The sequence below is a fragment of the Drosophila innubila genome, assembly GCF_004354385.1.
Source record: "Drosophila innubila isolate TH190305 chromosome 2L unlocalized genomic scaffold, UK_Dinn_1.0 4_B_2L, whole genome shotgun sequence".
Classification (NCBI taxonomy): Eukaryota; Metazoa; Arthropoda; class Insecta; order Diptera; family Drosophilidae; genus Drosophila; species Drosophila innubila.
Genome location: NW_022995372.1, coordinates 4,491,667 through 4,764,025, shown reverse-complemented (window position 1 = coordinate 4,764,025; position 272,359 = coordinate 4,491,667). Strand labels below are relative to the sequence as shown.

The 272,359-nt window shown below is 35.1% G+C and overlaps 22 protein-coding genes, 2 long non-coding RNA genes and 1 pseudogene across 33 annotated transcripts; 18 read left to right on the top strand and 7 right to left on the bottom strand.

The window, feature by feature from the left end:
- Positions 1-44,795: 44,795 nt before the first annotated feature.
- Positions 44,796-46,935, top strand: LOC117781510. Its single transcript, XR_004617171.1, has 2 exons — positions 44,796-44,894; positions 46,890-46,935. It is a non-coding gene; the product is annotated as an uncharacterized LOC117781510 (long non-coding RNA).
- Positions 46,936-47,893: 958 nt separating this feature from the next.
- LOC117780616 lies at positions 47,894-90,798 on the top strand. The gene is made up of 2 exons (XR_004617095.1): positions 47,894-47,978; positions 90,740-90,798. It is a non-coding gene; the product is annotated as an uncharacterized LOC117780616 (long non-coding RNA).
- Positions 90,799-91,131: 333 nt separating this feature from the next.
- On the top strand, positions 91,132-101,820 carry LOC117780334 (zinc finger protein chinmo). Its single transcript, XM_034616807.1, is given in 6 exon segments — positions 91,132-91,401; positions 97,074-97,291; positions 98,273-98,738; positions 98,741-99,065; positions 99,871-100,021; positions 100,098-101,820. Coding segments are annotated over 6 exon segments (2,565 nt in total). The 5' UTR covers positions 91,132-91,283; the 3' UTR covers positions 101,385-101,820.
- An 8,543-nt stretch (positions 101,821-110,363) lies between these two features.
- LOC117779669 (F-actin-capping protein subunit beta) lies at positions 110,364-112,359 on the top strand. The gene is made up of 3 exons (XM_034615940.1): positions 110,364-110,436; positions 110,514-110,624; positions 110,960-112,359. The coding sequence occupies exons 2-3, from the start codon at positions 110,622-110,624 to the stop codon at positions 111,785-111,787; spliced, it is 831 nt and encodes a 276-aa protein (XP_034471831.1). The 5' UTR covers positions 110,364-110,436; positions 110,514-110,621; the 3' UTR covers positions 111,788-112,359.
- Positions 112,360-112,636: 277 nt separating this feature from the next.
- Positions 112,637-116,645, bottom strand: LOC117779668 (transmembrane protein 87A). The gene is made up of 10 exons (XM_034615939.1): positions 116,443-116,645; positions 116,315-116,375; positions 116,118-116,200; positions 115,880-116,059; positions 114,694-114,855; positions 114,349-114,632; positions 114,069-114,284; positions 113,891-114,011; positions 113,683-113,836; positions 112,637-113,620 (listed from the first exon to the last, which is right to left on the bottom strand). The coding sequence occupies exons 1-10, from the start codon at positions 116,542-116,544 to the stop codon at positions 113,388-113,390; spliced, it is 1,596 nt and encodes a 531-aa protein (XP_034471830.1). The 5' UTR covers positions 116,545-116,645; the 3' UTR covers positions 112,637-113,387.
- A 796-nt stretch (positions 116,646-117,441) lies between these two features.
- On the top strand, positions 117,442-117,856 carry LOC117780076 (general transcription factor IIH subunit 5). Its single transcript, XM_034616471.1, has 2 exons — positions 117,442-117,581; positions 117,644-117,856. Exons 1-2 carry the CDS (start codon positions 117,547-117,549, stop codon positions 117,828-117,830), a joined length of 222 nt encoding a protein of 73 aa, XP_034472362.1. The 5' UTR covers positions 117,442-117,546; the 3' UTR covers positions 117,831-117,856.
- A 4-nt stretch (positions 117,857-117,860) lies between these two features.
- On the top strand, positions 117,861-118,427 carry LOC117780075 (zinc finger HIT domain-containing protein 1). Its single transcript, XM_034616470.1, has one exon. It carries the CDS (start codon positions 117,899-117,901, stop codon positions 118,349-118,351), a length of 453 nt encoding a protein of 150 aa, XP_034472361.1. The 5' UTR covers positions 117,861-117,898; the 3' UTR covers positions 118,352-118,427.
- A 1,075-nt stretch (positions 118,428-119,502) lies between these two features.
- On the top strand, positions 119,503-139,654 carry LOC117781125 (reticulon-1-A). 6 transcript variants are annotated; one of them, XM_034617848.1, is made up of 6 exons: positions 119,503-120,732; positions 124,916-124,951; positions 138,458-138,665; positions 138,733-138,941; positions 139,012-139,117; positions 139,173-139,654. In XM_034617848.1, exons 1-6 carry the CDS (start codon positions 119,586-119,588, stop codon positions 139,240-139,242), a joined length of 1,776 nt encoding a protein of 591 aa, XP_034473739.1. In that variant the 5' UTR covers positions 119,503-119,585; the 3' UTR covers positions 139,243-139,654. The 6 variants fall into 6 exon arrangements, with proteins under 6 accessions (XP_034473739.1, XP_034473740.1, XP_034473741.1 ...); XM_034617850.1 differs by lacking the exon at positions 119,503-120,732 and adding an exon at positions 124,436-124,526; XM_034617849.1 differs by lacking the exon at positions 124,916-124,951.
- A 2,342-nt stretch (positions 139,655-141,996) lies between these two features.
- On the top strand, positions 141,997-150,422 carry LOC117781124 (glycogen phosphorylase). The gene is made up of 4 exons (XM_034617847.1): positions 141,997-142,491; positions 146,909-147,437; positions 148,137-149,743; positions 149,812-150,422. Exons 1-4 carry the CDS (start codon positions 142,249-142,251, stop codon positions 149,959-149,961), a joined length of 2,529 nt encoding a protein of 842 aa, XP_034473738.1. The 5' UTR covers positions 141,997-142,248; the 3' UTR covers positions 149,962-150,422.
- A 2,792-nt stretch (positions 150,423-153,214) lies between these two features.
- On the top strand, positions 153,215-155,080 carry LOC117780210. Of its 3 annotated transcripts, none has more exons than XM_034616646.1 (6): positions 153,215-153,733; positions 153,790-154,002; positions 154,067-154,096; positions 154,488-154,520; positions 154,579-154,629; positions 154,682-155,080. In XM_034616646.1, exons 1-6 carry the CDS (start codon positions 153,285-153,287, stop codon positions 155,064-155,066), a joined length of 1,161 nt encoding a protein of 386 aa, XP_034472537.1. In that variant the 5' UTR covers positions 153,215-153,284; the 3' UTR covers positions 155,067-155,080. The 3 variants fall into 3 exon arrangements, with proteins under 3 accessions (XP_034472537.1, XP_034472536.1, XP_034472538.1); XM_034616645.1 differs by having other exon boundaries at positions 154,055-154,096; XM_034616647.1 differs by lacking the exon at positions 154,067-154,096.
- Positions 155,081-162,964: 7,884 nt separating this feature from the next.
- On the top strand, positions 162,965-164,030 carry LOC117781118 (39S ribosomal protein L4, mitochondrial). Its single transcript, XM_034617840.1, has 2 exons — positions 162,965-163,694; positions 163,762-164,030. Exons 1-2 carry the CDS (start codon positions 163,018-163,020, stop codon positions 163,979-163,981), a joined length of 897 nt encoding a protein of 298 aa, XP_034473731.1. The 5' UTR covers positions 162,965-163,017; the 3' UTR covers positions 163,982-164,030.
- Positions 163,985-165,026, bottom strand: LOC117781119 (NIF3-like protein 1). The gene is made up of 2 exons (XM_034617841.1): positions 164,828-165,026; positions 163,985-164,764 (listed from the first exon to the last, which is right to left on the bottom strand). The coding sequence occupies exons 1-2, from the start codon at positions 164,975-164,977 to the stop codon at positions 164,036-164,038; spliced, it is 879 nt and encodes a 292-aa protein (XP_034473732.1). The 5' UTR covers positions 164,978-165,026; the 3' UTR covers positions 163,985-164,035.
- A 4,108-nt stretch (positions 165,027-169,134) lies between these two features.
- Positions 169,135-183,136, top strand: LOC117781675 (NF-kappa-B inhibitor cactus). 2 transcript variants are annotated; one of them, XM_034618476.1, is made up of 7 exons: positions 169,135-169,302; positions 169,931-170,891; positions 171,371-171,548; positions 171,622-171,832; positions 181,097-181,185; positions 181,261-181,518; positions 182,774-183,136. In XM_034618476.1, exons 2-7 carry the CDS (start codon positions 170,071-170,073, stop codon positions 182,843-182,845), a joined length of 1,629 nt encoding a protein of 542 aa, XP_034474367.1. In that variant the 5' UTR covers positions 169,135-169,302; positions 169,931-170,070; the 3' UTR covers positions 182,846-183,136. The 2 variants fall into 2 exon arrangements, with proteins under 2 accessions (XP_034474367.1, XP_034474368.1); XM_034618477.1 differs by lacking the exon at positions 169,135-169,302 and adding an exon at positions 169,441-169,525.
- Positions 183,112-185,173, bottom strand: LOC117781677 (cell division cycle protein 20 homolog). The gene is made up of 3 exons (XM_034618478.1): positions 184,746-185,173; positions 184,349-184,685; positions 183,112-184,286 (listed from the first exon to the last, which is right to left on the bottom strand). Exons 1-3 carry the CDS (start codon positions 185,055-185,057, stop codon positions 183,337-183,339), a joined length of 1,599 nt encoding a protein of 532 aa, XP_034474369.1. The 5' UTR covers positions 185,058-185,173; the 3' UTR covers positions 183,112-183,336.
- Positions 185,174-185,832: 659 nt separating this feature from the next.
- Positions 185,833-186,787, top strand: LOC117781679 (protein cornichon). Its single transcript, XM_034618481.1, has 4 exons — positions 185,833-186,107; positions 186,179-186,291; positions 186,351-186,494; positions 186,571-186,787. The coding sequence occupies exons 1-4, from the start codon at positions 185,958-185,960 to the stop codon at positions 186,596-186,598; spliced, it is 435 nt and encodes a 144-aa protein (XP_034474372.1). The 5' UTR covers positions 185,833-185,957; the 3' UTR covers positions 186,599-186,787.
- A 247-nt stretch (positions 186,788-187,034) lies between these two features.
- On the bottom strand, positions 187,035-189,089 carry LOC117781678 (syntaxin-5). Its single transcript, XM_034618479.1, has 2 exons — positions 188,061-189,089; positions 187,035-187,995 (listed from the first exon to the last, which is right to left on the bottom strand). The coding sequence occupies exons 1-2, from the start codon at positions 188,731-188,733 to the stop codon at positions 187,247-187,249; spliced, it is 1,422 nt and encodes a 473-aa protein (XP_034474370.1). The 5' UTR covers positions 188,734-189,089; the 3' UTR covers positions 187,035-187,246.
- Positions 189,090-189,359: 270 nt separating this feature from the next.
- Positions 189,360-190,441, top strand: LOC117781512 (transmembrane protein 147). Its single transcript, XM_034618280.1, has 4 exons — positions 189,360-189,529; positions 189,607-189,745; positions 189,801-189,909; positions 189,973-190,441. Exons 1-4 carry the CDS (start codon positions 189,456-189,458, stop codon positions 190,332-190,334), a joined length of 684 nt encoding a protein of 227 aa, XP_034474171.1. The 5' UTR covers positions 189,360-189,455; the 3' UTR covers positions 190,335-190,441.
- Positions 190,442-190,522: 81 nt separating this feature from the next.
- Positions 190,523-193,097, bottom strand: LOC117781511. Its single transcript, XM_034618279.1, has 8 exons — positions 192,929-193,097; positions 192,729-192,871; positions 192,375-192,622; positions 192,143-192,299; positions 191,630-192,077; positions 191,258-191,571; positions 191,061-191,195; positions 190,523-190,988 (listed from the first exon to the last, which is right to left on the bottom strand). Exons 1-8 carry the CDS (start codon positions 193,078-193,080, stop codon positions 190,864-190,866), a joined length of 1,722 nt encoding a protein of 573 aa, XP_034474170.1. The 5' UTR covers positions 193,081-193,097; the 3' UTR covers positions 190,523-190,863.
- Positions 193,098-193,770: 673 nt separating this feature from the next.
- Positions 193,771-195,200, top strand: LOC117780188 (glia maturation factor beta). The gene is made up of 4 exons (XM_034616617.1): positions 193,771-193,921; positions 194,054-194,147; positions 194,275-194,630; positions 194,740-195,200. Exons 1-3 carry the CDS (start codon positions 193,919-193,921, stop codon positions 194,592-194,594), a joined length of 417 nt encoding a protein of 138 aa, XP_034472508.1. The 5' UTR covers positions 193,771-193,918; the 3' UTR covers positions 194,595-194,630; positions 194,740-195,200.
- Positions 195,201-195,761: 561 nt separating this feature from the next.
- LOC117780645 (zinc finger protein 205) lies at positions 195,762-197,488 on the bottom strand. The gene is made up of 2 exons (XM_034617258.1): positions 197,286-197,488; positions 195,762-197,232 (listed from the first exon to the last, which is right to left on the bottom strand). Exons 1-2 carry the CDS (start codon positions 197,415-197,417, stop codon positions 196,021-196,023), a joined length of 1,344 nt encoding a protein of 447 aa, XP_034473149.1. The 5' UTR covers positions 197,418-197,488; the 3' UTR covers positions 195,762-196,020.
- Positions 197,489-198,457: 969 nt separating this feature from the next.
- Positions 198,458-201,618, top strand: LOC117781219 (ubiA prenyltransferase domain-containing protein 1 homolog). The gene is made up of 2 exons (XM_034617973.1): positions 198,458-199,386; positions 199,522-201,618. The coding sequence occupies exons 1-2, from the start codon at positions 198,919-198,921 to the stop codon at positions 200,158-200,160; spliced, it is 1,107 nt and encodes a 368-aa protein (XP_034473864.1). The 5' UTR covers positions 198,458-198,918; the 3' UTR covers positions 200,161-201,618.
- A 520-nt stretch (positions 201,619-202,138) lies between these two features.
- On the top strand, positions 202,139-203,941 carry LOC117780432 (probable phospholipid hydroperoxide glutathione peroxidase). Of its 2 annotated transcripts, none has more exons than XM_034616957.1 (3): positions 202,139-202,237; positions 202,804-203,124; positions 203,192-203,941. In XM_034616957.1, the coding sequence occupies exons 2-3, from the start codon at positions 202,810-202,812 to the stop codon at positions 203,381-203,383; spliced, it is 507 nt and encodes a 168-aa protein (XP_034472848.1). In that variant the 5' UTR covers positions 202,139-202,237; positions 202,804-202,809; the 3' UTR covers positions 203,384-203,941. The 2 variants fall into 2 exon arrangements, with proteins under 2 accessions (XP_034472848.1, XP_034472847.1); XM_034616956.1 differs by lacking the exon at positions 202,139-202,237 and adding an exon at positions 202,494-202,553.
- A 421-nt stretch (positions 203,942-204,362) lies between these two features.
- LOC117781501 (FAD-dependent oxidoreductase domain-containing protein 1) lies at positions 204,363-206,100 on the top strand. The gene is given in 3 exon segments (XM_034618271.1): positions 204,363-204,846; positions 204,908-205,175; positions 205,178-206,100. Coding segments are annotated over 3 exon segments (1,536 nt in total). The 5' UTR covers positions 204,363-204,438; the 3' UTR covers positions 206,038-206,100.
- LOC117779680 lies at positions 206,030-207,613 on the bottom strand (annotated as a pseudogene).
- Positions 207,614-228,869: 21,256 nt separating this feature from the next.
- Positions 228,870-229,994, top strand: LOC117779677 (FMRFamide receptor-like). Its single transcript, XM_034615946.1, is given in 1 exon segment — positions 228,870-229,994. A coding segment is annotated over 1 exon segment (1,125 nt).
- Positions 229,995-272,359: the final 42,365 nt, after the last annotated feature.

Genomic DNA, 272,359 nt, shown 5'->3' with positions numbered 1-272,359 from the left:
AAAAAAAAGGTAGCAGCAGCAGCAGCAACAGCAGCAGCATCCACAGAGGCAACGAAAGAGTGGTTGGTGCAGGGGGAAGAGAAGTGGAATGGACGCATGCGTTGATCATGCCCCCTTTTCGGCTCTTGCCCTCCTCCCCCGTCGCCAGGCAACCAGGCAAAGATGAAGACGCAGCAGCAGCAGCATCAGCTTCCACTGGGCCTTATATACTTCTTATGTGTAGCATACTTTTAGGCGTTGCTTTTGTCTTTTAAGTTTACTTACTTCGCCTGCTTTTTGTGGGCGTCTTTCAGGTGGGGGAGGGGTGTGGGGGTGTGGCTGACAGAGACTTGACAGCGCACTCGTTACTTTGACAACACTGTGAGACTTCAAGCAACTTGCCATTTGCTAACAGGCCTCCCTCCCTTCACTTTCTCTATATATCTCTTTGTGTATCCGTGAGATACTTTCGCGCTGCGCTTTTGCACTTGTCGTTTTTAGGCCCCAAAAACTTTCGCTCTGTACACGCTGAGAAAATCAATTCATCATGAGACGCAACTCGCAGCTCGATTTTCATTCTGACTACTTCACATTTTCTAGATGTGTACGTGTATGTGTGTGTGTGTATCTGTGCGATGTGGAATGTCACTTGGCCAAAAATTAATTAAGGCCAAAATGAATCCCCGCTTCAAAATGTCGGTTTCTATGCCGCTACTGTCTGCGAATAAATGTATGAATGTATATATATATATATATATATATATATAAATATGTATATATTAACCATATTGTATATATGTGAGTGAGTGTGTGTGTGAAGTCTAATTAAAATTTATTTATGCGCAGTTGATAAGTTTTTAGTGGCTTTACTTGTTGTTGAGTTGCTGGAACTCCTTCTGCCTGTCATGATATATTTATATTTTAGTGCTTTTCGGCTAACATAAAGTTAAAATATTATAAGAAGCTATGTTAGTTTATTAATGTAGCAATAAATTCGATTTCCAATTTTGTTACATAGTTATAAGCAGGGAATCAAACCGAAACAAATATAGGTTACGGTTTCGGTTCCGGTACGTCCCGAAATAAATATTTCGGTAAAAGGTTCTATATCAGTTTTTTTTCTTTTGGTTCCAGTATCAGTACCGGTACGTAACGGTACAACAAATCAATTTTGAAACATTTGAAAATTTTAAGATGTCGTTTTATAATAAATATGACATTGAAACAAAAGGACATAGGGCCTTTAAATATATATTAGATATATTTAAAAATATTTAAATGCAGAATGTATTTAGAGGCCACATCATGATCATTTCCATTTGAAAATCGGTTCAGCTTCGATCAAGTTATGACAGTTTGAAGTTGGTCAGACTTCGGAGCTAATCACTTTACAAGTCCAAATTTTTTTTCAATTTCACATGATTTTTAAAAAAAAAATTTAAGGTCTCAGAATCAAGTTTAAAGTGTTGTTTTATACTAATTACGATATAAGGAGTTTACTAAAAATAAAAACTTGAGATTTAGAATTTTGAATTTTCCAAATTTCAAAGAGGGGACCCTTACCATCAAAATTGAATCTTGGAACAAAAATTGAATGCAGAAAGAATTTAGAGGCCAATTTATGATCAAAATGACATTCCGCTTGATAATCGGTTCAGTTTCGATCAAGTTATGACAGTTGGAAGTTGGGCAATTCTTTGACCTAGCAACTTTACCACAACTGTTCCGGTACAAACGTTTCGGTAATCGGTTCTTGACAGTGAACTTTTATTCGGTTACGGTTTCAGTTCCGGCACTAAAAATTAAACGGCTATTTTCGGTCAACGGTTCCCGTTCCGGTTCCGGTATTATTCCCTGGTTATAAATATACCAAAGATATAGACAACAAAACTAGAAATAGGGGTGATATCCCAAAATTCTCCGTTTTTTTTGACAAGTCGCAGAAGAATATACAATGAACATGAATAGTTTCAGTTTGAACTCATTAATTTCTTAGTTGATCTCTCAAAGTAAAATTATATTAGCTTTACTCTGGATACATAAATGTGAATGATAAGAAATTGTTTACTATTAACATTAACATAACAATTAAAAATCATAATGGCAACCTTAGCTTCATACTGAATACATAACTTTTTGTTCTTTAACTCGATAAGATCTTTTTAAAATGGAATTCAGTTCATTTGTTTAAATTTTGATGAACGATTCTAATAATTTATTAGTAATAAATGACCTGAAAAAATGACTTAGCTAGAAGCAGGCTTTAAAACAATATAGAAAAAAGGATTTGTAATAAAAGTAAGAGTGTATTTTGTTGCGTTTTCAAATAAAATTGCTTTTTTTTTTTTAACTTGATATTTTAACTCGATGTATTTTTTGGTGATATCGACAACTTAACTATTTATTTGTCAATTTTATATTGCGATATAAAACTCGATTCAGAGTTTGGATTTACACCACTACTTTTTAGACTCTTATTCTAACAAAATGATGATATACACCCAGTAAACTATTTAGGACTCTGAAGCTGTGAAGAACAAAAATCTTTTTTAATTATATTGTTTTAAGCGCAAGTCAATTGTAAATTAAATTTTCAAGAAGTATTCCAACCTTTATCTAACTAGAGCGCATTAATAATCCTTAGAGACAGAGTGCTAAAATTATGCGAAAGTACAGTGAAGGCTGCTTATCAACAGCTAAATGGAGCTGAAACACAGTGACCAACATTTATGACAAATTTTTAGCAAATTGTAATCCAATTTGACATATTAATTAAGTACATTGTTAATTTGTCGCATTACACACACGCACAACAACAGCAACAACAACAACAACAACGGCAATAACAACCCTCAGAAGGCCAGGACATCCTCCATCCTATCCCTTGACACACTGCCAAAACTCTGGCTCTAACTGTAAGTAGTGAAAGTAATAGCCAAAAACTTTTTGACACACTTTGCGCACTGCGTTCAGACACGCACACAATCAACACACTCACACATACACATAGAGAGAGAGAGAGACTGGCATTAATATATTTGGGACAGGACAAAGGACGCAGTACATAAGAATTACTTGGCCAGCATACAGGAAGTATTTGTGTGAGTGTGTATGGAAAAAGGGATAAACATGTGGAAATTTATTGAGCGCGCTTTTAGTTGTGCGTGTCGGTGTGTGTGTGTCTGTGTGTCTGTTTTTTATTTGTGGTTAGCAAGTGCAGCAAAGCTGCTTTAGCAGGAGCCCAAAATAAACTGAGCTCAACGTACTCGTCCTGGCGTTAAATGAGATATTTAAGTCATTGAGAGATGCGTATAAGATAAACACAATTCGGGTCAGCACAAATGTAGAACACCTTTTTTTCAATACCCTGTGTAAGGGATTTAAATGGGTTAAGCGGTAGCAGCTGACAGAAAAAAATTGCTACATATTTGAGAAATATTTGCATTGTTTCTGATTGAAAGTCTGAACGATTTAAATTTATGGTACGTTGTTAGGAACCAAATAAGCATTGTTATATTTTAAGCAAATGATTATCAGCTTAATATTACGACAGAAGAAAGTAGATACTTAAAAAAGTCCACAGCAAACTCAAAAGTTGTCATAGTTACAGAGCATAGTCTAGTCGACTCTTGAACATCTTCTACTTACACCTTGAAACAGAGACTCCACCAGCCACAACAACACTGAGCTGAGGCAATCAAAGCATGTGAAAATAATGCAAAAGGTCTGCTTTACGTACTGAATAAAAATATAAACGAAACGAATATTTTTGCCAGATTCATTTAATTTGCATATTCGCATATCTAAAAGGGATATTTATTTACAACATATCTCGTAGTGCTTCTCCCTTTTTCTCAATCTCGCTAGATTAAAAGTTCTATTATGTTACAAATTAAGTGGTTCAGTAGGGCGTCCCAGTGGCAGATTAGTGTCATATTCCCTGGATTTGACCCACAAACAAAGTGTTGCATACTTTTAGGCGAATATTTTAAGGTTTGAAGCCATTAGACAATTCTTGTTGTACCTAAGGCAGTTCAAAAGAGTTAATTATTATGTAAACATTAAAAAAAAATATTAAATAGTAACATTATTTTTTTTTTTATATTTTAAAGGTGCTGTTTTAGGTAGGAATGGGCTTACTTACATTTTTTATATCATATATTTTTAAAGAATACTATTGTTATCACCATCAACACTTATTACAAAAACAAATAATAAAAATTAGTTTCCAAAGCTAAAATGTATATTTATTTATCATTTTTAATAATATTATAATTTAAAGTGCACGTTTCAAAGTTTTCTGAAAATTTTTCTATTCTTTTTGTACAATCTTTTTATGTTTCGATAGCTAACTCATAAATTGAACAAATCTTAATTACATATGCTAGCTATGCTTTCATTAACATTTATTATTATTTCTATGTATTTACTGTTGTCAATTACCAACAATTATCCAATTTATAAATATCAACACTTCAATCTTCAACACAACCTACATCAAATATTTTTGTTAATAAATGTCAAAATAAATGAGATAAAAAAAAATCGGAGACACAGCGACACTTGTGTCTATTCGCATATTCCCACAAATCTTTATATGTGTACATATGTTTGTATTCTACATATTATGTATACGCCACGGCAGACAGCTAAGCATAATAATCATATGTAGAGTAATTCCCTGCCAAATCCAATGCCAGACTAGCCTGGGTCTGAGTCCAACACTACATGAATCAAAAACCCAATAAACTACTTAATAGAAAGTCATTTAAAATATTGTTGTTGTTAGTTCTGAGAAGGCACGATCCGTCAGATTAGATAAGATCTACGTGGTTCGTTGGCGTTGTCGTTTTCGATGTTGAAGCTTTTTTGGCAAACGCACAAAAAAATGGAAACACACACGCACTTTTACACACACACAAACATGTATATAAAAAAACACATACATTTAATGGATAGAGCATATGTCTACTACTATTTTGGTTCTCTCTTGGTCTCTGCTTTCTGCTCTATTCGTTGTCTGCTTTTGATTTTGCATTCTATTCTGATCGCACGCATGTTTGGGTTCCCGGCTTTATCGCTTGTCTACTCGCTTCTCTATCTGTCTCTCTCTTTCTCACTATTAGTTAAATGTTAGTTTTCTCTCTGTAGTTTTGCTTTAGTTTTTCTCTGCTTCTTCTTTTGCTGTGTTTGCCTTGTGTGCTTGATTTAATGGCACATACCTTGAACTTCACCGAATTTGCGCCATTTGTTTTGATATGTGCAAAAAAAAAATTAGAGAAGAATGGCAAAAAACAACATTATGTCGTTGTTGTTGCTTTTTGATTTCGCATTTTGCCAATTTTGATAGTTTTTTATTGGTGCTATTTGTTATTGTTGTTGCTGTTGTTGTTATGACTATGTGTGGGGGGTGTGCGAATTTGTTGTTTTGATTGCCCCAAAAAAAAAAAAAATAACTGCGTAATCAGAACTATTTTGTTTTTTGTTGGGGGTAGCCTTTTGTGGGACCCAACTATTAGTTTTTTCTCATTCGTTGTTTTAATTATTGGAATGAGTCACGATGGCTTCCGATTGTTTCCGATTAATGATAGAAAGTACGCAAAATTTAGATAGATTTTAGGTAGATCTTGAGTTATATGTTAGGCAGTTTTTTAGTACGCCCAAAGATGGGTATTATAATAATTTGCAAGTGTATGCAACAGGAAAATGAAGGTAACTTGCATAATTGATCTTCATTTATACTTAATTCGTAACAATAAGTAGTATTATATATAATAATTAGTATATATATAATAAATAATAATTAGTAATTGTATAATATTTAAATATAGATCGTTCATTTTTTATTCACTCTATAAATGCAAACTTATGTAAAATTTCTTTGATTTCCTACTAAAAAATCGAGCCTTTGTAATACCCAACACTTTATAAAATTGTATGAAACATTTTTAAACTATAGCCAAGTTTAGTTATTTGTTTTTCGATACCTTAAAGGTTATTGTAAATGTTGTTTGGTTGTGATAGTAAATGCGTATAGGCTATATCATATCTGGACTGCACACAATCGCAAGATAAGATTACAAGCTGGCAACAAACGATCCCTTTCGGAACCTTCAGGGGTTAACTATAAACCAAATTAGGAGGGGTAAGACTACGAAATTCGTTAGTGTTTTACTTGCAACGAAGTGCCTTAAAATACCACACATGGAAATTCCCAGAAGCAAAGAAAACTCTACAGCAAATACGACTGCAAACGTGGCCTTTTTATTTAGTTAAAGGGGTGGAAGGGAACAAAAAATGGCCATAAAAAGTCGTTGGAACGTTGAAAAAGTGCGTATATATTTGCATTACAAACGATTCGCAGTGACCAACAATTGGTCAGCAGTTAGAAGAGCTCAACAGCTCACACTATTTCTTTCTCCTCCTCTCTCTCTCTTTCTCTCTCTGTCTGTCATTCTCATGCGTGCAGGCAACGAAAAAATAAATTATGTTATTTTTGTGCAAGTTTTTTACTACATTTTGTTGCTTTGGATTTTGGCGCTGCGTTTCGGGTTTTTTTTTTTCTATTTTATTTTTTGGCAATGGCGTGAATGAACTTTTCAAGGTGAAACTAGCTAGAATAGGCAAAGTGTAGCGAAGACGTCGACGTAGACGTCGGCGCTGACGTCGACAGCGGCAGCAACGTCTGCGCCAGCGACAGCAGCGAAGCTGGCAGCGAGTTTAGCTGCAAACAACAAGTCAGCGTGATCTTAACGAGAATGATCTACTTAGAAATACTCTTTAAAAAGCAAAACTCTTATATTTCATGGAAAATTGGTATCAAGTTTTCAGAAGATAATACTTAATGCTAAGACTATTTATATCTTGAATACTCTGTCTCAAAATGGTTTTCAGAAAATTCATTTAAAAAAAAAAATAATAATATATATTAGAGCCTTTTTATTTGTAACAGAATAATTATAAAAATTTCAGGAAAGTTATTCTTATTTCATACTATTAATAAATAATAGTTCCGAATGTTAACACACAAAGTTCACACATAAATTGTTGATAAATAAATGCAGGAGATCACGCAGAAAACTCAAACGCAGATAGACAGATAATATAAAATATATGTAATTTGTTGTCTGTTACATACCCAAGCTGAAGTTCTTAATACGCTACAAGTACAGGGAATACAAATAATATAAAAACTTGCAAAAGAGCAGGAACAGCTCTTGAGTGTGTGCCGGGTATTGTGTGATTGGCGCTGTTGTTGCTGCTGCTTTAACAACAACAACAACTACAATAGCAACAAAACAACAACAACAAGAAATCGCGCACGCATTTGCTGCTCGTTTTGGGACGGGTTTATTTTTCTCTTCTTATTATGTTATTCGCAGAAAGAATCAAAGTCAAAGCTTGCAAGTTGCCATCGTTGGGTACCACGCAAAATGAAGAAAGAAAAAAACACTCTGAAAAAGCGACGAAAAGAAATAGAGAACAAACCGAACTAAACTGAAAAGTACGTACCCAGAATTAGCTAGACAACAATTTGAATGAGTCCATAGAAAAAGTTAGACTTGGTTCTTGCGGTTGGCTCTTGTTATTCTTGGCTGAAAAGTCATTTTTGTGGTCTCTGTTGTTCCTCAGCTGCTTCATTCCCTCATCTTTTACTTCTCTTCTGTTTTTTGTTTGTTTCTGTTTTAACCTGCCCACAGACATTGACTGGTTGTTAATGGTTTGCACTGCCTTACAGTTTGGTCACTTAAAGCCAAGCTTGTTTTTTTCTACATTGCTGCGTTTGCTTTTGCCTGTAATTTACAAATCATTCACTCAAAGCTAAAAATGGCCAATGAAAGTCTAGTATAAGTTTACTAGTCTCAGACTTGACTGTTCTACATTTCATATGGTTAATAATTATTTCAATATTGATTTTATATCTCTCATTTAGATTTGCTTATATGTTTATATATTTTAATTCAATTATAGTTTCAAATTCCATTTGATTCATAATTTTATGACCCACATTCTATAGTTTCATATTTTAATTCTTTATATTTAAGTTTGATAACAATTTGTTTCATTGCCCCACTGTTTCGTATACAAATACTTTAACACTTTAAATATTATATGTTTAATATTTTAATTCTTTATATTTAAGTTTGATAACAATTTGTTTCATTGCCCCACTGTTTCGTATACAAATACTTTAACACTTTAAATATTATATGTTCCATTCCAACTGTTCCTTATCTAAACAACCAAATATTCAAAGTATTTCATCCCTTGCAAGCAAGCCTGCTCCATTATTTTGTGTTTCACTTTAACTGTTTCACATTTCACGCCTTACCACTGTTTCAGTTTCAACATTACGGCTTTTGGAACAATAGTAATTTCCAGGGACCGCAAATAAGAGTTATGAATGCTAATTTCAACTAAAAAAATCAATGTGAAGGAAACATGCTACAGTAAAATGGTAAACACCAAAATTCTTATTTTAGCTGAAACTATTGATATCAGCAAAATACTTATATTTTCAATTTATAAAATATAAATCAAATTTAATTCTTATTTTTAATTTTTATTAAAAAAGTCAAAAATAATAGTAAATAAGAGTTATTTTTGATTTTTATTTTAAAAGTTGCAAATAAGAGTTATTCCGCAACTTTTATTTTAAAAATCAAAAATAAAAGTCAAAGTGAATATCTTTTGAACCAAGTGGTGGATTTTCAAAATTTAAAAATATTCTTGATCTATGACTCGAGACCTTTCATATGATGCATGACATGTCCTTTAAGGACGAAATTAAGGATTAGACTATTTTCTATTATATTTCATTTTTTCTTCTATATTCGTTGCAGTAATATATGTAGTAATTATTGGCACACAAAATACCAGTTGATACTGAAAATACTAAAAAATACTAGAAATAAAAAAATACCAAAAATTACTCTAAATCACAAACATACTAAAAATCACAAAATACCAAGGAGTTCACCAAAACTCAAAATTTATTATGTTCCATTCCATTTGTTCCACGAGCCCAGCTTCCGCCCAAATCATTTTCACACCACTTGGCTCATGGTTTTCAAGCTTTGTTCCTTGTTCAATGTTTTTGTGCACTTAGATTATGTGTTCTCAAATATTATATATTCCATTCCCAATGTGGTTACCACTTGAAGTAGAAGAACGCACGACTCGAGTGCTATGTGAAGGTCCCCACGCATTGTAAGCAACATCTTGGTCAGCAAAACTCGATGGCTGGCCAATCAATTTACAACTCGCAAAGTTGTCCGAATAGAACAAAAAATAGATAACAAAGAAAAAAAAGAATGGAAAAAAATATACTGCCGGTTAATTAATTGCTGTGAGCGCATAGAACGCACCATCAATTTATTCAAAATACTCGCTGACAGAGGAGGCATAAATCGAGCCTATGTAAACGAGTAGACAACGCTATCGATGATTCTATTCGATTCGCATCGTTTTGTATGCAAAGAGTGGAATGATCGCATCTACAATATTTCAAGGTTAACTATTTGCCCCGTCGATCTGACATAGGCATCAATTAACGCATAGACTTTCAGATAACTCTCAATTTTTAGCTATAAAATTATGCTTAAGAATATTATTATTAAAGCGTATCTATAAGGGCCGTTTTTTCATAGTCCATACATTTAAAAAAAAATCCCTTAAATAGACATTGAAAACATGTGCCTAATAGTTATTAGAATATGACGATAACTTGAAATAAATAATAATAAATGACGATAAGTAATGTTAATGCTAACTTTTTGATGTAGGAAAAAAATAGTTTAAAGTACATTTTTATTATAAAATAATTACAAATTAATTATAACTAAATAAGTGTTGGAATTTATATGAGTAATAAAACTATTCTACTGGGGTACCATAAGCATTGGCCTTCAGTTTACTATTTCTCTGATTTCTAGATTATACTATTTTCCCAAACAGGTAGGGTATTTCATAGTCGACTAATATATGCTAAAAGACTACGCACATTTTGTTGAGTGTTTGGTATTCAATTTAATGCGTTGCTCATTTGCATAAATGTGCGTGAAGTCAGCGTCTTCAAACTTTTTGCAGCAATTTCAATGTTGTTCTTGTTATTGCTGTTGTTGCTGTTGTTATTATTATTATTGTTTTAGCAAATAAATTGAAATTTATGTTTTGATAATAGGCAAGTGTATCTATATGCATAATGAGCCGCATTAATTGAACAGCACTCAAGAAAGGCGACGCCTCTGCAGATCGTGCCACAAATTGGGCACACATGCGAAATGTGAATGCGAATGTGAGAATGTGAGAATGCGAGAACGTTAAAAGCCAGAGAACTAATGCCAAACAACGTCAACGTCAACGACAACGCCAACGCTAGCGACAGCGACAGCGGCAGCGACGTCGTTGCTGATTGGTGCACGCCAGCAACACAGCTCGACAGCAACAGCAGCAGCAACGTCAAATTCAAGCAAATAAAAAATAAACATTTCTAATGAAGTCAATGAACTTTTTTATGCGCGCGATGCGGTAATTTTTTTTTTTGCTCGCCAAATTTCGTTCGTTTTAAGAATTATCAAAAAAAGAGGGAATAAGTTCAACCTACAATAACTCAAGCTGCTGTTGTTGTTGAACGCCGGCTGAGTGCAATGACTGCTACGACAAAGCAAAAATAATAGCAAAAATAGCACAAAAAAATACAGCATTAGAAATAATCTTTTTGGGTGCTGTTGTTGCGTGGGATCGCAAAGAAAACAACAACAACGACTAGGCGTATGCGTAATATTTGTAATTTATTTAATATTATATTAAACACTAAACCTAGTCAAAAATGTGTGTCATTTGGCTAGTTAACTGGCCCAAATTGATAAAAAAAAAAGTGATAGTGTTCGACTGCTGTTAGTTTTTTGATGTCTTTCTTTCGCTTTGTAAGCGACTTTCGTTGCCTTTTTTATGTATATATCACAAACAGCATTTTGCTTTTGTTTTTTTTAGCAGAACGTGCCACAAGTTACAAAAAGAAAACCAATACTGGATAGTGTACGCCTAAGAAATATCCTGTAATATCGTAAAAATGTAAGCTTATCTATTTAACGTTATACAAAAATTATATATTTTTAATTGTCTATAATATATATATATGTATTATATTATGATGAATAAAATCATATAAGTAAATAGTCTTCCAGCTATATGCTTCTTACTCATTTTATGTTCCTAGGGTATTAAAAGTAGCAAAAAATCACAAGAACAAAAATTAAAAATACACGTCAAGCAGTCAAAAATATTTTGCTAGACATAGTTAAAAGTGTGTGTGCTGATGTATGTGTCTATCTGTGTGTGTGAGTGTAAGGGTGTGTGTGCGTGCGAAAAGTAAAATTAGAATTTTTGTGCGTACGCTGCGAATGGCTAATCATAACAAAAGGCCGCAAAAAATAGAAGAAAAAAAAAGCAAAGAAACTTTATTTCAGCAGCATAAACATGAAAAGCCAAAAATACATAACGAAAGCCTTCCTCAAGGTCATGGAAAACTTACTCCGAAAGAAAGAGAAAGGCACAGATAATAAAAATAAAGACAACTTGATCATAAATTTGCATTAAACTTGCGAGCCAATTACCCTACAAATGATAGCCACAAATTAATCAGAATAAAGATAATTTAATAAAATCCAGATGCAGATAATAAATTATATTATTATATGATCAATTTTAAATAAATTTAGTTTTCTGAAATAATAACCCAGCAAGTTTTTATCAACCAGTTGAAAAGATTACGAAGCTTTTACAAAACATCTGAGAAGCTTGTCTATCTTAGTCTACCTATATCTATAGCATAGCTACAAATATAGATAGAGTTTTTTCGAGCTTGTTAATTAATTTGTTTTCTTGTTTTTAAGCAAATCCAAATCATCCTAGAAGTATGCAGAAGTTTTAACTAGTTTATTATCTCATATGATTGATTGCTATATATATATGTGTGTACATACGACTTATATATTTACTTTTGACATATTTTAACTTCTTATACTTTGTAATTTACTTTGTCTTCTGTTACTTTTTCTTACTCTTCTTCTTTGACTCGTCCAGCCAATTTGTTGTTGTCTTTCAAATGCAAAAAACTTGTTAAGTGGACTTTGATGAATCGCCATTTTCAGTGCGTTCTTGTTGTTGTTGTTCTTTGCTGTTTGCCTATTATTCATGCTATGTCTACTTCCCCTCCTTATACCCCGTCAGCAGCTCATTCCACATGTGTTCCTGTTGTTGCTGCGAAATTGGAATTAGAAACAAAAGTCACAGCTAACAAAGTGCAGAGTGCGTGTGGTGAGCCAAAAAGAACAGCAAGAATTAGGGGAAGTAAGAAAATTAGAAAAAAATGCTAGAGTAGTATATGCCCGACTAGCAGATACCCTGTAGGCCAATCGTGAAGTTTGTAAAAGAATTCTTTAATTCAAATTTCGGAAGACTAAAATTATCGAGTACTTCAACTCGATGATATTTTGGACGATCTATCGAGTTAATTAAATCGATTTCCATGAAAAATCGACAACTCACTAGTGCTTGTTCGTGGTTTATCGTGGTTTATTTGCAGAATTCAGTTTAGTCGTTCAATTTTTGAAGAGCATCCGTAATAAATAGCCTACAAAATTGTCAAAATTTGAATTAGGCATGAAAACGATGCAAGAAAAATAAGATTTCTTTAAAAGGAAGTGTATTTTGTGATTACAATTACGTTTTCAAATGAAAAACAAAATTTGTTTTCGAAAAAACTCGATATTTGCAACTCGATATACTATTTTCCGATATATCGACAACTCGATGCTTATTTTTGGCGATTTGCTATTTCGATATAAAACTCGATCTAAAGTTTGGATTTACATCACTAGAAAATTTACTTTATAAATTCACAACTCTCTGCTTATACTTGAGCTAATATTATTTGTAATTACAGGGTAACACAGGGTATAATCAGCTACGCCCAAAAGAGTTGGGGCGAAGATGTTAGAATCAACTGGCGTTTATTGTTGTTGTTGTTATTGGTAGCTGCCGTCGTCGGCGTCGGTGGCGTTGGCGTTGCTGAGCAAAAATGCGTGTATTGCATCATCAAATTTAGAAAAACAAATTTAACGCACAGCAGAAACAACAGCTACAGCGGCAGCAACAACAACAATATCAATCAGAACGATTACACGAAGCATAAAAACGAAGGCTGCTTCGTCAAATGCTCAGCGTTCAGTCCGATGTTCGTTCAGTTGGTTTGCTCGCTGCTTCTGAAACGCAGCGCTGCTGCTGCTGACGTTGACGCTGACATAGCTGCTGCTGTTGTTGCTGCTGCTGTTGTTTCTGTTGCTGGTTGCTTTCGCAATGTCGTTGTATGTGCATGCGTGTTAGTGCGCGTGCTTGTATGCTTCTTTGCATGTGTTGCGCATTTATGCTGATCATCGGAATTTTTTCATACATACACATATTCGCATACGCACAACATTTTCGCAGCTCGTTTAATTGTTGCTGCTGCTGCTTCGCTAACTACTATTTTTTTTTTTGGCACTGATTGTCTTGGTGTTTGCTGTTGCTGTCGCTATTTGAAAGTGCAATAACCTCATGGCAATTTATAAAGTTCTTCTAGTCAAGTTAGTGTCAAGTTCTTTCGGTCTCTCTTTTACTGCGAGTGCAGGCTGAAGCGGCGTATGCGTAATTTGCTAATGTGTATCCAAAAAGTTAATATATCTGCTTATGACTGAACTTGATCTAATCTTCAGATGTACTAGGTATGTTATACATAATTGTGTATCCAAAAGTAATAGTACTAGACTTTATGTCTATTTCATTGCTAATAATAATACTTAATTCACTTAAAACTCTGCTTGAGCTCTGTGCTTTAGTTCAAAAAAGTACGCACTTACTTTAAATTGCATATACTTAATTTTTTATGAAAATTAGTCTTAATATTGTAAATAATACAGGCTTCTTCTAAAATCTTTAACTCTTCTCGACAAAATTTTCCTATAGCTTAACATTTTATCATTTTGTGTTTATTTAATAAGTATTTATCTCAAATTTAAAGTTTTTACCAATGATCGGTGTTCTCGAAAATTATTTTTTATTAAAATGTCAAACATTTTTTGAGAGACCTAATAAAATGTTAAATGTATAGAATAAAATTTAATTTATGTTCAAATTGAATGAAAAGGCATAATATAAATTAAAAGTGAATTTATTCACTATGTTTCGAATGTTTTAAATCGGCTTTGTTTTTAAAAGCAATGGTCATAAAAATCTCTATATTTATGAATCCCTTCCATATAAATCTATATTATTTCCCGAAAAGTTTACAAAATTAATTATCGGCTAAAATTACTTTATAAAGTGTTTTAAATATGTGAAAAAATTGGGTGACTCAGAAAATTTTTTCTTATTGCTGATTAAAATTTTTTAATAATATAAAAAAAATTTGTTAATTATGTATAAATAAAAGCTGACACATAAATTCCAATATAATTGAGAAATGGATTCCAGCTAAGTCCTGAATGTTTGTGGGTTTCTTATCACTCTTGTTTTGCCGATCTGTGTCCCAACTGAAAGAACACGCATTCATCACATGTTATGTTGCTGCCGAAATTCTCCCTAATGCCATGTACGCACACACACACAGACGAACACATATACATATACATGTTGTGGCAACAGAAAAAAATCAACTTGCTGAGCACAGTGAATGCTGCTGTTGTTGACGTTTTTGTTGTTGCGGCAACTCAATACAATTTGCTCGCTTTTAGAATAGTTCTCAGCATTTGCAATGTACGAAAGAGCAGCAACAACAACAATGGTATGAACTGACTAAGTTGTTTACGAAAGTGCGTGTAAAGCAAGCAATGCGAATTATTCAGTCATTTGGCAAAATGGCAACAACAACAACAACAATAAATCGCTTTGCCATTGTTGTAGCTCTGCTTTAAGCTCTACCTGCAACGTCCCACACACACACACACACACACATATAGATACACTCGCACACATACATAGATAATAGCACAAGAGCATAGAAAACTACCTGTCATTATTATTTGTGCCTTTTTTATAGTTCGCATTCAGTTTATTCTTTCCATCTCTCTCTCTCTCTTACTCCCTCTCGCTTCTTTGTTGTTGCTATTTTATTGCCGCTCTGCTTCTATGACATTTTCTGTTGTTGTTGTTGTTAGCTTTGGTCGCTCCTCACGCACTGCGACTTGAAAATCAAAATGCGAAATAAAAAAAATCTCAATTAATTTATTTTTGCTGCTGCGACTCTTTTGAAAAAAAAAAAAACTACGAAAACTAAAGAAAAGAAAAATAGAGAAAAAATTGCCTCTATCGCATTTTTCAAAGTCAGTAACCCTCTAACCTTGAATGTTGTTCCTATGATTCTATGCCGACCCAAAACTTGCCCCTACGACCCCCGCGTTCTCATCTCAGCTCATATTCCAATGCGTATGTTGTGCTGTGATGTGGTCTGTGTTTTGGGTGTGTTGTGTTTTTGTAGTTCTTTCATTATGAAACGCAGCAGGGTGCTGATGAATGTGTGTATGTGTGTGTGTGTGTGTGTGTGAGTTCGACAGTTTTTTAGTTGCAAGTGCGTATAATTAATCTCAATTTATCAACTCACTGAAGCACTTAATTGTAACTAGTGAGGCAATTGAAAATATCATCCTTAAATTCTTACATCTTCTTACTGTATGTTTCATAGGGCCAAGTCCTAGATGTTTTCTGTTGATTCATATTTTATACTAATCAAAAATTAACATGTTATCCTTAATCATTAAAATTTAATCAGATTATATATAAGGTATAAACTTTATGTCACTGACACTCATTTAATCTAAATTATCCTTCATTTACACTTAAATCTGTCTAGTTTCTAAACTTTATATCTCTCTAACATCCCACATTAGTGATTAGGCATTTCAATAAAATAACTCTGATATAAATATTAAGAGAAGTTTTCTGATCATTTTACTTAACAGTGTTAGAATAAATTAATTTTTTTCATATGATTTTTTTTTTAGCGATATGCAAGACTGAGATTTTATCTAATGCTTGGCTTCTAGAGTTTAATTTATTAATATAAAACGATTAAGATTAATACACCTACATATTTAAAAGTATTTCCAAGTTGAAAGTTCCAACCACTTTACCCTTCGTTCTGTACATCATTTCCGTATCCAATTCCTTAAATTCGCTTTGGTTTTTAAATCAATTGTTTTCTTTAGCTGTGTTGCAAGTGCGTATGATGAATATTTATTTATAATTTGATTTTATGGTTTTTTATGCCGCAGAGTCGTTAAAACTATTATTATTGTTTGTTGTGTTTTTTATTTTTCCATTATTTATTTCTATATATAAGTATTTCCGTCTGCTAATGACACGACGCCTCTTTGCTATTTTGTGATTTTTTCTAGCTGTATGTTTTTGGTTTCTATTTCAGCGCAGAGTGCGTAAGCTGCATGAGAGCTGTTGCCACCAATAACAACAACAATAAAAACAACAATAGCAACAACATTAACAACATAAAATGGCAGTGCGTGTCTCGAATGACAGCTGTCAAATGTTGCGGTGAGTTCAGCTTTGATTAATGCCCTGCCGCTTGCTAATTTTGCATTTAAAGCATTTACACACACAAGCACATATACAAACATATTCTTACACACACACACATACACACACACTCTTGCGTACACTCACGCACTTTGGCGTCAAAGTGTTTGACATACGCATATGACAAAATATTGGGTGACAACTTTCAGATTTTCTTTTTGTGGGTGGTCTGTCTAGAGACCTGTCTGCCTTCAGTTTATGTCGAAATTTATGTGATTTATCTAAACGCTATTTATAAAATCCGGTAGACTTAAGCTATAGAAAGCCTGCAATTGCAAAAACATCATCAAAAAAAAATAGAATCTGTATGTAAAAAATCTTATGCAAATTGTTCTACAAATTTAAAATACAACAAGCATTTAAAAGAAGTTTGATAATAAAAATAGGTTCTTAAAAAAAAAATTATTTTTAATAATGTATTAACTCAAACAAAAACTATTCAGATATTTTTTACACAGAAAAAAAAAATACATTCTAAAAATCAAGTTTTTAAAACTTGAATTTTATAAGTATGTATCCAGGATATAATTCCTAAATTAAGATTATACGTAGATAATATGGCAACGATTTAAAAAAATCGACATTAAAATCGTCAAAAAAGTCTAAGTTATTTGATCTAACTGAAAACAAATATTACAGAGCCCTAAAAATGAATAAATTGTTGAGAAAAATCGGGCTTGATTTAAGTATTTCATAGTTGGTTAATGCTGGATTACCGTACTTCTGACACCGCATTGGATTAATTTTAGCCTGGAATCCCGGATTTCTGTTTCTTTGTAAGACTATAATGTGTTGAAATTAAGCATCTAACTTTAATTAAGCATCTAATCCCTTAAAAATTTAAAAAGTGTAGATAACGAAATTAAGTAAATACTTTAATCTCTTGGTTTGTTAACGTATTCACAACGCCAGGTGGCGGTACTCAGCTCTCATGACATTTCGTCATAACTGTCAACTTAATATCAAAACTAAATAAGTCAACGAGACACTCGCTTGGTAATTAGTAGACTGTAATTGGATTGTAAATATTCGGCGAAGTAAACATATGCAAAGTCCTGAAGAAAGGCATCCCACGCAATGGAAAGCAAAACAAATGATAGTATCTGAAGTAGACAAAAGAGATGAAACCAAATGAAAGAGTCGAAAGTCGCGTGTGTGTCACACCTTTGAAAGGGCACAACAAAGCCGCAAGTGTGAATGTGTAATTAAATTTTATGGATTAATCTGTTAAATATAAACACATTTTACACGAGACACACACATATATTATGGCCACACCTCCTTGGCTACTTTTATGTACACATGGCGTATACGCGATTTTTTTACTTACTCGTGTAACATTCTGATTTATGCCTATGTGTGAACTTATCTGTGTGTGTGCGTGTGTTTGACTGATAAGCCAATGACAATGCCCTTCAACAGCTTAGTGTAAGCAGTGCCAATAAAATAGAGCCTACTAAATGTGGCTTAAAAAATTATACAGCTTGAGAAAAAATAAAATACTTTAGATTAAAAAGCGTAGGGAATTCTAATTGGCGTGGAATGGCCTCATTTTCAGTACATAATCTCTGTGCGGTTAAAGGTTTTCAATATTTAGGTTAGGTTAGTTTGAAAATTATTTTCATTGTTAATAAAAATAAATTTAAGAAATTTATTTGGTTTATAGACTTTTATATGCGTTTATATAAATATTTATTATGTTAAATTAATTATTTGTATCAGAGTAATTTTAAAATACATATTCTTGAATATATATTTTCTATTATAAAGGTTTGACTTCTGTAAAAACTGTTCTTCATTTAATAAATTCATATGATTTTAACAATATTCATTTTGTTTAAATTAAAATTAATCATAAACTAAGCTGCATATATTTATAAACTTAGCGCTGGCACGTAGGCATCTGATGAATACTAATTATAAACACACAACTTTACACCCCGCCGATAGGCATTCATTATAATAGATATTATAATTTTATAAATATTATTTCCATTTTTAGACCCCGTACTTAAAAAAAGTACAGGGGTCTATTGGGTTTGTTTTACCGAATATGTGCGTAACAGGTAGAAGGAGGCGTGGCAGACCCTATAAAGTATATATATTCTTGATCAGCATCAATAGTCGAGTCGATATAGCAATGTCCGTCTGTCTGTCTGTCTGTCTCCGTCTGTCTGTCTGTCTGTATGAACACCTAGATCTCGGAGACTATAAGAGCTAGAGACACCAAACTTGGTATGTAGGTTCCTCTATACTGCAGGCAGATCAAGTTTGTTTCAAAATCAGCCACTTAACCGCCTGCAAATCGACATTGAAAATTTCATATCCAAATTATAAGAGCATTTTGAAAGCCAGAAATTCCAGATTTTGCACAGATGAAGATATAATTGTCCTAAATTTTGCTGAAAATTTCATTCTGATCGCACAGTAAATAGCGAAGATATTCAAATAATAAATTTTGCTGTTAATTTCGTTGATGGCGCGTTGGCAGTAATTAAAACTTGAATATCTTGATAAAACAAAAAATTTATATAACATATTATATAACAAATTGGCGTCCATTCAGACGTGAGCTTCGGTGGCGCAGTGTACTGAGTCGCGGAGTCGGACAGTGCTCGTGGTCGAGTCCTGCCGTGGGCGAAAGATTTTAATTTATTTATGTTCGAATTCAATTTCATTTTATATTAAAACAAACTCAGTGCTTATTTAAAATGTAATATTAACATTAAATGTTATTAAAATATAAATTATTTCTTTTACTTTTAATTGAGCACTAAAACAAGCAATATGGCCATTTAGGAGGATAAAGACATATGAGAGTGGCTCAACACTTTGAGCCTTTGTCTTTGAAAATTTTTGCAATTTTGTCGCGGGTCTGATTCCGGGAACAACTTTTTTCCAGCTGAATTTAGCTTTTTTTTTTTAATTTTTACAATTTATTGAAATTGTTATTTATGAATGTTATACTGACATTTAATATTGAATACATGTTTAAAATTGCATTTAAATAATTTTACATTGGTATTTATATAAACGTTAAGTTAAAATTCTATGTTAATTTCATTTATTATAAATTTACTGTGTAAATTTATGTTTTTAGTAAATTTGTCTTTTTGGTTTTCAATTATTTTACTATTTGATTTAACATTTAGCATGTTTAATATGCAGTTTTAATTTATTCTCTGTTAAGGTTTCACTTATGCTTAACATAGCCAAATATGCATAAACGCATGTTTATATATATGAATGCTTAGCTAGAAACTCTTTTTTTTGGCGTGCCAACATATGTATGTATGTGCACTTAACAGATCTTTGAATTGCACATATGGATGTCCTGCTCTTCCTAATGATTAATGCATATGTATGTCTATTTGACTTTAAACTGACTCTTTTCAACTCTTGTGCGCTGTGTACAAGTGATTTTGAAATTTGATTTTGTTGTGCTACCAAGTGTTCCATTTTAAGATAAAAGTTTTTGAAAAGGACCCATTACAAGTGTAATGGCCTCCTTTAATTATATCGGAAGCAAATTGAGACAAATTTAATATATAAGAGTTTATGGTAATCTTAAATATTATTTAGTTTTTAGAAGTGACTGATTTTGATAGTAGTATGGTTCCGACAGTCGAGTATGCTCGACTGTAGCACCGGCCGACTAGTTTTTTTATAAATACATAACTTCATTTCAGAAATAAAACGACAAAGAAGAAGAGAATAACTTAACTTCCTGTGTCATAAAACGGACGATCAACGATTTTAATGCACATAATTAATTAATTCATTTAAAATTCAGTTAAAGATTGTATTTAAACGGTTTTCATGGGCTCGTTTCAATGCAGTCGGTAGCCCCGAGTAACCAGTTAACAGTCAGAGGTCAAGTTGACCACAAAATTCAAATATTGGCCTTGAAAACAGCCGACGAATTACAAGTTACAATTTACAGCTCAATTTAAATATTTGAATAGCGCTACGAGGGCGACAGGAGGTCTACCAAATTGATATTTCGATTATGTATACGTATGCCCTATCAAGAGGGTATTAAAATGTTATTAAAGAAACATGATTAAAACAAAATAATATTTTGAGCATGAAAGCCTTTTTCCAAATCAATTCTTTGTTTTTGCATTATGAAAGAAATGTATATGAATAAAGTTTCCAGGCTTTCAGGCAGAGATTCTCTTAATGTGCTCTGCGAACTCGTTTCTTCCTGAAGCTATATTTATGAAACTTCCAACGAGTACAGAACACTTTAGCTCATATTTGTCATGGAAAAATAGCTTATTGTCTGCAAAATTTATCAATATTCTTCAATTCCAGACAAAATCGTGTTATTTAATTATACATATATCAGCTCTAAATATAATTAGTTAGAGCATTAAATGCTCGGCCACCCAAAAGTAGTTTTACAATCCTGATTCTTCCTTCTTTCTCTGCTTTGTTGCACGCAACTTGTAGGAGACATTGCCAGTTGTTGTGACTCTCATATGAAACACTCAGTAGCTAATGGGAACCTTCGCTATTTGAATTGACCTTGTACAAGTTCAGTGCTTCTTACAGTATACTATGCAGTCTTCTAAAGTACATTTATAATTCTATTATTAAATTTTATAGTTGTAATCATGATTTCACGTTTTCTACTGCGAGTGCGGAAATGAACGCACAACAACAAAAAAAACTAACAGCAACAGCAAAGCTCTATAAATGTAAACTTTATGATTGAAGGGCCTCGACAACAACAAAAAGCTACAATTACAACAACAACAATAACATTTAATTGATATACGCATTGATAGCGCAGTCCGAGACTTTTCAACTTTTGCTTTTTGGTTTTCGGTTTTCTAGAAGGGCAACGCAATGTTCGCCTTGGTTAAGTCTCTCTCCAAATGTGTGTCCGTGTGTGTGTGTGTGTGTAAGTGTGCTTGTGTGTGTGTGAGTGCGCTTCATGGGGGCCCTTAACGAACTACTCTAGCGATACTTGTGCTTTACAAAGTGCCCAAGGTCAGCAACACCCAGCTACGAAAAAAAAGCATAAATCGAAAGATTTGTTGTAAGCAAATGTAACGTCAGTCAAGTTTATACAGCTATTGTTTAAATATTTAGAATTGGGCTGAGAACGACAGATCAATAGCAAAACCTAGTACCCAAAAAGACTATATTGAAAATATTATAATCATTATTTATGTGTTTTTATTGTTATCTTATGACAAATGACTTGTGTGCAGGGGTAATCGATCTGTAGGCTTGAAGGTCTACAAAATTATGACAAAAGAGGAAACATGAAACATAACGGAAAATTAATTAAAATAACAATTTATATAAATTTCGTATTAATAAATGAAAATTTATATTTTTAATCTTAAATAATAATATTCATATTCAACAAAAATAATAATAGTAGAAATATAAGTATTACACTTGATATATGGTACTGTGAAATCTTATTCATACTTGATACTTTTTGATTTAAATGTTATTTTATAAATATATTTTTTAAGATTTTCGGATAGTACTTAAATGATTTGAAGATTTACAAATGTTAATTTAGTGAAAAGTAGTAATATTATCTGCAACATTTTTGCATGCCTTCCTTTATTTATTAAACTTTTAGGTACATTGATAATATTTAATGATAAATTCATAGAAAATCTTTTAATTATTTTCTTCTAAATTTTAAGTACACGTAATATAATTAATTTCGATTTCACTTTCAGCTCCATCACTGTTAAATCCAACCAAACATTGATATGACCTTGAGAGACATTGTAATTGCAATTGTGAATTATCACTTTAATTACATATAGTACTTGAACATATATAATTGGTAATTTTCAACATATTTTCCATATATTTGTGGACAAACTTCAATTGCTAGTGTCATATTGAAATGTATCTATATCTGATATTTTTGTAGCTCCAAAGTTAGTTTGCACTGCAAACACAAATCAGTTGCGTAAATAATGCGTATCGCCAGTCGCTAAACTACAACAATAATAAATGAAAAAAAAAACTACCACAAATTTCAGAAACAAAAAACAAATGTTGAGAAAAACCGCTTGTTAGAGGCGTTTATAAATTACAGTGAGCGACAGGCCCGGAGAGTATTAAGCATTTTGATTAGCAGCTGCAAAAAAAAAAGCACAATTTGAAAAATGCGTGAACTACAGCAACAACAAAGTGACAAACGCACTAACGAATAGTTCGACAAATTGAAGAAAAAAACGCCGAACGAAACAGAAATTCGTTGTCGATGCGATGCGTGTAGCCCTGAACATAACCTTGAATTGAGTCGCGTTGAGTTGACTTCTGTGCGTGTGTAAATGTGTGTGTGTGTGTGTTTTTATTTTTTATTTTAAGATTCGTTAACTTATTTTTTTTCATAAATTTTTAGTGTGTATTTGTAGTTGTTGTTGAATAAATGCGTTAGGGCCTAACAAAAAATGCGTTACGCATATGAGCAGACTCACACATACACACGCACATTTACCTTTACTCATAGATAGCGTGAGTGCGACAGAGAGCCAGCTATGAATGCGTGTGTGTGTGTGTTGACAAAGCGCATGGCACTTGAGGTATGCGTGTTGAGCTTTTGTTCAGGCTGCGTGGGTTACTCGCATACGCTTCACTTGCTGCGCTGAGAATCACATAGAGAGGCGGCACACAACTTACATAGAAATATGCATAACAATAGCAAAGCTGATCGCCATTAATCAAATGTGCACACAGTAAAATGTATGTAAATAAAACTAGTTATTTCTGCTATTATCTATATTAGATTTTACAAACATCGGATGAGAAAACGTTATTCAATGTTTATAGCCCCTTTTATCTCGAAAATAGTCTATTCTTTTGTCGCAAAGCAAGTGCTTAAAATTAATTTAACAATAAATCTATATTATACCAACATATTTAACAAAATATGTTCGATATTTTTTTTAACTTAACTTTAAACTTAAAAGAATTCTTTTATTTTTACCTGTAACACAATTTAAGAATCGTTATTTTTATTACAAAATCTAAATCTAAAAAAACTTTTTTATTTAAATTGAAATACTTTCATTTAAATCAAGCTTTTGAAGATAAAACTATAGAAAAATCAGAGGTATTCTATTAAGATAGAATTGTCTAGATTAGATTCATTAGATTTTAGAACTATTGATTTTAAAAGATGAAACATATTCTAAAACAGTACCAAAACATTTGAAACTTAAATAAAAGGTTAATGGTTTAGATCAGTGGTGTCCAAAGTAGGAAAAAAAAATACTTGTTCCTCTCACATGTGCTAAAAAATGTGAAAAAGTATTTTGTAGCTTACTTTATCCGGCTTTTGGACATTACTGGCTTAGTTCAATTCCTAAGTTGACAAAATTATTGAAGGAAAATTATGCAACTATAAATGTGATTTCGATTATTTTACAGATAGCAAAACTCAAATATTTCAGCAACAATTTCAAGAATACTCAGGGATAGAGTTTACAAATAGTCACTTAAGATTCAAAAAAATACAAATATAAAATTCTCAATTCATCAAAGTAAACTCTTGAAGGAAGCTAAAATTGGCCTATTCTTCAATAATTTATAAACTGTAGCGCACTTGAGAGGTCCAAAAGCACTTCAACTTAACTACGAAACTAAAGCACAAAAGGCAGCAGCGAATGACGAAGAGGCAGCAGATAGGCGACAAAGACAACAACAGCAAAGAAAACGAAAACTTTGGCAAACGCATAAAATTCTGCGTACTGCGTGTTGTTTGTTTGCCGTTGTTTTTGGCGTTGTTGTTGTTTGTTTGACTGAACTGAACTGAGCTTGAAACAGGGCCTAGAGAGGTAACCAATTTTTCTAGGCATTTTGTATGCGGCTCGAAAAACCAGTAAGTTTTTTTTTATATTTTTTTTGTGACTGTGAGATCAGCATGCGCAGCGTGTTGCCAACCCAACAGTGCTGTCCGTCTATCTATCTATCGGTCTGTTCGTGTATCTGTATCTGTATCTATGCGTCGTTTGTGTGTATCTCACACGCATTTTATGCGTAAGGTCGCAGCTTCAGCGACGCATTTATAAATCGTACAATAACCGGTAATTATATGGCCAAACATAGGCTCAGACCTGAGATTTGGAACCCAAAGAATGACGTTGCAAACTGAAAGCCCTCGTCTTGAGGCCTGAGAAAACTTTAATTTTTATTTTTTTTGTCAAAAAAAGATATCATAAATCTTTGGCAACTTCCGCATTTCAATTAGTTGGCTGCCAATTAAACAGATTATTTTTGTTCAGCCATTTTGCAATTTCAAATTTAACGTTAACTTATTCAAGCTGCAAACCCAAGCAGTCGAAAACTTAACGAACTTTGACGTAATGCATGTGCGCGCTTCACTTTTGCTTTCGTTAAGTTTCGTTGAGTCGAATGCCCCAACTGCATGAGTGTTTCTTACGTTAAACTTGACGAAAAATCTGTTTTAACGTTGAATTTGAATATTCTAATTACCCCTTTACCATTTGAATCAACAATTGTCTTTGTCTAACTTTACGAAGCATTTTAAAGTAGCAAAATAAATTATATTGTAATAAAATAAATTTGTATCTATGTTGTATGTCCACTTTACTTCAATTCTCTTCGTTTAATTTCGAAGAGACTGATCATTAATTCATCTTTTTTTTTTAATTGACGAAAAAATTTAAATTATTTAATTTCCATGCCCATGCCTTTTGTAATCCATTGCAATCTTATCTCTTCAATTTGACGAGAATCTCTTCTCACAGAATTTCCCTACCTTCAAACTGCACTCTTTAATTGGCTGCTTTTATTTTCATTACTCTTTCCAAATCTTTTTATCTCTTAGCAAAAACGAACTCATACAATTTGCCTCTTATTCAGTTAATAAATAAATTATACATAAAACATTTAAGTATTATAATTATGTAAATGTTGAGGTTTTTTAAGTTTCTAGGCACACTTTTGTCGCCTTACATAGTTTTGTTGAGTTAAGCTTGCTAATCACGTGCAAAATGTAATTTTTATATTGTTATTTTTTTGTTTGTTAACTTTTTACACCTTGTCTTCTTGTTTATAAGAAATGTCGCTTTGTTGTTGTTGATAGACGTACTGAGTTCATTACAAAAAAATGTCTGCGAGCTTTTGATAATGATTATACGTTGCGTAAATTTGATATTAAATTATAGAAACAAATTTATAACATTTAAAATTATATTAAGTTTATTTAAAAATTATTATTAAAAAAAGTAAAGATTTTTAAATAAATAATAATTATATAAATTATTCTAAGACTAAAACAATTTATATTAACTTTCAAGTTTGGCTTTAAGCTAAGAACCAGTTACAGCTCTTTTTGAAATTAGTTCCAAAATCAAACATACTGAAGTTAATTGCTTGAAAATTTTAAATTTTTCAATTTAATTGACTGTTTGGATGATAATTTGCGGCTAAAAAGTAAACTAATCTCAACGAAAATGGAGAAACAAACAACACGAGGACACTTTAAAAACAACTTGACTATAAATGTCAAAATATAGAAAATAAAAATGTACATAAAAAGGACATGAGAGAGTAAATGAAAAGTGAAAGTTAAAAGCCTGTAGATGGCCAATAAAACGAGGCTGTCAAATACACAAAAAATAAAAAGTCGCAATGACAGTTCAAAAAGGACAACGAAAGGCACAACAACAAGTAATAGAAACTGCCAATACAAAGACATTAACATGTGGCACACACTTCGCTGACCGCTGTGGCAAAACAGCAACAACAAAAACAAAACAGAATCAAGACAAACAACATAAATCGAAGGCAAGTTACTTGAAGGTCCTTTTGATTGCCTGAACTGGGTCAAGAGAGGGCAGTACGTTAAGTACTTGCCTTGGGGACAACTTTTAGCATCTCTCTCACTTCTCTTCTTCCCCTCACTCCCCCAATATCTTCGTATTCTCCAACTTGCCACCCTTTCGACTGTTATTGTTGAGCAATGTCCACGCAAACAAATTGCTGCGTTAATAATGCCAACAACAAAAACTTTGAGTCTATAAAAATATTTTTGATTTTTATGCCAAAAGACACGGAAATTTCGTTTATATGCTTGACCGGGTTGTAAGGAGCATTCGAAGAGACTTCCTTATGGAGAAAAATAAGTTTCCGGAAAAAAGTTTGGAGTAATGACACTTGTTAGTTTTCTTTAACATAGTTTCCACTTAATCGTCATAGATTTTACATGCTAAAGTGCGAGAAGGAAGTAGTAAAATTAGTTGATAGTAAATGAAGAGAGAAAGAGAGAGGAAAAGAAACGTAGAATAAGCGATTTGATTAAAGAACATTTTATTAAAATTAAAATTAAAACTTATAGATTTTCACATCTAACAAGTATTTCGAAATAGACTACAAATTAATAAAAAAAAGCATGCATTATAAAATATTTAAAAAAATTGTGATCACAATTTAATAAAAATACAATGAACTATGACTGAGCAGTTATTAATATTTAAATTCCTTTGGGTATCTTAAGTTGGCAGAAAGTCTTCAGCATATCAAAATATCCTGCAAACTACTTTCACTTTTACTGAACCCCTCTTCAAAACAAAATCCTCCACCGCCTTGTAAGAAACACTCGGATTCTTAATCGTACTCTTGGCATCATTGTGGAGGACCAATCATGCAGTTTTCCCAGACAGTCAAGAAACATTTTCCTTATCAATTTAATGGCCAAGTGGCGTCAGAGTCAGAGCCAAAAAAATAATAGAAAAAAAAATGCTTCTGAAATATTTTACAAATGTCACAAACAGCAACAAAAAGGGAAAAACCATGGAACGACACAGTGCACTATATAATCAAATAACATATATAACTGTACACATATAATACATAGATATCTTTACTGTTATATAGGCCTTACATAAGTGAAGCATTAAATGGATGAACTGGCTCCAACTCCAACTTGGAGAAATGTCGCCAGAATGCAATAACTGTGTCTGGCTTCTGGCCCAAAAACAAGGCCAAAGATTAAAAACAAGCTAGTTAGACGTGGTATACGATGGAGCATGCCACATGCCACTTGCCGCTTACCACACATACTCTCATCTTTATATTCTTCTTCTTTTTCTTCATGTTGTTGTGCTGTTTTGTGAGCTGGTTTATTTTGCGACAGCATTTTTATGATGCCCCATCTAGAGGCGCCACGAATCCTGCTTCCTTCTTCCCTAGACTCTCTGCTTCTGCTGCTGCTGTGGCAGCAATTTTTCGCTTTCGCTTTCACTTGCAACATTATCAGCCTATTGTTGTTGTTGTTATTGTGGTGATTGGATTGCTTCGCTTTTTGACGGCCGCTTTTGTTTTTCGCCGTTTCCCTTTGAAATAATTTAAATGATTTTTTCGCTTCCTTCTCTGCCTTGTCCGCTTCTTCTTTTGCGAATGTCATATAAATTTCTAGTTTTATTATCATATTTTTCGCTAGATTTCATCTGTTGTTGTTGCTCTGCCAAGTTGTAATAATCGTAAATTGTTATCTGTAGAAATTATTTGCATAGCATAAACAGTTTACAATTTCATATATTGTTCAAATTGTGTAAAGCTGTGTCAGGAAATAAATGAAAAAAAATGCATGTTCTACTTTAATTTTCCACTTTAATACAATAAAATAAATCTTAGTTTTAATTGATTTTTTTTGACGATCTGATTTTAGAATACTAAAATATATCCTATAATTGCTGCAGCGAGTTTTATTATCAAATTATCATGTCTACATAAAACTTTACTTATTTAAAAAAAAAATTGTTTTCAACTTACATTTATTTCCTCATCTACCTACTCGTATCACAAATCATTCAAGTATTTTTAAAAATTTAAATTTTGTCCTCTCAAAAAGAACGAGAAATCTTGTTTCTAAAATACATAAACCATTCAGGGAAAAGCTAATTTCACTCTAAAATCGTATTAATTTAAAAAACAAAAATCCAAATTGAATAACAATAATATAAATATAATATAATATATAATCAGTAGAAGCTCAAATATTCTAAATGAATAAATAATTATAACTATAATTAAATTATATAATCTCCAATTGAATTTGATCTTCCTCTTGCTCTTTTTCCCCTTCCTTTCATTTACTATCATCTATTAAACTGATTACTTACGAGTATAATTACAATTATGCATATATAATATTGCAAAATTTGCATATTTTTGGAGCTACATGAATCATTTTTAGCTGCTCCCCCAACCCAAACCTTATTTACAACCCCAGTACAAAAAGTATGCACGCACCTCAAAAATTTTGGTCAAAGGCAATTGGGGTTATTTTTTTTTATTGAAGAAAATACTGGAGTGGTCAACTGCCCCAACAAATATTAGAAATGAAAACGCAATTTTGCAATAAAAATCCATTGAGCTGAATAATGAGCTCCAGCTACAGAAATGTATTTCTTGGGCTTTACAAATTCAAATGCGTCGTTAAACCAAGCCCCAAAAACGCAGCTGAAATAGTAACAACAAAAAATTACAATAATTATGATATTACTTAATTGTTTGAGGTGAGTATATGTTGGGTGATTGTCATATTAGCCGCACAGAAGGAGGTACAAGCTATAAAAGAAGCGCAAAGAACTGAAATACGAGGTAAAAAATACAAGACATTTCCATTAAAATGCAATAAAGGACACACACATGAACAACAACAAACATAACTAACAACAACAATAATTTATGAGAAAATAATAAAATTAAAAGCCCAAAAAATATAATTTGTTGCCTTTTGAATTTGTTTTGGGCTGGGCCAACAGGGCGTATGTGACCTCTATGATTTCTACACGACTTTTTGGTCATTAGAACACGCACACACCTCCGCATTCACTGCTTGACCCCTTTTGTCAAACATTGCGTATGCGCAATATTATTACTCATACGTCCCATTTGCCGGTTAGAAGCAGCTTCGTGCAAAAACTTGAAAAAACCTTATTGCTGAAATATTTTGATATATGATTTCGTAATACTAACGATTTTATGACCTGCCTGTGATTTGGGTTTGAGGTATGTCGACTTGGTCAGTCAACTTGACCAGGGGTGTCCAAAGGGATGGAGCGTGTGAGAAGGAAAGGCCACTGATGGATTGGTTGATGGGAATATGGAGAGAGGAAATTAAATTGGAAAACGAAATGGAAAGAAAGGACTATTTAATTGATCTACTCAAAGATTCAAAAAAGTCTTCCTCCTTTCAACGCATGCTAAAATGTGTTAAGTAACACACTTCGTTGAGTTGAGGTCCTTTTATTCGGTTCAGATTTTCGTATTTTGATTAATTACTTCAAATGGCATCGCCAAAGTCAACAGATTTAATGGAGAGGCTTTGTGTTTTAATATCTTTGTGTCTCGATCTTGTGGTTGCCTGTAAAAGCACAAGAACAAGAATCATTTCCGGCTATTACAAGACAAGCGAGAAGATGAAGTTGCCAAGAGTATAGCGAAGAAGTGAGCGAAAAAGAGCGTCAGTTAGAGAGAAAGAGAGCAAATGACCTATCATACAAGATTTTACATTCAGCTGAATAAAATAGAAGCATGGCGCAGTTGAGCAAGAAGTGCTTGATGAAGAAGTAGTGAAAGAGAAGCGAAATTAGAGACAAGACTAAGAGATACCCTACAGCAAGTTGTAGACTGTAAATTTTCAGTTAAAAACCAGCTGGTTGGCTAATGGGAAAGAAGAAGTTGTGGAATAATAAGTCAAATACTTAAAAACGCTGTTAAAAAGAGAGATTAGACTTAAAGATACCATGCAGCAAGGTCTAGAAAAATTATTATAATATTTCTTAAAAAAATGAAATTAATAAATAAATTCCCAAATTTACCTACGATGGCTCCTATTCTCATTCTGTATTCAAAATTTGTTCATTAAGAAAATTTTTTTATTTTTCGACTTTCAAAGGCTTTGAAATTTTGAAAATTCAAAATTTTAAATCTCAAGTATTTACTTTTAATCAACTCCTTGTATCGTTATTAGTATAAAACAACACTTTAAACTTGATTCTGAGACCTTTCATTTTTTTGTAAAAAATCATGTGAAATTGAACAAAAATTTGGACTTGTAAAGTGGCTAAATCCGCAGTCTGACCAACTTCAAGCCGTCATAACTTGATCAAAACTGAACCAATTTTCAAGCGGAATGTCATTTTGGTCATGATTTGGCCTCTAAATTTATTCTGTATTCAAATTTTGTTCATTTAGAAAATTTAATTATATTCGACCATGATTCGATTTTGAAGCTAAGGGTCCCCCCTTTGATATTTTGAAAATTCAAAATTTTAAATCTCAAGTTTTCACTTTTAATCAACTCCTTATATCGTAATTAGTATAAAACAACACTTTAAACTTGATTCGGAGACCTTTCATTTTCTTGTAAGAAATCATGTTGGTGTACTGTACCTACCAGTACTGATACCGAAACCGATAGAAGAAAACTGAAATAGAACCTTTTACCAAAATAGTTCTTTCGGAGCGCACCGGAATCGAAACCGTAACATTTATTGGTTTCGGTTGATTTTTCTGCTTCAATATGTTACAAACTTAGTTAAAAGTCTTTATACCCACGCTATGCACTTCAGTTGTACAGGGTATTTGTAGAAGCAGCAACAGCATTGCCGGATCATTAATTAAAATGTTGCTGGACCAGTTCTCAAGCGCAGGCCAAGCAACAGCAAATCAGCAGAGGAGAAGGAGACTTGGCAGAGGGGGAGAAAGAGGAGGAAGAAGGGCAAGGGGCAACGGCAAGGGGGACTGGCAAAAGTTACAGCAAGCGCAAAAGCTTCGAGCAGCAGCAGCAGCAGCAACGACAACGCAGCGAGGCAGCATTAATAAGAGATCGCACGCTTTTTTAATCAGCACATAGAACATAGACACACACACACACACACACACGCACACGCATGTTTGTCGTGTGTATTGGTGTGCGTGTATGGCCTCTAGCATTCAAAGTGCGTCTCTCTCTCTCTCTTCTCCGTTCGTCCGCTGCTCGCACGCATTCCACGCTTCGCTTTTGCTCTGCGCTTTTTTTCATTTTGACATTCGCTGCGATGAGGTAATCGCCACATGCGTGTGTGCGTGTATGCGTGAGTGTGCGTGAGCACAAAGCTTTGTCGCTCTCGTTGCACGCGCTACCGGCCTCCTCCCCCTCCCCCTCCCGCTCCCACTATCTCTCTTTTTGCCCCTTTGCCTTGCTCGCCGCACATCGGTCTGGCCTTCTTCATGTTTAGGTTCTACGCTTGTCCGTCCGACTGCTTAGTCGCCATCTTAGCAGCAGCAACGTCAGCCGCAGTCGCCAGTCGACGCACCGTACAGATTATGGCCCTTTGACATCCCATAAATTTCATGTACACGCAGCGCAGATTCACATTGTTGGAAGATTAACGCTAAACAAGCTACAGCAAAGCTTCTGCAGATTTTAAGCACCAAAACCGAAATACCCTTACTAATTTCATTCAAGCAGAGCTGTTCTACAAATCTCTAACAGCGCCAAAGCAACCCAAAAGCAATTATTCCTAAAAACAAAACAAACAACCATTACTTTTAAATATCTACAAAATGTTTGACAAATTTGACAATATGTTATATTTGATAAATAGACTTAAATAATTTTTTTAATTTGAATAAAAATGATTAAAATTTATTTTTAATGATTTTGTTTATTATATAAAATATTCATAAGCCTAACAATTTTGTTGAAACTGGAAGCAAGTAAGAAGGAGCCGATTTTTTGGACTTCGAAAATATGTTCAAAGAAACTAAATCTCTAACATTTGAAAAACACCGATATTTCGAACGCTTGTTTTTAAAAAGCAATTCTCTTTAAAAACTCTAGACATTTCTGGATCAAACCTAGAAAATTGATAGTTAAATACCATTAACAATGTAATATATGTAACTTAAAATTATTTTACAACCTACATCGTAATCAAATATTAATTATACCTTATGCCAGATCGCACCGAAGCAAACTACGTGACTTACTGATTAGACTTTTTTAGTTAGAGTATAATGTAATAATGTTGAAACTCGTTTGGCACTCTAGTTTTATATAATTCTATATACACAAATACATATGCACAGAGTACCTACTATAAAAATATGTTTGTCTACATCTAGTAGGCCCATTTTTGCATTTAGAATATTCTCTGTAATTTTATTGTTTTTGATGTATTTTGTTGTTGTTGTTCCCGATAGCGCGACATGGACACGAATCATTAAACATTGAATTTCATTCTGTTTAGAGAACGATGAGTTGTTGTGCTCTATGTTAAATGTTTGATTATCAATTTTTGTAATAAACAAATTAGTTCAAGGGTCATGATCTCAGCTAAAGCGCACAGCGAAATTTCTATAAAAATAAATAAAAAATTTAGTCTCACTTATTAATGTTAATTGTTAATTGCATTTTCTCAGAATTGGAGTATAGGGTATATACTCGTTTTCTGTTTATTACTTGCAAAGATAAAAAATAAGTGCCTTTTGGATAAGGTTTAGACGTAATAATTTATAGTTTACAGGGTATCTTTCAGTCAATAAATTTTAATTATTTTTGTATTTTTAAATACTTTGTTAAATAATGCAAATATATGTATAAAATCCATCGATTATAATTTGAACATCAATTTACAGGGTGTCACTGAATGGGCTTCCCTGCAGTTATCGATTTCAATGCGCTTTTAATACTTACTTAACGATCCACAGTCAATCGCCATTTTTGCGCATCCAATGGGAAACCAGTTGGGTCTCACGCTATTGCTATCTCTGTCTCGCGCACGCAAATGTTGCTGCAGTTCTAAAAGATAAGCGAAAGCGCAAAAAGAATTGCAATTTGTATTGTCTGGCATCTCGCTCGCACTTGGGCGATCGTTGCGGCGAATGCTCAAAGAAAACTAATTAGCTACAAATTGGCAGACATGTTAGACAATTGTGATTGCTGTTGTTGTTGTTGTTGCTTTTTGCACATCATGTAATGGATAAAATGATTGATTAACTGGAAACCAGAGCCCTGCAGGCTGAGCTTTAACTTTGACCCGCGGCCCCTTTTAACGAAAGATGCGCAAAAGCGTTGGGTTCTAATTGTTGTTGTCTGTGTTGTTGTTGTTGTTGGCAACTTAACCAAAGTCATTAATTTGCAATTAGTTTTTGCGGCAGCGGCACGCGTGGGAATTAAAGTTATCATTGGCTTTGGAATCGACTGCGCAACTTTTAAGCAGAAAGAAAGGGAAAAGGAGCAGCAATGAGAAGAGCAGAAGGACAGAAAAAGGTACGCAAAGGGGCAACAGCAACAAATGTTCATAATTACTCGACTCAAACCCATCTCATCCCATCGCCTTCATTACTTTCTTTTAATATTCACAATTGCCTCAAACTCTTGTTTTTTTTTTTTGTCGTTGTCTTTATTCCTTTTTTTTCGCCGACTTTCTCTGCCCACGCGCTCCTTACACTCAATTGAATACTTACAGTTGCTGCAAAACTTCGCTCCACATTTACAATTCATGCATAATAAACAAATAAAACAACTGACATAAACAATATTATAATCGACTGAAAAATACCCTCTAATGTGAATTTTCTTTTTCTTATTTTATCGATTTATAATAATATTTAATACGAAATTTCAGTTTTTTTTTAAGTATTCGCCCGCATTTTGTCTACAAGAAGCTGCATACCAAATTTTCCAACTCTACCTCTTATATTTCCAGAGATTGAGGCATTTTATCAGACTAAACCATAATTTACTGTGTTATGTCCACTTAAAACTGCTTTCTGTAAAAATTTAACCAGTTGTCGTGACTAAAATTCTTATTTAATCAATTACAATCATTTAAAATACCCTTTTAGAAATTTTTGTAATTACAGGGTACACCAAAAGGCGCTAAAAATTTCGGAAAAACATTTGGCAGGCGCATCTTTATGTCTTTCGATTCATTTTTGGGGTTGCTCTAGCCATTAGATTGTGCAAGTTTTTCAACATTTCTGTTTATTTTCTTTTATTTTTGCCTTGCTTCTTTTTTCTTTTTTTTTTTGCATAAAATAAATATAAATAAAATATAGCTAAACTGAAGACGAAGACGACAACATCAAATTTGTGGACATTTGTGGTTGGTCTTATTGGTGGTTAGTTTTCTGCTGGTTTTTGCTTAATTTAATTTATGGTTAACCTTTTTGAAGGTCTTGTAATAGAATAAAGTACTTAAGGTTATGATGTGATTATGCCATAGGACTTTAGTTGGGGGATAGTCCCTAAGCAGATGCTGTCTCATGTAAGTCCAAATACATATTTGACATTTGGATTTACATAATTTTATGAGGATGTTACAATTTTTTTGCTATCCAAGTGAGAGGAAATATTAATTGATATGGAAGTTTTAATAGGAAATTGGGCTTAATTATAGTTCTTAAAACTATCGATATCATCAGATATAAAAATAGATTTTAGTGCTATGGTAAAGAAATATTATTCGACAAGTTAGGGTAAATTTACTGCTACATTGCAATCAAATCTCATTTATCTTTGAACAAGAATTATATTTTATATACATTTTTTTTTATTTAATAAAAATTAATTATTTTTAAATTAAATTTCAAAAATTTTCTTGACTGAACTCGGATCTTAATTAAAAAAAAAAAAAAACTATCCAGTCCATAATTTATACATAGACTATTCTTAAATATTTTTAGAATAATTAGATACATACTATTATTGAGTTATTTCGATATTATGTCTTTTTGGATATTAGATTTCAGTATTATTTCTAAAACACTTTAATATTTGAATAATTTTTCTTAAAATAAGTCACTTAATTATATTGCGGATTTAACTATAATATTTTAGATTTTTAGAAAAATTTAAGATTTCTTTACAGTAAGTTTTGTTAAGACTAAGATCTACCTCATCAATAAAACTTGTTATTTAACTTCCTAAAAAAGATATGTATTTTATCTATTTGTTTGATATTGAATAAAAAATCGCGTGTGTTTCTTTTATTTTTCTACTTTCCTCCCCCTCAACAAGCAACAATCAGCAATTGTTGAGATTCCAATTTTGGGCAATTCTCGCAGCGGGTTTCATATAGTAGATTACATAATTGCTCGGTGGTTGCACACGGACTGAGGCAGCGGCAGCGGCAGCGACAGCGGCAGAGGCAGCGACGTCGACGTTAGTACATCTGCTGTCATTGCGATTGATGGATTGCATTCTGAGTGTTGCCACATAGACATGGGCCAGCGGGTGGTGGTTAGCGGTGTGGTGGGTGGTGGTGCATGAGTCGTTAGGCGGTGTGAGGCGGTGTGCGAGGCATGCCACAGCTGTGTGGCAGCAGAAGAGCGAAGATCAAAAGCACAAAATAATTTACAGAAATTACAGCGTCAGCAGCAGAAGCAACAGCGCCATCAACAACATTGCAACATCCACTAACACACACACAAACGGAGGCACACACAGACAAACACATACACAAATACAAATTATATGCATTGACCTAATTTGTGTAACCGAAAAAAAAAAATATAAACGAAATGTTCAACAATTTTTTGGACGAGAATTGCATTGGTTTGAGAGGGAGATGGAAATAAAGAAAGAACGAGAGAGGGAAGGAAAGCGAGAGAGAGAGAGGGAGGGAAAGAGAGAGAGAGTATGAGACAGAGATCAACGTGTGTCAATCAGATGGAAAAAACGAAGCCAGAGCAAACATTTTTGGACTAGCTGTAAGTGTCAAATGCCACAGTGAACTAACGCTAAGAGCAACATATCTGTAACCAAAGCAACTCAGCGTATGATAGGAATCAAAATAAAATGGATACAGTAAACATTCTATACAAGCAACTCACATAAACCTATTTTTTTTAAAAATTTCCTATGTAGAAAAAGTTGCTTATATAGAAAAAAAGAGTATACATTTGAAATTAAGTCCGTTTGGCGAAAACTTTTTTTTTTGATAAATGATTCTTCACAAAACCAGATTTGGTTTCTTGTCATCTTGCAATTCTTTTAAAATTAATAATTTTGTTTTCAATGAAATTGGCTTTCTGCTTTTTTCTCCCTTTTTATGGAAGAACGGAACTAAAATGAAAAAATAATACTAGTTACTTGTTTAGATAATTTTAAATCAAAGACGTTTGTTATGCAGAGGTTGCTACAATATAATGTTGCCGTTGTAAAGGTTGCTTATATAGAATGATTACTGTATTAACAATAAATGCTCGATTAAGCAATTTGACTACTTTGATTTGTAAGGTATTGTACTGTACTTCTATGCTTTTAAATTTGTAATAATTTCTTCTCTTCTATTTTTATTTAATTTTTTTCACTGTATTTTTGTCTTACTTTAAATTTGGAATTCTTTATTATTTTGCTTTGCAGTATTCACTGTACTTTAAGTTTTTTACGATTGCTAACTTAACTAATTTCTTAGTTCAACATAAGGAGTATTCACTTCACATTTACTTTGTTAGTTCTTTATATGTGTTGTTTCACTTAATTGCTATTTACTGTACTTTTATACACTTTCTACACTGATAAAAAAAATGTTCTAAAATCAAGATTTTGGTCTCAGAACTAAGATTTATGGTCTAAAAAATGCGTCGAGAACATCAAATTCTTGAATTAAGAGAACACATCTTGATTTCAAGAACATTTTAAATAAAACCAAGTTCTTATTTTAAGAATAAATGTTCTTAAAAATAAAATCAAAAAATAAAATAAATGAAAATTATTTTTTATATTTATATTTTTTTTATTTTTATATTTTGATTTATTTATATTTTATTCAGTTTTAGTAATTTTATAAATGTTTTTTTAATTTGTTACGAGGGGGATTCGAACCGCCGCCTACTGCTTCACAACTGAAGCGGCCTCTCTAACCAGAGCGCCACGGTGCCATCATTTGTTTGATACGAAATAGTACCTATTTATACTTTCCTAACAATTTAAGATTTTTGTTCTTATATATGATTTTAAGATTTTTTAGATTAATAATCTTAGTTTTAGTAATTTGGTCTTAAAATAATCTTATTTTAAGAACAAAATATTTAAGATGAATGTTCTTGATTTTAGAACTTGGTCTTTTTTTTCAGTGTAGGTCTTATAGCTTGGGCTGTGCAATGATCAGTGAATAGATGCGTCAGGACAAAGAATTTTATATATAAAGATAGCTTTTTAATTGAATTTTACTTTTCAGTAAACAATATTTTATTCGTTAATGGGATACATTTCAGACGTATTCACTGTACTCTTCATTTCTATTAAATGCATAATTATATTCTCAAATGTACATTCCTTTTTTTAGTTTCATATAAGCGTTATTTACTGTACTTTTTTCACTGGTTTTGTTTGTAATTTGCATGCGTAACCGCATCGCTTACTCCTCATTCCTCAGACCCCGCCCCTTTCCACCTTTCGCCCCCTTCCTTTGCAACACGTTGCGTCGCATTGTCTGCCACATTTTGTTGCTGTTGTTGTTGCTGTTGTTGTTGATGATATCGCGTATCTTGTAACTCGTATTCCACATCTGTCAGTGGCTCTTCCTCTTGTTGTGGCTGCAGCAACAACAGCAACAACAACGTCAGTCAGCCACAGTCAACACATGCGTGCGTGACCCAATTTCCCTAATACAGGGCCCCCTTATCTTTCTCTCTCTCTCTCTCCTGCTTTGCTCTATTTCACAAATTACTTATATTGTTGTTCCTACATTTTTTCCTATGCATTTGCAATGACAGTTGGTCACACTGTTAATCGCATAGTATGCAAATATTAAAAATTGTACACTAAAAAAAAATACCAACTTCTAAAATCAAGAACATTTATCTTTTATATTTTGTTCTTTAAAGACCATATAATCAATACTTAAATTATTAAATCGAAGATCTTAATACAAAATATAAAATCTCAAATTGTTCGGAAAGTATAAAAAATATGCATTAATTTATTTGAAAAAATTAGTAGATTTGTGGCGCTCTGATTAGAATCGTCGCTTCAGCAGGAGGCGCCGGTTCGAATCCACTTGTATGAAGAGAAAATATTGTCAAACAACTTATATATTTTTTTTTTTCTTTCTTAAATTTTAAGAACATTTATTCTTCTAATAAGAACTTGGTCTTGTTTGAAATGTTCTTAAAACCAATATGAGTTTTCTAACTTAAATAGTTTTATGTTCCCGACCAAAATTAAGAATTATGGCACCAAAAGCATGATTTTAGAACCTTTTTTTTATCAGTGTATTTTCTTTTTCAACTCTCGCTTTTAACTTTCTTACCAAGTTCGTTCACCCAAGAACGTAATAATCGATTGGCCGGGCCAAAAAGGTAAACAAAGCGAATAACGGCTGTAGTGTGGGTGGTGGGAAAAAAAAGTGGGGGAGGGGTTGGGGATTTGGTGCTTTAAGGTAAAAAGGCAATCAATGTCGTCGTCGTAGAGTTTCAGTTCTCCTCGTTTTTTATATTTCATTTGATTGTGCGTAATAGAGCGTTAAACTCTTCTCAAGCAACAGCCTTTTTATGTATGTTTCTTTCCCATTCCCCACCCCACCCCCTATTCTCCTTCTTCCTCTATCCGCTTTTCTTCTTTACAGTCTGAAATCAGCGCAAGGACGTTTGTGAAATCCTGGCGCACATCTTGAAAATTATTACATTACCATGAATGCTTCGAGAGCATCGCGAGAATAAGTGGATGGAGAAGAAAGGACAATCGGAAGAGAGGGGAGGATAGGAAAGGTCTGTAAGGTTGTAAAAATTATGTGTAAAATGTCCTTGAACCCCTTTATTGTTGTTGTTTTTGTTCTTGTCTTTGTATACAACTCTCTGCTTCTCACTTCTCTTTTCATCTCTCTCGTCATCCTGTTTGCTTAAGGATTATTTTGACTGCGTCATTGTTTTGAAATTATGGTAAAATTTTCTTATAATTTTTTTTTCAATTTGTTGTTTTTTAGCTTTACTGTGTCAACGTCACAAATCCCTTTCCAAAAAATCCCCCCTTGCCCACGCCTCTGCTCTTCCCTTTGGCTCTCTGCGGTTTTTCGGCGGTTTTCTTTAAAATGTTGCCGTTATTTGTGGTTTGTTTTCTACCTCCCTTCCCACCTTATTTTGACTCAGTGTAATACATCAATTTCTTTTAGTTGGCTTTGATGTCGGTCAAAACAATTTTTGCTTCTTGATTTTTGAGGTTCTCTTCTTTCGGCCTTATTTACAATGTAAAAGGACTTGTAGGCAAATGATTATTTTAGCGAGATGGTAACACTTGTTGATTCCAACATTTTGGACTTTGTTTTCTTTTGTCTTTTGTAAGTTAAATGCTGCTTTCCAACCAAATCAAGTGCTGACAATGGAATAGATACTGCTTTGAAGTTCAGCATGAATAAAAGTCATAATATTTATTTGTGAAAACAAATTATCACTATATTTATCATAGTTAACGCTACGAACCATCATTAAAAATGAAATAATAGTTTTGTGCAATCTAACTATATTTATTTTTATAAAAATTTTGTGGTTTTTTGTGTACGAATAAATTTTGTGCTGAGTGTATTAATTATAGCCCAACATATAAAGAATTTTCATTGTCAAGTGTGTGCGTGTGTGTGTGTGTTAATTTCATAACTGATTCAATACAATTGACATCAAAATTAGAATTTGTAAGTCAAAACGTAGTTACATTTGTTTTTTTTTTTTTAAATAACTTAATGACTAATGATTAAATTACGCTCCTAGGGATTTTTACATATACCTATATTATTATTTATATATGTGTACAAGTTCTTACAGTTAGTCAATAAAGTATTTTAACTTCGTAAATTTCCAATTTTTTTTTATTACTCTTAAAATATTTATTTGTATAAGAATAAATTTTTTAAATAATTGTTAAATACATTTTTAAAATATTTAAAACCAATGAAAATTATTTTTTATTTGGTCATTAACTTGTTCTATCATTGACAGGAATAATGAAATTAAAAAAACAATTTAATTCAATAAAAAATATATATTTTCTGCAAACCAAATGTTTTTTTTTAAATTTTTGTTTTAGTCAAAACACTTTCTTGACCAACTGTATGTATGTACAAATGTCGTATATATGTACATATATATGTGTGTGTGTGGGTAGCGCAACATACAAATTTAATGTGCGCCAAATGGTACAAAAACAAATGATATCAACTTATCTGAAAACGCAACAAAAATCCGTCGAAGCATTTCAGTTTTGTGAGCTGCTCATGAAAAATAAATAAATGCGTGTGTGTGCGTGTGTATGTGTATAAATTACAAATACAAACATAAAGCAAAACATTTGTTTTTGTGCAATTGAAAAGCTTTGGGAAGCGAAAAAAAAATGCAGTATACACACACAGTACTGAAGAGTTTTTTTGCAGGGTCACACACACACACACACACATACACATACAACCATACAAACATAACTCTACATAATTTCCAAATAGTGTATATAACGGGCCTACGCAGCAGCAGCGGCGCAGCGACGCGACGCAGCAGCAGTCAAAGTGTGAGTACATAACAAATAAATGCTAAAATTTCACAAAAACTCACACACACCCAAAAAAACGCACGCACACCCTCACATAGATACAATAAAACATACATAGAAAAGAAAACGCAGGCTGCAAAAGTGCGTTCGCTTAAAGGGCAGTGTGCGTGGGTGTGAGTTTGTGTGTGTTTGTATGCGTGTGTGGTGTGAGTGAGTGTCGGGATGGCGCCAAAATGTGGAGCATATAAACCGCCCCAAAAAACTGTACATAGGCTCAGTCAGCAGCAGCAGCAACAGCAACAGCAATATTGGCACTGGATAGGGGCAGCGCAGTCAAAAGTGCGTGCAGCGCACTGCAAACGCAAACGCAAAAGCAAAAGCAAAACGACGCCGGCGTCGCAGCTAACGTCAATAAGTTGGCGGCCATGCCAAAATATGCATGTATGTATGTATGTATAACGCAATACCATCGTGCATACACGCATATAATGGCCTGCATTGGTGTGTGCGCAGCAACGCACAAAGCTTTTTCTTATTGGATTTCTCGTAGGCAGCATAGGCAGTGGCCGCAGCAGCAGCAGCAGCCACATAAGCGCCAACTCACACACACGCACAAACACATTTACGCACGCACAGCAGTGAATGCGAGTGTACGAGAGTGAGAGAGAGAGAGAGGGGGCCTCGCCAAAAAATGCTCTCGACGCTGCGCTGCCGCTGCCGCTGCCGCTGCTCCACGTGTTTGTTTGAATTGCGTAAACTTGCTGCGACTGCGACTGCGACGAACGAGCAACGAAGCCGACGCCGCGTTGCTTTTGTGTTTGGTTCTCGTTCTCGCTGCTGCTGCTGCTGCTATTTGTGTGCAGGCGGCAATAAAATGGCAGCGCTTCGCTTTACTTTATTTTTGTTTTTCTTATTTTGCTTTTTGCGCGCGCTTTGCTCTCTGAGCGACATGCGCGCTCTCAGCGTGGGGAAGTGTTGGCCGAAAAAGCTCAAGCTCTACGCATATTGTTGTTATTGCTATTGCCACTGCAAAATGAATGCGTATTGTTATGCTTTTTTATTTGTTGTTGTTGCTTGCTTGTGTGTGTTAGTGTGTCTGTTTTTGCTTTTGTTTTGCTATTGGAAGCGCAGGAGAAACGAGTTCTTTTTCTGCGCTCAACTGAAACGAGTGGCTTTAGCAAAGACAATGCTTTGTCTCTTTGAGTGCTTTTTAAGTGTAAACGGGATCATTTTGGTTTTGTCTGGTTAATAATCAACTTTTAATTAATAATAAAAGCACACATTTTTTTTTTTTTTTAAATTTTTGAGGTTTTTGTCGTAAAAATACTGAGACAATTACATGTTGATTACGTATTGGAGAACTTGATATATTTCTGGGAACTGCAATAGAATAGAAATCACATGTGAATGAATAGAAAAGGATATTAAAGGACACTGTAATTTCTAAAGATTTCCCTTTGATCTCGAAACAAAGCCATTATATTTGGATTGTAAGAGTTTCTTAAGTTTCTAAAAGTAATAACCCCGCAAATCATGCGAATTTTGAATATGTATGTTAGAATATAATGAGAACAAAATAAAAATGTGTGAAAAAAGGCAGCAAAAGTTGCAAATTCAAAAAATTAAAATAAAAATGTAAGTTACAAGAAATCTCGTTATTTTCAATTAAAAATGAATTCTAATAGAAAAATCAACGTAAAACATGCGAATATCGAATGTAAATATAAGAATAAATTATACATGCTGAGATTAAAATTTAAAGCAACCAAAAAAATAGCTGAAAATTAAAAAAAAAAATTCAAAACACAAAAAATCAAGTGATTTTTAATAAAATTTTTTTTTTTTATATTTTGTATATTTCCAAATTGTTTTTTCTACATAATTTCTAGCTTTAGTATCATAATGTGTTTTTCTAATTAAAATTGCCCTAATTTTTTGTTTCTCAATTTTGTTATGTGTCAAAATTCTTATAGGAAATCAAAAAAAAATCGAGTTTTTTCATAAAAACTTGTTAAGTTAGAAATTTCAAATAAAACTCGATTGCATCCTTCGAAGTCCTTAAGAAGTACACCTGGTCAGCTGATATAATCAGAGTTCAGTTACCCCCGCTCCCCTGCTGAGGCCAAAATGAAAAAAGCAAGTTTCTATTTTTGAGGCATGTCATTTACCCACGAGCATTTTCCACATGAAGGACTTGCGAAAGGACTCATCGTAACAGGAGTTATTAGCTCATGCGACTTATGCAATTGCCTGCACATGGAGAGAGAGAGAGAGAGAGAGAGAGAGCGCAAGAGCAATTGCAGAGAGTGTGAGCCGAAAAGTAACCCCAAAAATAATGTTGAGAGGTCCTGCAAACAAGCAACGAAGCAAGGAAGGTGGGAGGGGGCAAAGGGGAAGGGGCGGCATTGCATACACACAAAACATGCAAAGTTGCAGCAATGACATCATAGTTTAAGTCCCTCAATTGAATCCTTTCTCAACAGCTTGTAAAGCTCAATTAAATCAAGAAACTTTCTATTCACTTATTTTAATAACTGTCTTTGTCCTGTTTGCTGTATTCACTCAAAAATATCCAATTTGAACAGTGCAAGGCGTGCATTCCAATTGGATTTAAAGCGCAAAAAACATTGCACAGCCGCTGCGCAAGTGGTTGCCAGCGTGTAAGAGCGAGAGAGCAGGCGTTAGGCAAAGAGAGCGCACGGCAAAGTCCAATAAGAGAGCACTCAGTCGCTCGCTCGCGCGCTCGCAAACTCTCTCGCACACCAATGCAAATTCTGCATTTGCAACGCAAAGCGAAGCAGAGTCCGCAAACAAAGTCAAAAACAAAAGCACACGTACACACACAGAGAGAGATTCGCAGCGGGCAGCGACTGAGACGCCAGGCCCCAAAATAACGCCAGCAGAATTCAACATTGAAAACTTGTTTTCGCTTCAAAAGCTAACAAGAGAGCGCTTACGCTCTCAGCGCGAGTGTGTGTGAGTGTGTGCGTGTTTTTTTTCGCTGCGCTTTGCTGCGTTCGGCTGCGTTTTACTCTTACTCTTACTCTCTTGGAGCTGTTGCGCTGCTGCTGCTACTGCTGCTCTTGTTGTTTGCTGCTGCTGCTGCTGCTGGTGGTGGCTCTGCCGCTGTATGTGTGTGCGTCTGGCTGTGTGTATGCGTGCATTTTGTAAGCTTGTGTGCGTCGTCCGCCGCCGCCTGCCTGGTTGATAGGCCATAAACGCAATTTTTGAATTTCATGCTCGTCTATTCGGCGCTAGGTTTCGGTGGTGCGCAGCTCGCAGCAGCAGCGTTCGTTGTGTGCATTTCTCGTCTCGTCTAACATTTCCCCACAACGGCAACGGCAACAGCAACAGAAGCTGTCCAAAAAAAAAAACACAAAATTATAACGAAATAGAAAACCAACAAAATTATTAATTCTTAAATTAAACAAATTAAATTATTTCGAACAACAACAACGACAACAACCAGCAATCAACAGAAGAACGGCAAACGGAAATGCATAAAAAACACAAATACAAATTCATTTGATAAAAATTGCAATTGAGTGCAAAACAAAGTTTTTAAGCAGCCACTAAAAAAGCGCAAAAATTCAATCAAACTGCTTTTAATTTATTATTTAAATTTAGTTTATGGTTTTTTTGGATAAGCCAAAAAAAGTAATATTATACAAAAAAAAATAAAAAACACGTTCAAGGCCGGCAAACAAATACGAAAACAATTTGACGGCAAACACATGAGAGTCTGTGTGTCGCAGTGTGTGTGTGTGTGAGTGTGTGTACATATGACAAGTGATTGAAGGTAAATTCATTGTTTATTGTTATTAATCAATGCAAATCTAAATGTATTGATAAATAAATCTATCAAAAATAACTACAGTGATGTGAAAAATTTCAATAATAAACGCAAATAAATTCACATGTGCATTAAAAAAATGTAAAATGCTAAAAAATAAAAATTAAATGCAATTAATTAATAAATTAAAAAGGCATAAAACCAATTAAAAATGTTTAAATTAACTTGGTTAATAATATAAAACATTTCTAAAAGCATGATTAAGTTCAAGTAAAATTATTATATAGTTTTTTGTGCAATTTATGCATTATGTATCTGACAGATACTTTTCAAATATTTTCACTTTACTGTGCCTGATTTAAGAACAGAACAAAAGTGTCCCGAATTTGATATCTTCAACTTTTTCAACTCGTTTATTAACTCAGTTCCGGGACAATCCATACAAATGCAATTTGTTAGCGTATCCGTATCTATGTCCTGAATGTGCGTATGTGTATGTGTGTGTGTGTGTGTGTGTGTGTGTGTATGTGGTACTTGGTAAATGGGGTTGCTGCAACTGAAACTGGAAAACTCAAATTTGAAGCACGAAACTTTTATGCAGAACATGAAAACGTCTGCATTTGTAATCAAGCAACAACAATGCCAACAGCAACTACAACATCTATAAAAACAACAAACAAAATACAACCACCCTTTCCGCTCCGCTCCGCCCCAAAAGCAAAAACTCAAGCAAAATTTCCAGCTGAACTCAAAATTCGAGCCCCTTTTTTCATCACGTGAATATGTATTAGTGCTTATGTGTGTGTGTGTGTGTGTGTAAATGCAACTTGTAAAATGCATAAGTCTGGTTTTAATTTAATAAAAAGAGATTAGAACATATGTACTTGGTATATTACAATCGATATACCCTTTAGAGACACTTGTTTGCTATGAATGTGAAAGAAATTTTGACATAACTATTTTAAAAATATTTAAATATTTTTTTATAAGTCAAATTTAAAGTTGCAAAATCAGCAAAATGCATAACAATCCAAATAATATAAAGAAAATTTTAAGAAAATAAACTGAAAAAAATGTCTTGCTAAAGTGACTCTTATCTCATTTATGAAATTAACTTGCAACTTAAAAGGCTTAAAAGGATTTTTCGTATGAGCACATAATTTTCAGTCGATCTAATGGCAAAAGAAAGACATAGAAAATCGTTCCACATGAGTTCGACAATTGATTCCAATAAGAAAATCGTTCCTACTCATATCTCAAAAAATAGTTTTTCTCTAATGCTGAAATTTGGTATTTAGACTCCCAGAATTCTTATAAGCATATAACTGAATCAGAATTAGAGATAAGATCCAAGTAGTTTAATTCTAAGCTTATTTATGTATTCGATGGCAGCTGTTTAATATTTTTTCACATGCGCGATAAGCATTGACAGTTTCTTGATGCTACGCACATGTTAAAGTGCCTCGTGTGCTGCGTGTGTACGAATTCAAAAATACAAAAAACAAATCTAAGCAAGATTATGAAAATTGTTAAAAAAAAAAACCTAAAAAAAATACTTGACTGGGGATGCAATGCTTAAGCAATGCTTTAAGATTTCAGATTGAATAAAACTCAGAACGCGACACAATTCATATGCTGATAATATTTTGACATTATTTCGCTTATGAATGAAATTTCTATTGGCGAATCTGACTAATTTCTATGAAAATAATCAAAGTTATCTGAAATTTTATTATTACTTATTTCAAATATTTTATATTACTCATTGCGAAGATTTTTATCAAGGACATATATATTATAAACCAAACCACATACAATATATGTATTTAAAAAGACTTGCAAATGAAAAGAAATATAAAAATTAAATAAAATTCTTTGAAATAAAATAATAACTCAATAAATAAAATGAATTCATACAACTTTTCCAAAAATTCTACTTCTACATAATTTATATTCATTTAGTATAAAAATATTAAATTTACTGTTTTTTTGTATTTTCAGGCCCAAATGTCACTGTGAAAATGTCTCAACAAACTAATCACGACAACAAAAACCAAAACAATCGACAGAAGAATCGGCACATGCAACAAAATGCAAATTTTGAACATTTAACTAACTAAAAACAACTAAAATAATAATTTTTATTATGTTCGAAAGTAAAACTAAAAAAACAAAAATGAACTGATTAAGAAACTTTTGTAAATGCAAAAGCTACGTAAAAATTCAAATTGGCAAAAATAATTTTGGGCTAAAATTTCAAAACAGATATTGAAAACAAAAAAAAATATAACTAAAAAAACTATTTTGGCAAGCTGCGTGCAAAACAAAAATAACAATTAAGAAATTAAAATTTTAAATTAAATTCAAATTATTTGGCTAATTGAGAAAATCGAAGGCAACCTACACACATAAAAAGAAAGAAAATCAACAGCAACAAAAGGAAAATAACCAATTAAATGTAACATTTAATTAAAACCCTAAAACAACAACAACAAATAGCAAAAATCAGCTAAGTAAAAAACGGCGAAAACCGCAAAAATTTAAGACAACAACAAAATTAGAAAACTCTTCAAAATTATTGGTTCGGACATAACGCAATACTAAACACAGCAACACAACAACAACAACAGCAACAACAACAATAAGCAGCCACAACAACAACAACAACAACTACAGTAACAACAACAACAACAACAAGCAGCAGCAGAACGTGTGTGTTAGTTTGCATAAAAATTTCGTTTCGATAAAAATATACAAAGAAAAATTATTGAAAAACTAAAAAACCCAAACAAACAATTGAATTAAAAAATATGTATAATATTTATATTCGTATTTAAATAAAAATAACTATTGCTTAAAATTAAATAAGCAAATATTTGGTAAACATTTTGAACTGTATAAAAAAGAAAACATAAAAACGAAATTATTGAAAATTTCAAAAAACTTTTTGGCATAAGTGCAGTGCAAAATAAAATCGCATGTAACTAATTTTATAGAGAAAAGAAGAACGCAGAAATTTGTAAACATTTTTTACAATTAAACGTTAAGGAGCTTTTGGATTAACGCGAAAATTTGCAATTGGATTTTAAGGTGAGTTTTGTTTTTCTCATATGTACATATATATAATTAATTAAGCTCTCTTAAAATTAGACATATTCAGGTGTGTTCTACAAATGTCTAGAGTTTTTGAAGAGAATTGCCCTTAAAAAACATTCATTCGAAATGTCGGAGTTCCTTAAATGATAGAGATCGAAGTAAAAAAAATCGGCTGCCTCAAATGTACTTCCAGTTTCAGCAAAATTTGAATGCTTAGAAATATTTTATATAACTAAAATATTCATTAACAATTTATTTTATGCATTTTGATTCAATTAAAAAATAATTTAATTCAATACAATAAATATTACATTTTGTCAAATCTGTCAACAATTTTTTTTAGAAATTTTAAAGCAATGCTTTCAATCGCTTTGAAATGCGCTGTTAAGCTTTGTAGAACACATCTAATTAATATTATAAATGAATATTTTGTTATACTCGAGTCTAACCTCATTTCATCGGTTATTAACTGTATTTAACGAAAGTTTACAGTAAATTGAGTAAGATTTGCTGACATTCTAAGCTGCAGATAACTTAACTCTATTGTATTTGGAATGTCTGGCAACCCTGTGGTTGCAATAACATAACCTCAACAATTTTTTTTTAATATTTATGCGCATTTTCACTATTTCAACTTGCCGTTCTTCCTCTTCCCATTACGCACTATCAATTTCCCCACACCACGCCCGTTTGCTAAACTTTTGTCACAGTTAGTTAAAGCGAACTTTTCGAAAGTTGTTCATAGTGTTGTTGTTGTTGCACAGCTTTGCAAACATTTGCAGTTACATACGCACATACGCACATAATATGTAATTGTAATTATAATTACATTTACTGGTAATTATAATTTATGCAAAAAAAAAAAAAACGAAGACGACTTGATAAATGAGTTTTTATTTTCTACGCACTTTTGTTTATGATTTATGAGAGTCAACGTTGCATATTAATAACAATTAGGAGTAAAGTGAACAAAAAAGCAAAACTTACTCACACACACACACATACACATATGTACACATATAGGAAACAAAAACATTTTTTCTTTCTTTGCATAAATTAAGCTTTTCTTATGCTGCTGCTATGGCTGCTGCTTGCGTCGCAGCCGCCGTCGCAGTCGCTGCCGCTGTCGTCACTGACACGCAACCCTCTCGCGGCATTGACGTCTCTGCTGGCGTTGCTTTACTCTCTGCTGGCGTTGCTGCCACTTTGACCTACTTTAAGCGCAGCGCGTTCCAAATTTTTTCATGCGTTGTGTGTACTTATTTTTCCTCCTCTGTCCCACTCGCCCTTTTTGCCTTTGCTATCGCTGTCTCGCTTACGCACTTTATTGTGCGCTGCGTGCGCTTAAATGTAGTTGTTGTTTTTGCTGGGTCTTCCGCATTTAATTAAATGCAACAACAGCAACAACAACAACCAGAATTTGGTAATTTTTAACATTTACTTTGGCCTCTCACCTTACTTTGCTTACGCTCTCCCTCTCGCTCCCCCTTTTTACTACTCTCTGCATTTGCACAATCGTTAAGTTTCCTAGAATACACTAAAGAAAGCTGCCCAACCCCACCTACTCTATTTGTCCCACTCTCTCTCTCTCACTCGCCCGTACGCATTGTGCGTCGCAGACTGCGCGGCTTTGAGACTGACGCAACTTTGCGTCGCGCTGTCGACGTCGTTTGCAGTTGCGCAAAGTGCGTCGCAGTTGCTGCGCCTATGCAGTTGCTCCCCCTTCCCACCCATTCCATGTTTCGTGTTCTGCTTATGCGTCTTCATCTGTTCCTTCCTCTACTTCGCTTGCTGCTGCTTTAATAATTGTGGCATTTTATGACTTGCCACTGCAGTCGCTTGAATTTTAATGTGACGACGGCTACCAAGAAATGCGATCCAAAAGACGAAAACGAAAACAAAACACGCCAATTGTTGTTATTACAGTTGTCCAACTCTTGACAGAGTGAGAAGAGTGGAGAGTGGAAAGAGCAATTGAGTCTTAATTGGCCGCTGCGTATGCACTTTTAATAATATCCCAAAAGCATAAACTTTTCTTATATTATTATTGCTTTTGCAATAGGAGTCAGTTGTTTGTATTTAATTTTCCTGACAACTCTGCATTTTGTTTTATGTGTTTGATTTGAAAAATGTAAACAAATAATGCATAATTAATAGTTACAAGCAGATAAAGAGAACACTCAAGCAGTGCTTCTCTCTTCACTCAAAATGGCAGCCAGCACACAGTGCAAATGTCTGTCTTTCCCCCTCCCACCTACTATTGCAGATAAACCAAACGAAGTCGACAAAGAGACTCAAAGCACCAATGAATAACGACGCCCATTAAATGCGTTTTCTATTTGTGCAAACACATACACTTACATATGTGTGTGTGTGTGTGTGTGCGTGAGTAACGAATGCATGCAAAAGTTTTGCCATTGCGTGAGAGTTGTGAGTGCGAAATGACTGAGTGAGTGAGTGAGTGCGTGCGTTAGTATATGTGTGCGTTTGTGTTTTTGCTTTTGCTATTGCGAAGTGGAGCAAAAGGCAACGAGCAACTGGCAACCCAGCAATTAGCAGCTGGGGAATAAAAAGCTACATACAATAGTTTGGCAAAGCATTGCACATAGGCTTTGCCATATCTACGAAATAACAGTGTGTACACACCACACACAAAAGTACTCTCTCGCACACACACACACAGACACACCTACACGCAGCTCACAGATAGCAACCATCATTTGTATGTATGCATGTAGGTTTAGGCCTAGGCAATATGGCCAACCCAACTGGCCAGCAACTTATTTAAGTGCTACAAACAACAACAACAAGTAAAACAAATATACAATGAGTGACACTGACAGGTTTTCACTGTAGTTAAATAATATTTTAAGAAAATATTTATTAACTGTCGCTTTTTTTATTTCTTCTGGATTTTTATAATGAAATTGTCTTGCGTTTTTGATAAGCTTAATTAGCACCACATAAAAGCACTGTAATCTAAAAACTAAAAAAAAAATATAGCTAAATGCAATAATAATGTTAAGTTTGTGCGTGTTTCGTTTTTTATAGGCCATAAAATTGCGTGTAAATTATTTAAAATGTCTATGTATATAACAATATATAGTGTTAACTTGAAAAACGTTGATATATGCAATAAAAATTAGTTGGAGAAATTCAGGAGATATAAGAAATTTGGAAAATTGGAATTAAAGAATACACAGGTTTTCACTTTCGACAAGATTTTTCAGAAATGAAACTTTAAACTGTTTTTATTTGATTTCTGCTAAGTTTTAAGGATTTATTTTACTCTGAATTGGTGAAAAAAAGTTCTAAAAAGTAAGAAAATAATAATTGTTAAATACTTAGCCTGAAAGCAATATTCAAAAATGTATTTATATAAATGCTCTAAAATAACAAGTAAAAATTAAGAAATTGCTTTAAAATATAAAAATGTATATATAAGTCTTAACTGACAGATATCTGATATTACATTATCTTTATTTTTTGCTGAATTGTTGACTTATTTAATGATTTTAAAAAGTATAAAGCAAGGATCAGTGCTATATATTTTTTAATTTCTGTAAATTGTTCTTGCTTATATGGAAAATGCTTTCATCATAAAAATATGTTCAACTAAATTGTCAATTTGCAGCAATTACAACACAAAAAATTGTAGAAAATGAGCTGATAATATAAATTTATATTGAATATGAATACACACACACCCACAGACACACACTTAGGCACAAGGCCAGCCATAGGCCTACTATGTATAAGCATAATACAAAAAGCGAACTATTTACATACACTTGTCAGCCCATATACATATACATTCCTTTGCATGTGTGTGTGTGTCTGACTGTGCAGCGCGAAAAAAAATGTGTACGCATTTTTTCTGGGTTTTCGTTTATTTGTAGATTGTGTCAGAGTCGCATCTAAATTATTGCGGCCTACAATTGGCTGAAAGTGCGTGCGACGGGGTCGCGGGGAGTGGGGAGGGGGGAGGGGGCAAACAGTGGCCGCTACGCTCTATCGCCAACGCCTGCACAGCAACGAACAAAAAATAATAATAATAAAAAAATACACCACAGCAGCGATAGAAAAAACCTTGAGCTCGCACAACATAATTAAAAATGTGCGTAGACACACACACACACATGCACACGCACGCACAAAGCTTTTTTTTATAAATGACATTCACGCGCAACAAATACATATACCAACAAAAAGCAACAACTACGACCGCAATGGGCAACTAAAAAAAGCTCAACTGCAAATACAACAATGCGTATGCCCTACAACAACAACAACAGCAGCGAACAAATCTAAAAATGGCTTCGCACAGCAACAACAACAGCACAGCAAACCATAGGCCTAAATACGTAAAACTATTTGCCGCTCGCTAATGCTCTCAAATGCAAAAGCTGCTTGCTCACACGCGCTCTCTCTCTCTCTCTCCTACTTACGCTCACGCACTTTGCGCAAGCTTTGCGCACAAAAGCTTTTTTGCAGTTCGCAGTCGGAGATCGCCATGCGGTTTTGTAGTGTAGATCAGTTCTTTGGCTGTGTAAAAACTCAACGAAAGATGATGTGGGGAAAGTGAGGGGAAATTGTATGAAGTAGAACTTGAGGATATTAATAAGAAAAGATGCTAATTAATTGAAATTTGAATTAAAGTAACTAAATATATTACAAAATAAACTTTTCAATTGAATATTACAATTTTACTGTATGAGCAACATTTTTACGTTAAGAATTTCCCCCGAAAATCTGTTCAAGCGGAAGAAACATGTTTATTTAATTGCAGCAGCCCCTTTTTTGTTGTAGCTCCCCCAATTTGTTTTTAATAACACCTAATTAAGTCAAGCTCAAGATACGTATGTTAAACACACACTCGACAAGCACAAAAAAAATTGACTTCTTTCCAGTTCTTATGCTGCTGCTATTCTCCTTCTTCCACTTCTTGTTTGCTTGTAAATTGGCCCAATCTGGTAGCGCCGGCGTCGCCACTTGAATCCATTGTGTGTGTCACATGAGATTCTCCATATACATATACATATTTATTTTTTCTCCTTCTTTATTTTTGATTTTTAACGAGTATTCGGCTTTATTCCGTTTGATTTCTTCCTTGCCTCTCACCCACTCTCTAGCTTTCGCTCTTTCTCTCTCTTTTCTAACCCCTTTGGAGGCAAGTGAAGCAAAGACGTTTGGAGTGCACTCGTCGCAGTTATGCGAACAGAAGTGGAAACAAAAAGCACAAAGAAATTGTTAAGGAAATTAAAAAGCATAAAAACAACAGCAACAGCTTCCGTTAAAACAAAGAGCAGAGAATGAGACCAAATAAAAAAGCAAAAATAAAAGTAGAAGAAAAAAAACAACAAAAAAACGGGGTACCAAAAACACGCAACTCGCTGCAGCATTTACCGTTAGCAGCGGGTGGGGTAACACTGGTTAATTGCTGGGTTGCCAACGCTACCCAAAAGTAGATCCCATACTTGATTTTGATCGGAAAAGCCTCATTTCAGCACAATTGGGAAGTAAGAAACCACTTTAAGATTTAATATTCAGCTATAGATATCCGGAAAATAAGAAAATTGTTTGTAGAAATCTACGTTAGGATATAAATAATAAGTGGTAATTTTAATTTACAATTATAATATCGACGACATGAGGTGTTGGCATTGTTTATATCGATTAAACTTTGTTCATTTATATCTATTGGAAGTTTTTATTGAAAAGATTTTATATGACAGTGACTTAAGATAATAGACATTAAGCTTATCTCTTTGTTAAAGACCAGTCGTTGACTTAAGATTAAAGGCGTAATGGTTTTTAATTAGATTCTAAAATATCTCACATCACCCTTAGTTATTAATTGTATTAAAGAGGTACTTTATAGTATTGTATAAATGCTTAACTTGTCATGCTTTACTTTCTAGTGCTGTATAGCTATTAAATAAGGATAAATGTTTTACTCCCTCATCTTCTCACATTCTTAAGATGTATGTGCAACTACTCCACTGATCTCTCTTTAAAAGTCCTTTCTATCCTTTGTTTACTTTGGATCATTTCTTTCCTTTTATTTCCCTATCTCTGTATTTCCAATTCTAGTGAAATAAGATCCTATTACTCTAAGTCCTTATCACTCTTTTACTTTTTAGTCTCATATCACATCATTCCTGTTTAAGCTTGTGGTTTTTCTCTCTTTATAAACCCAATGAAATAAATAAAAAAAAGCCCGCATATCGACTCCAGTTTTTCTTTTTTTATTTACTTATGTTTTTTTTATGCTGCGCTTCTAATGAACTCACCAAAAAGTGCCCACTTCCCCTATTCCTCCCCCCCCTCCCCCAAGTGTGGCACTTGCAACAACGTCAAAGTGAAGCTTCGTTGCCGTGACTGCATTTGAATTTGGTAATTAGAGTGGGTAACTAGGTGGCTGTCTATCAGCCGGTCAGCCATGTGTGCAGTTAACCCTTGCCCCCTCTCTGCCCTTCCCCCTTTACAGTTACCTGCCCCCCCGCCTCAGTACATTCTCTTGGTTGCGATGTTGAGTGCACTTCAAAGTAGCAATTCAATTTCATGGTTACCAAGTTGTTGTATGTCTCATTTTTCTAGCTGTATTTCTTCTTTTTTTTTGTTTATTTTCGGCTGGTTTTGTAAATCACGGCAATAAAATGCACGTGAGTGCAGGCCAGGCCAAGTTGTCGTTGTTTAATGGGCTCATTCACACTGCGCAAAGGGTCAAAACTGCATTTTAATTGGATCAGCAACTTGTACAATGAACACACATACTATATACAGTAGAACTTTCTTATACTGAATAATAATAATTACTAGATACTTTATTTTACAGAAAGAATATTATTTCTTTTAAATTTTTCATTTTTAATACAAAATGTTTTGAAAGATATATCACATAAAACATTTGTACATTATTTTTGATAATATTGATTCTAGAATTACTCACTTTATTGCAATGAAACTTAATTATACAAAAATTATGATGTTATTAAATATTTTTAATATTAAATATTCTGTTTAAACAATCAATTGACGTATTTAAATGTACAAATATAGTATTATTAAAATGATTAAATATAAAATATAAAGTTTATGACTTGAATAAACTAAAGCATTATTTTTCTTTGAATTTTCGCGGAATTTTAAAACCACATACAGTTCTAAGATATGCAGCACAAAAATTATTATTTGTTTATATCAAATTTAAATGGTTCTATAATAGGTTTTATTATAAAGGATCTTTTAATAGGAAATTAAAATAAAATTATTATATTATGGAGAAATTTGCATTGCATACAATGTGTTCGCTATCTGGAAGCTCGACTGTCAATCTATATGTAGTTGTTACTGAAGTATCTGCAGTCTCATTATCTCAATCGGTTGATCATCGCAGTGTGTAAATGAGACACCTTGCACCAGGTTAGACAATAGATGACTTGGAACTCAACCACGCATAACGTGGCCTGAGAAAATGCATAAATTTTCAAACATTTCGTAAGACTCCACCATCAATTGTTCCCTTCCCCTTTCTCATTCTCATTTCCACTGTACTTTCTGAATGCACTCGCGGTTAAGTGTGACTTACAAACCGAAATTAGGCAACGAAGCGTAAGAAGCAAACACGTTGCCAACTTGGCTTTGACTTTTGAGTCAACAGAGCGCAAAGTGGCTCGGGAGAAAGAAGAAGAAAGGTGAAGGTGGTACTGTGGCATGAAGATGCGTTAACTGCACACTTGATTTCCACAGGTTTTCAGAGGTGCAATGGTCTGTCAAACGTCAAGCCTTAAGGGCTTTAACACTAAGCCATCTCCTTATTTTAGAGGTGCAATCAATGGAAGCTAGAAATGCGGAAGTTAGATATAAAGGAACTGTCCTTACTACTTTTAATTCAAGCAGCTTGCTCTCAACATATCAATAAAGCTTATTCAGCAGCTTAAAATGTTGCTTTGCTTAGTTTGGAAAAAAGTATTAATATGTCTTATCAAAGATTTTATTTTACTACAATTGTTTGCTAGTCTGAATATTTCTTAGTTCTAATAATGGAACAAGATCTAAAGTTTACTAAATGAACTACACGGATAAAATAAATTCAAACAGATTCTATTTTTGAAATAAAGATTATTATGAAACTCAATGAATATATCTTAGTTTTCATATGAAATGAAATACGAGCTTAAAGCTTAAGCTTATTTAATTAATTGAGAGCTTTGGAAAAATTTTAATTGCTGGGAATCTTCTTATAAATTTTAATTGATCTCTGATTGATTGAGAGCTTTTAACCAAAGTTTACAAAGTGAGCTTTGAGAGTAAGTATTTTAAGTTCTTGAAAATCTACACTTTATGTGAGCACTTTTTTTGAAGTCCTTATTAAGTCTACATATGTTCTCTGTTTGCTCTTATTTGACATTCAATTTTAATTCTACTGCATGACTTTTCTAAAAATTTATATCAAAAAAATTAAAAGTAAAAAAACTTTTTTTTAATTGACTGAGTAATATATATTTATTGGAGTAAAATTATATTAATAAACCTTTCTTAACAAGAATAATAAATCGTAATAATAATAGAATATTTTTTTTATTTCCGAGATTAATTTGTGGCATTTCCTTTTTGCTTTTTTCAGGTAAGCAGACGCTTTTGTGGCCAACTACTTAATTAGGCGTTCTAACTGCACGTAAGTTGTTCTCGTTGTTCTCGTTGTTCTTGTGGCTATTTTTTTTTTCTATGTACTAAGGCTCAGAGCCTATGGCCAAATGGCATTTTAGCCATTTTCCGTTTACCATTTGCCTGTTTTGCTCCGATTTCTGACCATAAATTTCGCAATTAACGACAAATGTCACTTTGCCTTTGCGCCGGAGGCAGCAAGGGGGAAAGGAAAAAGGGGAAAGGAGAAAGGGGGGACAGCGACTGCAGACTGCAGGGACTTGCGCGTTAACCCTTTTTTGCCCCCAGTTTACTCGGTCGCCAGCTGAATGCTTTTAGTCCGGCCAACGAAGCGTAGCTGCACCCCCACCCCTCATCATCCCCTCCTCAGCGATATCCTCTTGCCATGCCACCCACTTACGGTCTGGTTCGTCCTGCAATTGCATTAAAAAGCATAAATTTACTTTAGCATTGGACGTTATAAAATCCATTTATGCACTTCACTTGCTGCTTCTTCTTCTTCTGGCTATTTCTCTTTTTTTTCTAGTATTTTTTTTTGCTTTTTTTTTGCTTTTTTTTTTACCAGCACTCGTTTTGGGTCCTGTGTCCATTGCATGCTGGTCAGACATTGTCCGGACTCGGGCCTGCAATCTACAATAATTTCTGATTTCTTTGCTGTCCCTTTTTGGTGTTGTTTTTGTTGTTGCCGGCTACAAAAAATGCCAATTTCTGCAGCTAGCAAAAAAAACAGCAGCAGCCCAAACAACAACAGCAACAACAACGAGTCTATGCAATTTTGTATGAAGCAGGATCAAAAAAAAACAGACACACAAAATTGTACCAAACGCCTATTGACGCCGCCACGCCCCCTTAGCTCCCTTGACGCCTTGTTGCCCTCTCTGTGTGTGTTGCGCTTTGTTTGCTTGCCTCCGTTTTACGTTGTGTTGATGATGATGAAGTTTAATTTAGACACGAGTCGAGTGGCAGGCAACAGCCGCAGCCGCAGCCGCAGTCGCAGTCGCAGTTGACGTCGACGTCGACTTCGCTGTCGCCTGCAGGCTGCGGCGCCCGCATGGCTGAGCCTCCTAAAATGTAAACCCCACTCAGCTGGCATTTTATTGCATGTCATGCCTCCTTGCACCCAACAACAACAACAACATATACAACAACATCTACAACAATTACAACAGCAACAACAAGTTAATTTCCATCTTTTTCCGCAAATGAACATTGAAATGACGAATAATTTAAATACTCTTTCCTAAACTTCTTTATATGCCCATGTAGAGCAGACAAAAGCTAGTTGATATGTTGCTAAATCAATCTATCCATTTTTGCAATCTAAAGTTTAGATATAGTGAGTCTAAACTAGAGATACAAAATAATTTCTTTCATTCTAAATCCTTATCTTATCTTTTTAGAGATACAAAATATTTTCTTTCATTCTAAATCTTCATCTTTTTGTGCATATAAGGCTACATATAAGTCTTTCCTATATACATATGTTTTCTTATGGTAGTATTGATTTTAATGCATTATTCTGAATTGAAATTTGGATTCTCTTCACAAAATATCCAACTCCTAAAAATATATTATAGTTATATTTTCCAAAAAATTTATTTTTCTTATAAGCGAATTTTTTAGATATTTGTTTTTGAAAACTCTTGAAATTATTCTTTATAGTCTCAAAACAGAAAAACATCTAAGGGGATCTTCATCTCCATATTCAATGCATTCTATTTTACTAATGTTAAATATTATATTTTTTTGCATTAAATATATAGTCATTTCCAGTACTTTTTGCTTAAAAGTAAAACAACCTGTTAAGTATAATCAGAAATAATCAGAATACCTGAAATATATTTTAAAGTAAAAACATTTACTACATTTTTATCGTATTTAAAAATAGTTTCAGATCTCTTAATTATGTTCAAAATTATTCCTTCATATTATAAATAGGCAAACTTAATTCTTATAAGCTTTCTAGCTTTTAATAGTAGCTTGAATAGGAATATTGCAATATAATAAATTGCTAACATGTTTCCTGAATTGTCTAGGCTTTAAAAAACTAAACTTCTATTTTTTTAGTTTTTTCTTCGGTTTTTTTTTTGTGGAGTGCATAGAATTTTCTTTATTGGCCAGTTAGTTTTTCCAGCTTGCAGTTGGTGCTTTTTATTTTTTTTGCGACTCTTTTCGCTATGCATATTTATCAGAATTCACTTTTTCTCATCGCAATTGTATGTTGTATGTTGTATGTTGTATGTTGTTCCATCTACTCTTATTCGTTGTGTGTCCATTTCCATTTCCGTTTTTGCTGTTGGCTAATATAATTTCGATATTTGGCTTTTATGTCGCTTCGTGTCGCCTAAAAGTTCATTTCCTTTTTTGATGGGGCGTGGTCAGAAATACTGCAGTACCGCCTCCCGCCTCCCGCCTTTATCCTTTTGCATTGCGACTGCAACGACAGCCAAACAATTTGCAAACTGCAGCAACAGCATAAAATAAACTAAAAAAAAATAAAAACGAGCAAAAATAAAAAAATAAAAAAACCTTTATTTTTGCATAGTTTCTATATTTTTTTCTGAGCACTTCCTGCGAAATTTCTGTCTGGGTTTTTTAAGCGCCGCGGGCCGCTTTTTGTTTGCTTTTGTAATTTGCTGTGCATGTCCGTGCATGTGTGTGCATGTGTGTTTTTGTTTGCATGCGCTTTTCTGCAGAATTTTCGCCAATATTCCATTAATACTTTGACGTTAGCTTTTTTTTCCATTTTTTTGCCTCTTTATTTTTATTGTTTGTTTGGGCAGCTTTTGATAAATAAATTTGATGATAAAGTGCAATGCAGAATTTTTTTTTTTTTGCTCTTGTTTTCTGAAACTGCCCGCCTGCCTGTTAGCTATGCAGTATAAATAAATCATCAATGCATTGGGGGATTTATTTGTATAGCGAGTTTCGGGTTTGTTTTCAATTTATGGAAGGTCCCCCTTTATCTGAATTTTCTCCTCTTTGCTCCTACTTCCAACGAAACAAATTTGTTATCAATCGGAATCGGAAATGTATGTGTCATGTTTTATTTTTCAAACAATATTGGGAAAATATTTTCTAATTTAAGTAAAAACTCGTTATCCATTAAAAGCATTGAAATGGTGTTGGATGATCAAACAGCAGCTAGTGAAACGTTTAAGAATGAGAAGGCAGGTGGTATTTTTAAAGAAAAAGAAAAAAGGTATTATAAAACGAGTTCAAAAATCGATTTATACAATAATAAGACTAATTGCACCCAGAGACTGAAAGAGAATAGTCGATTCAACCGTTTACGAATATAATGTAAAGAAGAGGTGATAGAATCGTGAGCATAGGATATAAGCAAAAGTATTAAAGCATAACTGAAAGCTCTTTCGAGAGACAGAGATTATTTTCGTTGCCTTAATCTGTTGAAACGTTAACGGATGAGATGTAAAGAAAAATAAGAGAATGTTAGCTTTGAATGATGGAAATAGAATACTAATAAATAGCTAACTAAATGCATCAAGGAGATCTTACTTAATACGACTCTAAGTAAAAGTTAAGCCATATTAATGGCTGGCTAATTTGAAGAGCAGACTGAACTCTTTTTATGTGGTTGAACCTTAAAGTTTATTGCATTCCTCTTGCACTCGACGCTCAATCAGAAGCGCAATCACGACTGACCAATGTCAAATAGCAATTTCTGCACTTTAGCCGTTCTTTCTTCCCCCGCCTTCAAATGGCCATGCCCACAGCAAGAAGTTGTAGCAATTGCCGCCCCTTTACCACGACCAGGCAATGCAGCAAATCACACAAATTAACTAGACAAAACTGCCGCAGGATGCCACACAAATTCTAATGAAAAATACGTCAAGCAAGGAAAAAAAAAACCCCTCTATTACTTCCCAATGCAGGGTGGAAGAGGCGGAGCGGGAGGGGTAGTGGGAGGTACGTCTATCTGCAATAAATGCGATAAATTGCTCAAGTGCAGAAAACCGAGTTTGCCACAAGCCGAAAGCAAAATGCAGGCAAATTATGGCCCAGGCCAGCAAAACAAAGTCATTGTCTGCTAACATAGTAGTAGTAGTAGTAAATAGTAGTAGAATAGTAGTAGTAGTTGTAAAAAAAAATAGTAGCTTGTAGTAGATAGAGACAGACGCTTGGGCCAAATGAATTTTCACTCATTTCCTTATCGTCTGTGATTTCCTTGCCAGACAGCGACACACACACACACACACACACATACACACACACACACAACATGCTGACAATTTTAAATGAATTTTCTATGCAGGCAGCTATCTAGTGAGCTGCTCCTGCCACAGATCTCCCGACGCCCCCAACTCCATAACGTCTGTCGCATTGTCTACACACACACACACACACACGCACACATAGAGAGACAGAAATGCAGTTTGTGTTGGGCTGAAAGTTTTTTGCGCTTTGCAAAAGGCAAAAAATCAATGAAAATGTGGCAGCAACAGCAGCAGAGGGTTGGACCTGCACAAAGTCATTATCATCATGCTGATGGCGATGATGATGATGATGATGATGAGGCAGCATCAACGTTTTGGCTTGTCATCATTATGAAACACAACAACCCTCAGACTGCAGCAAGGCATGACAGCGGGGGTGGTGGGGGGCAGAAGGGGGAGGCGACAGCTGACTGCACAACCCCCAAAAAAATATAAAAACTGCAGAGCCAAAACATTTGCCTGGCCAACAAAACTCAACCCCCAAAACAGCAACACCTCCACACACAAACACACGCACAGAAGAAGAATGAAAGAGAGAGAGAGAGGGAGGAGAGAGGGAGCAAGGAACAAAAAAGAAACAGCAGAAACTTTCACTTTTTGCATGTGAGGTGCGACGTCGCGTCATGCGGCATTTCGCATAGTGCAATGCCCCGAAAAGCAGACAACACATATGAGAGACAGACAGAGAAAGAGTGAGAGACTGAGTGCAAGGGAGAGGGAGATAGACAGAGAAGAGAAAGCAGCGCAAGCACATTATGTGTAGTTGTTGCAATTATTTCATAATACTTATTTCCATTTGCAAAGTGCAGCAAAAACTATAGCATACTTTGTGGCGCTCACTTGCCATAGGGTTGCAAATTGCAGCCAAAAACTTAGCTAGAAAAGAGGGAGAGAAGAGCAAGCATAGAGCCAGAAAAAGGGGAGTGGGCAGGGGAAGAGAGAAAGAGCGAGAGAGTGAAGAGAGTGCAGAGCTGGGATGAAAACTTTTGCACTTCATGTACTTCATGGAAGGAACGGAAATGCTAACGCTTGGAAAAACTTTGCCACAGCTGTGTCGGAGTGTGTGTGTGTGTGTGTGTATTGGTGTTGCTGCTATTGGGGGTTGCATGCTACGTGCACGAGTGTAGATAAAAATATTTTAATTTATTTTACTTTCGACTGCAGTAAAACGGCAGCAACTTTTAACCCCTTCAGCCGCAACTCTCTCCTTGCCACACCATCTCTTCTTCTTCTTCTGCTTCTCTCATTGGGCTCTGCATTCTGTCTGCACGGGCATTGCATATGGAGCTAGTCTGCATATGTGAATATGTTGTCGCTGTGCATACCCTGCAAAGTTTCGAAGGCTTAAAAAAGGCATTTCAACTTCAAGCTTTTAATAACAGCGCCAAAGCAACCCAAAAGTAATTGTTGAGGTTCCTAAAAACAAGCAGGCATTGCTTTCAAATGTTAAAAAAATTGTTGAGGAATTTTACAAAATGAAATAATTATTGAATTTAACTAATTTAATTTTTAATTTGAATAAAAATGCATAAAATCGATTTTTTTTTAAATTTTGTAAATAATATAAAATATTTCGATAAGCCGATTTTTTTGACTTCGAAAATGTGTTCGAAAAAAACTAAATCTTTTGACTTCGAAAATGTGTTCGAAAAAAACTAAATCTCTAACATTTGAAGAGCGCCGACATTTTGAACTGTTGTTTTTAAAAGCAATTCTCTTCAAAAACTCTAGAGATTTCAGGAACACACTTGTATACCTATGTTTAAAAGATTTATTTATTCTTTATTCTTTCAAATAATTAAATAATAAACAAAAATGCAACGTTTCAAGCTTATCTCAAGTATGCATAATTTTAATAGCCTTGCTGCAGGGTATCTATTATTCGTTCATGTCCCATTTTAACTAATCTTTTAGTTGCATTTTCGCCTGCAGCTCGCAAAACGAAACGAATTCCCCAACGAAGCATTTTAAGTCTCGACACTTTTTGCATGTTTGTTTTCTGCTTTTGCAGTCATTTTATTTATCTTTGATAAAAGGTTTTAGTTTTAGCGTCTATCATGTGCATATAAATGTATGTGTGTGTGTGTGTGTGTGTGTGTGTGTGTGTGTGTGTGTGTGTGTGTGACTACCATCAATAGTGGCTTAGGTTAAAAGGTTTTTCGTTTAAGGGATTTCCAGACGAAAACCGCTTAAAAAACGTTGTTGATGGAACAGAAATTTAAGCTGACAGTTAGAAAATAAAATAGAAATGAAAGCACGAGATTTGGGGCTATATATTTAATTAAAATAGTTTTTCAATTAATTTAATTATTTTGATAAAACTGAATTGTTAGCTTGTTATTATTGATTGCTGAGTAAATACACATTTCTAGAAACCTTTCTTAATATTTCTCTGCATAACTTTTCATAAAACAACTAAAATTATACTTATTATTATATTGCGTGCTAAGCAAATACGCTTAGAAATCTGGCAATTAATTATTATTTCTATGCATAACTTTTTACACAAAACTTTTTGAATGAAACAATGAATTTTTGCATTTTATATTATTCTGCTACTTTTTCTTATTCAATAAATAAATTATTAATAAATAAAATCCATAAAAAGCTACAATTTCATTGTCGAAATGCCATATGATTAAAAAGACAATTGATATTAAATTTATTGTGAAACATATATAAAAACAAAAGGCTTTTAAAGTAAGCCACAAAATATGTGACTCAGTCAAAGACGCCTACGAAACAACAACAATAACACCCACAAACAATAACAAAAAAGACATGAAAATATATTTAAAAATTTCTGTAGGTACTTCATATTGTGTGTTTATAATATGCATATAGAAGGTGGGTTATATGATGGGTTTATATGTATACAAATTTATATACAAGTATTAAGCTGAGCACACAAATTTGTTCCAGACGCGTTTGTCACGACTTCAGCTGACACAAAAGCCCCAAAAGAAATACAACAACAAAACGAAGCCAAATAACAAAAATGTCGCATGCAATTTACTGCAAAATGTCAAAAAAAAAAAAGAAGAAATCAAGAAAAAAAAAATATATTGCTTTGTCGCATGACTTTTACTTTTTTGCTTGAGGATTGCACACATACAAACAGGCACAAACGTTTTATTTATTGTTGTTATTATTGTTATTGTAGTTGTGTTTGCTGATTGCGTGCAACAACGGCGAGTCGAGACTCTAAGAGAGTCTCCCAACTTGGCAACGCTTGTCTCGAAGAAAGCGAAAGTTACGACATTTTTTTTTTTTTTTGGCAGTCAACGAAAGTGTGACTCTGTCTAAATGTGTGTGTGTGGAGATGTGTATCTACAAATTGCAGTTGACATAATATTAAATGTAGTGGAAATTTTGTAGATACTTTACCATTCACTTAACCATAATTTTTTTTCTGCATGTAAAAATTTTTTTTTTTATGTTGTGACCATATTTTTAAACTAATAGAAAAGATTCCAAAAAAAATTTTAACACTTATTAAAAGTAAATATATAATAAGAATTATTTATAAAAATTATATTGCTAAATATTTCACTTTTTAGTTGTCTCTCAAATACAATTATGTTTAAAAATAATATTTACACCAGAAAAACTAAAATAGTTCCTTAGCAAACTATTATTTATCCTTATTTTTTGTCCTCATTTAATTAAGCAAAATAAATAATATATGTTGAAAACTCTTATTTTTATAGCGTGTAAAATAACTCAAGCATTTGTGAATCATACGAATGTGTTACAAATTTTCCCCCCAAATTAACATTTGAGAGGGAAAACCTGAAAAGAAAAGCTGAGCATTTGAGCTGCTCGACAGCTTCCAATTCATTCAGCGCGTCTCTTGACTGTATGAATGAAAATATTTATGCATATATACAGCGGCAACAAGGTATACAGACACAGATACATACACATACAGACAGATACAGATACAGCGTATCTGTTGGCATGTAAAAAAGTAGCGTAAAAAGAAAAGGAAAAAAAGGCAGCTGAAATAAAATAAAATAAAATTTATCTTGAACTTGAACTTGAAAAGAAGACATCGAAGTCAACTTTTGGGGGAGTGGAAAGAGAGAGGAGAGAAGAGGGAGACAAAGAGAGAGGGGGCAGCGACAACGTCGCTTTGTCTGCTTGTTGTTGTTGTTGTTGTTAAGACATTTAACGGCAATATGTTGTTGTGGTTGAAGAAGATAATGATGACTGTTAATGCTGATGATAATGATGTTTGATGAGCTCCGTTAACGATGTGAGCTTTTGTTTATAAATATTACAAATGATCAAAAATTGTTTAAATATTTTATACATTCATATATAAATAAAATTCACGGCGCAGTATTCAATGCAATTGTGTGATGGCTTTTATAGAGTGTATTAGACTATAAATATCTAAACCTGTTTACTAGCAAATATGAATTAAATATAACGGATACCAAGATGATGGATTTCTGTATGGATTACTAAAATTTAAAAATTATCTTTGGATTTAGAAGACTCAAAAAAAGAAATAGAAAAAACTAAATTTAAACCTAAAATAATTAATGCAAATAAATGTTTATAGATTTTGTTGTACCGCTTTTACGTCACTTTAAAATTTAAGGGGTATTTAAGTAAAATATTCTACATGCACATAAAAAAAAACCCGCATTTTTGCAGTCGTAATTTGCAATTAATTTGATTTTATTTTGTGTACGTTTGTCTCTCACTCCCCACCCTCTCACTTATTGCCTCTCTTCCTCATTGTTGTCTTTCCTACTGCTTCTGTGTTTTGTGTTTTGCGCTTTGTCTGAATGTCATCAGCTCAAAGTTGCCCAATTGTGACTTTGAAATTGCGCCAGACATACAACAAAACTGCAGCAACAACAGCAACAACAGCAACAACAGCAACAACAGCAACAACAACAACAACAGCAACAACAGCAACAACAGCAACAACAACAACAAACTTATATTCATTTCATTTGCACTGCAAAAAGATAAAGACAGACATATAGAGAGGGAGCAAAGGAGAGCTTCAAAAGTGGTTCTAAAAAAATGTCATTCAGTTGTCAAGCAGAGCTTTGGGTTGGGTTGTGTTTTTTATAGGGGAAAGGGGGGAGAACTGGTAGAGGGTGCTTGGGGGTGCTATAACAAATTGTGTTGTTGTCGCAGCGCAATTAAATCTAAAGTTCGAATGCATACAAAATGTATTTTATGAGATAATCGCTAAATTCAACAACTAAATAAGACCACTAATCTGATAAAAATATATTTAAATTTTTTAAATTATGAATAATATTTGCGAAGGAGAATAAATATATATATATATTACAAAATCGAATTTAAAATCAATTTAGGGGACAAAAAATTTTTAAAATGAAATTGTTACAGTCTTTTACAAACTTTCGCTTAATATCTACATGCCCAGTGAAAGAGTTGAAGAAATTTACGGACATTAAAATGATAAATATACTGGTCTAGCTAGACAATTGTTTATAAGCCTAATAACAATTAATAAGAAGTGTAATTATAAGTGTTTTTATTTTTACGACATTTCCAAATTTACGGACATTAAAATGATAAATATACTGATTTAGCTAGACAATTTTTTATAAACTTAAAAACATTTGAATAGAGGTGTTATTATAAGTGTTTTAATTTTTACTCAAAACCGATAATCTCTTTCTTTTACCCATGTTTATAATTGTTTTATTACAAAATATTTTCCTTTTGCAAAGCATTAAAAGCTTTTCTCTAATCCAAAAATCCATGATTCATTTGTCTAATGCCATCTTTAACAAAACTCAAAATAAGTCTAATATTGGTCTTAAATTTTGACCAATATCTGGCTATAGGATATTAAAGATACTTCCGTAAAATATAAAGAGATGCAAATGCCTAAAGTATCTAAGCGAACAGATGCAAAACAAAATGCGCGAATCGCAGATAATAATGACATAACACTGCAAATAAATTTAACAAACAAAAACAAGCGGCACAAACAAATATATATATATATGAAATAAACGACAAATTCAAATGCGAAATGCAAAAGTTCATAAATTAAATAAATTATATATATATATATATATATATATATGCATATAAGATACTTTATGTACTTATATACTTAAGTATAATTGCACGACGCCAACGCAGCAAACTGCAAAAAAAAATATTACTGAAAAAAAACGAGCGCAAGCAGCAAATGTATCTTTTAGCTGTGTACGAAAAATGTATCTGCAGCTGTCTATCAGTCGGCATTGTATCTGCGAGTGTGTGTAGCTGCTGCTGCTTGTAGTTATTATTGCTGTTGTTGTTATTATTATTATTATGTATTAGCGTTATTATTTACTCGCTTCGCATTTTGTTATTTCTGGCGTATCTTTCGTTCGTCGCAGTTGTTGTCGAAGTAGCGTAGAATGGAAGATTCGTGGAATTGGGACACTTGTGTGCAGTGTGTCTGCGTTTTGTATTTCTTTATCGCTTTTTTTCGCTTTTTTTTTTGGTGTATACTTTGGGACTTTCCTTTGGCCCCGCCCGCCAGCTGTCTGACAAGCGTCAAGCGCTGAGTATCTGTGAGATACTTTTTTGCAATCGCTGCATAGTCGCAATGCCGCCCTAGTCCAGTTGCGATTGGGTGGCTGCTATTTCATTTTCTCTTTTTGCTGCGTGCTGAAAATAAAATATCTAAAAAGTACAGAATTAACTTTTCAATGTCAAATGGAAAATTTGTACTGTTGTCTTTATCATTTCTTTTGGTCATCATAATATTTAAAACTAAATGATTTTTGTAATATTTTAATAATCATTTAATGCTTGAGGGCCATGTGGCGTATGATTAATTTGACTGCGCATGCAACTGACGAGCTTCCGTTTCATATGCTTGCATATCTAAAATGCAAATAATAAATTTAAAATTAACAAGAAAAAAGTGTGAAAAAAATGAGAAAAAACTTGAAAATTAAGAATACAAGAACAACATTTATTTTTTGCCAAACAAATACACAGTCAAGATTGCAACCAAGGTCAGCAATGACGAATAACAGCAAAATGCGCTGCTGCTGCGTTGTTATTCTTGTTGTTGTTGTATTTTGTACCAGTCGCAGATCAAAGCAAACACACACACACACATTTAAGAGAGCGAGAGAGAGAGAGCTACAAATGCGCCTTTTTGGTTTGCCGCACTCAAAAAAGTAAATAATTTTATTTGTCAGCGTCGAGTCAGACCGACTCCGGGTTCTGTGCGCATACATAGAGGTTCTATGGATATACACTCACACACACATACACTCTCATATGTATATAGCATGCATATATGCACACGATCCGTATTTAAAGTTAAAAGACTGTTTGTTATATTGTGCATTTCTGGCAACGCCAACGGCAACAGCAAAATTATCGCACTCGCAGGTGCAAATCTATCTAAAATCTGACAACGAAAAAGTATCTATTAGTTGTCATTGTGAAGTAAAGCGCATAAATTTCAAAATAAGTGAGTTTCGAAACTACAATCATTGCATATCATAGTTAACCCCTATATATTATATGTTGCTAGCGTCACTAGCGCGGACTGACGTCCGCACTGATATAAATAGTTTCCAATTACTGCAATCTTAAAAAAACTAATTATCTATTCTGAGAAAAACTGTTGATATTTAAAGACTTAAAATATTTAACCACATTGTTGATTATTTCTAGTGTTGTTAAATGTTTTAAAAAATTTGTAATTATTTTATATGTAAGTGACAATATTTCTGGGATAAATTTCTTATTTTTGAAAATTTAATTTGCAACCAACTAGCACAACCTCCTGTCCTACACACTTTGCTCTTTATTAATATAGAGTTTTATCTAAGATCAAATTCATATCTTGAATATAACTTTTACATATAAAGCTGTAGCTTTATTATGAAAATAATTCCAAATTTTCATATCTGTACAATCCTTACCTCAATTCTTTTTTTTTTACACTAAATTAAAGCTTTGATTCTTCAATCCTTAATCATTCATATTTATTCCAAAAGTTTTGACTCAAGTATTTCGTAATCTTCCGTTTTGGTTCCTGTTCTCATATCACAACCCTCATAACAATGATATCTGCTTAAATACTTTTCTATAGTCCACATTATACACAAACGTACACACATTTAATGCCATATCAGATATAACTCTTTTCTTTATGTGTAGGTTTATTCTCAAGTCTCAAATTCCACTTGAATGTTTGCATATTTCACATGTATTAATTGCTTAATTGATGTCAATGTGCAAAACGCGCATTTATTCAATTCATTCAATTTCGCATGCACAACAACAACAACAGCAAAGAAAGACTTTTTTTGCACGTTTTGTTGGTATAATGTAAACAAAATAAATAAAACGAAGCAGGCAGCATTAAACACTATTAATAATATTATTGAAAAATATCTACATAACAAACAATATCTTTGAGATCAAAAAAATCTGAGATTATTATACATATAATAAATAATATAATAAAATTATTCCCTTTTTTTTTTTTTACTAATTTTATTACAAAAAAACAAAACGTTGATTGAATAATTATTCCAAGTTTTTCCAAGAATACTAATATTTTATGAAATATTCAACAATTTAATTTAAACTATGTTACAAGCACAGAAAGATCTTTAAAAGTATATTAAAATTAGCTTATGGGACAAAATGCAGAGAATTTAGTTCATAGTCAATTATTCAACACAGAAAATTAGTTAAATTTAGAAAAAATTAAAAGTGTCATTGTTATGTACAATTAATTTAAGAAAAACTAAAGCTAAAATTAATCCATTGAAGATCACAGATTAAGAGCAGAATAAGTATCTTATGAATAGAAAGTAGTTTAGTAGTTTTCAGCATAGTTTGATATTAAGGAAATTAGTTGAGATACATCTTTTATAATTTCCTCTACCTTTACAGGGCAACTATTCGGCGATCTTTCTATCTATCAGATTTCTGTGTTTCATTTTTCGCTAACGCCAAATTCGCCGTCGTCGTCGTTGTTGTTGTTGTTTTGTCGTTGTTGTCGACTGAGCAAATAACTGCATTTGACCTTGTTTCGCATTGCGCCTGTGTTGGTAACTTAGAACAAACAAGATATGCCGATTTGTATGTGCTTCTTTATGTGTGTGTGTGTTTGTGTGTGTGCAAAAATATTTTTGATGCTTGTTTGCTTTGCTTTTCATATTCGCGTAGAACCCAAACTTGCTTTGTCCCATTGTGTTTGTGTGTGTGAGTGTGTCTCCGTATGGCACAAGTGTTTTAATTCAGCTGCGCATGGCACACACACACACATATATATATTATAGAGTGACTCACACACACATACACTGACTCAGGCAGCGCCTGCATAGCGCATAGAAAGTTCTCCCAAAACGGAATTCGAACTACAAAACTATAAAAAACAATGGAACCCACACAAAAAATATTTCCATGACGCTCGCACTTCCCACTCTCCTTCTCTCTCTCTCTCTCTCTGTCTTTCTCGCTGCCCTCCCATGCCTGCACTTTTTTTTGGCATTTTGTTTTCGCTATTCTTCGCTTTAGCCAAAATACAAAATGTAGGTTAAATTTGCGGAAATCACGCGAGTGCGCAAAAAAAATAAGAACTTAGAGGTGTATAAATATATATAATGGCTATAAAAAAATCAGATACGTGCGCAGATAGCACACACACACACACACACACAAATATAGGAAATCATTTTACTAATTTGTTGTTGTTTATTCTGTTCGCTTCGGTTCTGGTCTGTTATTCTGTTATTCTTTTTTGTGATTATGCAATGTATTGACCGATAGTCATTCAGTCAATCAAATTATATTGTGAATACTGACGTAGAATGCTTTGGGAACAGGTGCGAAAATGTTTAGGTTCATTATTATTATTGGTATTCATACATATCTTAACAATTCATAGCAATTTCATGCTCATATTATCATTTTATGGAACATTCTTTATCATTGCTCTTTTTGTCTGTTATGTTATTAATAAAATGTAATCAACAATTAAATTCGAATTTTTTATTGATTCGTTTGACTGTCTGGCTCGTGTCTACACCAAAAATTGATCTGGCTTGCATTCCAATTAGCCAATCGCCATTTTTGCGCATTTCAATGCGCCCAATCAGAACAGCAAATTGCCAATGCACGAGCAACTTAAACTGCATATATTCATTAACATAAGGGTGCATCGATTTTTTCTAAAAAAAAAAAAAAAAATGGTAACCCAAATTCGTAATCTAAGGACAATGTTTTCACTAAGAAACCATAGTTCTAAAATCAATTCCCCGTCACTGCTTTTTGAACTTAAAAAAATGTTGTTAATAAAGTTCTTTAATGGAGCATAATTATGTTTTAAGCACAATTTGATTTTGATTTTAAAAGTCCTGGTCCTAACAAGAGTTTTCATACTAAACTTGTTAGAATCAGACTAAAAACACTAAAGATATGCTAATAAAAAATGCTAAAATAAAAAAAAAACGTATGTTTCAACTCAAAAAAGCAAATGATTTTCAAACTATGGTTATTTGATAAAAACACCTTAGATTAGACCGTAGATTACGAAATTCGGTTAGTATTTTTAAATATTTTGTAAGCATATATAAATCGATGCACCCTAATGCTCATTCATATGTGAAATGGAGATAGAGAGAGACACCGACACAGAGTGCAAATGAAACGAGCAGCTTTTGCCGAACATTAAGCTGCTTCGGTTTTTGTTGTCGTTGCATTTTATTCGCATGCGCTTTTCATAGAAAGAGAGAGAGAGATAGACCAATCGACGCGAGCAGCTCTTGACGATCGTTGAGTTTTTTTGTCGCTGCAATTGATTCGCATGCGCTTTTTGCTTCGTTGTTTCAAGTTCGTGTAGTGCTTTGAATTTTAATTCGTCGTTTCTTTTTGCAATGCACGAAGGCTAATCGTTATATAGATGTTGTTGCTATTGCATTGTTGTTTATTTATTTTGCGCTGTTTGCTCATTGGTTGACGGAATTGTTTTTGTAATGCACTTACGTAATCAGTTCGTAAACGAAGTGCATTCTTATTGGGTAGATACGTTACTTCCAACTGTCATAACTTGATCAAAACTGAATAGATTTTCTAACGGAATGTCATTTTGATCATGATTTGGACTCTAAATTCATTCTGTACTCAATTTTTGTTAATTTAGAAAATTTAATTATTTTCGACCAAGATTCGATTTCAATGCTAAGGGTCCCCCCTTTGAAATTTCGAAAATTCAAAATTTTAAATCTCAAGTTTTCACTTTTAATCAACTCCTTATATGGTTATTAGTATAAAACAATACTTTAAACTTGATTCTGATACCTTTCATTTTTTTTTGTAAAAAATCATGAAGAATTGGATAAAAATTTTGACTTGTAAAGTGACTAACTCCAAAGTCTGATCAACTTCAAACTGTCATAACTTGATCAAAACTCAACCGATTTTCAAGTGGCATGTCATTTTAATCATTATTTGTTTATTATTTATCTTAATTCATTTTGCATTTAATAGAACCTTTTACCGAAATAGTTATTTCGGGACGTACCGGAACAGAAACCGAAACCTATGTTTGTTTTGGTTTGATTCCCTGGACTTGAGTCAAGCAATATTCCCTTAAAATAATGTAAACTAATATTTTTTGTTATTTTAATTAAATAATTAATTTTTCCTTTTCTATTTCTTTGCAGGTAATTAATTGTTTGCTAAATATTTACTTCCAAAGGCAGTTGTAAACGTAAGTTTTGGCTTAGCTTGTACTCATTATCGATTTTGTTAGTTTAGCCTAGTATAATTTACATCCCTTTAACTCTCTCTCTCTCTCCCTGTTTCGCTTTATCTCTTATCGTTGTGCCGAACAGCATCCCAATTGTCAGAGCAATTCCGGTACAAACATATGCCCAATTGCTGCCAACTGCAGGCAACAATTTGATTGTGCGAAGCAAAAAAAATGTTACTTTGAGTTTGTTAACCCCGCATGCAATGGATAATAACAATGTTAGCCACCCATAGCAACCACCGAACCACCAAAACCGCCGACACAGTGATGCTCAACAGCTGAATGCACACACACACACACACACACCCTGCTTCCTGCCACTTTGACATGCAACCACAACAACAACAACAACGTACCGAGAGAAAAAAAATGCAATTTCTTTTGAAGAAAATTCGAGTGTAAAACGCCGACATTCTGGCAACCACCTTTGTCTCTATAATAAAGTTCAACTGGTCGGGGGCAAAAAAAAAAGGGAAGGAAAAATCTCGGACACGCACAGGCAACGAGTGCAGTCGTCCTCGTCCTGTTCCTTTGGGCACGTGCTGCAAATGCGCTGCTGATAATGAAGCTAGTGTGCATTGCACACGTTGCAGCAACCCTCTCCTGCCACCGATGCCACCAATGCCACAGCTATGCGAAGGGTCGAGTGGCGCCTTTGCCACCTTGGGGTGGGTTCGTTCTAATCCTTGTTTTGTTGCAGCTGCAACAACGTCATCAAAGCAACCCCTGTAATGCTCAAGTGCAGCAAACAAGCGCTTGCAACAACCTTCTACTCCCTTTTTCCTCTACTCTTTTTTTTTTTCTATTTTCCACTACGCGTTCAGTTAATTAAGCAACGTCGTCAGCATCTTTGTTGCAATTTGGCAAGGGTTGTTTCCCGCTTACATTCCCCTTTTCCATTTCCCATTCGTTGCACTGCGGCAACTCTACAAAATGCTGTTAAGCTGTCAAAATTGCTGATGTGACAGGCGTGTGCCATTCCAACTAATTGCAGTTTCCACAACAGCCGCTCGACTGAATTTTCCTTTTTGATAACCTTAAACCGGTTACTTCAATCCCCATCCAAATAGGTGTTTTGTATTTATGAATAGATCCAAACTGGATATTTCTAATTTGACAACTGGGGTTGTCGTGTTGTCCTGAGAGACAGATATTACTTTTTAAGTGATACTTATAAAAGTAATTTATAAAGTTCTCTTCGTTCCGTTTCTTATTATTGATTATAATGCACACTAACTTGTACATATAGATATTTTGAATATCAATTTTAATTCTATTAATTTAAAGTCAAAATATTGTGAAATAAATATTATGTAAATAATATATACATATTATGTATAATACATATATATATGAATGAAAATTCTCTGTCAAGAAGCGAATACCGAAACGTTTGTACCGGTACGGTTGTGGTAAAGTTTATAGCTCAAAGAGTTGTCCAACTTCATAACTGTCAACTGTCATAACTTGTTCAAAACTGAATAGATTTTCAAACGGAATGTCATTTTGATCATGATTTGGACTCTAAATTCTGCATTCTGCATTCAAATTTTGTTCATTTAGAAAATTTAATTATTTTCGACCAAGATTCGATTTTGAAGCTAAGGGTCCCCCCTTTGAAATTTTGAAAATTCAAAATTTTAAATCTCAAGTTTTCACTTTTAATCAACTCCTTATATCGTAATTAGTATAAATCAACACTTTAAACTTGATTCTGAGACCTTTTATTTTTTTAAAAAAATCATGTGAAATTGAACAAAAATTTGAACTTGTAAAGTGGCTAAGTCCGCAGTCTGACCAACTTCAAACTGTCATAACTTCAAACTGAACCGATTTTCAATGGAATGTCATTTTAGCATGGTTTGGCATCTTAATTCATTGTGCATTTAAATTTTATGAAATTCACAAAAAAAAAAATTTTCTTCTAGATTCTACTCGATTTTCCTGGTCCTTCAAAATTTCAAAAATTCAAAATTTTAAATCTCAAGTTTTCACTTTTAATCAACTCCTTATATCGTAATTAGTATAAATCAACTCTTTAAACTTGATTCTGAGACCTTTCATTTTTTTGTAAAAAATCATGTGAAATTGAACAAAAATTTGAACTTGTAAAGTGGCTTAATCCGCAGTCTCACCAACTTCAAACTGTCAACCAATTCAGACTGAACCGATTTTCAAATGGAATGTCATTTTGAACATGGTTTGGCATCTAAATTTACCTATATTTGTTTCGGTTTGATTCCCTGGTTTCAATATTTGTATATTTTTGCTACTTTTCCCATTGGTTTTATGAGTTTGCTGAGTTTCTAAGGTCTAGTTGCAGCCCACTGTTGATGTTAATTAAAAATTAATGTTCTTGAGGCTTCAACATTAGTTGTGCCTCCCAAATTCGTAAAATACAACACTTTCCAGGAAATTATCTTGGGTACAGGGCATTCGGAAACCTAGGTCGCCCTGAATATGGAATGGGCAGTTGCACAACGCAACTTGGCGACTTAAATTACAACTTTGAGCAGCAGCTGTAGAACTGAAGAAAAGATGCTATTAGTGCTTCTGCCTTTGCCCATTCCCTGAGTTATTCCCAGACCCAACTCCAATCCCAATGCCAGTCTAAGTAATCCCAGTTGCTGTTGTTGCTGTTCTTGCTGCAAATCAACTCAAGTAAAAGTGTCAAAACAATACAAACGACGCACAGGCGCATGGACCCAACATACAAACTGAAAGAGAGAGCGAGAGAGGGAGAAAGAGAGAGGCGCCACACGCACATAATTTATGCCCATGTACCAGAAGGAGCAAGGGACTTGGAGCTTGGGTCTTGAAATTTGGAACTTACAGAATTGCGTTTTCCTCGCACATAAAACGCAGACTGCAGCCCGAACATAACTGCGGAAAAATCAATTTTCTTTTGTGCTTAAGGGTGGCTAACACAGGGATGGAGGCGGAGGAGATTGAGCAGAAGTAGGAGAAGGGATGACAGGCCGAAAAGTATAAACATATATTTGGCTTTTGGGGGTTGCACACACACACACAAACACACTCGAGACAGTTACGCACTTGTGCAGCAAATTGTCACCCAGTTTTCGGTAAATATTGAATACCACCGCCCCGCCCCTCCCCTGACACCGCCTTTAAACGCAGAGAGAAAGTCTAGAGAAAATTGAGCTGGTAACGCTTTGAAGTGCAAAAGTGCAGCATAATTTTGGGGGCTAATGCAATTAGGCAATTATTTATTGTAATACACAATGTGTGTGTATGTGTTGTATACACTTATATGTATGTGTATGAGTGTGTGGCTTGGTTGGCTGTGCGTGTGTTTGTTGTGGCTGCTAATTACTCATGCCGCACGCATTTATGGCGCACTGAGGCGTATACACAATAATTTACAACAAGGCCAAAAACGTGCACTGAATGCGCAGAAAGAGACGGCAAGCAAGGCAAAGAAAGAGAGGGAGACGCAGTGGCAGACAAAGTAAACAAGGCAGAAAATGGAAGGAAGAGATGAAAAGAGAACAGAAGAGAAGAGAAGAGAAGAGAAGAGAACAAGGTAAATGCAGTGTTATTACACAAGCGCCTTAAATAATTCTACAGCCAACAAAAAATGTCATTAAATGCCGCCCCAAATATGTGTATGAGTGTGTGTGTGTATATTTGGGTGTGTGTGTGTGTGTGCCACGCAATTGCTTAACGCAATTTTGTGCCTGGACATTGGCAATGACGTCAGCAACGTGAAAAGCACAAGTCAAAATTGTTGTTATTAAAAGGCTTCGACTAAAGACCAAGAAATGGGATTGTTGTTGCTGCTGTTGTTGGGCAATTGAACACAGGCGGCGGCAGCTTTTGGCCACATTTAGCTGCAAGTCCTTCCGAAAACAATATTGGGCATATAAACGTGACTGGCTCCTGTAATCTGAGTGCATATGTGTGCGTAAGTGTGTGTGTGTGTGCTTATGTGCAAGTTAAATGTAGTCGACTGACTTGCAGATTGATAAAAGTAGGAGAAAAGTAAGCTATCAGATACAAGTAAATAACTAAATCTAAAGAAAACTAAATAGATACACTTTTCTAGTATGCAAGGCAAAGCTAGTCTTTAATTTAATAAAGTAAGCTTATTTAAAAAATTAAGCTAATAATCAATATAAATATTAAATAACACATTCAGCTTATATTAATTTATTTACAATGAAGGCTGCAAACCTACAAAATTTTGTTAAAGGTTCGGCTCGGCGGTTCGAGCCATAGAGCAAGACATGGGTTCGGTTCGCGAATTGGTTTATGTACCCCCTGAACTCAAAGTTTGGGTTCGAGCCTTGGCTCAATTTCGTACAAAAAATATTTTTTTGTTGTATATTTTTCTCTACATTTTGAGCTAGCTAAATTTTTTTTTAAAGAAATCAAATTTTGATGTTAATTAATTAATTATTTTAATCCGAAGTCTCAAATAATTGCGTAATATTAGAAAACCATAAAATTTATGCAACTATTTTTTTTTTCGGGTGCGCAAAGTAAATAATTTCAAGGGTTCGGTTCACAGCCTTGTTTACAATAAATATAAAATTAAGAAACTAGCAGAGATGCAATTTCTGCTTCCATAAACGACTGTAGTATTAAAACCGAATTAAGTGTTAAACACAATAAGTAACATCTTTTAAAGTTTTGTTTAAATCATTTTTAAAAAAAAGACTATATAATATAGTCAGATTTTCTTCAAATTTGGTCAGTATAGTCAGTACAATATTAAAGAGATAATTGTTGTGTTTTCCATGCTATCTTCATACAATCTTTTTTCACCAAATTGAATTGGAGCTTAAATTAAGCTGGACAAAAATGCCAAATCTATCCACTTGGCTAAAACAAAAGACAGTCGTTAATCAGTCGCCGGGCAGAATCGTAATAACTCAATGGAACCCAAAAAAAAAAAAAACGCATATCAAAGACAAACACACTTCACACTGTCCTTTACCCTTCAACTAACTCCTTTTACTCCTTCCCACTACTCCTTAAAAGGAGCACGCAGTGCTGCATTAATGCGTATGGAAAACAATTTTTTTTTTTTGGTTTATTGAAAAAAAAAAGTTATGAATTTCTAAAGGGTTGCAATGCGTGTGTGTGGGTTGCTATTGAAAAGAAATTGAAGCGAAACGCGCGGACTCGCGATTTCTATATATTCTGTATATATATGTATATGCAGATCCTTTACGGTAAGCCACATTTTGCGTGTCTCAGTTGACGCACGAAAAAAAATTATGAAATTTAATACAAGAAGAACAACAATAAAAAAAAAGGGTTCAGTTAGGGCTAAATGCATGGGTGTAGCTAATGCCACACAACATCCAGCAGGGGGTGGTCAAAGGGGGGAACAGGGTATTCAATATTCCACTCGAACTCTCAAAGTCTAAAGCATTTTTTTTCATACTCCGCCAACTCCAATTTTATTAATGAAAAGTCAAGTGATTTGCTTAAAAGTGGGCGTGGCATACAGACACGCACAAACACGTCCACGCACGCACAACTCGTTAGGGGTTGTCAACAAATAGCGTAAAGAATTCAATTCTCTAGAAATATCAGAAACTTGAAACGAGAGAAACCTTTCAGAGAACCGCAGTAAAAAGTGCCAACTTGTTGCAATAGATCATTTAAACTTGTTTTGCATCCAAGCCAAGTTGTTATTTGACTGTCCTAACAACATTTGTGGCCTTCAATAATTTCATTTTGAATGTCATCTGAATATAACAAATTTAAACGCTTCAATCTAGAAGCTTGCAACTGATTATCTGATTCGTTTTCTTGTAGAATCTATTAAAAAACTTCCTTAAAAGCATTGCAATTGCCTTCAAGTGTGATTATTAGTAAATAGGAAGACAAGGAAACAGTTAATGAGAAGCTGAGGAGCTTTTTTTTATACCCGTTGCTAAAAAAATAAGTAAAAGGGTATATTGTGTACGTTGAAATGTATGTAACAGGGGGAAGCAGGGAGAACAGTTCCAGTTTGTTTTAAATTTTTTGACAAGCCCACCACACCCACAGTATTTAAGATAATTCGGTATGTATGGTAATTTGAGTTATCTATTAATATTATTTATAATCCCATTTAATCGGATTAAGATCGGAAAAGTAGAACGGCAGTAATAGCTAACCAAAGTTATCAAAAAAACAAGAACCCAAAAGTATACAGTAGTTTTTTTAGGCAGTAATTTCTATACAAAAGTATATTCTATGGTCGGAATCTCGACTATAGACTTTTTGACTAGTTATACCCTTTACTTAAAATATAATTTTTAAATTTATTTATAGTTTTATTATATCTTTCAAAGAATTGTGTCTTTTAGTTAAACAAATTTATTTGATCTTGTTTTAAATATTTGTCTACCCAAAACTGAATACTGTAAGATTGTTATTCTAACAAGACAAGGAAGTTCTATAAAATGCCTAATTGAAAGACTGAATTCAACATCAGAAAACTGAATTTTCATGCACAAAATATGCTTGACTTTTGTGTTTGGTATAAACTTTTCCGTTGAGATGCCAGAAAAGTTATGTGCAACGAAAAGTTGTGCATCAAAGTTGCGGCAACAGCTTGTCCAAGAACTTGCAACAGTCAGTTTCTTCTGGCAAATAGTTGCAGGTGAAGTTCAGGCAAACATTCCATTAATTTAAGGTAGAATCCCACCCATTCTATACTTGCGTACTCCGTTTTTCGCTCGTCAGATTGCTGTTCAAAATTCAATGAGCAAAGTGCCGCATGGCTGTAGAATTTATTGAAAAATCATGATATGTGTCCAACACAAAGAGTGGGGAAATCAACAGGGGAGCAGGAAGGGAGAGGGGGATGCTTGGCATGCAAAAGCGTCGATATGACAGCTTGACTGAACTAAAAATCGCGTTCCACAGAACGATGCTAGACAAAAGTCCACACGCACACAGGGAAATATGGTTTTTTCGTGCCGTTTGGACAACAGCGAAGATGAGGGATGCCAGAGGGTGTGGAGTGGGGAAAAGTGGGAGGGAGTGGGCACTGAGTCTGAGCCTACATACGTCTGTTCCCCCAATGCTGATTGACGTGCCTTTTATTGATGCTCTTGATTGGTTTTTACCTTTTTACACACACACACGCACACACAGCATGCGGGTGGCACTCGCTACTCGTCAATCGTTGCACCCACTCGTTCCTCTCGACGGTCGACAGTTCCTGTCGGTCGTTAGTTCAATATGTGCGTAGGTTGTAGAGTCTCTTCTCTTCTCTTTCTTCTCTTTCTTCTCGTCTCGTCTCACACAGTTATGATTTTTATTACAGGTAACTCTGATGAATTGTGTTTGTATTTGTATTTGCTTTGGACATTCGTCGTTGTTAATTTTTTATGTGCATGGATAATACTTGGGCATATACCTAGGATACTCTCCACTCTCTCTCTCTCTCTCTCTCTCTCTCTCTCTCTGTCTCTCTCGACTCTGTTTGCGTTTTTAATCAAATGTTGAAAAACGCGTTTAGCGCGAATTGAACCAAAGGATAACGTATCCTGAGCCGCGTATCGGTTGCTTGTTTAACTTTTATATCGTAATTGCATATCGCTGCGATTCTGACTGAGTGAGTGCGAGTGTGAGTGCGAGTACTCACGAATATGAGTAACGGTGTGTATTGCAAACATACTAATCAAATGTCTGCAATCGCTTGGTTAGCTACTTTCCACTTCCGTTTCCGCTTTATCCTATCTTCGATCCATCTATCTCTTTTTTTCCGGCTCATCCTCATCCTTGCACGCGCTAATGCTTTAATCCTTGGCCAGGACCTTCTGCTGTCCGCGTGTATTAAATCGATGAAGTATTAACGACTTAATTGCATGTTTGTTGGACATTTTGCAGCACATCTTCTCCACACACACACACACACACACAACCACACACACACTCCCCTTTCCTTTTGTGCCTTCGTTTTTGGCCAATATTCTTGTTTGAAGTTTATTAAATTCTAGCTAACAGAAGGCGTTGCAATAGAAACCTCAACTTCGCATTTGTTTTTGCCGGTGGCTCATTTCATTAAATGTGAATTCGATTAAAGTAATGGCCTTTTGAATACCTTTGTGGTTGAGTGTGGCTCTAGAAAGGGAGGTAGAGGGAAAGGAATGGAGGTAATGAAGGGAACGCATAAAACTGCTTAAGTAGAACATTATTAGCGAATTAATCATTTGATTTGCGTGTGGAATTGACAATGAGAAGATCCAAGCAGCTCCCTTTTACTCTCTGGTTTTCTGAGTCAATCAAGCAGACTTTTTCAGTTAAATGATTCTCATATTAGTCCTGTTAACAGCCTGTTTGCAAAGTGTTAATAAAAGTCTGCGAAAATTTTATGTTCCTAAAACTTGATAATATTATATTGAAGTTTGAGATACACATTACAACTAACATTTACTAGCATTAAATTAAATTTAAAATATCAAACTTGCATCCCGTTAGCACAATTTTTATTAAAAAAATTTAAAAATAACTCTTCTTCTTCTAAGGTAGAAGATCTGGCAGCAAAAATAAGAAATATTTATCAATTTTTATTATAAAAATTTAATTGATATTGAACTCAAATAACCATTCAGATCATGCTACCTCCTCTTAATAGATTTTTGTATTCAATTTTTATTTTCAATTTTTTATTAAAAAATTGATAAATTGATTTAAAAAAATTTCAAAATTGATTTATAAAAATTTATAAATTGATTTATATAATAAAATTTAAAAATAATAATTATTGTTTGATTTTCATATAAAAATTAACATATGATGATTATATTTGATTTTTATTTTATAAATTAATTTTAATAATTAAGAACGATTTTATGAATCCACCGTTTTTGAAGGCTTTTTGGGCTTCAATTTTTTTTACTCATAATTATTATTTGCGGCCCCTGTTCAATTTCCTTAAAATATAATTAACTTAGAACATCTAAAAGCACTTTAAAGATAGCACTTTGGCATTACTCAGCTTATTAAAAACGTCAATCCAAAAGTCCATAGAGTTCCCAATACCTTATCATATTGAACCCATTCTCTAGTCTCCAGTCTGTGTGTGTTCTTTTCACGGCAACATCAAATTAAATAAAGCTCAATGACAAACTTCATTAGCCAAAAAATCAACTGAGCAAATGCCAAATAACAAAAATAACAATTTGCCTTTTAGTCTACACACACAATAACACAAAAATACACACACACACACACACCACTCACATACATACATCAACCTTCAATCCTTTCTCGTCTGTTGTGGATGATACCATCCAAATCTCTCGTCCGGCTTCAATGGCGATTGACAATGCTAGGCAAACGTTATGCTAAAAACTAAATTAAGATTGAAATGTAAAACTGAAAACGTTTTACACAATTATTGAACGCTGTTAGCGAAATCGAATTGTAGGCTGAGTAAAAGGACAGATGATATGGGGGCTATATGCGGTCTAACTGCCTAATCGGACACTGACAACCACTCCAGATTATTTTGGAACCCTTGGACATTTTTGTTGACGATTTGTGCGAATCAGTCGACTGCATAACTTACAATACCGTAAATATAAATTCTCAAATGCAAAAGAAGAAAGAGAGAGGAGTTTTGAGCAAAAAAAAAGGGGGGTACTAATGAAGGATTGACTGGGGGCCGAGGCCCGCTTAATATTATCACTCCAGCATGCATTTTGGTACTGAAAAACTTCCCCCAGTTGGCACAAAAGGAAAAGTCAATGTATGGAAATTTTTGTTCAATCACAAATCCAATGATGTTCGCTTCGACGCATTTTGACAGTTAGACAGCCAGAAAAAGACAGAAAGAGAGGAAGAGAGATGAGCAGACGCACCTCATATGAGGAGAAATTTTGTTGGGAGCATGGGGGTCACTTTGATGAATTCGCCTGTTCCTGTTTCTGAACCCAGCGATTGTTGTTTGTTTGAAAGGCTTCTTCTTGATTTTTTCTTCTACTGATAGGCCTCGATTTTGGTATTTTTTTTTTTAGACTGCTTGTTGCCCATTGATTTGGTATTTTTATCGATATTTTCTTCGTTTTTTTGGCTTTAGCTTTGGCTTTGGCCTTTGTGCTGTGCCGGGAGTGCATTGATTAGAATGTTTGGACTTGGAGTACGTAAATATTTTTGCTTGCTTGTCAATTAGTACGTTAAGCTCTGCCATTGCCACTTGAATGGGAATGTCGAAAGCAGTACTCTACAGGCAGAGAGCTTAAAAGCCTTGTTAAAGTCACTTTAAAGCGGCTTAAACCGTAGAGTTGTAAAGAAAATTGTATTATTTATTTTTTTTAACTTGCAAGCTATTTCATTTATGAAATTCATTGTTTACAAATTATTCAATTATTATTATTTAATTTACTGATGATTGCAACAGAGTAAAGCTACAAAAAAAATTAAATTTTGTGTACTTTCTTTTTGGTTTATTGAAAGTAATTGGCATTATTAAAATTATCAAATAAAATGTATGTTCATTAAAGGTTAATGTTGCTGTAAACTAACTTTGCTTTCGTTAGGTTAACTTACCTTTTTTTTGTATTAAAAATTAAAGGGGTGTGTAAAGATAAGCTCTTAAATTTTGACATTTTTAAAAAGCTAAAAATGTATTTATAAAATGTCTTTTTTTGTCTTAAAAAATTGCAGAGCTTAACTAAACAGCAAAAAAAAGAGCTAGAAACTGTTTTTCTACATTATGAATAAAACCCCCCTGTAAACCTTTTTTATTAAAAGATACTTTAAAATCGAATTTAAATAAAAAAGAGTATAAATATAAAACTACCTTAGCTGAGGTCAGGGTCTGAAACAATTTCAATTAACTCTTGATAATCAAGTGACCCTCTTTGACATGTTTTGGCTTGCATAAAACATAAGGACAATGCCTGAAAAGGAAATGCATTTTAACTGACAGACGCCTAAACTTTTGACAGCGTCCAAAACGAGAAGACAATTTGAGCTGTCAGTCAGGTGTTGAATGAAAATGAGGGTCGTGGGTCAGAAGCACACCTGGTGGTCGCCTCGCTCGTTTGTTGGCAGTAAAACAATTGCGCATACGCCGCATTGTACGCGCGTGGACTGCGTGAAAATTGCAACATTACCGCATGTAAAGCAGGAACAAAAGGAGAATGAGAATGTGGAGGAGAATGTGGAGGACGGCTGTCGAATGTGGCGTCTGTTTGTGCGTCTGCCCGTTACCTTTTTGACATTTGATTGAGATTTGTTATCGGCGTATTCATCAATGATATATACAATAAAAACACACACACACACATATACATACCCAGTAAATGGTTGGGTGGTTTGCTTGCTTGGCCAGACTATGTGACTCAAAACAATCGAGCCACAAAAAAAAAAAACCATCTAAAAAGTTCTGCGCGTTGTCTGCTTTTGTTGCTGGTCCTTCCAAAAGCAGGCTGACAATTCACAATAGTTATCGTACGGGGCCCAGTGACATTTTTAGGCATTTGTTCAATACGTGGGCATGGCCAAAACACGGCAGGATACGGCAGTAGTCCTTAACAAAAAATAAAATAAAAATAAAAAACAAGCAGCTGCTGTGTCCTCAGCTTCTGACCAGGCGCCTGGCTCGTTTGCAGCGCTGTGTATTTTTGCAATAAACCTGGCCAAGAGCAAGGGACTGGGAAAGGGAAAGGAAGCAGGGAAATCGGGATGGGACAACAGCAGTGGCAAACTGGCCATGCGTACCTTTCGATCCTTGTGTGACATTTGAATTCGCAGAATGAAAGTGAACTCTGGAGCGGGAGATGGCAGGAGAGAGTCTCTCTGTTGAATTTCTTTTATAGAAGTTTGTGACTCCCCCACACATTGTCTCACACCCGCTGCAATCGTTTGTTCCCCCCTCACAACAGTTGGCGTATCTATTTTTTAATTTTGCTGACGAGGCACATGAGAAAACATACAAACGCAATTGTTCCACGTCCACAATGCATTCCATGTCGGCTGCCGTTCGTTGCCTGGACTGACATGTGTGCGTCTCATGCTGATAAGCAGCAGACGTCCTTCTCTTCACCCCAACTCCACTACACTCCTGCCAGTTCCATTTGATGAGCCTGTGGAGCTTTTGGAGCCTGTGCCTGTCCAGCTCAGCCGCGAAATGAAAAGTTAAACTGTGTGACGCGCTCTAAATGCGTGGCAACGGAAGGGTTCAGATACATACTACTCCAACTGAGGTTTGGGGTTCAGGATTCAGGTTCGGGTTCAGGATTCTGCGCTCGGTTTGAGGGATTGGCATTCTGTTGGAGGGAGGTACTCGTTTTGGTCTGGCGTGATGAATATTTACTGCGTGCGCTAACTGCTAACTACCTACAGGTATTTTCATTTTTTGACATTTTTAATTGGGTTTGAGCAATGCACACACAACACAACACACACCACACATACAACACGACGATACACGTGGTGTATTCGTCTCATTGTTTTTTTTTTGGCTGGTCATCTAACCTCTTATTAAAGTTGCAACTGAATTGTAGATGTATCCGCAACAATTACTTCAAAAACAATCAAAAAGTCATAGATCTAATTTTAAATTTGTTGTATTTTTTTCAGTTCATAATTTATATTTAATAATAGTTTTAAATTTGAATTCTTAACATAATTTTTATTTTAAGTAATTTTTTCCTTTGTCAACTGCTTTTAGTCGTTCATAATTAAATAAAATAAATAAATAAGATCAAGTTGCAATATTATACAAAATTGTTTTATTCTTAGAGATTATTTTTCTTTATTTCTAAATACAATGAAAAATCATATGACTTTAATAAATATTTAATAAATTAACTTTGAAGTTGATATATGTAATTATTAAGCTTGTATCTATTCTTAGTTAAGTTTAGTTAATTTTGTAATTAGCAAATAAGTTAATAATAGTTGTCTAAGCTTCTCTACAAAGTCAAAAACTAAAATTTTAATTAATAAATCTCTGCAATTTTTTTTCTACTTGCAGGTAAATATGCATTGCCAGGCCTCCGATTCTTCAACAGTTTCCCACAGCTGCAACAAATCAGCTTTGTAAGTGGACGAGCAAACCAAAAGCCACTCAACCATATTCCCATACTAATTATGTTTTCATAGGCAATTAATTGGTTTCCCATTTAAAAACAGATTCTATTTTAAGCATTTACGAAAAACACTACAACTACACCAATTACAATTACCATTGGTAATTGGGACAAGGCAAGCGTATCTTAAAGATACACGTACTCAGACTCGTTCCGGGTTGTTTCAAAACATTTCGGTTGTTCAGCGAGCCGTAAACGTCTAACTGTCAACTATTCGTGTTAACTGCGTTTTCTTTCTGTAGCATCATTTATTATCATGCAATTGCATTTCCCGTCAATTCTTCGACCCAAAAGTGCATTGCATAACTAATTAACCAAGCGTTGCTTTAAAAATGTCTACTCTTAAGTCTCTAAAGTCATTTTGTAACTCAACCAACTCAGATATTTACATAACCTTTGATGACTTGACTACAAGCTTATATCTTCGACCTAAAGTTACACCTTCAAGTGATTATTTTTGTGAGTTAAGTTTGGGATAGGTATCGAAAATACAGATACTTTTAATTTATAGTCTTTCAAGTTGACACTATATTCAATATTAATTAGTGAAAAGAGCATGGAGTATAAGAACGTTCTTTCTTCCACATTTTCTAAGATAACAATATTCAAGTCTTAAAGATCTCTGTAACTTGTTATTTAATCCCGATTCTTCTTAAGAGGAGGCTGACATGAAAAGTAAGCACATTTTCAGCGCACAATACAAATATAATAATATGCAACATATTCCCGAAATGCACATGAAATGTAATCGCATTGACATGACATTTGACAGGCCCATCAAACTCAGATCAAGAATTTATGCTATAATGATTACAACAATAGACGGACAACATCTGTACTTTACACACTTTATTGTGTAACATTGCCAGAAAATGCCAGCAGATGTCGCTTTTGTCACTTTTTAGGCAGTTCCCATGAAAATTCGGCACATTTTCTGTGCCTTCGGCAGGCGTATCAACAGGAGAAATCGTCAATTATGCAAATGCGCAATACATATCCCGTTCAGATGCAATAACTGTAACACACTCGTAATAATATGCAACACGATTATGCTACCATGCTACAATACAAGAAATAAGGTTACTCAATGGGCACCTGTTCAGCAGCTGCATGTATAATAACAATAGCAGTAATAAAAATATAAAAATATATATATAAAAGCTGGTAAATTTGAGACCCACCGCTGTGTTCGATATAACTCAACCACAATTTGGATGAGCTGTGACAGTTGTTCATAATCCTGTAAAGTGCTTCTATTTCATCTGCAATGCTGCAACAACATATTAAATATGTGGACGCCACGGGATATCAAAGGCAAGCGGTAATCCAAACTCATGTCATCCAGCATTATGAGATACTTATTCTTAGACGAATTATGAGATACATTATCTTAGCCGTGGTATTTCTATCAGTGTTATCAGTGTTACACACCTTGCAACATCCGTTTCTTTGTGTGGCTGTTGCATGTATAACTTCAACCGCAGGCGCATCTTTCGAGGGCTTGTCAACTGCAGCGTTTGTTGTGGCAAGCATTGCCGTGCCCCAAAAGGATGCAAAGCCTGAGAAGAAAGTCAATCTGCCTCTGACAGTTGCCGCTTGTGCGGTAATCTGCATCATCCTCCAACTTGCCACTGCGGCATGTTCAAAGCATCTTGCTGTGCAAACCCATTTTATACTTTCCTCTCTTTGATTATCACGCCCCCTTTTCTGACTTTGTCTCACATTTTATGTCTCAAGCTAAGATCAAAGCATTTTCTTATTAAACTAAAAGGGAGAAGTAAGTTGAGCTGCAGTTGAGGAAATATCAATGGCGGATATAGGGTTACCTTTTAGTATCTTATAGATATGAATTAAAAATTTAATTCATGGATGTTCTTTAATAAGAAGAATAATTTTTTTATCTGAAGAGCTTAAAGATTTAATTCAAATGATTTTTTATACATTTTTAATAAATTGCGATTTAAATAAACTTGTTAGATATTCGTCAGTATATTTTTCAAGAAATACCTATTTATAATATACATAAGTCATAGTCAAAAGTTTATTATCTTATGTTTCTTGATTTTTATTTCAAAAAAAATATTTCAATACGAATTTCAATAAGTTGCAATTATAATGTTGATGTTTTTTGATGAAGAGAGAGATGTTGAGACACATGATTTGATAGAAAGTCTTCAGACCATCTTGGTAATAGTATTTATAATACTGATGTGCTTTTTTTTGTCTTTTTTTATTATAGTCAAACTAAAAAAGCGGTCACGAAAAAAGGTATAAACTCATTTAGTCTAATATAAAGAAATTTCTACATATTTATAATATGTTTTTAGATAAAGCTGCATCAAATGGAAGAGGCTAGAAATAAGTAAGAACTCGAAGAATAGAAAACAAGTGAGAAACTGCGAGAATGAGCGAAAAAAAAGAGCAAAAATAAAAAACGTCATTAAATAATAAAGTTCGACACTTGTTTGGATTAATTGCCATTCAAATCAAATTAAAATAAAAGACGAATAACAGACAAAACGAACACAAAGAAAGAGAGAGAGGGAGAGGCAGAGAAAGAGACAGGGCTGCTGCAACTATTGAGCATGAATCACACGGAATCAAATATCAAAATAGTGCACAAGGTCAATTAGTTGAAATACCAGAAAAATATAACAATTAAATATTGAATTCGTATTTCAGTTTATTTGTTGAAATAAAGTTCGATTTGAGTTGTTGATTTTTTCGTTTTTTTTTAACGCTGTGCTGCATTTGCTTTTTTTATCTATTTTATTGCGTAATTTCCATTCTGAAGTTGATTTTGTTGTTTTGTATTAGAAAAGTGCGTTGTCAGAAATGGGAACAACCCCGAAACGCAATCACCTTCCTGTTCCAGTACAAAGACAACAACAATGAAAAACAATAATAAAATAATAGGAATATAAAAAAAAGCTGCTCAACTTATTTGTGTGTGCTTCTTGTGTGTGTGTGAATGTGAGTGTGTTGTGTTTGTGTGAAAAGGATTTATGCGTTGTTGTCTTGCATGTTTCGCACATGGCCTCTAAGAAACAGATAGCTCAACAGATACCTGAGCTATTTTGCCAAAAAAAAAAACACCGAAATTCCAGCTTCAGGTGTGTCGTCATTTAGCTGCCCAAAAAGCTGAACTCAACTTCAGCGATCCCAGAAAATTTTCTCTATTTTTTTTTTTTGCTTTTCGTTTTCATTCATACTGTGCTCATTCTTATTGTTGGGTTTTTGTAATTGAGAAATTGAAAAAGGCATTTGAAATGCAGCTGCGTAAATTTTGTTCTTGTTGTTGAATTGGAAAAGTACAGTCGCATGCAAAGCCTTACATTGGCCGAAATTCAAAAGCGGTTAAGGAAGTTAATTTGTCAGAGGAAACATGCTGTAAAATTAGGTGAATGAGTTTGTAAAGGAATCAATAAATAGAAAATAAAAGGTAAAAACAATTTAGTTTACAGATAAGTCCATCGGAACTCTCTGAAAAAGACGGGGTTTACTTGAAACAAGTGTAAATTAAAAAAAGTAGACAAAACAAAAGAAGAAAAGTTCTTTAATAAATCTAGGTCTGAATAAAATGAGAAATTATTAAAAGTTGTAACCAACATTGGGAAACAACTATGTTAACTTTATGTTATCTGCAGTATGTTAAATGTATGTTAATGAGAATAACGTATGTTAAATGCGTGTGAGAAACTTAAGTAATTAATAAACCTTTTAGAATTAGATGCTCTTCCATTCTTTTATAGTTAATAGCTCAAGTCCTTGAAGCTGCAGAAATCATTCAGCAAGCTTGTTCAATGGCAGTCAATATTTAAATTTACTCACTACACCCAATGACTAACCAATTTTGGTTATAGCAAAAACAAACACACGCTCACACTCACAAAATATCCGCTACCATTTGATCAAAAATTCCTGCTGCTGCTACTTCAGTTAACAAAACGAAACCAAAGTAAGAAAAAAAATATAAAAAAACAGTCAAAACTGCAAACTTCCCAGGAATTTCTTAATAGCTTTTACCGATATCTTTTTTGAGGCCAGTTTAGAGAACGAGCGAAACCGTTGATTTTTATACACATACACACAGACAGACTTGAAAACTTGGCCCGAATGCCCGAAGGTTCGGTTCGGAGTCTTCAGCGAAGGCTTTCATATAACAGGCATAAATAGAAGGCGACAGGGGAACAGGGGAACAGGGAACAGCATTAAAGTTGCGCGGTCGCATTTTTCTAACGATTAAACAAATTCGAGGAAAAAAAGCGCATCTCATGCAACGCGCAGCCGCAACGGACGCAACCCGTCGCATCCTCTGACTTCATAGCGTCCGTCACCTGCAATTTCCAGGAATTGGAACTGGCCAGAGCTAAGAGCCAAGGCTAAGCACGCAAAGGTGATGAAGGTAGAGCGAGAAAGGCAATGGGGAATGGGGAATGGGGTAGAAAAAGGAGAAAAGGGAGAAGTTCTGATTGCAACGGCAAAACAGGAGACGGCGGCATTTTTGAGCGCCTAATTCCACGAATTAAATCGTATATCTTGGGGCACCCTCTAAATGCTCGATTAATTTCTAATAAATTGGTTGCCAATCCGCCTTTTGGCCAACGGAAATGCTGCAGTCGCAGTCGCTATCATATACATAACTTTATACTGTATAGAATTACACACACAGTTGCATTTATATTTACGATTCGCCTCACTTTGAAATTTGAGGCTCGGATACTTTTTCTCCGAACTTGCAAAGCACAGCACAGTGAGAGAATGAGAGAGAGAGAGAGAGAGTGAGCTTTCTGGCTGAGCTTTTACGTTGTTGCATTTCACTTTTGCGATAAAGGGGTGAAAGTGCAAAGCGTAGTCAAAGCAGGCATTGGATTTGTCTTCTTCTGAGACATTTCGAGACAAAAATAACAAAAAGAAAAAACGACAACGACAACTACAACATCTTAACTAATCAGAATCCAAAACAAATTTTTCTCATCATTCTCGTTGCAGCATTTGTCGTGTTCGGAGTGCGCGTCCTGAATTTCAACCTGCTTAACCAAAACAACAAAACCTAACTCGACCAGCACTGCAAGTGAATAATAATAGTAATCTATAATAATATAACAATAATAAAATTGATAATATTCTTTAATAACTTGAAGCATTTTACGCTAAAATCGTCGTTAACGCACTACAAACTCAACAAACAATTGCAAAATTCCCTTTGGCTAAGAATTTACAGCGGCCAAATTGCTTTTATGCAAAGCCGGCTAAATAATTCGACGAAATTCCATTTTGGCATCATTAGAAACGACTTCAAAACAAATCTAAAGCAATTCAACCAACAACAACAACATAATAATAATAACAATAATCATAAATATAATAATAAAAACAAAAACATTAATAAATCAAGGAGTTTGCAACTGGTCAACGGCTATAGCTTCCATTTGCCTTGGTCGGATCATTGTCGTTCTGTTGCCAATCATCAAGCGAGTCTAAAGCAACAACTGGATAAAGAAGAAGAAGAAGAATCAGAAGAACGGCCAACAAAATGGATCCACAACAACAATTTTGCCTCAAATGGAACAGTTATTCGTCCAATTTGGCAATTACATTCTCCAATCTATTCAAATCCGATCTATTGGCCGATGTCACATTATCCTGTGATGGTAAGTTGACAAATAATTATTACTATATTTTATTAGATATTATGCGAGTCTTATATCCAAAAAGTTTTATTATTTCTTTTCGGGTCTTTTATGACATCGAATGCAATGTCAACTGCAATTAATTAATTTTCTGTTTGAGGCTTTTGAGAGATAAAGAGAGGATGTGGTGGGTTCAGATAAGAACCAGACATTTATAATGATTTGAAATGTTATAATACTCGTAGATAAATTATTTTAAAATTTTATAAGGCAAAATTTACAATGTGAATAATAAGAGGCAAGATTTATTATCCTTAACCATACAAAGTACGGTCGAATACAGTTCTTATACGTGCAAGAGATTTTCAATTATTTTCCATTCATTTAGTTTTTCTTAAAATGTTTCATAATCCTTTTTTTCGCACCGCACTCATTTCTAAGTAATAATTCTCCTAGAATTCTTTTGCCACTTATGTTTATATAACTATAATATAACCTTTTTGTTCTTGTAGCATTTATTAGATGAATTTAATAATGTAAGAAAATGATTAATTTTAATTTTTTTCGAGATTTTAAAATTCTTAAAATTAAATAAATTATGATAGTATTATCTTTTTACAAAAATCAAATATTTAAGACATTATTCTTTTCTTTTCGTCAGTGTATTAAACTGTGGTACATTCATAACAAAAGAATAATAGTTCAAAAGTATGCAACATAATATTAGTTAACTCCTTGTCAATAAATATTTGAATTTGCCTTTTGTTTAATTAAATAATTTGTAAAACAGTTCATAAAATATATTCTAATAAATATGTAGCTAAGCAATGTTTCTTATTTTCATCTTTCTCAAAAAAAAAACGTAAAAAAGGAAGTGTTTTTTCGTTGTATAGACGATTAAATAGATTTTTTTTTTTAATTTTTGCAATTTATATTAAAATAGACCGAGAATGCATTAAACTTTAATTTTGAGCAACAGTTGATTACTCGTCTTGACTTCACCTGCCTTCTAGGACTTGAATTTGTCGCACTTTCTTGGCTTACAATCAATAAATTGACTCTGTAATAAAGCAAAGCGAAAGCAGACAGAAAGACAGACATAGATAAACAGAAAATGAGACAGACGCACATAAATTGAGTTGGTTTTTTTTATCTTCTTCCGTGCTGGCTAATAAGCCGCTAAAGTGGCATAAAAGGCGAAAGGCGACCGGCAGATTTATCAACGGGCCAAAACGACAGACATTGATTTTTCCTGAGGCGGAAGTGCGGGAAGGGGAGGGGCAAAAGAGATGGAATCAGAGCGGGAACAATCCCAAAAGACGCGGTTCCATTTTATGGGTCGTCTCGCTGTCTGGTGTGTGTGTGTGTGTGTGTGTGAGTGAGTGTATGTGTGTGTGCTACTATTTCATTTACAGCATTTTACTACAGTTTTATGGCGGCTTATTAAATGAATATAAATGTGGGCGAGCGTCTCGGCATTTAGCCCAGTATCTTATATATAGGTGCGTTAGTACATATATAGATATTTATATATCTATACATATATTTATATGCAGGACAATGTTGAGTGTCTTTGGGCCAGGTCAGTAATTGTTGGGGTTTTTTGGCGCTCTTGCGGCTCATTTTCATTTTCTGGGACCCTTGTTGGGCTTTTTTATGTACGCATTTTGATTTGGGTTTAAATATGCTACAACAAATTTGTGTATGTGTATGTGTGTGCAAACATCTTGGGCGTCTTTTGTGTATATATTATTTAGGTTTATGTTTTTATTGGCAAATTGTTGCGTCTAAGTTCAGTTTTAAAGTTGCCTTTGCTGTTCTCTCACATTAAAGTCTTAAATTGCGCATACGCCGCATATGCCATGTGGTATTATGAACTGGCTGCTGTCAGTTGTGCATTTCACATGTCTGTGAATGTTAAGTATATATGTACATAGCTGTATGTATGTTTTGGGTCGAACTGTGGGATTATGACTATACCTTTGCATACGAATCGAATGAATTGAGACTGAGGCAGAAGTGACTGTGACTGTGACTGAGTCTATTCTAAGGGATTCCACAAATCCTGGCTAGCCAAAAAAAAAAGAAACAAAAACAACAATAAACCCAAGGCCCAAGTCCGTTTGTCAGCCATATCAATCGAAGTGCTACTACTTTTGATTAAAATTTTGAAAAACTCCTAAGCCCCACTCGCATCAGAAAAGATAAAAAAAAAAAAAATAACTGGTCGCCTGGCAACTCAAATTAATTTTTTTTCTTTCTGTTTTGGTTGTGCGCTTTTAATTGTGGTTTTTAATATTTTTCAGTATATATTTTTTTATACTGAAATTCATAGATGTTGTATTTGACTTTTATTTATTTAAATTTTTTTTTTTTTTCGATACTCGTACATTTTGAAATGAAGCATTAAATATTTGCCAGCCCTTAGCTTTCGATTGTTTTTTAATATTCATGTGTGTTTTGCTTTGGTTTTCTTTTTTTTTTTTTTTCTTTGGTATTCTGTAGTTGGTGGTTGCATTGGTTTCGGGCATTTTCAGCACTTGAAAATGAGCATTTTTACGAAATGAACATTTGCTTGGCCTTGGGCCATTTCTCTGTATGCTGTCTGTCGGTCTGTCGTTCGTGGGTCTGTCTGCATGTGAGTTTTTGTCTTATTTTTGGGGTTGCTTTTCATATCTGTGATTTCACAGCCATTAACAAGTATTAGATGTACTAATGGATTCAGACATTTTCAATCCGTTCTTTTTTCAATCTCTATTTTCTTCATTTTTGTTGATATAAAGCTAAAGTTGATAATGCTAACATTTAATATGATCTTTAACAATAAATCTATTAAATTACTTATAAAATCCTAAAATTAAATAAAAGCTTTTATGGATATTAAAGCAAAGTTTAAATAGCTTTAAAAGTACCTAAAAGCTATAAAAATGATAATTTAGATTCCAAGCGTAGACAGATAGATACAACTGCATTTAAATATTAAATTAATATTCCATTTGACAAATAGTCCAATATTTCACATTTCAGTAATTTAATCAAGTGATTAATTGACATTTTTTAATCAAACTCTTTATTCTCTGATTATTTAAGGTTATATCATACTTAAATACCAGCATAACAACCTTGACTCTTTATGATCAAGCTATCGTAATATTCTATGCATTTAACTTTACTTTGAACAAGACACAAATACATAAATAAATGAATCATCGAAACATTTGCACGATAAGATTACAAATTTCCTTAGCAAATAATAACAAGTTTCAACTGTTGTCATCATCTTAATCAATTTTAAAGTGCACTAAGAAATCATAACATATTTTTTAGCAGTCAAGTATACATATGTATATGTATATTTAGGTATGTGTCGTTTTATTATATACTTGGAGCATACGAGGCAAAACGTAAACAAGAAGCTCAGTTTTTTTTATTTATTTCTCTGTTTGTTTATCAGCTCAACAAATACGAATATTCGTATATTGGCATGCATATAGAAATATATGCGTATGTATTGGTTTGTTTTTTTTATTTAGGCATTTGTGACCCAATTTCTGTTGTATCAAGTTTTAGAAATTCAACAACAACAAAAATAAAAAGAATTGAAATTAAACGAAACAATGATTATAATCAACAATAAGAATTTGGTTATGCGATTGCAGTTGTATTAAGTATATAAAAGTAGTAGACCTCTGGAAATGGAAAATTTATTCAAAAAACTGAAACTTCGTAGTTTGAATAATACTCAAATTAGATAAATCAAATTTTTAAGAGATCATTTCTTTTTTATATATTGTATTATGGCTGTAAACAGTTTGTTCTTAAACTTAATAATCGTATACTTAGCTAGTCCGCCAAACTTATCTTAAATATTGTGATAACTATCGATTATAATCGATGTAGTTATAAACTTTATTACTTTGCAACAATTACGCATTATACGATCAGACTTTCCCACTTTTATTCACTCTCTCTTTCTTTAATCGTTCCCTTTTTGAATTTATAATAAAATTCGGTTTTGCCGATTGGCGTCGACTTGTTATCAAAACGCGTGGCGAGTACAAAGAAAAAAAATTTGACACACATTTCTAACGAAATATTTCCTGTAGCTGCATTTGCGATTAGATTAAAGACGTGCAGAATTCCGACTACGATGTGTGTGCAGCTGGTCGCACAACATATACGTGTATATGACATATTGTCAAACTTGTGAGGCGTAAATAAGTCACCTACTTGACATATTCCCCTCGTGGAGTCTCCATTGCGCGTCTGTCGTTTCAATTTGGTTTAAGTAACGCGTCGCACAAACACAACAAGTGCCCCATAATGTCATGCCACACCAAATTCCCAGTCTCTCTATCTCCTGCTCTCTCATTTCGTTCTCTTTGTGCTTGTGCAAAAAGTAAAAGCGTGAAAAATTGTAACACAGAACTTGAGACCCAAAAGCTTTCTTCCTCAATCCTCAAGGCAGACCCAAAAAATCGTGTATACATATATAACAAAAGGCAAGCAGCGACCGAGTCAAGAAGAAAACACATAAAAATATACTTAGACTGTTTGTGGTGTGGGGGAAGGGAGCTGGGTGCCGGTAAAAAGGATATTGCGTATACGCCACAGCAGCTGGCTTTGTGTGTCACAGGTACACACACACACACACACACACACACACAGACACAGAAGACAGAAGACGAAGACCGAAAGTAATACGAACAGCGAAGACGACGACGACCAAGACGTTGATGTTGACTTTGAATAATAACTTACACACACACACACACCAAAAGCTCATTGTGTCTGTGTGTGTAGTCAACAGCAAGAAAATCATTTCCTTGCTGACTTTTATTATGCTTTTGTATGTAAGTGCGTGCGTGTGTGTGTGTGTTAGTTAGTGTGTGACATGATTTTTATGAGTTCAAGGTCTCTAAGCAATTTTCGCTTGCGGCGCCACCTGTTGGCCGCATTTTATAGCTATATAAGACCGCCTAAAAGTATGCTTTTATTTCTTTGAAACTTAAAATTCTGTATGCGCAATGCGCCAAAAAGTTAACTGCAGTTTTTTGTGCCGTTTGTGACCAATTTACAACATTTAATTTTCAAACAGATAAAGATTTTTCCAAATTTAATATCGATGTATATCTATCATCTAAAATCAATAATTGCAGGTTTTTATTAATTGCCAAGAAAGCAATCCAAAAAAAAAAAGTGTCTAAAATCAACCAATTAATGCTTTCAATTTTAAAAATATTTGAAAGGCTTGCTAAAAATTTAAACTTCATTGAAATAAATTAAATAGATTTTTCAAATTTTAAAAAATCTATTAAATTAGTTATAAATTTATTTATTGATTGTATAAAATATACCAATGATCAAAATTTTTTTTGAAATTTGAAATCAATGAATGGCAATAGAGTTAGTACGAAAAATTACAACAGATATTTCTGCTGTTGTTTTCAAATCACAAAAAAATTAAAGAAAGCAATTACTGCTTTCAGTAAAATCTATTGAGGATCAGATAGAAGTTTAATGCCATTAGTAACGTTTAAAAACACCTGAAGAAATTATCTTTAGAAATTATATCTTTATTTCGTTTAAGAAGAACTTCTTCTCCATTTATCTGATTAATGCTTGTTACTGTTACTGTTACTTCGGCTTACACCTTTTTAACACTTGCTTTCCACCGTTTTCTTCCATTGCAGGCGCCGTTTTTCGAGCTCACAAACTAATTTTGGCAGCCTGCTCGAAAAAGTTTGCCGATCTGTTTGAGAACACGCCCACAAATGGCCAGTGCGTCATCATACTGGAGGCGACGACGCCGGACAACATGGCGGCTCTGCTGGAGTTCATGTACAAGGGCGAAGTTCACGTCTCCCAGGAGGCGCTCAACAGTTTTCTCAAGTCCGCCGAGAGTCTACAGGTGAGTGGGCATACATATTAGAGTGGGTCCATTTTTGTTCGCGACAAAGCGATTATCAAAATCGTAATCTGCGCTGAATTTTATAAAGAAAAACCATTTTCAATTCGAGCTTGCAATTTTCAGCTAGATATTGATTTGAGACATGGCGCAATTCTTCATATTCAGCGATTTGATAACCGCTTGGTGCATATTTTTTACTCGATACAAATTGACCCACTCGACTACATATACATATATATATATATACCAGGGAATAACACCGGAACCGGTACCGGAACCGGTACCGGAACCGTTAACCGAAACTAACCGTTTCATTTTTAGTACCGAAACTGAAATCGTAACCAAATGAAAATTCTCTGTCAAGAACCGAATACCGAAAAGTTTGTACCGGTACGGTTGTGGTAAAGTTTATAGCTCAAAGAGTTGTCCAACTTGAAACTGTCATAACTTGATCAAAACTGAACCGATTTTCAAGCGAAATGTCATTTTAGACATTATTTGGCATTTAAATTCATTCTACATTTCAACTTTATTAAATTCTTAAAAATTTAATTATTTTCGACCAAGATAGATTTTGATTCTAAGGGTCCCCTTTAAAATTTCATTCAAAATTTTAAATCTCAAGTTTTCACTTTTAATCGTGAAGAATTGTATAAAAAACTTGTAAAGTTGACTAAATCCCAGTCTCACCAACTTCAAACTGTCAACCAATTCACTGAACCGATTTTCAAGCGGAATGTCATTTTAATCATGTTTTGGCCTCTTAATTCATTCTGTATTAAAATTTAATTCATTTAGAAAATTTAATTATTTTCGACCTAAATTTGATTCTGATGACCCGAAATAAAAATTGAAATACAAAATTCAAAATTATTTAAACGGAACCGAAAAACGATTTGACTTTCGGTTTGATTCCCTGATATATATATATATATATTAAAATGATGCAGCTTGGTCAACACTAATCGCATGCTCTAACAGGTCAAGGGTCTGTCCACTGAGACGGGTCGCCTGGCCGCCCAACAGGCGCAACAACAACACATGGGCGGCGACAGTTCGCCGCTGGATTCTCCCACAGGACGTCGCAGCATGCGCAACAGTCTAAGCGGTGAACGCGGCGGTGCTGGAGTTGGAGGTGGTGCTGGCGGTGGTGGCAATGGTATTGGCATCGGCATCGGTGGCAACAGTGGTGCCATTATTGGCGGCATGGGCAACGGCAACGGCATGAGCCTGGCGGGCGCCTTGGGCAGCATGACAGCCGGTGGCATGGCCGCCGCTGCAAGTGTTGCGGCAAGCGGACTGAGCGCATTGGCGACCTCGGCTGGCGCCATGGATCGTTGTGGCAGCTCTGGTGGCAACATCATTAGCGGCTCTGTTGCGGGCGCTGGCGGCAATGGCGGCAACAATGGTCCAATTAGTTTGGGCAGCGGCGCTGGCGCCGCAATGCATTTGGGTCGACGGGCAGCTTGAAGCAGGAATGCGATTCACTGATGCATCCGAGCAGCTCATCATCGTCACTGGGCATGGCCTATGTGCCGCCCATGTACCACCGTCCCATTTCATTCAATGAGCCCCTCCGCAAACGCATCCTGCGCTCCCCCTACGCCGAACAGGAGCAGCGTGGCAGCGTCCTTCGCGACGGATCGAAGAACTCCTCGGAATGCCCGAGTCCCATCAATAAGCCACCCTATCATCGACCCTCGTCCAGCGCCAGCTCCACAGCGCCCACCGAGGCGGACACAATGCACTCGGAGCGTGCCTCGCCACAATCCAGGTAGGTTCCTCAAGAATCTTATTACGATATCATTGCGATCAATTTCAATATCGATCATTTAATTTGGTTATAACACCAAAAAGATTATTTCGAGAAAAACGCAACAGTTTAAAGTCAATGAGTAGTATGAAATACAACACCTATATAAAACTTTTTATTGTTTATCTATTAGTATATTATAAATCACGACCAAATTTTTGAGAAAATCAAAACACTTTATCATAAAATATGTCAAAGATTTAGTATGAAAAATATCGTTGCTCATTAAGATATTTCATCTAAACTCAATTTCAAATATCCTCACTAAATTTACTGAATATCAGATTAACAAAAATAAAAATCAAATATAAAACTCAACTTGGTAGGACATATTATCAAAAATATTTGATACAAAAAAATAAAACGCAAGAATAATCATAATTTTATGAGTTTTATTTGTTTTTATTTTATAATGATTACAGTCCCTGAAAATAAAATATATAACTCATAGAATAATGATGATTTGCATAACACCTTGAGTTTTATTTTTGATTCAATAAAACCTTGAGTTTTATTTTTGATTCAATAAAATAAAACTCGAGGTCTTATTTTGACCTTATAAAAAAAAAATGAAATAATTATATTATTGGAAATATAATTTTAAAGAATTTTTTTAATTTTTAAAATTAAAAATGGTTCACTGACTAGGAATGTATATAAATGTTGTCCCTATATGCCTTCTAAAAATGTTTTTAAAATTTTACACTAGTTCGACTCTAAAATTTCTTCCCGGTTCTAATTGAGTGAATTGTTGATCAATTTGCAGTCGCTACGAGAATCACAGTCCGCCCAGCACCACAGCCGGCAATGGAAATGCGGCAAGCAGCCTGGACCGCATTGTCAAATCGGAGCGCAACAATGGCAGCGCCAATGAGGCCAATGACGATGAACGCGAGCTGATGGATGAGTCCACAGATGTAGGCCATACAATTTGAAAGCACATTTTAATTGTGAACTTTTCAACTAATTCGGTTTTTCATTGTATTCTTGCAGAATGGCGCTGAGGATTTGCGTGTAAAATTGGAGAATTCGAACTTTTCACCGCCACCGGTGAATTCGAATACGTCGTCAACCACACCGAATGCGCTGCTGGAGAACCTAAAGAATGCGGATGGCTCGCTGTCCGGTAATCTGGCGGCATCGATAGCACCAGCCGACATGTTGAACGTGTGGAATGCCACCAAGATGAACAACAAGAACAGCGTCAACACTGCCGATGGCAAGAAGCTCAAGTGTCTGTACTGCGATCGCCTCTACGGCTACGAGACGAATCTGCGTGCCCACATCCGGCAGCGTCATCAGGGCATCCGGGTGCCCTGCCCCTTCTGCGAGCGCACATTCACGCGCAACAACACCGTACGCCGGCACATTGCCCGTGAGCACAAGCAGGAGATTGGCTTGGCCGCAGGAGCAACGATTGCGCCGGCACATTTGGCAGCAGCGGCGACGGCAGCGGCGAACGCGAATCGTTCACCATAGGAAGCGGCCGCAACGGCAGCGGCAGCAGTAGTCATGAGCGCGCACAAGGAGGCGGCAAAGCAGCGTAAACGTAAATCACTCAAGATGGCATTGGAGAAGTGCATGCAGCGGCGGGATGCGATGGCATCCGCTGAGGCAGTGGCAGGCGATGGAGAAGGGGATGGAGACGGGAATGGAGACGGGAATGGAGACGGGAATGGAAATGGAGATGGGGGCATGACGGGCGGCGAGACGGCGGCAGTTGCGGGTCTGCTCAGCTTTGAGCAGCAACAGCAGCAGGTGCATCACGAGCTGGCGTTGCAAATCAAGGCGGCAATGGCTGCCGAGCAGGAGCAACGTGCGGCAGAGGCAGAGGCGGAGGCGGAGGCGGAGGCTATGGATACCACAGCCAATACCACTGCAACAACGGGCGAAACAACAACAACAACGGCTACAACAACGACAGCGACAACAACAACAACAACAACAACAACGGACGGCAGCGATGCGGAGGCAAGTGATTTAAGTGGCAGCGAGGCAAACCCCAAAGGGGCAACAGCCACGCCCACACCACCGCCCACCTACGGCAAGATGGACATCGATGAGCCAATGCGTTCGCCAGATCCAGAATCGGAGCTAGTTGTGGTCGAACCAAAAATTGAACCGTTGTCGGACAGCGAGGAGGATGAGGAGCATTATGCGCCGATGCCACTCGATGATATTGAACGCCCACACACGCCCACCAGCCAAATGTTGATGCCACACGAAGCGCCCACTTTGACCTCAACGCCCAAGGTCAATGTGGATGTGAATGAGCAGTAAGAAGAAGAAGAAGCAGACCCAAGCCCCAAAAAAAAAACCCCTAATAAGAAAAAAAAATGCCACAATTGATAAATTGAGTGATGATTGAGTGATTGATGTAATTGATGTAAAGAGAGTGAGAGAGAAATACGTTTACGCGCGCGCTAAAGATCATAATGATGATTATGATCATTATGATGATGATGATGATGATGACTACTGTTGCAACTGTTGTTGCCCTCGGAGACCACCTAAAAACAAACAAAAATGCTAAGTTCCAGGCCTCTAGCCTGGGCAAATGTTTACTATAACTAACTAATCTAAAACTAACATTATACACACACACACACGCACACCAACACACCCCATACACACACAAGTACACTAAGGCAGTATTTGATATACTTTTGATTTACATTTGAATTCTGTTTTTTTTTTTGACAATTTTTACGACACACAAAAACAGACCAACAACAACAACAACAACTAACGAAAACAAAACTAGCAAAAAGAAATTAAAATGACAGTTTTTAATTTATTATTATTAAAGAAGCAATGCAAATGCAAATGAAGAAAAGAGTATACAACAAAAAACCAAATGCAATCCGACTGAAAAATCGTTTTCAGTGTGCTAAGAAATCGTCTCAAAACTAAATAATATGAATAACGAAATCAAATGAATAGAAAATGATAATGAAAGGAAATGAGCAAATGCTAGAGCGAAAATATGAAAATAGTTTTATGCTTGAAACAAAGTTTGAACGTTTTTGACTGGTAGCTGAAAATAATTGTTTTTGTAATGTTATTAATATAGTATTTGTAATTCACATTTATTCTTTGAAAAAGCTTTTCATTTATTTCTTTTCAACAAACACTGCAAAGTTGCCTCAAATCAAAAAAAAACAAAATACAAAATAAATACATAACTGAATTTAAATAGCTGCAAAACTACTACAACTACAAAACAACAACTACAACAAACTACAAAGCAACAATAGCAACAAAACCGCAACCACAAGTACCTGCAATAAATACATAGTATAAACAACAAAAAACAAAAACAAAACAAATACAAAATAAAAACAAAAAATATTTAAATAAATGCAAATCGCCCGCGTCGCCAACTGACATTTTGTTTGCCTAGTTTTTTGTAAATAATTTTATTAAATTTATAATACAAATGGCAACATATCAAAATGCAGTTGGTTGCCACGCCCCCCGCTGTGCGTTATTTGCTTTAATGAATTTATCAATATTATTTCCTTTTTTTTACATTCAACTTTGGGCCTCAAAATTCACATGAAACACGCACAACTTTTGACCAAACCAAATGCAAAACTTTTTAATTTCATAATTTTTTCAACCACAACAAAAAACGTAAAAATAAAATAATAAATCTAAACAATTGGTAAATTGGGTGCCTATAAACAAAATAAATAAATTAAAAAACTATTAGTAAAATTTTATAAACAAAACTAAAGAAAAAGTAAAAACTTATATATTTAAATAAAAAAAGTAAATAATTAAAGATAGCAAAAGAAGAAAGAGAAACTTGTTATAAAATAAAAAGCCACTCAAAAACGTTCTCAACAAACTTAAAAAAAAGCAACAAACAACAACAAAAAAGCACAGATCAGCAATAATTACAGCAACAACAAAAATGACAAAAATTCAAAATCAAAAACTTTTGGCACACCTTTGGAAAACATTTTTCATGAAAACTAATTTTTTGTTACATCCCAAACAACAAAAGTGAGAAAAAAATTTACATGAAAATGAAAAAAAATTTTCTTAAATTCAAAATTCAGTTCTTTCGGCTTTTATGATTTTTGTACAATTGAAAAAAAAAAGAGAAAATGCTGTAAAATATAATCTGAAAAATCTTGTTGTGAACGCCTTAACCAACGCAACTGGGCGTGTCAGGCACTGTATATACACACAAACACACAAACACACACACACACACACAGATTAATCGTTTAAGGATCAGTTGTAAAATGATATAATATTGATATAGGATCTATATTAAGCGCATATGTAGGAACACTTAGGCTCGCCAAAAGTTGTTTGCAATTAAGGTTTATTTTCTTTTAAGTTTCCCTTAACATTTTACACAATAGTGCAAGTGTTTCTTTTACATATATAAACTACAGGGTGATACACACGCAAACAATAGTTAAAACACACACACACACACTCAAATAGTATTCAAATAACTGAATGATTTAAGCAAATAGCCAAATGTTAAATATTTAGGTACATGCTTTATATCAAATGTTAATGCACACACATATACACACCCACACACACTGCTTTACAACTATCAAATGTCCGTCGATAAACGACCAATTGCTATCGCTGAGAATCGCATAGAACGGTCGGACAGTTGCATTTCCCTTCGTGTAGTTCTTATTTACGTAATCTACCCCAAAAACCAGTTTGTTCTGTGATGTGCAACGTTCAAACCGCGTTTGTCGTTTTGACGTTGCAAAGTTTTTGTTTTCTTTTTTAATTAATTACACTAATAATATGTATAGTTTTCTGCCTGCTTAACTAACCGTTACTCGAACAGCAAACACAAAATGAACGAAACAAATAAGAAAAAAATGCAAAACAATTAACAAAAGCAAATTATGATAAACGTAATTAATTGCAATAATTTTACTTTAAACGAAAACCAATTTATTAATAATAATAATTAACACTACCACCCACCCCTCTTGCATCCCCTAAGCATCGTCCCCCTGGGCCATGGTTCATTTCACAGCAGCGACTGTAGCAGCAACGTTCTCTGGAGTCTGAATTACATATTATTTTTTAAGTACGTTGCTGTTGCTGTCTGCCCCGTTTGTAAGTGGGCGTGGCACGGGAGGATGTTTAAATTGAGAATACAAAAAAAATTACATTATATTATGTTTTTGAATTATCAGATAATTGAGTACTCTACATAGCATATGTTTAGATTTCATTAACTTAGAGCTTAGTTTATGTTTAGACTTATGTAATACTTACATTTGTATGTATGGAAATCAAACTCAGGAACTCATATACCTCAGAATGGAAACTACCTCTTTGTTTTTTATTATATGTTTATCGTTTGCCACAACAAACAAACAATAATAATCAACAATCAAGCTAATTTGAAGATGCTACAAAACAGCTTTAGTTCTTAATAGATTTTTGTTTAGTTCTTAACTCCTTAACGATAACTTATCTTACATAATATGCAAAAGACAACTTGCAGTTGCACACACACACACACACACACACACACAGATTTAAGAATGAAAAAAACAATAGCAACAAATACAAACAAAAATAACTACAGCAATATTGAACTGCAATAGTTAACTGAACTACCTCAATGGGCCCCATAGACTGCGCATACTCTTAATAAAAAAATAAAATAATTAAGTGTAATGCCCAAAGGAAAATTTTGAAAATTTTAATTTTGTTTGTAAAATGGTGACACACACACACATACACATCTATGCACACCCACACACATGCACATCTTTTGGCTTATAATTTCGAAATATTTACAAAAACAACTTGAGTAACATATTAATTTGCATGTAAAATTTATTAAAATTAACAACAGCAACAACAAGAAGAATTTTGGCAAAACTACAACAACAACAGATACTTTTTAGATAGGTTTTTGTAAATATGCGCTAAATTACACAAACATTTAAAAACAAGAAAAACAAAACATTTAATGTAAACATTACAACAAATTCTTTGGCTATAACTATAACTAACTATACGAAAATTAAATATCTAAAATTTTACTACGTATGTATGTGTAGAGGCAAATAAGGAAAAATGTGTATACATAAATTTCGGCAAAGCAACTAAATGAGGCAAAAAAAAAAAAAAACAAAATGAAAAAATACGAAAAAAAAAAAAAACAAACACATTATATTACCTAAATATATAAACAACAACAAAATACAAAGAAATTATTTTAAGGCTATAAAATTATGAGAACTAAAAATTTCAAAATTACTCGTAATTAACGGTATACTTTTGCTAGAGCTACGCGTAACTGTTCAAACATTTTGTTGACAGCCAAAAAAAAAAAAAAAAGAAAATAAATTAATATATATTAAATTCAATTCAATTCACAAGCGAAACCCAATGGTTATAAAAACAAACAAAAAGATGTAAAAACACAAAAATTTAATGCAAATGATGTAAAGATTATTCTTTCTTAAAGAATTTATCGCATTAATAAGCAAAATCTAAGCATTAACATAAACAATTTTAGGCTTAAACTTTCGGCTAATAAATAACAAACACAAAAAATAAATGGGAAAAACATAAATTAAAATACAACATATTTTTATGAAAAACTAAATACGAAAACCACATTAGGCACTCGCAGAACATAAAATAAAATAATGAAAAATTTGCATAACATTTAATTACAGCGATATGCTAATAAAAAAATCTAATTTTAGGCCATTCTTTCGACAAAAGCGGCCTAAAATAATTTCTTTGTAAAATATGTTTGCACACAGCCTAAAAATTTAAGTGAAAAATAAAATTTAAATCAACAATGCATAAGAAAACTAAATTTAACAACAACAAAACACAAATGTCGCCATTTTGCATTTAGAGCGTAAAAAGTTAATAAAGTTCCACATTCACTTTAAATGAAACTTAACAGCGACTTAACAGAATCCGTTGAGTTTCGATTTATTTGAAGTGAATCGGGGGAAGCACAAACTAAATACATTTTCAAAACGCAAACACTTTTAATGTACATAATACAAATTTATGAAATTGAATAATAAAAAAAAAAACTTGTGTATGTAACATATATGTAATTTTGTGTTTATAATTGGCTTAATTTTCTTAATTATCAGTTGTATAAATTAATTTCTAAGAAATATATTAAACGAAAATTATTGTAAAACTTGAATATGTGTAATGTGCACAGGTACAAAAAGCTAAATTTTAAAATTAAATATTATTTTAAACTAATTAATATTTAGTTAATATTTGCTCAAGAAAGAAAAAAAAAAGGAAATAAAACTGGTTCCAGGACATCGAAAACTATTTTTCGTATGCCTCCTATGGGTTTAATTTCGAGAGTTATCCTACACAAAATATGCAAGTTATTTGAAATAACTATAAAATTAAATATCAAGAAGAAAAAATGAAACTGAAATTATAATTATTTAAGTAAAAATGTATGTAAAGTATATATTATATTATTTTAAATTTTATCTTTTATGTTGTAAAATTTTAATATGTTTAATCAGCACATAAATTGGCTTGTTTACACTTTTTTATTTTTAATGTTTATGTTAAAAAACTAAATTTATAATATACAAACAAACACACAATATATATCTATATATACATAAATATATATTATAAATGCTAAATTAATGCAACTAAATAAATGTTAAAACCAAAAAAAAAAAAATCGACAATTGGCAATTTTTATTGGCTCCACAAAAAAATTTTTTTCAAAATTCAAAACAATTTTTTTTATATTTTTGCAGTTTTTTTTTTTGTACACGGACAACTACACATACACATACTGATAGTATGTACACATACGTATACTATAAAAGAGAAAATACAAAAAAATATTAACAATTTAACAAAGTAATGCAAAATGTGTTTAGGCCTAAGCGACTTTACAGTTCAGTTCAGCAGTATATATATGTAGATATATATGCAGATATACGTTATAATATTGGGTTTATACCTTGTAAAATCGGTGTCCCACACGTCTCTCTTTCCCCCTTTCTCTCAATGTGTAAATCAAGTTGTTGTAAATTTGTCTAAATGAAAATCGAAGCGAGTACAAATTAAATTTAATATTTTATTCTTTTTAACTTTTTTTATTTTATTTACTTAAATGTAAGTCACACTTAAAAGAAAAAATTTTAAAAAGTTAAAAAAAAATGAAGACAAGCTCTACAAAAACTTTTGGAACAAAGACAAGTACAAAATTTCAGGTAATACAAAATTTAGCAGATAAATTAAACTAACAAATATATTATAAAATTACGTACAAATTTTTCGGCATAAAATATAACTTAAAATAAAAATAATAAACAAAAACAAAAAATTTTTAGAATACAATTGTCAAATATTTGACAAATGGTGTGACTTTAGAATGATTCAGTTGCTGGCAAAACGAAATGGAATAATTTAATAAATTTTAATTTTTATAAAGGGTTTAATTTCTAAAAAAAAATTTTTAAATATATATATTGCAACAAAACTTGAGTTACACATGCAAAAAGATAAAATTTAACAATAAGTAAAATTTCAACTATGTGCTGAACTGCAAAGTGTGCAAAATTAATGCATTGAAGGAAAGAAGAAATTATATAAGGGTTTTTTTAATTTATAAAGAACGAGCAGAAATATGCAAGACAGTCCACAATATGAGAATGTACTCTAAATACTTATATACATGATGTGTAATACATACATACATATAAGCTAAAATTTAAACAAAAAAAATTGAGAATAGTTTTAACATAATGAAAATTAATCCGTTTGGAGCAAACTCAGGGCATTATCAAGACTCACGACGATGTATACATGCATTTAATAAAAAATTAATAACGAAATTTTTCGATATGTATTAACATTATTGAATTAATAATCATGCAAAAGGATTATGAACAACTCAGGTATTAAATATTAAATGAAATATTTTTAAAGATCAAGCAAAGAAAACGACACTCAAGTCAACAATTTAAAAGTTGTGCAATATTCTTAAAGTTTTCTAAATACGTAATAGTATTAATAAACCCAAAAATATAAGAAAAAAAATCGAAGATTGTTCATAAGAAAAGAAAGAGTTAGGCATGGGATTTGGCTGGGTGAGAGCATGGTGAGTTTTTGATACATTCAAGTAATTCACTTATATACTTGTTTTTTTAACTTTTATGTTATGATTAACCCAGGACACAGCACAACTACAACAACAAGCAGCACACTCACACACAGACAAACACACACACAGACAAAATAGTAAAATAAATAGCTAAATGAAAATGAGTTTATATAAAGAAGGAAAACATAAAACTGTGATTACATTTGATTGTCAATGCGTTGATAAACAAAAAAAATGTTGCATAATTAATGATTGAAATACAAAAACACGAAATGAGTAATTGAAATGGAAATGAAAATGAAAATTGATTACTTATATACTTAAACCGTTTATGATTTTTTTAATGAGTATTGGCAAATTATCTATAATATGCAAATATGCATAACTAAATAAATATTTACTTTATTAGCCGAAATATTAAACTTCAAAAGAATACAAATTATAATTATGTACTTGTAAAATTATTTGAAAATTAGAAAATAATTAATGCCAATGCAAAAATATTTTCCAGACCTAATTTCATTTTCCAACATCCCTTAACAGTTTTACGATTTATATACTAGCATTGTTTTATGCATTGTGTATGTTTTACTCCAAAAAAAACATTCTGTATGTAGTGCACTTTAGTTAAAAATTAAAGTCTGAGATTTTACATTAATATGGTCAAAGTATACACCTTATTAAAAATATATAAAAACAAGAAAGCAAACAAAAAATAACTACGTAAAAACCAAAAAAAAAATATTAAAGAATTGACTAAGTTAATGATTATTAAACTAAACACTCAAACACAATCCCACACACACATTTATATTTGGCAATATACCGTATGTGTATTTAAACATATATATAAAACAAATTGAAAAAAGTGTAAGAACTTAAGGAATGCAAGGAAAAGAAAAGTAACTAAGCTGTATTTTCACTCCGTGCGTATGATTTCTATATAGTATCTGGAGTATATATGCAAGCGAGAAATTTAAGTAAACGGCTTAAATATATTTTTAATGACAATTCGGATTAAAATACTACGATTATGGCATAATCTTTTGTGTAAAATATAAAATCTAAGCTATCTACAACAAAACAAAAAACTCACAGAAAAAGGCATTGTAACAAAAACTCACACAGCATGGATAAGGGGAAAACAAATATTGAGAATAAAAAGTATATGAACGAAAAATCGAAATTCAATAAACTTGTTGCTAAAATAAAATACAAAAGTAAAAGAAAACCTAGTGGTTTTATTTTTAGCAAATTAAAGCAAAAATGAAGAAAAGGAAAAAAAAATTTCAATATATCCCGCCGATAATAGAAACGTTCTCACTAACCTATCGATATCAGCAAGGCCGTGCTTTTTCGATGTGAAGCGATAGTTTTCTCTCGGAACGTTTCTCACACTGTATCGGTTTGTGAATACAAAATTCAAATGACAGCATTTATTTAGCAATAATTATTAATAGATTGAGGTTTTTAAAGAAAATTTTAAATTAGACAAAATGAAGGTGATGATTTTTGTGAAGCTTTAAACTTTAAAGTTTGTCTCGCTTCGGGGTAATCTTAAAATTATTAAAAATTATTTAAGATTCGAACGACATTTCGACAACAACTTTCAAAGCTCTAGCTTCAAAATTAAGAAGAATACATGGAAGGATACATATTGTACCATTTACTGGATAGAAAGGCTGCCAGACGTTCAAACTATCGGTATTTTTTTCTGTGATTCAAGGCTGCCACACCGTTTTTGGGTTCAGGGCTGCCATTTTGTTTTTAATTTATTTTGCATTGCAATTTAAGCTGTTTTTCAGGTTAATTTTCCGTCAGTTCTTAAAACGCGCGCGCGTTATTGTCGAGGTTGTTCACACTATTTGCTCCTCTATAAGTTTTGCCAAAAAAAAAAAAAAAAACAATATAAAAAGTAGCCAGCACTGATTCAAATTGCAAATTGCAATAAATTAATAATTTGAAAAAATTTAAAATTCGAAATTAGATTAAATAAAGGTGAACGATTCTATGAATGTTTGAAGTTAGTCACCCAATTCAAATTGAGAAAAATTAATAAGTCAAATTTTTTCAATGTACCTTTTTTCATAACTTTACCTTTTTTAGCTAAAAAAAATCGAACCAGATCGAAAATTTTTACTGGGTGGGCAACCTTGGGCATAAGACGCCGCATTTACTGGCAACACTGTGCTGACGAATCGAGTAAGTGCAAAATTGTTATAAACCTTAATTGTTTGTGCATAAGTTAACAAATAACTGGTCAATGGGTATGCTTTAAGGTCCAATTAAATTGCAAAACGACATCGATTTAAGGAGTTACAACAAATTGCAAATCACTTAACAAAGAAAAGATCAAAAAGAGGAGAAACACTCACAGTCCCAACAAAATGGTGAGTAATACAAAGATATCAATACAAATACAAAAAAAAACAAGTTATTTTGGGTGGCCGCCCTAATGTAAAAAATAAATAATAAACCACTAAATGAAAATATGGCGAAGATACTTTTTGAAAATTGGCACAACGGTGCGGGTAGTGGCCGTGACCTAAATTATGCCCATATATGGTTGTAGTCGTGGCGTGCCGGTTTGTACGGCTGGTGGTGTAAGAGGAGGTGGTGGGGAGGAAGGAGTATGGGGCACTTATCGGCAATAGTAGAAGGCAAAATGACTCAAATTCAATAAGCAACGGCTATCGTTTAATGTGTATTCGATTTTGATTTTCAGTCGGAAATGCAAATGGATTGTGCCCTGGATCTGATGAGACGATTGCCGCCTCAACAGATTGAAAGGAATCTGATTGATTTAATTGATCTGGCGCCGGATTTGTGCGAGGATCTGTTGTCGTCGGTGGATCAGCCGCTTAAAATAGCCAAAGATCGGGAGCATGGCAAGGATTATTTGCTGTGCGATTATAATCGCGATGGCGATTCGTATCGCTCGCCGTGGTCCAACACGTACTATCCACCGCTGGAGGATGGCCAAATGCCGTCGGAGCGTTTGCGTAAGCTGGAAATTGAAGCAAACTATGCGTTCGATCAATATCGTGAAATGTACTATGAGGGCGGCGTCTCATCCGTGTATCTGTGGGACTTGGATCACGGTTTCGCAGCTGTGATACTCATCAAAAAGGCTGGCGATGGCAGTAAAATGATACGCGGCTGCTGGGACTCAATACATGTGGTCGAGGTGCAAGAGAAAACGACTGGACGCACGGCGCACTACAAGCTCACTTCGACGGCAATGCTCTGGCTGCAGACAAACAAACAGGGATCCGGCACAATGAACCTGGGTGGCTCGTTGACCCGGCAAACCGAACAGGATGCGAACGTGAGCGAATCATCGCCGCATATTGCAAACATTGGCAAAATGGTTGAGGAGATGGAGAACAAAATACGCAATACACTCAATGCTATTTACTTTGGCAAGACCAAGGATATTGTTAACGGTTTGCGCAGCACACAGTCGCTTGCAGATCAACGGGATCAGGCGGCCATGAAACAGGATCTGGCAGCTGCAATATTGAGGCGCAATGTCAAACCCGAATCGAACTGAGCTGTTGACGTCGTGGCGTTTTACGGCAATATAGGGACAATTATCGACGACTTGGCCGCGTAATTCAATATAATGATGAGCAGTAATACAATGCGCATTTCTAGGCATTAAATTTGTTAATGAAATATGAGAAAAAGAATTGTTAAATGAGTAACGTATTAATGTAAATTGATTGCCCACATTTCCCGCCCCTTGTTGCAATTAATCTTAGCATAAAGTCCACATTTTAATGTTTTTTGCCCAAAACGCGCCAACTCCGACCGCTCTTTAGACAGTATCTATAAGTATTTGAGTATTTGTATCTGTATAATGCATAATTTGTATCTGAAAAGTTGAGGCAACAGTTTTGCACGATTTGAAACGATTCAATACAATTTGATTCGATTTATTTGCTTTCTGCATTTTTTCTTGGTTCGAGTATAAATAAATGTGTTTATAAATAAATAATTATGTATGTATGCATGTGTATTCTAACAATAAGAAGCTCGAAGCATAAATTTTACATTATGTACTTTTAATGAAAACGCTCTGTATTATGTAAAAAATACACATTACGTACCAAACAGCGAAAACGCTTTCGCATTTTTAATCATATTTTCTATAGGAAATGTTGAGGAGGATGGTATCATCATAGCAACTTAATTAATTTACTAAGAATAGTATCCTTTGAATCATCTTTTAAATTAAAATAGTCTTCCGATAAATCTTGAAAATGCCTTCTTAATACGTACCAATAATACTGATCCGAAAGGATTTTAAATCCGTAAAAATAATTTTAGTAAATTATTTGATAGAAAACAAATAAAAATTTGAATATTTGGGAAATTAATTAATGGCAGGCATGTTGTATTGGTATGGCTATGTTTGTTTATTATATTCATGGAAAGATTGCAAACTACATTAGAAGTTACAATGTTTTTAAATAAGATACGGTTTTGGACCTTATATATAATACATGAATACAAATTTAATTGTAGTTATCAATAAGTAAAATTGAAACATTTTCCTGTTCATAATATTCTTTCATTATCAAAATTACACAATAATATATTTATATATTTGTATACAAATAAATATATAAATATTTTTTCTTGGGCGTGTGTTATCAACTATTTACAAAGCGCAACATGATTATTGCCACAAATTTTGATAGCAACACCCATGTGCGTGTGTGCGTGCTTGTATGTATTTGTTTAGAATGATAAAAGTTTATATGTAATATATATAGTTTTATCATTAAATAGAAGAATCTTTTTCGAAGTTACTTGACAGACTAAATATCTACACCTTAAACTAGCGATTACGAATAAATTAAGATTTATTTAGGAGGTCGAAATGTGATTAGTTGACGATTACATACAATATTTTACAGGGGCTGCTCAAAAGCCTGTGACTGGGTGGCCAGACAAGCAACAACACTGTGTTCGTGACAATATAGGAAAAGAATTTGGACAGCCGTCGAAGTAGAAGACCACGAGCAGCCTCGATTGGTTGTCCAGCAAACAGATTCTCAGCTCTTTCGCTGTCGTTGGTGCGTTCTGAATATTTGGTTATAAATAAATGTGCAACGTTTATGCAAAAGTCTCTTAGGTACAGCAGCTTATTGCATTTTGGAAACTTCAAACTTCGTATTGATGATCTCCTCATCTGAATCGAGCACTGGCAGAGCTGAGTCCCCCATTGCCGATGGTATATTCTCCTCTACCCATCGTAAATCATCCTCCTCCGTGGTCGTAGCTGTACGTGAATTCGTTGGAGTTCTATTACCACCATTCTGATGTGTTCCCCGCATTTTAACGCCATACGCATCCGCCACAAACTGATCCTCCTCATCTGCAATGAAGAGAAATCAAATATATGAGTTGAAGTAAATACAAATTTCTTTGAAGGAATACCCTCATCGTCCTCATCCTCGGGATTGTCCAGCAGCGGTGTAAACGCATAACGTTGATTGTTGTTTGTGGGGCGCCATAAGATCATTATTACCAAAAGGAGCACAGAGAAGAGCATATGCCAGAATCCTGTATCGATCCAGATATCACGCCACCCCTAAAAGTGAATTGACTAAAGAAATCATTCCCTATGCGGTGATAATCAACTTACAGGTGTGCAGCTTTCGGTTCTACGCATTCGCAATGCAAACAACATAAAGATAACAGAGGCGATGACGGCAAATATCAGCGTATTGGTAAAGTGTCTGTATAGTAATAGTTTAACCATATTTCTAAAATAACAAAGCATGATTAATTTGATGTCCGTTAGGAATCAATAAGTTAGCTACCTGCGCAAACGAAGCGTTCTTGTGGTTTGAACCAATGACGTAAATATCCACCAGCAGATGCCCGTGTCGAGTACAGCCAATGGTATGGTGGCCAGCAGCAGTTCACTCCGATCGCTCTTCACCTTGGTAATGCGCAAATAGCTCTCTACACAGGCAAGTAGAAAGTATAGTGCACCCACGCCCACAACACGGTGCAGCATGGGACCCAAGCGTGGTCTACAAACAAGATAATATAATTAATGTACGTTTTTCCTCTTTAGAAATGATCTTAACTACTAACTTGACAATGCCAAAGCCCAGACTCATAATGATGACCAGCATACGAGCTAGCGTGCGTTTGGCGCAAGATACAAATTCAGCAACGACTTCAGCATGGTAGACAGGATAGCCAGTATTGGCAACCGTTTGGTACTCGGCATAGAAGAAGGCCTTCTCGAGCATGCCCAGCAGTATGACGCCGCCAATCCAGAATTGTATGCGCAACAGATCGCGCCATTGTGCAAAGGAGACAAACAGCCAAATGATGCCAAATATCACATAGACAATGCACATTATCAAATAAAACTGCAAAGGAAATGATAAAACTTAAGCAATGAATTGACAAATAACATTGTTTTCAATTTACCGGCAAAAATGGCCAATCAATGGCTGAAATGTAGCCATGAGGTCCCCAAAATCCAATGTGCACCGTGGCTTGAAACTTCTGACCTGGTGGTGTTGTCAAAATAGTCAATTCCAGCTCATAGATACCATCTTCAGCTATGCTGGCAATTGGCTTCGAAGTCGCCTGTAAGTCGACAATACAACATATATAAATTCTTTTATCAACAGTTCTAGTACACTTCCTATTAAACCCAAAAGCAATTACGATAACTGAAGTTCCTGATAACGCCAACATATTTGCTCTAGGTATGTTTCTTCTTTTTGTTGTTATACCCTTAAAAAGAGGGTATTATAACTTTGTCACGAAATGTGCAGCGATGGCCTAAAAAATCCCATATAATGTATATATGTTCTTGTTCCGAACGATGTTCTCAGTTGAGTTTGTAGTATTTTGAGGTATCTCAACCAATTCGGTATTGTCTTATACATGCTGATCAAGTTTGATAGTCAAGGTAGCTGCCATATAACAGTTGAAAATCAATATTTAGAAAAAAAAACACTGTTTTTTTTCTATACATCTTAACCGATCGCACATATTGTGTATTTGGACTTATACATCCTGATCACATTTAAATATGGCACTTTGCAAGGGTATCAGATCTTCGGTTTGCCGAAGATAACCCATTTTAATACACTGTGCCCATTAAAAATGGGCAAATAAGGGTATTATGCGTTTGGAAGAATGTATGTAACAGGCAGAAGGAGGCATGGCAGACCCCATATAGTATATACGTGTATATTCTTGATCAGGATCAACAGCCGAGTCGATTGAGCTATGTCCGTCTGTTTAAACGATCTCGGAGACTATGTGGGTTCTTGAATACCGTACGCAGATCAAGCTTGTTTTTATTTTTGGATCTGCATAGGAACGAAAGGTCAAAAATAAAGTTTTAGTATGAAAAACTTCTTGGTTTTTTGAGATTTCTTAACGAAACTGATAGAATATGCATTTAAGTTTGTTTTGTACATCCTGACCGAATTTGGTTCACATCAGTATAATATATCATATAGCTGTCATTGGACCGATCGGTCGAAAATCAACGTTTAGTACAGAGTACCTAAGCACAGGGTATCCCACTGTCGAGCGCGCTCTACCCCCTTGATCTTGTTGTTGTGAGTCACAAACACAATTGTGCAATGTCAATTACCGAAAATGGATTTTTGCTGTGTGGCGCAGATTGTGCTTCCTCTGGAGTCGTCACAGCGCCTTCAGTGTTGTCCCTCAGGAGAATCAAGTGGGTGCAGTTGATTTTCGTTTGCGTCGTTTGGATGAGTTGGCTCAGAGTGACGTTTTGTTGGGCACTCGGATTATCGTTGAGTTGTTTCAACTAGAAATATTTATAGGTATAACAACAGAGAGGGTTTCTGATTTCAATCTTTGCTTACAAAACGGCCATCAAAGAGACATGGATGCTTCGTAAGCTTAAAGTTGATGGTTAACGGCACTTCATCATCAGACGTGCACTCCACTGTATGCATATGTATTTGTGTTTGTTGTTGTGTGTGTGTGGGAGAGGCAAGGAGAAGAGGTGGAAAAGTTTTCAGTTATAGCGAATTTGTCACGTTGCAATTAAAGTACTAACGTTTAATGTAGATCTTTGTGCCAGCCAACAATGGACGCTGCTCTATAAGCGGTTGCAGATCCTGTTAAAGACAAAAACAATGAGTAAATCATAATTAAATGTATTCATTGTTTTGTTAGCTTTTTTACCTGGTCTATTAGAATATCGAGAAGGCCTGGATCTGATCTTCCAGCCGCCAGAGTGGCAAAAATCGAAAGAAGTGATACCACGATTGTGAAATGAGCCAACATGATGTGTTTGCGACTCGATTGCACCTAAATAAATAATATTTATATATTTTTTACGTTGTGTTGGCTGCGCTTTAGAACAGTTCTGCTTGTTATCGGACTATGTCTTATCGATTGTTTTTGTTTATGCGCATTCGAGACGATTGCCGGTCACAAATCGCAATACATCGAATGAAAATTCTGCAGTTTGAGTTCATTTAATCGGTAAATCGAGCTTTCCTTAAGTCCTTTGTTAAATTTACTTGTAATTTAATAAACGCAATTTAGGGAAAAACGAAAATCTTGTTTGCCGAATAATTAAATTAAGTTAATAGTATCACTTCTTTTTCGATTCTTGTCTGCTTGTAAACTTAAAGTTATTATTCATTCAAGCTCAAACCAAATATAAATTTATATGTTTAACATTATATGTTGGGTTAAGTAGGTTAATAAATTTGTATTTATATAATTTATGTTTGCGACTAGTACACTAATTTATAAAAATACCCTTGTAGCACTAGGAATTAAGAATCAAATAAATACTAAATATTACTTTTGAAAGATATTCCGAAAAATATAGAAAATCTGTTCAAAGCGCTCTATTACCAAGTCGGTTATAAAAATGCACCGACTATATAAACATGTATGTACGAAATAGCATATTATATTGATTTTATTTTAATTCAAATTATTAGAATTTCAAAACTTCAAGGCTGAAAAATTAAAAAAAAAATATATATTACATGCAACGGACCCGCTTAACAAAAGAACTTATATAATTCATAATAGACTGAATAAGTTCACTCGTTAATTTAAACTTTTTCAGAACGAAACAACCCAACTCTAGTATCAGGCATGCATACAATTGCGATGAATATTAAAAGTGTCATCACTATTTATAGATAACATTCGCAGTGAATGGCATTGGCAATGTTGTCGTTATCGGTTTGTCGGAAAGTCACATAAGTCAAAGCGTCAGATTTGTATTTTCGCAGCGCATTTTAAATGAGTTTATTGCCATAAAACATGGTAAATGTTATGAAAGGAGTGCTTGTGGAATGGTAAATACTTTTGTCATTGTGGTTAGCTCATTTCTAATCGTAATTCTTGAGGGTTTCCCTAGTGATCCGGCTATGAAACAATTCTTACTGCATTTGGATGAGAAGCTGGCTTTGGGTCGAAAATTTATCATACAAGACTTGGATGAGAGTCATCTATTTATCTCAACAGACATTGTTGAAGTGCTACAAGCTCGCGTAGATGAGTTGATGGATCGCATCAGTTTTCCATTGCACGAGAAAGATCCGTAAATCAAACACATACATACATACATACATATAATAAAAACAACAACAGCAACGCCGCTACAACCAAAATCATGACGGGACGCGAATCGCATCGCATCAAAGATGCTGAGAAGAAACGTGTCCTGGATGAAGCTGCACGGCAGCGACGTGCTCGCAAGGCTCTGGAAGCGCTGGAGCGCGACAATTTCCAAGATGATCCGCATGCAGATTTGGTTATGTCAAAGAAGCTACCCAAATTCCAGGATAGCATCAAGAATGCCAAGGAGAAGAAGGCCAAACGCAAAGGCGCCGAATACTTTCGTGCCAAATATCGCAAGAACTTTCAACAACTACTCGAAGAGGAGAAACAAAAACCCAACTACGAGACTGCAGCGGCGCCTCCGCCGAAAAAACCTGTGCGTCATTTCTGTGCCGTTTGTGGCAACTTCTCTCAATATTCGTGTACTGCATGTGGAACACGTTATTGTCGCGTCCGCTGCCTGAAAACTCATCAGGACACACGTTGTCTTAAGTGGACCGCTTGAATTGGTTGTAGAGCTACTCAAATCCATTACTTAAATAACTAGTGTAGAATAAATGAAAAAAAAACAAACACAACTTATAAATGGGTTTCGTAATCTAAATACCAGTAAGCATTAGTTTTTTAAAAAATAGCTGAAATTCCGTTGCAAAAAAGGTAAAATACTAGCCAACCGGAATCTCGTCAATTATTGCAAAAAAACTAAAAAAAATTTAAACTGCGTTCAGAGAGAAGCAAGTTGCCAATGAGGAGTAACGCCGTTGAATTTTCTACCAGACATTTGTGGTATATCAAATGGTAATTAAGAAATACTGAATTAGTATTAATTAGAACGCGTTATTGGGCACACACTGGAAAATTTAAATTTAGCTTAATGCAATTTTTAAATTGCAATAACTTTGAAATAAATTAATGGTTTGATCAAAATTTTAAATTCGAAACTAGATAAAATATGGAGAACATTTTTATGAAGATTTAAAGTATGTTACTCACATGGGAGAGAAGTTACAAATTTAATCCAAAAACAAATTTTTTAAAATACTAAAAAAAAATCTAGAAAAATTTAAAAAATTCTAGCTTCAAAATTAAGAAATGTTCCAATTTAGGTGAATTTTTTGGGTGCAACCAAATTTTTATTTTGATTAAATTAGAACAAGTTGCCAGATCGGAAAATTTTGCAGGGTGGCAGTCTTCCACACCAGTGCTGGCAAGTTTTTGGGGGGAGCACTAGCTGTTTCTGTCAAGAAACCATCTAAATTTGTTATTGTGGCCTGACTTGCACAGTTTTACCAAAAATATTAATAGCAAAACTTTGCTGAATATATATGGAAAGTTGCCATTTGAAATTTTTCTAGCAAACGAATTCTGAAAATAGCCAGATCTAGCTTTAAAATAGCAAAGTTGGCAACAGTGTTGTGGTCACACAATCGCGCAGTCTCATTTCAATTTTCAAACAGCGAAGTTGCGGCGCTCGTATATCGCATTGTAAAATAAATTAAATTTTTAGTATAACGGCCACAGCAGCAACGAATAAATCAATTCTGACATAAAACTTTGTAATATTATTACAATAAACGAAATCAAAAGAAACACGAAGAAGCCGGTAGTGTGCGCGTGTGTGTGTGTATAGGTGTGAATGTGTTTGAGAGCAGCATATTAAATCCAATCAGAAAAAGGATACCATACCACAGCAACAAGACACAGGCATATTATATTATTATATATTTTGTAATAACAAAATGGATTTCAATTTCGCCGAACTGAAAAAGGAGGCTGCCTCCACAGCCGAGGATATTTTCAACAATGCGAGCAGCGCTGCCGGTGTCGCCACCAAAAAGGTGACAAGCGCCTATGACGATTTGCTGGGCGACCTCAGTGACGATGTTAGCGGCGTCGGCAGCGGCGTCGGCAGCGGCGCCAACGTCAGCAGCGGCGCGCAGGACGATAATGCGCATACCGAGCATTATTTTGCCAACGAGCAGAAAAATGTGGACTTCGGTGACCCACAGGCGTTCGTGCAACGCATGTCGGCCGGTGCCAAGGAGGCGCAGGAGCAGCTGGATGCCAAGTTCGCTGCGAAAACAGATGATTTCGGTGACTTTCTATCGCAGGCGGGCAAAGGTGCCAAACAAGGTATCAGTGACATGACCACGGACTTTATGAACATGGAACGCGGTTTCTTTGGAGATGCACCAGCTCCAGTTCCAGTTCCCGCTGCAGTTCCCGCTGCAGCTCCAGCTCCGCCCAAGCATGAGAAAGTGGAGCAGGTGGAGCGGGAGGAGGAGGATTTGCTGGGCAGTTTCAGCAAACCAACAGCGACTGTGCCACTTCAACCATTTCAGCCAACAGCGCCAGCCAATACCCATTTCTATGATGATGAAACCTATGATGCCGATGATGCTGATCTATTGAGCAAGCCGACTCTAACTGCAACTGTTGTGCCCCAGGCAGTCTCGGCTGCCATTGTGGGAAATAAGGATTCCGACACAGATTCACCGTCCGTCTCGTATACTCCGTCGCCGGCCAAGAAACCCATTACGGATGCACTTAAAGAGCAGGACAATGAGAAATTCATTTCGTCCGAGGATCTATTGAGTGACTTTAAGGAGGAACGCACAGCCACGCCTCCAGTGGCAGTCAAGGCCGCTCCTGCCGCTCCCACTTCCGCTCCAGTCTCCGCTCCAGTCTCCGCTCCAGCCCCCGCTGCTATGGTAACCGATTTGGATGATGACGAGGTTGAAGTAAAGCCAACTGTTTCGATTCCATCTATTCCAAAAGTGGAGCCAGTGAAGCCAGTGTCCAAAGTGGCGCCACCAAAGGCACAACAACAACAACAACATCCAAAGATTGTGTCCGTTGAGGAGATTTTCTACAAATATGGACTCGGTAAGTGATATATCCAAGCAATATTCTTGCAGCTAGATAAAAACAAACAATACTCAAATTAGTCCAATTAGAATATCTTTTGACTACAATCTACTGCAAGTTTATTACAAATATCTAATTGTGTTTCTTATCATTTCGTATCTAATTAGTTTTGTATCTGACAACACGTCATCATTGTTATTGTTGTTATTGTTATTGCATTTGTTGTTGTTGTTGATTTATTTGTATCCTCGCGACCGCACCTTGCATAAATATCAATATCTGCTCTGGTCACATTGGCACTGAGCTTAGCTTTTTTTAGTCACTTTTTGTTGTTGTTGTTGCTGTTGTAGCAGTAAACAAGCCGCTTACTCGCTCTCTTCTTTCTCTTTGGCCTTCGCTTTGAGTGTGTGTTGCCGCCTCATGATGTCATCGGCGTCAAATTTTTCGCTGCTTATGTGCAAAATAATAATTCAACAATATTTTAAATACATACATTTATTGGCAACAAACAGGCGAATAGAATTTCACTTGCTAAAAAAAATTCCAATATGACACACAGCCTCCCTCTCTCTTTCACTCTATGCATTGCTCGCTAGAGCTTTTAACTGATCAACAATCGGTAGCAAATCGTCATCGATTGCAGCGTGAGTCACGACATCACATTGCTAACGAATTAGTCAATAATAAACTTATTTTAGATATACTGAATATAGTATTTAATTGTATAAATTTAATGTGATTTGCCGTCTAGCTTCACAAATATTTTCATCTTATGAATCAGCCGCTTTTTTGTTGCTGCTTTTATTGCGTTCATTCGTTTCGTTCATTGACGTGCTCACAGCTTTCATAATTCATATTTCTGCTTCTCCTTTTTAAATTTTTTTTTTTTTTAGTTTTAGTTTTTTTTTACATTGTAGCGTGTGTCCATTGAACCAATTATGGCCACACAAAAAAAAAAGTACTAAAAGTACTGCTACTCTTTCAACTACTATTTTGGACTGTACTGCCCTGCATTAATTTAAGGCTTTGCCTACATAATCCAATTGTCTGACTGGGGTGCCACTTCACTGCGAAAAATCATTTTAATATTCTTTTTTTCCTGTTTTTTTTTTTCAATTTCTATCTCCTCTCATCAGTGTGCAATCTGCGCCTTTATTTTCACTGCCTGCGGGCAAAATTTTCCAATTAGTAATGTGTTCAGCTGCAGTCGCCGCGTTGCTTTGTCTTTTTGCTGTTTTTATTACAAGTACATGCTAAGTATTTTTCTGTCTGTCTGTCTGTCTGTCTGTCTGTCTCTACTTCTCCAATCGGCATTGACTTTGCTTCGGCTGCTGCTTTTGCTTTTGCCTTGCACTTGTCATCGCCCCTGTTAGATGCATCATTCCGACAACAATACCGATTTTATTTCATTTACTAGTTGCTTCTCCGCACTTTGATCCTATCCACGTTTGTGTGTGTGAATGCTAGCATGTAAGCCCTTTCTCTCTTTTACGCTTCTTTCGTTGCATCGTTTAGCTCAGACTAAACTGTCACTTATCAGCGTCCCTGCTTTACATTTATCGCTCTTATTGTAGCTGTAGCTTACTAAAAAGTCAGTAACCACATGTCTATCAAATGGCAATCAAGTACTTGAACATAAATATAGACTGGATATCGTCAAGAAGTTAATTACATACAAACAATTACAAATATATACATCTGTATAGTATGCATGTACATTGTGCATATATTTAAAAGTGCTTTAAAAACGGCTCTAAATTGAGAGTACTTACAAGGCGTGACGAAATTGTGAAAGCTCCTAAGGCGACACGGTGTAAACAAAGTGTGAATAATATTTATGTACCATATACGTATGTATGTGTTTGGTGTGGTTGTGTTTGCTTTGTTCCGCCAGCCTGATGTGATCGATATTGTTTTGAGACTGCGTTGGATGCTGTTTACATAGGCTACGTGTGGACTGCATTTCAATTTGTTTGCAGCAGGCGTAAATTGGCATCCACATTGGATTTAATGCGGAAAGAAAGAGCTCTGAAAAAAGACAAACTGCAAAAATTAAGAACATTCAGCTTTAATATTTTGTTCTTTAAATTTGAAAATTTTAAGACCAAATTTCTAAAACTGAATATATTAATCTAAAAATTCGCAGCTTCCAGTATAAAAATAGTAAATTGTTAGGAAAGTATAAATATGTCGCTCTGGTTGGAGTCGCCTCTTCAGTTGAAAGCAAGTGCGGGTTCGAGTCCTACTCTTTAAATGTTCTCGACACATTATTATAACCATAATTCTAATTTTAAAGACAGATATCTTGATTTAAGATTTTTTTTTTATCTCAGTGCGAGTATTTTTCATTAGAGTGTCTATCTCTTTAAAAAAAAAGGTCTACAGCTTTGACCTCTCTTTTATCTCTTAGAATTCACTGCTAAGTTCCCCTGCACCCTTTCTCTTAATTGCAAAGCATAGCGAGTTCAGAGCCAAATGTTCCATCTGCTAAATAGGTCACAATTCTACTTTGTGTTTATACGAAAATGTATCCAAATGTCTCACATCAAAATATGAAATTCAGCTGACAGAATGAGGTCAAATTGGAAAATAGTTCAACAGTAAGAAAACTACTTAAAGACGCACATTCAAATTTATAAATGACTTTGTGAAACTATTCTAGGTTAATTACACTTCGAGAATGAACTCTCAGTTGAGTTGCACAACTTTTCGCATACTTTCATAACACCCATATGTATATGTATTTCATCATCCTCTTCTTCCTCTTCATCTCGATGCTCTCAAATCGATTTGCCTTCCATGGAAACTATGCTAAAAGAGCAAACTTTAAATTGATTTAGAGCTGACCAGCAGGAATGGGAAGAATACATATGTAAAACTTGCAAAAGTTCGAGAATCTATTAACTACTTCTTCCACGCCAGACACCAAAGACAGACGCGTTGTCAGCTCATTGATTTCATCTATAAATTTCACATCGCATGCCAAGAACCCACTCAATCCACCCTTTTGGGGTAAGGGAGGAGGTATCTGCAGTCGTTGCAGTTGGTCAAAACACCGCACCCAAAAACGAAAACGAATACGAAGCCGCCTTCCGGTAATTTCCGGGCCTCATGCCTAACCCTTAAAGCGCCCCTCAGTTGTTACACAAAAACAAAGCACCGACTGAAGATTGACGCATGCGTATTCAACCCTTTAAAAAAGTCTACACTCTCCAAAGCTCTCTACACTCGCTGGTCAGCTGCAATTGGCAATCGATAAACCGTCAACTTTTGCACTGAGCTTGAGCTTGAGCTTTTTCTATGTGTGGGGTTCAGGGCTAAGCGCGGTTGCTCAACTCTGTCTCTCTCTCTCTCTCTCTCTCTCGCGCTCTCACTGCGCCGTCGTCAAGTGTAATTCTGCTGGTCCTTATAGTTCGTTGCAGGCTTTAAGCTTTCAGCTTTTAGGCTACGCTCAGTCACTGAACGCGTCGTGTGCCTACAAGACGGAAACGATTCTTTGTTAGCATCTGCAAATATTCCGTACAACTTGTAAACGGTACGTCGTAATTTCTCTCTCTCTATCTTTGTCGCTCTCGCTTTGTGCGCTGTGCTTTTGTTTGTTGCCCCATAAGAAGAAATACAGAAATTTATACTGTATATACATACATACATATATAGAAAACGGCAAAAAGTTACCGTTTAATTTTTACTATTAAGTGCAAAAGTTGAAGTTGTTTTTTTACAACAAACAAACAAAATGTGTACAATTGGCGAAGCCGGACAAAATGGCGTCTGCAAGCAGCGTCCATTGATTTGCTCCATTTTGGATCCCAGTAAGTTGCACATATCTACATACAATACACACACACACACACACTCATGTACTAAATTTATACATACAATACAAAAACAAAACTAACCTCTGTCAATGGTGTGGAAGTATCTCGAAAGTATTTAAAATGCGTTGTATAATTACTACTTGATTCTAGTGGCTATAGTATACTGCTTGTTCTTATATTTTATTTTGGTTTGGCTTGCATGTACATATATATGTGTAATAGTTTTTCTTCATAATGCGCCTGAAAGTGCGCTTTCATTTAACACTAATGCACTCCTAACTCTCTCTTTCGCTGTCTCTCACTCTCTGTCTCTTTTGTCTGCCTTGCACAACAAACTAAACGCTAACTAACGAAAATCAATATATCAATCCGCCTATTTGCAGATGCCTGGTTCAAGCCCGAACGTTTGCACCCGCAAGGTAAGTCTACTCAGTGGCTGTCAAACTACGAGCACGAAATGAACTGCTTGCCAACTCTGTCAACTGTAGCTGTGTAACTGTACAACTGTCAATATGCGTTATAGAAAAAGCAATAACAACAAAGAAGGAATGTGTTGTGAACATTGCTGTAATGATGTCATTGTAGTGCCCCCAACCACTTCCACGACCCCTTTATGCTATATACTCCTATTAAGCCTAAAAGTATGCCATGCTTTTTTTCCCATTGTTATTTGTGTCTATTGAAACTAGTCTCAGCTTATAACCCTGAAAGTATGCTTAAGTAAGCGTATTCGCATTGCAAGTACAGCTAGTCAAGTAATTGTTTTGACAAAGCCAAATATAAAAATATTTTTTAGTTTTTTTCTTTTATAAAAACACCATTTAAAAAAAAAAAAACAAATATTTAATTTTTATCTCTGTCCAAAGAGTTACTTGACCAACTGTATATCTTTTCCTTGTACCCTATTTTATTGTCCCTGCTTTTGTTGTTGTTTTCATTGATTTGTATTCTGAATTTTTTCGACAACGCCTTAAAAGTGGACAGCGCCTAAAAGCGCACTATAAAAAATTTATGCACACTAAGCAAATTTTACCAATGAAAAAATTGTGTGTGTATTTGGATTTTTATACATGCCACGCCCTCATAATTAGTAGGACTGCAGTTCAGTTACCTTAGATGGCGGCGGTGTTGTTGCTGTTGTTGGCACTGAAGCGTCAAAACCGTAATCGGATCGCATGCTAAGCGCTTTCATGCAGCTCAAACGTCAGTTGGCCATATAAATGAAAAAGTTTTCACTGCAACCAAATGCAAGCTGATATGTGCCATGGGTAGGGTGTAGAGGGGGAGGGAGGTGGCAACCCCTCTTTGCACTATGCTTTATTGCAATTGTGAGACGAATATATATATGTAGGTCTAGATAGGGCAGGCAGTTAAAACGTATTTCATCAGCTTATGAAAGCAAACTATTACGATTAACTAACGTCGTCTGAGCTTTGCACCCAACTGTAACAGCAAATAGTATAAAATCCCTATATAAATACACATAATATTTAATCACGTCTGGCACTGAGTTGTACATTTATTTTGTACTTATATTTTTAAATTGAGCTGCAAAACAATCGTTGTGGGAAATGGAAAAAAAAAGTATTTATACAAAATATCAAATTACTGGAGGAGCACAGAATAAATAGTACAAACAAAAATACAATAGATATTTATGTGTAAAAGCCACTCTACATGTTAAGCGCATGTTAAGCTGCTGTTATTGATATTTTAGTAGTCTACTTGCATTTTGTCTTTACCTTTTGTTTGTAAATATATACATATGTACTTACAATTGTTACGGGATTTGGAATTATACAAAATATCAAATTGTTAGATATTTTATATATTTTAACTAGTGATTTACGATACATCAAACATCGATTTTTAAATACTTTTATTCGATGTTTCTTGGCGATGAATCAAGTGAGAAAAACTGTAATCTTAAAAAATTCTTTCTTTTTAAATTCAATTTTATTACAATGTTATGGAATTAGTAACTCTATCAACGTATCTATAATACAACTATGTTGGCCCCGTTGTATGACACCATTAACAACTTAAAATGTAGCTTTAATTCCTTTCTTTTCATCTCAAAGCACACCCCATTCTCTGTTGCATATTCTCGGTGAAATCTCCTCACCTGCGGCACGTTTGATGCCACCCGTTTGCACATGAAAGTAATTTCTCGATTTTATGTGCACTTATGCCCAATTTGGCAACCGCCACTTGACAATTAAAAGCAGCCAACCCTCGGGCAACCCAGACTGCCCACTGGGACCACTCAACGCTTCATGGGCATAGCAGGCAGTCGGTCGGTGAGTCACTCAGCCCATACAACTATTTAGCAACTGGTCTTGACCATAACGTGTCTAAACTTCTAAGCTTTTCAAGCCTGACCATAAATATCTCTCAACTTGCAAAAAGAAATGTATGAAATAGATAATATGGAATTAACAAATATTGAGATCGTAAAATAGCGATGATTATAATATAATAATAATAATATATAATATAATAATAATAATATATAATATAATAATAATTATTGAATAGGAGCAAAGAAAGGATAGTATGTATGAAATTATATTTAAAAAAAAGAGTGTGATTGTAAAAGGGATAGAAAATTATAGGTATACGTTAAAAGCAGGGAATAACACCGGAATCGGTACCGGACCCGTTAACCGAAACTAACCGTTTCATTTTTAGTAACCGAAATGTTTGTACCGCTACGGTTGTGGTAAAGTTGCTAAGACAAAGAGTTTTTTCAAACTTCCAATTGTCATAACTTGATCAAAACTGAACCGATTTTCATGCGGAATGTCATTTTGATCATGATTTGGCCTCTAAATTCATTTTGTATTCAAATTTAATTCATTTAGACAATTTAATTATTTTTGACCAAGATTCGATTTCGAAGCTAAGGGTCCCCCCTTTGAAATTTCGAAAATTCCAAATTGTAAATCTCAAGTTTTCGCTTTTAATCAACTCCTTATATCGTAATTACTATAAAACAACACTTTAAACTTGATTCTGAAACCTTTCATTTTTTTGTAAAAAATCATGTGAAATTGAACAAAAATTTTGACTTGTAAAGTGGTTAAATCCAAAGTCTGACCAATTTCCGAAATGTCATTTTAATCATTATTTGGCATTTTAATTCATTCTGCATTTATATTTTATTAAATTCTTGAAAAAAAAATATTTTCCTATAGATTCTAATAGATATTGATTTCGATGCTAAGGGTCCCCCCTTTGAAATTTCGAAAATTCAAAATTTTAAATCTCAAGTTTTCACTTTTAATCAACTCCTTATATCGTAATTAGTATAAAACAACACTTTAAACTTGAATCTGAGACCATTAATTTTTTTGTAAAAAATCATGTGAAATTGAACAAAAATTTTGACTTGTAAAGTGGCTAAATCTGCAGTCTGACCAACTTTAAACTGTCATAACTTGATAAAAACTAAACCGATTTTCAAATGGAATGTCATTTTGGTCTTGATTTAGCCTCTTATTTCATTCTGCATTCAAATATTTTTAAATACGTAAAAAAAAATTTGTTTTGCCCTTGGTCTGTTTACTTTTGTAATATAGCTACAGATGAAAAGAACTTCATATATTTTTTTTCGTTTTCAAGAAAAACTTACTAATTTACCCCTATAACTAATAAAAGTGCCATGATTAATAACAGAAATATGCAATGCGGTTAGTCCAAATTTGGTTATGACTGCATTCAATTACCTACACATGACTACATTCGATTTCATAAGACTGACTAAGAACTCAAGTCCACGATTTAGTGTGGACTCCATGGTCTATTGAAACCGGCTTTAATTAACCGGCCGGCTTTTGTTATGGCTAATGATGAATGGCCAAAAATAGAATCAGAACGCAAGACAACGGAAATGCTTACGTGCCTTACGTGTTGGAGTCAACTACGTGTCTATATCGAGCATTATTTATATATACAATATTTGTGTATATAATATATAATACTACTTAATTCCAGCAAAGCGAACAAAACGACGCATTAGATCATCGCAATTTTTGCAGGCCTTTTTTCCCATTGCAAAAATATACAAATTTGCATTAATGTGCGAAACAGATTTAGCTTATTGATAAGTTGAGCAAATAGATAAAGAACAAAATGTTTGATTTTAATAGAAACGATTGAAAAATACCCTAATTTAATTTTGATAAAAGATCTACGTGATTCAAGGTCTATGTTGAATTTTTTTTTAAAGTTAGTTGAGCAAATTTCGAGTCTTGTAATGGAGAAAGAGAAAAGCAAAGTAGTGTTTTTTTTTTTTTTGTTTTTAATGGGTACAGCTTATGATATTTTTTCTAAATAAAAAAGTTATAGCAGAACCGGTATCGGAGCCGTTATTCGAAATGAAAAGAAATCAATGTTTGTTTCGTTTTGTTTCGCTGTATTTTTCTCTGTTTTTATATGCTTTCTTTCATTTTCATATGTGCCGTGCACTATTATATTATTGTATTCTAAAATAAAATAATTTTGAAATCCAACATTATGGAATTACAAATGCTTATTCCTATTCTTGTACAGAATACTTAACTTGCACTCGCACTATCAACTACACTCTTCTTATCTCTACGACTGCAGCGTTGTATGAAAGTGAAATTAAAGTATAGACAATGGTTCCGATAACGCTATATTCAGTCATGTGTCATAGAGAACATAGAGAACAGTTAACTGTGATGTCACACAAAGGGGCGCTATCAAAGTGCTTGCGAGAAAAAGCAACTCAAATTATTTAAATGCTCAATCATTTTTGGCGCGTCATTTTTGTCAAGCAGTAAAAAGCCCGCAAAGCTGTGCACGAGCAAGCAGTGCAAATTCCGCCCCAACAAAAAGTAACCTTGAAACTGCAGGCAAGCAGACAAAGGAAAAATGGGTGAAAGATACGGACAGAGAGAGAGAGAGAATGAGACATTTGGATAGCGTAATTGTTTTTGTTGCTCTCTTTAGTGTTGTTATTGTTTATGAAGCTCTCATCACAGCTGACGTGGAGAGTATTACCCAGTCTCTCTCTCTCTCTCTCTCTCTCTTTGGTCCGCCCGGCCGGCATCGTATTTGTCTGCTAAATTTAGCTTTTTAGCTGTTTCAGCTATTTTACTGTTGTTGTGGATTTAGCATTTGAATTTTGAGATTAAGACTTGGACTGAAACTGCTTTATAGTTTAAGATCATTATGCAAAGAGAGCAGAGAGTGAGCTTTCTGTTTGCATTAGCTTAAGGGCTGTCAAGAAAATAAGAGAGAGAGAGAGAGAAGGGGATAGAACGATATTATGCAGAGATTAAAAATGAATAGCCACAGCTGATCATTCTAAAACATTTGAACGACCCTTTTGCTCTCGTCTCAATACTCGGGGATACTCGGTACCTGTGTAGAAAGAGGCTGCTTACCTGTGCGACTGTTGCATGCAGCGACATGTTCAGTCTGAGGCATCGCTACCTAAGTGCAATGAATACAGATTCAGATAGAAATACAGCGGATACCGATGCAGATGCAGATACAGATACAGATATAGGCGACAATATTTGCAGTTCGAAATGCGTGTGTAACCCTCTCCCGTGAGAGCGAAACACAAACACACACACACTCTCCCTCTCTCTCGCGTTGTCTCTGCTGCTCTCAGTGTCGCTCAATTGTTCTATATGGAATTTGTTATAGCTAGAGGGTGAACCTATACCTATACCTCATATTAATATATTATATACAATGTGTGAGTGTGAGTGCGTGTATATATATACATACCTATTATTATGTATACTACCTAAAGCAATGCTCGCCCTGTGCCTGAAGCGCATCTGAAATTAATTGTAGTTTAGTTGATGTACGGCCTTTGTCAACGAGTGTTCATAGAGTGTTCAGTTTCCCGAGTCGTCGAGTCGTGTTTTCATTCTCTCGATCTGTAAGATACATTCTTGTACTTGCAACTTGTGACTTTGCCGCGTTGTCAGCTGTTGAACCCTTAGTGTTGACCTCAGCCAAGCAACAACAAGACAGATACATAAATACTTTCGATTCCGAGTCCGCTTTCTTTGGCATTTACATTCACATTTCAATTTCGCGGATATCTCAACAAAGGAAATACCTATCTAAATATATATTTATCTCAGATTTGTCCACTGCACTTGAATTATATAATTTTGTCGATCTGCCAGTTGAGCATTTTTTTCATAATTGTTGAATTCAATCTAAACGCGCTTATCGAATTTGTCAGCGAATGCACTCAGCGAAAAATTAATTACTAGCGAATGTGAAGTGCTTAAAAATTAACAAATTCAATTATACAAATAATAAAAATGGCTTACAAATAATAATTAATATGTATTTGCCACCTTTTGTGCTCTGTATATTTTAAGTTAATTAGTGAAAACAATAAAATAAACGTAAAAACTTTATGCCTTTGTAAAAATTATTAAACAATTGCACATATAATGTGAGCAGATTTGTAAATGCATTGTGCTCCACTTTTTTGATCAGTGTACTTTTGCGGTGAGCAACAAAAAAATGGAATACATTAAATAAACGAATAAACAAATAGTAAAAAGTGTAATTTTCATAAATAAGTTTACAACAATAAAACTGCAATTGCAATTACAAAACTTGAAACTTAAAACAAAATATATTGAATAAATCAATTGAAAAAATTATAAATTGCAGTGTTAAGAAAAATTAATACAAAATATATTGAATAAATCAATTGAATTTGTGAAAATCAATTGAATAACAATTTTATTCCGGCATAACAAACTTGTATAAAATAATAATATCATCATCGACTTTTTCGCTGAGTGCATTGTGGCACTTATCTATCATGCAGTTGAGCGATGCGTTGTCGCTTCGTCTATTTTCATATCAGTTGCGAAAACGAGCTACTTTTTCAGTTGTTCTTCGTTTTTTATTTTTTTTGATTTTTCGGCAAGTCATTCGTCGAATTCGCATTCATTGTTGTCGCCTGGCTGGGTCTATGGGGGCTCTACGTGTATATACCATACATACATTGGTCTCTTAGCTCTCTGGGTTCGCTGATCGTTCGGTCGATTGCCTCGTTTCAGTTAACGGTTAATGTTAATGCCGGCCCGTTTGGCAAAATCGCGTGTGTGTAACTTCCTAATTCCGTTTCATTTCGTTGCAGTTGTTTAGTTCTAGATATACTCTATACATATATATATACCTATATATAATCCCAATATACATATATAAATAATGGCTGCCGCTTTAGAAACGCTACAAGCGCTATTGCAAACGTTGAGTGAAATCAAAGAGCTGCCTTATAATCGGGAGTCTTGTAAGTATTTCCCACAATTGGATAGAGTATTTGCTGTTATTCTTTTTTTTTATTGTGATCCATTAGGTAGATAATTCCTCAAACCAGACATCTTTAGCCATCGCGTCTATTCATGTTGCTTCCAATTGCAGCTCTGATTTATTTATAAACATTTTTATGTTGCTTTTCTCTTGGCGCGAGAAATGTGACAAAATTTATTGAAATTTTATTTTGTTTTTTGGTATTTAAATTTGTAGATAGATATTATTATCTGGCTTTTATATTTTTCTTAATCAATGAAGTACATATATTTATAAATATATATTTGTACTTATTTTGTTATCTGTATTTCAAGATTTCTTTAAATTTCCCACTCATTTCTACTTGACAACTGATTGCGTTTTCTATTATCTATAATTTACACTTCGATTCAGCATTTATTTATTTCCATTCTTTGTGGATTCATGTAATCTATTGCTGGTAATATTTGCAGACGACTACAGGGTACACTTAAAAGAATATGTTTCTTAAATGAATTCGATCAAATAAATAGTTGAGTAGATTTGACAAAATGTAAATTCATTGAATTGAATTAATTTAAGTATTTTTTTATATTTAAGAAAAATGAATAAAATAAATTTCAAATTAATTTGGTAAACATATATAAAATAAATATTGACATAAAATTATTGTTTTGTTGAAAATAGAAAAAAAAACAGTCGATTTTTGTGACTTAGTATTAAAAATAAATTAACTTTTGAAATTTGAGGAACTCTGACATTTTTAATGGTTATTTTCAAAAGCAACTCTCTTCTTAAAATTTCATATAGAGGAACTCCATTAACAATTGGTCTCTCGAGATAGTAAGCAAGATATAGAGATAGTTTGAGAGTATAGACTCACAGATGGATACTGATATTTTGTTAGTTGTAGGGTATGCCAAAGTCGTTTACACTCTTATGTCTATGTGTGTTTTCTCACTTCATATTATTTGTTATTTCTGTGCCTTTAATTTGATTGTTGCTCGCTGCTGTTGCTCTTGTTGCTGTTTTTGTTGTATTTTGCATTTCTTATAATAATTATATTATTTTATTGGCTTTTTATTGCATTTCTGCTTATGTAATTTCGCAGCCCCTTTTCAGACTTTTTGACATTGTCAGGTGCAGTTTATATACATTTAATATTTATTTGAGAATTATGTCAGTGTGCTTACGCGTATGTTCTAACTCTTTCTTACAGCCATGTCTCTCTCTCTCTCTCTCGCCCGCTCTCTGTTTGATTTTGGGCGGCATGATATCATTTGAAGCAAAGCTTATTACTCACTGACGACGGCGTCGCGCCAAAAACAAAAACGCAAAATACATACATACATTTCTAGTTGACATTTAAAAAGGGGGTTGCGAGAATATGATGTCACTATCAGTATTTACAAATGTTTATACCTAGATCATTTGTTATGAATTTGCGTTGCAGTAGAAAGTTCATTGAACAATACGTAAAATGTTAAACTGCGCAGCTTTCCAGACAGTCCGCAAGCAGTTGATGTCAAACTGTATCAAGCAGTGCACTAACAGCGGTTTATTTGCATTCAATTAAGTGCCTGTCGTGTGATTCTGTTATTGTTTCAAACCATGCAATTAACAGAGTATACAGGTTACACTCCAACACCTTAAGTTTGCGCATTATTCGTCATACTCCAAGTACATTTAGTCATGTTGGGAGCTCCGAATTTTATTATGAATCACAAACGTCAAAATTGAACGCCGAAACGCAACCGCACCCACTACGTTAACTTTAAACGTAACACGAACGTAAACGTCAGCTTCGTGGCTGTTTTCCGAGTCATCGTCGTGTGCTTGACACGTTGCTAACATTCTTACGACGCAACGCAGCGAGCAGCTTTTAATGCGCCTACGTAGTCAAGTTTGACATGCTTGCCTGCTGTTGTTGTTGTTGTTGCAATTGCGCGTTATCTTTTTACTTTCATGCGCTGGGATCGCGCTCTCTCCATGTATTTCGTCTCTCCCGCTCTCAGCAACAACAAAAAAGTTGCTCCATTCCAGAAAACTGGTTTGCTATGCAAGCGCTCTGTCTTGCTTCCACCCGCTTGCTCGCTTTTTCGCACTCAGCCCCAATGGGCAAGCAGTGGCAGCAGCGCACTAGCAGCAGCAGAGGCAGCGACTGCGACTGCGACTTATTGGTTTGTTTTGTGTGCCGAACTTCTTCCAGTTCTTTTGCTGCGTTCAGAGCAGACGGCGGTCCGCAGTGTCGCCCCTCAAGAGTTTTCGTGTCAATTTTAATAATTGTGTTTTTGTGTGTGTGCGAGAGTGTTTGTGTGTGCATTAGCCAACTTTAATTAGCACTAGACACGCCAATTTCGTTTTGCATACATTTTGGCGCCAACTTAACACGCCCCCCTCCCCCTCTCACTACCCCACACACATACAATATCAAGCGTTAAAATGGCCGGTGGCAGCAAACGTTATTCACGCAACAACTCCAATGGCAACTTTCAGCCATTGCCCGAACGTGGCCCAGGTAAATACACCCGTAACATCAACAGCAACAACAACAACAGCAACCACATTTATAGTGCTTATCACCTGTCCACTCTGATTTACCGCTAAGCGTTATCTATGCTCTTCTGCTTTGACGATTGCCAACGTCAGCAGCGACGCCAACGTGGCCGTTAAATCGCTGCATGATTTTAGCCCAAAAGCCAAACTACAACAACAACAGCAACAATAAATAGCAGCAACCACGACAGCATTAACTTTTTTTTTTTTTTTTTTTTTGCATAATTCAACATTTTCGTTGAGCGATCACTTTTTGAATTTTGATTGCCACGTCGAAAAACGTTGGAAAGGTGCAAAGCCAATGAACTTTCCAGCTAGAAAAAAGATAACCATAAATAAATTCAGCATTATTCCTGCATATTCCACAATTTAATGCTTGCATTGCTTATTTGTCGACTATCAATATGTCTGTGTGCATGTTGTGTGTCTTGTCTAATTCAAGGTTATCAATTCCGCGTGCCAACTACACACACACACACACATTTGAGATGTGCACGTTATAATTAGAGCAATCAAAATCACGCACGAAACACATTAAATTCGACCATGCACATTTCATTTCCAACGGGAATGCCTTGTCAATGGAAGGTGGTGACATAGCAAACAGCAAAGGGAGAGCAAACGAAATTAAATGGAATTAACTGTTTATTCACTCAGAAAAAATTTAGTATAAATCGATCTCAAATTTTTAATTCAAAAAGACAATTCCTATGGTAGCTATGTGAAATAGTTATATTTTAACCAAATTTAGTCGGATCTGCAAAGACTATGGCATATATAAAATCTGTGAGTCTCGTTAAAATACCTCCAGAAACAACAACTAATCTATAGTTAAGCCCGTTACTTAAAAAATATTATAAGTAAAAGGGTACTTTGTGTTTTTAGATTTGTTTTGTACTCAAAATAGTATTTTTTCTAGATTGAAAACAATTTAAAAATGAGAATGTTTTATACTAGATAGGCCTACAATTTGTGATTAGTTAAAGATATTCGTATACTTAAACTAGTATGTTTCGATCTTTTACAGACTTGAAGTTTCTCATTTTAAGATTTTCGCACTTGCGAAAAATGAACTTAAAATTAGATTTTTCTTCTCAGTTTTGAAATTTCCAAACTTAGACAGCTTTTGAGACCGTTTGTACTTGAATAAGAACGGAAATCTTTTTTTCTACTAAGTGCAGTTTAGAGTTTACACTATGAACTTGATTCTAGAATTTGCTTGTATGAAATTGTTGTTTGTGCAGATTTGATGTACATAGTGGGGATTAAATCTGTTCAATTGATGTTCAATTTTAATAATTAAAGTTTATACGATGAACATAAAAAGTGTAAAAAATTAAATTATATTAAACGATTATGTGACTTTTTTATTGAAGTTTACACCATTTATGTCGCTTATGATGTTTCTATGTTCAGCATAGAGCTTTAAGATTCTCAACCCACTAATTTTTGCAAGAAATAACGTAAAGTAACTTATTAATTCACGATTCTAATGTTCACGATGACGTATTACGCACATCTCTAAAATCACACACACGCACACTTGTCTCTTATCTGGGCAATTTAATGCGCTTCTTCTTCTTTTTAAAAAACAAGACTCCACTTCACTTTCAGCACAAACTTGTTTCACTGCTAACCAGTTGTCAGTCTCCCAGTTCTGGCCAATCTCAATTCTTCCACTGTCTTCCCGCTTCTTCCAGTGTCATTTCAAGTTTCCTGGCTGTCCAGTAGCGAATGCATTTATCAACTACAACCTACAAGCTTTCAATACGCTTAATTGGAACAAAGTCTCATTTCAATTGATAAAAGGAAAAAAAAACTTTCTCTCGCAGCGCTTTCTTTATAATTCAGACAGACAACAATATGTATTTGTATCTGTATCTGTATCTGTATCTCTTATGTATGCTACATACTCGTATACATTTATGTATACTTTATGTCTTAACCCAGTTTTCAATTTGTGGCCCTCTCATCATTGTTTCCTTTCTAATTTGCTGTCGATTTACATAACTTTAAATTTTAAAGCTTCAGTTGCCGCCGCTTGGCAACTATCTTGGCCTAAACCTACTCCTCCCACCCCTCCTCCTCTCCTGAAACGGGTTTTAGGCCAACTATTTTTTATGAGCTAATTTTTATTCAAGTATATAAGTGATATTTGCTTAGCTGTTGTATCTACATATATCTATTTTATTTAATCTATTATCTATTTTATTTGGTATATCCGCAATTTTTGTTGACTTTTGGCAAGTTTACTAATTCCAAAGATAAATAAGTTTGAAGAAATAATTCTTAATGATCTGTGGCAGTTTTAAAACTCGACTGTGTGTAGTTTTTCTTTGTGCATTTTCTTAGAGAGGAGTTACTCAATTTTCTTATTTCATAATAGTCGATATTAATTAAAGAGTGCTCGACTTGCAAGATACCCTAGCGCAAATCTTAAATCTGATGTTTACATTTGCACTACTTTAAATGTAGAGTAAATAAACTGCTTGCATTAAAAACTGTCAAGCAAGCAGTTTTAGCGCAAAAAATAAATAAATATTATATGATAAGAATTACAAACACTTATAACGCTTTACAGTTTATACATTGTTTCAGTAAAAAATATAAATATTTTAAATAATTTTTCCAGCACTAGATACGAAATGCAATGAAAAATTTATTAATTTTGCTGTATTTTCTCGGTTACAAGCTCATCAAATATGCCATTTACAGGGTATATGAAATGAAATAATTAAAATGCCTTTGAAAAAGGTCTTTAAAAATAGAAAAATAAGCAGAAAAAAACAAGAAACATATAAAAAATCTGTTAAATTAATCGCATTTCAATGGCCCGTCAGCAAATTGTTTATTGTTTAATGAGTTAAACTATTTATAGGTCGAAGCAATTGAAATCCATTTCACTTCTATAAGGTAAATTCGCTTTCGATGATCGAGATTGAGAGGGTGCATTGACTGCTTATCGGGTAAATGGAAGGGGTGAAGTGCGGTGAGAGAGGCCGTGAGACTACAATTGGGATATCGAGAATAATGCGTATCCATAAGATACATTTTAATATAGATTGTTGCTCAAGTGTTTCAATTCATATCCGTTCCTTGCTCTCTCACGCCTTTTCTCTGTCTCTCTTTCTGTCGTTTGGCGTTTTTGCTCTTTTCCGGGGTCCGGACAAATTTTGAGGCAATCCCGTAAAGCGCACAGAAGCCAAATAATATTTGTCTAGTATAAAACTTGGCAACGAACGATCCGAAGGCACGGCGCGCAAACCACGAAACCACGAGAAAGAAAATGTCGAGCAGAATCTGTGAGTGTGGGAGGGATTGCGAAGGGGGAGGAATAGGAGGAGGAAAAGAGCAGTTTTACATATATATATATAAATTATATACAATATATATAGCATTTATGTAGTTGTAGCAACAATTATTACCTGGTTGCAAATGCAACACAATTTATGCTACAAAATGTTGTGTATCTCAAAGATTGCATAATTGCTCAGGCAAAGTATACATATATACACATGTACATATAGACAGCTGTCTAATGATCTTTGTGTGTGTGTGTGCTTTTGTATATTTTGGTATTTTTCAGTGACTTGTCAACTGGTTGGCAAATTATGAAATTTAAATTTAAAGAATTTTAAATGACTCTCAAACTGTAACTTACTTACAAAGAGTAATTGTTAAACTAAACAACGAATTGAGTTGCTCATAAAATTAAACTACATTCTATATCTTACTTTTATGTGAAATCGAATGAATTCAGTTGAATCTATAGAATTGAAACAGCTTGCTAAATTATTGGAAAATAAATTGTAACTCCTTTTGCTCTTTCACGTTGCAGTGGAATCTAAAGAATAAAAACTGCTTGCTGAATTGTTGAAACTGGAATTTCTTTGGAATTTCAACTGATTGCTCTCTTATTTTAATGGGGAAACTAAAGCCTTTGTACTGCTTGCCAAATTGTTGAAATATTCAAATGACACGCTATTGTTTTTTAGTGGAATTTAAGCAATGAAGACTGTTTGATAATTGTTTACTTACTTTCTCTCTCTGTTTCTGCCTTACAGTGGAATCCCTCATCTACTGGCGTGATGTGAAAAAGTCCGGCATTGTGTTTGGCGCCGGTCTGGTCACACTGGTGGCCATCTCCTGCTTCTCCGTGATCAGTGTGTTTGCGTATTTGTCGCTGCTGGCGCTCGTCGGTACCGTCGCCTTCAGAATCTACAAATCGGTGACACAGGCCGTACAAAAGACAAACGATGGACATCCCTTCAAGTAAGTCGAATTAACTTTGATGTGTGGGATTATTGAGTATTTATTCAAGTGATGTATCTTTGTTTAGAGAATATCTGGAACTGGATCTGACGCTGTCACAGGAGAAGGTGCAACATATTGCCGGTGTGGCTGTTGCACATCTTAATGGCTTCACTGCGGAACTGAGGCGTCTGTTTCTGGTTGAGGATATTATCGATTCGATTAAATTTGGTGTCATTCTGTGGGTATTCACCTACATTGGCGCCTGGTTCAATGGCATGACTCTGGTCATTCTGGGTGAGTTATCGATTAACATATATACATATATCTGTTTATCAATATACTAATTAATATATCATTTTCATAGCCTTTGTCTCGCTGTTCACCTTGCCTAAGGTGTATGAGAACAACAAGGCATCGATCGATACTTACTTGGATCTGGTGCGCACCAAGTTGACAGAGATCACCGACAAGTGAGTAGAAGACTCCCCAAAAGAGATTTCTCCCTAATTGTGTCTTCTCTTTTAGAATCCGGGTGGCTATTCCCATTGGCAACAAGAAGCCTGTGGCTGCTACTGAGTCTGATAAGGACAAATAGAAAGCAACAGCTAAAAAAAACTAACAAGCAGCAACAACAACAGCAACAACATGTTTATTTATTTATTAAGCATTATTTGAATGATTTATTATTCATCGGGGCATAACAAATAAATATTATTACAATATACAAACAAGAAACTTGCAATGTAAACCCTTAACTAAAAAGCTAAAAAGAAAGAAAACAAAAAACTGAAAAGAAAATCTAAAAATATCAACACATCGTAGAAGTTTCAACATTGTCCAAGTGTCTTTAAGTTTTTAAACGAACGAAAAGAAAACAAAAAATAACTAAAAAGAAAGAAACAAAAAAAAAAAACACAGCCACAGCAATGCAAATAAAGTTTCCTCGGTTCCAATTTCTTTTCCTTTCTTCAACGAGAGAGATTCTTGGCGACAAAACCCAAGCAATTTAAAAAAAAAAAAACATTTTATAATTTTATCATTTAGTTAAATAAAATGCATAGTTAACAAGACTATGCAAAAGGCCTTTGAAAATACAAAAATTGTACACCCATTTTTATTAGCATCTTTTTTCTAATTAAACTCTTTTTGCTTTAGTTCTAATTATAATTTTGTTGATTTTTATATAAAAAATCAAATAAAAAGAAAAGAAGTAAAATATTATATACATTACGTATTTTTATTTACATTTTTTATATTATTTATATATTTTCTTTTTTTAGCAAGTGAATCAATCAAAATTATGCAACTCGGCTCAAGATTGGACCAATTGTGCTGTGTTTATAGCTGGGAATTCGAGTTGCAGACATGGGATATGAGATATCAGAAAATAAGAACTTCCCTGAAGTAATATTCATAAATTAAACAAATTTCAACAAAAAAAATTCAACAGCTTCGCCTTGTTTCATAAACATTAACTTATGTACAATTAATTTATAAGCATTTTACATCAAACAAACAAAAATTAATATAAAAACGAGAACTTAAATCAAATATTTAATGTAAATTTTTTGCAGCACAGCAAGTTGAGTTTCTGCCAACGTTTTAAAATCTTAATCATTAAATCATATGCATATATTGTAGCTTAAATGTTTTTATTGTGCCCATTTGTTGCTAATTGTTATAAAAAAAAATGGAAGAAAGGTTGAAAGTAAATTTATGTTTGAGTTGCTTTCAAAAAACGTTTTTACATCAAAAGTCAAGTGCAGCTATTAAGCAGAAAAGATTGTAAGGAATACTGAAAATTTTTTGACGAAGCGTCGTTTTTCTCCCGTATAATAACAATAGATATTTTTGCATATTATATAACACTTAAAAACGATATTTCTATATATGTATGTAATATTTAAGTGAAAACAAATGAAAATCGTAAAAAATCATCATTAATGAGAAAGGATAACGAAATTTTGGATATTTTCTTTGTGTAAGTGCAAAGAGTATGAACGATCTTCATTTACACAGATATATCACATAAATGTGCAGTAAGTTTGCTATATGATAGACAGCGACAACAATGTTCTTACTTATTACATTTAAAAGAGAAGATCAAACAGTTGATATGATCGTAAAAATTTCAATAAAAATAAACTAATAAAACTATTTTGCTTGCTCTGTTTGGACTTCCCCCTTCTCAATTTCCTCCTTCTAATAGTTTTGTGCTCAAATTTCATTATTAAATGCTTTTTTTAACACGTTTTGTTTGATTTGTTTGCTTCTATTCATTTAAGTCAGTTTTCGAAATCTTGAAGCTACAATTTTGAAATGAGTTTGTAACATTCCTCCCGAAGGGTGTTTTTTTTAAATTTATCTAACTTTGAATTTCCTTATCATAATTGAATTTATTACTTTTATAAGAAATTGTTGTTTTAATTTACAAATTTAAGTCGCACGCCCGCTCAATTTAACCGCGCAAATCAAGCAGCTTTAGTCTGCGTACCGTACGCTCTCAAAAAGCTGAACTGCGCCGACTACCACTTGCTTCGGCAGCTGCTGTTTACAAAGCTTAACGCTAGAGGGCTGCTAATATGAGCGACCACAAAGAAAAACAAAAAGCATACAACGCTCTGTCGACAAGAAATAAACAATACGCATGTATGACCTTCGTACAAGGTGACTGGGACACACTACGCGCGGTAGAATGATAGAGCGTAAGAGAGATAGAGAGAGAGAGAGTGAGCGTAAAAGAGCGCAATCATAGCGTTGCATGTAATGCACTTAACATTCACATAAATTTTGCCATTGGCAACTGCTGACAAAGCAAAGGAGAATTCGACGGCTGATAAGACAAAATAGCGCAAAGACTGCGTTAGTCTCAGTTGTTTACAAGAGAGAGCAAGCAAATGAACTGTTTATAGTGGCAGTCAGATACCCTGCAATCAGTGATCGAACAAGAAGCTAAGAATGAGAAATAAGCAAAAAAAAAAATTACTTTTATTGGTTATTGAGAGACTATTATTTTATAAATCAAATTTAAAAGAATTTATAAATAATTATTATTATCGATTCAAATTTTATCTAAAGAGAAAAATAATTTTGTTTAAGCCAGTCTTTCAATTGTAATTAAATTTATGAAGACTTTTTTAAAAAAATCTTTCAAGACTTGAAAAAATCTCAAATAAGCGATTTGCAAAAAATTGCAATTGTTCTTATGGTTGATTTTTCTCTCGATAGATAACATAAAAATTATAATAAATGAAGTTTATGTGTTTGACTTTTCTGGTTTCGTGCACAACCGATATACCCAATAGCACTGTAGCGAGAGAGCACGAAAAAGCTCTCGTGACTAATAACGCATGCGAAAAGTGCAGGCCGTCTGAGAAGTGCTCCGGATTTAGCAGCGAACGGTTGTCGTTTTGGTCGCGCATCGTTTTACGTAGTATTTCGCTGTTCGCGTTTAATTCGTATTATAGTTTCTCTCTCAATATTGTGAGGGAGCGGAAGAGCATACACGCACCCACGCAGCAGAAGCAGCAGCAGCACAGCGAGTGACATATAGAACCACTGTAGCATCTACCTCAGTTAGCAGCAGAGAGTCAAAGGCATAATGTCGAAGCCACAATCGGACGCGGATCGCAGGAAGCAAATTTCGGTGCGCGGCATCGCCGAGGTGGGCAACGTAACCGAGGTGAAGAAGAACTTCAATCGTCATTTGCATTACACCCTGGTCAAGGATCGCAATGTTGCCACGCTGCGTGATTACTATTTTGCGTTGGCCAACACTGTCAAGGACAACATGGTCGGACGCTGGATTCGCACACAGCAGCATTACTATGAGAAGGATCCCAAGGTGAGCCACTACCCCACACCCACATCGCCCTCCCTTCACCTGTTTATTGATTATTTTGTTGGCATTTTCCATGAAATGAAAAAAATATAATACCTAACCCAACTTTTATTGCGCCTTTCACCGAAATTCTTGGTGTATCCAAAAAGGCTGCGTATTTTTGATTTTTTATTTTTTTTTGACTATTACGACATTATTATTGCACTCTGCTCTTTCATTTTAAATTCTTTGCGTTCTCGCTCTCTTCACATTGCCCAAGAAACTTTTCATTTTCAATTTGTTTCATTAACTTCTCTTTTATTTTCATTATTGTTTTCGTCGCATTCATTATCATCTATTCATTTTTATTTTGGTTGCATTTTTGTTGTCTCTTTCATTCTCCTGCCGTTCTTTTCTTTTGGTTTTTGCCTAATTGCCTGCAATTTTGGTTAAAGTGCAGTGGGACAAATGCCAAAAAAAAAAGTGGGAAGGGACAACGCTTAATCTACTTTCACTGCAACATTTCACTTGGGGTGGACCGACAAATTGAAAATTCTATCTAAAAAGCCGGTTGTCTCAATTCTATTTCCCCATAACCAGCTGACTAGGCCGCCTCCTCTCTTTGCACCTATTATAGCTAATATTAATGACACTCAGCAGCTGTCACACTCACACACATTTTAAATATGAATTCAATATAAAATATAAAACAAGTAGTGTGCATACCCTATAAACTTGTAAAGTTTAATAAAGTTAAGTCATTGAATTGTTATTTTACACTTACAATTATTGTATTATTCTATAAATCTTTAATTTCTAAACACTTTTTTAAGCATTTGTATAGATATATTGAAATAGTCAGTAGATTTGCTTCGAATAATTTTGAATTCCACATTAAAATAAAAGCTTTTTTATTATGAACAATTACATAGAAAAAAGTTTGTTCCATCTTCTTAAAATTTACACCAAAAAATCGATATTTAAACTCCCTTGACTCCACATACACCTCCATAAAAATTGTTATTATTATTAATTTAAATTAACTGTTTCAGATGAACAATTGTTTCAAAACATTCAATAATGTAACTAACAGTTAGTAAACATTATTTATAACAATTATTTTTGATGCAAAAAAACGTAGAGCAGTTTAACTAAGTTATAAAGCTACGTTACAGGGTATCTGCTAGCTGAGCACTTATACACAATACCTGCAACTACAACTTGCAGCAATTTAACTCTCTTTAAAACAAGTTGAGCGTTTTTAAGCATGCTTCAGTCGCAGCTGAAACATGTCTATCTATAAGATACACACATTCACGCACTGAAAAACACACACACACACAGACAGAATCAATCACGTGCGACAGGCGTGCGAATTCGCTAAAATGTTAAATGGAGAAAAGGGGAGCTAAGGGGTTTGGAAATTTGTCCTTGGCTGAATGTCAGTGAGTCAAAGTTGCGTCTGTTCAATCATTTTAAATTTTGTACCACAATTTAAACAATTAGGTTTCTATTTACAAAAAGATGCATTTGCTTTGTAATATTTTGGGGAATCAGGTGTTAAATACCCATTGATACATATAGAATCATAAATATTTGTCAAGTTAACTTAATTTATATAAACTGCAATACCATAAAAATTGCAGGAATATAGAAGAATAAAAAATGTTTTATATATGCGGCCTGACAGATACAAACATAGATACATACTTTCAAGGTCAATCAAAGGTTATTAACAAAAACGACAGTTTGTTCGACGGCGCCAACGTCGCCAGCAGGAAAATTTTCATTTATTTATTTCTTTTTTCCTCTTTTTCTCTGATGTGTTCTACTTAGTTTCTTTTCTGGTTGTTTTTGTGTTTGCGTGTATCTTTTGTGTGTGTTGTAGTGTATTTATTTTGGTGCCATAAAAACATTTCCATAGGCTTCGGCAGTTTATGTTTTGTTACACTTTCATTAGACCCTTACATGCAATTACAGCACGCAACGAGTCGCGATAACTATTGTATCCCATAGATACCACTGATGATCTGAGATACACTCAACAGCTGTTGCCCGATGTGCAGAGTGTGCGACAAGTTGAAACTAGTTACACTTAAAGCTAATTGAGTGTGATTCTTCAATGGTTTTATTTGACCATTTCTTTCAATTGATGGGTTAGTTTTTCAACCAATTGATGAGAGAGGTTAATAGGGGTAATCGAACTCGGTTCAAACTGAAGAGCAAAACTTATTTATTTGTTAAAATGTATGCAATTGTAGAAACAGATAGTTAATATGTCAACATACAGAATTTGGACTTAATGATTCTTGATTTTATAGTTTCTGAGGCAAATAAATGTTGACTCCTTCTCAGTTTGTTAAACATATTATTTTTAATCAAAAGATCTAAGTTTAGTATAGTTTGCAATCAATGCATGTTTAGATTACAGTTTTTATTTGTATAAGCTTGAGTAAGATCAAGAAAAAAATAGCTTAAGATGTTAACTAACATATTGAAACTCATTAAGGGAATATATATAAATACATCTGATATTTATAAATAATTTTTTTAATAATTTTATTTATTCCGGTCTATATATTTGAACAGCTGCCAAAGTCTAATTAGCTAACGTTCTCTCAAATACATATATGTTAGATGTAATAAAGGCAATAAATAATAATATTACTTGGCATATGACCGTTAATATATACGACTGGATTCGATTACAGAAGTGCAAACAAACTGCAGTTGTTATCATCGTTTCGACCGCAAAACATATGTTCAATTCTCTCTCTTTTAGCCTGATAATTATTATGGGCAAACTGAAGTGTTTTGTGCGCTGCATGAATACTAATTAAGAAATATTATCGATAAGGTAATCGAAAAGGGTAATACCTGCATACACTGCTTCATAAACATTTAAATAAATGATAGACATTATCAAAAACAAAGTATGTTTACGTACATTACACTAATTAGTTTTTACAGCACATAGCAATGTAAGCCCTTTGAACTCATTATAGGGTATGTGCAGGCTTATCAAGTGGCGCATAGAACTATTTTTGAAACGTCAGCTGGCGACACTGTTCAATGCTGTCGTCAAAACAAAACACGCAACTCAAGATCAAATTTGCATTGACCAGAGCTGCAACAGATGCAGATAAGGTATATGCATTCCATAGTCGACTGCAAAGTGCATAGAATCGAAAAATCTCTAGAACAAAATTTGCCCTCGTAATATTATGTCTATCAGACAAACTGATCAATTGAATCAATCGATTGAAATCAAACCGCTTTGAGCCGAACATTGTAATTGGCGTCTATTTATAGTTACCTCAAATTAGCAACCAAGTGATAAGACTTCCATGGGTGACCTTCTAAATCAAACCCAGACTAACAGATGACGAATATTACCATAACCAAGTAAATGGGACACTTAATCTCGTTTTCAATCAATCCCAATGTACAGCTGACTCTAAAATTAACTCGAGACATCTGTTTGTAACTGAATAAACGAATGTTACTTTGACTATAGTCAATAAGCTATTAATTATGTACACATTTAATGTATTTCCTGTTTTATTAACATATTGTATTAAATTAATGGAAATTAAAAGAAGGGCATCTTTTTAGGCAAGTTTCCAATAACAAGTTGCAGGGTACCATAAGGTCGGTCATATTCCTATTAAGGACTCTTATATTTAGAATTTACTATAACAAGTTGGTTGTAAACAGGGAAAAACACCGAAACCGGTTTCAGAACCGTTAACCGAAACTCATCGTTTCATTTTTAGTATCGGAACTGAAACCGTAACCGAATGAAAATTCTCTGTCAAGAACCGAATACCGAAACGTTTGTACCGGTACGGTGGTAAGGTTGCTAGGTCAAAGAATTGTCCAACTTTCAACTGTCATAGCTTGATCAAAACTCAATAGATTTTCAAACGGAATGTCATTTTAATCTTGATTTGACCTCTTAATTCATTCTGTATTCAAATTTTGTTCATTTAGAAAATTTAATTATTTTCGACCATGATTCGATTTTGAATCTAAGGGTCCCCCCTTTGGAAATTTTGAAAATTCAAAATTTTAAATCTCAAGTTTTCACTTTTAATCAACTCCTTATATCGTAATTAGTATAGAACAACTCTTTAAATTTGATTCTGAGACTTTTCATTTTTTTTGTAAAAAATCATGTGAAATTGAACAAAAATTTGGACTTGTAAAGTGGCTACATCCGCAGTCTGACCAACCTTAAACTGTCATAACTTGATCAAAACTGAACCGATTTTCAAGCGGAATGTCATTTTGATCATGATTTGACCTCTAAATTCATTCTATATTAAAATTTTATTCATTTAGAAAATTTAATTATTTTCTAACAAGATTCGATTTCGATGCTAAGGGTCGAGTTTCTGTATATATATTTTAATGTTTTCTATTCTCTGACTATTTGCAGCGCGTCTACTATCTGTCCCTGGAGTACTACATGGGCAGATCGTTGACCAACACAATGATCAACTTGGGCATCCAGAGCGAATGCGAGGAGGCCATGTACCAGCTGGGTCTGGACATTGAGAATCTCGAGGAGATGGAGGAGGATGCTGGCCTGGGTAATGGTGGTCTGGGTCGCTTGGCTGCCTGTTTCCTCGATTCGATGGCCACTCTTGGCCTGGCTGCCTACGGTTATGGCATACGCTATGAGTACGGCATCTTTGCCCAGAAGATCAAGAACGGCGAGCAGGTGGAGGAGCCTGATGATTGGTTGCGTTTTGGCAATCCCTGGGAGAAGGCACGCCCTGAATTCATGCTGCCCATTCACTTTTATGGCCGTGTGATCGATACACCCGAGGGCAAGAAGTGGGTGGATACCCAGAGGGTCTATGCCATGCCCTATGACAATCCCATTCCCGGCTTCGGCAACAATCATGTGAACACGCTGCGTCTCTGGTCCGCCAAGTCCCCCATTGACTTCAACCTGAAGTTCTGTAAGTATTTTATTGTAAGAATTACAAAGTGAGACAAAAACTGAGATTAAAATTGAATCCAAAATGGGGATCAAAAAAAGGAAGAAAAAACTAGGAAATTCAATATAGAAAAACAAACATTTTGATAATTTCACATCGTACATCAATTGATGCTTATCTCTTAAAAACCAATTTTATACATTTTTTTTTTAAACTCGACGAAATGAGCCGAACAAGCCATTTTCATTTGTTTGAGTCCAATTGTATTAGTTAACTTTTGCCTAAATGTTAACATTTTTTTTAAATTAAAAATAATGCTAAAATGTTATTTTTTATTTGTTAGTTACTATTAAACTATTATGTTAGTACTATTAAACAGTAGCAGGAAATATAAAAAATTAGGCGATAAAAAAAATATAATTTTTAAATCGATAAATTTATTTTAAAATATTTGTTATTTCGAATTGCCTTAATTTTTGATATGTCAATTTTTTGTTTTATTATTTACTATTATTATTTTTCTTTTTTATATGGCATTAATACATTTTTGGTGTTAGGCATCCTAAGTGTAGGCTTTAAAACACTGTTATATGTTAATTTCCTTATTTTGATTTCTCTAATTCCAAATTTCTCAATTTTTTGGTCCAATTGTTACTTATTACCAAAATTCTTATAAGAATTAGATGTTTTTTACTCACGCGTATTTTCTGTTTCTTGCAGTCAACGATGGTGATTACATTCAGGCCGTGTTGGATCGTAATCTGGCCGAGAATATCTCGCGTGTGCTGTATCCCAACGACAACTTCTTCGAGGGCAAGGAGCTGCGTCTGAAGCAGGAGTACTTCATGTGCGCCGCCACTCTGCAGGACATCATCCGTCGCTTCAAGGCCTCCAAGTTTGGATCTCGCGAGGCCGTTCGTAATACTTTCGAACATTTCCCCGACAAGGTTGCCATCCAGTTGAATGATACCCATCCATCGCTGGCGATTCCTGAGCTGATGCGCATCCTAGTCGATGAGGAGCATCTGAAGTGGGAGGAGGCCTGGGACATCACTGTCCGTGCCTGTGCCTACACCAATCACACGGTGCTGCCCGAGGCTCTGGAACGTTGGCCCGTCTCGCTGTTGGAGTCGATCTTGCCACGTCATTTACAGATCATCTATCACATTAATTTCCTGCACATGGAGAATGTGAAGAAGAAGTTCCCCGAGGATCTTGATCGCATGCGTCGCATGTCCCTCGTCGAGGAGGATGGCGATAAGCGCATCAACATGGCCCATCTGTCCATTGTGGGCTCGCATGCCGTCAACGGTGTGGCTGCGATCCATTCGCAGATCCTCAAGGATACGCTCTTCCGTGACTTTTATGAGATGGATCCCAAGAAGTTCCAGAACAAGACGAACGGCATTACGCCACGCCGTTGGCTGCTCCTCTGCAATCCGGGTCTGTCCGATCTCATTGCCGAGAAGATCGGCGACGAGTGGCCCGTGCATTTGGATCAACTGGTTGCTCTCAAGAAGTGGGCCAAGGATCCCAACTTCCAGCGCAATGTCGCTCGTGTCAAGCAGGAGAACAAACTGAAGTTGGCCGCCATTCTGGAGAAGGATTACGGTGTCAAGGTGAATCCCGCCTCCATGTTTGACATTCAGGTGAAGCGCATCCATGAGTACAAGCGTCAGCTGCTCAACTGCCTGCACATCATCACATTGTACAATCGCATCAAGAAGGATCCCACTGCTAACTTCACACCACGCACCATTATGATCGGCGGCAAAGCTGCTCCTGGTTATTATGTTGCCAAGCAGATCATTAAGCTGATCTGTGCCGTTGGCAATGTGGTCAACAATGATCCCATTGTTGGTGACAAACTGAAGGTCATCTTCCTTGAGAACTATCGCGTTACTCTGGCCGAAAAGATAATGCCCGCCGCCGATTTGTCCGAGCAGATATCCACAGCTGGTACCGAAGCCTCCGGCACTGGCAACATGAAGTTCCAGCTGAACGGTGCCCTAACCATTGGCACTCTGGACGGCGCCAATGTGGAAATGGCCGAGGAGATGGGATTGGATAACATTTTCATTTTCGGCATGACCGTCGATGAGGTGGAGGCCCTGAAAAAGAAGGGCTACAATGCCTACGATTACTACAATGCCAATGCCGAGGTCAAGCAGGTGATCGATCAGATCCAGGGCGGTTTCTTCAGTCCCGGCAATCCCAATGAGTTCAAGAACATTGCGGACATTCTTCTCAAATACGATCATTACTATTTGCTGGCCGACTTTGATGCCTACATCAAGGCACAAGATGAGGTATCAAAGACCTATCAGGTAAGTTCAATCCATCAAGTTTTCAAAGAGATCTTTCGCTAATTATCGTATATCTATTCTCTAAATAGAATCAAGCCAAATGGCTGGAGATGTCCATCAACAACATTGCATCCAGTGGCAAGTTCTCATCGGATCGCACCATTGCCGAATACGCACGTGACATCTGGGGCGTTGAACCCACCTGGGAGAAGCTGCCCGCCCCGGAGGATCAGCAATAAATCAATGAACAACTTCTTTTTGATATTATATTTTATTATTCGTGTGCTTTACTTATGTTAAAGTCCAATTTTAGGAGCCAAAATGCAACAACTAAAAAGAAAAACGTAATAAAACTAAATGAAAATCCAAGAAGCAAATTCAAGGATAAGCTAGCGCTAAGATGTGAACATCGATCGATCGGGCTCATTGTTACTACTTATTTTATTTAATAAAAATTTAAACAAATCTAATGCTAATCTTCAATCTTTGATGGAATCAAATTAGCAACACAGCGACTACAACACGGTACCTACTAAATCGCCATGAGACCTCAGGAACACTTTCAAAGTAAAGAGAAAACGAAATATTCAACAAATTATTAATGAAAGAAATTACAACTTAGTGCAAAGCTTTGTTAGATATGAATATGATAAATACGTGTTATGGAAAAAATAATTAAATAAAAAGTTCAACTGTTAAATGTAAAGAAAAGTGTTTCATTTCAACAATAAACTAGACTCAATTTTCAGCACCGAGTCAGCAAAGTTCAAATAGATTGATTTAAATGGTATTAATGGTGGCCAATGTATTTTACAAATGTATTTTACAAATGGATCAGCCTTAATTTAATTTTTTTACTCTTAAATTTGAATGATTTGTATGATCATGAGTTGATATCTTCATTTAATCCGAATGTGAATTTAAAAAGTTATTGAATAAAACCTTTTTGTTTTATGTGTTTGGTTTATACTTAATAATTTTTTTTGAAGAGTGAAAATAATTTTCAAACTTACACAACTTTGATTGAACTGAACCAAATTCTATTTTGATTATCTTTCCAACCATAATTCAAAACCCAGATTTCTTTTGCATATTAATTTTAGAAGACAATAATTTTCAAAAAATTTTGAGCTCATGTATATGCTTCTACAAACTTTTAAAAAAGAATAATCCCGAGTTTATTTGAAGAACTTTAGATATTAATTGGTTAATGGGGAATCAATCTATGCAGCCATGAAAAAAATTTCAAAATTTTCGTTTCAATTAGAAGCCTAGAAAAATCTATTATTTCGCTAACTTGTGGACAGTTCAACGAATGGATAGGGAGTACCTTCTGTCAAATAGCATCGCAAGTTATGGAGCACTTCACCTCGAGGTTTCTAAGGAAAACCCAAGACGCTGAAGCAGCAATACCAAGAAAAATACGATGTATGCGTCGGGTTTCTGTAAATATTGAGGCAAATGGGAACAGAAGATTTCCTGGCTCTATGCCCATCGATTGTTTATATTATCCAGAAGATGTTGCTCCTGTACAGAATAAATTTGAGCAAATGGATCATCATATGAGGGCTGCAAATTTTGTTTATGGTCTGAGCACACATGAGGTGCCGATGAAACAGAAATTCGATGCCAATTTGTACAGGGTATCTGAGGACATAACATGCTCGAACAGTTGTGTATCCATGGAAACAATTGATACACTCAAGTCTGTGATTAAGACCCTTGAGTCGAACAGATCTGAAAAGGATAAAGGAAGTAGGACAAGTGGAGTAATCTTCAGTGAGGGTATGTCAGAACAAGGATCATTTCAGTCCACAGACAGAGGAGACAGGATGATAAGTGGAGTAAGCTTTGCTAATACTACAGCAGGACAAGGATCGTTCCACTCCACAGACAGAGAAGACAGTATGGGAAGTAGAGTAACCTTTGTGGATAGCACAGCAGGACAGCAATCTCTCTACTCTGGCGAAGATTACCGCGGGCAGTACTATCCAGATATGGCCAGAAATCAAGAGCTGAATGTCCTGACGAATCTGGTGAGACAGACCATATCCAAACTGGACAATTACATGGCACTGCAAGCGAAGCAGCAGGCGAATCACTATAATTTAGAACCCTATCTAATGCCAGAGATTCCGTTGAATGTACCAGCCTTTATGGATAACTTCATGCAGACGCAAATGATGAAGAAACAACAACAACAACAGCCTAAGGCACGAACTAGACGCACTGTCAAGGTGATGCCGGTGCAACCTTTGGTCATCATGCCACCACAACCTGCTACTCCTGCTCCTGCTGCTGCTGCTGCTGCACTCAGCAAGCCGGAGAGATATCGCACACGTCCACGGCGGAAACGTGCCGCGCCAGAAACGGCAGCCACAACAACAACCACAACAGCAACAGCAACTGATACGAAGCGAGATTGTGGCACTACCATGTGGTGTCCTAGTAGGACCTGTCAACGTTTTTGCGGCGTGAATGCCTCGGATGGAGATGAGCTTAGGTCATTTACACAATCGCTGCCTACTATACCTCCCTTTGGTGGTTACTCCTCACATGGCAGGCTTACTCCTACACCTACATCTTCCCTTAACACTTCCCAGACGCCATCCTTTATTCCTTCCCAAACCTACTCCCCTACGCTTTCGCCTGTTCACTTCTCTCACTGCAATGCCAGAATTGTACGTTCTTTGGCGGGCATGAAAAGTCAGCAGTTGAGTTACGGCGTAAACAATGGGAATGAAGAGGAGGAGGAAGAGACAATGATGGAAGCTGATAAAGCAGAACTGCAGCACAGTGAGAATGATTCGTATCAAAGTGAACAATGTAGTCTTGACGAGCAGGTAGCCCAAGATGGCTATTACTCCAAGGCAACTTGCCACAAGTTGCTGCAAACGGATTCCTATGACAGCAGCAGCGTTTACACGGACAAGGATACGGAGTCCCAGACGTCGCAGACATCCCAGCGCATCATTGCCACCACGGACAAGGCGGTGAACACCAGCTGCGATGAGCGGACACCCGTGAAGACTGTGCGCATCTACAAATGCTCCACATTAAAGTCGAAAAAGAATCAAAATAAAAGCGAGAGCAAGGTAAGATTTCAAAGCAAGGAGATGACAAAGCCCGACATAAGCAAAACCAAGATGAACAATCCAAGATCAACAACGACGAAAAGAATAACAAACCAGACTGCAATGACATGCTCATCGCGACCTGCCTTGTCCAAGTTGCGTGTGCTCAAATCCATGAGCGAGGCAACTTCCGAGGTGCCACGACGTCGTTATACAGTCCAGGAGGAGGCCAGATTCCAGCGTCTGTTGGAAGAGGAACAAGCCAAGTTAAAGGCACTCAAGGACTTTGATTGCCGTCCATTGAGATGCACTTGCAGTCAACATTCCCGTTGCAAGGGAGGATCAAGTCCAAATGTCGATTGGCTGCCAGCTTATCCCAGTGGCTGGACACAGTTATCCATGATGGATTAGTCAAAGCTTTCAATTTGTCACATTTCGAAAAAGTTTCAACCAGAAAAAGATGGATTAAGAAATTAATAGTAGCCAACATGTATAATGATCGACCACCAATGAGTGAGACGCAGTCGTTGGGATCCAATTTGGGCTCAACGGAAGTGGAGACGAGCTCCCGAAATCATCAGGAGCAGGTGCCAGATACGAGCTCGCGAGTCTCTTGTGCTTGTGAGAATTGCATTGGGAACGTGGGGAGTCCGGAAACTCCTCAACCCAAAGCCAATTCTTGGAACAGATACAATGATGGCTCGCAAGAAGCACCAGTCTGGAAGGCAACCAAATCTCAAGCAGCCTCAAGCGTACACAACATGGACTCCCAGTTGCCGCAATCTTCTTATGCCTGGCCAGTGAATGAGGCACTTTCTATTCAAAACCCAAATATATCTCAACCTAGCAGCAGCAATTACTCCAATCCAACCAGAATCTATGGTAATCCCATTCTGGAACGACAACAGAGACCAACCATATTGGTCATAGTGGTCAAGTAAGTAAACATATGGATAACACTACAATTTGAGTTATAATTTGGAACTTTCCCAGCAAACCTGGCTTGGGAAAACCGAACAATGGCAATGCACCTGGCAATTATCATGCAACAACAACAGCAGGTTATCCCATAGGTGGTTATCAAAACTGCTATCACCGTCCCAGCATTGTCTATAATCCAACAGCAAGCTATCCAATTGGTGGCTATCAGGAAGGCGGCTACAACAGCTTAATCGGTACAGATACAGTCGGAAGTCCTTCTAGCAGGTATAAACACATCTTCAATCATCTCGAAACTTCATTAAAATTCCTCTTTCAGAGGGATTAACAGTCAAAACAATCAACTTACGAAGACTGAATAGTAAGTGCAGGAAGATGATCTTCCTAAAATCTTATTCTCTTCTATGAGCCCCAAGGATATGTTTAAAATTGATATCGCTTATTAAATATAGAAAAATGACATCACAAAAAATGGCATTTCAAGATTAATGCATTAAAAGCTTTCACTTGCCATACGTCTGCCGGCAAAGCTGGGAAAATGAAATTTTGACACAACATATATTATTACATATCGAACATTTCTGCATCATTAACTCAAAATTCGTGATTTTTATGTGACTCTGCTATTTAATAAGCGATATATATCCTTATTGTAAAGTAAATTAAATTGAGTAAATGGTATTTTATAAACAGGAAAACGACTATAGCGCTCTTCCGATTAAACTCATTATTCTTTGTATTTTATTCCACAGCGATAATGGCCAAAATCAGATCCCCCCAAGTGGGTAAGTCGAACCATATTTTACTCACTAGACCATTTTTTCGAATTTTTTTGTCCTATAGAACCAACAGTGATGTGGGTAAGCTCACCAATGAACCGGGATACCGAAATGGGTAAGATTCGTTAAATAAAAGGCTTGTACAAGAATTGTAATCTCCCACATAGATCTGATTCTGGGCAAGGTCGTAAACAGTGTTGTGATAACTGTACCTGCACAAGTACTGATCGATTCGATAATAAAGAAGGTGATGAAGAAACCTTTACAGGGCCAAGTGAGACTGATACTTTCGATTGTACTTGCGATATGGGGGATTTGGAAAAGACACTAGAGAGTCTAATACCGAATGAGAATTGCCTATGTTATCTGGCGAATATGTCGAATAAAAAAAAGAAAAAGAAGAAAAAGCTACGATCGGTTTTTGATCGATTCGCAAGTCCACCTTTTGTAATCGAGCCGAAACCGAATTGTTGCATGCGTTGTTGTGGCAACAGATCCTGCTGTTGTTCCTGTTGCAACAAATGCTGCAATTCATGCTATCCCTGGTACTGAAACACATTACACAGGAAAACAGTAAATTAAACAAACTATACAAATTCTTTCGTAATAACTCAAATAAAGTAAAAAATTTTGATTCCACATAAATTTAAAATTTACTGACAACTGTCAAAATGTGGAAATTTAATAAATTATAGAAACCCCAATTTTGACTGACTGGTGACTGGCAATTGGTGATAATTATGGCGGGACCACGCTAAAAAAAGACAGACGGTAAATCCATTTCTATTGAGAAGCGCCGTCAGTCGAATTGGTCGAATAAAATCCCAAATTCTGGGTACAGCTGTTGGTGGGTCTACACTGTATAATGTGCACGAGCCTCGATCAGGCATCACGGTGCTACCATCGATAGCCAGGGACTCGCACCTCGTGCACATCATGCAGAGCAGTCTCTCTAACAACCTACGCTCGACTAGGAACACCCGGAACAGGCGAGCCTCCCGTGTAATTCCGAAGAGAATGTCCTCAAAGATGGACGAGCAACCGATGAAAGCGGGCAAGTCCGTCCCACAGCCATGGCGACAACGGAAGCCAAATGGTAAGCTCTAGTAAGATGGTCATAATAAAACTTTTTTCTTTTCTTATACCCGTTACTTAAAAACTCAGTAAAAGGTTATCTTGTATCGGTTGAAATATATGTAACAGGGAAAAAGCAGCTCCGACCCTATAAAGCTTTAATAGCCATGTTTGTCTGTCTGTCGTCTGTCTGTCTGTTCGTCCGGATGAACAAAAGGATCTCAGAGACCATAAGAGGTAGAGTAACCAAATTTGGCACACATGTTTCTATATACCCCATGCAGGTCAAGTTTGTTTCAAATCCAAGCCACGCCTCTCACCGCCCCCGTAATGACGATTTAATGTTTTCAAAGTAATACAAGTAATTTCTTTAAAGTACTTCTATATATGTTGAAATAAGTAGCGGGTATCCTATGGTCGGGATCTCGACTATAGCCTTTCCCACCTTTTTTTATCTATTTTTGTATGCTTTCCATACGTTTTTTTTGCAGCAATGTTATCTGATCATAGCCTTAAACGTAATGATCGATCCAGAGCTAGTTCGCTAGGCTATCCATCCAGTTGGAATTTCGACATATCCAAGGAGGAAAACGGAGCCGATGCCAATTTCCCAAATGAGGACATGCTCAATCAACTAAAAAGACCTCGTCCTAAATCAATTGATACAAGCGTCCAGTGTACAATCAAAGGGAAAAGGAAACAACGTGACAAGATCCTGGTACCTACGGTTCGCATGGCCCAAACCCAAACAGGACCGTCGGAAACGTGGACTAGACGCAATTCGAATAGTCCATTATTACCGTCTACTATTGTGACAATGGACAAGGCTCTAGGTGGCCCAATAACACGTCAGGGATCAGACAGAACTCATAATTCCTGTGAGACGAGCACAACGGAAGGCCAACTCCAAGGACCGAGAGTCTACAGCGGCGAGGCGGAGACTCAACCCAGTTATCATTGTCTCTGTAAGAAAGAATCAAGCAATAAATCGAGTCAAATTAATAAGTTAAAGTGCAATAAGGAAACTTGCCCCTACAAATCCAAACATGTTAAGAACTATGGCGGCTATACCCCATCGGAAACAAGCTACGAAATAAAAAGCAATGAGAGTAAATCCTCAGATTTTATAGAGCAAGACTCCGAGAGGTTCAAAAGAATTGAGAAATTGGGTTCACCACCCTCGGCAACTCCCCGCAAAAGCAAGACCTGTAAAAACAGTCTAAAGAGCTCGACTAAGGGACGGTCCGAATCAGAGGGTCCTTATGTCAAGTCTAAAAGTCAAAAATCGGATAATGAAAACTGGAGATTGCACTTACCAACGAAGCATGAAATAAAATCATACGAATTATCGGAAAATGTTAATTTATGTGCCACAGTTTGCAAAGGTAACAAAAGAAAAAGCCCAATCGATCCATTTGAATCTCAGGAAGTGGAGCAAACAAACGAACGAATTTCAGATCAGGAAATGGAGCAAGCAAACGGACGAATTTCCGATAGTTTTCAACTGAGTCCAAACGATAATAGTTCCAGAATATCTTTTCGTGACTATCATCATGAGTTGCCTTCCACCGAAAATATCGAGTTCACGTGTCTATGCGACAATAATATAAAAGACAAAAGAAATTCCGGATTCCAGGGTAAACAAAGCTCCAAGCAATCCTTATATGATACTGATGGCCCAAGCGAAGTCAGAGAAACTTACCAGTCGAAGCCTTGCAAGTGTGTAAATGCCGATCCACAAACCTTAAGACATGGCACAATGGACATTTATAAGAAAGCGACTAGCAATAATTCTCCCAATTCGAATAATGTAAACTCCAATTACAACGTAACTTCACCTAGTGATTCAGGATCCAAGGAAGAAACCTGCGATTGCGATTGTCCGGACTGCAAGAAAAGATCCAGAGACGTCCCGAAGGAAAGTAGAAGACACAAGGATCAAATGAAAGGGCTCTGCAGATGCAATTGTTCTTTATGTGAAAGATTTCGAACTCATGCTGGAAAGAGCTTCGAGCCCTCAACAGCCATGCTTAGCAATGAGAACTTGAACTCAAGTAAAATAAAAGATATGTCTTTTGAAGAAGAAAGTCCAAGAAAAAGCGACAAAAGTTCAATAAGAAAGTCATATTCTCCGGACAATTCAAAATACCTAGGTGATTCGGAACACAAGAAGGACAGTTGCGATTGCGATTGTCCGGGTTGTATAAATAGCTCAAGAGCAACCCCAAAAGAAAGTGAAATACAAAAGGATCAATTGTACTCCTGCACATGCAATTGTCCTGTATGCAAAAGATTAAGATCTGAGGCTTCAAAGAGTTCCAGATCCCGATATAACAATATGAGTTCAAGTTGGAAGGCATACTCTGCGGATAATCCCAGAAATAACAACATGAGTACAAGTAGAAAGTCATATTCTGCGGATGATCCAAGAAATGCTGATAAGGGTTCAAGTAGAAAGTCATTGAAAGAGGGTAATGCAAGAAAAAGCGATCCATATTCAAGCATGAAGACATTTAATGGGGATAATTCCAGAGATAAGGAAATAAGATCAAGTAGAAAAGAACATTCTGCGGATAATCAAAAAAATTTTGAAATGCATTTAAATCCTGAAATTACCGACATGAATTTAAGAAGAAGTCATTATGAAGAATATTACCGAAATCAGATTTTCTGTAATTGCCATTATCCTGGTTATCAAGAAGCTCAAGGAAATGATTATTTTGACTGGTATAGAAATCCACCTTGGTGCAATTACGGCGTTCGCCAATGTAATCGACCTGGTTGCACCAATGCGCCAGCTCAGAGAGAGATTCCCATAGTTTCACGTCGAAATCAGAATATATATCAAGGCAATACGGAACAGCAAATTAATGGATATTTAAATACACGCAGAACTTCCGTCCAAATTGTCTGTAAATGTGCATCGGCAACAACACAAACTCCACAAAGTGCTGCAAAGTCTACGCAGTTGATGGAAAATGTCTGCAGCGATGAGGAATGTGATTTTCAATGTGACCAATGTAAATTAGCTATGAAAGAATCGAGTCCGAATTCGGGCGATCATTCTTTAAATTGTTCCTGCTCAAGTTCGACTTCCAAATCAAGTTCAGAATCAAAAAAAATGCTGCCAAAGAAGAAGTCTGATGCTAAAATCTATAGTGCACCTTTCCAAGATCGCAAGGAAAGACAGTTTGAAAATAAAAAGTCTTCGACCACTAAGTTTAGAAATAAGGGGGTTCAATGCACCTGCAAATGCCCACACTGTGGAGTTACATTAAATGAGTTTCCCGAGGATGATAAGGATCCCAAGAAAACCAAGCTAGGGACTCAAAGGCATTCTACAGCACAAGCAACAACTACATTAAGTAAAGAATTACCAAAAAGAACTTCTGCAATTGAAAAAATCCCCAAAGAAGAACCAAGAACTAAAGCTGAAAGTTTTAGGAAAGTACCAAACACTAAAGATGTAAACTCTAAAAAAGAGGCAAGGCCTAAAGCTGAAATTTCTAGAAAAGTTCCCAACGCTAAAGCTGAAAACTCTAGAAAAGACCCAAAGACTGAAGGTGAAAATTATACGAAAAAGGTAAGGAATAGTACTAAAAATTTCGGAGAAAAGTCAATGGCTACAGCTGAACATATAATCAAAGAGCCGAAAACAAAATCTGTTATTTCTCGTAAAGAATCAATGACTACAGCTAAAATTTCCCAAGAGTCTGTTTCCAACCAGAAGAAAGAAGGTAAAACTGAAATGTCAAGTAAATCAGCATCCTATCAAGCTAATGTTAGAACTAGAAGTAAAGAAATCTCTCGAGAAATTGCAAATTCGTGCAATAACGAAACATGCACCAACAATATCTGCGGTCGTTGTAAGATAGCTCCAGCTAAAAAAGAACCTAGGACTAAATCTGAAAATTATAGGATAGAGCCGGGGAATAAAGCAATGAATTTCAGAGAAAAGTCAAGAGTTACTGCCGAACATATAATAAACGAGTCGAAAACAAAAGCTGATATTTCTCGTGAAGAATCAATGACTAAAGCTAAAATTTCCCAAGAGTCTGTTTCCAACCAGAAGAATGAAGGTAAAATTGAAATGCCAAGTAAATCAGCATCCTATCAAGCTGATCCCAAAACTAGAAGTAAAGAAATCTCTCGAGAAATAGCTAATTCGTGCAATAACGAAACATGCACCAATAATATCTGCGGTCAATGTAAGATAACTCCTGCAAAAACGAATTCGGGGGATGCTATGGTTAATATGGTCATAGATGAAAAATGTAATGTGAATCAGATAATTGAAATTTTGCACAAAACAGTCGCCGGATTGGAACAACAAAAGGAACTATTAAGCCAAGCTGCTGCTGGAAATCCAACTCCAAGGAATATGCAAAGGAATCACAATAATAATTCAAGAATCATAGATAATAATGAAAAAAATAGTGATGCCTATTATAATGATTATTCAAAAACAGTGCGCAATGCAAATAATAGTAATCCTGATTATGAATCGTCGCCTGAAAGATATGGACAGCAACATATTCCAAAAAGATGTAATAAGAAAACCTGTCCATATATACAAAATAATCAACAGGAACAGAGTAATGATAACGGTAAAAGAGATTTCACTAAACAAATACTTTTACTTCATTCTAATGTTCTTATACTTACAGAAACTCAATACGATTATCCCGAGGCTATCGAGCAAGAAACCAAGAACACCAACAACTATTATGATGGATACGATTGTGATGACGAATGCTGTCCAACAGAAAATAATAATGGTGTCTGGTTGAAGAAATCTAAGGATCGTAAACGCAGCGGTAGCGCTTATCCCTTTGAGGATAATATTAAGAAATGTCCCAGCTTTACATATTCCGAAATTAAGCGTAAAATACTTCAAAATTTCAAGCCAACAAAATCGTTTTTCGATCTCCTTGACATCTCTTTCGAAATGAAAAAAAATCGACATCTGATAAAGAGTAATGTCCTAAACAGTAAATTTTCCAATCGTAAATCACAAAATTTGGCTCAGATGTTATACAACGAACATTGCTTAAAGTCGCGAGAGCATTTCGAATACTTAGAGGATAAAAACCCGAAATATTTAGATATACCAACGCGTCCCAATAGCTACGAGAGAAATATTTTAAAGGGTTTTGAGAAACAGAAAGCAGATTGCAAAGAATCTAAGACCAATACAGAATGTAATAAATGTATTGAAAGTGCAAAAGAATTAATTGATCATGATTGTAGAGAGTCTGGATCAGAAACAGACGATGAAGAATCATCGGAAAAAGTGAAGAAATGTTTATGCCAGAAACGAAACGACCATTTGAATGCAAAGCGCAAAATATCCAAAGTTTCATGTCGACAGAGAGTACAATCTGAACAAACAGATCAATCATCAGAGTACTCAAATAACTGCAAAGATAGTTCTGATTGTGGTTTGGCTTTCTGTAGTGGACATAACAAAGAAGTTGCTAAAAAAGGATTAACTGAACATAAAGATACATCTAGAAACTACTCAAATCAATGTGAATGTGATTGTGATGGAGAATACTATAGTGCGCACCATGGCCAAAACAAGGGGCTTCAACAAACAAGGGGCTGCAAGTCGAATTCTGTCAGTAAAAATATTCGCAAAAAGTGTTCGAAATCAAACTCTGGTTATTTCTGCACAAAGGATGATGTTCGAATTCAGGAAACAAGTGAGCCTGATTGTACGAAATACACTCATAAAATTTATAATTGGAAAGAAGCTGAAACTCCAAGGAATTTTAATTTAAAGGACCCAGAAGTTATTAAAAATGAGCAAAAACTAATACAAAAACCATCTAGTATCTGTTTTTGTTGCAATACAGAGACTAAGGAAAAGAAAAACTTTTTATTATTTCCAGAATCGGATTCTTCTGACTGTTTTGAAAACACTGACAAAACGAAGCGTAGCCCATCAGGTCCAAAGAATTCAGATTCTAAGCGCTGCAAAAAGTACAACAAATCGAACTCTTTAAGTCTCTTCCCCTGTTTCAATACAAAAAAAAAGGCAACTAAAGAAAAACCTAAACCTAAACCTAAAAAGCCAGATAAACCAAAGCATAAGTCGTCTAGTCTCTTCCCTTGTCTTAATAAAGAAAAGAAGAAAGTTCCCAAAAAGGACGAAAACACAAGTCAGGCAGGGAAAGAAAAGCCCAAAAAACCAAAACCGAAACCTTCTGAAAACATCGAAAATGGTGATAAGCCTAAGCAAAAGTCATCCAGCTTCTTCCCTTGTTTCAAAAAAAAAAAAGGAGAAGAGATAGATGTGCCCAAAAAGGTTGACTCGAAACCCTCCGAGCATCTTGAAAAGCCAAAGACTAAACCATCCAAAGATTTAGAAAAAGACAGAAAACCGATAAAAACTTCATCTAAGCTTTTCCCGTGTTTTATTAAAAAAAATAAGGAAAACAAAGAAAATCTCAATGACCCAAAACCGAAACCTTCTGAGGATATTAAAAAGGAGCAGAAACCCAAGTCAAGGTCGTCGAATCTGTTCCCTTGTTTTAATAGAACAAAAAAGGAAAAGAAAGAAAAATCTATTGACCCAGGGTCCGACAAGGAAAAGAAAAGAGAACTTAAGGTCACAGAACATAAAACTTCCGAAGATATTGATAGAAAACAGAATTCAAAAGAAAAGTCGCCAGGTCTCTTCCCTTGTTTAAATAGACACAAAAGAAAAATGGAAGAGCGTTCAGAGGAAAAAGACGACCAAGCTAAGACAAAGTCATCATGCGAAGAGCTGCTATTAGAAGAAGATGGAAAAATAGAGGAATCCAAATCCAAACAAGTTGACATTACTATAGAGTGCTGTGAGTGTGATGATGACGAGGTTAAGGAGCTCTACGGCTCGAGCTATAAACAAGCTGACATTTCTCCAGTGTGTTGTGAATGTGATGATGACGAAGTTAGGGAGCTCTACGACTCGAGCTATAAACAAGCTGACATTGCTCCACAGTGCTGTGAGTGTGATGACAACGAAGTTAAGGTACTTTACGATTCGAGCTATAAATTTTTCAAGAACAGAAACGGAAATACTAATAATAGTACCAATTCTAACAGTCACGGAAACAAGAACTTACCTCATGAAAGTCCTAATCATTTCTTCTCGATGTTAAAGTAAAAATTCTCTCTTAATATTCAATAAATAATGCCATAAACTGATCACTGTGGATTCGGACCAAATTTAAATTGAACATAATTTTATCTATTTCAAATAATAAACAAATAATTTAAGAGCGTAATTTATTTTAAATCGCTAACACTTTTTCGATAGATTGCGCAGCAGTGCGATAAATGCACTTAATTAAAGTTTCGATAGATTGTGGCGGTCACTCGATTGAAGTGTATCGATAGGTGCACAACATCAACAATTGGGCCGCATTGTAATTGTTGCAAAATGTTAAATTTCTTAAATAAATCGCGACAATTGCTATATCCAGGTGTTCGCAATCTATCAAACACTCTCACAGCTCGCCAAAGCAATGCAAGCACCGAATCCACAACCGCGGCAACCAATGAAACAATTGTTTCGAAGCCGGCACTAATTTTACCACAGAATTATGCAGAGTATGCGCCGGTAAACAGGAACAGTGCACGGCAAGCATGGATTGAGAATACTGATGCGGTAAAGGAGCGTAAAGTTGGTCTAATTGAATTGCATCCGGATGTATTTGCCGCCCAGCCGCGCGTCGATATCATACAGGAGAACATCGAATGGCAGCGCAAGTATCGTTATGTAAGTATGGCACATGCCAAGACACGCGCTGAGGTGCGAGGAGGAGGTCGAAAGCCCTGGCCGCAAAAGGGCATGGGACGTGCTCGTCACGGCTCCATACGCTCCCCGTTGTTCAAAGGCGGTGGCGTCAGTCACGGTCCACGTTCGCCGACAACTCACTTTTACATGCTGCCCTTCTACAAGCGTGTGCTTGGCCTGACATCGACACTCAGCGTGAAACTGGCTCAGGATGACCTACATATAATTGAGAACGTGGAGATACCCACACGGGATGCACAGTTCGTCAAGGATCTGATACAGGAACGCAATTGGGGCCCATCAGTGCTAATTATTGACAAGTTCGTATTTTACATTAAGGTTCTTCAAAGTTGATCTATAATTCTAGTAACGCTTTCTTTCTTTTAGGCAAGATATCTTTCCGGAGAACATATGCTACGCTACCGATCATCTGGGCTATGTGAATCTAATGCCCGCCTTTGGACTAAACGTCTACTCTATGCTGAAGCACGATACTTTGGTCCTGACTGTAGATGCAGTGAAGCATTTGGAACAGCGGTTACTTTACCAGCTGCATCGTAATGATGCAATCAGCAAGGGCGGCAAATTCAAGCTGGATCAAGTTTAAAAATAGGTCTTCATTAATTGTATTTAAATAAATGCATTGTTAACAAAAACATGACTACTGTTGAACCTTTTGTGTGGCCTGTGCGTTGCCTCTCATCACCGTATGCAAGGGATCCTTATCTTTTTCCGATATGAACAGCTCACAAGCACCCTGAAGGCGATCATCTAGCATTGGCAGGAATTCTCGTAGGTAACCACGCTCAGAGTTACTGTGGTTGCACAGCAACACCGTTGTGCCATTGTGATTAAAGTCCAAGAGCTCGTGATGCGACATTTCACCAGTTATGACCAGATCCACCTGCAGACCACGCAGCAGCGAGCCTCCAGAACCGCCACAGATGCCAACAGTATTCACAAACGTCTTTGCCTGATGATCCACGGCAAATGCCACATGCACGCTATTCTCAATATGTTCCTGTAGAGCTTGTACAAGCTGTGATATAGGCATATTGGTTTCCACCAGACGTCCTGATCCAGTGCCTGGCACAGCGTCTGGTTCAGGCACCAGAGGCTTTATTCCCTGTATATCCACAATTGCCTTGGCTAACCAATCGTTTACTCCTCCAAGAACCTTATCCCAGGCAGTGTGGGGTGAGTACAACGCTATGGAGTTGGACAGACAGGCAGCCACAACTCGCTCCTTCCAGTTTGCCTTTGTGATGCGGGTAAGAGGCTTGAAAATTGGCGGATGATAGCTGATAATCATGTCCACTTTCTTCTCAATAGCTTCGCCCATCACGGGCTCGGTGAGATCATTGGTCAGCAGTATCCGCTCAACCAGTTTCTGTAATTTACCATTCTGCACATAACAAACTAATTAAAGAATGATGCTCATTTAGAAGCTTACATCGTTTGGCGGCTCGATCAGCAATCCCACGTTGTCCCACTTCTCGGCCAGGGATGTGGGCGCAAAGCTCTCCAGCTGCTTGACCACTTGATCGAGTTTCACTCCACTGAAATTGGCCATTTTTCGAAGACTGCCCACACAGCGTGACATAAAAACTAACTATATTTATATCGTATATTCTATTTCATAAATTGCAATCTATAGAATCGTTTTGCAATAAAGTGCTGGTCAATGCTTGGCAAATGTTTCTGGTGTATTTTCCAACACCTAAACAGCTAAGCGGTCAATTCAAATAATTTAATATTAATATCACTTATTTCAAAACTAAAAAAAAAAACATTATTATTAACTGTTTTCGATTTTAGTAGCACCTTACAAAAATATAAAGAGTTTTTTAGATTCTCACATGAAGAGTATTCAAGTTAAGCATTCGAAATTTGTACGCAATATTTTCTTTAAAACTGGACCTACAAAATATGTCTGCATTCCTTATTCAAATATTGCAAGACAGCAGTAAATGGTTGATTTGTATTTTGAATTTGAATACTCGTACTATTCAAATTGAAAAAACATATGCCAAGACATTTTTTTTTTATATTTTAACAAATCGCATGCGATAAAGACAGAAGTCGCGTTTCCGTTGATCGGTTAAAGCCCAGATTTGATCAAAATCTAAGGAAAAGTTTTAATGTGAATTATCTAATATTATAAGCATTAATGCGTGTTTTAACGGTTTTTTTTAATTTTAAAATATTAATCAATTTTTTTTGCTTTTATTTAATATTAATTACTTTAAAACAAATTATATAATAAAATGTGCAGTTTTTATAGCCGTAACTTTAAAACTAAGCCAGGGAATAAAACCCTAACTGGTATCGGAACTGTTAACCGAAACTAACCGTTTCATTTTTAGTACGGGAACTGAAGCCGTAACTGAAATTAAGAACCGAAACGCTTGTACCGGTACGGTTGTTGTAAAGTTGCTAGGTCAAAGAGTTGACAAACTTCCAACTGTCATAACTTGAAGAATACTGACCCGAAATTCAACCGTTTTGCCATTTTGATCATGATTCGGTCTTTTAATTCATACTGCTTTCAAATTTTGTTAATTTAGAAATTTTTATTATTTTATAAATTTTAAATCTTTACTTTTGCTTTTAGTCCACTCCTTATAGCGTAATTAAATAAATCGACACTACAAACTTGGTTCTGAGGCCTTTCATTTTCTTGTAAAAAATCATGTCAAAGTTAAGAAATATTTTAACTTGTAAAGTTGCTATATCAGAGGCTTGAGCAACTTCGAACTGTCATAACTTTGGCAAAACTAAACCGATTTACAAGCGGAATGTCATTTTGATCATGATTTGGCCTCTTTATTCACTCTGTGTTCAAATTTTGTTCATATAGAACATTTTTTTATTTTAAATCTCAAGTATTTACTTTTAATCAACTCCTTATGTCGTAATTAGTATAGAGCAACTCTTTAAATTTGATTGTGAGACCTTTCATTTTTTTTGTAAAAAATCATGTGAAATTGAACAAAAATTTGGACTTGTAAAGTGGCTACATCCGCAGTCTGACCAACCTTAACCTGTCATAACTTGATCAAAACTGAACCGATTTTCAAGCGGAATGTCATTTTGATCATGTTTTGGCCTCTAAATTCATTCTGAATTCAATTTTTATTCATTTAGAAAATTTAATTATTTTCTACCAAGATTCGATTTTAATGCTAAGGGTCCCCTCTTTGAAATTTCGAAAATTCAAATTTTTAAATCTCAAGTTTTCACTTTTTATCAACTCCTTATATCGTAATTAGTATAAAACAACACATTAAACTTAATTCTGAGACCTTTAATTTTTTTGTAAAAAATCATGTGAAATTGAACAAAAATTTTGACTTGTAAAGTGGCTCCGCAGTCTGACCAAATTGTCATAACTTAATCAAAACTGAACCGATTTTAAAGCGGAATGTCATTTTAATCATGATTAGGCCTCTAAATTCATTCTGTATTCAAATTTTGTTCATTTAGAAAATTTAATTATTTTCGACCAAGATTCGATTTCGATGCTAAGGGTCGAAAATTCAAAATTTTAAATCTCAAGTTTTTACTTTAAATCAACTCCTTATATCGTAATTAGTATAAAACAACTGTATTTAGTAGAACATATAACATTGCTGTCAAAGCTACACTAGAACAAAGTGTCTGGAAGTACTGTACAGTAGTGAAGTAGAATTTCAAAATATTTTGTGCAGCTTTTTAGTATTTACTTGATTCTGGGGCCTTTAATTTGTAAAAAATCATGTAAAAATTAAGAATTATTTTGACTTGTAAAGTTGCTAGGTCAGAGGTAGAGCAACTTCGAACTGTCATAACTTTTGCAAAACTTTACCGATTTTCAAGCGGCATGTCATTTTGCTCATTTATTCTGCATACAAATTTTATTAAATTTATCAATAAATTGTATTCCTCTCGATGTAGATATTTACTTCATTTTCATATTTATTATAAAACGACACCTTATCATTTTAAAATGTTTCAAAATTGATTTGGTGTTTATGTTGTTCATCTTGAAGAAATATTTGTCTTCGTGGAGTATTTTGTTTTTAAGTTTCTTATTTCGCTTCATACACATTTTTATGTATGAATTCGGTGTAACTTATAACACACTTAATATATGTTTGTTGTATATGTTTTTGTACAGCTCAGTTAAAGAGATTATCTACCCACCCCTTATTAAAAGTATAACATTACATTTGATGATTGATTTAAAAAATCCCACAATCATTAATTTTACAAAAAGACAACACAGACAATGATTTTTTCACGGACTCCTGGGTTTTTTTTGCACGTATCTGTATAGATTATATTTGACGATGAACATACAACACATTTTTGACCTTCAATGTCTAACGATTCAAAATTCCACTTAGACATATTTCTGTTATCACTTTTTATAAATTGGTAATTTTGTTATGTTTAAGACCTATGTTTTCTAATAATTGATAAAACAAATTATACAAAACTATAATATGCAAAAGTCAAACATTATTTTTCTATGGTTTTCTGGGGAAATTTCATTCCTCTTCCTTATCTTTATTATTATATTCTATTTTTTTTTAATGTACATTGCCCATTTAAATCTTTTAATTTAAAAAATCATTGTTAAGAATATAATAGCAAAATTTTAGTATGTACATATACAAAAGCCATACAATATTTCAATGGAATTTTTCTGGGGAGTTTCCATTTCTCTTACTCATCTTCATAGCTCTGGGTCCTCTATAAACACCACCATCTGTTTTCAGAAGTTGTTCTTCATTACGGTTTTATACACAGAGCGTGGCAGATCACACCGTCGTGTGGTGAACATTTGTCATTTGGTAACATAGTTAGATATTTTATTTTGTTAATAATTTAATTTTTGTAGCTGTTGTTGCCATTAGCAATTTTGTTGTAACCAGTGTAGTTGTTGTTGCTGTTGGACTATTTCTCGAAAACGGTCAAAATATTTCGCCACAGTGATGAAAAATGTATCACCATTGCTTAAAGCCCTTAACAATTTTCCAGCTAGAATCTTGAAAACTTTTGATTAATTTCGCAAAATTTGTAAAAAATTTTAATTCATCTAAGTAAAACTTTGTTACACAAACTTTCCACTACGAACTCCCAGCATTTATAAAAAGGTTCAAATTTATATAATCTAATTTCGAAATTAACTTTTATCATTAAATTGTTAATTTTTTGCCAAATTATTGCAAAAAATTAATATAAAAAATATTCAAAATTGCGCGCATTAGCTGATTGTGATCATTTTTGGAACTTGGTGGCAATATTGAATAGCAGAAAAATGTTTTGATAATTTGAACGTCTGGCAACATCGATTGGCGATAGCCAACCGCTAAAAACGCTAATAACCTCGCACATCGCAAAAAAGCGCGCTGGATTTTAAAATGTAACAAGCAATAATTACAATTATGACTAATTCAATGAAAATCGAATTAGATAAGAGAAAGGTGAATGATTCTGTGAAGGTTTAAAGTTCATCATCCCTTTGGGAGAGGTGTTGCAAAATTAATTCAAATATAAACATCCAAAACTCGACAAAATTCTAACGAAATTCAACAAAAATTTTACAAACTCCGGCTCCAAAATTAAGATAAATATAAAATTTACTTTTATTTCATTGACTTTTATTTGTGGAAATTTACCCTTTATTAGGTTAATAAAAAATCGAGCCAGATCGGAAATTTTTACTGGGTGGCAACCTTCGGTTTACTTAGTATATGAAATAAATTATTGTCGCGACAAAAAAGCTCAAACATTTTTAGTGCAATTGTCAACGTGAAGCAAACAAGACGTGTAAGCTTTGCTTAGCCGAGTGTTAATAAAGTTCAAACTAAAGCGAGACGCGTATTTTAATGTGGAACAGTATGCAAATCGAATAACAATTATATTAGAAAAGTCTAAAAGGTGTGTGATAAGGAAAAGTATTTATAAATTTACAAAAACAAGCTGCCATTTTCAGGCAAAGCGAGAAAAGTTAAACATTAAAATAAAAAAAGATAAAACAAAAGCAACAGAGCAAAGTAAATTGTGTGCATTGAAGCTGTTTGCCTGCGTGTGTGTCGAGTGATTGTGTATGCTTGTGTAGGAGAAACGTTGTGTGTGAGAAACGAAAAACAGGTGTACATAAGTACGTAACTGAAAAGGAAAAACAGCGAAAACAAATAAATGTGAAATTCTTATGTATATTACTTAAGCAGCTCCCCAATGAGCAATTCAAATGTTAGTTTTTGTTGTTGCTAATCTTAACTGTGGCATACATATTCATATGTATATACGATAATCTCGTCGTTCGCTGTTATTGCATTTTCACTTGTGTGCGCACACTAGGTTCGTCCCACTCCCACTTAACGCAGCACCAGCGAGTTTAAAAGAGACGCTTAAAGCGCAGTTACGCGAACTCACAATATTTTTATGCATATAATGGTTTGTGAGTGTATGGTTTGTATGGATGTGTGTATGTTAGGCAAAGCTTAAAAGCAAGGTTCAGCGTGAGAATATTTCCATTTACTTATATGTAAACGAAATTTTGCAGAGTTGACAACAATAAACAGCTGAACGTATAGCAAACGAGACGTAGGCAAAAAAAATTAACTGTGTGGCAATCACGCAAGAAGACGAAGTAGAGTAACTCAATCGAATTCTAAAGGCCAGCAGGCAACAAGTATCGACAAAATGTGGAACCAAACGGCAACAGCAGCAACAAGTGATAATAACAAGGAAAAGGAAGCAGTGGAAGATTGTAGCTGTGCTGGTGGTAATAGTGTTGCCAGCACCATCAGTCCTGCCAGTGTTGAGCAGCAGCAAAAATCAGCGATTGAAAGTAACAGTAAACAATCGAAATCAGCAGCAGTAACAACAACAGCAACAACTACATTTGGCGGCATAACTAACGAGAAGAGCAGCGAGCAGCAACAACAACAACAGCAACAAAGTAGCAGCAACGCCGCCATTAATAAGCAAAAAGAATTTGCAGAACAAAGCGAAACAACTGATTCTGGTTTCATCTCTGGCCCGCAATCAACGCAATTATTTAGCGGGGAAATATCCGATGAATACGACGAGCCGCAGGAGCATAAGAAGCATTTCGAACAGGACAAGGAAAATCAAGCGGATCAAAAGCAACAAGAACAACAACAAGACAAACAAGCTACGGTGTCCGATTCGGGATTTATTACAGGAGAGGTTGAGATAGAGGAGGAGGAGGAGACTAAAGCTAGCACCGAAGATTCGGCTGCCAACCAAATGCGCGTTGAACACACTGTCGCTTTGGGTGGGGAATGGTCCGTTCAAGCGAATTTAGCCAGCGGCGGCGTCAACAATCTCAATAAAATAACAGCAACTGCCAATAATCCTCCACAAAAAAATGCCCCACAAAACAGCAATAGTGCAACAACAACAACAAAACCAGCAACAAATGCACAATTAAATAGCAGCAACATTAACATCATGAACGCCTGGGAACAATTCTATCAACAAAACGACGATGGCGACACGTGAGTAATCCAAACATTTCCCTTAAGATTCAGATTCCCCAATAACGAATGAGTAGCTCAGTTATTTAACTGACTACAACTAGAATAACCCAGCATATAACGCATATACATAGTACAGTCAGTTTATTTGGAATTGTCCGAGTATTTTGGGTATTTTAAGAAATATTTGATATTTGACCACCAACTGAGGGGAGACTTTCATGAATCACAATCAAAAGACAATAGACTTTGACAACAACGACGACGACAACAACACATGTTAGTCAGGCAGTCAGGGGTTTTCCTGGTATGTCGGTTTGTATATTACCTGTGTGCATACACCTAAAACAGGTTTTTGCTCAGTGTAAATTTGTGGGTTTTTACGATCAAACAACAAGTGGGAAATGAACAGGTAATAACGTAAAGTAAGCAGCTCCTTTCTTACATTGCCAACTTTCTTTCTTTTTCTTTATCATTATCTCTGTCTCTATCTGTCACAGTCCATTGCATTTGGCCTGTATATCGGGCTATGTGGATGTTGTAGCTGCACTGATACGTATGGCACCGCATCCATGCCTCTTGAATATCCAGAACGATGTGGCACAGACTCCACTTCATCTAGCTGCACTTACCGCACAACCAACAATTATCCGCATGCTTCTTTTGGCCGGCGCTGAGGTGAGTTTTCAATAATCTCTCATGTGAAATCGATTCGAATCAATCTGATGTTAATCTATCAATCAAATTATAGCCTACTGTGCGTGATCGTCATGGCAATACGGCTCTACATTTGTCCTGTATTGCCGGAGAGAAGCAATGTGTTCATGCCCTTACCGTTAAATTTGGCGCCTCGGAGATTCATGAGGCACATCGTCAATATGGACATCGCTCGAATGATAAGGAAGTCAGTTCATTGAGCTATGCCCGCTTGCCTGCCGATCTGGAGATACGCAACTATGATGGTGAGTAGACTTGAGAAATCTCATCAAAAGATGCGGGGAATAGTAGAGAAATAATATTAAGATACAGATACATACTTACTGAAACAGAAAAAACCTACATTTAATGCCAAACTGCTGGAATTGCAGCTCAGAGTGCACCAGAATATTTGAAGAATATATTTATAAGTTTACTATATAGTATTTTATAGTTTTTGGCAGTCTCTTTTGAAATAAATTGATTTGTTGCCAAAAAAAAGAAATTGTATATTATATGTAGTTCTATATTTTAGCTGTCCCGCCATCGGCTAGCCAAAATACGAGACATTAGTCTGCTTTCTACCTACTATATATAATGATCTATACGCAATATGTGTACATGTGATCTATTTGAATTCATGTGCTGAACAGATGCCAAAAATACATTTTCCTCAGTCGCAACAATTTTCGCGAGAAAATATGTTTTCATTCGTTTTTGTTATTGATTTTCTATAGAAATGATTTTTGTGTTTGACGTCAGCAAATGTGTCGGCATTGTTTATATATATATTTGTTTGTGCAATGGTAAAACAAAATAGAAATTCAATTTGATTTCCAGCGCATTTCATGTGCTCCTCACATAAACATAAATTCTGAAAACGATTGCGAATAATTGAGATACGTTGAGTTGCAGGCGCGGCCTTATTTCCTTATTTGTTGTTTTCTTTTTTTATATTGATTGCCTTTGGTTGTTGTTAAGCTTGTATACAAAAATAGATTTAATTATTGATTTTCAACAGGTGGCGTGGGTGGGTTTATCCAAAGGTGTGGGATTGGGCCATTGTTTGGGGTATAGTGTATAGTTTCCCCATTGTGTCTTAAAGTCTCCCATTACACAACAAGGAGTAGAGAGAAAAGACGAAACGAAACTAAGCCGGAAGAAAGTAAAAGTCGACTTTTGCATGTACATATTGTTTATTCAAAAGTTGAAGCTTGTGCAACTGTCGACACAAAAAGGTTAATAAACTTGACAAAGGGGTTTCAATTATATAGCCACACACACTCTCATGAGAGTATTTCATTTAACCTTTCGTTTGTTTAATCGATTTTTGAGTCTGTGCCATGTTTAACCTTGCAAAAAAACAATAACAATAAAGCCAAATCATTTGGCCATCATTTTAGATTACTGTTGTTGTTGTTGTTGTTATTGTTGTTGCTTTTGCATTCCCAAACATGTGTTGAACAAACATTTGGCAGCTGCTTACAACCAGACTAAACCGGTTAGTAGTTCCCCGTCAATGTCTCTCTCTCTCTCTCTCTCTCTATCTCTCTCACACACACTGTGAAAACAGCTGCTGGCTCAACTCGCACATGCACACTCAGTCCCACACACACACACACACCCTTGGGTGTGTATATGTAAATGGTCTATATATAAACCAGCAGACATTGCACATAACATACGGAATTAGTTTATGTATGTATGTATACATATGTATCTATACAACTATTGGCCTGGCCGGCTGGTTCAATGCAGACAAACTTGGCTAAATCAAAGCAAAGTCATAGCGACTATTAGATGCACTAATTAATTTAAAAGATCTATTTATATGTTAGACAAATAGTAAGTTTTAAACACAGCATATGTTCTTCTTTCATTTAGACAAGTGCTACATGCTTTTAGAGGCAAGGGACAAGATCTATGGAATACTAATTAAATACTTTCTCTCAGGAAATTAGAAAAAGTTTTACCAGAAAGATTAACAAAATAGGTTAAACACAAATAGTTGGAAGATAGAGACACATTCCCATTAATTTTAAAATTATATTTAAAAAAAAAACAGTCAAAAATTTTCATTACAATTTTTGGGTTTTCCCGCAGAAACGAAAGATTATTATTTTCGATTATGTGATGTTTATACTTTAAACAATTTAAAATGTCAATAAGTTTAACTGATACGAAGTAAATTTCAATAACGATTCTTCACATTAAAAAGTTCTTGGAATTAAAAAACAAATTTATTAATTATTTTGAAAATAATATAAACAAATGTGTTTACAATAAAATTGTGACGCATTTATGGGAAGTTTCTTCGAAATGTCCTGTACGCTCTTTAAGTTAACATTATTATAAACAACATAACTGCATACATATATATATACGTATATATATATATATATATATATATATATATATATATATATATATATATATATATATATATATATATACGTATATATATATATATATTTATAGCTTTGAAAATTTGTCTAAATTTAATGTGCCATTTTGTCTTGCATTTTTGTGCTCGTGAAATGAAATGCAATTCATCCCAGACATCAAAAAAATATTCTGCTCGAAAATGTGAAAAAATGTTACAAAAATAGTCATTCTTTTTCTTAAAGCTGGCCGCCAGCCAAGACTTTAAATACTTGTAAAGTAAATATGTTGAACATTTTAAAGAAATTTAAAAATGATGGAAATGTTCGATGTGCCAATTTTTTGTTGGCAACATCTCATGTTCTTTATAATCTATACACATAAACTGTATGTTTTTATGTGTATAAAGTCCCCTTATCAGCTTCTTTGAAAACAAAGTATATTTTCAGACTCCACAATCTAAAGATCATAAGGTTAGAATTGTGTTAATGATTTTTAATTGTTCTCAATTTTGTTTTTAGGTGCTTTTTGCTGGCTTTCAGTATTTAGCATTCCCTGTATTCATTGAAAAACGAGGATATTTTATTTATTTTGTACTTAAAGTTAACATAGAACCACACTACAGGGCATAGCACCGTCGTATACAATACGGGTGGTTTGCATTCAACGTTCCACATATTTTTTCTGTTCTGGAAATTCCCAGCTATTTCTTGCGTTGAAGCGTACGTTGGACGAGTTCAATTTAATATTCATTATTCCTTATTTCATTCACACGCAAACGAAAGTTTAGCTTAGTTTCAAGCAATATATAAATAAGTGCACGCAAGGGATTCATTATAAATAGAATATCGGAATACTTTCGTTTGGCCAAAAGTGTCGATTGATTAAATTCTTGTGATTTCAGTCTGAAATATGATTATTATTTTTATATTTACTTTTCCTCGTCTTTTATCAGCAATATATATGGAAAATTTGATTTGGTTTTCCATGTCTATTTTCCATTTTCTTCATCTGTTTTTTTTTTTTTTTGTGCTAATAACAACAATCTTATCGCAATGACGTCATCAGTCGGTGAAATCTCTAGGCTCATAAAGGCATTTTCAGAACGATTAAATGAAATATGACATTCGAAGAAAGATCTGCTGCAACTTTTTCCCTTGTATATGGAAAAATTCAAATAGTAATTCCCCAAGAAACACTAGGAAAAAACATTAATGCTTTTTAAAGAAAGTTGAATAATCCAAATTAAAGTAATACATTGACTTATTCGATTGATGATAACGCACATCGTTTTGAATAAAGAATCCCCTTGGTAACTCCAATAAACGTTATCTCATGATGAGCCTAGCCCAAACCTTATCGAGTATACATATAAACCAGAAAAACCCTATTTGTGGGGGTCTATTATTGACTATAGGGCTATCTTTTTGATAACTACTATCACTGGTTTTACCATATACTATTTTTTTGTTTGTTTGATTATAAAGAAAATTTCGTTCTCGCAACTGATTGGTAAAAATACTTTACTTTCAAATAACATCATCTTTTAGACACTTTTCCAAAGTAGTGTTTACTCTTAGTAATTGATAAGTATTTGGGATTTATCTTTTTTGAGGTCAACACTTTTTTTTTTATCATTATAACGATATCAGAATGACTTGCAAACGTTTCTTTAGCCTTCCACTGTGATTGCTAATGGGAATGCGACTTCGCACATACGTACTCGCATATATTGACTAAGATAGTACGTAATTGAGTGGGGAATGCCGTAGAACTATGGATTGATCAGTAGAACGACATATACTCGTATTGAATGTAAGAAACCTAATTAGTAAAACTGGAAATAAACAAGTTGCATAATATGAAATGCTACCTTAAATGGTTAATCCAGTCTTAATTTATTCCAAGTTAGGAAGGTAATATATTATGTATGAATTTAAAATTTACTTTTAAAAATTGCTCTATTGCAGAAGGAAGTAATATCTTGTAGATAATTTTAAAATTTACTTTAATTAATCGTATTTGATTTCATCTAATCTGTTCTAATGACGTTCTTACTGGTTTAACCCACAACAGTTAACGTCAATAAATATAAATATTACATACTAGCATTATGGAAATTGGAAATTGGCTGACAATGACATTTACATCACAACAACAGCAAGAACAATGTTGTTAGTCATTGCGAGTCAGCGTCTTTAGACAAGGTCATGACTCTCCCGGTTCGCTCCGATTGATAAAATGTTGTTTATATCTATAGTATATATAAGGTGTATATACTATGAGTATTATGAGCTCATGTTGTTAACTGGTTGCGCCCCAGTCATAACGGAAGTTGTATATCATAATAATGCTGCCTTTATATGGACATACAATTGAATCTTAATTTCAATTGCAATTTTCACCTCAAAGTTTTGACATACATTGAGAGTTTGCACACTCCTACATGATATGCGTGATGGGGGTAAAACCCTTGTCAATTGTCAACAACTTTTACCGGACTTTATCGGCATTCCCCGCGTTATCCGTCACTGGACACTTGACAATGGGTATTTGGAGCCACCATTTTACAGTGTCTGACCTCTTGCCGGGGTTTTCCAACATTTACAGACAGACATGGAGTACCAGCCAACACGTGGCACGATCCAATCACGATCACGATCTTGCTTCCTAAGTATGTGATGGCATATATATATTTGCATTTCGTTGAAAAGAAAGTCAACAAACGGTTTAATGACATAACTCTCAAATGCCGCCGTCTTAGACAGCTAACAAAATTTGGCTTGCCAAAATCAAGACTTTCATTGCCAAGTGGGCAAAAGAAAACATAAAGAGCAACATTGGAATTGGAAAATCCAGCAGCATTTAATTGTGCTGAATTATCAATTTATTGTTGTTGACGTTACGCATCATTTGGCAAAGACTGAGACTAACGTCTTTGGATTTTCTGAACAATTATCATTTGGGATTTTCATTTCATTTCCACAGTAAAATTTCCAGCTACAAAATAACACAAACAAAATAACACCATTAACGGTATATTGTTCGTTCTATCTGTGAAAAAGTTTTTGTTGAAACAGTTGGGTGCTTTGTGTGAGACTAATGTCTTGAGTATATTGCGTTTTAGCATAGGTAATTCCCATTCCCCCAGTGGCCTGGTTCTTTGTAATGCCACCAAAAAGTATACAAATTATACATATACATATATTTTGATATTGTTTATAAAAATAGCAACAAATTCAATGTCATTTTTAAATTAACAAAAACAATAAACATGATACGCGTTGTCGCTTTTTATTGAAATGAAAAGAAAAACGGTGAAGATAAAGAGTATTTAAATGTGCACAAATGCTCGACATATCATTCCCCAGGGAGTACTTTGCCCCTTTGCAATTAGCAAATATTTATTAAAAAAATGAAAGGAAGCAATTATTGTGATTTTCGAAAAATTTATACGCTTCCACAATGATTCTAAATACATTGAAAAAAAATGTGTACCATTTGAACAAAATTGTATATTAAAGGGTATTTCCCATTTATAGAAGAAAGCTTCAACAAAGTCGCCAATCTTACGTCAACGTTTCGATTGATTCAGAAATATAATTGATAAGATTTAACATCATGATCTAATAGAGAGAGGGGCTGAGTAATGATTTCATTGAAAATTCCAGCTTTTTCCATAATTATTATTTACATATAAATGTAAACACTAAAAGAAAATTCTTCAAAATTCAAAAATACAACTACGATGAAAGTCATTTGACAGTTATCGGTGTGTAAAGTAATCATGTTATTGGGTTGTTTGCAAATGATTGAATCTTGTTGAAATATTAATATGTATATTTTTAAAAGTAGATATTAAATATCATATAAACAACTTATGATTTAATTATGAATCAATGAACTGTTCAATTGCCACTTTGCTGAAGGACAAACAACCAACGAACTGTGCAGGAAAATAAACAAGTTGTCAAATACCAAAAAAAAAAAAAGTCAAAAAAATATTATATTAAAAAAAATAAATAAAGACAAAAAACTCTTTACAGTTCGCTGCTAACAATAAATACAATTAATTAAAATTAAGCATAGGCAATAACAACCATGAGGGGAGAAACAAAAAAAAACCGTTTTTAATATTTGTGCTGTAAATAAATTTGTGAACTTTGCAAAGTACTTTCAACTGCGCCTTGGGTTTTTCTGCTTGAGGTCGCAGCTTGGCATGTGTAAATAAAATGATACAATGGATCAAGAATGAAGTGCTTACCAGATCGGTGGAATAGGGAAGTGTAGTGGAGATAACAGAACATTTGCTCCATTCGGTTTTTTCAGAGCAATTCTGAAAGCTTTTCGATTAGCGTTATTTTTACTATTTTATTATCTGATTTCAAGTTTAACTGCTTTTATTTAATTTTTTTCTGTTTTTTTGCGTTTCGTTTTTTATATGGGGTGTCTCGGGTTTTAGCGCTTAGACTTGTTGGCAGCCGCCAAGATAGAGCTTTAGATAATAACCCTCTTCCCACCTGAGGCAGTTCAGGTTGCTGGAACGGATTTGTATTTGAAATCCAAGGCGCGTGACGCAGCGCAGTTTGGGAATTCCCCAAGTTGGAAACAAACTTTTGTGTTTAATATTTCATATTTAATGTATTAACGCATTTAATATATGTATATACTCTTATATATATGTTTCTATATACATATATCATCAGCACATAACATTTATGTACAAGTTTATAAGTCTTTAATCGTATGCTAACTTTACTGCCATCGAGTTTATTATAATCTGGGCTCTTAACCCATAGTAACCACTGAAATGATGCTGTCTCTGAGTCTGAGTCTAAGTCCGACTCTGTCGTTGGCGACTCGCTCCGTTTGGCTTATTGGGCGAAACAAATAAAATGTTGTCATCGTTTATATTTAAAACTTGTGACACAATTGTTGTTATTGCTTGTAAGCCTTTAACCGAACTGGACTGTGAGACAAGAGACAAAGAGACAAAAGAGACCCGGCTTTAACTTTCTTGCCAGATTTCATCTTCCACTTTGTTGTCATTAAATAAACTAAAAATGTTCAATATATAGCGAATTGATTCATTTTCCATTTGCGTATACTGATTGTATTAAATCAGCTTTAATAATAATCGAAATGATAAATTATTTCTAAAAGACGCAACGATCTATCGAACATGTTCATACGCAAACGTAACAGTGCTGCCATAACTCGATAAGAAAAACATAGACGGATATACGGACTCCGAAAAAAGGACAAAAATAGGACATATATTTTAAAAAGAGACAGAAAAACAGGACAAATCTCAAAATTTAACTTTTCACATGAATAAGATCATGCATAAGTTTTTGTCTTATTGCTGTTTTTACCACGATTTTGTGAATTTTTCACCGTGAAAAATATTAAAATTAGAAAAGAGTCTTAATAATCTATTTTAAAAAACAAAATCAAAGAGTAAGCCCCCCAAAACAAAGAAAATTTATGATTTAAGTGTTTTTCAATACTTCAAAAAAAATAGCTTTAAAACAAAAAAAAAGTTGATGAAAAAAAAATAGCTAAATTGTCAACGGAGATTTGTAGTAGGCAGGTAGTTACTGCAATTGTTAACTTCGCAACCAGTCCTATAAATCACGATTCCCGAAATTTGGGCAAACTTTTTTGATTCGTTTACAAGTAAATCGAGTCAATTTTAACATGAATTTTTTTTTAACTATTAAATAAATATTTAAGGCAAATATTAAAAATTATAATAGAAATTAAAAAAGCACAGATTTCCGGATAGGGGATGTTACAGAAAATTGCAGGCAAGTTCATTTTAAAAAGGAACGAATCTGTCGGGAAAAAGGATTCTATGGCAGCACTGATACGCATGCGAAACCCAAAGTTAATTGTGATTACGATAATTATCGTTCAAGCAAGCAAACGCAACGATAAATTCCATAGTGGAGTTGAGTAGTTGGCAACACACACGCATATACCGTAGTTGGCAACACATACGTATACGTAACGCATAACTAATTGTAATTACTATAATTATCGTATTAAGCTCACACATTTGTAGATGGCAATCCAAAATTACAAACACGATTTGAAAGTTCTCGCGGAAATTAGATGAAAACGAGTAACTAAGATACATATGTATGTAGCTCTGTGTGAAAGTCAATCGACAGCACGTGTCGCTTCAAAAACAACAACAAACACCAAAGCTCAGTTGCCTTGCTTGTTGTTGTAGCTGCTGCTGCCGCTGCTGTGGTAGTGTTGGTTAATCTGTATATACGATCAGTCAACGAAGCTCTGAAATTCAAAGTCTGAATTGAGAATTGTGATGTTATAAAAGCGTCGCTTGATTTTATACAACAACTACATACATACATATACAACTCGTAAAATGTCAGTTAAATTACTGCAGATCTTTATTTTTATTACATCTATATTTGTTTGTTTTTTTTTACTATTTACTCGCAACGGGCAAATTATGTGCAAACATTTGTTGCTCTTAAAATTTAAACCAATTTGAACTTGAGCAAACTTGTTGGCCGGTCCAACAAAATTCCGCTTGTTTGGTTTGTTAACTCTTCGTTTTTTTTTTTTGTTATATTTTTGCATTGTCGTTGTTGTTGTTGCTTTTTATGCCACTGCTGGTTTTTTTGACTTTAGTTGTTGACTTTGTTGCTGTAGCTGTTATTGCTGCTGTTTTATTGTGGGAATTTCTTGGGTTTTTCAACGCACACAGATGCACAAGTCACACACAAACCCACACACATACATATGTAAATACATATGTACATTGTCTCCAATATGGCAAAAGCGTTTGCACAGTTGCCCCCCACATCTGTCCGTCCGTCTGTCTCATACAGCGTTCACAACGCTGCTGCTGTTGTTGTCGTAATCAAAGCTTTTGTGTTTGTGTTGTTGCTTTTTTTATAATTTTTTTTTTGGCATTTTAAAACGTTACTTGCTAAACAACAACAACAATAACAACACAAAGCAGTAGAGCTTTTTTCATGAAGCGCTTTTGGCAGGGATCGTATTTCATTCATAAATGAAGCTTAACTATCGTACAGTGGAGCGAATGCATTAAATACGAAGCAAATTATTCAATGTACATTTATTTATTTATTTATTTTCTCTTTTTTTTGCAGGTGAACGCTGTGTACATTTGGCCGCTGAAGGTGGGCACATTGACATTTTGCGCATTTTGGTATCACATGGAGCCGACATTAATGCCCGGGTAAGTTTTTCTAATACAACTGCAAATCATTAAGAATGATTATAATTATGATTTTTATTTGTATATTTTTTGTAGGAGGGCAAAGGTGGACGCACACCACTGCATATTGCTATCGAGTGTTGCAACGAGGATTTGGCCAATTTTCTGCTGGATGAATGCGAGAAATTGAACCTGGAAACAGCCACATATGCCGGACTAACGGCATATCAGGTGGCAAGCGTATTGAATAAGTCGCGCATGCAGAACATACTCAAGAATCGGGGCGCTGAGACATTAACGCCGCCCGATAGTGATTATGACAGTAGCGATATTGAAGATCTTGACGATACGAAGGTGAGCGTCACAGCCTAAACAAAGAAAATCAAAGAAATAAAAACAACAACAACAACAACAAAAAATAGCATTGTAAAAGCATCCATAGAAAAACCATTGAGACATCCACAGTAACATTAAGGGCCAACGCAAACAACTTCCAAAATGTTCAAGTTAAATGAAAAGCCCCAAGAAGATAAATATCGCTGAACTGGTATTCAGACGATGAAAATTAAAATGAGAAAAAAAGCATAAATTATATTGTAACATTTATGTATTGTTAAACCAACCAAAAAATCCAAACAAGAGAAGCATAAATCATAACAAAAAAAAAAAACAAAAAAAATGAGAACTAAACAGAAGACAAGCAGCAAATATAATAAGCAAATAATATCCAAGTAAATGATGTTCTATGTTTTAGTAGAGTATCCAATTAAAAGTTGAAAGTTGCCCATTGTAAGAATCCACCAACAAAATAACAAACAAAATGCAATATTCATACATACATACATATAGAAATACATAGTCTATCTATCTATCATCTGTATCGGTTCTGTATCTGTAAGATGTAACTTCCTCTCATCTCTGTTTAATTTAAGCCGTTTATGTAACTTAATGTTTGTTGCTCTCTCTGTCTCTCTTATTCTCACTCTCTTTCTCTAACTATATCGCTGTCTCTACTACTCATTGTACAATTATGTGTATGACTGTGTTTGATTGTTGTGTATAATTGTGTGTGCGTGTGATTGTAACATATAGATATATTAATATATATCTATCAATAGAACTAGAACTAGAACTATACAAAAATGTGCGTTTTTAGCAGTCAAACATGTTGACTTCTAAACTATTTACAACTTATCACAAAATATAACAATAATAATAATAGGAGAGAAGCCTAAAGGGAAATTAAATGAAACTTGAACAATATACTAAATATTCTATAGTTAATTAAGTTAGTTAATTCTAATTGATGTTTTAATGTTCTGACTGAGTGAATTATGTTGCAAAAATAAAACATTTTATTCTAAAATCCACTTTGAAATTCTTTGATCAGCCCAAAGTTACTATTCTATGTATGTATCCAGAAAGTGCTATGTAAGTATTTAGTATGTTTTAATGCATGTCCATCTATATATCTATATTCTATACATTTTGTTTGTTCATTTTGTTGGTATTCTTGTTTGCCTTGATTTCTTTGTGTTGCCTTGATTGATTAGTTGTTCTTAAACAATCTTTGATTTCGTTCATCACAATCTGTATCTTGTTCTTGCAGATATACGATCGCTTTGGTGATCCACGTTACTTTGCCAGCTACAGTGGTGGCAATCCGATGACAGTGGCCTAAAAAAACTATGCTCCCACTTTTGACAAAACAATGTATTGAACAACACGTATAATTCCAATAACATTTACTGTTGCTGAAATCCCATATTGCGATATTTTGACACACGTTCCACACGAAGATGAACAAACAAACAATTATCTAAGAGAATGCAACCGAAGTAAACATGTAATTTGCAACAATTGAAGAAGACGTATGTTTATTAATATTATATGTATATATTAATGTCAACCCTGTCGAATCATTGGGAAACAGAATAAAGCATAAGGTTGCAGTACGGCAAGCATTTTATTACATTCGAACATGATCTTAAATTTATGAATACATACTCGTAATAGGACAAGCACAATCTTAAAAATAAAAAAATTAAAAAATACATCAAACATCAATTGGCGTTTACAAAAAGTCATTAAACATTAATTACATCAAAATAGTCAGCTAGTTAAAAATATCAAGTCTTCTATATAGGTCAAGTTCTAAATGCTCAAGTTGTGTTAACGTATGCTCTGACGAAAGACGCTCTTCTTGGCATTGCTATTCACATTGGATGCCTTTTTGGCCGCCAGAGGATCGGGCTCAAAGCAATTCCATAAACGCAAAGTTTCGTCGGCACCGGCGCTTATCACAGTCTCGCCATTCGGTGACATGGCCATTTGAAGGACACGCGATGTGTGTCCGGTTAGATCAGCTTGTTTCACCATCGTTGGATACTTCCAGATGGTCAACTGATTGTTGGCAAAACCGTGCGCCGAGATCAGTTCCTTATAATGACGTGAAAAGAGCAAGGCGCACACCTGCGAGTTTGAGTCCACGGATTTGATAAGTGAGCCGGTGTTGATATTCCAGAATTTGATGCAACGATCCGCAGTGCCGCCGCCGGAGGCCAGAGTGTTGGTCTCCCAGGGACACCATGCCAAGGCGCGCACCGCCGCCTGATGCTTGGTAAACTTGTGCAGCGGCTCCAGTTCGGTGCCAACACCGCCGCTTCCAAGGGACCACACATTCACCAAGTTGTCATTGCCGCCACTGGCCAAGTACTTGAAATCCGTGGACCACTTAAGACCGCAAACCTCCTGGGCATGGCCATTTAGAGAGGATAGCTTGTGCTCCCGCGAGCGTACATCGTGGTGAATAATGGTGCCATCACGACTGCCCGACGAGACCAGATATGAATTCCAGGCCAAAGATCCAACACGTGCACTGTGTCCGTCCATTACACGCAGTCGCTTCACCTTGGAGCAGTCCCAGAGCTCAACGACTCCGGTGCTGTTGCCAATGGCCAGAATATGACCCTCCTGTATCCAGGAGAGAGCGCACGCGTAATCGCCCTCCTCGTACTCCGTCAATTGCTCAATGCTGCCGTTGGCCGCATTCCACAGATAAACGCATTTACCCAAAGCAACAGCAACGATATTATCACCGCTCCAGTCCATCAGATTAAGGTCTAATCAATAAAAGATACAATGTAGATCTTGGCTATGCTTAAATGAAAAAAAAACAGCTTACAGTAGTCATTGATAAAGTCCGGGGCATCGAGAATACGCTCCGAGGTAGTTGATATATAGCGGGAACCGCTCTTTGTCGATATGGGCGTCTTTAGGGAGTAGACAACCTTAAGGGGATTTGTATGGGATTCCGGTGCAGCGGGTGCCTTGTTCTGGTAGCACAAAATACGTCCACTCTTGACGGTATCGCCCACTTGAGCCACCTCGGCAATGAGATTCTGATGTTCACCTTTGCGGGCGGATGCCTGGATATTGGTGTTGTTAATATTATTGCTGTTGCTTGTCGTGGACTGCGGATCATTCTCCTCGTCCGACTTCTCGTTTGTATCCTTGTTAACCTGCACAAACAATGCAATCAATGATTATCAGTTCAAATCTCCGATTACACAGATAATTACCAAATAGTGCGCCAACTCAAAGTTTGTTGCTGCGCGGTTCGGTATGAAACGATCTCCTCCTCCAGGTGTCTTTGTCGGCGTTGTCATGGACTTTTTCGCCTTGGCTTCGGCACTCTTGCCAGGCGTTTTAGTCGACGGCTGGACGCCCGAGAAGCTTGTGTTGTACGATACGGAAAGTACGGATCGTGTTGTGTTCGCGCTTCCATTCATGGACGCTTCCAGCTTCTTCTTCCAGCGCGGCGCAGGACCACGCGTATCGCCGTCCATAATTAAGGCATTTTGCAAGTCGCTAACAAAGTTAAATTGAGACATTTTCCAGTTCTCTAGTCAGTTTTGTATATATTTAAAACACAATTGCTAAATTGATCGCACAAGCGTAGCTATTATTTCAAACAGTATTGTCTGCTGTGAAAATTGCAATGGCGGTTTGGAAATGCCGCTATATGAAAATCGCGCCGTATACTCTGCCAGGGCTGCACAATTTAATCACAAAATTGTTTAACAACTTTTCTTACAGTTATTGAAAATGCGATGTTCATGCACTATCACAATCAACGTAAACAACAGTAGTAAGATCTTAAAATGCCAGCAAAGAAGACAATTAATGCGCAAAACATATATTTTTTAGAAGGTTAGAAAATCTGATCGTGTATGGTGTCTTTATCATCGATTGCAGATATCACACCAACCGATACTATAAATTTAAACTTTTACATCCCTGGCACAGCTGTTATCAAAATAAACGCTAAATAGTTGCCACCAATAATAAATTAATAATTTAAAGAAAATGTAAAATTCGAAATTAGAGAAAATACAGGTGAACATTTTAATGAAGGTTTGAAGTTCGTCACCCCAATAAGAGTTAAGCTACTAAATTTATTTAAAAGAAATATCACAAAATCGATATAATTTTAACAAAAATCCTGCAAAAATTTTAAAAGTTCTATCTCCACATTAAAGAACAATTAAGAAATGGTATTTTTTTATTAAGCTACTATTTTTGGCATTGTACCCAAAATGGTACTAGCTGCCAGACTGGCCAATTTTGAGAGGTGGCAACCTTCGGTGTTCTTATATTCATGACATTCATAAATGTAGCAAAAGAAGACAAGTGCGTTTTTTTTTACAATTTGTAATAAAAATTGAAATCGAATTAATTAATTAGTTATTTAAAACGTGCTAGCAGTATTCAAGTTAACTCCCGCTACAACAATGGCCTTCAATTTTACCGCATTCACCTATATTGTGGCCCTTATCGGCGATGCATTTTTAATATTTTTCGCAATATTTCATGTCATTGCGTTTGATGAGCTTAAAACAGATTATAAAAACCCAATTGATCAGTGTAACAGTCTTAATCCGGTAAGGCATTTGCAATTGAACTTGACATTTCAATATTTAATAACCACGGGAATGTGCAAATATTTTTTCAGCTGGTTCTACCGGAATATTTATTGCACATATTTATCAATTTGCTATTTCTGTTCTGCGGGGAATGGTTCTCCCTATGCGTCAATATACCCCTCATAGCCTATCATATTTGGCGGTAAGAAGAAATAATTAAATATTAAATATAAGCTAAATTATTGACTTAATTGCTAACAGCTACAAAAATCGACCAGTTATGTCTGGTCCGGGCTTATATGATCCCACGACGGTGCTGAAAACGGACACACTATCCCGTAATATGCGCGAAGGTTGGATTAAATTGGCTGTATATTTAATCAGTTTCTTCTACTATATCTACGGGTAATTATGCTTCTCAAAACATACTTCTGCGTTGTACTTGTCTCTGACATATACTATTATTATTGGCTAATTTTAGAATGGTCTATTCGCTCATCTCTACATAAAGGGTAACGGCAGCTGCCTGGGGATCTCATTGTTGGCACCAGCGCATCTACATCTACATCATATGTGGCTCATGCAACACAAAGAGTATGCTTGTGGAGTTAGTCCAGCAAATCGAACAATATTTCACGTGTAAATTCCAAGTTAATTCATAATGCGATCCATAACAAAGACATCTTTATTTTTGTGTACGTTATTATTATTATTATTTTTATTATTGATTTGCATTTGATAGTCAAAGCCTTACAAAATAAAGTAAAACCATATTAAAACGTAACATCAAATTCGTTTCTATTTCCATTTCCCTTCCATAGCTTCAAGGAGAGCGGAATTTTTGACTGAGACGACAAGGTTAGCCCCATATCTATGTACCTAGTCTTCTGGTTGTAAAGATTAGAGTGTGTTCTCTTATTGGCCGATCGAGTAAGATAAACATAATTACTAAGTTTTGATAATTTGTTTATTTTACAATTTGTTACTCGTTTCGGATTTGGTTTGGATTTGATTTTGTACAATTCAAACTCCATTTCCATAAAAATATATATATATGTATTTTAGCAATGTATTCACAATAATTTATAATTGAATAGTGCGTGGCGGGACTGTGGAGATGTGAAAATTGGGGCGGGCATGGGAGTATTTAGCATTAATTATGACATAAAAACAACAAAGAACAGAAAGAAGAATATCAAAACACCGAAAATCTTAATCATGAGCCAACGGTTCTTTGAAACTGATTGAAAGTATTTGAGAATCTCGCCATGCGCCGCCTCAATATTCAACTCGGCATCCGCCACATTCGTATCGATGCGTTCAACGATCTCCTCCTGCTCCTTGACCATATGCGCCAGCTGCTGGAATATTCCGCCCAGCTCCACAATTGTTGACTCAATGTTTTGCATAGTCTCGGCACGTTGTTGCACATACGTGTCTGACTCGTCGTAAATGGCCAATTGCTGTTGTTGTTGTTGATGTTGTTGTTGAAGCAGCGGCGCTGTATCACTGCCAGCCATGTCTATGCTGACCGCCTGGTTCTCCTCGCTAAGCAGCAATGAGCCTTGTTTGGCCGTCGATGGTGAAACAGTGTGCGCGGCCAGGGGGCCGGGTCCTTGGCTGAAATGGTCGCGTCGTGTCTTCTGGTGCTTGAGATTTTCGGTGCGCACTTCGAGAATCTGCTTAAAGTCCGTGCTCATGCTGGCCAGCTTGGATTGGAGTGCCAGCACCATATTGGAGGAATGTGATACCAAATGCTTGCCATTTGTGGTGCGACGCTGATCCTTGGAGATGTCCTGCAGTCGTGCAATCTGTTGGTTCAATGCATTCAAATCGCCCTTTATGATATACGTCAGCTCCTGTATCTCCTGGGGTCTATCGTCAAATAGACTCTTCTTTTTGGCCACTGCCAAATCAAATGGTAAATATTATTATTTCTGACAACATAATGGCAATCCAATCAGTACTTACACATGGTCAGCTTCTCTAGCTTGGCATATGTGCTGGCAATGTTCTTGCCAATGAAACGGGCAACCATCATAAACTCGGAATAGCTCTGCACCTGTTTGGCCTTGCGGGGATCACGTATGTTCACCGCCCGTGTGATGTTCCGTGACTGAAGCGAACGTATCGCATTGGCAAATTCGCCTGTGCGATCTCGTGCTGCCATTATGAAAACTTCTTGCTCCGGTTCCAAGTCAAGATCCTCGCGTTCCGACTGCTTTTGCGATGCCCCAAAATTGTAGATGCTCTTCTCGTAGTTGCTGTTATTATTGTCGGAGCCTTGGGCTTGTGTTGGATGATTGCCGGTTACGACGGCCGCAGCGGCGCTCAGTGGCTGCTGGATGAATGTGCGCAGCGCCTGTCCAGATCGTGACGAGATTCCACTGAACAGATTCCACTGGCGGGCCGCTTTGTCGTACTTGTCGTCCGCGTCTGCAACCGACTGCTCTACCCCAATATTAATAGCAGCCTCAAACGTCGGCTGCTGTTGGGCTACGTACAACAATTGCTGTTGCCCCGGTTGAATTAACGTCTGATGCTGCTGCGGATGTTGCTGCTGCTGCTCCAATGGAGGGTGGGGGACACTGTAATTGCTGGTGTATTCCTGGTCCGTTTGTTGATGACGACGTCGAGTTTGCATCTCATTGCAAGTCAAGTTGCTTTGTTGCCTTGATCCACTGCTACTGTTGCTATTGTTGTTGACGTTGCTTCTTTTGCATTCGTCATGCACTAACGGGAATCTTTTTTTTACTGCTGCTGTATTTGTTGTGTTGAACTTGCGAAACTCTGTTTAAGTTTTATCAAAGGTGCAAGGATTCACTTTTGTATATTGGAGCTTTAAGCTTAATTTGGTGTTTACTTTGAATGTATTTCTTTCAATTGTTGTTGTACATTTTCAGTGTAATTTGGCGAATTTTTTTATAAAATGCTGAATATTTTGCCAAAAGAAAACTCACGCACACACACAGACACTGCCAAACCATTTCCAGATGACAGATGACGTGTTGCTGGCGCTTTGGGCTGCCAACTTATTTCAATCGATTACTACATATATTTATATAAATTACTTAAATTTTAAGTAAATATATATTGGGTATTATTTAGATATTTGTAATTTAGCCATGAAAAAATTTAAGATAAGTTATTAATTTTTGTTGTTAAAACTTTGGTATTGAAAATACTAAATTTGCGCAGATAAACAGCACCACCGGCATGACTGACAGCTGCTTATATGTATATTTCTGTACTTCTTCTTCTTCTGCGGCCTACTGTTTTTTTTTCATTGACGTCTCGTGTGCCAATTGTAAAATTAATTGATGTTTTAACTTAATTAACTGAAAAAGTCGTGGATTATAAAAGAAAATGACGCTTTATCACTTTGGAAACTGTGTTGCGCTGCTTATGCCATATTACTTTACCTACAAATACTCTGGCCTGTAAGTAAAAGTCCAAAAAAAAAAATTGGGCCATCCAATAAATTGTGTTAATCAATAAACATTTACCCCTATTTCAGTTCTGAATATGGTGCATTCTGGAAGTGCGTACAGGCGGGATGTATTTACATATTTACACAGCTCTGTAAAATGCTCGTTTTGGCCACGTTCTTTTACTCGGATAACTCATCCAATAGCGGCGAGTTTAATTTCTTTGCGGTAAGTTGTTGGAGAACTCTTAAAATCTTTGAAGTTATATTGAATCTCAACACAGGAGATTCTGCGCTGCAGTGTCGACATGGCCGATTTGCTTGGATTCGCTCTAATCCTTAGCCGCATACCTGGCAAGGGTCATTCAAAACTTATTACCGCTGGATTGGGTTGTAAGTAACTGAGAATTATGTTGGAGGGAAAGGTGATTGGATTCATTCCAATTGTTATTTCAGGGGCGACGGCTGAGGTGATTTTGTCACGCGGTATTATGCTCTGGGTAGGCGCCCGTGGCACCGAATTCAGTTGGATTTACATTCAAAAATGTCTGGAATCAAATGTGCTGCTCGTGCAGCATTTAAGCACTGCTACACTGATATGGTTGTTTACGCGCCACGATCTCAACAAGGCATTGAAACCGCTAGTCTCCATACTGTTGGCCGTCACCATCTTCAAGGGCGTCTGGTTGGAGGGTCTGCTGCACATCCTCAGCATTGGTCCTTGGTCAGCGATTGCATTCAAGGCGCTGGTGGCATCCATCATCGGCTTCTGCTCGTTGAACATTTACGCTGGCCTCGCCCAACAAATTGGCATTTAACTTCAATACTTGTATTGTATCATATATTTCGGTTGTCATGAGTTTATGTACACAATTTGTAATGGAACACAGCCCCAAAACAGTTTAGAGAATTACAAAAATGTTAATGAATTATAGTTATAGTAACGACAACAAAGATCCGACTTTTTACAAAAAAAAAAAAGCTTACTAAACTTTCTTAAATTCTGAAATATTTTAAATAGGCTAATGGCCCATAGTAATTAATTCAGTTTCAAAAGATTACAATTTTGTAAATCTTCACAAAAAAAAAAAACCAAGAAATAACTATTTAGTTTGTTCTTAAGGACTCAAACATTTGAATAGCGACCCCAAAGTCATTTACAAAAGATTCGAATTTTGACGAAAAAAAATTAAACGGGATTGATTTGCTAATTAAATTTGCAAAATTTTTAAATTATCCTGAAAAGCATTATGAGCTTCACAATTCCTAATTCCTACAAATTGAAGAGATTCAAATTTTGAAAACAGAATCCTTACATAAGAAAACAAAAAATTACTTATTTACTAATTAAATTTGTTTAAGTTCTGAAATATTTTCGATAAGTTTAAGGGACTCCGGGCCCAAAGTAATTGTATCAATTTCCATAGAATCCAGTTTTGTGAAGAGCTGAATAAACCCATCACGTGAAAGGGCTATAAAACACAGAGCATAAAGATTGATAAGATATCATATGATTTGTATACCTTGAAAATTATCGTTCTTACATAACAAATGGCTAAAAGCCAAGGCGGCTGTAATGCGATTCGGAAACGATTTGACAAACTGGTTGGCATCAATTGAATTTCTGTGTGGATCCTTTCTCCAAATTCTAAGCAAATCCATCATAATCTTGTATGAATCTTTAAAAAAGGAAAAATAAGCACATGACAATAACTTAACCTTAGCTTAAGAAAACACGTACCAAAATTATTGTGCTTAAGACTTTGGGGGTGCTCGGACTCATTGTTATAATTATTATTAGTGTTGTTGTTGTTGCGAGGGAGCAGTTCTGATGTATGGCTCTTAGGGGAGTTGGCTGTTGGTATTACGGGTTCGGCATGTTCTTCTAAGTAGTTAATCTGCTGGGGGACAGCATCAATATTTTTCAAAATCTTACTGGCCAAGACATCGCTGTATTCATTATCGAACATGGCTCGAATTGTGTATTCACAGTCAACTTCCATTTGCTGCTCGGTGACCTTTGCACGGCCTTTCAAGCATTCTGGAAAAAGATGACTGTCTACCAAAGTTTATTTTAGTAATAATTAAATTAATAAATAATTTTGATAATCACCGTTGTTTGAAGCTGTTCAGTAGGTCTTCAATTCGCGTAACTTTCTTAGGTTTAAAATCGATCCTGTTTTCTAATCCATTATAATAGATTTGAAGATCCTTGTTGTGAGTCTCACAAGAAATTTTTATGCATTTATCAATTTTTAATTTACACTTGCGTCGTTTTCGAGCTTTAGATTTTTTTGACTGAACAGTGTTAACAAGAGGTGAAGGAGAAATTAAAACTGGAGGTGAAGGTGAAGAATTGGCAACAGCAGGTGGATGAGGAGTAGTAGGCGCTGGTGGCATTGCATTGCTCTCAATTTCTTGTATAAGATCGAGTTCTTGCGGATTAGCATTGGACACCGATTCAATGGCATAGCTGGGACTACTCAATTCATTTGTTGATAATCTGAGCGTCTTGAAGCAGCATTCCACGGCTGGCGCTGAATCGGAAGACTTGCGCTTCACTGCAAAAAATAAGTGTACATTTTTGTAAAATCGTATATAACAGTGAAATCGATTGTGATCATACAAGAGTTTCTAAATGGTAGAAAATCTTCAAGAGCTTTCTGCTCAATTTGATTTAGTTCACCAAAACCGTCATTCCACATCAGACTTGGATCCATCTCAGTTAATGTCACTTCCTGAGTGATGTTAATGAAATGCTCCGATGTGCAAATGGTCTGACACTGGCAGGAATAAAAACACAAGATATACATATATATGTTTGTACTATCAGATATATATCACAGTGGCTGGCTTACCTCCTTAATGTTGATAACTTCACTGTCTTTGCTCCACAATTGAGATTCAGTTAAAATGTTCCTATAGTAATCTACATGTTCCTCATCCAATAGTTGCGGGCTTGCGGTTCTAGAGCGCTTAGATAAACGCACCATTGTTGTTGTAGAAATAACTCTCTTGCGTTTTCGATTACCGTGGTTTTTGATCGAAACGACATCGAACTTAAGGTTGGTGCCCTTAATTTGGTTCATCAAATGTTTGGTTTCATCTAATCAAAAGTAACAATAAATAGATTTAGGCAGGTTAATGTTTTGATTTCGACAATATAAATAAAATGTGTAAGCACTTTTAAGACATACTGTAATTTTTCTTACCCAACAGTGTGGACACCTGTTGCCTATGTATGTAGCTAACGCCGAATGTGAGGCGTGTAATGTACTTGAAGGCAACAAATCTGTTGTTGCTATGATCATGCCGAGCTGCCTGGTTGTCGTTAACTAATTCCTGTATTCTATTGCTGTCAGTGAAATGACAAGTCAGTAGCTTGATAATAAAAGGTTAAACAAAGGCTTACCAGCAGTCAATCACGTCAACAGAATTAATTTCATGACGATCACGCAACTTTACCAAATGTGATGTCGACAATTTGCGTTCCCCGGCAAGCCAGCATTTCTCCAACAAGTTATTACCCTCTGGAGAGCATAATTTTATTTGTTTTAGCGCCATAACACTAATTAAATGTACATTTTATATTTATTTCAACGCCTGTTGAAAAATATGATTCAATAACGGTAAACTTATGCATCCCTGTTGCATTTTGGCGGCACTATTTGCGCCAAAGCCGAGTTGTGTCTTATCGAAAAATATAGTAATTTAAGTCAAATGAGATAGAGTGAATCTGATTAGTAATTTATTTATCACACATTTGGTACACATTTTCTGAAACATCAATTTGTTGATTATTATTATGAAATATGGTGCGAAAAATATATGCAGACGGTTCTTTTTTTTTTCAGATCCATAGTAAATTTCAAAAGTGAACTCAATGCTTGGGTATTTCTGCGCTGCCACCTGGCCCAAATGCTGCCACCCTGTCAAATATTAAAATTGGTATCTTTTTAATTTTTCAATAAATTGACAATTTCATAATTTTGAAGCTAACATTAAAATGTTTACCTTTATTTTATATAATTCACAATTTTAAATTTTCTTGAAATTATTAATTTATTGCAAAGTTATGGGCATTTTGAATTTAAAATATAAATTTGTCGCTAAATCTTGCGACATGGCGCCAACTATCGATATCGCAAAACAATATCGATAATGTTGTTTTCATCACTGACAAAAATTCAGACTACATTTTTCGGAAGTTACTTATCTTTGTAAGTACAAAAAATCAAACCGGACTAGAAATGTTTACTGGAGTGGCAACACTCGGTTAGTTTGTTAGTTAAAAAAAGTGAACAGGAGAAGGAAGGAGTTTATGTTTTAGTGTTTGCTACCTCTTAATTCCCTAAAAGAAATCTCCCTTTCTGTGTTAAGTGTCAAGTACGACTTCATCTTCATGGTAATAATACATAAATTGACCATATACTGAACAATGGCTTATTAGTCATGTTGATGTTTGTGATTGTTTTGATACGCGATAAGGGTGGTGCTTTTTATACAAATTAACTAATTACTTTCAATACATTTGCAGGGTGATAATAAAATATGTGACATTAGCAATGAGGTGCTTGAGGAACTGAAGAAATTTCGCTTTCGCAAGAGTAAAACTAACTCTGCGTTAATATGTAAATATGATATATCAGTATATACATATATAAAATACATTATATATGTATGCTTGACGTGACAACAAGGTGTCGGCAAATAGAATTTTAATTGATGACTTTCTTTCGCTTCTTTTCAACCATCTAGTAAAAGTCGACAGGGAGAAACAGTTGGTGGTGCTTGACGAATTTATTGATGATATATCCGTTGAGGAGCTACAAGATTCACTGCCAGGTCATCAGCCACGCTATGTTATCTATACGTACAAAATGGTGCACGATGATCAACGAATTTCGTATCCAATGTGTTTTATATTTTACACGCCGCGCGACAGTCAAATTGGCTTGCAAATGATGTACGCCTGCACGAAGAGTGCTCTCCAGCGAGAGGTGGATTTAACCCGAGTCTACGAGATACGCGAACTGGACGAATTGACCGAAGAGTGGCTGAGGGAAAAGCTTAAGTAGATCCGTCTGATCTACAACATCCAATTTCGGAGTGAGGTATAAAGCAATATTTAAGCAATAGTTTTATTTTCACACACTATGTCAAGAAATTGTTTTTACCAAGAAACAAAATTCACAAATTTAATATATGATTTTCTTTCTTTAGCAAAACAATTCCTTGACACGCGGTGTAAATACATAAGAACATATTTTGAATGGAGCAAAAGCAAATACCAACGATAACGATACATACCAATACCAAACAAACTAAATAATATGAAATATGACAATTTTTCTACACTCAAAACAAGAAATTTAGAGTATTTATACATTTATACATAGAATTGCGATATAACATTGTAATGCAGTAAATTACATATGCATATGCTTATGCACGTGTAATGATAATAATTTAAAGTGATTTTAGTTGTGCATTTAAGTACGAGTAATAATTATAAACAAACATACATTAATTGACAATTTGCAATGATCTTAAAGAAGCTGTGCTTGCCAAATTTATATTAATTGTACAAAACGAATACAAAGCAAACATGACAAAAACAATTCCATTTTATATTTACACCTCATATGTGCTGCTAAAATAAAAGTGTTCATATTATCTATAAATTTATGCATATAAATATTCTTTTGAAACTTTACGTCTAATTTTTTATTCTTTCGGGCTATGATACAAACAGAATACTTATATTCCAAAGTACTATCAAATGGGATACAAAATTACATATAAATATAAATTATTTTACAAAGTTAACACATTTGAAAGGCAAAAAACAGGGAATCAGGCAAAAACACTGTAACCGAAGCTAACCGTTTCATTTTTAGTACCGGAACCTTAACTGAAATAAATTTTCTTTCAAGAACCGAAACGCTTGGACCGGTACGGTTGTGGTAAAGTTGCTAGGTCAAAGAGTTGACAAACTTCCAACTGTCATAACTTGAGGAAAACTAACACGATTTTCGGTCTCTTAATTCATACTGCATTAAGTTTTTTCATTTGGAAAATTCTATTAGGCTTGAGCAACTTCTATTTTCAAGCGGAATGTCATTTTGATCATGGTTTTTTATTCATTCAGTATTCAAATTTTAAATCTCTGGTTTTTACTTTTAATCAACTCCATATATCGTAATTAGTATAAAACGACTGTTTAAACTTGATTCTGAGGCCTTTCATTTTCTTGTAAAAAATCATGTAAAAATTAAGAAATATTTTGACTTGTTAAGTTGCTAGGCAGAGGACTGAGCAACTTCCGACTGTCATAACTGTGGCAAAACTGAACCGATTTTTAGCGGACTGTCATTTTGATCATGACTTGGCCTCTATATTCATTCTGTATTCAAATTTTGCTCAAATTTTTTATTTTTTGACTATCGAAGCCATGGTTCTATGTTAAAGCTTCCCACATTAAAGTTTTGAAATATGCCCATTCTAATAGTGCAAACGTTGTGCAGTCGTGTGGTGCAGCATGGTGTAGCGACCTTCGCTGGGTGTGGGTGGTGGAGGAGGTGGTGGGGCCAGCATATGCGCCATGGCAGCCATGCCCATTTGTGTGGCCGCATTTGGCGGCGCTAGATGATGCAGTTGCAGCGCGTCGTGATGATGCATGGCTGTTGGTGGTGGCGCCGCGCCTGGATGATGGTGATGGTAGTGATGCGTCATTGCTGAAGGTGCCGATGGTGGCAGTGGCAGTGGCAAATTTAACAAATTATTATTCGCTGCGTGTGTGCGAAAGTGCAGACTCAAACTGTCCGCCGTATCATAGGCCTTATCGCAGTCGGGGCACTTGAAATGCGCATGATCCAGTGTATCCAGTCCTACAGGATCAGTATCAATCGGCTCATCATCGTCGTCATCCACAATATCATGCTCGGTGCCCGACTCGAGCGGATGCAGCTTAAGTTTATGTGCGCGCATATCGCGACGCCTACTAAACGATTTGCCACAAACATCACAGTGATGATTCTTGATTCCCGTATGCGTAATCATGTGCTTGGACAGATCGCCCGCAGTGTAAAAAGCCTTCTGACAGAGCGAACAGATTTGATCCCGCACGCCACTGTGAATCTTCTGATGAGCCTGAAAGTTGCCCAGCGCCGAGAACTGCTTGGAGCAGATTTCGCACTGAAATGGCTTATTGCCCGTGTGCGTCCGTTCGTGCACTTTCAGATTATATTTCTGGGCAAAACGCTGCGAACAATAGCTACAAGCGTAAGGCTTTTCACCCGTATGCGTGCGAATGTGCTGCGTTAGCTGGGCAGCACATTTGAAACTCTTGTGGCACGTGGTCACATAGCAAGTGTGCGGGAGCTTCGGTACAGGCTTCGGTCCTCGTTTCTTGTGACTTTCAGGCGGTTTTCGCTGGTAACGCGAGCGACGTTTACTGCGCTTGATTGCTTCAGTCTGTCCTCCTTCCTCATCTTCGCTAGAATTGAGCTGATGCGTTTGGGGCAAGGGCTTGATTTCGCTAGCCACAAACTCGGTATTTGTGGCTGCATCATGTCTCCAGGACTCGTGCAAACCTAAATATTGACGCAAACGCATATCGCTATTTTCACACTCCTGCTGAAAGTGATACGCTACACCCAGGCGATAAAGGCAGTTATTACAAATGCCAGCGGGTAGACCGTCCGTTTTATACACCTGCAAATGCAATTTCTGTATGACCACTATGTTTATTTCCTGGCAAGGCATACCCGAATCTTTGAGCACATCATCAACATTTGTGATGGCATCATGGCAAACTCAGTGCTGTAAATAGAAGTAAGAGGACTTGGTGCGCCCTCCTCAAGACAGACGCGACATATTTTGTGCACATTAAAGTCCATAATAATGCCAAACTTATGTATTATTTAAAAGTAAACATTTGATTTGTTTTGCCACAGCTGCACTGTTGCCAACTTAGCTGTTTTATAGCTAGATCTGGCTATTTAAAGACTTCGTTTGCTAGAAAAAATTTTAAAATTGCTATTAGCTGAAAGTCTGGCAATTTTAATATATTTCCAGCTCAGTTTTGCTATTAATATTTTTGGTAAAACTGTGAAAAAGTGCACAAAAACAAATGCATCTGCTTTCCACCCAGAAACAGCTGTTGTTTCCTTAAATCTGGGCATCACTGGTGTGGAACGTCTGTTTTGCCCCAAACGCTGCCACCCTGTTAAATTTGTCGATCTCGCAAACTGTACAATTTTGGGTCAAATGTCAAAATTGGTACTTTAAAAATGTCCACCCTTCTTGACAATTTCTTAATTTTAAGGCTAGAATTTTTTACATTTTTGCAGAATTTTTGGTAGAATTTTGTAGATTTGTTAACATATTTTTTAGAATTAAATTTGAAACTTGTCTACCCTCGGGGTGCCGAGCTTCATACCATCATTAAAGTGCTTTCCTTAATTTTATCTAATTTCGAATTTTCAATTTTCATCGATTTATTATTAATTATTAATTTATTTCAATGTTATTGCATTTTGAAAATTGCATTCACCTAACGTCCAGGGATGGATTGAACAACTAATGAGCAACTGTTACCAGTGCCATCTACCGGCTTGTAGAAAGAGCATAAAACTGCGCGAAAAAATGACAATAAACATTTGTTTTCGAAAAAAAAGTACAGATCTCCAAAGGTCTGGCAACGCTCAAATAAACGGAAACTTTTTTTATACCAAGTGGCAGTGAGTGTGCATTGATTTGAATTCAAAAAAAAAGTTCAATAAAAAAAACATAACAAAAAAGATAATTTTCGGAAAACGGCACTGAAATGAAAATGAAAAATGATCCAGATCAGTCTTTAAGGCTGCCATACGTGAAATCTTTTTCTGAGAGATGGCAACGTTTTTCAAAAAACAATGTATGTGTTTTATAGTTGTGTGCGTGTTTGATTTTAGCCTATCGCTTGCAAAATAAATAAAAAGAACAAGTGAAATTCAATTGTATATATATTAACTAATCAACGCGAGCATTGCAATTGTAGCATACATGTGATTTGTTTGGCGTGGCGCAGCTGGAGGCTTAAATAGGGCAGCGGCGAGAGCGTGGATTTGGAGCAAGCAGGCTGTTTGGTGAAATTTTTGTTGTTGGTGGTGCAGCAGCCACGCCACCTCCTGCCCACAGCTCATACACACGCAAGATGCTGTGTATACAATATTAGCGAGAATTTCGAAGAAACACAGACTGCGTTGGGAATATTAATGCTTTTGTAAACAAAACAACACAGAAACAAAAAGCGCCAGCGATATTATTTTTGAGGTCATCACTAATTATTCCAAAGCACTTGGGGGCCAGCTGGTGAATGCAAAGATTACAAGTGTCAGTTTCAAAACAGTGTGTGCAATGGCAACAAGTCTTGGTAAATGCGAGCCGCAGGAAGTTGCAGCACCGGCAACAACAGCAACGACGTCAGCAACACAGCTACTAAGACAACGGCAATCAAATGGCGGCACCGTTCACGAGACTCCATCAACGTCATCGACGGCGTTGAATGGCAAGGCAGCTCCAGCAATAAAGGCCAATGACTATAGCTCTGGCACATTTATGAAACTTAAAACCTATTTGCTGGCCTTGCGTCCTTGGTCGCTCTCGGCCAGTTTGGTGCCGACGCTGCTCGGCTCCGCATTGGCATATCGTTCGCAATGGGCGGCCGATTTCTCTATGCTCACCTTCTTTCTCACCGCTTTTACGGTGGTCACGGTCCACTGTGCTGGCAATGTGGTCAACACGTATTTCGATTTCATCAAAGGCATCGACAAACAAAAGGCTGACGATCGCACACTGGTCGATCATATACTCACCAAGGATGAGGTAAATAAATAACTATATACAGTCAATCAAGTAATTTTTAAAACAAAATAGAAAATTAAAAACAAATGTGCATTTATTTTGACTTTCTTTATTTCTTGAAGAGATCATTGACAGCAATATTACACCTCATTTTAGGTGGTTTCACTGGGCGCTATTCTATATTTGGCTGGCTGCGGTGGCTTTGTACTGCTCGCCGTACTTAGTCCAGCCAAGATGGAACACTTGGCGCTGATTTATTTCGGCGGACTGTCATCGAGCTTCCTTTACACTGGCGGCATTGGTTTCAAATACATTGCGCTGGGCGATCTCGTGATATTAATACTGTTTGGACCCATTTCGGTTCTGTTTGCGTTCATGTCACAAACGGGTCATGTCGACTGGACGACGATGGGCTATGCCATACCGCTGGCCCTGAACACGGAGGCAATACTACATAGCAATAATACACGCGATGCGGAAAGCGATGGCAAGGCGGGCATCGTAACACTGGCCATTCTTATTGGACGCACTGCCTCGCATGTGCTGTATGCAATGCTGCTCTTCACACCATACTCACTGTTCTTCATCTTTGGTCTGAAATACTCACTATGGTTCCTGCTACCGTTGATAACGCTGCCACAGGCATTTCAAATTGAGAAGCGTTTCCGGGACGAGCAGACAATGCATGTGGTGCCCAAGCAGACTGCTAAGCTAAATTTCTTTTTTGGCATACTCTACATCATCGCCTGTTGCTGTGCCCAGCAGCTGCCCACGTTTGTCTCGCGAAAGCACTAGTTACTCTATATAAATATACACACTTATGTATATAAATATTTATGTACATGGAGATGGCATTGTCTTAAACTTCTGCAACAGTTTTAGGGAATTTCATTAGTTCTATTTGTTTGTTTTTTAAATATTGATTTTAGTGAATGTGGTTATGAATAATGTATTGTATTTGTCTCAAGTTTGCAGTTGCACAAATTTTGAATGCTTTGCTAGTCTCCTAGTCTCTAAAACTACAACTACTATTAAAGCTAAAAAAGCTACAACTAAATCTAACTCTAATTCTAATCTTAGAACTGAACATATCCCACAAAAGCTCATCGCCTGAGCTTGAATAACTCAATTCACATTTTTATTTATTTCACCTCAACTTTTATCTAAATGAAACCTATAGTTTGTTTTATATATAATGTACTCTTCCTATTGCGCGTTGGAATATCGGACCAAGATCGTTATAGCGTCGGCATGTGCAACAATAATGAAATCATTAAATGACCTAGTTATATATCAATATACATACATAACATACATATATATATTCTAAAGTTAATGTTACTTTATAGAGATGCTTCAAATGTGCAACTAAGTTATAAATCAATAACGCTGGCTTTGCTTTTTGTGTACAACAATTGTTAGCGTTTTTTTAAACACACTCAACCACATACATAAATCTGCATATATACATAAACAAATACATATATAAATGTATAAATATATATAATTAGATCATGTAAGCCCAGTGTCTAGCAGCAGGCTCAAGAGTGAGAATATCAACACAAAGAAACACAAACTTAAACTTTTAAAATGAAAATGAAAAGAAAAAAAAAAAACAAATGAATAATTCAAAATCGTATATACTATAAGCTTATCGGATCGAAAGATTTTTTGAACGAGCAACAATTGTTTTCCAAGCATAAATCACAATACCTAAGCATATAAACAAATAGCTTTAAATAACAATAACATACACAAAATATTTGTGTATCGGAATGACAAGAAGTGAAATATGTATTGTTACGAGTATAATGCGCATTCTAAATACAATATTGAATATTTAATTTTGTGGCAATATTTGTGCACAAAGCTGAAAATTTGTTTTTCATACATATATTTGTAACGGTATTTGTATTCGTAATTTTAGTGCTTAAAGTTAATTTTGTAATTCGCATGCACATATAAAATGCTTTTCTTGTTTGCTGAGAGCGTGCGAAATATCAGAGGCCAATGTGAATATTGAACTGAATGATCAATGTGAAACAAACAGAAAAACAAAAACATAACGAAAAATCAAATCAACTAATTGACAATTTTGTAGACTAACTTAACAACAATACCAACATCAATGAACAATAATAATTATAGTTATACTATGATAGTAATGAAAACCCACTTAGAGAATGAAAATGATTTGGGTTATTATATTCGATTCGTTTTGAGTAATTAAACAAATGGGATTAGTGGATATAATTCGATGTTCTGTTTACCATGTTATCTTCATGAATGAGAAATATTTATTTCATTTAAATGTTAAGCCAAAACATATTAACAAATTGCAACAGTATTATTTATTTCTCTGAATTCAAATTGTAATTTATGGCGGAAGAATGTAAATTTTAACTGCTATCAACATCGTTGCTGAGCTATCAATATCTAATTGACGATAACAGCCCAGATATGCTTCTGCTCTTTTGATTGCATTTTTAATAGGGGTGATCATATTTTTAAAAATATCAATATTGATAGTTCGATATCAAAGAGGTATTCTTGAAACAAATTCAGATTTGGTTTCGTCGAAAATTATCTAATTTTGAATTTTATTGGTTTTGTCCATAATTACTTTATTGCTTTTTTAGAAAATTTTTTAATCGCTCGAACAGTCCTAATTTCCTTCAAACTATCGATATTTTTAAGGCTGCCACACCGTTATCTATTTTGTATTTTTATTTTAGCTATTTTGCATCGTAATTTTAGGTTTTTTTTCGAATGCTGGCAACACTCAACAGCTGTTTTTGTTAAAGCAATTAAACAGCACTGGTGGGTGTAACAGTCTAGAATTGGGTTTTGAAACAAAACGCATACGAAATAAGTAAGCAAAGTTAACAGTAACAAAACAAGTCGTAAATATATTTAAAGTGCATGGAAGGTAACAATTACTTGTCATACTGTATGCCGCTTTCTTAGTAATGTCGACTTGACTTTAACCTTGCGCTCGGTGCATCCATAATACATATGCGCATTTCCTGACTGTTGTAGAATTCTCGACGGTTTTTTGATTGCCTAAATGCTGCGAAAATGAGTGACAGCCAAAGAATACTTGATATTAATTATGAATATAAGACAACACCGTCAATTGCAGTGCTGCGGAAATAGCAACAAAGTCAATATACTCCACAGCAGCTGCCGTGAGTAGCCTAGCGTATTATACTCGTTGCGCTTAGAGCAAGGATATATTGTATTTGTTGGAATGTATGTAACAGGGAGAAATAGGCATTTGCGACTCTATAAATTACAGTGTCAAATGACAAGAAAATTAAAAATTTATCGGAATTGAGATCTCGAATATCTTGCACATGTGCCCTTTGATCTTGGCCTGCTTTGTGGTGCTTCCTATTTTGTTTCAGTTACTAATCCTAATTACGAATTTCATTCCAGGTCGACATGTCCAACGATGAGAACAAGAACGCTGCGTCCATCTACGAGTTTACCGTAAAGGATACACACGGTAATGATGTATCCCTGAAGAAATTCCAGGGCAAGGTCGTCTTGGTGGTGAACATTGCCTCACAGTGCAACCTGACCAAGAAGAATTATCAGAAATTGACCGATCTTAAGGAGAAGTATGGTGACCGTGGTCTGATCATTTTGAATTTCCCATGCAATCAGTTCAACTCGGAAATGCCTGAGGCGGATGGTGAGCCGATGGTTTGTCACCTGCGCGACTCCAAGGCTGACATTGGCGAACTATTTGCCAAGGTATAATACGATTAATTCGAATCATATACGAATTGAAACAATTGTCTAATCCAATTTCTATTTATAGGTCAATGTCAATGGAGATGACGCCGCACCTTTGTACAAGTACCTGAAGGCCAAGCAGACCGGCACTCTAGGGAGCGGCATCAAGTGGAACTTTACCAAGTTTCTGGTAAACAAGGAAGGCATCCCAATTAACCGCTATGCACCCACTACTGATCCTATGGACATAGCCAAGGATATTGAGAAATTGTTGTAGATATCTAGTTTATAAGCAGTATAAGACTATTTACAAGTACATATACATTTATTATAGCTTTCGTCATGCCTCGTTAGCTGCATTAACTTACAACTTAGTCCTGTAGCTGTTAACCATACATATGGCTTTAAAACACAACTTTGAAAATGATAATTATAATTATTTAATACTTTATAATGAATCCCAGCTTAGTCATATGCGTATTATGTAAAAACTATATAAATGTTGTCTTTTCCATAACGTTCTAGTTTGAAAACTATTCGATGCCGGCAAAACGATAGTTGCTAATTAATAAAAACAATCGTTACTATCGATTTGGCAATTGAAGATTTGACAGCACTAGGTCGATTGCGGCTACACTGGCAATGTAAATTTTAGTTAATGCAAATTTCAAAATGCAATAAATTGCAACAATTTTATAATTTGATGAAAATTTAAAATTCGAAACTATATAAAATTAGGGAAAACATTTAAATTAAAGTTTGAAGTTCGCCACCCCAAGGGGAGAGAAGTTACCAATTTAATTCTAAAAAAAATATTTAAAAATATAGAAAATTCTTACAAATGTTTAAAAAATGCTGGCTTCAAAATTAAGAAAATATCAAAAATAAAAAATTTTCAATTTACCAATATTGACATTTGACCCAAAATTGTAGATAATACCAGATCGGAAAATTTAACAGGGTGCAACGCTTGGGCCAAAACCGACTTTCCGCACCAGTGATGCCAAGATTTAAGGAAACAACAGCTGTTTCTGGGTGGAAAACAGGTGCATTTGTTTTTGTGCACTTTTTCACAGTTTTACCAAAAATATTAATAGCAAAACTGAGCTGGAAATATATTAAAATTGCCAGACTTTCAGCTAATAGCAATTTTAAATTTTTTTCTAGTAAAAGGTTTTTAATAGCCAGATCTAGCTATAAAATAGCTAAGTTGGCAACACTGAACCTTGCTCCTTGGAGTTATGGCATGCATAAAAAGTATAATAAATAAACAATAGAACTATTTTAGTTTACTTTTAAATTAATAGTGAATGAAAAATATTTATATTAAAAATGCTGCGCTGCGGACATGTGAGGCGTTTGCTGCAGGTGCCACTACAACGTGTGTATTCAACTGGTGCTAATCCAAGCGGTGATAATGAAAGTGGAAGAGGGGGAAAAGGGAGAGACGTTGAGGACCAACATCCCATAAGGCGAACGTTTCGCTTGCTTGGCAATGATATGCGTAAAATTAAAGAGTTCTTCGTGCCACAGGAACTGAAATATGGCAACGATTTGGAGTCTACAAAAACACAGAGCAAATTTCAATTCCGAGGAAACAAAGCTGAAATTGATGAGTTCCAGACGCACTGTGATGTACTCATCATTGGAGGCGGCGGCGTTGGCAGTTCCATAGCCTACTGGCTGAAGGAGAAGGCGCGCGAAGGACTGAACGTGGTGGTGGTGGAAAAGGACGAAACGGTGTGTCTTAAATCTATAACTAAATGTAGTTAATTAATTTACACGCCTTACATAATTACAGTATTCAAAATCCGGCGTACAGGTGTCGACGGGCGGACTGTGCCCGCAGTTCTCGCTGCCGGAGAACATACAGATGTCGCTGTTTGGCGCCGAATTCATGCGCAATGCCGGCGAACATTTTGGTGAGGATATTCCACTTGGTTACACGCCTCACGGACACCTGGTGCTCGCCAACGCGGCGGATGCGGAGACACTGCAGCAGACATCGCAGTTGCAAAATGAATTGGGAGCACGCAATGAGCTGCTCACGGCGGAAAGACTGTCAGCAAGATTCCCTGGCTCAATACCCAGGACATTGCTCTGGGATGCCTTGGCCTGGAGCGGGAAGGTTGGTTCGATCCCTGGGCGCTACTCACGAACTTTAGACGCGCCGCCCGCGGCTACGGAGCACACTTTGTGCATGGCGAAGTCATTGATTTTAAGTACCAGAGTCAGTCGGATATCATTGTGACTGGCGACTCCGAAGCCAGCGAGGGCAGTTACCAAAGTCTCGACAAAGTCGTTGTCAAAATGCCAGATGGATCAAAGCGTACCATTAAGTTTGCACTGTGCGTCATTGCAGCGGGCATCGAATCTGGGAATGTGGCTCGTTTGGCCCAGATTGGTCATGGTGCGGGAATGCTGCGTGTTCCGCTGCCGATAGATGCTCGCCAGCGTCACATGTATGTGCTGCACACAGAGGAGCCGAGTGCGCCGGGATTAACAATGCCCATGATTGTGGACACATCCGGCACATTCCTGCGGAGGGATGGCCTAGGTGGTGACTATGTGTGTGGTCACAATGCAGAGGAAACGACTGGAGATTTAACATATTTTGAATCCACTATACGACCAAGTCTCATCAGACGGATTCCCTCATTGGCAACTGCCAGCGTTGTGCAAAGTTCCTCCGGCTTGTACAATTACAATGTATACGACGAGAATGGAATTCTCGGAGCACATCCGTACTATCATAATCTGTACATTGCAAGCGGATTCAGTGGACAGGGGATTCAACAGACTCCGGCAGTGGGACGTGCCATATCCGAGCTCATTATGGACGGACAGTTCCGCACATTGGACTTGTCCCGCCTGAGCTTCGATAGATTAATTGTGGACAAACCAATGTATGAGTTTAACGCTCTAAATTAAATTTAATTTGTTGTACATTTGTTATGTAGAGAAAAAAGAAAAGAAAACCAATGCAATTTGTAACTGGGAAAAAGTGTTCTACTTGAATTGACCTGGTGCCTGGCCAAAGAGTCCTCCACCCTGTTTACTTGCGGCACGGGAAGGCGCAAAGCCGAGCAGCTTTTGAATATTCTGGCGAATGGACATCGTTCACAGAATGTACAGGAATATAAAAGAGCAGTCGGTGTAATCATCGCCCGACAGATTGCGATGACTCAGTCCCTGAATCCATGAGATGGGGTAAATGGCAATTGTGCCACGACGCGGCCATCAAAGATGCTATTGAACATGCTCAGCAATGCGGTAAATGCGAATTCCGTGGCAAACATGGACTTCATCTTCACCAGCGACAAGTCGCGATTGTTGTTCTTCAGTTTCTCCTCATAAAGGCTATAGTCGAGATCCCGACCATAGGATACCCGTTACTTATTTCAATATATATATATAAAAGTGATTTAAAGAAATTATTTGTATTACTTTGAAAACATTGAATCGCCGTAACTGCCGTTCTACTTGTCCGATCTTGATGCGATTCAGTGGGATAAAAAATAATACTAATAGATAACGTTAATAACCACAAAAAACGAATTATATTAAAAACTGTGGGTGGGGTGGTTTTTCGCGATTTGCGGAGGCGGAGGGAGGCGTGTCAAAAATTTAAAACAAACTTGACCTCCATGGGGTCTATAGAAATCTGTTTGCCAAGTTGATGATGATCAAGAATATATACTTTATGGGGTCGGAGATGCCTCCTTCTCCCTGTTACATACACTCCAACGAACACAATGTAGCCTTTTACTTATTTTGTAAGTAATGGGTATAATTAAATACATATATTAAAAGAGTCTGAATTAATTTATACGTACTTACCTTACCAGCAATTGTTTTCAATGCCCGCCCCCCCTCTGACCAACAAAGGGCTCTTTTTTGTTAGGGAAGGCCATAATATCATACAAACACATAATAATATATAATAGCACTGGTGGTCGACACATATAGCAAAGGCACGTTCTGAATGCCTAAGAGCACGAAGGGCCTATTACAGAGCCAGGGGCACCGATGCACACGCTAGCCATAGAGTAGTGTACGGCGACAAGAGAAGAGTATTTAAGAGAGCCATTAAGAAACAAAAAAGGCTTTGTTTTCTCAGGATGTGCAAAGAAGCAGACCAAGACCCTTGGGGTTAGGCATACAAAGTGGTAATGAAGAGAACGAGGGCCTTTAAAAACTCAGTTCCAAATAGCAGACATTGGCAACTGGCAAACATTGTGAGCACAGAAGATGAAGTCGTACAAGCAGCCCATGGTATGAAAAACGAGACATCACCGGGACCAGACGGCATTCCAAACAGGGCGCTGAAATTAGCAATTAGCGCGCAGACAAACGTGTTTGTGGCATTATATAATACGTACCTTAGTGAAGGAGTCTTCCCGTCGCAATGGAAGGAGCAACGCTTGGTGCTAATCCCAAAGCCTGGCAAGCTAGCAAATGACCCATCGGCCTACAGACCCATCACCATCTCGCGAGTGACGAGCATCGCTGGGAGTGCTATCGAAGGGAAGAGATGGAAGGGAGGCTCAAAGCAATAATAATTAATAAAAAAAAGACGAAAATTGGCATTGTGCACTGTGAGCAAAAAGGGTGAGCTTCTTTGTACATAAAAATTACTTTTTGCGCAGTGCCGAATGCCAATTTTCGCCTTTTTTTTTATTAATTTATATTTTTATTGAAAATTTTTAGATTAAACTGAATTTTGTTCGTCACAAAATTGGATATCAGAAGTTTTGGGGCTAGAAATTGCTTTCGTCACTAGACTTTTACCTCGTGTAGAGGTTTTTTTTGTGGGATATCAGAAATTTTTGCAATTGCTTCTGCTTTTGAAATTGTAACTTTATCATTAATGCAGGCAAATAGAAAAATATATAAATTTAGTTGTTGAACGTATTTCATATCAAAAAAAAATTTTTTTTCTTTAATTATTAAGAAAAACTAGGGGGCTCCACCGCCTGCTCGCGTTGCCGTACTTACTATGAAAAAAAGTTTTTCATACTAAGACTCGAATTTCGCCCGATCGGTCCTATGACAGCTATATGATATAGTGGTTCGATTAGAACCAACTTTGGTCAGGATATATAAGTCTAACTTAAATGCATATTATATTAGTTTGGTTACGATTTCTCATTAAACAATAAAGTTTTTCACAGTAGAACTTGATTATCGTATTTTTAATTTAAATTAAAAAAAAAAAAAAATTTAACCAAAAGACCCCAACAGCCCCATTAGCTGCAATCATTACAATTTTTCCCCTCCCACTTGCACCCCCGTGTCTCATGACCCAGGTGAATTAGAAAAAGTTTTAGTATGTCATTTTGTAAGTTAGGACTAAACCTTTCGATCGGTATATAACTCGATCTGATCGGACAGTCGTAGCAAATTGTCAATATTAGCTGTATATATTGCTAGTCGCCTTTTGCACCCTTCGTGCTGTTTTCGTCACTAGCGTGCCGTCCGCAGTGATTCTATCAGTTCGGTTAAGACATCTTAATAAACAAAAATTTTTTTCATTCTAAAGACCTGGCTACACTTAGAGCGAAACGACCGCGAAATCAAAAACTCCATGCAAAACAAACGGTAAATTTTTTTTTACAATTTGCAGTTTGATATTTGGTTCACACTTCTCTATACGTAACGCTACGTATCGGCATAACGTTGTGTTAACTATAACATGGCACTGTTAAAGCAACTTTTCGAAATAACGTATTGGAAAGAGGTTTCAAACCTATTTTCGTCAGTGAACAAAGAAAACAAGGGGGGTCTGCCCAATGCTCGCTTCTCTCGCCTACCCCCGGCTCGCTTCGCTCGCGGTGAGGTGCGGCTACAGTCGAGCACGCTCGACAATAGGATACCCTGAGCCCATGTACTCTTTTATATAAGTTGATGGCAATTATATGATATATGAAACCAAATTAAACCAAATTTGGTCAGAATGTAAAATACCAACTTAAATGCATATTCTAATAGTTTACAAAAAACTTTTCCATACTAAAAGTTGATTCTTGACCGATCGGTCCTATGACAGCTATATGATACAGTCGACCGATTTGAACGAACTTCGACAAGAATGGAAAAACCAAGTTAAATGCATATTTTATAAGTTTGGTTAAGATATCTCATACTAAGACTTCATTTTTGATTGAGAGTCTCTATTGCAGCTATATGATATAGTGGACCGATTTTAACCAAACTTGGTCAGGATGTATAATACCAGCCCAGATGCATATTTTATCAGTTTGGTTCTGATATCTCAACAAACAAAAAAATTTTTCATACTAAAAACTTCATTTTCGATGTAACGTTTCTATGACAGCTATATGATATAGTGGTCCGATCCAAAAATAAACATTATACCCTTTTTTGAGCCCATTTTTAATGGGCACAGGGTATAAAAACAAACTTGTTCTGCCTATGGTATCCAGGAATCTACATACCGATTTTGAAGTCTCTAGCTCTTATGGTCTCTGAAATCGACGCGTTCAAACAGGCGGACAGACAGACGGACAGGGCTAGATCGACTCGGTTGTTGATTCTGATAAAGAATATATATACTTTGGGGGGTTTGCCACGCCCCCATCTGCCTATTACATACATTCTGCCAAACACATTATACCCTTTCTTGCCCATTTTCAATAGGCTCAGGGTATAAACGTTACACACGCGAAACTACGAACAACTTTCGGCTTTCTTAAATCACTGTGTTTATCACGTTATTAATGCACCACTGAACTAATATATCACTCGATATTATATTTAACGTATTTAAAAAAATTAATTAGAAATTGATAAATTGCAAATCGTAATCGTAATCGCTTGGAATCGATGTAGAGTGAGTCAAGAGTAGCCACAAACCACAACTTTGTTCAGCCTGCATTCTGGCAGCACGCATTTTCCTCTCTCACTCTCTCCATCTTATGCAACAAATTCGAGCCTGCCAAAGGCTGCTGCAGTGCGCGCGAAATTTGAAATAAAAGACAATGTCTAATTTTATGAGATTTTTAAAACGGAAAATGTTAAGTTTTTTTTATTACAATAATAATAAGCAGATACTTATTATATATGTAGAATTATCGTTTCTCTTTATTTTATTTATTGATTTTTACAAGCATAATATTGTCGCTGATGCGTGTAGCTCTTTCGGTAGCTCAAACTGAAGTAGTTGTTGTAATGACTGGTTCAGAAGAAAGCTCGCGGAACCAGTAGTTGTTTTCGGCGATGCGTTGTTGCCAGATCGGGCTGTTGCCGCGGTAACGGCAACGCCACATATATATGTGTGAGAAATCGGAAATTTCAAGTAATTAAAATTATTTTTTTGCAGCTTTCAGTGCTCGGCAAAGATGCAAAAGTAGTGCTGCAATATGATCGCTTTTCCTCTCATGCAATTTCATGCATAGCAATCAGCTTCTGCCCGACTATATTGAAAACTGTGACGTCATACGGAATTTCGCCTTGCAATATAATAACACAATTATATTAATCTAATTATATACTTGTATATATATAAATTATACATCAACAATTTCATTACATGATATCGATAATTCTTTTGCTTATCGCTTTTACTATTTCGTACTCTCTTTGTGCGCGCATTGCATATAAACGTATCATGCTGTCTGGCTCGCACGTTCAACTTGCTATGCAAATGTAATTATTGAATTATTGAATTAAATGTAATTTCGAAATATCTTCTCTATTTATGGGTCAATCGCTTTGAAATTTTCAGAGTCGTTTAATAGACTTACTTCTCACCCGATTATGTAGTTAAGGAGTGCTATGTCAAAAATTGCGCCTGTATATCGTTTTGTGCAATTTGTGGGCGAAGGAAGCGTGCCATCAAAAATTGGATCAAACTTGACCTGCGTATGGTATCCAGGAACCTACATAACAATTTTGAAGTTTGTTACTTGAAATCGAAACCCAAAAGAAAATGGGTACTATTTCGTACTGTCTTTGTTCGCGCCCTCAGTGCTGCCAGTTTAGCAATTTAGTTGCTAGATCTGGCAACTTTTAAAAAACATTTGCACCTTTTCTTTTTAAAATGCTATTAGCCACAAATCTAGCAACTTTTAATTTTTCTTTAGCAATTTTAGCAACTTTATTACAAATCTAGCTATTTTAAAATTTTCTTTAACATTTTTGCCTATTTTTGTACATTTTTCAATTGATTGCACATATTACGATAAATAATTGTCACAAAGATATCGGAGCTTGAATTAAACTCAGTTGATCGATTTCATGAACTTCTTCGCTCACTCACTCTCTTATTGACTTTTCAATTTTGCTGACTGGTTATGGTCTACACAGACATTGAAAATGTTGCCATAATTATGATCTTCCCTATGAGTACTTGATTCAAATTTCAGGAAATGAAAAGTACTCGGACACAAGTGAAGCTGACGAGTTAGATAATGCAATAAGTATTCTCTCTTAAATATTATGACAAGAAATCATTTATTTGAAACTCTAAGAAATCATGTTCCTTATTAATTTAATTTTTTGTGATAAGAAATCATGTTTATTTTAATTCTAAGTATTGTTAGTTTGTGTTTTTTCTTAATAAAATACTTATTTTTTGTAAACTAAAATTTTAGTGATTTAGCAATTCTTTTGGCAATTTTTACAAAATTTTAACAATTTTTAGCAACTTTTTTTTCATATCTAGCAATTTTTGCTATAGAGATTCTGGCAGCACTGCGCGCCTTGCATGCAAACGTATACATGCTGTCTCGCTCGCACGTTCGATTTGCCATGCATATGTAATTATTGAATTAAATGTAAATTCCGAAATAACTTCTCTATTTATGGGTCAATCGCTTTGAAATTTTCAGGGTCGTTTAATACGCATAATTAAAAAATTGGAAACAAACTTGACCTGCGTATGGTATTTACAAACCTGCACTCTAAATTTGAAGGCTCTAGCACTTATAGTATCTGAGATCGACGCGTTCAAACAGACGGACAGGGCTAGATCGACTCGGCTGCTGATCCTGATCAAGAATATATATACTTTTATGGGGTCTGCCATGCCCCTTTTGCCTGTTACATACATTCTGCCAAACACATTATACCCTTTAATGCCCATTTTCAATTGGCTCAGGGTATAAAAATGAGCGCGCCAATTATTTTGATGATTTTGGAAAAGTGGATAAGGTGTAGCTGCACCGATAAAAAGAAGAACGCAGATATGAATAAATATAAAAAAATAAAATAAAGCTTTCTTCAATGATAATATTAATAAAATAAAATTTAATATATGCAATAAGCATGCATAACTATGAAACTACATAAATGCAAATAACGAACATAATTAAATTAACGCTTTCCTAAATTTTATTTGGTTAAATTAGTTTTTGTCATTTTATTTTGTTTATGAACAGCTGATTTGGTTTAACAGGGCATAAAAACAGCGCAGGGTCGCTTAAATGCGTATATCGATAACAAAAATACCAAAATTCTGTACATAACATAACAGCTGATTTTCAGCGGGGAAAAAGGGCAAACGTAACGATTTCAGTTCGCTCCGAGTGTAAACTAGGCTTAAGACCTTATTTTCGATTGAGCGTGTCTATTGCAGCAAAATTTGGCCAGAATGTACAATAATAGCCCATATGCATATTCTATGAGTTTGGTTCTGATATCTTAACAAAAAAAAAAAAAAATTTTTCATGCTAAAACTTCATATTCGATGTATCGTTTCTATGACAGCTAAATGATATAGTGGTCCGATCTAAAAATAAAAACAAACTTGATCTGCCTATGGTATCCAGGAACCTACATACCAAGTTTGAATTCTCTAGCTTTTATGGTTTCTGAGATCGACGCGTTCAAACAGACGGACAGGGCTAGATCGACTCGGCTGTTGATCCTGAGCAAGAATATACATACTTTATGGGGTTTGCCACCACTCCTTCTGCCGAAGGGGAAAATATAAATATGTATAATAAAACGGACCAATGGCTATAGAGCAGTGGACGGCACCAACACACTCATATGTTTCAGTGCGTTAGTGTGCGAGTTTAAAGAATATTTTTTTTTTATTTTTTAAAAATTCAAATTTATAAGTTATTAATTCACTCAAAATCCCCATAGGGCTCTGTTAGCGCGCAAGCAGCGCGCGTCGAAAAGTCATACAAAATGAGAATATTCATCTCTCGCCCTCTTTGCACATACATGTCCTTATGTAGCCAGACAGAGAGATGTATTTGGGCGCGCAGGTTCATCTCTATGTATGCGTGCATCTTGCAATAAATGTGTGCATATGTATGGGCTGCTGAGAGAATTGACAACATCGCTTTGTTTATAAGTTGATTCCCTTTAAAATTTGTAAGTAAGCTCTAATACCCTGTACAAATAAATTTTTTAATGAAGAAATTTCAAGCGCAAATAAATATTTAAAATTATAAAAACAACACATCGCATATTTTTTTTAGTATCTACATATATAAAACTATAAGATTTACGATTTTTTTCTTTATAAAATATTAAAGACAATTATTTTTTATAGCTAAAGGGTATTTCATAGCACGCATGTTTTGTATTTCGCTTGCTGTGCCAGCAACGAGCTCGGCCAGCCAACTGAATCGAAACCAAAAATAATTTCCCTCAAACGACGCGTCCACCGAAAAATTACCCAGTGGACGCCCCGTCATGCTTTTAGCTGAGACACTCAGTTGTATGGGATGACTTCTCTATAGGTTATTTGCTTAGTGATGAAACCCACCAACAAAAGCAAGAATATACAGTGGGGCGACATGGTGTAGTCACCACAGTGCCTATGCAAAAGCCAAAAATAAAAAGGTCAAGCTAAAATTTGGACTTTAAATGTGTAAGCACTGTTGTTTGGTCTAGCTGTTAAACTGTATTCTTGTTTTTGTATTGTTCTAATTTTCCTTTTCAAGAATAGCATCAAAAGAGACAGCATGATATTGTTTTGGTATTGCAGCGTGAGCAACTTGCAAGTAGACCAGTTAATACAAAAATTAAAAAAAGCTTTTAAAACAAAGCTATTGTGCGATGGGTTAATATTATAAATAAAGGTATTAACTATATTTATACTACTAATTCGTACTGTCTTTGTGCGCGCCTTTCATACAAACGTATACATGCTGTCTCGCTCGCACGTTTGATTTGCCATGCAAATGTAATTATTGAATTCATTGTAAATTCCAAAATAACTTCTCTATTTATGGGTCAATCGCTTTGAATTTTTCAGGGTCGTTTAATACGCATACTTCTCAACTGATTGTTCAGTTAGGGAGTGCTATGTCAAAAATTGCGCCTGTAAATCGTTTTTTTTCAATTTGTGGGCGAAGGGGGCGTGGCATCAAAAATTGGAAACAAACTTGACCTGCGTATGGTATTCACAAACCTGCATTCCAAATTTACTCTAGCAAAAATCTCTAGCACTTACAGTCTCTGAGATCAACGCGTTCAAACAGACGGACAGGGCTAGATCGACTCGGCTGTTGATCCTGATCAAGAATATATATACTTTATGGGGTCTGCCACCCCTCCTTCTGCCTGTTACATACATTCTGCAAAACACATTATACCCTTTTTTGCCCATTTTCAATGGGCTCAGGGTATAAAAAGTATATGTACTTCCTGCTGTGTTTTGTGTAAATTGGTATTGTCTTAAGTACGTTATTTTGGACATTCTGTGTTTGTCTTTGCTGTGTTTCGTTAGAGGTTTCGCTATGAAGTCCTGCTCACGCCTCAATAAATCTTTTTGTATATTATTAATAAACATTGGAAGATTATCAGGTGTTAAATTCAAGTACTGAGAGCCGCCGAGGCTCTTGCTATATACAACTAGTCGGCCGGTGCTACAGTCGAGCATACTCGACTGTCGGAGACCCCGTACTTACTATTCAAAAGCAGCCACTTCTAAAAATTAAATAATTTTTACTATAAACTTTAATTCTTATATATAAGCCTACATAAATGTAAGTCTTTAACAGAGATAAAATCAAAACTACATGTTCAACATGCAAAATGTTGTTATAAATAAGCTAAACAACACTTAATTCATATAGTAACATAATTGAAGCAAAAAATTTAATTAAATAATATATTTGAATCAAAAAAAGTTGACAGATAAATTTATTAAAAACATAAATAAATATACTAAATTTATAAAACATTAAATTTACATAGAATTCTCAAATGACATTTATATAAATGTCAATATAAAATAATTTAAATAAAATTATTAAACATAAATTCAATATATTGTGTCAATATAACATTCAAAAATAATAATTTAAAAAAATTTTGAAATTAAATAATAATTTGAAAAAAAATTAAAAAATAGCTAAAAAATCAGGTAAAAATAAGTGGCCCACGGCGGGAATCGAACCCGCAACAAAACTCCAAAAAATATTGAATGACAGCCGCTTAGCCTCCCAATTTGCCACATTACTTCTTTTATTACTCAATTACAAAATCAAAAAAAATTTTTTTAGTCTTTAATCATCATACATTTATTTATTTTAAATGAAAAAGAAAAAAGAATAAAAGCTAAATGTCTTTCACCCACGGCAGTACTCGAACCCACGAACATTCTCTGACTCCCCGCCTCTTAGCACACTACGCCACAGAAGCACACGACTGATAGGACGCCAATTTGTTATATAATAAGTTAACTCAATTTTCATGTTATAAAGTTATTCAAGATTTTTCCTTCCAACGCTCCCTTATCAAATCAAACAGTAAAATTTATTATTTGAATATCTTGACTATTTACTGTCCGATCAAAGTGAAATTTTCAGCAAAAATCTAGGATACTTCTCTTGGTCTATGCAAAATCTAAAGTCTCTAGGTTTTTAATTGCTCTTATAATTTGGATATGAAGTTTTCTATGTAGATTTGTAGGCGGTTAAGGGGGCGTGGCCAAATTTTGTAACATACTTCATCTGCCTGCATTTAGAGCAACCTCCATACCAAGTTTGGTGTCTCTAGCTTTTAAATTGTTCTTTTAATTTGGATATGAAAATTTCTATGTCGATTTTTGGGCGGTAAAGCGGGCGTGGCCGAATTCTGAAGCAAACTTGATCTGCTTCCTTTCTACATACCAAGTTTGGTGTCTCTAGCTCTAATAGTCTCTGAGATCTAGGTGTTCATACAGACGTCAGGACAGCAGGACAGCTATTGATGCTGATCAATAATATATGTATATACTTTATAGGGTCTGCCACGCCTCCATCTGCCTGTTACGCACATTTTTTTTAAAACAAACTTAATAGACCCCTGTACTTGTTTTAAGTACGGGGTCTAAAAAGGTAACCTAACCTCAACTTAAATAAAGCACATGTATTTGGCGAGAACCCGACTGACGCCGCCGAAAAGATGCAAGATGCGTTGTTGTTTTTTGCTCTAGTTGTCTTTTGTTGTTGTTAATGTTAATTTGATGTTACATTATTGCTTTTTGTCTTTAAAAAATAAGATTTAAAAAAAAAAAAAATCGATTTTAGACTGGTTGTTCCTATGGCAGTTATATGATAGTATACCGATTTTCACTAAGCTCGCCCTGGTTATATAAGATTTCTTTTATGAAGAATTATGAGGTTGCGTTGCAGTATAATGGAAAACAAAAAAGTTTCCCATACAAACACTTGATTTCAGACCGATAATTCATATGACAGCTATATGATATGGTGGTTCGATCCGGCTGATTTTTATACGTCATCTTACCATAAATTTATAAAAATTTTGTGTTAAGTTTCCAGCCTCTACCTCAACTAGAAGTATTTATGGCATTTGCCAATTGCAACCCTCTAGATCTAGCGGAGAAATATCTAAATTGGCAACACTGCTGCTGACTCAATTTGCCTCGCATCAATAGCGGCATTACAGCGTAACAGCCCTATAACAGCTCCACGACAGCGACTTAACAGCAAAATGTCGTAGCGGCGACGCCACACGAAGTTTTATACTGTACGTGGGCAGGCAGCGCCACACGAAGCTTTATACCATACGTGGGCAGGCAGCGCTGCGGCAGAGAAAATTCCTATACGCGGCGCACGGCGCGTGCCGACCACTGCTACAGAGCTACGCCAACTACAGAAAATACCGAAGAAAGACGACGACGGCAGCGCAGCTCCTGCATTAACGTTGCGGCAACTAGCGTTGCAAAGCTAAAGTTGCATGAAACCCACCAACAAAAACAAGAATATGTATATACGTGTATACTATGGAATATGCACGACTCCTTCTGCCTGTTACATGTTTTTCAAACTTACAGTAATATACAAAACCAGAGTATAACAACAAGGGGCACCGCCCAAGGACGTAGGCAGGGGGGAAGCAGTTGTCCCCCCTATACTCATGGCTAACAAACTTTTAACTTTCTAAATTTACTCAGGGCCGGTTTCCAATGTTTCCTTACATTTTATCAAAGAGATCATTTTAAATTTTACTTGTTTTCTTTCTGCGCGATTGAATTCACTTCACTTCTCGATAGGCACTAAATTCCAAGAAAAGTTTCGGTTGAAGATCATTAAGTTCTGCAAATGAACTACGATGAACAAACTCCGGTGAGTTGTCGATGTTTTCATGGAAATCGATTCAATCAACTCGAAATATAGTCGCTTTTACGAAAATCAAGTTGTCGATAATTCGATGTATGTTTACAACACTAATAAAAAGAATTTAGTTATTTTTTTTTTTGAACCGAACCTTTTATTTAAGAAATATGTTCGGTTCAGGTTCGGTCTCACGGAGTATACAACATCAAATGTTCGGTTCATGATTCAGTTAGGATTGCTTAAAAAAAACCCGAACTGAACCGGTTCAGCGAGGTTCGGTTCAGAATCGGTGTGCAGCCTTGGTTGAGATATCTCATAAAACCAATTCTTCCTATGGAAGCTATATGATATACATGTCCGATCCAAAAACAAACTTGATCTGCGTACGATATCAAGGAACTTACATACATACCAAGTTTGAAGTCTCTATTATCGACGCGTTCAAACAGACGGACGGGGCTAGATCGACTCGGCTGTTGATTCTGAGCAAGATTATACATACTTTATGGAGTTTGCCACGCCTCCTTCTGCCGAAGGCGAAAATATAAATACTTATGTATAATAAAGCGGACCAATGCACAGTGGTTCCTCCCATAGGCCAAAAATAAAAAGGTCAAGCTAAAATTTGGACTTTAAATGTTTAACAATTGGTCTAGCTGTTAAACTGTATTCTTGTTTTTGTATTGTTCTAATTGTCTTCTTCAAGAATAGCATCAAAAGAGACAGCAAGTAGACCAGTTAATACAAAAATTAAAAAAAAAGATTTAAAACAAAGCTATTGTGCGATGGAAGGGCATAATATTATAAATAAAGGTATTAACTATATTTATACTACAAAAGGTATATGTACTTCCTGCTCTGTTTTGTATAAATTGGTATTGTTTTAAGTACGTTATTTTGGACATTCTGTGTTTGTCTTTGCTGTGTTTCGTTAGAGGTTTCGCTATGAATTCCTCCTCACGCCTCAATAAATCTTTTTGTATATTATTAATTAACATTTGAAGATTATCAGGTGTTAAATTCAAGTACTGAGAGGCGCTGAGGCTCTTGCTATATACAAAAAGGTAACCTAACCTCAACTTAAATAAAGCACATGTATTTGGCGAGAACCCGACTGACGCCGCCGAAAAGATGCAAGATGCGTTGTTGTTTTTTGCTCTAGTTGTCTTTTGTTGTTGTTAATGTTAATTTGATGTTACATTATTGCTGTTTGTCTTTCAAAAATATGATTTAAAAAATAAAAAAAATCGATTTTAGACTGTTTAATCCTATGGCAGTTATATGATAGTAAACCGATTTTCACTAAGCTCGCCCTGGTTATATAAGGTTTTTTTATGAAGATCTATAAGGTTGCGTTGCAGTATAATGGAAAACAAAAAAGTTTCCCATACAAACACTTGATTTCAGACCGATAATTCATATGACAGCTATATGATATGGTGGTTCGATCCGGCTGATTTTTATACGTCATCTTACTATAAATTTATAAATATTTTGTGTTAAGTGTTCAGCCTCTACCTCAACTAGAAGTATTTATGGCATTTGCCAATTGCAACCCTCTAGATCTAGCGGAGAAATATCTAAATTGGCAACACTGCTGCTGACTCAATTTGCCTCGCATCAATAGCGGCATTACAGCGTAACAGCCCTATAACAGCTCCACGACAGCGACTTAACAGCAAAATGTCGTAGCGGCGACGCCACACGAAGTTTTATACTGTACGTGGGCAGGCAGCGCCACACGAAGCTTTATACCATACGTGGGCAGGCAGCGCTGCGGCAGAGAAAATTCCTATACGCGGCGCACGGCGCGTGCCGACCACTGCTACAGAGCTACGCCAACTACAGAAAATACCGAAGAAAGACGACGACGGCAGCGCAGCTCCTGCATTAACGTTGCGGCAACTAGCGTTGCAAGGCTAAAGTTGCATGAAACCCACCAACAAAAACAAGAATATGTATATACATACGTGTATACTATGGAATATGCACGACTCCTTCTGCCTGTTACATTTTTTCAAACTTACAGTAATATACAAAACCAGAGTATAACAACAAGGGGCACCGCCCAAGGACGTAGGCAGGGGGGAAGCAGTTGTCCCCCCTATACTCATGGCTAACAAACTTTTAACTTTCTAAATTTACTCAGGGCCGGTTTCCAATGTTTCCTTACATTTTATCAAAGAGATCATTTTAAATTTTACTTGTTTTCTTTCTGCGCGATTGAATTCACTTCACTTCTCGATAGGCACTAAATTCCAAGAAAAGTTTCGGTTGAAGATCATTAAGTTCTGCAAATGAACTACGATGAACAAACTCCGGTGAGTTGTCGATGTTTTCATGGAAATCGATTCAATCAACTCGAAATATAGTCGCTTTTACGAAAATCAAGTTGTCGATAATTCGATGTATGTTTACAACACTAATAAAAAGAATTTAGTTATTTTTTTTTTTGAACCGAACCTTTTATTTAAGAAATATGTTCGGTTCAGGTTCGGTCTCACGGAGTATACAACATCAAATGTTCGGTTCATGATTCAGTTAGGATTGCTTAAAAAACCCGAACTGAACCGGTTCAGCGAGGTTCGGTTCAGAATCGGTGTGCAGCCTTGGTTGAGATATCTCATAAAACCAATTCTTCCTATGGAAGCTATATGATATACATGTCCGATCCAAAAACAAACTTGATCTGCGTACGATATCAAGGAACTTACATACATACCAAGTTTGAAGTCTCTATTATCGACGCGTTCAAACAGACGGACGGGGCTAGATCGACTCGGCTGTTGATTCTGAGCAAGATTATACATACTTTATGGAGTTTGCCACGCCTCCTTCTGCCGAAGGCGAAAATATAAATACTTATGTATAATAAAGCGGACCAATGCACAGTGGTTCCTCCCATAGGCCAAAAATAAAAAGGTCAAGCTAAAATTTGGACTTTAAATGTTTAACAATTGGTCTAGCTGTTAAACTGTATTCTTGTTTTTGTATTGTTCTAATTGTCTTCTTCAAGAATAGCATCAAAAGAGACAGCAAGTAGACCAGTTAATACAAAAATTAAAAAAAAAGATTTAAAACAAAGCTATTGTGCGATGGAAGGGCATAATATTATAAATAAAGGTATTAACTATATTTATACTACAAAAGGTATATGTACTTCCTGCTCTGTTTTGTATAAATTGGTATTGTTTTAAGTACGTTATTTTGGACATTCTGTGTTTGTCTTTGCTGTGTTTCGTTAGAGGTTTCGCTATGAATTCCTCCTCACGCCTCAATAAATCTTTTTGTATATTATTAATTAACATTTGAAGATTATCAGGTGTTAAATTCAAGTACTGAGAGGCGCTGAGGCTCTTGCTATATACAAAAAGGTAACCTAACCTCAACTTAAATAAAGCACATGTATTTGGCGAGAACCCGACTGACGCCGCCGAAAAGATGCAAGATGCGTTGTTGTTTTTTGCTCTAGTTGTCTTTTGTTGTTGTTAATGTTAATTTGATGTTACATTATTGCTGTTTGTCTTTCAAAAATATGATTTAAAAAATAAAAAAAATCGATTTTAGACTGTTTAATCCTATGGCAGTTATATGATAGTAAACCGATTTTCACTAAGCTCGCCCTGGTTATATAAGGTTTTTTTATGAAGATCTATAAGGTTGCGTTGCAGTATAATGGAAAACAAAAAAGTTTCCCATACAAACACTTGATTTCAGACCGATGATCATATGACAGCTATATGATATGGTGGTTCGATCCGGCTGATTTTTATACGTCATCTTACTATAAATTAATAAATATTTTGTGTTAAGTGTTCAGCCTCTACCTCAACTAGAAGTATTTATGGCATTTGCCAATTGCAACCCTCTAGATCTAGCGGAGAAATATCTAAATTGGCAACATTGGCTGCTGACTCAATTTGCCTTGCATCAACAGCGGCATTACAGCGTAACAGCCCTATAACAGCTCCACGACAGCGACTTAACAGCAAAATGTCGTAGCGGCGACGCCACACGAAGTTTTATACTGTACGTGGGCAGGCAGCGCCACACGAAGCTTTATACTTTACGTGGGCAGGCAGCGCTGCGGCAGAGAAAATTCCTATACGCGGCGCACGGCGCGTGCCGACCACTGCTACAGAGCTACGCCAACTACAGAAAATACCGAAGAAAGACGACGACGGCAGCGCAGCTCCTGCATTAACGTTGCGGCAACTAGCGTTGCAAGGCTAAAGTTGCATGAAACCCACCAACAAAAACAAGAATATGTATATACATACGTGTATACTATGGAATATGCACGACTCCTTCTGCCTGTTACATTTTTTCAAACTTACAGTAATATACAAAACCAGAGTATAACAACAAGGGGCACCGCCCAAGGACGTAGGCAGGGGGGAAGCAGTTGTCCCCCCTATACTCATGGCTAACAAACTTTTAACTTTCTAAATTTACTCAGGGCCGGTTTCCAATGTTTCCTTACATTTTATCAAAGAGATCATTTTAAATTTTACTTGTTTTCTTTCTGCGCGATTGAATTCACTTCACTTCTCGATAGGCGCTAAATTCCAAGAAAAGTTTCGGTTGAAGATCATTAAGTTCTGCAAATGAACTACGATGAACAAACTCCGGTGAGTTGTCGATGTTTTCATGGAAATCGATTCAATCAACTCGAAATATAGTCGCTTTTACGAAAATCAAGTTGTCGATAATTCGATGTATGTTTACAACACTAATAAAAAGAATTTAGTTATTTTTTTTTTTGAACCGAACCTTTTATTTAAGAAATATGTTCGGTTCAGGTTCGGTCTCACGGAGTATACAACATCAAATGTTCGGTTCATGATTCAGTTAGGATTGCTTAAAAAACCCGAACTGAACCGGTTCAGCGAGGTTCGGTTCAGAATCGGTGTGCAGCCTTGGTTGAGATATCTCATAAAACCAATTCTTCCTATGGAAGCTATATGATATACATGTCCGATCCAAAAACAAACTTGATCTGCGTACGATATCAAGGAACTTACATACATACCAAGTTTGAAGTCTCTATTATCGACGCGTTCAAACAGACGGACGGGGCTAGATCGACTCGGCTGTTGATTCTGAGCAAGATTATACATACTTTATGGAGTTTGCCACGCCTCCTTCTGCCGAAGGCGAAAATATAAATACTTATGTATAATAAAGCGGACCAATGCACAGTGGTTCCTCCCATAGGCCAAAAATAAAAAGGTCAAGCTAAAATTTGGACTTTAAATGTTTAACAATTGGTCTAGCTGTTAAACTGTATTCTTGTTTTTGTATTGTTCTAATTGTCTTCTTCAAGAATAGCATCAAAAGAGACAGCAAGTAGACCAGTTAATACAAAAATTAAAAAAAAAGATTTAAAACAAAGCTGTTGTGCGATGGAAGGGCATAATATTATAAATAAAGGTATTAACTATATTTATACTACAAAAGGTATATGTACTTCCTGCTCTGTTTTGTATAAATTGGTATTGTTTTAAGTACGTTATTTTGGACATTCTGTGTTTGTCTTTGCTGTGTTTCGTTAGAGGTTTCGCTATGAATTCCTCCTCACGCCTCAATAAATCTTTTTGTATATTATTAATTAACATTTGAAGATTATCAGGTGTTAAATTCAAGTACTGAGAGGCGCTGAGGCTCTTGCTATATACAAAAAGGTAACCTAACCTCAACTTAAATAAAGCACATGTATTTGGCGAGAACCCGACTGACGCCGCCGAAAAGATGCAAGATGCGTTGTTGTTTTTTGCTCTAGTTGTCTTTTGTTGTTGTTAATGTTAATTTGATGTTACATTATTGCTTTTTGTCTTTAAAAAAATAAGATTTAAAAAAAAAAAAATCGATTTTAGACTGGTTGTTCCTATGGCAGTTATATGATAGTATACCGATTTTCACTAAGCTCGCCCTGGTTATATAAGATTTCTTTTATGAAGAATTATGAGGTTGCGTTGCAGTATAATGAAGAACAAAAAAGTTTCCCATACAAACACTTGATTTCAGACCGATGATCATATGACAGCTATATGATATGGTGGTTCGATCCGGCTGATTTTTATACATCATCTTACTATAAATTTATAAATATTTTGTGTTAAGTGTTCAGCCTCTACCTTAACTAGAAGTATTTATGGCATTTGCCAATTGCAACCCGCTAGATCTAGCGAAGAAATATCTAAATTGGCAACACTGCTGCTGACTCACTTTGCCTTGCATCAACAGCGGCATTACAGCGTAACAGCCCTATAACAGCTCCACGACAGCGACTTAACAGCAAAATGTCGTAGCGGCGACGCCACACGAAGTTTTATACTGTACGTGGGCAGGCAGCGCCACACGAAGCTTTATACTTTACGTGGGCAGGCAGCGCTGCGGCAGAGAAAATTCCTATACGCGGCGCACGGCGCGTGCCGACCACTGCTACAGAGCTACGCCAACTACAGAAAATACCGAAGAAAGACGACGACGGCAGCGCAGCTGCTGCATTAACGTTGCAAGGCTAAAGTTGCATGAAACCCACCAACAAGAACAAGAATATGCATATACGTGTATACTATGGAATATGCACGCCTTTTTCTGCCTGTTACATGTTTCTCAAACTTAAACCACTATATTACACTGTAGGTACACGAGCAGCGCTGTGGCAGTTTTACAATTACAATTTAAAACAAAAAACTAGGAGGCTCCGCCCCCTGCTCGCTCGACAGCAGGATACCCTGAGCCCAGGTACTCTTTTACAAAAGTTGATTTTCGACCAATTGTTTTCATGGCAGCTATATGATATATGAAACCGATTTGAACCAAATCTGGTCAGAATGTACAAAACCCACATTAATGCATATTTTATCAGTTTGGTCTTAAATAACAAAAAACTTTTTCATACTAAAACTTGATTTTCTACCGATCGGTCCTACACTCAGAAAAAAATCAAGATGTACTTAAACAGGCCATTTTCAAGTACAAACGATCTCAAAAGCTGTCTAAGTTCGGAATTTCTAAAGTTGAGAACAAAGTACGGAAATCTTAAATCTTGTCATAATTATTCATTTTAATCTTAAAGCATACACTAGTATGCCTACTAAAATGAAGCAAAATACCAAAATTAAATACCATTTAATAATGGTGAATTTTTTTGGTAAGCGACCTTTGAAAATAGGTGCTGATTTTCCAGCGATTTAAGCTTAACGTTATATTTGCGTCGCTAGAATCAGTTGAGAATTCTAAGGTTCGACAATGAAAAAGAAATATCCCAAAATGTACATGTTTTTAGTACGAAACGTTCATATTTTACAAAGTGTAATCTTGAATCTTGAAAATAAAATCTTAAGCTAGTTTAGTTAAAATAACTCAGTTTTTTTCTGGAGGTATTTTTACGAGACTCAGGGATTATATGTCAGAATTCTAAATTTAAGATCGATTCATACTTAATTCAAGATTTTTAGTACACAGAAATTTTGAAATTTTAAGAAAGAAACGGTATAAATTCAAGTACGGTCGTACCTAATTTTAGGTTGGCATATTTTTCTGAGTGTATGACATCTATATTATATAGTGGACCGATTTAAACAAACTTCGATTTAGCGTCTCTATTGTAGCTATATGATATAGTGGATCGATTTGTACCAAACTTGGTCAGAATATATAATACCAGCCCATATGCATATTCTTTTAGTTTAGTTCTGATATCTCAACCAGCAAAAAACTTTTCCATACTAAAACTTCATTTTCGATGTATCGTTCCTATGGCAGCTACATAATATAGTGGTTAGATCCAAAAATAAAAACAAACTTGATCTGCCTATGGTATCCAGGAACCTACATACCAAGTTTGAAGTCGAAATCGAAGCGTTCAAGCAGACTGACGGACGGACAGACATAACTCAATCGACTCTTCTGTGGATCCTGATCAAGTATATATACTTTGAGGGGTCTGCCATGCCCCTTTTGCCTGTTACATACATTCTGCCAAACACATTATACCCTTTTTTTGCCCATTTTCAATGGGCTCAGTGTATACAAAATTAAAACTTTAACATTGTTTAAGCTATGCAATTCCCCTAGAATTTTTTCTATCTTAAAGATTTTCATAATGCATACATTGGCGAACACTTAAGTTAACAGTTCTTAAACAAGGTACACTCAAAGATGGAGCAGGCTGATGAATTTTAACGAGTAATCAGTAAAGTTAGTAAAATATAGACTTTTCTCCTACTAGAACTTATCAATTGGCCAATTCGACATATGGTTTCTATATGCTTTGATTAACTTTTATAGGAGAAAAATCACACTACTATTTAATAAGTTTATTTCTCATAATACAATAACTTGTACTTAAACCAATTGTCTCTGTTGGAGATAGATGATACATATAATTATTAAACTGATGTTGAGTTTTGAGTTTTATACTCAAATTATTATTTAATTCTAAAAATGGTCAAATACCCCACAGTGGAATGTAACTAACGCGCAAATAGTACTCGTTCGGCATAGCTTCGGGTTATGTCTGCGTATGTGTAAATAGCCGAATAAGTTTTTGCTACTGCAGCGGAAGTGCTGTTAACTTACATAAAGAGTATATCAGAGTGCACTTGCAAATGGTCAAATACCCCACAGTGGAATGTAACTAACGCGCAAATAGTACTCGTTCGACATAGCTTCGGGTTATGTCTGTGTATGTGTAAATAGCCGAATATGTTTTTGCTACTGCAGCGGAAGTGCTGTTAACTTACATAAAGAGTATATCAGAGTGCACTTGCAAAAGAAGATTAACAACAGACACAACCAGAAATCGGCAAATAATTAGTGATTTGTTAAATATTTTTGAAACTATTTCATTTGTGCAAGAAGTTTAAAAATTAGTACAAAATTAAAACTGTGTTTATACAAGTTAAAATAAAAGTATCAAGCATTTTAATATTTATAAAAGTTACATTATTTGAAGGTAAGGAATCACTATCAGTGCACTTGCAAAAGAAGATTAACAACAGACACAACCAGAAATCGGCAAATAATTAAGTGCTTTGTTAAATATTTTTGAAACTATTTCATTTGTGCAAGAAGTTTAAAAATTAGTACAAAATTAAAACTGTGTTTATACAAGTTAAAATAACAAAAACATTTTCAAGTTACTTGTTTAAAATAATTAATAGACTTATAAGAATTCATTTTCAAAAGTTAATGAATTCTAAATTAATTGACATAAATATCGTAAATAAATTAAATTATAGTCCTCGGAAACAAAAAAAAAAAAAAATAAACAAAAATATTTTACACATTGGTTAGTTCACTAATTATTGCACACGGAGTGCATCCATAAATAAAAAAATGGGTGCACTATATCATATAGCTGCAATAGAGACGCTCAATCGAAAATAAGGTCTAAGTATGAAATTTTTTTTTTTTTTGAGATATCTTAACCAAACTGATAGAATATGCATTTAACTTGGTTTTGTCCATCCTGACACAAGATTTAAGTCGGTCCAGTATGCTCGACTGTAGCACCGGCTGACTAGCTTTATTTAAAATTTTTAGATAAAACTGAATTTTGTTTGTCTATCTGTAGCTTCTATGGTTTGGAAACGGTTGAGGTTTCAATTTTACGTTTTCCCGCTAAACTAGCGGTTTTTACAAAAAGTCGTAGAACAAACATTTCTAGATTTTCGAAAAGGAATGAATCCCCAATATTACATTTAAGCTTCTTTAGCGCTGTGACAAAAACAGACAAGCCGACAAACAAACAAACTGACTTCTCATTTCATTTTGAGAAGTCCACTGAAACTTTCAAATTTATTTATCTTGAACCAATTATCGGATTTGGGTGATTTAGGTATCAATCGGCGCGTATTTTTAAGTAGAATTTGTAAAAAATAAAAAATGTTACCAAAAGGCCCCATTAGCTGCAATCAATTCAATTTTTCCCCTCCCACTACACCCCGTATCTCATGACCCAGGTTGGTTAGAAAAAGTTTTAGTATGCCATTTTGTAAGTTAAGACTAAACCTTTCGATCGGTATATAACTCGATCTGATCGGACAGTCGGAGCAAATTTTCCAACTTAGCTGTATATATTGTTAGTCGTCTTTCGCACCCTTCGTGATGCTTTCGTCACTAACGCGAACTGCCGTCCGCAGTGATATGAAACCGATTTAAACCAAATATTTTCAAAATGTACTAAACCGACATTAATGCATATTCTATCAGTTTGGTTTGGATGTCTTAAGAAACAAAAAACTTTTTCATACTAAGACCATATTTTCGATTGAGCGTCTATATTGGAGCTATATAATATAGTGCACCGATTTGAACCAAATTTGGTCAGGGGGTATAATACCAGCCCAGATGCATATTCTAGTAGTTTAGTTCTGATATCTCAGCAAACAAAAAACTTTTTCATAATAAAACTTAATTTTCGATGTATCGTTTCTATGGCAGCTATATGATATAGTGGTCAGATTCTTAATAAACTTGATCTGCCTATGGTATCCAGAAACCTACATACCAAGTTTGAAGTCTCTAGCTCTTATGGTTTCTGAGATCGACGCGTTCAAACAGACGGACAGACAGACGGACTTGGCTCAATCGACTCGGCTGTTGATTCTGATCAAGAATGTAAATACTTTGGGGAGTCTGCCACACCTCTTTCTGCCTGTTACATACATTCTGCTAAACACATTATACCCTTTTTTTTGCACATTTTCAATGGGCTCAGGGTATAAAAACTGCAAAATAAAAAGAAACTTATCTCCGTCGTCTTAAAATCTCCGAGCGAAGATATTTTTCTTTGTTTCAAAAACGGCGAAGTTATGTTGTTACTCCAAAAAAATAATTTTTTTTTGTCGAATGGGACTTCATACCTTTAAAAAAGGGGTGTTTAAATCCAGTAGTTGTTATGCTGTTGCCTATTGTAATTATCATATTAACATGTTATAAAACTGTCAATTAAAAACTACTTCCTGGGTAAATTTGTGTTCCATCGAGCTGAGCGCTAAGTCACTCAGTCTTTTTTTTTCATTTCCTCTTTTGCAGCTTAAAGTGTAAAACGTGGCAAGAGCAATAGCAACAACGGCCATATCTGATCTACATTATAAAAGTGACCAAAGAAAGTGCTTGAAGCGGAAAGGATAGCAGAAACCAATTATTCAACGACGACAACGTTTTTTATGAACCAAAGGAGCAGCTTGAGAGTTTAAAATGAATAAAAGCGACAGCTCACCGATCAGTAACGATCATTTGCACTTCCAACAGTTGATATACGCTTATGCATTGCATTATCAACTTGCGGACTCCTTAAACAACAGCTTGAGTAACTGTGCTGATTTCATTTATTTTAATTGGACGAAGACGTATGAGGAATACGATCATGACTTGGATATCATCAAGTTTTGGGTATACGGCGTCTTACTGAATATAATTGGCGTCATCGGGGTTCTGGGCAACGTCATATCCATGATTATACTCTCCCGCCCGCAAATGAGATCAAGTTTTCACTTTTTGCTTTTGGGCTTGGCACTCTGCGACACAATTTTTATTACTTCTGCCATCCTGGTGCTTGGCATACCTTCGATATACCCGTATACGGGTCACTTATTCTGGTATTATAACTATGTGTATCCGTTCATTTATCCTATAATGATTCCCATAGTCATGACTGCCCAGACGGCGAGTATCTACATTATTTTAATGTTGACTGTGGAACGCTATGTGTCGGTCTGTCATCCGCTTTGAGTACGTGCTCTCTGCACCTATAGGCGGGCCAAGATCTCTTTTACTGTCTGTGTCTGCTTTGCCTTCTTCTACAATATTCCACGATTTTGGGAGACTCATACGGTGACGTATCAAGTGCCCAACACGACAATTGTTCTACATTGTGTGAGGCCGTCGACAATGAGAATGGATCTAACGTACGTTAAAATCTATATAAACTGGTGCTATCTGATTGTGAACTATATAATACCCTTTCTCATGATGGTCATACTTAATTGGCTGATCTACAGGCAGGTGAAGCGGGCAAATCGGGAACGACAACGCTTGTCGAGATCGAAAACACTAGAAAATAGATTGACAACGATGCTGTTGGGTGCAGTTCTATACTTACTGTTAAACTTTTTGACTTTCGTGTTGAACATCTGTGAGGCATTCTACATTGTGATCGATTATAAGGTGCTACCGGTGTCCAATCTTTTCGTCGTTGTGAACAACAGCGTCAACTTTCTAATTTACATCATCTTTGGCGAAAAGTTTAGGCGCATCTTTTTACTCTTTTTTTCAAAAGACGCGACACGACGTCGACAGAGAAGCTTCCGAATAATACGCTAAGCGTTCAATTAGTTTTGTCGCTTTGTACTCAGTCTTCGATTAGTAGTAAAAGTACGCCGAAAGAAAGAAACGGATCAGTTTTTCATATTTTATGGAAAAAAAATACAGCGGTAACGAAGACCAGACAACCGGCCAGTTGAGCGACCAGAAACAACTTCGACATCGAATCAAGCGAGGTGAGCAGGTGAATAAGTGAGAAACTTAAAAGTGTGCAGTATATGTATTACCTATAATACTAGAATAATATAATAATAAAAAAACAGATTATTGTAATGCTGAAGTGGGCCATTTTGTGATTTCGACCGACAGTATAATCTCACAAAATAAACCTCTACACGAGGTAAAAGTCTAGTGACGAAAGCAATTTCTAGCCCCAAAATTTCTGATATCCAATTTTGTGACGAACAAAATTCAGTTTAATCTAAAAATTTTGAATAAAAATATAAATTGATAAAAAACTAGTCGGCCGGTGCTACAGTCGAGCATACTCGACTGTCGGAGACCCCGTACTTACTATTCAAAAGCAGCCACTTCTAAAAATTAAATAATATTTACTATAAACTTTAATTTTTATATATAACTTTAAACTTTAATTTTTATATATAAGCCTACATAAATGTAAATCTTTAACAGAGATAAAATCAAAACTACATGTTCAACATGCAAAATGTTGTTATAAATAAGCTAAACAACACTTAATTCATATAGTAACATAATTAAAGCTAAAAATTTAATTAAATAATATATTTGATTCAAAAAAAGTTGACAGATAAATTTATTAAAAACATAAATAAATATACTAAATTTATAAAACATTAAATTTACATAGAATTTTCACATGACATTTATATAAATGTCAATATAAAATAATTTAAATAAAATTATTAAACATAAATTCAATATAATGTGTCAATATAACATTCAAAAATAATAATTTAAAAAAATTTTGAAATTAAATAATAATTTGAAAAAAAATTGAAAAATAGCTAAAAAATCAGGTAAAAAAAGTTGCCCCGGCGGGAATCGAACCCGCAACAAAACTGCAAAAAATATTGAATGACAGACGCTTAACATTTTAAGCCACACTTGCACATATCCGTTTAGCCTCCCAATTTGCCACATTACTTCTTTTATTACTCAATTACAAAATCAATAAAATTTATTTTAGCCTTTAATCATCATACATTTATTTCTTTTAAATGAAAAAGAAAAAAGAAAAATGAATAAAAGTTTAATGTCTTTCGCCCACGGCAGCACTCAAACCCACTAACATTTTCTGACTCCCCGCCTCTTAGCACACTACGCCACAGAAACACATGACTGATCGGACTCCAGTTTGTTATATAATAAGTTAACTCGATTTTCATGTTATAAAGTTATTCAAGATTTTTACTTGCCAACGCTCCCTTATCAAATCAAACAGTAAAATTTATTATTTGAATATCTTGACTATTTACTGTCCGATCAAAGTGAAATTTTCAGCAAAAATCTAGGATACTTTTCTCTTCGTCTATGCAAAATCTAAAGTCTCTAGCTTTTAAATTGCTCTTATAATTTGGATATGTAGATTTGTAGGCGGTTAAGAGGGCGTGGCCAAATTTTGTAACATACTTCATCTGCCTGCATTTAGAGCAACCTCCATACCAAATTTGGTGTCTCTAGCTTTTAAATTGTTCTTTTAATTTGGATATGAAATTTTCTATGTCGATTTTTGGGCGGTAAAGGGGGCCGAAATCTAAGACAAACTTGATCTGCTTGCAGTTTGGTGTCTCTAGCTCTAATAGTCTCTGAGATCTAGGTGTTCATACAGACGTCAGGACAGCAGGACGTCAGGACAGACGGACACTGCTTTATCGACTTGACTATAGATGCTGATTAAGAATATATATACTTTATAGGGTCTGCCACGCCTCCTTCTGCCTGTTACGCACATTTTTTTTAAAACAAACTTAATAGACCCCTGTACTTTTTAGACCCCGTACTTAAAAAAAGTACAGGGGTCTATTAGGTTTGTTTTAATGAATATGTGCGTAACAGGCAGAAGAACGTGTATAAATATATATTCTTGATCAGCATCAACAGCCAGTCAATATAGCAATGTCCGTCTGTCTGTCTGTATGTCCGTCTGTATGAGCGCCTAGATCTCAGAGACTATAAGAATAAGACACCAAACTATGTAGGTTCCTCTATATTGCAAGCAGATCAAGTTTGTTTCAAAATTCGGCCACGCCCCCTTTATCGCCCACAAATCGAAAAAAAAATGTCATATCCAAATTATAAGAACAATTTAAAAGCTAGTGACACCAAATTTGGTATGTAGATTCCTCTATCTTGCAGGCAGGTCAAGTTTGTTTTTTTTTTGAATCGGACCACTATATCATATAGCGCCCATAGGAACAATCGGTCGAAAATCAAGTTTTAGTATGAAAAACTTTTTTGTTTAATAAGATATTGTAACCAAACTGATACAATAAGCATATGACTTGGTTTTAAATATCCTGTCCAAAGTTAGTTCAAATCGGACTACTATATCATATAGCCGTCATAGGACCGATCGAGTGAAAATCAAGTCTTAGTATAAACAACTTTTTTGTTTTTTGAGATATCGTAACAAAACTGAGAGAATATACATAAAACTTGGTTTTATATATCCTGTTTAAAGTTGGTTCAAATCGGACCACTATATCATATAGCTGTCATAGGAAATCAAGTCTTAGTATGAAAAACTTTTTAGTTTTATAAGATATCGTAACTTAACTTATAGAATATTCATTTAAGTTAGTCTTATACATCCTTACCGAAGTTGGTTTAAATCGGTCCACTATATCATATAGCTGTCATAGGACCGATCGGGAAAAAATTAACTCTTAGTATGAAAATCTTTTTTTGTTTTATGAGATATCGTAACCAAACTGATAGAATATACATACAACTTGGTCTTATATATCCTGTTTAAAGTTGGTTCAAATCGGACCACTATATCATATAGCTGTCATAGGACCGATCGGGCGAAAATAAAGTCTTAGTATGAAAAACTTTTTTGTTTAATGAGATATCGTAACCAAACTGATTAAATATGCATAACAATTGGTTTTATATATCCTGTCCAAAGTTAGTTCAAATCGGACCACTATATCATATAGCTGTCATAGGACCGATCGGACGAAAATCAAGTCTTAGTAAGAAAAACTTTTTTCCATTATTGGTTTTTGCCGTAGTAAGTACGGGGTCTCCGACAGTCGAGTATGCTCGACTGTAGCACCGGCCGACTAGTTATCTATTAAATATTCTGTAACCCGGGCACCACACAAATTTGTTTATTCTGAAATCCAATTACATTAACGTGTTTGTATGTATGAAAATAATATAAGTAACAACAAGGGCTCCGCCCCCTGCTCGCTTCGCTCGCCTACCCCCAGCTCGCTTCGCTCGCGTTGAGGTGCGGCTACAGTCGAGCACGCTCGACAGTAGGACACCCTGAGCCCATGTACTCTTTTATAAAAGTTGATTGTTGCCCATTTATAATGGGCTCAGGGTATAAAAATTACACACGCGAAACTATGAACAACTTTCGGTTTTCTTAAATCACTGTGCTTATCACTGCAGACTACGATATTAATGCCTCACTGAACTAATACATCACTCGGTATTATATTTAACTTATTTAAAATTAATTAAAAATTGATAAATTGGTAAATCGCAAGTCGTAATCGTAATCGCTTGCAATCGATGTAGAGTGTGTCAAGAGAAGCCACAAACTACAACTTCGCTCAGCATGCAATCTGACAGCACCCATTTTCCTCTCTCACTCTCTCCCTCTTACGCAACAAATTCAAGCCTGCCAAAGGCTGCTGCAGTGCTCGCGAAATTTGAAATAAAAGACAATGTCTAATTTTATTAGATTCTTAAAGCGGAAAATGCTAAGTTTTTTTTTACAACAATAATAAGCAGATACTTATTATATGTATGTGTAAGGAATCGGAAATATAAATAATTAAAATTATTATTTTGCAGCTTTCAGTGCTCGGCAAAGATGCAAAAGTAGTGCTGCAAAATGATCGCTTTTTCTCTCATGCAATTTCATGCATAGCATACTGATTTTTGCCATGCAAAAATATTAACATTTATTATTATTAACACAATTATATTTTAATCAAATTGTATATCACTGCGGACGGCAGTTCGCGTTAGTGGCGAAAGCATCACGAAGGGTGCGAAAGGCGACTAACTATATATACAGCTAAAATTTGCTACGACTGTTCGATCAGATGGAGCTATACCGATCGAAAGGTTTAGTCCTAACTTACAAAATGGCATACTAAAACTTTTTCTAACCAACCTGGGTCATGAGATACGGGGGTGTAAGTGGGAGGGGAAAAATTTAGATGATTGCAGCTAATGGGGCTGTTGGGGCCTTTTGGTACAAATTCTACTTAAAAATACGCGTCGATTGATACCTCAATCACCCAAATCCCATAACTGGTTCTAAAGATAAAAAATTTGAAAATTTTAGTGGATTTCTCAAAATGAAATGAAAAGTCAGTTTGTTTGTCTGTTTGGATCAAAGCGCTAAAGAAGCTTTAATATAATGATGGGGATTTATTCATTTTCGAAAATCTAGAAATGTTTGTTCTACGACTTTTTGAAAAAACCGCTAGTTTAGCGGGAAAACGCTAAATCCCGCTAAAATTGAAACCTGAACAGTTTCCAAACTATAAAAGCTACCGATATGTTCTATATATCATTGGAAAGGTGTGATTGAGGGCTTTAATGCTTACCTTTTTGGTTTTATGAGATATCTCAACCAAACTGATACAATATGCATTTTACTTGGTTTTATATATCCTGACCAAAGTTGGTTTAAATCGGACCACTATATCATATAGCCGTCATAGGACCGATCGGGTCAAAATTAGGTTTTAGTATGAAAAACTTTATTGTTTAATAAGAATTCTTAACCAAACTAATACAATATGCATTTAACTTGGTTTTATATATCCTGACCAAAGTTGGTTCAAATCGGACCACTATATCATATAGCTGCCATAGGACCGATCGGTCCAATATTAAGTCTTAGTATGAAGAACTTTTTTGTTTTACGAGATATCGTAACCAAACTATGCATTTAACTTGGTTTTATATATCCTGACCAAAGTTGGTTCAAATCGGACCACTATATCATATAGCTGCCATAGGACCGATCGGTCCAATATTAAGTCTTAGTATGAAGAACTTTTTTGTTTTACGAGATATCGTAACCAAACTAATAGAATATGCATTTAAGTTAGACTTATATATCCTGACCAAAGTTGGTTCTAATCGAACCACTATATCATATAGCTGTCATAGGACCGATCGGGCGAAATTCGAGTCTTAGTATGAAAAACTTTTTTTTCATAGTAAGTACGGGGTCTCCGACAGTAGAGTATGCTCGGCTGTAGCAACACGAGCAGGGGGTGGAGCCCCCAAGTTTTTCTTTATAATAAAACAAAAAAAATTTTTTAAATATGAAATACGTTTAACAACTAAATTTATATATTTTACTATTTGTCTGCATTAATGATAAAGTAACAATGTCAAAAGCAAAAGCAATTGCAAAAATTTCTGATATCCCACAAAAAAAAACTCTACACGAGGTAAAAGTCTAGTGACGAAAGCAATTTATAGCCCCAAAATTTCTGATATTTTATTTTATTTATTTATTTATGCACGACAGTCGGCAAACAAAAAATTACCAAGTATAAAAATTAAGTTAAAGATTAAAAATACAAATACAATTAAAAATAAATTATGAACTGTAACGAAAAAAAAACAGCTTTCAGTGCTCGGCAAAGATGCAAGAGTAGTGCTGCAAAATGATCACAATTATACATTATTATATCAAATTGTATATTTGTATATACATAAATTATACATTAACATTTTCATTACATGATATCGATAATATTTTTGCTTATCGCTTAATTCTTATTTGGTACCAAAAAAAAATGGGTACTAATTCGTTCTGTCTTTGTGCGCGCCTTGCATACAAACGTGAACATGCTGTCTCGCTCGCACGTTTGATTTGCCATGCAAATGTAATTATTGAATTAAATGTAAACTCCGAAATAACTTCTTTATTTATGGGTCAATCGCTTTGAAATTTTCAGGGTCGTTTAATACGCATACTTCTCAACTGATTGTTCAGTTAGGGAGTGCTATGTCAAAAATTGCGCCTGTAAATCGTTTTTTTTCAACTTGTGGGCGAAGGGGGCGTGGCATCAAAAATTGGAAACAAACTTGACCTGCGTATGGTATTCACAAACCTGCATTCCAAATTTACTCTAGCAAAAATCTCTAGCACTTACAGTCTCTGAGATCGACGCGTTCAAACAGACGGACAGACAGACGGACAGGGCTAGATCGACTCGGCTGTTGATCCTGATCAAGAATATATATACTTTATGGGGTCTGCCACCCCTCCTTCTGCCTGTTACATACATTCTGCCAAACACATTATACCCTTTTTTGCCCATTTTCAATGGGCTCAGGGTATAAAAAATATAGTTAGATCTGGGGTAAGCAAAAATTAAAAATGATCCAACATTTGTTGCTAGGATTGGGGAAAACCCAGAAAAGCCCAATCAGATCAATTAAGATTAGTATTGTTAATAACAATAGTATGAATGTTAGATTAGTATAAAGTAGCATAACAAGTTATTAGTATTAGTAAGGTCAGGGATTTAACGATAGGTATTGGAAAATTGCGGATTTTAGCGAAGGGAGAGAGAGTTCTGAGGAGAAAACGTGAAAGAGGCTAATATAGGTAATGCATAAAACACGAAACGAATCGTGTGAAGCGTAATCAGTTGTGCATGTAGATAAAAATAAAGGCTTGTAATTCCTAGTAGACCTGCGGGGGACCGAAAAGGTGAGGCGGGCCAGAAGGGAACTAGAATCGATCTCGCCAATAATCAATTTATGAAGAAAAACAACACCGAGAGTTTTCATACGATTAATTAAAGATGGAAGATTGAGAAGACGAAACCTATGGGAGTACGGTGGTAAGCGACGGTTGGGATCCCAGTTAAATCCAGGTAAGGCGAAAAGCAAAAATTGCTTTTGAACTGATTCAATTCGATTCTGGTTTATTTGATACTGTGGGCTCCATATGCATGAACAGTATTCCAGGATGGGACGAACTAAAGAAACGTAAAGGAGTAAGGTGGTGAAAGGATCATTAAATTCTTTCGACCAACGTTTAATAAAACCAAGAACTCCTTTGGCGCCATTAACTATAGTGGAGATGTGCAAATTGAAGCATAATTTGCAATCAAATAAAACTCCAAGATCCTTTACAGTTTTTATACGTTGCAAAGGGGTATTGTCAATCGTATAAGAACCTAAATAGGGCCTAGAACGACTAAATGTCATGAACATACACTTTGAACAATTGAGATACAACTTATTGGCCGAGCACCATAGTTGCATAGCGTTCAAATCGTCTTGCAGACGATTATGAAGAAGGGGATCAGTGTATGAAAAGATAAGCTTTACATCATCTGCATACATTAAAATATATGAATGGGACAGAATAGTGGGTAGATCGTTAATGAACAGAGTGAAAAATAAAGGCCCCAAGTGACTACCTTGAGGTACACCAGAGTAACGTGAACCGAACTCGAAATGGTTGACCTAAGAACCACTTTTGGGTCCTACTTTTAAGTAGGTGGAAACCCAACGTACAAAGCAGTTGCAAGTAAGTAAGGTCATGGTTCACAGAGTCAAAGGCTTTACTGAAGTCAGTGTATATGACATCAGTTTGCTTTTCTCTGAAAATGCATCATTTACCAAGGAGGTAAATTCAAGCAAGTTGGTCGTAGTGGACCGACCCTTAATAAAACCGTGTTGTGCAGGGAAATGATCGATTTACAGAGATGCTGCAAAGAAGAAACAAGGATTTTTCAAATAATTTAGGAATGGATGATAGCTTTGCAATGCCTCTGTAGTTCGAAATATCAGACTTACCACCTTTTTTGTGGAGGGGAATGATATAAGATTCTTTCCAAAGATGTGAAAAGATTGAAGATTCAAGGGATAGATTAAAAAGCTTATGCAACGGAGCAGCTAAAGATGAACAACATTCCTTAAGGAGACAACTAGGAATGTTGTCTGGCCCAGGAATGAAAGAAGATTTTAAAGAGCTAATAGAAGAGATTATAGTGTTAAAAGAAATAGAGGGAGCAAACATAGTGTTTGATTGAAAAATAGAATAAGGATAAGATGAGTTGGAAGTGGAGATTGGAGAATAGGTGGATCGAAAAAAGTTAGCAAATAGTTCAGCGGCTGCAGAGTCGTTGCTGGCATTATCTATCCCATAAAAAAAAGTGGAAGGTAAACTGGGGGATTTACGCTTCAAGTTAACAAATTTGTAAAATTGTTTAGGGTCACTGGAAAACTGTCTTTTGCAACGAATTAGATAATTCTCGTAGCATAGCGAGTTTAAATTGGCGAAGTCCGACTTGGCTACTGTGTACTTAGACCAGTCAAGACTCGAACCAGACTTCTTATATTTTTTAAAATATTTAGATTTAATATTTTTTAAATAAGAAAGTCTAGGTGTAAACCAAGGAGGCTTTATAGAACCAGACGGTGGAACATAATTTGGAATGCACACATCTAAGAGTGCATTTAGGGTCTCATAGAAAGAACTAAGCGCAATATCAATGTCAGTAGCTTTCTTTAAAAAGCACCAGTCGGTAGCAAGGATAAGTTCATTAAGCAATGAATAATTTACCTTGCGAAAACATATATATATATATATAAAAGATAATTATTTGACATAACTTCAGAATCAGATACTGTAGGATTTAACCAAGTTTCTGACAAAGCAATTATATCAGAATCAAAGGACATACTACTCAAATATAGATTTTTAAGCTTAGTAAGGAGGCCTCTAACATTTTGATAATGAATACAGGCAAAATTGGGCCGCAGGTCTAGTTTTTTGAAGCCGTACTAGCGGGCTCCTGTACGTTGGAACTGCCGGCTGTAAGCGATACAGGCAAGGATTCACTACGCCTTTTGGGCTTAAACTCATGAACAATCATATGAGGTGGCCAAAATTTTGGATCACAAATGACAGCAAATGAGTCGTGGGGGACTTTTATTTGAAAAGATGCTATATCACGGGCCGTAGCAAAATTAAATTTAGTGATCAAAACCTTAGCAGAGACTTTGCTAGAAATGTATGCATCCACATTTTCACAAGTAGTGTCCGAGGATAACCTTGACAAAAATACTTGTTTACGAGGAGCAACAACATTTAAAATAGGGACCCCAGATAAAGGGGCAACTACGTTATCAGTTCTATTGCTAGGCGCTGCAGTACGACGAGGTCTACCCTTCCGACCAGATCCAGCCCGCACCGAAGACACGATGACTTGGGCTGATTCAGTTGACTGAGTGATATAATCACCTGTAGAAGGTGTAGGAGAATTGAATAGGTTTTAATACCCGGAGGCCGATAAAGACAAAGTTGGCGAAGCGTCTTGATATTGACGAGATGCCAATGGAGTCAGGAGGCTGAGTAACCGGTATATTAGGGGAACTGATAAAATTGAGAATCAGGTGGTGAGCTAAATTTTTATTGGCTAAGCAACTCGAGACTAGAGTCAAAATCACTGGAAAGAAGCTTAGCCATTTTATTAAGTTTTGAGAATTGGTTTCTCACAGAACTATACATTCTTGAGAAATCAATTTGTATGTCGATGCATACTGGACAAGACCATTTCACTGCACCACATTCCTTTTTAGAAACGGCAATGATCCTATCACATTCTCGACCTGTAAGACCAGCACACTTTGCATGCATGATATTCTCACACAACCAACAATAAATAAATCTCGGTTGCTCAGAATCATCAGCACACTCGATATTGCAGTTTTTCTTGCAGCACGACATATTTCCAACAGGGGTTAAACAAATACTCAATAGGCAGAATAGGTAGAAATAAAATAGAGCGGGAGGCACTCAAATGAAGCTCTAAACAAGAGAGCAAAACTCAAAAACAATATGCTTGTGAGAGCACGCTGCTAAACAAAAACGAAAATGCAACAGCGAACACACGCACAAACAAATGTATTAAGATGTGCGAAGAGCCGAAACTGAGGTAAGGAGATGTAAACACAAACAAAATTAATCGCTGTGCTTACAATAACAACAAACTTGTGTGAGCGAGGTGTAAAGCAAAAGCCGAAATACACAAACAAACACACGCACAAGAATGTAATTATTTAAGGGAAACTGCAAAACTAAGTTTAGCAAAAATAAAATGCTATTAGGACCACAATGCACAAATGATTACAACTTACACAGCAAGTCGATAGCTTGTTCACTTATGCACAATTATAGATCAAAAAATTTAAAAACGGTGTGTTATAATTCACAGAAACAGATAAAACCTTACGAGCAAAATAAAACACGTCTAATTTGCTCAAACAAAGAACTCTCTCTGATTTTGTGACGAACCAAATTCAGTTTAATCTAAAAATTTTAAATAAAAATATAAATTAATAAAAAAATGGCTAAAATTGGTATTCGGCACTGCGCAAAAAGTAATTTTTATGTACAAAGAAGCTCACCCTTTTTGCTCACAGTGCACAATGCCAATTTTCGCTTTTTTTATATTCAAAAATACGCGTCGATTGATACCTCGATAACCCAAATCCGTTAACTGATTCAAAAGATAAATAAATTTGAAATTTTTAGTGGACTTCTCAAAATGAAATGAAAAGTAAGTTTCTTTGTTTGTCTGTTTGTATCAAAGCGCTAAAAAAGCTTAGATGTAATGATGGGGATTTATTCCTCTTTGAAAATCTAGAAATGTTTGTTTTACGACTTTTTTAATTTCCAGCTAGTTTAGCGGGAAAACGCTAAATCCGCTAAAATTGAAACCTCAACAGTTTCCAAACCATAGAAGCTACAGATATGTTCTATATATCATTAGAAAGGTGTGTTTGAGGGCTTTTATGTGTACCTTAAAACTTTTTTTCTAAAGTATTCAGGTAGCATTTTACAGGTGATATAATGTTTTTAAGCTTACATTTTGGCGATTTTTGACAGAACGGCTCTAACGATTTCTGTTATTATGTTCTAATACGTACAATTTCGCGTTTTTTGGTATATAAAACATAAATTTTGGCTGAGGGGTTTGGAAGATATTACCTGTTAAGTGAATAAATACATGTTGCTATCGGTCGAAAAGTTGACCAAAGTTGGTTCAAATCGGACTATTATATCATATAGCCGCCATAGGACCGATCAGGTCAAAATTAGGTTTTAGTATGAAAAACTTGTGTGTTTATTGAGATATTTAAACCAAATTGATAGCATTTGCATTTAAGTCAGTTTTAAAAATCCTGACCGAAGTTAGTTCTTATCGGACCACTATATCATATAGCCAATCGGTCCAATATTAAATCTTAGTATGAAAAACTTTTTTGTTTTACGAGAGATCGTCACCATACTAATAAAATATGCATTTAAATTAGACTTATATACTCTGACCAAGTTGGTTCTAATCGAACCACTATATCATATAGCTGTCTTAGCACCGATCGGGCGAAATCCAAGTCTTAGTATGAAAAACTTTTTTTTTTCATAGTACGTACGGAGTCTCCGACAGTAGAGTATGCTCGGCTGTAGCAACGCGTGCAAAGCGAGCAGGGGGCAGGGGGCCCCCTAGTTTTTCTTTATTAATAAACAAAAATTTGTTTTTAAATATGAAATACGTTTAACAACTAAATTTATATATTTTACTATTTCCCTGCATTAATGATAAAGTTACGATGTCAAAAGCAAAAGCAATTAAAAAATTTCCGATATCCCACAAAAAAAAACCTCTACACGAGGTAAAAGTCTAGTGACGAAAGCAATTTCAAGCCCCAAAATTTCTGATATCTAAAAATTTTTAATAATAATATAAATTATTAAAAAAAAAAATCGAAAATTGGCTTTCGGCACTGCGAAAAAAGTAATTTTTATGTACAAAGCTCACCCTTTTGCTCACAGTGCACAATGCCAATTTTCGCTCAAAAACGCGTCGATTTTTCGCTTTTTTTATATTCAAAATACGCGTCGATTGATACCTCGATAACCCAAATCCGTTAACTGATTCAAAGATAAATAAATTTGAAATTTTAGTGGACTTCTCAAAATGAAATGAAAAGTAAGTTTCTTTGTTTGTCTGTTTGTATCAAAGCGCTAAAAAAGCTTAGATGTAATGATGGGGATTTATTCCTCTTTGAAAATCTAGAAATGTTTGTTTTACGACTTTTTTAATTTCCAGCTAGTTTAGCGGGAAAACGCTAAATCCCGCTAAAATTGAAACCTCAACAGTTTCCAAGCCATAGAAGCTACAGATATGTTCTATATATCATTAGAAATGTGTGTTTGAGGGCTTTTATGTGTACCTTAAAACTTTTTTTCTAAAGTATTCAGGTAGCATTTTACAGGTGATATAATGTTTTTAAGCTTACATTTTGGCGATTTTTGACAGAACGGCTCTAACGATTTCTGTTATTATGTTCTAATACGTACAATTTCGCGTTTTTTGGTATATAAAACATAAATTTTGGCTGAGGGGTTTGGAAGATATTACCTGTTAAGTGAATAAATACATGTTGCTATCGGTCGAAAAGTTGACCAAAGTTGGTTCAAATCGGACTATTATATCATATAGCCGCCATAGGACCGATCAGGTCAAAATTAGGTTTTAGTATGAAAAACTTGTGTGTTTATTGAGATATTTAAACCAAATTGATAGCATTTGCATTTAAGTCAGTTTTAAAATCCTGACCGAAGTTAGTTCTTATCGGACCACTATATCATATAGCCAATCGGTCCAATATTAAATCTTAGTATGAAAAACTTTTTTTGTTTTACGAGAGATCGTCACCATACTAATAAAATATGCATTTAAATTAGACTTATATACTCTGACCAAGTTGGTTCTAATCGAACCACTATATCATATAGCTGTCTTAGCACCGATCGGGCGAAATCCAAGTCTTAGTATGAAAAACTTTTTTTTTTCATAGTACGTACGGAGTCTCCGACAGTAGAGTATGCTCGGCTGTAGCAACGCGTGCAAAGCGAGCAGGGGGCAGGGGGCCCCCTAGTTTTTCTTTATTAATAAACAAAAATTTGTTTTTAAATATGAAATACGTTTAACAACTAAATTTATATATTTTACTATTTCCCTGCATTAATGATAAAGTTACGATGTCAAACGCAAAAGCAATTAAAAAATTTCTGATATCCCACAAAAAAAAAACCTCTACACGAGGTAAAAGTCTAGTGACGAAAGCAATTTCTAGCCCCAAAATTTCTGATATCTAAAAATTTTTAATAATATAAATTATTAAAAAAAAAAATCGAAAATTGGCTTTCGGCACTGCGCAAAAAGTAATTTTTATGTACAAAGAAGCTCACCCTTTTTGCTCACAGTGCACAATGCCAATTTTCGTTTTTTTTTTTTTAATAATTTATATTATTATTAAAAATTTTTAGATTAAACTGAATTTTGTTCGTCACAAAATTGGATATCAGAAATTTTGGGGCTAGAAATTGCTTTCGTCACTAGACTTTTACCTCGTGTAGAGGTTTTTTTTGTGGGATAGTATAATACTCAAATTTAATTTTAAACATATTTTGAATATGCACGTTCTCAATATATGTACGTGTATTTAAAAGAATAAATATAGTCTGAAACGCGCTTGGAATAAGTACAAAATGTTGTTGAACTTATTCCAATCGATCGTACTTGATTTGAGTACGGTATAATTGATTCTTTTTCTGAGTGTGCAAATACTTAGGAGCTTAGAATTAATAAAGTTCACATAAACTGCACCGCACAGATCAGTTTCCAATATCTTCCGAAAAATCAATAAATTCTGCTTGACTTACGACCAAACAACATTGTCTTGGAAAACAGGTGCCTGACATTAGATTACGCAAAGCTCATTTGTAATGTCTTGGCAGATGCGATAATAAATATACTGCAAGCCGCACATTATCCAATTTTGATATTCTTAAAAATTCTGTGAGTCCGATTTTTTTTAACCGATCTTAACAGTTGATATCGTTTTGAAAAGCAAAAAGTTAGGCCTGACTAAGAAAAATAGTTAATAATTTTATCATTTATTTTATCTTATCATTTCAAGCAACCACATGGCCAACAGGGACAACAACGCAATGACTTCAGATGAGATAAACATGGATGAATTTATGCGCACCGTTAGGGAATATTGCCCGACGCATGACTTGTTGAATTCGACATTGTGCCACACCTGCGAGCTTTTGATTTGCAGCGACTGCGCCAGAGAAACTCTGCACAATGACCACGAATTAACGCATTACCCAAAGTTAAGCGACTTACTGCGTCAGCTGATTCGAAATGAGAGAGCAAAAATAAGGGAGAGCATATACCGTTCTAAAAAACTGGCTCAAGGTGATTTGTCAATGCTGCAAATGCTCTGCGTAACCTGTGACACCGTTCGGCGACACGTCGGGCGACAAATGCTGAATCATTTACCCAGCGAACTTACTGAGGAAATGACCAGTAACTGGCGGAGCATCAGTCAAAATATAAAAAAAGGGCTGCACTTAAATAACATAAGGGACTCAGAGCTAATAATAATGTTGGAAGACCTGCATTGGCACCAAACCCGAATTTTCCAACTTCGTTCGGACGTAAATTTTTACTGTCTAATGCGCGCCTCTATACGCGAGAGCAGTTTGCAGCCGCTTAATTATATGCAACTGAATCAAAAGCTTCTACTCCTGCATCATCAACCAGAGAGAGCAAAAACCGACGTCGCTGGACTTCCTCCTGCCCTGCTCCTTAGTAATTTTTGCACTTACACCTATTGGAGCGAAAATTTAGCTAAGTTATCACTGAACGGACAACGGTTCCTATTGGGGAACCGCAGTCAGAGAATGCGGAACTACCAATTAGATACGATCTGGGAAGATGATGAAGAATTAAATAATGTTTATTTTACAGATTTAATTAAAAGAAATAATTTTGAAAACAACCGTTCAAAAACTTCCAGGTTTTTTAAGTATCTGAAATGTCATTTTATTAAAAATATTTTTGAAGTCACTAAAGTCTACGGTCTTAAATTAATTTTCAATTTAAGAGAAAGGTATTAATCGGATGTGTTCTACAAATCTCTAACGCAACCCAAAAGCAATTGTTGGGGTTCCCGAAATCAAACAAGCATTGCTTTAAAATGTATAAAAAATTGTTGAGAGATTTGACAAAATTAAAAATTAATTGAATTGTTTAACTAACTAGTTTTTTAACTAAATATTAATGCATAAAATACATTTTTTTATAATTTTGTTAATAATATAAAATAATTTTCAACCTAAAAATGTTGTTCAAACTGAAAGTATACCGAATTTTTAGACTTCGAAATATGTTCGAAAATACAAACTCTCTGAAATTTAAGGAACACCGACATTTCGAAAAATTTTTTGAGAACGGCTTGGCGTAATTGCAAAAGCGCTCATATAGGAACGAATGCTGAATAATAAAGCCAGTTGGCTCAAACCATCAAACTTGCAATCGCACATGTTTTTACTATTGATTTAAAATCAATCAAATGAGCGAATATTATTTGGTGTCTGAGTTTATTCATGCTCGTGCTCAAACTTTTTACTTCGGGCGCTCGTTCATTCGGCTCAACATTGAATGAGATGAACTAAAAATAAAACTCCAAAGGCTAAAATCAACTCGTATGAGTTTGTGTATGTCATGCGAATTCAGCAGCGCTGCTGCTACACTGCTGATGACTGTGAAAGAAGAAGTTGAAAAAAAAGAAACCGAAATACGTAATAAAAAAAACCACATATTTTTAAAATATAATAAATTTATTCATTCATTTATTCTGATTAATAAAAAATTAAAATATAACACAACATGGTTTATATGACAATGCCAAAAAAAAAGGAACACAAATTGACTTCATACTTAACATTAACAAATTCATATTTATGAATCAATATTCATTTTTCCATTATTATTATTCTAATTATCATATTTTTAAAAGTCACAAAAACATACGGTTTGTCGCCACACGGTCTGTCAAGCAGATAGTTGCAAAAAATTCTTAACAAACCGTTATCCCACTGAATCCCATCAAGATCGGAGAAACCAAATGGAATACCTTTTTAATGAGTTTTTCATTTCAATAGCATTGGAAATAGTAGTGATAGTGAAATTTTTTCATTAGCATTGAAAATAAAAATCAATAAAGTTTTTTTTGTTATTTTGTATTAAATATTTTTAGTAAAATCCGGTTTTAATAAGCATTACAATTGTATTTTTGGAATAAATAAGTTTGAAAATTTGGTACTATAAAAAAATGTTAAAATTAAAACATAGGTTACAACAAAAGTTAAATATATATTAAAATCTTAAAAAATGTTAAGAATGTTAAAAATGGTAAATATTTAAAAAAAATGTATAAATGTTGTTTCAGTTGTATATGATATAAATATAATATATAAATGTTAAAAATGGTAAATATTTAAAAAAATGTTTAAAAATGTAAAAATGTTAAAAAATGATTAAAATGCTGTTTCAGTTGTATATTAAATTCTAGCAATTATTTTCTCGTTAAACAACTACAAACGTATTTGTTTTGTTTTCAAATGAATGGCAGCCATTTTTATCATATGGTGTAAAATGGTTGAAAATTTTTAAAGTTCTTACAGGTAGCCTAGTGAAAATCATCTTTTTACAAACAGTGCTGGAAACCGACAAACATTTTGATCTGGCAACTCTTTCTTTTCGTTCTGACTGCTCAGTTAAACCGCTGCTGAATTTTTTCTATCTAATTTCGAAACAGTTTTTAGAACCCGTACTTAAAAAAAAGTACAGGGGTCTATTAAGTGTCTTTTTTATATGGAGTTAACAGCTTGAGAACAGCATTTTTCTGTCTGGAGTACTCTGCTTAACGAATAAAATTTTCCCTAGCAGTACTTTTTTCAATGGGAATTAAAAAGAAGTGGTAATGCTTCTTTTCTTTGAGCCGAATCATTTTGCATAGTTTGCTTTCAATTAAAAATAACGTTAAATTTATATTTGGTTTGTTTCGATAAAAAACGAGCATATAGTGCGTATGTCTGTACAAATCAATTAATATATTTTTGTTTTATAACATTTGATTATTTTTTGTTTTAATTTATTTGCTGAACCGGTACGTACCGGTACTGATACCGGATATTAAGGAAAAAAAACCGAAATAGAACCGTTTACCGAAACAGTTGTTTCGGGACGTACCGGAACCGAGATACCGGAACATATATATATTAACATAGCATAATTTATGTTAGACATGTTATAAGAATGTTATGTTAATACCACAAAAATACCTCGTGTAGAGGTAAAAGTCTAGTGACGTAAGCAATTTCTAGCCCTAAAATTTCTGATATCCAATTTTGTGAACAAAAAAATAAAAATTTTAAATAAAAATATAAATTAATACAAAAAAAAATTTGTACTTAAAAATTACTTTTTGCGCAGTGCCAAATGCCAATTTTGTTTTTTTTTTCTTGCGCAGTGCCGAATGCAAATTTTCGTTTTTTTTTTTATTTATTTAGATTTTTATTTTTAAAATTTTTATATTAAACTGGATTTTGTTCGTCACAAAATTGGACATCAACAATTTTGGGGCTAGAAATTGCTTACGTCACTAGACTTCTACCTCGTGTAGAGGTTTTTCCTGTGGGATATCAGAAATTTTGGCAATTGCTTTTGCTTTTGACATTGTAACTTTATCATTAATGCAGGCAGATAGTAAAATTGGTGTTGATTTTCTTCACAAATTGACTTTTGGCGAGATCGATTCTGGCCCGCCTCACCTTTTCGGTCCCACGCAGGTCTACTAGAAATTACAAGCCATTATTTTTATCTGCATGCACAATAGGGTGGCCTTTTTAAACAAATTTTTTGATATCAAAAAGCGCCGGGCTAAAAAATATTCGTTTTTACCCCTAGAATACACTCCCAAAATTTGAGACCGATCGAAGATCATTTGATGGACCCAAAAACGGGTCAATGGTCACCACAGGGCATTCGTATGGAGAAATATAGTTATTGTATAGAAAACTTTTTTGTTTCTGAAGATATCTTAGCCAAACTCACACATAGTTTCTGAAGATATCTTAGCCAAACTCACACATTGTATTTTTGGGACAGCCTATTACATCCTTACCAAATTTGGTCAAAATCTAATTCCGCTTTGCTGGAAGACATACGACACTTGAAAACTTTAAATGCGTTTTTGCATGAAATTCGCCGGGGCGAATGTCAAAAAATCTTAAAATTCATTATGAATGAGCCAAAATGATCATTCGGAATTTGTACTGAAATGGAGTCCACATTCGGGCCGAATGATGAAAATTGAGTCGAATGTGCCAAATGTGCTGCCGTGGAAATAGGCTATAAGACAGGCATGCCCAGCCCTATGCCCACGAGGTACGTTTTGTTTTTGCATTTGCCCACAAGATAGGAAAACTACGATCGAATTCATGAACGGCGCCAAGCATACAAAATACCAATACATGCAAGCAATTAAGTGTGTATACAATAACAATGTCAGCGATTTGTTTATGTCTCATAGGCTTTGTTGTTGCGCGAGCGTCGCGTCCTTAATCCGAATGTAATTTGATGTTGCCTTGTCGGCGAGCTTGCTCTGAAAGAAATCTTTTTTTTGTTTTAGTCTATTGGGTTTTTTATACCCTGAGCCCATTGAAAATGGGCAAAAAAGGGTATAATGTGTTTGGCAGAATGTATGTAACAGGCAGAAGGAGGGGTGGCAGACCCCATAAAGTATATATATTCTTGATCAGGATCAACAGCCGAGTCGATCTAGCCCTGTCCGTCTGACTGTCCGTCTGCTTAAACGCGTCGATCTCAGAGACTGTAAGTGATAGAGACTTCAAATTTGGAATGCAGGTTTGTGAATACCATACGCAGGTCAAGTTTGTTTCCAATTTTTGATGCCACGCCCCCTTCGCCCACAAGTTGAAAAAAAACGATTTACAGGCGCAATTTTTGACATAGCACTCCCTAACTGAACAATCAGTTGAGAAGTATGCGTATTAAACGACCCTGAATTTCAAAGCGATTGACCCATAAATAAAGAAGTTATTTCGGAGTTTACATTTAATTCAATAATTACATTTGCATGGCAAATCAAACGTGCGAGCGAGACAGCATGTTCACGTTTGTATGCAAGGCGCGCACAAAGACAGAACGAATTAGTACCCATTTTTTTTTGGTACCAAATAAGAATTAAGCGATAAGCAAAAATATTATCGATATCATGTAATGAAAATGTTAATGTATAATTTATGTATATACAAATATACAATTTGATTAAAATATAATTGTGTTAATATATAAATATGTATTTTTGCATGGCAAAAATCAGCAGAAGCTGATAGCTATGTATGAAATTGCATGAGAGAAATAGCGATCATTTTGCAGCACTACTCTTGCATCTTTGCCGAGCACTGAAAGCTGCAAAATAATAATTTTAATTATTAATATTTTCGATTCCTTACACATATATATAATAAGTATCTGCTTATTATCGTTGTAAAAAAAAACATTGCCTTTTATTTCAAATTTCGCGCGCACTGCAGCAGCCTTTGGCAGGCTTGAATTTGTTGCGTAAGAGGGAGAGAGTGAGAGAGGAAAATGGGTGCTGCCAGATTGCAGGCTGAGCAAAGTTGTAGTTTGTGGCTACTCTTGACACACGCTACATCGATTGCAAGCGATTACGATTACGACTTGCGATTTACCAATTTCTAATTAATTTTAAATAAGTTTATTATATTAAAGTTTATTATATTAAACTTATTTAAAATTAATTAGAAATTGATAAATTGGTAAATCGCAAGTCGTAATCGTAATCGAGTGATGTATTAGTTCAGTAAGGCATTAATAACGTAGTCTGCAGTGATAAGCACAGTGACTGAAAACCGAAAGTTGTTCATAGTTTCGCGTGTGTAATTTTTGATACCTGAGCCCATTGACAATGGGCAACAATCAACTTTATAAAAGTACATGGGCTCAGGGTATCCTACTGTCGAGCGTGCTCGACTGTAGCCACACCTCACCGCGAGCGAAGCGAGCCAGAATAGGCGGGTGAAGCGAGCAGGGGGCGGAGCCCCCTTGTTTTTACTTATGTTCGCCCTGTTGAAAATGTAATTGTGCAACAAAAAAACTGATCGCTTCAATGTATTTGTGTTATTGTTTGTATGTATTGGTGCGTGCCCAGCAGAGAACTGCAACGGGTATGAAACATATGTTTAACAAGTGTGCGGCAGAGCGCGCAATAGCGGGCACGCGCTATGTTTACTCTTACACTAAAATGTGTATATAAAAGAAATAGTATGTATGGTACAGGTGTAAGAAAATATAAAATTTCACTTTCTGCTTGAATAAGCATAACTTTTAGAATTAGGTAAATAAAATTTACAATTTTAATTTCGTCAATAATTTTAAGTAAACCTTAAAATTAACTTCTAGAAATAAATTAATAATAATTAGTTTCTTTCGTTTAATTCATTAAAAAATTGCAGTCAGTAAAATGTTTAAAGCATAAGTTCATTTTTAAAATGCAAAAATAATATTCATTATTAATAACACGTTTAATTTTTAATATTTTCAAAAGAAATATGTGGCTTTGGGTATGGTCATAAACGAACCTCAATCGAGTTGAGTAGTTCGTAAACAAACAATCACGCTCGATACTCGATCGTAAACAGAGAGGCAAGGAACCCGTTCGAATACGCTGCGACCGAGCCACTGAGTTGGTTGAACTCATCGCCCACATGATCGATCATACTCGAACATACCCATTGCAGCTCTCTGGTGCCCAGCCGTATGCTGGGCTTGGGCATGCCTGCTATAAGATATAATAGTCAGATTTTGACCAAATTTGTTCAGGGTGTCACAGGCTGTCCCAAATATGCAATCTTCGAGTTTAAATAAGATATCTTTAGAAACAAAAAAGTTTTCCATACAATAACTATATATCTCCATACAAATGCACTGTGGTGACCTATGACCTATGACAGCTATATGATACAGTGGTCCGATTTGATCCAACCAAGTTAAATGCATATTGTATCAGTTTGGTTAAAATATCTTATAAAACCAAAAAGTTTTTCGTACTGAAACGAGATTTTCGACCGGTAATATCTTCCAAACCCCTTAACCAAAATTTATGTTTATATACCAAAAAACGCGAAATTATACGTATTACAACATATTAAACAATTTAACAGAAATCGTTAGATCTTTTTTGTCAGAAATCGCCAAAATGTAAGCTAAAAAACTTTATTTCACCTGTAAACCTGAGTACTTCAGAAAAAAAGCCCTCAAAAACACATTTCCAATGATATATAGAACATATCTGTAGCTTTTATGGTTTGGAAACTGTTGAAGTTTCAATTTTACCAATTTTAGCGTTTTCCCGCTAAGCTAGCGGCTTTTTCAAAAAGTCGTAGAACAAACATTTCTAGATTTTCGAAAATGAATAAATCCCCATCATTATATTAAAGCTTCTTTAGCGCTTTGATGCAAACAGACAAACAAACTGACTTTTCATTTCATTTTGAGAAGTCCACTAAAATTTTCAAATTTATTTATCTTTTGAACCAGTTATCGGATTTGGGTGATTGAGGTATCAATCGACGCGTATTTAGACCCCGTACTTAAAAAAAGTACAGGGGTCTATTGGGTTTGTTTTACCGAATAAGTGCGTAACAGGCAGAAGGAGGCGTGGCAGACCCCATAAAGTATATATATTCTTGATCAGCATCAATAGCCGAGTCGATATAGCAATGTCCGTCTGTCTGTATGTCAGTCTGTATGAACACCTCGATCTCGGAGTCTATAAGAGATAGAGACACCAAACTTGGTATGTAGGTTCCTCTATATTGCAAGCAGATCAAATTTGTTTCAAAATTCGGCCACGCCCCCTTTATCGTCCACAAATCGAAAAAAAAAGTTTCATATCCAAATTATAAGAACAATATAAAAGCTAGTGACACCAAATTTGGTATGTAGATTCCTCTATCTTGCAGGCAGGTCAATTTTGTTTTTTTTTTTGATTCGGACCACTATATCATATAGCGCCCATAGGAACAATCGGTCGAAAATCAAGTTTTAGTATGAAAAACTTTTTTGTTTAATGAGATATTGTAACCAAACTGATACAATAAGCATATGACTTGGTTTAATATATCCTGTCCAAAGTTGGTTCAAATCGGACCACTATATTATGTAGCTGTCATAGGGCCGATCGGGCGAAAATCAAGTCTTAGTATGAAAAACTTTTTTGTTTTATGAGACATTGTTACTAATATGATCGAATATGCATTTAAGTTAACTAAATATTTTTTAATTTTTTCCATAATTAGTTTTTGCCATAGGAAGTACGGGGTCTCCGACAGTCAAGTATGCTCGACTGTAGCACCGGCCGACTAGTTTTAAGTAGAATTTTTAAAAAATTAAAAATTTAACCAAAAGGTCCCAACAGCCCCATTAGCTGCAATCATTATAATTTTTCCCCTCCCACTTACACCCCCGTATGTCATGACCCAGGTTGGTTAGAAATAGTTTTTGTATGCCATTTTAAGTTAGGACTAAGCCTTTCGATCGGTATGTAACTCAATCTGATCTGACAGTCATAGCAAATTTTCCAACTTAGCTGTATATATTGTTAGTCGCCTTTCGCACCCTTCGTGATGCTTTGATGCACCGTGATAAAATTTAAGTCAAATGCTCTGACAGAATAGTCATAACTGCGGTAGTAACTACGAGAGCAACTACGGGAGCATATTGGAAAGCAACTACTAAAGCTACTATGAGAGTAGTTAAAGTAAAGCTAAGACTATAGCAGTAGCAGAAGTCGAATATTTAGTTTGCTCTGCTACTTTTTGTGCTCCAAATTTTCGCTATTGCTATAACTACAAATAGCATATAATGATATTCTTTTGCTATTGCTATTGCTCTGCTCCAATACGAAATATAGCAGAGAGCATAGCATAGCATATGCTATTTAAATATGCTATACAAAGTCAGAGCAAGTAACAACCTACAAAAAAAACCTCTACACGAGGTAAAAGTCTAGTGACGAAAGCAATTTCTAACCCCAAAATTTCTGATATCCAATTTTGTGACGAACAAAATTTAGTTTAATCTAAAAATTTTAAATAAAAATAAAAATTAATTTAAAAAAAGCGAAACTTGGCATTGTGCACTGTGAGCAAAAAGGGTAAGCTTCTTTGTACATAAAAATTACTTTTTGCGCAGTGCCGAATGCCAATTTTCGCTTTTTTTTAAATTAATTTTTATTTTTTTAAAATTTTAGATTAAACTAAATTTGTTCGTCACAAAATGATATCAAAATTTAGTTAGAAATTGCTTTCGTCACTAATTTACCTCGTAATTTTAATGGATATCAGAAATTTTGCAATTGCTTTTTGCTTTTCACATTGTAACTTTATCATTAATGCAGGCAAATAGTAAAAAATATAAATTTTGTTGTTGAACGTATTTCATATTAAAAAAAAATTTTTTCTTTAATTATAAAGAAAAACTAGGGGGCTCCGCCTCCTGCTCGCTTTGCTCGCGTTGCTACAGCCAAGCATACTCTACTGTCGGAGACTTCGTACTTACTATGAAAAAAATAGCTTTTCATACTAAGACTTGGATTTCGCCCGATCGGTCCTATGAAAGCTATATGATATAGTGGTTCGATTAGAACCAACTTTGGTCAGGATATATAAGTCTAACTTATATGCATATTCTATTAGTTTGGTTAAAATATTTCATTAAACAAAAAAGTTTTTCATACTAAGACTTAATATTGGACCGATCGGTCCTATGCCAGCTATATGATAAAGTGGTCCTATTTGAACCAACTTTGGTCAGGATATATAAAGCCAAGTTAAATGCATATTCTATCAGTTTGGTTGAGATATCTCATAAAACCAAAAAGTTTTTCGTACTAAAACGTGATTTTCACCGATAGAAAAATGTATTTATTCACTTAACAAGTAATATCTTCCAAACCCCTCAACCAAAATTTATGTTTCATATACCGCGAAATTGTACGTATTACAACATATTAAAACATATTTAACAGAAATCGTTAGAGCCGTTTTGTCAGAAATCGCCAAAATGTAAGCTAAAAAACTTTATTTCACCTGTAAAATGTTACCTGAGTACTTTAGAAGAGTACTCTAAAGGTACGCTTAAAAGCCCTCAAACACACCTTTCCAATAATATATAGGACATATCTGTAGCTGCTATGGTTTTAGCGAGATTTAGCGATTTACCGCTAAACTAGCGGTTTTTTAAAAAAGTCGTAAAACAAACATTTCTAGATTTTCGAAAAGGAATAAATCCCCATCATTACATTTAAGCTTCTTTAGCGCTTTGATGCAAACAGACAAACAGACTTTTCATTTTATTTTGAGAAGTCCACTAAAATTTTCAAATTTATTTATCTTTTGAACCAGTTATCGAATTTGATTGAGGTATCAATCGACGCGTATTTTTAAGAATTTTTAAGAATTTTTAAAAAATACAAAATTTTTACAAAAGGCCCCAACAGCCCTATTAGCTGCAATCATTTAAATTTTTCCCCTCCCACTTACACCCCCGTATCTCATTACCCAGGTTGGTTAGAAAAAGTTGTAGTATGCCATTTTGTAAGTTAGGACCTTTCGATCGGTCGTAGCAAATTTTCCAACTTAGCTGTATATATAGTTAGTCGCCTTTCGCACCCTTCGTGCTGCTTTCGTCACTAACGCGAACTGCCGTCCGCAGTGATAGCATAGCAATTTTTGTACTGCTCCTGCTGCTATTGAGTAGTAAAGGCAAACTCTGCCCAACAATCAATTAAGATTTCGATTTAACAAAATTAAAAAAAAAAAAAATTTTTTTTGTTTAATTCACATATATTATGACAATAAAAAAGATTCCATGTCGGTATTTCAGCCTAGGTAAGTCATACAAATCGTTACATAAAGGAGAAAAATATAAAAAAAACAAGGTGTGTGGAAGGGCAAATACAGACAGACAGTAAACTATGCGATTTTTAAATTTAGGCGGCATAAAGTTAAAGAATAATAAAAAAAGGGCTTTATTTATTAGAAGTAGATACTTCAGTTACATTATACATTTTTTTTGGTTTGACATCCCTTTTTGTGGCTTTTTTCATAATACGTGCTTGTGAAATTTTGCGCCCAATGTAGGGTGACACTCAGAAGCTAATAAATAAGCAAGACTGTAAAAAAATAATTATGAGTTGTATTGTTGTTGTCTACTGTTATTGTTACAATATTTATTTTATTAAAAATCTAACCAAAGGAGTTGTGTGTACAAAGCAAAATTTATTTGTTTAATAACTTCGTTGTTTATTATCCGATGGCAATGAATATTTCAGCATACCTCACCAAGATGATTGTCTATGTTAATACGGAAAATAATATATCTCCTCTGTTTATAAGCCGATATTGATGAAATATTTAGCACACGTCACACATTATATGTGTCAAATCCCAAGGCTGTAGCTCTAAACTTTCCCTCTATATTAGATTTTTTCCATTACCGAGGGCGGACTTGATATAGGTCAGCATCCTAGGTGTATTGTCAGCAAATTTGATTGCTCATACTTTTATAGGTTAGTAGATAAAGGTGAAGTTGAATTTTAAATAGTTGAATATTCTCTCATCTAATAGCTCTTGTACCCATTTATTGTGTACCGAGCAGTGAGCGGCAACGGGTGCTTGAAAAACATTCATACATATTCAACTTCCTTATAAAAACGTCTTTGTGTTTATGCAATCAAACTTTCAGAATCAAAAATGCTCTAAGATGATTTGAAAATTTAATCAACCAAACGTGCCTTATATTTTGGTCTTACGCAACATTGAGTACTTTGATTATAAATAAATGACATAAAATGAACGCGTACGCGTAACAAAATTCTATTATATTCGTATTTTAGAGGCAAATATTGTAATATACATTAAAATAAGTCAGTTAAGCGCAAGTTAGACTAGAAGTGAAACGACCGCAAAATAAAAAGCTCCGTATAAAATAAACTACAAATAAATGATTAGGTGTTTAAAAAAAGATTGTCATCAAAGGAACAACATAGCAGCAATAAACATTTATATCTAATATGTAAATGAATTTTGACGGTTGTTAGTTCGACTAAGCGAAACGAGCATAAGAAATGCCGTTGCAGCATTATAGAATGGAAGTTCCAAAACACTTTGTTTTGCCAATTTCGTTGTCATATTCCTTTATTGCCTATAACAAAGAGTGATAGAACTGGGCAATATTTACTTCGAAATAAATCAACATTTTATTGTGTATACTTGAATACTGGAGCTAACATATTCATCAGAAAAATCATCAAATACACACGAGGTTGAAAATGTTGATAGATAACATACAATAGGTAGAACTTAGATGCTAATACACGCTTCCTGTTATTACATAGAATGCTCATAAAATTTAATTGGTGTTTGGGTATGAGTGTTTGATTCTTTAGCCTGTAGGCCTATTTCCTTTGTCTTTACTGTTGCATGAATTCAATACTAATGTTACATAAACAATGAAGTATCTACAGAGCTCATCCTTGATACACAAAAATATTCATTCAAGCAAATTATTTTGGTTTGACTTTGGCAGCCTTTTCAATGCAGAAAGCGCACCAGACATCTCTTGCAATTACCGAAAATCAAACTAAGATGAGTGTGCATTGATAACACTAGGCAACAGGCAATTGTTCATTAAATTATGTTAATAAAATGTTTAATTTGCATATATTTATGTATGTTTGATACATAAATTTTTCTTTATTTTAACATTTTTAGACCCCGTACTTAAAAAAAGTACAGGGGTCTATTAGGTTTGTTTTAACGATATAGCAATGTTCGTCTGTCCGTCTGTATGAGCGCCTAGATCTCAGAGACTATAAGAGATAGAGACACCAACCTTGGTATGTAGGTTCCTCTATATTGCAAGCAGATCAAGTTTGTTTCAAAATTCGACCACGCCCCCTTTATCGCCCACAAATCGAAAAAAAATTTCATATCCAAATTATAAGAACAATTTAAGAGCTAGTGACACAAAATTTGGTATGTAGATTCCTCTATCTTGCAGGCAGGTCAAGTTTGTTTCTTTTTTGAATCGGACCACTATATAGCGCCCATAGGAACAATCGGTCGAAAATCAAGTTTCAGTATGAAAAACTTTTTTGTTTAATGAGATATTCAAACCAAACTGATACAATAAGCATATGACTTAGTTTTATATATCCTGCCCAAAGTTGGTTCAAATCGGACCACTATCAAATCGGACATTATCGAGTATGCTCGACTGTAGCACCGGCCGACTATTTGAGATATAGTTATAGACTATAAAATGAAGTAATTTTTTCGTTATGTTTTCCAATAGTTTAACATTATAATCTGAATTTGTATTTTTAGCTTTAAATATAAAAGTATATTTTAAATCGTGCTTTTTTAATGGGGGAATAAAATCGGAGAAAAAAACACATAAAATTATTGCAAAATGTATTTTTTTCGAATTACAAATGATATCGTTGCCGATACTGTTTACGAGTCAAAAACAATATATATATATATATATATACATATATAAATTATAAATAGTAATTGTTCTTTTATATATATTCGCAGCCGCCTTTAAACAAAAATTTGCGTTGGAAGATGGTGATTTCGATCGGACTACACAGAAATTTTTTCAATACGCCCAGGACAGTGTGTCCAAATTAAGCAAAAAATTAAAAACAAACAATATAATTTAGATATAGTTGTAGATTATAAAATGAATTTGTATTTTTAGCTTTAAATATAAAAATATATTTTTAATCGTGCTTTTTTAATGGGGGGAAAAAACATAAAATATCATTACCGATACTGTTGACGAGCTAAAAACAATATCATTTAAGATACGTTTTTAATATCATTAGCGTATCATATAATCAATTACTCCCGTCTCGTTTTTAATATAAAAAGCGTCCGACAAAAGTATCGGAAAAGGCTCGCATACGATATTTTTGTAAGCTATCGCGATCGAGCATTTCGCTGCCACAAACTAAGTGACAGATGATTCGTTTTACTATCTTTCTCGAATACGCAACTGAGAGTTCTGCACGTTTTTGATCCGCAAAAGTTATCACAAAAGGCTCGCAAACGATACTTTTTCGAGCTATCGCAAACGAGCTTTTCGCTGCCACAAGCTGAGCGAGAGGTGATTCGTTTTCCTATCGTTCGTGGATCTGAAAACGGACGTTTAGTCCGCTTGAAACCCGAAAAGCTATCATATAATAATAAATTTTAATAATAATAGTTAATTCTCAAAAAAACATTTTTTCTTAAAAAAAATTTTGACTATAGCCTTTCCCACTTGTTTTGGTATAGATATTGTAAGAATCAAAAAATTTTTTCGTACAAATTGTTAATGTGAACCCTATTGCTCCTATGTTAACTATATGATATAGTCATCTGATTTTAACCAAATTTTGTCAGTGGACAATGTCCTTCTACCCCCCCTCTCACACTACCTACCCCTTGCGAATTTAAAGCAAAGAGAGCAAACGAGAGCTCTCTCTTTCTCTATAAATCTTTCCATTGCTTATTTCTGGCCTAAGCTCAATGTCAATGTCAAGTTGCACTGCAATGTGGTCACTTGGGTGTCTGCTCTTCCTTCTTGGCGTTGCACACTGGGGCAGGCGGCCGATATGCGTGGCAAAAATCATTTTTTTGACGAAAGCGTTTGTAAAAAGTAATAAAAGCATTCGATAGAGAAATCTCCAGAGATTACAAATCAAAAGATTTTTGAAATCAGGTAAAATTGTGGGCGTGACAGCCTCTCAAAGTTGACCTTATTTCAGTGCGCTGTGGATTTTTCCTAAAATGCAAACTTTAAAACTGATTTGATGACAAGTTATATGACCGATCTTTATGTTTTTGGTTTCATCTGAAAAGTACATTCATTTTAATTAAATGCCGTAGAATTTTGTTTCTTCACTTGTTGACCTTTCATTCCAGCGATGTTTAAAAAAAGCACTAAAATTAGGCTATTTTTGACTTTGATGGAATAGAAAAAATTGGACTGAAGGACTCGATCCCACTACCACAGGAGTCTTCGTTAATCAATTCTCTAACGAAATAGCCCCGGTCTTTCATGCGTCCAGCTGCGTCTGGGAGAGTTATAGGACGAAAACTGATGCAACCTCGCAAAAAAAATGGTGATAGAAGAGGAAGAGCGCAGTGCAATTTCATACGTTTTCGCTATGCCAGGCATCATACAAGATTTATCAAAAAAACAACATTTTTTTTTTTTTAAATAAGCGTAATAAAACTTTTTTATATATTAAACAATGCTTTTTAAAGAATAAAATAGATTGAAATTTATATTTCGAACAAAAAATAAATAAATTTTTTTTTTAATTTTACATGTAAAATATGCACTGAAAATATTTTTCAACTTTGACCGAAAGCCCTGAATCAACCAGTAGGCCTATTACGCTTATGAAGCTTATGAAGTTTTCTATCAAATGCTTTTTAAATTTTGAAAATATCTTCACTGGTTCAAAAGATATGATTTTTGCAACGCAAAATGAGGATCTGCCCCACTGTGCGTTGTCGGACCAAGCAGGCTTGACACTAAAGGGAACAGGATTGTTTGTGAATCTACAGGTGCTTGCACATCACCTTATTAGCCATATCAAATGGATGTTAGGTAAGGGTAAGGGGGCTGTTCAAGGCCCATGGCCAAGAACAACAATACGCAATTAACGTGGGTGTATTTGCTTCTGTTCTTGTCGTTGTCTTGCCAACCTGAATTGCTACTCATTTTATGGTTAGCACAACAGGACTTTCCTTGACTATAGATAAATCAAATGGTGGTAGGATAGGTGGCCAGGCAATATGAATTGTATTTACATATGAGTGACTCAATATTTACATATCTATGTTATGTATGGATCAGACAACGGTTTAACGTGATTGCAAAAACGAGCCATTTGGCTCAAACCATCAAACTTGCACTCGCACATGTTCTTACTATTGACTTAAAATCAATCAAATGAGCGAATTTTATTTGGTGTCTGAGTTTATTCATGCTTGTGCTTAAACCATTCACTTCGGGCGTTCGTTCTTTGACCAAAACATTTCGTACCGAAAGTAGTGCATAAACACGATTGATGTGTTCGTCAGCATGATCTGATTTTTATTCAACGCTGTGTTTCGTTCTGTGAGTGGAATTGAGTAAAAATGTTTGCGTATGAATTAATCAAGAAAAATGTGAATTTTGCAGCTCTCTGGTATGGATTTGAGATGAATACGGGATTATCTCGGCATCTTTTGGGCGCACTTTGAAACTGTAATACATTCTTTTTAATTCAAAACGTTTATTTTGCAAAAGAGCAACCAGAGTTTTGTAAATGTCTTGAATTCATAAGTTTAATAGTCAATTTACACTAAGGCCGGTAAGCAAAAAACTTTAGCTTAAGGCGATAACAAAAACGATAAAAAGGGCTTTATTTTGATGTCTAATTGTCAAATTGAAAATTGTTTATTACAACATTTATATAAATTTCACATAAAATTTGTATGTAAATGTTTAATACGGATCCATCATGATTTTCCGACGACTAGTTGGTTGCAATGTTGAATAAATAAGGGATTGACCGTTTACAAGGTATATTTCAAATATTAACTGGAATGTGTTTGTGGTGGTAAATAAATTTTTAATCAATTCTTAGCCAAGGCTGCCACCTTTTGTCAAAAAATCGCCGTTAAAGGCTCCGTTAATGATACGGGCTAGCCTTAAAGCCTTTATATTTGAACCTAATTGTCAAAATTTTGTATGGTAAAGGCCTATTTTTTACTGGCTTTTTTTGGTACGGCATCATACCCGTCTCAGTGTAAAAAGACTATAAGATACTTAAATAAACATTCATTTGAATCCACAATCATTACTATTTGCGGTTGTTCCTGACTTTTCCCCATTTGTAGTTGTTTTTGTTACTGTTGTTGCAATTCATTTACCACAAGTACTAAATGGTAAACCTTTCAACAGGCCAGGATGTCTAATTTTATTGCTTAAAAGATATAAATTTTCCACTAATAAAATAATAAATTAAAAAAAAAACACTCAAAAATGGCCATTCTGCTTTGCGCAAAAAGCTTTTACGAACATAATAAATACTTTTTTCGCAGTGCCGAAGCCAATTTTCGTGTTTTTTTTTTTTTTGAATTTATATACATATATATTTAAAAGTTTTACATTAGACTTTTATTTGCTTATTGGAATATTCTTTCGTCATTAGACTTTTACCTCGTGTAGAGGTTTTTTTGTGTGATAGACTTTGCACTTAGCTTGTTTTTTTTTTGCAAATCGGTTGAATATATCATATAGCTGTCATGGGAATAATCGGTCGAAAATAAACTTTTCGTTGGCCCGGAGTAGGCGAGCAGAGCCCCCTTGTTTTCTATTGCCGACTGCTTTTAGTCGAGTATTAATAAATAAATAAACTCTTTTAATGTTTTTTATTTGTTGTTATGCAATGCGCTCAACATTTTCGGTTTTTTTTCATAAAATATAATGTAAAAACCCGTAATTTTTTTTTGTTCGGACTAGCAAAATAATTTTTCGATTGTATTATTACATTTAACTACAATCAAACAAATGTTTTTGTGTCGTAACGGCGCTAAACAAGTATTGTCAAGACTTAGCACCATTGAAATTGTTTAGTAAAAGTTGTTGTTGTGACGTCTGGCACATGTGCCCAATGACATGCCAAGTAAAAGTTCTAAGTGTTTTGCAAGGGCATCAACCCATTGCCGTTGCCCATTGGACATGGGCGTATGCAGAGGGTGGGGTTGGAGGTCAAATTTATAACTTCCAAAATCCATTCAGATTGGTATCACACCACATAAAATCACAAAATAAAATTTTAAGTCTGGAGCCCCAGCTCTAATTTTTCGCACCTTTTTTCGAGTACACTAAAATGGGTTTCTTCATTATATTTTTCTTACAAAAAGATTTATTTAAAATATATTTAATTCCGTTTTGTTAAATGTAAATCAACAATATTATTTAATTTTATAATTTTTACATATTTACTAATTTAACTACGAGCTCATATTGTTCAAAGAAATGTGTGTTTTACAAATCTCTAAAAGCAATCCAAAAGGTGGTGCTTCTGGAAAAATGCAAGCAATGCTTTCAAATAACAAAAATATTTTGAAGAAATTAAATAAAGTTTTTATTTATTGAAGTAATTTAAAGTATTTTTTAAAACTAAAATGTATTTTGAATTGATTTATTAATCATATAAAACATACCTTAAATAACATTTAAATAACTTGGAATGCTTCGATCGGTTGTTTCAAAGTTAATTCTATTAAAAATCTCTTTTTTTTCTTCGCTGTCACTTAATAGCTTGGATACAAATAAATAGAATTTTTAAATATATTCCATCATGTTTCGGTGAAATATATGTTTGAACTGTTGACCGAGAAAACGACTTCTGTTTTTGTAGCATGCGAAAAAATCAATCTTAACATCAATGCTAATCAATAGCTGTATTTTTCGCTATTTGTTTTTTTCACATTGAATGAGTACGAATGTTAAATTCGACATATATTTACATCATATAATTTATGTTTAACCAGAAATATTCTTGCTGAGTGTGCATCGTAAAATGGTGGTTCTGATGCAGGAAAAATTTGAGGAAGATGTATTAAACGTCTTCGCACTGGATAAGAAACGACTTATCCAAATTAAAGTTTAAAGCTGTTTTTTTTTTTAGTTTATTAACAAAAAATTTTTTGTTGGTCTTACGGGACTACAAAAATTGTTTGACCCCTCTTAAAAAAGGCAAGCAACGCCCATGAAACTTTTAACAAAATTACATTAGGTGCATAGAGATTGAAATAAAAAATGAAATTCCAAGAATTCGAACTCACTGTATGCTTGAATTAAATTCATGGCACGACGTGTGGTCAAAAAAATTGAAATGCTCACAGAGCAACTCATTCCCAATTCGAGATGACATAATCAATAAGCAAGAACAGCTAAAATAAAAAATAGAGGAAGATAGAATGCAAATGTAAGTGCTGGGAACTAAGGCGACAATATGGGGTACTGTATACACAAGCATGCACGCACATTAATAAGCTATACAAGATAGAAAGCTTAAGTTGAGAGTGCTTGACTACGAGATAGTCTGCGTCTATGTAAACACAGGTACATGCGTCACTGCGGTGACCAGTTCACCCTGGTGAGGATGCATTAAGAAGGGGGCGAAAAGCGAAAGTAATTTTGTAATTGGGCCCATTTACCCTTTTACCCATTTGTCCATCCAAACAGCATACAACACCACAATGCAAAACTTGACCAAACATCTTTGTCTCTGCATATGCTCTGTGGTATCTCAACATAAATGTGCTTGGTTTGCTTTTGTGTTTGTCGTTGTCTTGCCAACCTTTAGCTACAGGTGCATAAGCATAATTTATGCAGGTTGATAAAATGAAAGTTGAGGTGGGGGGAAGTTCAATATTTGAGTTTCTTCGACATCGCAACTTGTCACTCGGATGTTGCGTAAAGTGAGCAATAATAAACATTGTACTGATAACTGTACACCTGTATGTATGTATGTATGCCCATTATATAGTCGGTATGACAACCGCAAAAATGTCTTAGGAAGAGGGTGTAATTGTAATTAATTTGATAATTGACGCATAAAGCTGATGATAACGGTGCATGGTGGTCGGTCTTGTACGAAGTTGCAGTCAAAAATACTTAGCATCAAAGGGGCTTCGCTCGACACGGCATTTTGACACGTCGAAATTTGATGCCCTTGCAGAGCGCTGTATTAAATGCATAAATTTTTCAGGAGCGACCCTCTTTGCACACTGATTTGATTCTGATTTCGAGAATTTTAAAAATGTTTGGAAAACACAAATTGACAAAAGAAATTGTTATAAACTGTTTTACTTAGACTTTTTAGACCCCGTAAAGAACAGGTGTCTATTGGGTGTTTTATTAATAGTTTTCTGCAAGCAAACTTGAGCATTACTATTTTTTTATAATACTTAAGCTGCAATTTTATACATTGTCAGCTATTTTTTAATTTTCGTCTTTTTAACCTATTTTCGTGCTTTAGTTTCAATTCTCACATCCCTTTCGTAGCTGTTATATCCGCCTGGGACATCTATAGTATGTATGTATTCTGCATTAAATTTATAGTTATTTAACTATCAACTTTTGATATGCAGAAAACTTTCAACATTCTCTATATTAAAATCAAAACAAAACAATGCAAAATGTGGCCAACAATTTTTATCGAAATGAAAGAAATCAGCCTTAGACCAGATTTCTTGAAATCTCTTATTTATTAATTCTTGTTTTAAATTAATCAGGGGTGCCACAGAAATCAAAACCAACCGAAAATCCCCCAAAAATTTATGGAGTTTTGAGAGATTTCTGGTTGGTTTCGTTTTCTGTGGCACCCTTGTATATATTTAATTGAATATTGTTCGTCACAAAATTGGATATCAGAAATTTTGGGGCATGGAAAAACTTTCGTCACGAGACTTTTATCTCTTAGAGAGGATATTTTTGAAGATATCAGAAATTTGTCAGAATTTCAAAAAAATAAAAAATTGTGGTAAAGTTGCTAGGTCAATGAGCTGTTCAACTTCCAACTGTCATAACTTGATCAAAGCTGAATAGATTTTCAACCTGAATGATTTGGCCTCTTAATACATTCTGCACTCAAACATTTTTAAATTCGGTCAAAAAATTGTTTTTGCCCTAGGTCTGTTTATTTCGATGTCATACTTATTATAAAACGACATCTTAAAATTTTAAAATGTTTCAAAATTGATTTGCTATACCGTTACGTATCGGTACTGATACCGGAACCGAAAGAAAAAATCTGAAATAGAACCTTTTACCGAAATAGTTATTTTTGGACGTACCGGAACCGAAACCGTAACCTATATTTGTTTCGGTTTGATCCCTGGTTAGAACTAGACCTTTCGATCGGTGTATAACTTGATCTGATCGGACATTCGTAGCAAATTTTCCATATTAACTGTATATATTGCTTGTCGCCTTTCGAAGGGTGTGTGCTGCTTTTGTCACTAGCGCGAACTGCCGTCCGCAGTGATCTGTATGCATTTCACAGACTTGAGTTGACCGATGTCAAAAACATTTAAAATAGAACGTGTTCTATTTCCATCTGTGAGCATCGGTTTTTTACCTTTTTGGCGACAGCATACACTCCAATTACCTTGAATTAAATTTATAACATTGTGCAATAGGACTTAAAGACTATTTCAAAAAGTGGTCGTTAGACCCATAGTGAACTGGACGAATCAATGTTAATATGAAGTCGCGCTGCAAGTCGTTGTCTCTGCACATGCTCTGTGGTCAATCAACATGAATTTGTGGGGCTAATTTGAATTTGGCTTCTGTTGTTGTCATTGTTTGACAATGGGGACTTCTATTCTATTTGTCGTTCATTTGTTACATCTACGTACGTTAAACAGGATTTTGACATGAATTTCACTTCCCTTTGATTTCGCACGCACCATGTTGTTTGTTTTAAGCAACCATAGATATTAACTTATATTCATGGTTGCACTTATGTACGAACGACTATCTGGTTACCAGTGGTGGCATTCCGTTAATAGTTAACATACGCTACAGTCAAGGAGATCGACTGTTAGGTGCCCAACACTCATTTAGTTTTTTTAATGGCATTTTAGCAGAGCCTTGCTCTTTGCATTAACGAAAGTGTTTTGAGAGTTGTTTTTCGTAGAAAAAAAACCGGGCACTTATTCGGAGCGCTCACAACTTTCAACAAAAAATTTAAGAGCAAAAATGTGGAATACGAATATTGAAATGCTCACAGAGCAACTCATTCCCAATTCGAGCTGACATGGTCAACAAGCAAGAACACCTAACATAAAAGACACAGGAAGATAGAATGCAAATGTAAGTGCTGGGAACTAAGGCGACAATATGGGGTACTGTATACACAAGCATGCACGCACATTAATAAGCTATACAAGATAGAAAGCTTAAGTTGAGAGTGCTTGACTACGAGATAGTCTGCGTCTATGTAAACACAGGTGCATGCGTCACTGCGGTGACCAGTTCACCCTGGTGAGTATGCATTAAGAAGGGCGCGAAAAGCGACTAGCAGTAGGACAAGAAAGAATGGAAATTGAAGTTACAGTAATTTTGAAATTGAGCCCATTTACCCTTTTACCCATTTGTCCATCCAAACAGCATACAACACGACAATGCAAAACTTGACCAAACATCTTTGTCTCTGCATATGCTCTGTGGTATCTCAACATAAATGTGCTTGGTTTGCTTTTGTGTTTGTCGTTGTCTTGCCAACCTTTAGCTACAGGTGCATAAGCATAATTTATGCAGGTTGATAAAATGAAAGTTGAGGTTGGGGGAAGTTCAATATTTGAGTTTCTTCTTCTTGTACCTAGCATCAAAGGGGCTTCGCTCGACACGGCTTTTTGACACGTCGAAATTTAATGCCCTTGCAGAGCGCTGTATTAAATTCATAAGTTTTTCAGGAGCGACCCTCTGTGCACACTGATTTGATTCTGATTTCAAGAATTTTAAAAATGTTTGGAAAACACAAATTGACAAAAGAAATTGTTATAAACTGTTTTACTTAGACTTTTTAGACCCCGTACTTAAAAAAAGTACAGGGGTCTATTGGGTGTTTTATTAATAGTTTTCTGCAAGCAAACTTGAGCATTACTATTTTTTTATAATACTTAAGCTGCAATTTTATACATTGTCAGCTATTTTTTAATTTTCGTCTTTTTAACCTATTTTCGTGCTTTAGTTTCAATTCTCACATCCCTTTCGTAGCTGTTATATCCGCCTGGGACATCTATAGTATGTATGTATTCTGCATTAAATTTATAGTTATTTAACTATCAACTTTTGATATGCAGAAAACTTTCAACATTCTCTATATTAAAATCAAAACAAAACAATGCAAAATGTGGCCAACAATTTTTATCGAAATGAAAGAAATCAGCCTTAGACCAGATTTCTTGAAATCTCTTATTTATTAATTCTTGTTTTAAATTAATCAGGGGTGCCACAGAAATCAAAACCAACCGAAAATCCCCCAAAAATTTATGGAGTTTTGAGAGATTTCTGGTTGGTTTCGTTTTCTGTGGCACCCTTGTATATATTTAATTGAATATTGTTCGTCACAAAATTGGATATCAGAAATTTTGGGGCATGGAAAAACTTTCGTCACGAGACTTTTATCTCTTAGAGAGGATATTTTTGAAGATATCAGAAATTTGTCAGAATTTCAAAAAAATAAAAAATTGTGGTAAAGTTGCTAGGTCAATGAGCTGTTCAACTTCCAACTGTCATAACTTGATCAAAGCTGAATAGATTTTCAACCTGAATGATTTGGCCTCTTAATACATTCTGCACTCAAACATTTTTAAATTCGGTCAAAAAATTGTTTTTGCCCTAGGTCTGTTTATTTCGATGTCATACTTATTATAAAACGACATCTTAAAATTTTTAAATGTTTCAAAATTGATTTGCTATACCGTTACGTATCGGTACTGATACCGGAACCGAAAGAAAAAATCTGAAATAGAACCTTTTACCGAAATAGTTATTTTTGGACGTACCGGAACCGAAACCGTAACCTATATTTGTTTCGGTTTGATCCCTGGTTAGAACTAGACCTTTCGATCGGTGTATAACTTGATCTGATCGGACATTCGTAGCAAATTTTCCATATTAACTGTATATATTGCTTGTCGCCTTTCGAAGGGTGTGTGCTGCTTTTGTCACTAGCGCGAACTGCCGTCCGCAGTGATCTGTATGCATTTCACAGACTTGAGTTGACCGATGCAAAAAACATATAAAATAAAACGTGTTCTATTTCCATCTGTTAGCGTCGGTTTTTTTTACCGACGTTTTAAAATTTGGTGTGTTCACACGACACCGACGTCTTTTTTGCAAAAAGTGTCGGTGAAAATATCCTTGTCTGACGCCTGCTTTAATAAACTTGTTGTACAGTAAAAGGTAAAACAGCAAGACCGGAACTTTTATTGAATAACTGCAAGATAACAAGTGGGAACGGCTATAGTCGAGATCCCGACAATAGGATATTTTGCACCTGACATTCTGGTTAACAGATATAAAGATCGAAGTACTATTATAAACAATATTTTATTGATGACATAGAAAAAATCGGTTGATAACTTACATTTTGTATGCAACAGGAAACTTTAATTGTTTGCTAATGGTAAATAATTAATATACTTATATCAATTTTGTAAACGCAAGCTATTGTCATTTTAATGAATTCACGCAATAAAATAACCCGAAATGTGATCTTTTTATGCATATGTTGTCGCCTCACTTCGCCTTTTAGCCTAGTTTACACTCGGAGCGAAACTGAAAATCAGCTGTTATGTAATGTACAGAATTTTGGTATTTTTGTTATCAATATATTCAACAAAAAAAACCTCTACACGAGGTAAAAGTCTAGTGACGAAAGCAATTTCTAGCCCCAAAATTTTTGAAATCGAATTTTGTGACGAACAAAATTCAGTTTAATCTTAAAATTTTAAATAAAAATATAAATTAATAGAAACAAAGCGAAAATTTGCATTGTGCCCTGGGAGCAAAAAGGGTTAGCTTCTTTGTACATAAAAATTACTTTTTGCGCAGTGCCGAATGCCAATATTCGCTTTTTTTTTTTATTAATTTATATTTTTATTTAAAATTTTTAGATTAGACTGAATTTTGTACGTCACAAAATTGGATATCAGAAATTTTGGGGCTAGAAATTGCTTTCGTCACTAGACTTTTACCTCGTGTAGAGGTTTTTTTTTTTGTGGGATTAAATTGCTCTTGTAGTGTGGATATCAAATTTTCTATGTCTATTTGTAGACGGTTAAGGGGGCGTGGCCAAATTCTGAAACAAACTTGATCTACTTGCAATATAGAGTAGCCTACATACCAAGATTGGTGTCTCTAGCTCTTAATCTCTGAGATCTATTTGTTCATACAGACAGACGGACATTGTTATATCGACTCGGCTGTTGATGCCGATCAAAAATAGATGTACTTTAAAGGGTCTGCCACGCCTCCTTCTGCCTGTTACGCACATATTCCTTAAAACAAACCCAATAGACCCCTGTACTTTTTTTAATTCATCCGAACCTTAGGTATGCGAGGTATGTAGGTATGCGAGCAGCGATGCGGCGGCGCAAAATCCAATGTCCAGTGTATATAAATTTTTAGACCCCGTACTTAAAAAAAGTGCAGGGGTCTATTGGGTTTGTTTTAACAAATATGTGCGTAACAGGCAGAAGGAGGCGTGGCAGACCCTATAAAGTACATATATTTTTGATCAGCATCAACAGCCGAGTCGATTTAGCAATGTCCGTCTGGCTGTCCGTCTGTATGAGCGCCTAGATCTCAGAGACTATAAGAGATAGCAACGCCAAACTTGGTATGTAGGTTCCTCTATATTGCAAGCAGATCAAGTTTGTTTCAAAATTCGGCCACGCCCACTTTATCGCCCATAAATCGAAAAAAAAAATTTCATATCCAAATTATAAGAACAATTTAAAAGGAACAATCGGTCGAAAATCAAGTTTTAGTATGAAAAACTTATTTATGAGATATCGTTACCAAACTGATACAATAAGCATATGACTTGGTTTTATATATCCTGTCCAAAGTTGGTTCAAATCGGACCACTATATCATATAGCTGTCATAGGACCGATCGGGCGAAAATCAAGTCATAGTATGAGAATCTTTTATGTTTTATGAGACATTGTAACCAATATGATAGAATATGCATTTAACTTAACTAAATATTATTTAATTTTTTCCATTATTAGTTTTTGCCATAGTAAGTACGGGGTCTCCGACAGTCGAGTATGCTCGACTGTAGCACCGGCCGACTAGTTGTACCCTGAGCCCATTGAGAATGGGCAAAAAAGGGTATAATGTGTTTGACAGAATGTATGTAACAGGCAGAAGGAGGGGTGGCAGACCCCCAAAGTATATATTCTTGATCAGGATCAACAGCCGAGTCGATCTAGCCCTGTCCGTCTGTCTGTCCTTCTGTTCGAACGCGTCGATCTCAGATACTATAAGTACTAGAGACTTCAAATTTGGAATGCAGGCTTGTGAATACCAAACGCAGGTCAAATTTGTTTCCAATTTTGGATGCCACGCCCCCTTCGCTCACAAATTGCACAAAACGATTTACAGGCGCAAATTTTGACATAGCACTCCCTAACTGAACAATCAGTTGAGAAGTATGCGTATTAAACGAAGATGAAAATTTCAAAGCGATTGACCCATAAATTACATTTAATTCAATAATTACATTTGCATGGCAAATCCAACGTGCGAGCGAGACAGCATGTATACGTTTGTATGAAATAGTACGAAATAGTACCCTTTTTTTTTGGATACCAAATACGAATCGAGTGATAAGCAAAAATATTATCGATATAATGTAATGAAAATGTTAATGTATAATTTATGTATATGCAATTAAACAATTTGATTAAAATATAATTGTGTTAATATATAAATATGTATTTTGTTTTAATAAACAAATTAACCAACACTTTATTCAAATAGTAACATGATTGAAGCTCAAAATTTAATTAAAAATATATATTTAAATCAAAAAAAGTTAACAGATAAATATATCATTTATTACCCCCCCGAGAAGAAGTGCTAGTCTTTTCACGCTTTAATTCCGCGAGCGAAGCGTGAAGGGGCGGAGCCCCCTAGTGTATATTATAACGCACCAATGACTCGATTCAAGCCGAATTTCATCTTTGCCTAGTCAGAACCAGTTGATTTTGAAGCTTTCTAATAGGGTAAAACAATATTAAAACTAATGCATACTGTAGTCAGCTTATGTTGCTTTAAGAACTTTGGCACGTTATTACTGCTGTTCTACTTGTCCGATCTTGTTGCGATTAAGTAGGATAATAGATAATAATAATAGATACCGGTTAAAAAAAACGTATTATCTTAAAAATTGTGGGTGTGGTGGTTTTTCGCGATTTGTGGGGGCGGAATGGGCTTAAATTTGAATCAAACTTGATTTGCGCGGGGTTTATAGAAATCTGTGTGCCAAATTTGGTTATTCTATCCCTTATAGTCTATGAGATACTCTTGTTTATACAGACGAACGAACGGTTTTTCGCGATTTACGGATTGGGATTGGGGCGAGGGGTAAATTTGAAAGAAGCTTGATCTGCGTGGGGCATATAGAAACCTGTGTGCCTAATTTGGTTGCTCTATCTCTTATAGTCTCTGAGATCCTTTTGTTCATACGGACGGACGGACGGACAGACACACATGGCTATATCGACTCGGCTGTTGATGCTGATCAAGAATAGGGTCGGAGATGCCTCCTTCTCCCTGTTACACACATTCCAACGAAGACAATATCACTGCGGACGGCAGTTCGCGTTAGTGACGAAAGCAGCACGAAGGGTGCGAAAGGCGACTAACTATATATACAGCTAAGTTGGAAAATTTGCTACGACTGTCCGATCAGATCAAGTTATATATTGATCGAAAGGTTTAGTCCTAACTTCCAAAATGGCATACTAAAACTTTTTCTAATTCACCTGGGTCATGAGATACGGGGGTGTAAGTGGGAGGGGAAAAATTTGTATGATCGCAGCTTGTGGAGCCGTTGGGGCTTTTTGGTAAAATTATTTATTTTTTAAAAATTTTTATCAAAAATACGTGTCGATTAATACCTCGATGACCCAAATCCGTTAACTGGTTTAAAAGATAAATAAATTTGAAATTTTTAGTGGACTTCTCAAAATGAAATGAAAAGTTAGTTTCTTTGTTTGTCTGTTTGTATCAAAGCGCTAAAAAAGCTTAGATGTAATGATGGGGATTTATTCCTCTTTGAAAATCTAGAAATGTTTGTTTTACGCCTTTTTCAATTTTCCGCTAGTTTAGCGGGAAAACGCTAAATCCCGCTAAAATTGAACCATAGAAGCTACAGATATGTTCTATATATCATTGGAAAGGTATGTTTGAAGGCTTTTATGCGTACCTTAAAACTTTTTTTCTAAAGTATTCAGGTAACATTTTACAGGTGATATACTGTTTTTAAGCTTACATTTTGGCGATTTTTGACAAAACGGCTCTAACG

What these genes read in the sequence shown, in the direction of transcription:
- LOC117779668 (XM_034615939.1), bottom strand. Translation starts at nt 116,544, where the DNA reads ATGTTGGCTCATTTCACAATCGTGGTATCACTTCTTTCGATTTTTGCC. An exon ending in ACAGCAAAAATCCATTTTCG is followed by an intron (nt 114,856 to 115,879) that starts GTAATTGACATT and finishes GTCGACTTACAG; the next exon opens with GCGACTTCGAAGCCAATTGC. An exon ending in GAACCGAAAGCTGCACACCT is followed by an intron (nt 113,837 to 113,890) that starts GTAAGTTGATTA and finishes ATTCACTTTTAG; the next exon opens with GGGTGGCGTGATATCTGGAT.
- LOC117780076 (XM_034616471.1), top strand. Translation starts at nt 117,547, where the DNA reads ATGGTAAATGTTATGAAAGGAGTGCTTGTGGAATG. An exon ending in AAAGGAGTGCTTGTGGAATG is followed by an intron (nt 117,582 to 117,643) that starts GTAAATACTTTT and finishes GGGTTTCCCTAG; the next exon opens with TGATCCGGCTATGAAACAAT.
- LOC117780075 (XM_034616470.1), top strand. Translation starts at nt 117,899, where the DNA reads ATGACGGGACGCGAATCGCATCGCATCAAAGATGCTGAGAAGAAACGT.
- LOC117781125 (XM_034617848.1), top strand. Translation starts at nt 119,586, where the DNA reads ATGGATTTCAATTTCGCCGAACTGAAAAAGGAGGCTGCCTCCACAGCC. An exon ending in CATGACTCTGGTCATTCTGG is followed by an intron (nt 138,942 to 139,011) that starts GTGAGTTATCGA and finishes TCATTTTCATAG; the next exon opens with CCTTTGTCTCGCTGTTCACC. An exon ending in TTGACAGAGATCACCGACAA is followed by an intron (nt 139,118 to 139,172) that starts GTGAGTAGAAGA and finishes CTTCTCTTTTAG; the next exon opens with AATCCGGGTGGCTATTCCCA.
- LOC117781124 (XM_034617847.1), top strand. Translation starts at nt 142,249, where the DNA reads ATGTCGAAGCCACAATCGGACGCGGATCGCAGGAAGCAAATTTCGGTG. An exon ending in TGACTTCAACCTGAAGTTCT is followed by an intron (nt 147,438 to 148,136) that starts GTAAGTATTTTA and finishes TGTTTCTTGCAG; the next exon opens with TCAACGATGGTGATTACATT. An exon ending in AGGTATCAAAGACCTATCAG is followed by an intron (nt 149,744 to 149,811) that starts GTAAGTTCAATC and finishes TTCTCTAAATAG; the next exon opens with AATCAAGCCAAATGGCTGGA.
- LOC117780210 (XM_034616645.1), top strand. Translation starts at nt 153,285, where the DNA reads ATGTATAATGATCGACCACCAATGAGTGAGACGCAGTCGTTGGGATCC. An exon ending in GTCGGAAGTCCTTCTAGCAG is followed by an intron (nt 154,003 to 154,054) that starts GTATAAACACAT and finishes TTCCTCTTTCAG; the next exon opens with AGGGATTAACAGTCAAAACA. An exon ending in AATCAGATCCCCCCAAGTGG is followed by an intron (nt 154,521 to 154,578) that starts GTAAGTCGAACC and finishes TTTGTCCTATAG; the next exon opens with AACCAACAGTGATGTGGGTA.
- LOC117781118 (XM_034617840.1), top strand. Translation starts at nt 163,018, where the DNA reads ATGTTAAATTTCTTAAATAAATCGCGACAATTGCTATATCCAGGTGTT. An exon ending in TCAGTGCTAATTATTGACAA is followed by an intron (nt 163,695 to 163,761) that starts GTTCGTATTTTA and finishes TCTTTCTTTTAG; the next exon opens with GCAAGATATCTTTCCGGAGA.
- LOC117781119 (XM_034617841.1), bottom strand. Translation starts at nt 164,977, where the DNA reads ATGTCACGCTGTGTGGGCAGTCTTCGAAAAATGGCCAATTTCAGTGGA. An exon ending in TGATCGAGCCGCCAAACGAT is followed by an intron (nt 164,765 to 164,827) that starts GTAAGCTTCTAA and finishes GGTAAATTACAG; the next exon opens with AAACTGGTTGAGCGGATACT.
- LOC117781675 (XM_034618476.1), top strand. Translation starts at nt 170,071, where the DNA reads ATGTGGAACCAAACGGCAACAGCAGCAACAAGTGATAATAACAAGGAA. An exon ending in CAAAACGACGATGGCGACAC is followed by an intron (nt 170,892 to 171,370) that starts GTGAGTAATCCA and finishes TATCTGTCACAG; the next exon opens with TCCATTGCATTTGGCCTGTA. An exon ending in TTCTTTTGGCCGGCGCTGAG is followed by an intron (nt 171,549 to 171,621) that starts GTGAGTTTTCAA and finishes ATCAAATTATAG; the next exon opens with CCTACTGTGCGTGATCGTCA.
- LOC117781677 (XM_034618478.1), bottom strand. Translation starts at nt 185,057, where the DNA reads ATGTCTCAATTTAACTTTGTTAGCGACTTGCAAAATGCCTTAATTATG. An exon ending in TTGAGTTGGCGCACTATTTG is followed by an intron (nt 184,686 to 184,745) that starts GTAATTATCTGT and finishes TTGTTTGTGCAG; the next exon opens with GTTAACAAGGATACAAACGA. An exon ending in GGACTTTATCAATGACTACT is followed by an intron (nt 184,287 to 184,348) that starts GTAAGCTGTTTT and finishes TTTATTGATTAG; the next exon opens with ACCTTAATCTGATGGACTGG.
- LOC117781679 (XM_034618481.1), top strand. Translation starts at nt 185,958, where the DNA reads ATGGCCTTCAATTTTACCGCATTCACCTATATTGTGGCCCTTATCGGC. An exon ending in ATAGCCTATCATATTTGGCG is followed by an intron (nt 186,292 to 186,350) that starts GTAAGAAGAAAT and finishes AATTGCTAACAG; the next exon opens with CTACAAAAATCGACCAGTTA. An exon ending in TTCTTCTACTATATCTACGG is followed by an intron (nt 186,495 to 186,570) that starts GTAATTATGCTT and finishes GGCTAATTTTAG; the next exon opens with AATGGTCTATTCGCTCATCT.
- LOC117781678 (XM_034618479.1), bottom strand. Translation starts at nt 188,733, where the DNA reads ATGCAAACTCGACGTCGTCATCAACAAACGGACCAGGAATACACCAGC. An exon ending in GCTAGAGAAGCTGACCATGT is followed by an intron (nt 187,996 to 188,060) that starts GTAAGTACTGAT and finishes TTGATTTGGCAG; the next exon opens with TGGCCAAAAAGAAGAGTCTA.
- LOC117781512 (XM_034618280.1), top strand. Translation starts at nt 189,456, where the DNA reads ATGACGCTTTATCACTTTGGAAACTGTGTTGCGCTGCTTATGCCATAT. An exon ending in GCGAGTTTAATTTCTTTGCG is followed by an intron (nt 189,746 to 189,800) that starts GTAAGTTGTTGG and finishes ATCTCAACACAG; the next exon opens with GAGATTCTGCGCTGCAGTGT. An exon ending in TATTACCGCTGGATTGGGTT is followed by an intron (nt 189,910 to 189,972) that starts GTAAGTAACTGA and finishes TTGTTATTTCAG; the next exon opens with GGGCGACGGCTGAGGTGATT.
- LOC117781511 (XM_034618279.1), bottom strand. Translation starts at nt 193,080, where the DNA reads ATGGCGCTAAAACAAATAAAATTATGCTCTCCAGAGGGTAATAACTTG. An exon ending in CTGAACAGCTTCAAACAACG is followed by an intron (nt 191,572 to 191,629) that starts GTGATTATCAAA and finishes TTTGGTAGACAG; the next exon opens with TCATCTTTTTCCAGAATGCT. An exon ending in GGCTTTTAGCCATTTGTTAT is followed by an intron (nt 190,989 to 191,060) that starts GTAAGAACGATA and finishes TGTGTTTTATAG; the next exon opens with CCCTTTCACGTGATGGGTTT.
- LOC117780188 (XM_034616617.1), top strand. An exon ending in AACTAACTCTGCGTTAATAT is followed by an intron (nt 194,148 to 194,274) that starts GTAAATATGATA and finishes TCAACCATCTAG; the next exon opens with TAAAAGTCGACAGGGAGAAA.
- LOC117780645 (XM_034617258.1), bottom strand. Translation starts at nt 197,417, where the DNA reads ATGGACTTTAATGTGCACAAAATATGTCGCGTCTGTCTTGAGGAGGGC. An exon ending in TGATGTGCTCAAAGATTCGG is followed by an intron (nt 197,233 to 197,285) that starts GTATGCCTTGCC and finishes TTGCATTTGCAG; the next exon opens with GTGTATAAAACGGACGGTCT.
- LOC117781219 (XM_034617973.1), top strand. Translation starts at nt 198,919, where the DNA reads ATGGCAACAAGTCTTGGTAAATGCGAGCCGCAGGAAGTTGCAGCACCG. An exon ending in ATATACTCACCAAGGATGAG is followed by an intron (nt 199,387 to 199,521) that starts GTAAATAAATAA and finishes ACCTCATTTTAG; the next exon opens with GTGGTTTCACTGGGCGCTAT.
- LOC117780432 (XM_034616957.1), top strand. Translation starts at nt 202,810, where the DNA reads ATGTCCAACGATGAGAACAAGAACGCTGCGTCCATCTACGAGTTTACC. An exon ending in TTGGCGAACTATTTGCCAAG is followed by an intron (nt 203,125 to 203,191) that starts GTATAATACGAT and finishes TTCTATTTATAG; the next exon opens with GTCAATGTCAATGGAGATGA.